Source organism: Bombina bombina, chromosome 8, assembly GCF_027579735.1.
Source record: "Bombina bombina isolate aBomBom1 chromosome 8, aBomBom1.pri, whole genome shotgun sequence".
Lineage (NCBI taxonomy): Eukaryota > Metazoa > Chordata > Amphibia > Anura > Bombinatoridae > Bombina > Bombina bombina.
Window position 1 is genome coordinate 10,500,447 of NC_069506.1, and position 288,358 is coordinate 10,788,804.

Here is a 288,358-nt window from a genome sequence, read left to right on the forward strand (position 1 = left end):
GTGACAGAGTGACATGTGTGTCTGTAGTGACAGAGTGACATGTGTGTCTGTAGTGACAGAGTGACGTGTGTCTGTAGTGACAGAGTGACATGTGTGTCTGTAGTGACAGAGTGATGTGTGTCTGTAGTTACAGAGTGACATGTGTCTGTAGTTACAGAGTGACATGTGTGTCTGTAGTGACAGAGTGACGTGTGTCTGTAGTGACATGGTGACATGTGTGTCTGTAGTGACAGGGTGACATGTGTATCTGTTTGCTGAGATCAGGTCTTGAAGATGTGCAGTTGATGAGTGATGAGTTAACAGATACTGTAGAAACTTCATAAATATCTGTAAATAGAAATATTGTCTTAGGGTCATGTGACACAATTCAGTAAGTGTGTACAATTAAGAAAAGATTACTGTGTTAAATGTATCCTTTTGTCTTAGTCTCCTTTATTGAAAGTTATCTTCTTTCAATGAGAGCATACTGAGGTAAGCTTAGGAAGGTGCACGTCTTGTTGTGCACTGTATACCTGTAGCATTATGTTATAATGTTTGTAGCAATGTTCTATATACCGTTCTCCAGACATGTGCACACTCCTGTGCACAATTTATAAAAACATTGTTGCAAGCACTAATGCTATATGCTCCTGAACCTACCGCAGTATGCTCTTGGGAAAGTTTCAAAAAAGAATAGAGGCAATTTTGAAAATAGAAGAAAATTGTGGGCTAGATTACAAGTGGAGCCCTAACAGTTACGTGCGAGCGATAAGGGGTTTATCGTGGATGTTTGCGCGTATTGGGGTTTTCACTCAGCGCTCTTTGCAGTTTAGTAGAGGAAAACATATAAAATCATATATATGCAATGTTCATATTTAATAAAGTGGTGTACTATGTATTTACTTCCAATGTATGTATCTGTATATATCTATACCTATATAATCATGTATATATGTATCTGTATATATCTATACCTATATAATCATGTATATATGTAGTATCTGTATATATCTATACCAATATAATCATGTATATATGTATTTGTATATATCTATACCTATATAATCATGTATATACTGTATGTAGTATCTGTATATATCTATACCTATATAATCATGTATATATGTATCTGTATATATCTATACCTATATAATCATGTATATATGTATCTGTATATATCTATACCTATATAATCATGTATATACTGTATGTAGTATCTGTATATATCTATACCTACAGTATATAATCATGTATATATGTATCTGTATATATCTATACCTATATTATCATGTATATATGTATCTGTATATATCTATATCTATATAACCATGTATATATGTATCTGTATATATCTATACCTATATAATCATGTATATATGTAGTATCTGTATATATCTATACCTATATAATCATGTATAAATGTATCTGTATATCTATACCTATATAATCATGTAAATATGTAGTATCTGTATATATCTATACCTATATAATCATGTATATATGTATCTGTATATATCTATACCTATATAATCATGTATATATGTAGTATCTATATATATAATCTATACCTATATAGTCATGTATAAATGTATCTGTATATATCTATACCTATATAATCATGTATATATGTATTTGTATATATCTATACCTATATAATCATGTATATATGTATTATCTGTATATATCTATACCTATATATTCATGTATATATGTATCTGTATATATCTATACCTATATAATCATGTATATATGTATCTGCATATATCTATACCTATATAATCATGTATATATGTATCTGTATATATCTATGCCTATATAATCATGTATATATGTAGTATCTGCATATATCTATACCTATATAATCATGTATATATGTATCTGTATATATCTATACCTATATAATCATGTATATATGTATCTGCATATATCTATACCTATATAATCATGTATATATGTAGTATCTGTATATATCTATACCTATATAATCATGTATATATGTATCTGCATATATCTATACCTATATAATCATGTATATATGTAGTATCTGCATATATCTATACCTATATAATCATGTATATATGTATCTGTATATATCTATACCTATATAATCATGTATATATGTATCTGTATATATCTATACCTATATAATCATGTATCTGTATATATCTATACCTATATAATCATGTATATATGTATCTGTATATATCTATACCTATATAATCATGTATATATGTAGTATCTGCATATATCTATAGCTATATAATCATGTATATATGTAGTATCTGCATATATCTATACCTATATAATCATGTATATATGTATCTGTATATATCTATACCTATATAATCATGTATATATGTAGTATCTGCATATATCTATAGCTATATAATCATGTATATATGTATCTGTATATATCTATACCTATATAATCATGTATATATGTATCTGTATATATCTATACCTATATAATCATGTATATATGTATCTGCATATATCTATACCTATATAATCATGTATATATGTATCTGTATATATCTATACCTATATAATCATGTATATATGTATCTGTATATATCTATACCTATATAATCATGTATATATGTATCTGTATATATATATATATATATATATATATATATATATATATATACCTATATATACCTATATAATCATGTATATATGTATCTGTATATATCTATACCTATATAATCATGTATATATGTAGTATCTGCATATATCTATACCTATATAATCATGTATATATGTATCTGTATATATCTATACCTATATAATCATGTATATATGTATCTGTATATATCTATACCTATATAATCATGTATATATGTATCTGTATATATCTATACCTATATAATCATGTATATATGTATCTGCATATATCTATACCTATATAATCATGTATATATGTATCTGCATATATCTATACCTATATAATCATGTATATATGTATCTGTATATATCTATACCTATATAATCATGTATATATGTATCTGTATATACCTATACCTATATAATCATGTATATATGTATCTGTATATGTCTATACCTATATAATCATGTATATATGTAGTATCTGCATATATCTATACCTATATAATCATGTATATATGTATCTGCATATATCTATACCTATATAATCATGTATATATGTAGTATCTGCATATATCTATACCTATATAATCATGTATATATGTATCTGTATATATCTATACCTATATAATCATGTATATATGTATCTGTATATATCTATACCTATATAATCATGTATATATGTATCTGTATATATCTATACCTATATAATCATGTATATATGTAGTATCTGCATATATCTATACCTATATAATCATGTATATATGTATCTGTATATATCTATACCTATATAATCATGTATATATGTAGTATCTGCATATATCTATAGCTATATAATCATGTATATATGTAGTATCTGCATATATATATACCTATATAATCATGTATATATGTAGTATCTGCATATATCTATAGCTATATAATCATGTATATATGTATCTGTATATATCTATACCTATATAATCATGTATATATGTATCTGTATATATCTATACCTATATAATCATGTATATATATATATATATATATATATATATATATATATATATATCTGTATATATCTATACCTATATAATCATGTATATATGTATCTGTATATATCTATACCTATATAATCATGTATATATGTATCTGCATATATCTATACCTATATAATCATGTATATATGTATCTGTATATATCTATACCTATATAATCATGTATATATGTATCTGTATATATCTATACCTATATAATCATGTATATATGTATCTGTATATATCTATACCTATATAATCATGTATATATATATATATATATATCTGTATATATCTGTATATATCTATACCTATATAATCATGTATATATGTATCTGTATATATCTATACCTATATAATCATGTATATATGTATCTGCATATATCTATACCTATATAATCATGTATATATGTATCTGTATATATCTATACCTATATAATCATGTATATATGTATCTGTATATATCTATACCTATATAATCATGTATATATGTATCTGTATATATATATATATATATATATATATATATATACCTATATAATCATGTATATATGTATCTGTATATATCTATACCTATATAATCATGTATATATGTAGTATCTGCATATATCTATACCTATATAATCATGTATATATGTATCTGTATATATCTATACCTATATAATCATGTATATATGTATCTGTATATATCTATACCTATATAATCATGTATATATGTATCTGTATATATCTATACCTATATAATCATGTATATATGTATCTGCATATATCTATACCTATATAATCATGTATATATGTATCTGCATATATCTATACCTATATAATCATGTATATATGTATCTGTATATATCTATACCTATATAATCATGTATATATGTATCTGTATATACCTATACCTATATAATCATGTATATATGTATCTGTATATGTCTATACCTATATAATCATGTATATATGTAGTATCTGCATATATCTATACCTATATTATCATGTATATATGTATCTGTATATATCTATACCTATATAATCATGTATATATGTATCTGTATATATATATATATATATATATATATATATATATACCTATATAATCATGTATATATGTATCTGTATATATCTATACCTATATAATCATGTATATATGTATCTGTATATATCTATACCTATATAATCATGTATATATGTATCTGTATATATCCATACCTATATAATCATGTATATATGTATCTGTATATATCTATACCTATATAATCATGTATATATGTATCTGTATATATCTATACCTATATAATCATGTATATATGTATCTGTATATATCTATACCTATATAATCATGTATATATGTATCTGTATATATCTATACCTATATAATCATGTATATATGTATCTGTATATATCTATACCTATATAATCATGTATATATGTATCTGTATATATCTATACCTATATAATCATGTATATATGTATCTGTATATAGCTATACCTATATAATCATGTATATATGTAGTATCTGTATATATCTATAACTATATAATCATGTATATATGTATCTGTATATATCTATACCTATATATTCATGTATATATGTATCTGTATATATCTATACCTATATAATCATGTATATATGTATCTGTATATATCTATACCTATATAATCATGTATATATGTATCTGTATATATCTATAACTATATAATCATGTATATATGTAGTATCTGTATATATCTATACCTATATAATCATGTATATATGTATTTGTATATATCTATACCTATATAATCATGTATATATGTAGTATCTGCATATATCTATAGCTATATAATCATGTATATATGTAGTATCTGCATATATCTATACCTATATAATCATGTATATATGTATCTGTATATATCTATACCTATTTAATCATGTATATATGTAGTATCTGTATATATCTATACCTATATAATCATGTATATATGTATTTGTATATATCTATACATATATAATCATGTATATATGTATCTGTATATATCTATACCTATATAATCATGTATATATGTATCTGTATATATCTATACCTATATAATCATGCATATATGTAGTATCTGCATATATCTATAGCTATATAATCATGTATATATGTATCTGTATATATCTATACCTATATAATCATGTATATATGTAGTATCTGTATATATCTATACCTATATGATCATGTATATATGTAGTATCTGCATATATCTATAGCTATATAATCATGTATATATGTATCTGTATATATCTATACCTATATAATCATGTATATATGTATCTGTATATATCTATACCTATATAATCATGTATATATGTATATGCATATATCTATACCTATATAATCATGTATATATGTATCTGTATATATCTATACCTATATAATCATGTATATATGTATCTGTATATATCTATACCTATATAATCATGTATATATGTATCTGTATATATCTATACCTATATAATCATGTATATATGTATCTGCATATATCTATACCTATATAATCATGTATATATGTAGTATCTGCATATATCTATACCTATATAATCATGTATATATGTATCTGTATAAATCTATACCTATATAATCATGTATATATGTATCTGTATATATCTATACCTATATAATCATGTATATATGTATCTGTATATATCTATACCTATATAATCATGTATATATGTATCTGCATATATCTATACCTATATAATCATGTATATATGTATCTGTATATATCTATACCTATATAATCATGTATATATGTATCTGTATATATCTATACCTATATAATCATGTATATATGTATCTGTATATATCTATACCTATATAATCATGTATATATGTATCTGTATATATATATATACTTATATAATCATGTATATATGTATCTGTATATATCTATACCTATATAATCATGTATATATGTATCTGTATATATCTATACCTATATAATCATGTATATATGTATCTGCATATATCTATACCTATATAATCATGTATATATGTATCTGTATATATCTATACCTATATAATCATGTATATATGTATCTGTATATATCTATCCCTATATAATCATGTATATATGTATCTGTATATATCTATACCTATATAATCATGTATATATGTATCTGTATATATCTATACCTATATAATCATGTATATATGTAGTTATAGATATATATTGTACCAAAATACTTTCATATATGTAGAAATATTTATGAATAAATAGAAAATGTTCTTCTATGTGAAATATTCATATTTTCATGTCAGGTTAGAGCACTTGAGAATATGCGATCGTGTTTGCGCATGAGTAGTGTGTTTGGTGTTTTTTTCTACTTTTTTTGCTCCATTGACTTCTATGGGGGAATAGGTTATTGCACGTCCCAAAAGTTCGGCTTTTTGCGCACGTCAAAGATCGTTAAATAACGCTCCACTTGTAACCCGGCTCTTTTTTGTTTTAAATTTTTGGGGGAACTTTAATGAACCTTTGTGGAATCAATATTTGAATGTTAATGTTCTTTCTACATGAATATTTTAATGGTAGAAGCAATATCAAGGAAATATTAATTCTGCAATTTAATTATAAAAAAATATTTATTCATTGAGACTGCAGAGGACATGTTTAAATATAGGTAGCAAAAAAGAGACCAGGAAAGCCTCTTACGATAAGCAAAGTAAAAATACACACTTTATTTTGTTAGATTAAAAACAGCAGGAAAACAGATACAAACCTGGGTCTTACTGAATGTCATACGATAAAAACCTGGGTCATACTGAATGTCATACGATAAAAACCTGGGTCATACTGAATGACATACGATAAAACCTGGGTCATACTGAATGTCATACAATACAAACCTGGGTCATACTGAATGTCATACGATAAAAACCTGGGTCATACTGAATGACATACGATAAAACCTGGGTCATACTGAATGTCATACAATATAAACCTGGGTCATACTGAATGTCATACGATAAAAACTTGGGTCATACTGAATGTCATACGATAAAAACCTGGGTCATACTGAATGTCATACGATAAAAACCTGCGTCATACTGAATGTCATACGATAAAAACCTGGGTCATACTGAATGTCATACGATAAAAACCTGCGTCATACTGAATGTCATACGATAAAAACCTAGGTCTTACTGAATGTCATACGATAAAAACCTGGGTCATACTGAATGTCATACGATAAAAACCTGCGTCATACTGAATGTCATACGATAAAAACCTGTGTCATACTGAATGTCATATGATAAAAACCTAGGTCTTACTGAATGTCATATGATAAAAACCTAGGTCTTACTGAATGTCATACGATAAAAACCTGGGTCATACTGAATGTCATACGATAAAAACCTGGGTCATACTGAATGTCATACGATAAAAACCTGGGTCATACTGAATGTCATACTATAAAAACCTGGGTCATACTGAATGTCATACGATAAAAACCTGCGTCATACTGAATGTCATACGATAAAAACCTGGGTCATACTGAATGTCATACGATAAAAACCTGGGTCATACTGAATGTCATACGATAAAAACCTGGGTCATACTGAATGTCATACGATAAAAACCTGGGTCATACTGAATGTCATACGATAAAAACCTGGGTCATACTGAATGTCATATGATACAAACCTGGGTCTTACTTAATGTCATACGATAAAAACCTGGGTCTTACATAATGTCATACGATAAAAACCTGGGTCATACTGAATGTCATACAATAAAAACCTGGGTCATACTGAATGTCATACGATAAAAACCTGGGTCTTACTTAATGTCATACGATAAAAACCTGGGTCTTACTTAATGTCATACGATAAAAACCTGGGTCTTACTGAATGTCATACGATAAAAACCTGGGTCATACTGAATGTCATACGATAAAAACCTGGGTCATACTGAATGTCATACGATAAAAACCTGGGTCATGCTGAATGTCATACGATAAAAACCTGGGTCTTACTTAATGTCATACGATAAAAACCTGGGTCATACTGAATGTCATACGATAAAAACCTGGGTCATACTGAATGTTATACGATAAAAACCTGGGTCATACTGAATGTTATACGATAAAAACCTGGGTCATACTGAATGTCATACGATAAAAACCTGGGTCTTACTTAATGTCATACGATAAAAACCTGGGTCTTACTTAATGTCATACGATAAAAACCTTGGTCATACTGAATGTCATACTATAACAACCTGGGTCATACTGAATGTCATACAATACAAACCTGGGTCATACTGAATGTCATACGATAACAATCTGGGTCATACTGAATGTCATACAATAACAACCTGGGTCATACTGAATCTCATACAATAAAAAAACCTTGGTCATACTGAATGTCATACGATAAAAACCTGGGTCATACTAAATATCATACGATAAAAACCTGGGTCATACTGAATGTCATACGATAAAAACCTGGGTCATACTGAATGACATACGATAAAACCTGGGTCATACTGAATGTCATACAATAAAAACCTGGTTCATTCTGAATGTCATACGATAAAAACCTGGGTCATACTGAATGTCATACCATAAAAACCTGGGTCATACTAAATGTCATATGATACAAACCTGGGTCATACTGAATGTCATATTATAAAAACCTGGATCATACTGAATGTCATATGATACAAACCTGGGTCATACTGAATGTCATACGATACAAACCTGGGTCATACTGAATGTCATACAATACAAACCTGGGTCATACTGAATGTCATACAATACAAACCTGGGTCAAACTGAATGTCATTCAACAAATACCTGGGTCATACTGAATGTAATACGATAAAAACCTGGGTAATACTGAATGTCATACGATAAAAACCTAGGTCATACTGAATGTCATAACATACAAACCTGGGTCATATTGAATGTCATACAATATAAACCTGGGTCATACTGAATGTCATACAATAAAAACCTGGGTCATACTAAATGTCATACGATAAAAACCTGGGTCATACTGAATGTCATACAATAAAAACCTGGGTCATACTGAATGTCATACGATAAAAACCTGGGTCATACTGAATGTCATACGATACAAACCTAAATCATATTGAATGTCATACAATACAAACCTGGGTCATACTGAATGTCATACAATACAAACCTGGGTCATACTGAATGTCATACGATAAAAACCTGGGTCATACTGAATGTCATACGATACAAACCTGGGTCATACTGAATGTCATACGATAAAAACCTGGGTCATACTGAATGTCATACGATAAAAACCTGCGTCATACTGAATATCATACAATAAAAACCTGGGTCATACTGAATGTCATACAATAAAAACCTGGGTCATACTGAATTTCATACAATAAAAACCTGGGTCATACTGAATGCCATACAATAAAAACCTGGGTCATACTGAATGTTATACAATAAAAATCTGGGTCATACTGAATTTCATACAATAAAAACCTGGCTCATACTGAATGCCATACAATAAAAACCTGGGTCATACTGAATGTCATATGATAAAAACCTGGGTCATACTTAATGTCTTACGTTAAAATCCTGGGTCATAATGAATGTCATACGTTAAAAACCTGGGTCATACTGAATGTCATTTGATAAAAACCTGAGTCATAATGAATGTCATACGTTAAAAACCTGGGTCATACTGAATGTCATACGATAAAAACCTGGATCATACTAAATGTCATACGATAAAAACCTGGGTTATACTAAATGTCATACGTTAAAAACCTGGGTCATACTAAATGTCATACAATAAAAACCTGGGTCATACTGAATGTCATACGATACAAACCTGGGTCATACAGAATGTCATACGATACAAACCTGGGTGATACTGAATGTCATACGATAAAAACCTGGGTCATGATGAATGTCATACGATACAAATCTGGGTCATACTGAATGTCATACGTTAAAAACCTGGGTCATACTGAATGTCATACGACAAAAATCTGGGTCATACTGAGTGTCATACGATACAAACCTGGGTCATACTGAATGTCATACAATAAAAACCTAGGTCATACTGAATGTCATACGTTAAAAAGATGGGTCATACGTAATGTCATACGTTAAAAACCTAGGTCATACTGAATGTCATACGTTAAAAACCTAGGTCATACTGAATGTCATACAATAAAAATCTGGGTCATACTGAATGTCATACATTAAAAACCTGGGTCATACTGAATGTCATACGATAAAAACCTGGGTCATACTGAATGTCATACGATAAAAACCTGGGTCATACTGAATGTCATACGATAAAAACCTGGGTCATACTGAATGTCATACGTTAAAAAACTGGGTCATACTGAATGTCATACGATAAAAACCTAGGTCATACTGAATGTCAAACGTTAAAAACCTAGGTCATACTGAATGTCATACGATACAAACCTGGGTCATATTGAATGTCATACGATAACAACCTGGTTCAAACCAAATGTCATACGATAAAAACCTGGGTCATACTGAATGTCATACGATAAAAACCTGGGTCATACTGAATGTCATACGTTAAAAACCTGGGTCATACTGAATGTCATACGTTAAAAACCTAGGTAATACTGAATGTAATACGATACAAACCTGGGTCATATTGAATGTCATACGTTAAAATCCTGGGTCATACTGAATGTCATACGTTAAAAACCTAGGTAATACTGAATGTAATACGATACAAACCTGGGTCATATTGAATGTCATACGTTAAAATCCTGGGTCATACTGAATGTCATACGATAAAAACCTAGGTCATACTGAATGTCATACGATACAAACTTGGGTCATATTGAATGTCATACGTTAAAAACCTGGGTCATACTGAATGTCATACGATAAAAACCTAGGTCATACTGAACGTCATACGTTAAAAACCTAGGTCATACTGAATGTCATACTATACAAACCTGGGTCATATTGAATGTCATACGATAAAAACCTGGGTCATACTGAATGTCATACGATAAAAACCTAGGTCATACTGAATGTCATACGATACAAACCTGGGTGTGCTTTGAGGATTGCGTATAAAATGCTGCTTTTAACATCGATGTGCTTTCTAGCCTCATCTACTCGCTGGTCTAATTGTCCCTCAACCTAATCTGCATGTGGACTGTCATTTTCTCTTTAAGGCTCATACTTATCACACTACATTGCTCATCATATATATTTAAATATAGGTGTTTTCTAAAACCATGGGATTTATTAGGGCCTAATTATCAAGTGTCTGGCGGACATGATCTGCTGTAGCGAACCATGTCCGCCAGACATCGATAAATGCCGACAGCATACGCTGTCGGCATTTATCATTGCACAAACAGTTCAGGTGAACTGCTTGTGCAATGCTGCCCCCCTGCAGCTATAGCCAATCATATCCGCCCTGCATCGCTGAAATCCGACAGCATAGGCTGTCAGTATTTAACATTGCACAAGCAGTTCTGGTGAACTGCTTGTGCAATGCCGCCCCCTGCAGATTGGCCGTTTCAATCAACCCGATCGTATTTGATTGGGCTGATTGATGTCCTCAGCCTCAGAGCAGGCGGACGAGTTAAGGAGCAGCCTGCTGCTTCTTAATTCCTGTTACCGGCGAGCCTGAAGGCTCGCACGGAAACAGAGGTATACGGCCACATTCGGGCCGTGATAAATTGGCCCCATAGTGTGTTTCTATGTATGCATAGCATGTTCTGCAGTATGCTGGAGTCTTAAATAAAGTTAACATTTTAATTTTAATATTTTAAGTGTATGATTTTTTCACATTAAATTTTGCATTTCCTATTTGAATGTTACAAATTATTCTTACAATGAAATTTGGACATATTTTAAAATAAAATGCAAAAATGCTATAAAATTTGCCATGAAATGTCAACACAATGTAGAGAATGTCTAGAGCTGAGAAGCATTACCTTTTTATGTTATTAGGGCATATAAAGAAAGGCTCATAAAGAGTTTTTGGGGCCTATTTATCAAGCTGTCAACTGTGCTGTATTCGCCGGCACCAATACGTTCGCCTGACATCGCCTAACAATGCTGCCGCGGACCTGAATACGCTTTCCATAGTTACCAAAAAAGCTGTCAAAAAGCCACGCACCAAGTACAGGGCGATGACTGTTGTTAAAGGGATACTAACCTCTCTTTTTTTCTTTCATGATTCAGATAGAGCATGCCATTTTAAGCAACTTTCTAATTTACTCCTATTATCAATTTTTCTTTGTTCTCATGTTATCTTGATTTGAAAAAGCAGTAATAAAAGGTTAGGAGCCGGCCCATTTTTTAGTTCAGCACCTTGGTAGAGCTGCTGATTGGTTTGCTACATTTAGCCACAAATCAGCAAGTGCTACCCATGTGCTGAACAAAAAAATGGTCTGGCTCTAAAGCTTACAGTACTGCTTTTTCAAATCAAGATAGCATGAGAACAAAGAAAAATTGATAATAGGAGTAAATTAGAAAGGTGCTTAAAATCTCATACTCTATCTGAATCATGAAAGAAAAAAAATTGGGTTTAGTATCCCTTTAACTAACAGTCATCGATCTTGCTGCTCTTCGGCTTTTTCCCAGCTTTATTTGTATACTATCACTAAACACAGCTACTATACTAAACTGTTTAACCCCTATTCCGCCGCTCCCGGACCCCGATGCGAAAACTAAATAAACTTATTAAACCCTAAACCACTGCTCCCGGAGCCCACCGCCACTCTAATAAACTTATTAACCCCTATTCCTCGGCTCCCGGAGCCCACCACCACCTACATTATATTTATTAACCCCTAATCTGCCGCCCCCTACACCGCCGCCACTTACATAAAGTTATTCACTCCTATCCTGACGCTCCCGGAGCCCACCGCAACTAAATAAAAGTATTAACCCCTAATCCGCCAGCCCCCCACATCGCCATAAACTTAATTAACCTATTAACCCCTAAACCTAACAACTCGCTAACTTTATATTAAATATTAACTCATCCCTTTCTTATAATAAATTTAAACTTACCTTTAAAATTACATTAAACTATATTAAACTATTAATTATCCTTCTAAGGTAAGTAAGATGTGCTTACCAGAAAGTACCTCAATCCTATGAGTTAAGATATCAGGCTTGATAGAGGAGGTTGATCCACAACACCGAGATAAAGATCCTCACCACCATAGAGAAAAGAAAAAGAGTCCAGGAGTCTCCATTACTGTTCGTCAAACAACATCCAGCAGAAACATCTTTACAAGAGAGTCCAGGATTTCCATTAAAGGCATACTACGGGAAGTGCAGGATTTCCCATTTAAAAGAAAAGAAAAAGAAAAAAAGTTTTACATATACAAATACGAAGTGTTACAGTTTTTTAGCGCTGGTGCCCCTTCTTGATTCCAAATAAACTATTAATTAACCTACCCTAACTTTTATAATAAAATTACATTAAACTATATTAAACTATTAATTAACCTACAATAACTTTTATAATAAAATTACATTAAACTATATTAAACTATTAATTAATCTACCCTAACTATTATAATAAAATCACATTAAACTATTAATTAACCTATCCTATTATAATAAAAATTCATTAAACTATATTAAATGAATGATTAATCCAACCTATCTTTTAAACTAAAATTACATTAAACTATATTAAAATAAAAATGAATCTAACCTAACTTTATACTAAAATTACATAACACTACAAATTAAATTAAATATATTATATATTTAAACCCCTAACCCTACTCAAATAATTTAAATCTACACTACAAAATTACAAAGTTACAAAAAAACTAAGTTACAAAAAATAACAAACACTAAGTTACACAAAAAAACCCACTAAGTTACAAAAAATATTTTTTTTTTATCAAAGCTTTAAACTAATTACACCTAATCTAAGGGCTCTATGAAAATAAAAAAGCTCCCCTCAAAATAAAAAAAAAACCCTAGCCTACAATAAACTACAAATAGCCCTTAAAGGGCCTTTTGTGGGGCATTGCCCCAAAGTAATCAGCTCTTTTACCTGTAAAAAAAATACAAACAACCCCCCAACAGTAAAACCCACCACCCACACAACCAACCCCCCAAATAAAACCCTATCTAAAAAAACCTAAGCTCCCCATTGCCCTGAAAAGGGCATTTGGATGGGCATTGCCCTTAAAAGGTCATTTAGTTCTTTTGCAGCCCAAAAAAACCCTAATCTAAAACTAAAACCCACCCAATAAACACTTAAAAAATCCTAACACTAACCCCTGAAGATCGACTTACAGTTTTGAAGATCCGACATCCATCCTCCAAGAAGCCGATAGAAGTCTTCATCGAAGCGGCAAGATGTCCTCCAAGAAGCCGGCCGAAGTCTTCATCCAAGCCTGCAGAAGTATTCACCCAGATGGCATCTTCTATCTTCATCCATCCGGCGTGGAGCGGGTCTATCTTCAAGACATCCGACTCGGAGCATCCTCTTCTTCCGACAGACTAGCAACGTATTTTACCTGTTAAATAAACCCTAACCTAAGTTACAATTACACCTAACACTTCACTACAATTAAATCAATTACCTAAACTACCTACAATTAATTACAATTAAATTAAATAAACTAGGGGGCGGAGCCAGCTACCACGGAGGAAAGACGTGTTTTCACAGAGCTCCTGAGACCTAGTTACTAAAGTTTTTGTTAATGGTGTTTTAGAAACTCTTATATTTTATCTATCAAACTTTTGAGATGGGGGAATCTTTCACGCACCTTATTCCTACCCTAAAAGATCTGCTTGGCAAAGCTGATATTTATTTCACCAGCTTAAGAACAGTCATTTTGGAAATGCGCAGCCAAGATGGCGCTACTAGACTATCCAGGCATACTCATTTGGCTGACCGGACAGAGGGCTCACTGCCAACTCAACTCCCTTCAGGGTTACCACAGGAAGAGTGGTTCGGGCGAGATTTGCCTGAAATTATGCTAGACAACGACCTGCTACAGGCCCGACCAGCTGAACTGGCTCATGCGGAGACCGCCACGCCTAGACCAACGAGGTCCCTCCGGAGTACGGATCTGAGGCGCTCTCCGCTCTCTTTACCTCCCTGTCCAAATCTACAAATAGCGCTAGGACCTGCCAATCTCAAGGTCCCAGGTGACGCAGAGGAACATCACGGACAGTTGGGGGAGACACTTCATTTGCAGCTTAAGACGTTCCGATATGGAGGTGAGGTCTGCCCAGAAGCCCTTAAGCCACACCGCTGCTCTATAGCCCTCCTCCTGGAAGATCGCGGATTATCTGCCCACTTGAAGCTACACAAGAGTAGTTCAGGATGGCACTACCCCCTCTCTACACTGCCTGTTCAGGACATATTTCCACCTGGGGCTTATGGATCGGATGCCACACGTTACATCGAGCTTTTGCAAGACCTTTTTGATCCTGGAGGCCATTTCATAGATCAATGCCCAAGCTCCTTGTTTGATAAAGCAGGTATGGGCTAGACACGCTGAGACATTCTTTTACTAAGCGGTTACCGGCCCCCCAGTTACTGACACGGACTTCTATTACCGCATGACTTAATTTATTTCAATATATAATTTTCCACGCTCTCTTTTTGAGATCAGTTACAAGCCTGAATTATTCTGAATGCATACTCAAGATAAAGTTACTGCATCCTATTTTTGCTGATATAATGTCATACAGAAGGCTGCAAATATGGGTTTTATGAAGTTAGCTGAGAAACTCCAGAGCCCGCAAATGTAAGTACAGCTTGGGACTTAGAGAGAGAGCGCCGCTCTGACAGATTCCCAGGCATGCAAAAATCCTCTGCTGAGTTAACTGCCAGCGTCACAGTAAAAGTGCTTCAAGACCGGGTACCGGTAATTGATCCCAAGAGCTGCAAGCTCCTATATGCAACAGAGATGTTGCTTCTAAGAATGGATGACATACTGTGCCCTGTTGACCCTTAGTTTCCTGAGTCGGAAGGACTACCACTAGATTATATACAGAGTCAGAACCGCATCAGAGTGGGAGAATCATTTGAGACATTTTTTATTATATAGGTTTAGATGCATAGCAGTTATAAACGTTTTGATATATCGCACTTCATCCTAACAATGTAATATATGAAGGCCGCCATCTGGTTTCATAAGTTGACCCTATAAGTTTGGTGACAGTCTTAAGTATGTTTGTTTATTTAGTAGTTTCTATTTTGCCTGCTAGCTGGGATTTCTATATATAGATGCCCCATTTTAATTACAACTTGAAGCGACCCTCTCTATGTAGCTCCAGTGGATTCTATTAATGTTTTTACTTGGTTCCACATATGCTGAATATTAGCAATACTGAAAGTGATGCCCATATAGTCTGTAATGAAATGGGTAATGTCTATTATAACTTGAAATATCTGTGTTCCCCTTTATTTATGGATTATTATACCATGAGATGTTTGTGTTTGACCTATTATATTGGGACATACCTAAAGCTGTATAATGGGAACTTCCCCCATAGTGTTACTATAACCTATTTAAGCCTACCAGACCTGATCTTACCCAGAGAGTTCATGACAAGCTTCAAGCTTCCTAGCATTATATAGTCTGGGCCTCCTAGTATGCTTTACTATATTGTATAGTAGTTATATATTGACACCTTCCACCTGCTATGATGAATCACCTAAATCCCATTCAAGCCTTTTATCACATTACAACTTACTTTGTTTAAGGGTGGATTAGGAAGCCTGCAACAAGTTAATAAACTGAATATAGATTTTTCGATCTCGTTAAACTGTACTAATGCCTAATAATAATATTCATATTAAGGTCTAATTTAAGACAACCCTAGCAAACTTTTTTTTTATATACCAGCTTAGGTTATTATATACTATAGTAAGAGTTGTCTTATAAGCTACTAGGTCCCTAAATGTCTATGATATTTATTACTTCTATGCTGTTTATGTATATGTCTTATTGCATGATAGTACGCCTCTCCCCTATCCTATATTATAATAGACATGCCTTTCAGCAGAGATTTTTGTCAATCACTATGATGACCCAATTACGTCACATACCATCTATTCTGTTATTGTCACCTAAATGGTGTGTTCTTCTTATTCTATATGTTATTCACTATTATTATTAGTGACTGTAAAACTGTCATCACTAGTCTCTTTATAGTTCTGTCCACATTATCAGTATACATTACTTGTTTATGTTGAGCCTCTCTCCTCCCTTTCCCGCCGGTGCTTGCTGCCTGCGGGTCATATCCCTATTCCTTTTTCCAGCATCGCCTATAGATGGCACTCCCCTAGGAGAGGGGCTCATCCAGAGATTCCCTATGTTCCAAATATCCCAATGTTCCCCTCTCCACATGACGCTGCAGGGAGACTGCTGAGTCCTATTACTCCCCATGCTTAAGTTTTAGATCTCTCTTCGCTACATATTCTACATGTTTGTTATAACTTTCTCTTTATATAGACAGAACACCTTATTTAGATAATTACTCTAACCTGATAAAGCTCTGCCCCTCACAATTGGTTATTCAAACAATAGATCCTCCCTGTGAAGCCCACCCTTATAACCGTATAATGAGTCTTTTCATACCTGCCCTCTTGCCCTGTTTGGCTCCGCCCCCCCCATTCCCTTCCCCACTCCACTTTGAGCGGCTTTTGCCCGCTGCGTTCCCTTATCCCTCTCCCCGCTAATTTGGTCCATAAGCGGCCAAACATAAGCCAACCCACATCGATCCTACTTTTACTAAATTATAAATGCTCTTCATGACGATGTGGAGAATATACTCTATCTCCTCTATAATTTTATTGAATAAATATCTTATGGTATGTCTATCTTTTGCAAGGTGGGGTCACTTCTAGTCTACATATTATATAAAATATAAAAATGAGGTCTTAATTTTGATAGTCCAAACTCTTTGCTAATACCTTTAGTAACTGGGATTTACATACCCCTTCTATCTAGCTCTATTGCCTAGTAAACCTTCTTGCTTCTTCATAACATTAACCAACTATAGCCTCTCCACTCTTTTACTACTCCTTATTGAGTCTTATTTTTTAAACTCATGCATGCATACTATGTTGGCATAATGTGTATTGTTGATTTGGCAATATCATGGTAATAGCACTGTACTTTTCATCTATGTCACTATTGTTGGATGTGTCACAACTGTTAAATTTGCTTATGACTTCAATAAAAAATTATTTTAAAAAAAAATTAAATAAACTAAAGTACGAAAAACAACACACACTAAATTACAGAAAATTACAGAAGTCTTCATCCGATCCGGGCAGAAGGGGACCTCCAGATGGGCAGAAGGCTTCATCCAGGCGGCATCTTCTATCTTCATCCATCCGGAGCGGAGCGGGTCCATCTTCAATCCAGCCGACGCGGAGCATCCTCTTCAAACGAAGTCCAAGCAAAGAATGAAGGTTCCTTTTAAATGATGTCATCCAAGATGGCGTCCCTTGAATTCCGATTGGCTGATAGGATTCTATCAGCCAATTAATTAATTGTAATTAATTGTAGGTAGTTTAGGTAATTTATTTAATGATAGTGTAGTGTTAGGTGTAATTGTAACTTAGGTTAGGGTTTATTTTACAGGTATTTTTTGTCTTTATTTTAGCTAGGTAGTTATTAAATAGTTAATAACTATTTAATAACTATTGTACCTAGTTAAAATAAATATAAAGTTGCCTGTAAAATAAAAATAAACCCTGAGATAGCTATAATGTAATTATTAGTTATATTGTAGCTAGCTTAGGGTTTATTTTACAGGTAAGTATTTAGCTATAAATAGGAATAATTGATTTAATTCTAGTAATTTTATTTAGATTATTTTAAATTATATTTAAGTTAGGGGGGGTTAGGGTTAGACTTAGGTTTAGGGGTTAATACATTTAATATAGTAGCGGCGGCGTTGGGGGTGGCAGATTAGGGGTTAATAAATGTAGGTAGGTGTCGACGATGTTAGGTACGGCAGATTAGGGGTTAATAAAATGTAAATAGTGTTTACGAGACGGGAGTGCGGTGGTTTAGGGGTTAATATATTTATTACAGTGGCGGCGATGTCCAGTCGGCAGATTAGGGGTTAAAAAATTTATTTAAGTGTTTGCGATGTGGGGGGGGGGGGCTCGGTTTAGGGGTTAATAGGTAGTTTATGGGTGTTAGTGTACTTTTTAGCACTTTACTTTCGTTAAGAGTTTTATGTTACGGCGTTAGCCCATAAAACTCTTAACTACTGACTTTTAAATGCGGTAGGAGTCTTTACAGGAGAGGGTCTACCGCTCACTTTTTCCAAGACTCGTAATACCAGCGTTATGCAAGTCCCATTGAAAAGATAGGATACGCAATTTATGTAGCAACGCTGCTTTTTAAGGTTAACGCAAGACTCGTAATCTAATCTTAGTGTTTGTTATTTTTTGTAACTTAGTTTTTGTAACTGTAATTTTGTATTGTAGATTTAAATTATTTGAGTAGGGTTAGGTGTTTAAATATATAATATATTTAATTTAATTTGAAGTTTTATGTAATTTTAGTATAAAAGTTAGATTAGATTAATTTTTATTTTAATATAGTTTAATGTAATTTTAGTTTAAAAGATTGTTTGGATTAATCATTAATTTAATATAGTTTAATGTATTTTATTATAATAGGGTAGGTTAATTAATAGTTTAATGAAATTCTATTATAAAAGTTTGGGTAGATTAATTAATAGTTTAATATAGTTTAATTTAAATCTAAAGATAAGTTTAAATTTATTATAAGATAGGGATGAGTTAATATTTAACATAAAGTTAGCGAGTTGTTAGGTTTAGGGGTTAATAGGTTAATTCATTTTATGGCGATGTGGGGGGCTGGCGGTTTAGGGGTTACTATGTTTAGTAAGTGGTAGTGATCTGGGAGGCCAGGGGTTTAGGGGTTAATAACTTTATTTAGTTGCGGTGGGCTCCGGGTGCGGCGGGATAGGGTTTAATACTTTTATGTAGGTAGCGGCGGTGTCAGGGTGGCAGATTAGGGGTTAATAAGTATAATGTAGGTGGCGGCGGTGTAGGGAGCGGCAGATTAGGGGTTAATAAGTATAATGTAGGTGGCAGCGGTGTAGGAGGCGGCAGATTAGGGGTTAATAAGTATAATGTAGGTGGCAGCAGTGTAGGAGGCGGCAAATTAGGGGTGTTTAGACTCGGGGTACATGTTAGGGTGTTAGGTGTAAATGTAACTTTTATTCTCCCATAGGAATCATTGGGATATCAGGCAGCAGCGAACATAAGCTTTCGCTGCTTTCAGACTCCCATTGATTCCTATGGCGTCCGCCACATCCAGGGCGGTGGATTGAAACCTAGGTACGCTGGGCTGGAATAGTGGCGAGCGTACCTGGTAGAAATTTGTTAACTAGCAAAAGTAGTCAGATAGTGCCTAATTTGCATTCGGAACATCTGTAGTGACGTAACCATCGATCTGTGTCAGACTGAGTCCGGCGGATCGTATGTTACGTCACAAAATAAGGGGAATCAAGCTCGTTACAATTACGCTGCGGAATTCCAGCGTATTTGCGGTTGACGGTTTGATAAATAGGCCCCTTTGTCTGTAGTAATGCAATACATTTGTATACTGGCTGAATGTGAAATCTTTCTGAATACATTAAGACTTTGATACAGTTGTTTTACAAGGGCCAGAATCATTGATCATTTCCCTTATTGTGAGGAGCTAATCCCGACTTAGTGACAGAGTCACAGCTAACCACAGTCATTGAGGCCGAATTATGAAAGGAATTGCGGACCTGATCCGACAGTGCGGATCAGGTCCGTAAGACCTCGCTGAATGCGGAGAGCAATACGCTCTCTGTATTCAGCATTGCACCAGCAGCTCACAAGAGCTGCTGGTGCAACGCCGCCCCCTGCTGACTCGCGGCCAATCAGCCAGCAGGGAGCTGTCAATCAACCCGATCGTATTTGATCGGGTTGAATCGCGGCGATTCCTTCAAGCTCCATACGGAGCTTAATAAATGGGCCTCATTGTGTTAACAAAATCGCCATTGTTTTTCAGTTCCTTATCTGAGTACCTGTTTAGGTCATTTACTGTATGTTCAGATATGTTGCAGGATTATTCAATTATGGAAAAGGGTGCAATAAATAAATATGGCGAATAAATAAATAGCGAAATAAAATAAAAAGCGAATTTGCATTTAGTTTGACAAACTGTTAAGGGCAAATGCATATTTATATCCAGTAAGTTCTACTGAATATGATGTTTGTTTAGGTGACATTGTCACATTCCTTTAAAAAATATCTTCTGCTATATTGTTTGTTTTGCAATAATAAGGGCTCAATATAACCTGCTATATCCTGTGACAGGTGTCACCTCTATGTAGAAACAAGAGATTTTCCTGCATTCACAAATATCCTTCCTGGTAAACCTCAGCTTTTCACTCAAGGCGTTCCCATAAATCACTGTTTTTTAAAACTGTCCTCCGACCTCTCTAACAGGACAGATTTTCAGGATATCAGATCTGGAGCACAGGTGATTAGTAAACAAGGTTATTATACCAGCTCTCAAACTGGGTAATCCTGACAATCTGGCCTGAGGACAGCTCTAAAACCCTGCTATAAATGAATGTCATTTTATTAAAGGGACATTGACATATTTTTATACATGAATAGTATTTATTAGAAACAGTTGCAAAATACCTACATACAAAATACACATTTAAAATATAGTTACAATAGTCCCTTTTTATCTGTAAAACTCTAGTGAGTATTTTCTTACTTATCTCTATTAATTGTGGCAAATTGGAACTAGCTGTAAATAAATTTGCTTACTGCTCTCAGCATTAGCGATGTAGTATGTAGCTGGTTTAGGAAATTTGCAGCAATTTGCAGCATACATACGGCTAGATTTAGAGTTTGGCGGTAGCCATGAAAACCAGCGTTAGAGGCTCCTAACGCTGGTTTTAGGCTACCGCCGGTATTTGGAGTCAGTGATTAAAGGGTCTAACGCTCACTTTTCAGCCGCGACTTTTCCATACCGCAGATCCCCTTACGTCAATTGCGTATCCTATCTTTTCAATGGGATCTTTCTAACGCCGGTATTTAGAGTCGTTTCTGAAGTGAGCGTTAGAGCTCTAACGACAAAACTCCAGCCGCAGGAAAATAGCAGGAGTTAAGAGCTTTCTGGGCTAACGCCGGTTCATAAAGCTCTTAACTACTGTACCCTAAAGTACACTAACACCCATAAACTACCTATGTACCCCTAAACCGAGGTCCCCCCACATCGCCGCCACTCGATTAAAAATTTTTAACCCCTAATCTGCCGACCGCCACCTACGTTATACTTATGTACCCCTAATCTGCTGCCCCTAACCCCGCCGACCCCTGTATTATATTTATTAACCCCTACCCACAACGTCGCCGCCAGCTACCTACAATAATTAACCCCTAATCTGCCCCCCTCAACGTCGCCGACACCTGCCTACACTTATTAACCCCTAATCTGCCGAGCGGACCTGAGCGCTACTATAATAAAGTTATTAACCCCTAATCCGCCTCACTAACCCTATCATAAATAGTATTAACCCCTAATCTGACGACCGGAGCTCACCGCTACTATAATAAATGGATTAACCCCTAAAGCTAAGTCTAACCCTAACACTAACAACCCCCTAACTTAAATATAATTTAAATCTAACGAAATTAATTAACTCTTATTAAATAAATTATTCCTATTTAAAGCTAAACCTGTAAAATACATCCTAATATAGCTACACTATAAATTATAATTATATTGTAGCTATTTTAGGATTTATATTTATTTTACAGGCAACTTTGTAATTATTTTAACCAGGTACAATAGCTATTAAATAGTTAAGAACTATTTAATAGTTACCTAGTTAAAATAATAACAAATTTACCTGTAAAATAAATCCTAACCTAAGTTATAATTAAACCTAACACTACCCTATCAATAAATTAATTAAATAAACTACCTACAATTACCTACAATTAACCTAACACTACACTATCAATAAATAAATTAAATACAATTGCTACAAATAACTACAATTACATAAACTAACTAAAGTACAAAAAATAAAAAAGAACTAAGTTACAAAAAATAAAAAAATATTTACCAACATTAGAAAAATATTACAACAATTTTAAACTAATTACAACTACTATAAGCCCCCTAATAAAATAACAAAGACCCCCAAAATAAAAAATTCCCTACCCTATTCTAAATTAATAAATGTAAAAGCTCTTTTACCTTACCAGCCCTGAACAGGGCCCTTTGCGGGGCATGCCCCAAGAAAATCAGCTCTTTTGCCTGTAAAAAAAAACATACAATACCCCCCCCCCAACATTACAACCCACCACCCACATACCCCTAATCTAACCCAAACCCCCCTTAAATAAACCTAACACTAAGCCCCTGAAGATCTTCCTACCTTGTCTTCACCATCCAGGTATCACCGATCCGTCCTGGCATCCGGTGCTGAAGAGGTCCAGAAGAGGCTCCAAAGTCTTCCTCCTATCCGGCAAGAAGAGGACATCTGGACCGGCAAACATCTTCTCCAAGCGGCATCTTCGATCTTCTTCCATCCGGTGTGGAGCGGGTCCATCTTGAAGCAGCCGACGCGGATCCATCCTCTTCTTCCGTTGTCTCCCGACGAATGACGGTTCCTTTAAGGGACGTCATCCAAGATGGCGTCCCTCGAATTCCGATTGGCTGATAGGATTCTATCAGCCAATCGGAATTAAGGTAGGAATATTCTGATTGGCTGATGGAATCAGCCAATCAGAATCAAGTTCAATCCTATTGGCTGATCCAATCAGCCAATCAGATTGACCTCGCATTCTATTGGCTGTTCCGATCAGCCAATAGAATGCAAGCTCAATCTGATTGGCTGATTGGATCAGCCAATCGGATTGAACTTGATTCTGATTGGCTGATTCCATCAGCCAATCAGAATATTCCTACCTTAATTCCGATTGGCTGATAGAATCCTATCAGCCAATCGGAATTCGAGGGACGCCATCTTGGATGAAGTCCCTTAAAGGAACCGTCATTCGTCGGGAGACAACGGAAGAAGAGGATGGATCCGCGTCGGCTGCTTCAAGATGGACCCGCTCCGCACCGGATGGAAGAAGATCGAAGATGCCGCTTGGAGAAGATGTTTGCCGGTCCGGATGTCCTCTTCTTGCCGGATAGGAGGAAGACTTTGGAGCCTCTTCTGGACCTCTTCAGCACCGGATGCCAGGACGGATCGGTGATACCTGGATGGTGAAGACAAGGTAGGAAGATCTTCAGGGGCTTAGTGTTAGGTTTATTTAAGGGGGGTTTGGGTTAGATTAGGGGTATGTGGGTGGTGGGTTGTAATGTTGGGGTGGGTATTGTATGTTTTTTTTTACAGGCAAAAGAGCTGATTTTCTTGGGGCATGCCCCGCAAAGGGCCCGGTTCAGGGCTGGTAAAGTAAAAGAGCTTTTACATTTATTAATTTAGAATAGGGTAGGGAATTTTTTATTTTGGGGGGCTTTGTTATTTTATTAGGGGGCTTAGAGTAGGTGTAATTAGTTTAAAATTGTTGTAATATTTTTCTAATGTTTGTAAATATTTTTTTATTTTTTGTAACTTAGTTCTTTTTTATTTTTTGTACTTTAGTTAGTTTATGTAATTGTAGTTATTTGTAGCAATTGTATTTAATTTATTTATTGATAGTGTAGTGTTAGGTTAATTGTAGGTAATTGTAGGTAGTTTATTTAATTAATGTATTGATAGGGTAGTGTTAGGTTTAATTATAACTTAGGTTAGGATTTATTTTACAGGTGAATTTGTTATTATTTTAACTAGGTAACTATTAAATAGTTCTTAACTTTTTAATAGCTATTGTACCTGGTTAAAATAATTACAAAGTTGCCTGTAAAATAAATATTAATCCTAAAATAGCTAAAATATAATTATAATTTATATTGTAGCTATATTAGGATTTATTTTACAGGTAAGTATTTAGCTTTAAATAGGAATAATTTATTTAATAAGAGTTAATTAATTTCGTTAGATGTAAATTATATTTAACTTAGGGGGGTGTTAGTGTTAGACTTAGCTTTAGGGGTTAATACATTTATTAGAATAGCGGTGAGGTCCGGTCAGCAGATTAGGGGTTAATAATTGAAGTTAGGTGTTGGCGATGTTAGGGAGGGCAGATTAGGGGTTAATACTATTTATGATAGGGTTAGTGAGGCGGATTAGGGGTTAATTACTTTATTATAGTAGCGCTCAGGTCCGCTCGGCAGATTAGGGGTTAATAAGTGTAGGCAGGTGTCGGCGACGTTGAGGGGGGCAGATTAGGGGTTAATAAATATAATATAGGGGTCGGCGGTGTTAGGGGCAGCAGATTAGGGGTACATAGGTATAATGTAGGTTGCAGCGGTGTACGGAGCGGCAGATTAGGGGTTAATAATATGCAGGGGTCAGCGATAGCGGGGGTGGCAGATTAGGGGTTAATAAGTGTAAGGTTAGGGGTGTTTAGACTCGGGGTACATGTTAGGGTGTTAGGTGCAGACTTAGGAAGTGTTTCCCCATAGGAAACAATGGGGCTGCGTTAGGAGCTGAACGCGGCTTTTTTGCAGGTGTTAGGTTTTTTTTCAGCTCAAACAGCCCCATTGTTTCCTATGGGAGAATCGTGCACGAGCACGTTTTTGAGGCTGGCCGCGTCCGTAAGCAACTCTGGTATCGAGAGTTGCATTTGCGGTAAAAATGCTCTACGCTCCTTTTTTGGAGCCTAACGCAGCATTTTTTTGAACTCTCGATACCAGAGTTAATTTTATGGTGCGGCCAGAAAAAAGCCTGCGGAGCGTTAACAGCCCATCTACCGCCAAACTCCAAATCTAGGCCTTAGGTTGTAGAATTGCATTTTGTTCTCTCTTGATACCGTGCAATTGGTACAGAAAAAAAAAAAGAATTTTGAACAGTTTTCCAATTACCTCACACTGTGTTAAAGGAGCATAAACCTTTTTTTTTAGATCCCCACAAAGGCCTAGTGTAGCAGAAAAATATAAGTGAGATTAAGGGGTATATTTAACAATGTGCGAGGGGACATGATATAAAGTAGCGTATCATATCCGCTGCACATCACTGCACATTGATAAATGCTGACAGCATACGCTGTCGGCATATATCATTGCACCACTTATCTGAATGTATTCATTATTACATCCCAGGTGATTGAGACTTAGTATTAGATGAGCCTTTCAGCAAAAAAAATTAAATTATGCTTACCTGATAGTTTTCTTTTCCTCAGATGGAAAGAATCCACAGCTGCATTCATTACTTTTGGGAAATAAGAACCTGGCCACCAGGAGGAGGCAACGACACCCCAGCCAAAGGCTTAAATACTCCTCCCACTTCCCTAATCCCCCAGTCATTCTGCCGTGGAACAAGGAGCAGTAGAATAAATAACAGGGTGAAAAGGTGCCAGAAGAATAAAAAATAATAGAAAACCCCAGAAAAAATACGGGTGGGGCGCTGTGGACTCTTTCCATCTGAAGAAAATAAAATTATCAGGTAAGCATCATTTAAGTTTTTCTTCATAAATGGAAAGAGTCCACAGCTGCATTCATTACTTTTGGGAAAACAATACCCAAGCTATAGAGGACACTGAATGCAAAAAAGGGAGGGTACAATAGGTGGCCCATTCTGAGGGCACCAGGCCTGAAAAAAACCCCACAACCCAACCAAACCGCCCTTCATCGGACCTGGGCAAAAGAACTAGAAGGAAAAGGCCCCAAGGACACTGACCCGCAGATAGTCCGAAAGCCTAACTAGTGACCGCAAACAGACTCATTGAGCCAACACTCCTCCAGGATAACCGTCGCCCAGCAGTCGGTCCCCTTACTAGTACAGTACCAAAATCCCCAAAAGGGAGAGGACAAGGGTAAGCCAAGGGATACCCAAAAGGTACAGCAAAATCCATAAGGAAAAAAAACCCCTTCAAAGGAAGGATAAGTCCATAGAGACCAAATGGATCCCGAGAACAAGGGGAGACGACACCCAACCCTCAAGGAGCAACCGGGCATCATCAAGGAGAAGAAACATCTTCCAAACATTGTGCAACAGCACCAAAAAATACAGCTAAAGACAAAGCCCTCAAAACGTCAGAACTCAGAGACTGAGCAAACAGTAACATGCTGCCATCCGTAGGAAGACACTGAGAAAACACTATCCGTAAGGAAGAAGCGGCCCAAGACAGAGATTGCCCAACCTTCAATACAGAGGACACTCTCCAGGCCACCAAGCTGCCAAGCCTACTCACAGATCTCAAAGGGGGAGAGGCACAGAACCTCTTAAAATGAAGGTAGACTGTCACCCCCAAGACCTGAAGATGAACAACAGATCTCAGATCCTACACCTAGCTGGACCAGCCCAAGCAACGGCAGATCTGAAAGTAAGGAATCTGAAAGGAACCCCAAGACCGGCCCCCAAAGGGCGGAAGAATGGACACAGCCACTTCAACCTAAAGACAAAGGAGCAAGCTTAGACCCAAGGAGATCTAGCAAGGCCACCCGACTAAGTCTCAATGCAGAGCCAGTATCTGTTCCAACCTCCTGAATACAGGAGAGGCCCCTAAAAAGGGAACCACACATAACAGGCGCAAAAGTGAAAGCTGAGCAACTGCAAACCTTCCATTTGCTAGGCAGGAAAGTCCACCATCAGGTCACGTTAGTTGGCTGTCCCAAGGGAACCGTATCGTCCAGCACAAGACAAGGCCCAAGGAGCCCCGACTCTCAATAAATCTAGCCAAGTTGTAAAACAGAACAGCCAGAACAAGGACTAAGCCCAAGTACCCCGGAAACTGGAACCCCCAGGCCAGTCCTAGGATCATAAGGTCCAGTAACATCCCACGGCTGGATCCACAAAGAGAAAATGCCGAGTAAAACCCTCCACAACCGGAAGATCAGGACAAGAAGCCCGGGTCCCACAAATGTTTCGATTAAAAAATCTTCCAGGCAGATAAATCCCTTGTCTGATATAAAAAAACAGACCTCCCAAGGAAAAATCCAGAATAACCCGGATAAAAAGAGCAAGAAGCCCTCACAAGTCCCGACCCAAAGGGAAGAGACCACCCCTTGCAGGAGCCCAACACTCCAAAGAGCCAGGGCCAAAAAACAACACTAGAGCTAACAGGTGTCCAAGCATCATTAACATGATTGTGCTTGAAAAGTGTGGTTAATCCCCCTAAGGGACACAAGGCACTGCTCATTTTATCAACCTCAAAAGGTGGAAAGGCTGAGTAGACCTCGCTGGGAATCAAACTAGCAACCCTCGGTTTGCTGCAGTACAGAGTAGCCACAGAGCATTAGTATGCTGAAATAGCTGTCCAGCTAGCCACGAGCTCCAGACACAAGGGGAACAGTGAGGAAAAGTCACCCGAACAGAGCAATGTCAAGCCTCCACATCACCTCAGATTCGAAGTCAGAGGACAGTTAAACATGGGTTTGGATGCCACCTTGATGGCAATACCTGAACCATATGAGTGGAAAACCACTAGGACCTCTTCTATCCCAAGAAGGAGATGCAGAGCATTCCCAGCACTTTCTAATGTCCCGAAAAAGGAACAACCAATTCCTGAAGGGAATCCAAGTCCCTCAAAGGTGACCCATCCACAAGGAGAAATGGGCAATCCAAGAGGTCTTAATGAAGAAGAGAACCACTACAGGAACAAGTTCAAAAATGATAATTTCCTAAAGCAACACCACCCCGACTGGTGGAAAATAGGTGCTAAACCCTCTAATTTTCCCACCACGTGGGAAGGAAAACTCTAGGTTCCAAGAGTATCGGAAGCAACAGAGAGTGATGCAGCAAAATTTGCTGACCCAGTCACCAGAGAGATAACTATTTAGGACTGAAACAATCCCAAGAGCTGCATGAACCTGCAAGTACTCTTGAGAATGCTTAGCTGAAACTTGTAAAATAAATAACAAGAAACATTAATAATGTTAATAGCACTCGGCACACCAACATGAACAGCAAGGTATAATAGGTGCCACATGTCAGAAGATCTGAACCCAAGCAGGACCAGCCTGCAACCAGGGTCATAACTGCCAAGCTGGCTCAATCTGCCCTCAGAGAGGGAGGAAGAAAAAACAGACAAACATGGGACTAACATGTCCCGAACAATATCTGTAGAAGCAAAGTATGAAAAATAAAAATAAAAATCATCCTAACCAGATAAAATAAAATAACAGGCAACCCAAGGGTTAACGCCCAGAAAGATCCGCAGGACCAGCCTAATGGAAACCCTGTTCTTCCAACAAAACTGGGAAGGATCTCAATAACAAGACTTAAAGGCGATAACCTCACCCCCCTATGTCTAATGAGGTGAGCCATTTGAAGGAGGAAACTGATGAGTCCCATAACCGAGAAGGATAGGGCCCTCAAACAGCTAAAAAACGTGTCTGAGTAGAACACAAAGGCGAGCCAGCCTGTAACGAAAGACACAACACTCAGGAAGAGTTACACCCGCAGGGAACTGCACATACTCTTCTGTGGCCGAGAGACCAGGGGCAATCGGGCACAAACACAATCGCTAATAAACATCTGGACTTTGTAGACGCACAAGCACCAAAAGAATGTAAAAGCGAAAACGTGCCAGAACCTCCGGGGGGAACAATCCACCCTCGAGGAGGAAAAAACATAACTTGGGTTACCCGCATGTGTAGTAGTAGGGACTGGTAGGGAACTCGCCTCCTGAAGGATAGGGCCCCCCGAGGCGGATGGATCAGCAGACCCTTGAATCCCCGAGCCCGAGGAACAAGGCGCTCTAGAACGGCCTAAAGGACATAACTGACTGACCTGAGTCAATGGGGCCAATTTGCTTTCGTCATAGGACGAATAATCTGAATCAGAAAGTTGAACAATCTCAATATCAGTATCCTCCATAACTGGATAAAGGATATCAAAAAATTGACTAAATATAAAACAATTTAAACGTCACCTGACACCGACAATGGCTGGGGCACTCACCACCTCCTATGAACTAGACACCAGCAGACTAGATTTCTCCATTGCCACACAGTCAAGAATGTGGAAATGAGAGACCAGAACGTAAACATGCCCGGTCACAAGGTGAACCGTACAGTCCAAAAAAAGCACGCCCGACCGTAAGGTCGCATCACTTCGAAAGGCAGTTATGTCCCAAAAGCCACAAGCCCAGTTAACAATACACATAAGCAGATTGAATCACATAACAAACATGATTAAAAAAAAAAACCTGTTCAATAATCCCCTTCAGGAGATATTAACCCTTGATTCCAAGATACTAAAGGAGTCCCACTGAGACCTTGTATTTTTTATGTGAGTTCATAGGAACAAATGAGATACAGTACAATCATGAAGAAGTAAAATGAAACAATCTTACCGGAATCTACGCTGAGGAACAGGAACACAGCCCTTCAAGTGTGATGGATAGTAGCCTCGCCTCCGCCATGGACTTGAGAGAAGAAAGCAGGCAGAGAAGCAAAGTTCAACAAAGCTGATTGCTTGTGGAGTTGCTATAATGAGTCAGGATGGTTTTGCAGAAAGACATCTCCGGACTCTAACTTTCATCCAAGCCCTCACTGAGAGACTGACAGGATTCCTTAAAACTCCTGTTCCATGTCAAAGAGAACTACCCTCCATAAGAGATGAATACAAACTTCTGACACTTCTCTTCCAACCTCCTGGGATGAAAGGCAAAGAATGACTGGGGGGTGACGGAAGTGGGAGGAGTATTTAAAACTTTGACTGGGGTGTCTTTGCCTCCTCCTATTGGCCAGGTACTTATTTCCCAAAAGTAATTAATGCCGCTGTGGACTCTTTCCATTTATGAAGAAAAATGAGGAATTACAATGAAGTATTACAAACAAGACAATGATGCAATACATACATGACACTGAAGCATTACATACAAGACAATGAAGTATTACATACAAGACAATGAAGTATTAAATACAAGACAATGAAGCATTGCATACACAACAATGAAGTATTACATACAAGACAATGAAGCATTACATACAAGACAATGAAGCATTACATACATGACAATGAAGTATTACATACAGGATCATGAAGTATTACATACAAGACAATGAAGCAATACATACACGACAATGAAGTATTACATACAAAACAATGAAGTATTACATACAAAACAATGAAGTATTACATTCAAGACAATAAGGCCCATTTATCAAGCTCCGTATGAAGCTTGTGACCCGTGTTTCTGGCGAGTCTGAAGACTCGCCAGAAACAGCAGTTATGAAGCAGCGGTCTAAAGAGTATAATTGGGTTGATTGACACCTCCCTGCTGGTGGATCATTGGCCACGAGTCTGCAGGGGGCGGCGTTGCACCAGCAGCTCTTGTGAGCTGCTGGTGCAATGCTGAATATGGAGAGCGTATTTCTCTCCACATTCAGCGAGGTCTGTCGGACCTGATCCTCACTGTCGCACAGACATATGAAAATTCGGCCTCAATGAATTATTACACACAAGACAATGAAGTATTACATACAAGACAATGAAGTACAACATCCAAGACAATTAAGTATTACATACAAGACAATTAAGTATTACATACAAGAGAATTAAGCATTACATACAAGAGAATGAAGTATTACATACAAGAGAATGAAGTATTACATACAAGAGAATTAAGCATTACACACAAGACAATGAATTATTACACACAAGACAATGAAGTACAACATACAAGACAATTAAGTATTACATACAAGACAATTAAGTATTACATGCAAGAGAATTAAGCATTACATACAAGAGAATGAAGTATTACATACAATACAATGAAGCACTACATACAAGACAATGAAGTATTACATACAAGACAATGAAGTACTACATACAAGAAAATTAAGTATTACATACAAGACACTGAAGCACTACATACAAGACAATGAAGTACTACATACAAGACAATGAAGTATTACATACAAGATAATGAAGTATTACATACAAGACAATGAAGTATTACATACAAGACAATTAAGTATTACATACAAGACAATGAAGTATTACATACAAGATAATGAAGTATTACATACAAGATAATGAAGTATTACATACAAGACAATGAAGTATTACATACAAGACAATGAAGCATTAGATACAAGACAATGAAGCATTACATACAAGACAATGAAGTATTACATACAAGACAATGAAGTATTACATACAAGATAATGAAGTATTACATACAAGACAATGAAGTATTACATACAAGACAATTAAGTATTACATACAAGACACTGAAGCATTACATACAAGACAATGAAGTACAACATACAAGACAATTAAGTATTACATACAAGAGAATGAAGCATTACATACAAGACAATGAAGCATTAGATACAAGACAATGAAGCATTACATACAAGACAATGAAGTATTACATACAAGACAATGAAGTATTACATACAAGACAATGAAGCATTAGATACAAGACAATGAAGCATTACATACAAGACAATGAAGTATTACATACAAGACAATGAAGTATTACATACAAGACAATGAAGTATTACATACAAGATAATGAAGTATTACATACAAGACAATGAAGTATTACATACAAGACAATGAAGCATTACATACAAGACAATGAAGTATTACATACAAGACAATTAAGTATTACATACAAGACACTGAAGCATTACATACAAGACAATGAAGTATTACATACAAGACAATGAAGCATTACATACAAGACACTGAAGCATTACATACAAGACAATGAAGCATTAGATACAAGACAATGAAGTATTACATACAAGATAATGAAGCACTACATACAAGACAATACAAGACAATGAAGTATTACATACAAGATAATGAAGTATTACATACAATACAATGAAGCACTACATACAAGACAATACAAGACAATGAAGTATTACATACAAGACAATGAAGTATTACATACAATACAATGAAGCACTACATACAAGACAATACAAGACAATGAAGTATTACATACAAGACAATGAAGTATTACATACAATACAATGAAGCACTACATACAAGACAATACAAGACAATGAAGTATTACATACAAGACAATGAAGTATTACATACAATACAATGAAGCACTACATACAAGACAATACAAGACAATGAAGTATTACATACAAGACAATGAAGTATTACATACAATACAATGAAGCACTACATACAAGACAATACAAGACAATGAAGTATTACATACAAGATAATGAAGTATTACATACAATACAATGAAGCACTACATACAAGACAATACAAGACAATGAAGTATTACATACAAGATAATGAAGTATTACATACAAGACAATGAAGCATTACATACAAGATAATGAAGTATTACATACAAGACAATGAAGCATTACATACAAGATAATGAAGTATTACATACAATACAATGAAGCACTACATACAAGACAATACAAGACAATGAAGTATTACATACAAGATAATGAAGTATTACATACAAGACAATGAAGCATTAGATACAAGACAATGAAGCATTACATACAAGACAATGAAGTATTACATACAAGACACTGAAGCATTACATACAAGACAATGAAGTATTACATACAAGATAATGAAGTATTACATACAAGACAATGAATTATTACATACAAGACAATGAAGCATTATATACAAGACAATGAAGTATTACATACAAGATAATGAAGCATTACATACAAGACAATGAAGTATTACATTCAAGACAATGAAGTATTACATACAAGATAATGAAGCATTACATACAAGACAATGAAGTATTACATACAAGACAATGAAGCATTACATACAAGACAATGAAGTATTACATACAAGACAATGAAGTATTACATATAAGACAATGAAGTATTACATACAATACAATGAAGTATTACATACAAGACAATGAAGTATTACATACAAGATAATGAAGTATTACATACAAGACAATGAATTATTACATACAAGACAATGAAGCACTACATACAAGACAATGAAGTATTGCATACAAGATAATGAAGTATTGCATACAAGACAATGAAGTATTACATACAAGACAATGAAGTATTACATACAAGACAATGAAGCATTACATACAAGACAATGAAGTATTACATACAAGACAATGAAGTATTACATACAAGATAATGAAGTGTTACATACAAGACAATGAAGTATTACATACAAGACAATGAAGTATTACATACAAGACAATGAAGTATTACATACAAGACAATGAATTATTACATACAAGACAATGAAGCACTACATACAAGACAATGAAGTATTACATACAAGATAATGAATTATTACATACAAGATAATGAATTATTACATACAATACAATGAAGTATTACATACAAGATAATGAAGTATTACATACAAGACAATGAAGTATTACATACAATACAATGAAGCACTACATACAAGACAATACAAGACAATGAAGTATTACATACAAGATAATGAAGTATTACATACAAGACAATGAAGCATTAGATACAAGACAATTAAGCATTACATACAAGACAATGAAGTATTACATACAAGACACTGAAGCATTACATACAAGACAATGAAGTATTACATACAAGATAATGAAGTATTACATACAAGACAATGAATTATTACATACAAGACAATGAAGCATTATATACAAGACAATGAAGTATTACATACAAGATAATGAAGCATTACATACAAGACAATGAAGTATTACATACAAGACAATGAAGTATTACATACAAGATAATGAAGCATTACATACAAGACAATGAAGTATTACATACAAGACAATGAAGCATTACATACAAGACAATGAAGTATTACATACAAGACAATTAAGTATTACATATAAGACAATGAAGTATTACATACAATACAATGAAGTATTACATACAAGACAATGAAGTATTACATACAAGATAATGAAGTATTACATACAAGACAATGAATTATTACATACAAGACAATGAAGCACTACATACAAAACAATGAAGTATTGCATACAAGATAATGAAGTATTGCATACAAGACAATGAAGTATTACATACAAGACAATGAAGTATTACATACAAGACAATGAAGCATTACATACAAGACAATGAAGTATTACATACAAGACAATGAAGTATTACATACAAGATAATGAAGTGTTACATACAAGACAATGAAGTATTACATACAAGACAATGAAGTATTACATACAAGACAATGAAGTATTACATACAAGACAATGAATTATTACATACAAGACAATGAAGCACTACATACAAGACAATGAAGTATTACATACAAGATAATGAATTATTACATACAAGATAATGAATTATTACATACAATACAATGAAGTATTACATACAAGATAATGAAGTATTACATACAAGACAATGAAGTATTACATACAAGACAATACAAGATAATGAAGTATTACATACAAGACAATACAAGATAATGAAGTATTACATACAAGACAATGAAGTATTACATACAAGACAATACAATACAATGAAGTATTACATACAAGATAATGAAGTATTACATACAAGACAATGAATTATTACATACAAGATAATGAATTATTACATACAAGATAATGAATTATTACATACAAGATAATGAATTATTACATACAAGATAATGAATTATTATATACAAGATAATGAAGTATTACATACAAGACAATGAATTATTACATACAAGACAATGAAGCATTACATACAAGGCAATGAAGTATTACATACAAGATAATGAAGTATTACATACAATACAATGAAGCATTACATACAATACAATGAAGCACTACATACAAGACAATACAAGATAATGAAGTATTACATATAAGACAATGAAGTATTACATACAATACAATGAAGCACTACATACAAGACAATACAAGATAATGAAGTATTACATATAAGACAATGAAGTATTACATACAATACAATGAAGTATTACATACAAGACAATGAAGTATTGCATACAAGATAATGAAGTATTACATATAAGACAATGACCTTATCATACTTTAAATAAAGAGATTCATTTATTTTATCCCCCATGATATGTGCCATTAAATACTGATTTTAGGGATACTAAATCCAATAGTTTTGAAAACTATATTTTACAGATGAATGTGCTCTTCAAAAATATGTTTTGTGTTTGGGAAATTATTATGTTAAAATAAAAGGATAAGTCTGTACCTCTTGTTAGAACCCACAAAATGTGTTAATAACAAATTTACTTTTATTAAACAATAAGGTTAAATAAAAACAACATTGGAATCGGTCCTAAATTGTAACCATCGGTAGCGTAATAAAAATGTTTAGTGCACTTTTCTTACATTTCTTTTTTATTTGCACTTTTGGGATTGGCTGTAGAGGAAAATCCCACCTGTTAAATTGCCACATCACATTTTTAGAGTTAGTTTAGATATTGGGGCCTAATTATCAAGTGTGGACAGACATGATTCGGGGGAGCGTATCATGTCTGCCGCACATCGATAAATGCCGACAGCATACGCTGTCGGCATTTATCATTGCACAAACTTTACTAGTGAAATGCTTGTGCAATGCCGCCCCCTGCACATTTGTGGCCAATCAGGTGTCAATCAACCCGATCGTATCCGATCGGCTGATTACTGTCCGCCTCCTCAGAGGTGGCGGACGAGTTAAGGAGCTGCGTGTCCGGTTAGGTAAGGTCCGGAATCAGACCCAAATGCTTGAGTGAACTCAAATAACACTCTAGCACAATGAGTATAACCCAGGACGTGACCCCACGACAACCTCTATAAAACAAGGTACTCACACAGAGGGACAGGTGGTTCTTGAGGTTCAGGATAGGAGTACTAGGACACTTGATAGAAGGAGGTTTGGGATCAGGAATAGACGAAGCCAGTTCAGCAGAGTTTGGCAACTTGTAATCAGGCAGTTCAGGGTTAAACAATAGCGTAGTCAGTGAAGCAGAGTTTGGCAACTTGTAATCAAGCAGTTCAGGGTTAAACAATAGCGTAGTCAGTGAAGCAGAGTTTGGCAACTTGTAATCAGGCAGTTCAAGGTTAAACAATAGTGTAGTCAATGAAGCAGAGTTTGGCAACTTGTGATAAGGCAGTTCAGGGTTAAAGTCCAGTAACAAGAGAATTTGAATACTCACAGAAGCCACAGAAGAAAAACAAACGGGCACCAGGAGATTGGGCCACCGGAATATGAAGCCCGTCTGGCGTCAGCAGAGGAGGATGGCTCAGAATGTGCACAGCGTTGCTAAGCAACGTATTGCACAGGACAGAGTAGCCCGAAGAACCAGAAGAAGAGGAGCGGAGGGGAACGAGCGTGACACAGTGGTTGTGAGACCGCTGCTTCTTAACTCCTGTTTCCGGTGAGCCTGAAGGCTCGCGTGGAAACAGATACATTCGGGGGTTGTTAAATCGGCCCCATTGTCTTTTTTTCACTTAGAACCACACTATGATTTATTGCTCACTTTTGCTCCGTTTCATGATGTGTGTCATTTCTTGAGTTGACTGTACTGGCCTAAGAATGTTTGTTCATTATTTTTTTACATTTTTTATTGAACCTATTAATAGATCTAAAGAACATTACATTACATATACATTTTATTGTACAATTAGAAGCCAAGTGCTAAGCCAACTGTGTCTTATAAATGCTCAGATGTAGGACCAGTGATGTTGTGCAATGTTAGATACATAATTAAGTTTAGAATATGATTTGTAGTTTGTAGTGATCTGTAGTCCTTGTGATGTAGTTGTAAGATTCATCTGTCAGCCAGTGAGTAATCTGACTTGTGCACAAACATACTCATTCTGTTAGATTAATTAAAAAAATATTTGCTGTCACATAGAAGTCACATTTAATTAGATAGAGCGTACAATTGTAATAAAAACCCATTTAATTCTGTTATTAAATTTACCTTTGTTTTGGTCACTCTTGTAACTTAGTATCTTTCTACGAGAGCATATGAAGGTAGGCTCAGAAAAAAAGAAGAAAATGAGATTATACTTTTGTCATTGCATGCTCTACCTTAAAGGGATAGTCTACTACAGAATTGTTATTGTTTAAAAATATACGGCTAGATTACGAGTTTTGCGTTATGAGCGGTGCCGTACTAACTTGCAGGTTATTGTCACTGCTCACTTACCTACAGCGCTGGTATTACGGGTTTTTATAAACCCAGCGTTAAAAAAGCAAGAAGTGAGCATAGAGCAAAATTTTTTTCTTTCTTGATTCAGATAGAGCATGACATTTTAAGCAACTTTCTAATTTACTCCTATTATCAAATTTTCTTCATTCTCTTGATATCTTTATTTGAAATGCAAGAAAGTAAGTTTAGATGCCAGCCTATTTCTGGTGATCAACCTGGGCTGTTCTTGCTGATTGGTGGATAAACTCATCCACCAATAAAAAAGTGCTGTCCAGAGTTCTGAATGAAAAAAAAAAACTTAGATGTCTTCTTTTTAAAATAAAGATATCAAGAGAACGAAGAAAAATTGATAATAGGAATAAATTAGAAAGTGGCTTAAAATTGCATGCTCTATCTGAATCATGAAAGAAAAAATTTGGGTTCAGTGTCCCTTTAAGTCAGCGGTGAGCTGGTTATACGTGCTTGTGCATGATTTCCCAATAGACATCATTGGGGTGAGCCGGCTGAGTAAAAGTCTAACACCTCTAAAAAAGCAGCGTAAATCTCAGTAACGCAGCCCCATTGATTCCTATGGGGAAACAAACACCCCTAATCTTACACTTATTAACCCCTAATCTGACGTCCCTGACATCGCGGACACCTGCATTATACCTATTAACCCCTAATCTGCCGCTCCGGACATCGCCGCCACCTACATTATACTTATGAACCCCTAATCTTCTGCCCCCAACATCGCCGACACCTACATTATATTTATTAACCCCTAATCTGCTGCCCACAACATTGCCGACACCTACATCATGTTATTAACCCCTAATCTGCCGCCCCAAATGTCGCCACCACTATAATAAACATATTAACCCCTAAACCGCAGCACTCCTGCATCGCAAGCATTAGTTAAATATTATTAACCCCTAATCTGACCCCCCTAACATCACTGCCACCTACCTACATTTATTAACCCCTAATCTGCCCCCCAATGTCGCCGCCACTATACTAAATTTATTAACCCCTAAACCTAAGTCTAACCCAAACGCTAACACCCCCTAACTTTAATATAATTAAAATTAATCTAAATAAATCCTAATATCATTACCTAAATAATTCCTATTTAAATCTAAATACTTACCTGTAAAATAAACCCTAAGCTAGCTACAATATAACTAATAGTTACATTGTAGCTATCTTAGGGTTTATTTTTATTTTACAGACAAGTTTGTATTTATTTTAACTAGGTAGAATAGTTACTAAATAGTTATTAACTATTTACTAACTACCTAGCTAAAATAAATACACATTTACCTGTAAAATTAAACCTAACCTAAGTTACACTAACATCTAACACTACACTACAATTAAATAAATTAACTAAATTAAATAAAATTAGCTAAATTACCAAAAAAAAAAAAATACTAAATTACAGAAAATAAAAACAAATTACAGATCTTTAAACTAATTACACCTAATCTAATAGCCCTATCAAAATAAAAAAAGCCCACCCAAAGAAAAAAACAACCTAGCCTAAACTAAACTATCAATAGCCCTTAAAAGGTCCTTTTGCGGGGCATTGCCCCCAAAAAATCAGCTCTTTTACCTGTTAAAAAAAAATACAAACAACCCCCCCAACAGTAAAACCCACCACCCACACAACCAACCCCCCAAATAAAACCCTAACTAAAAAAACCTAAGCTCCCAATTGCCTTGAAAAGGGCATTTGATGGGCATTGCCCTTAAAAGGGCATTTAGCTCTATTGCGGCCCAAAGCCCTAACCTAAACAAAAACTCACCCAATATACCCTTAAAAAATACTAACACTAACCCCCGAAGATCCACTTACCAGGAGAAGTCTTCATCCAAGTGGCAAGATGTCCTCAACAAAGCCGGCAGAATTAGTCCTCCAGACAGACAGAAGTGGTCTTCCAGATGGGCAGAAGTCTTCACCCAGATGGCATCTTCTATCTTCATCCTTCCGATGCGGAGCGGCTCCATCTTCAAGACATCCGGCGCGGAGTATCCTCTTCAATCGACATCTTCTTCTGTAATGAAGGTACCTTTAAGTGACGTCATCCAAGATGGCGTCCCTTAGATTCCAATTGGCTGATAGAATTCTATCAGCCAATCGGAATTAAGGTAGAAAAAATCCTATTGGCTGATCCAATCAGCCAATAGGATTGAGCTCGCATTCTATTGGCTGTTCCAATCAGCCAATAGAATGCAAGCTCAATTCTATTAGCTGACTTTGGCCCAAGCCCCCTGTATCAATTACTATAAGAATTCATAGCGATCCTTTGAGACATCATAAAGGCAGATGCTCATGTAATGATACAATCATCTAAAAAGAAAAATATTCTTTAAGAAGAACATAATGTTTTATTCTATAAAAAGTTTAAATGATTTTGTCATCACCCGGAATGATTCAATTTCACTTCCGGTGTAATCGTACAAGTGCTAATTTACCTGACACTTAGTTAGGTATATAATAACCTTACTTCACATCAAAAAACAGTCTTGATAAAGGTCAGTGAGGACTGAAGCGCGTTGGATGGTTACTGGTAGGGTGCTTTCTAATTGTGTTAAATTTTATTGAAACCCTCTGCACTATATGTATTTGTGATAATTATTATTTAACAGTATTCATTATATATTATAGAAAGTATTAAAAGTAAATGTTTGCATTCATAACCCCCAAATATCACAGCTTAAATAGAAGGAACCTGAATGAATGCAATTTTACTAGAAGATTATGTGGTTTTTTGTCACAGATCTGATTATCTCTACAGTTGTGACACTCTCTAGAGTTTAGGAAGAGATATGAGATTTTTAGTATTGGTTTGAGAAATGATTTTAAAATAAATAAATATTTCAATTGAGGTATTAATTAGTGTGATTCATCATAAATGTAATTGGTGGTTCAGCGTATAGGAGGTCATTTCAAGATAGTTCTCAGTACTCAGATATCTTTTTGTAAGAATAACTAAACACAGTAAGTGAAAGATATCTTGAAACAACTTGACAATAGGTTTGTATCCAGTTACTGCGTTGAATTTAGGTTTCGATTTATGAGACAGATCTGTTAAGTATTATGCGGTAGATCCAGTTCATTCAGTAATGCATTACTTTGAGAAAGTTAGGAGCATGCTTAATAATATAACAGTTGGTGCACATACCTTGTAATATGATAGAATCGTAGTGGAAGAGAAGAGAGGTTGCTTCCTTAGATTCTGTGCCTAGATCCTTGCGTCTAATGAGGGAGACAGGAGAGCAGCGTTCAGTGCTTGCAGCGTGTTTCCGAAGACAGGCGTGCTGCGCTGTGAGGTTCAGTGTGAGCGGAATGACGTCAGCTTGAACAGCGTGTCTACACTGAGTCTGTGTCCGTGGTGAACAGCAACTACTGACAGCTGCTTCAGGAAAAGAAAGTAAGTCTCCTAATTGAAAGGAGAAAAAGTCCAACTAGGTTATATTCATAAGATAATGAACAATAAACGAAAATGGGACAAATATATAGTAAATCGTCCAGGAGTTAGAACGGCTCAAATGTTAGAAGTTGAGATAGGAGATTCAGAGGTTTTCTCCTAATTCACTTCAATAATCAAGCAATGATTTCTGGGACATGGTGTGTTTAAATAGGCATTAGAGTGGGGAGGAGATATTTTCTTAAAGGCGCAGTTTACTAGCCAAATGCTGACAGTATTTTTCATTCCCTGACAGGTAAGGGACACCTGCCTTGGATAAAGCATTGGGGTCTTTACAATTTGCAAAACTCTACAGAGGACTATTGCTTTATTGTTAAAATTGGGACTTGAAAAACTGTTAGCAAACCTTTTTAACCGGACTCTACCGGAATTAGGAAAGACTGTAAGCGAGATTTTCTATTTTTACCGGACCCTACTGAAGTTTGTCCTTATCCTAAGTTCATCTGCATTACCATCTGTTATTCTCATACCATTGAACGGACACTTTTTTCACACATTTTTATTCTTCTCTTTTCAATTAATTTGAGGTTGATAGCACAGTGGTCTCTGGTACTGGAGATCATCTTTGCAGCCTCCAATGTATCGTTGCCAATACAGTGTGTCATAACTGCATTCAATATTCACTAGTGTGTTCACTATAATCTTCATTTTTGTTTGTTTATTATCAGATCACCTTTGTGCGATGTTTTTGTGAATTTTATTTTCACCCCTGCATATATCACAACACTCACTATTTGTTATCACATTGGAGTTATTTATTCTTTATCGCATACACTATATATGGTAGTTATATATATTTTTTATCACGCTCCATATCAGTTTAGGAGCATTTATCTACACTACAAATTTGTATAAACACATAAATAAAATCTATGCTGTGATCCGGGACTTATTCCCTTCTTGCTTTATGATTTTTTAGGGTCCCCCCTCTCACCACTCATTAACATTTAATCACAACAAATTTATACATTCACGTAAGTTTTAACCAATTGCTTTTTAACATCTTTTAACTTTATTGGAGTTCGTAACTTAGCGTCTCCCAATTCTTAACTTCAATTGGCCTCAAATTCACCAGGTTTTTTCAAAATCGGTTACCTGAGTTTTCATGATTTTATAATTTTATCAATATTGTAACATGGATCCATGAACTGTTGCTGTTTATAATCTGAATGTTACAACACTTAATAACATTGTATCAGAGATTTTATTGAACTTGTAATAATTGTATTAAATTATACTTTTTATAAATTTATTGTTACTGGTATTTGTTGGTCTGATCCTGCACCTAGCCTACCATTTGTGTAGCGCTCTGATAAATATCAAATTAAATGTGCTCACTCCTCATTGGCAACTAGGTACCAATATTATCAGAGCTAGAGGTCTGTCTTCTGAGTTGGCGCTCTGTAGTTCCCTTCATTGTATTAAAATATTAAATCTCCCGTAACAGTCTAACACGCATCCCAAAAATAAGCCCGACACGTATACCCCTATATCCGCAATCCCCCCTCTCACTCCTAATAATAAATGTATTAACCCCTAGACCGACAACCCCCCACAATGCAATAAGCCTAATTATTAATCCCTAAACTGCCACAGCCCACACAGCAATAAACCTATCCTAGTATTAACCCCTAAACCGCCGCTTCTGGAGCCCACCGCCACCTATATTATATGTATTAACCCCTAAACCGCCGTTCCCAGACCCCGCCGCACCTAAATAAAGTGTTTAACCCCTAAACTGCCGCTCCCGGACCCTGCCGCCACCTACATAAATTTATTAATCCCTAATCTGACCCCCCTACACCGCCGCCACCTACATTAAATATATTAACCTCTAATCTGACCCCCCTACACCACCGCCACCTACATTAAATATATTAACCCCTAATCTGACCCCCCTACACCACTGCCACCTACATTAAATGTATTAACATCTAATCTGACCCCCCTACACTGCCGCCACCTACATTAAATGTATTACCCCCTAAACCTAAGTCTAACCCTAACACCCCCCTAACTTAATTATTATTTAAATAAATCTAAATAATATTAATATTATTAACTAAATTATTCCTATTTAAAACTAAATACTTACCTATAAAATAAACCCTAAGATAGCTACAATATAATTAATAATTACATTGTAGCTATTTTAGGATTTATTTTTATTTTACAGTCAACTTTGTATTTATTTTAACTAGGTACAATAGCTATTAAATAGTTAATAACTATTTAATAGCTACCTAGATAAAATAATTACAAAATGACCTGTAAAATAAATCCTAACCTAAGTTACAAATACACCTAACACTACACTATCATTAAATTAATTAAATAAATTAACTACAATTATCTAAAATAAAATACAATTAAATAAACTATATTACAAAAACAAACAAACACTAAATTACAAAAAAATAAAAAAATATTTCAAGAAGTTTAAACTAATTACACCTAATCTAAGCCCCCTAATAAAATAAAAAAGCCCCCCAAAATAATAAAGTCCTCTGCTAAACTAAATTACAAATAGCCTTTAAAAGGGCCTTTTGTGGGGCATTGCCCCAAAGTAATCAGCTCTTTTACCTGTAAAAAAAAGAACAACCCACCCACATACCCCTACTCTAAAACCCACCCAATCCCCACTTAAAAAAACCTAACACTACCCCATTGAAGATCACCCTACCTTGAGCCGTCTTCACCCAGTCGGGCCGAAGTCTTCATCTGATGGGGCAGAAGAGGACATCTAGACCAGCAGAAGTCTTCATCCTATCCGGGCAGAAGAGGACATCCGGACCGGCAGTTGTCTTCATTCAAGCGGCATCTTCTATCTCCATCCATCCGATGAGGAACAGCTCGATCTTGAAAACCTCCAGTGCGGAACATCCTTCTAGGCCGACGGACTAACAACAAATGAATATTCCTTTAAATGACGTCATCCAAGATGGCGTCCCTCAAATTCCGATTTGCCAATAGAATGTGAGGTCAATTCTATTGGCTGATCCAATCAGCCAATCGGATTGAACTTCAATCCGATTGGCTGATTAAATCAACCAATCGGATTTTTCCTACCTTAATTCCGATTGGCTGATAGAATCCTATCAGCCAATCGGAATTTGAGGGACGCTATCTTGGATGACATCATTTAAAGGAATATTCATTCATCGTTAGTCCGTCGGCCTAGAAGGATGTTCCTCACCGGAGGTCTTCAAGATGGAGCCGTTCCTCGTCGGATGGATGAAGATAGAAGATGCCGCTTGGATAAAGACATCTGCCGGTCTGGATGTTCTCTTCTGCCCCATCGGATGAAGACTTTGGCCCGGCTGGGTGAAGACGGCTAAAGGTAGGATGATCTTCAATGGGGTAGTGTTAGTTTTTTTTAAGGGGGGATCGGGTGGGTTTTAGAGTAGGGGTGTGTGGGTGGTGGGTTGTAATGTTGCGGGGGGATTGTACTTTTTTTTTACAGGTAAAAGAGCTGATTACTTTGGGGCAATGCCCGCAAAGGCCCTTTTTAAGGGTTATTTTGTACTTTTTTTATTTTATTAGGTGTAATTAGTTTAAACTTCTTGTAATATTTTTTTATTTTTTGAAATTTAGTGTTTGTTTGTTTTTTGTACTATAGTTTAGTTTATTTAATTGTATTTTATTTTAGATAATTGTAGTTCATTTATTTAATTAATTTATTGATAGTGTAGTGTTAGGTGTATTTGTAACTTAGGTTAGGATTTATTTTACAGGTAATTTTGTAATTATTTTAACTAGGTAGCTATTTAATAGTTATTAACTATTTAATAGATATTGTACCTATTTAAAATAAATACAAAGTTGCCTGTAAAATAAAAAAAATTCCTAAAATAGCTACAATGCAATTATTAATTATATTGTAGCTATCTTAGGGTTCATTTTATAGTTAAGTATTTAGTTTTAAATAGGAATAATTTAGTTAATAATATTAATATTATTTAGATTTATCTAAATAATAATTAAGTTAGGGGGGTGTTAGGGTTAGACTTAGGTTTAGGGGGTAAAACATTTAATGTAGGTGGCGGCGGTGTAGGGGGGTCAGATTAGATGTTAATACATTTAATGTAGGTGGCGGCGGTGTAGGGGGGTCAGATTAGGGGTTAATAAATTTAATGTAGGTGGCGGTGGTGTAGGGGGGTCAGATTAGAGGTTAATATATTTAATGTAGGTGGCGGCGGTGAAGGGGGGTCAGATTAGGGGTTAATAAATTTAATAAATTTAGTTGCAGCGGGATCCGGGAGTGGCGGTTTAAGGGTTAATACATATAATGTAGGTGGCGGTGGGCTCCGGAAGCGTCTTTTAAGGGGTTAATACACTTTATTAGGTATTGCGGTGGGGGATTGCGGTTGGCAAGTAGATAGACATTGCGCATGCATTTGGTGTTAGTTTTTTTTTGCAGACGTTTTAGGGAGTTACGGTGCTCCCATAATCAGTGCAAGGCCTGCTATGGATGCATTTTATGGCGAGGTTAAAAAGGAGTAAGATTTCTCCATTTTCGCCATGTAAGGCCTTGCGCTGGATATTGGATACCAAATTGTGCGGGTTTTATATGTCAGTCTATGGGTGAAAAAACTACGTCCGACGGGTGAAATATACGTGCCGCATTTATATGCGGCGCTGTATATAGGATACCAAACCTGCGCAAGAACTGGCATCGCCATATACAATATCTTGGAGTGTCAACATTTCAAAAATATACACTTTCATGGAAATAAATAAATCTGGGGTATGCGATAGGCACCAAACAAAAGATAGGCCTATTAGAAGAAATACTCTCACTTTTAACTAAAATTACAAGTCATAAAATTGTAACAGAATCTTCCCAAAATCCTGGCTAACCTATGCATGGGGGGCATAGGTGTACTCAGGAGGTCTTGCAGAAAAATAACTTGGAGTGTTTTTTTGCAATAACTTACAACAGGCTCTCCTAAATCATAGTCAAAAAGCAATGTGTGTGTAAAAATGAAAATTAAAAAATTATTACCATACACTTTCTCCAATTTTTTTGGCTAAAACGGTTGCATCAAAGCACACCATATACTGTTCAATACCTTGGGGTGTCAACATTTTAAATTGATTGTACATTTTAAATTGATTGTACAGATTGTATAGATTATATACTGATTGTATAGATTATGTACTGATTGTACAGATTGTATAGATTATATACTGATTGTACTGATTGTATAGCTTATGTACTGATTGTAAAGATTGTATAGATTATATACTAAATGTACAGGTTGTATAGATTATGTGTTGCTTGTACAGATTATATAGATTATGTACTGATTGTACAGATTGTATAGATTATATACTGATTGTACAGATTGTATAAATTATATACTGATTTTACAGATTGTATAAATTGTGTACTGATTGTACAGATTGTATAGATTATGTACTGTTTGTACAGATTATATATATTGTGTAATGATTGTACAGATTGTATAGATTGTGTACTGGTTGTACAGATTGCATAGATTATGTACTGATTGTACAAATTGTATAGATTATGTACTGATTGTATAGCATATGTACTGATTGTACAGTTTGTATAGATTACATACTGATTGTACAGATTGTATAGATTATGTACTGACTGAACAGATTTGATATTTTATGTTCTGATTTTATAGATTATATATTGATTGTACATATTGGATAGATTATGTACTGATTGTACAGATTGTATAGATTATGTACTGATTGTACAAATTGTATAGATTATGTACTGATTGTACAGATTATATAGCTTGTGTACGGATTGTACAGATTGTATATATTATGTACTGATTGTACAGAATATATAAATTATATACTGATTGTACAGATTGTATAGATTATGTACTGACTGTACAGATTGTAAAGATTGTGTACTGATTGTACAGATTGCATAGATTGAGTACTGATTGTACAGATTCTATAGATTATGTACTGATTGTATAGATTGTGTAGATTATGTACTGATTTTACAGATTGTATAGATTATGTACTGATTGTACAGATTGTTTAGATGTTATACTGATTGTACAGATTGTATATATTATGTACTGACTGTACAGATTGTATAGATTGTGTACTGATTGTACAGATTATGTACTGATTGTACTGTTTGTATAGATTATATACTGCTTGTACTGATTGTATAGATTATTTACTGATTGTACAGATTGTATAGACTATGTACTGATTGTACAAATTGTATATCTTATGTACTGATTGTGCAGAATGTATAGATTATGTACTGATTGTACAGATTGTATAGATTATGTACTGATTGTACAGGCTGTATAGATTATGTACTGATTGTATAGATGATATACTGATTTTACAGTTTGAATTAAGTATGTACTGATTGTATAAATTATGTACTGATTGTCTAGATTGTTTAGATTGTGTACTGATTGTACAGATTATATAGATACTTTACTGATTGTACGTATTGTATAGAATATGTACTGATTGAACTGATTGTACAGATTGTGTACTGATTGTACAGATTGTATAAATTATGTACTGATTGTACTGATTGTATAGATAGTGTACTGATTGTACAGATTGTATAGATTATGTACTGATTGTGCAGATTATATAAATTTTGTACTGATTGTACAGATTGTATAAATTATGTACTGATTGTACAGATTGTATAAATTATGTACTGATTGTACTGATTGTATAGATAGTGTACTGATTGTACATATTGTATAGATTATGTACTGATTGTACACATTGTATAGATTATATACTGATTGTACATATTGTATAGATTATGTACTGATTGTACAGATTGTATAGCTTGTGTACGAATTGTACAGATTGTATATATTATGTACTGATTGTACAGATTATATAGATTATATACTGATTGTACAGATTGTATAGATTATGTACTGACTGTACAGATTGTAAAGATTGTGTACTGATTGTACAGATTGCATAGATTGAGTACTGATTGTCCAGATTCTATAGATTATGTACTGATTGTACAGATTGTGTAGATTATGTACTGATTGTACAGATTGTATAGATTATGTACTGATTGTACTGATTGTATAGATTATGTACTGATTGTACAGATTTAATAGATTATATACTGATTATACTGATTGTATAGATTATGTACTGATTGTACAGATTGTATAGATTATATACTGAATGTACAGGTTGTATAGATTATGTGCTGATTGTAAAGATTATGTAGATTATGTACTGATTGTACAGATTGTATAGATTATATACTGATTGTACAGATTGTATAAATTATATACTGATTGTATAAATTATGTACTGATTGTCTAGATTGTTTAGATTGTGTACTGATTGTACAGATTGTATAAATTATGTACTGATTGTACTGATTGTATAGAAAGTGTACTGATTGTACAGATTGTATAAATTATGTACTGATTGTACTGATTGTATAGATAGTGTACTGATTGTACAGATTGTATAAATTATGTACTGATTGTACTGATTTTATAGATAGTGTACTGATTGTACAGATTGTATAGATTATGTACTGATTGTGCAGATTATATACATTTTGTACTGATTGTACTGATTGTATAGATAGTGTACTGATTGTACAGATTGCATAGATTATGTACTGATTGTGCAGATTATATACATTTTGTACTGATTGTACAGATTGTATAGATTATGTACTGACTGAACAGATTGTATAGATTATGTTCTGATTGTATAGATTATGTACTGATTGTACATATTGTAAAGAATATGTTCTGATTGTACAGATTGTATATATTATATACTGAATGTATAGATTATGTACTAATTGTAGAGATTGTATATATTATTTACTGATTGTACTGATTGTATAGATTATGTACTGATTGTACAGATTGTATAGATTATATACTGATTGTACTGATTGCATAGATTATGTACTGATTGTATAGATTATATACTGATTGTACTGATTGCATAGATTATGTACTGATTGTACGGATTTTATAGATGATGTACTGATTGTACAGATCATATAGATTATGTACTGATTGTAAAGATTGGATAGATTATGTTCTGATTGTACAGATTGGATAGATTATGTACTGATTGTACAAATTGTATATATTATGTACTGATTGTATAGAATATGTACTGATTGTACAGATTGTATATATGATGTACTGATTGTGCAGATTTTATAGATTATGTACTGATTGTATAGATTATGTACTGATTTACAGTTTGTATAGATTACATACTGATTGTACAGATTGTATAGATTATGTACTGACTGAACAGATTTGATATTTCATGTTCTGATTGTATAGAGTATGTACTGATTGTACAGATTGGATAGATTATTTACTGATTGTATATAATAAGTACTGATTGTACTGATTGTATAGATTGTACTACTGATTTTACTGATTGTATAGATTATGTACTGATTGTACAGATTGTATAGAATATGTACTGATTGTACAGATTGTATAGATTATATACTGATTGTGCTTATTGTATAGATTATGTACAGATTGTATAGATTATGTACTGATTGTACAGATTGGATAGATTATGTACTGATTGTACAGATTGTATAAATTATGTACTGATTGTATAGATTATTTATTGATTGTACAGTTTGTATAGATTTCATACTGATTGTACAGATTGTATAGATTATGTACTGACTGAACAGATTTGATATTTTATGTTGTGATTGTATAGATTATGTACTGATTGTACAGATTGTATAGATTATTTACTGATTATACTGATTGTATAGAATATGTACTGATTATACTGATTGTATAGATTGTATATTGATTTTACTGATTGTATAGATTATGTACTGATTGTACAGTTTGTATAGATTACATACTGATTGTACAGATTTATAGATTATGTACTGACTGAAGAGATTTGATATTGTATGTTCTGATTGTATAGATTATAAACTGATTGTATAGATTGTATACTGATTTTACTGATTGTATAGATTATGTACTGATTGTACAGATTATATAGATTATTTACTGATTGTACTGATTGTATAGAATATGTACTGATTGTATAGATTGTATACTGATTTTACTGATTGTATAGATTATGTACTGATTATACAGCTTGTATAGAATATGTACTGATTGTACAGATTGTATAGATTATATACTGATTGTACTGATTGTATAGATTATATACTGATTGTACAGATTGTATAGATTATGTACTGACTGTACAGATTGTATAGATTGTGTACTGATTGTACAGATTGTGTAGATTATGTACTGATTGTTAGTGATGTCGCGAACAGTTTTGCCGCGAATAGTTTGCAGCGAACATAGCATGTTCGCGTTCGCAGCGGACGGTGAACATATGCAATGCTCGATCCGCCCCCTATTCGTCATCATTGAGTAAACTTGGACCCTGTAGCTCACAGTCACAAGACACATTCCAGCCAATCAGCAGCAGACACTCCCTCCCAGACCCTCCCACCTCCTGGACAGCATCCATTTTAGATTCATTCGGAGCCTGCATTCTTAGTGAGAGGAGGGACAGTGTAGCTGCTGCTGATTTAATAGGGAAATCGATAGCTAGGCTAGTGTATTCACTGTCCACTACAGTTCTGAAGGACTCATCTGATCTCTGCTGTAAGGACAGCACCCCAAAAAGCCCTTTTTAGGGCTAGAACATCAGTCTGCTTTTTTTTTTTTTCCCTGTGTAATCTAATTGCAGCCTACCTGCCAGCTCAGGCTCAGAGCGTATACTGTGCCCACTTGCCCAGTGCCACCACTCATATCTGGTGTAATAGTAGTGTACATTTAAAAAAAAAAAAAACTTTTTTTAATTTGAAATAATAGCAGTCATTTTCCTTCACACGTGTGCGTTTGAGGTCCTGCCAGGGCACAGTGTGACACCAGTGCAAGTCATATCTGCTAAAACAGTAGTGTACATTTAAAAAAACAACAACATTTTTTTAATTTTAACCCCTTAGTGACCAGAGCACTTTTCCATTTTCTGTCCGTTTGGGACCAAGGCTATTTTTACATTTCTGCGGTGTTTGTGTTTAGCTGAAATTTTCCTCTTACTCATTTACTGTACCCACACATATTATATACCGTTTTTCTCGCCATTAAATGGACTTTCTAAAAATACCATTATTTTCATCATATCTTATCATTTACTATAAAAAAATTATAAAATATGAGGAAAAATGGAAAAGAAAACACTTTTTCTAACTTTGAACCCCAAAATCTGTTACATATCTACAACCTCCAAAAAACACCCATGCTAAATAGTTTCTAAATTTTGTCCTGAGTTTAGAAATACCCAATGTTTACATCTTCTTTGCTTTTTTTGTAACTTATAGGGCCATAAATACAAGTAGCACTTTGCTATTTTCAAACCCTTTTTTTTTTTCAAAATTAGCGCTAGTTACATTGGAACACTAATATCTTTCAGGAATCCCTGAATATCCCTTGACATGTATATATTTTTTTTTAGAAGACATCCCAAATTATTGATCTAGGCCCATTTTGGTATATTTCATGCCACCATTTCACCGCCAAATGCGATCAAATACAAAAAATCGTTCACTTTTTCACAAATTTTTTCACAAACTTTCAGTTTCTCACTGAAATTATTTACAAACTGCTTGTGCAATTATGGCATAAATGGTTGTAAATTCTTCTCTGGGATCCCCTTTGTTCAGAAATAGCAGACATATATGGCTTTGGCATTGCTTTTTGGTAATTAGAAGGCCACTAAATGCCACTGCACACCACACGTGTATTATGCCCAGCAGTGAAGGGGTTAATTAGGGAGCATCTAAGGAGCTTTTTGGGGTATTTTTAGCTTTAGTGTAGTGTAGTAGACAACCCCAAGTATTGATCTAGGCCCATTTTGGTATATTTCATGCCACCATTTCACCGCCAAATGCGATCAAATTAAAAAAAACTTTACATTTTTCACAATTTTAGGTTTCTCACTGAAATCATTTACAAACAGCTTGTGCAATTATGGCACAAATGGTTGTAAATGCTTCTCTGGGATCCCCTTTGTTCAGAAATAGCAGACATATATGACTTTGGCGTTGCTTTTTGGTAATTAGAATGCTGCTAAATGGCGCTGCGCATCACACGTGTATTATGGCTAGCAGTGAAGGGGTTAATTAGGTAGCTTGTAGGGAGCTTGCAGGGTTAATTTTAGCTTTAGTGTAGAGATCAGCCTCCCACCTGAAACATCAGACCCCCTGATCCCTCCCAAACATCTCTCTTCCCTCCCCTACCCCACAAATGTCCCCGCCATCTTAAGTACTGGCAGAAACTCTGCCAGTACTAAAATAAAAGGAAAATTTGGGCTTTTTTGTGCATTTTTTTTAGCATATTTACATATGCTGCTGTGTAGGATCCCCCTTAGCCCCCAACCTCACTGATCCCCCACCCAACAGCTCTCTAACCCTCCCCCTCTGACTTAATGTGCGCCATCTTGGGTACTGGCAGCTGTCTGCCAGTACCCATTTTAGTGAAAATATGTTTTTTATAAAAAAAATGTCCCTTTTCTGTAGTGTAGCTTCCCCCCCCCCCCAATACCAACCCCCCAACCCTTCCAGATCGCTTAGATGCTTTTAAAAAAAAATGTTTATTTAATTTTTTCTTACACTTTACTTCTAACTTTTTTTCTGTAGTGTAGCGGTTCCACCCCCCGTGCACGCGCGCACGCCCGTGCGTGCCCCCGAAGGCTCCGCCCCCGATCCCGCCCCCCTCCACCTTACAGAGCTCACCGATGGCCGCCCACCGCCTCCCAAGTCGGCTCCCACCCACCAACGATACCGGCCAACGATGTCCGGTGCAGAGAGGGCCACAGAGTGGCTCTCTCTGCATCGGATGGCCAGAAAGTGTTATTGCAGGATGCCTCGATGTTGAGGCATCACTGCAATAACCGGAAAGCAGCTGGAAGCGAGCAGGAACGCTTCCAGCTGCTTTCCAGACTGAGGACGTGCAGGGTACGTCCTTGGTCGTTAACTGACATTTTTTAGAGGACGTACCCTGCACGTCCTCGGTCGTTAAGGGGTTAAATAATAGCAGTCAGTTTCCTTCACACGTGTGCGTTACAGGTCCTGCTAGGGCACAGTGTGACACCAGTGCAAGTCATATCTGCTAAAAGAGTAGTGTACATTTAAAAACAAAACAACAAAAAAAAACAAAAAAAAAAACTTTTTTTACTGTAAAATAATAGCAGTCAGTTTCCTTCACACGTGTGCAATCCAGGTCCTGCCAAGGCACAGTGTCACACCAGTGCAAGTCATATCTACTAAAACAGTAGTGTACATACATTTAAAAAAAAACAACCTTTTTTATTGTGAAATAATAGCAGTCAGTTTCCCTCACACGTGTGCGCTCCAGGTCCTGCCAGGGCACAGTGTCACACCAGTGCAAGTCATATCTGCTAAAACAGTAGTGTACATACATTTAAAAAAAAACAACCTTTTTTATTGTGAAATAATAGCAGTCAGTTTCCCTCACACGTGTGCGCTCCAGGTCCTGCCAGGGCACAGTGTCACACCAGTGCAAGTCATATCTGCTAAAACAGTAGTGTACATTTAAAAAAAAAAAACCCTTACACTACCTGAACGATACAACATCATACCTGATGTTTTAAAGCACGTTATTCCAAACAATTTAGGAATGTTAGGTGATTTATGCCCTTTATGGATTAAAACCAGACTCTGCATTAACTATGTAATTTTCCATGGGAGTTTGCCATGGATCCCCCTCCGGCATGCCACAGTCCAGGTGTTAGTCCCCTTGAAACAACTTTTCCATCACTTTTGTGGCCAGAAAGAGTCCCTGTGGGTTTTAAAATTCGCCTGCCTATTGAAGTCTATGGCGGTTCGCCCGGTTCGCCGGTTCGCAAACTTTTGCGGAAGTTGGCGTTCACCGTTTGCGAACGCAAAATTTTAGGTTCGCGACATCACTTCTGATTGTACAGATTGTTTAGATTGAGTACTGATTGTACAGATTCTATAGGTTATGTACTGATTGTACAGATTGTGTAGATTATGTACTGATTGTACAGATTGTTTAGATTTTATACTGATTGTACAGATTGTATAGATTATGTATTGATTGTACAGATTGTATAGATTGTGTACTGATTGTACAGATTGTATAGACTGAGCATTGATTGTATACATTGTATAGATTATGTACTGATTGTACATATCCTATATATTATGTACTGATTGTACAGATTGTATAGATTATCTACTGATTGTACAGATTGTATAGATCATATACTGATTGTATAGATTGTATAGATTATGTACTGATTGTACAGATTATGTACTGATTGTACAGATTGTATAGATTATGTACTGATTGTGCATATTGTATAGATTATCTACTGATTGTACAGATTGTATAGATCATATACTGATTGTATAGATTGTATAGATTATGTACTGATTGTACAGATTATGTACTGATTGTACAGATTGTATAGATTATGTACTGATTGTACATATTGGATAGATTATGTACTGATTGTACAGATTATATAGATTATGTACTGATTGTACAGATTATATAGATTATGTACTGATTGTACAGATTGTACAGATTATATAGATTATGTACTGATTGTACAGATTGTATAGATCATATACTGATTGTATAGATTGTATGGATTATGTACTGATTGTACAAATTATGTACTGATTGTACAGATTGTATAGATTATGTACTGATTGTACAGATTTTACAGATTGTACAGATTATATAGATTATGTACTGATTGTACAGATTGTACAGATTATATAGATTATGTACTGATTGTACAGATTGTATAGATCATATACTGATTGTATAGATTGTATGGGTTATGTACTAATTGTACATATTGGATAGATTATGTACTGATTGTACAGATTATGTACTGATTGTACAGATTGTTTAGATTATGTACTGATTGTACAGATTGTACAGATTATATAGATTATGTACTGATTGTACAGATTGTAAAGATTATATAGATTATGTACTGATTGTACAGATTGTATAGATCATATACTGATTGTATAGATTGTATGGATTATGTGCTAATTGTACATATTGGATAGATTATGTACTGATTGTACAGATTATGTACTGATTGTACAGATTGTACAGATTATGTACTGATTGTACAGATTGTATAGATTATATAGATTATGTACTGATTGTACAGATTGTATAGATTATATAGATTATGTATTGATTGTACAGATTGTATAGATCATATACTGATTGTATAGATTGTATGGATTATGTACTGATTGTACAGATTATGTACTGATTGTACAGATTGTATAGATTATGTACTGATTGTACAGATTGTACAGATTATATAGATTATGTACTGATTGTAGAGATTGTACAGATTATATAGATTATGTACTGATTGTACAGATTGTATAGATCATATACTGATTCTATAGATTGTATGGATTATGTACTAATTGTACATATTGGATAGATTATGTACTGATTGTACAGATTATGTACTGATTGTACAGATTGTATAGATTATGTACTGATTGTACAGATTGTACAGATTATATAGATTATGTACTGATTGTACAGATTGTACAGATTATATAGATTATGTACTGATTGTACAGATTGTACAGATTATATAGATTATGTACTGATTGTACAGATTGTATAGATCATATACTGATTGTATAGATTGTATGGATTATGTACTAATTGTACATATTGGATAGATTATGTACTGATTGTACAGATTATGTACTGATTGTACAGATTGTATAGATTATGTACTAATTGTACATATTGGATAGATTATGTACTGATTGTACAGATTATGTACAGATTGTACAGATTGTATAGATTATGTACTGATTCTACAGTTTGTACAGATTATATAGATTATGTACTGATTATACAGATTATATAGATTATGTACTGATTGTACAGATTGTATAGATTATGTATAGAAATGCAGTATACGCCCCTTAGCGAGACACCCTGTTTTCAGGGTAAAAAGAGGCTTTAGATCATTCCACCAGGGAAATAGAAGGACTGGCAGCTTTCTTTTATAATCTTGCCAGCCCAGAGAGCTTTCAATCATCGAGCCCTTAGAACATTTTCCCCTATGTGCAGAACAGTGGAATGTGAGAAATTTAAAGTACATACATAGTAAACATTTTATTCAAAATGAATATTGCATAATTATTTTTTTCATGTTTTCATCTAGTTAACTGCACAGGGCTCCAATGCACTTATATATATATATAGTAACCAATTTTTGTGTTTTTCAATCTGATTTGCTGTGTGATATCTTTGTTTTACCTTTCTATTATTATTTTTTGGCAGATTCCAACTGGAGAAGGACTTTCTTACCTACATGGATCTGCAGAATATGTCCATGTACAATGGGGACAATAGCAATAGCAGCAATGGAACAGACATTGGCGCAAAACCCCATTATAATTACTATGCCATGCTTCTTACTCTTCTTATATTTGTCATCGTCTTTGGAAATGTTTTGGTGTGCATGGCAGTTTCTAGAGAAAAGGCTCTACAAACCACCACCAATTACCTAATTGTTAGCCTGGCCGTGGCCGATCTCCTGCTGGCGACACTTGTGATGCCTTGGGTGGTTTACCTGGAGGTATGTCATTTATTATCTCACAAAGCATTTATTAATAAATCTGTTTACAATGATATAGTCCTAAAACTTAAACTGACAAATGAAAATGTTCTGCTCTACAAGGTTTCTATATCTATCTATCATCTATCTTTCTATCTATCTATCTATCTATCTCTGTCTATATGTCTATCTATCTTCTATCTATCATCTATCTATCTATCATCTATCTTTCTATCTATCTATCTATCTATCTATCATCTATCTATCTATATATCTCTGTCTATATGTTTATCTATCTTCTATCTATCATCTATCTATCTATCTATCTTTCTATCTATCTATCTATCTCTGTCTATATGTCTATCTATCTTCTATCTATCATCTATCTATCTATCATCTATCTTTCTATCTATCTATCTATCTATCTATCATCTATCTATCTATCTATATATCTCTGTCTATATGTTTATCTATCTTCTATCTATCATCTATCTATCTATCTTTCTATCTATCTATCTATCTATCTATCTATCATCTATCTTTCTATCTATCTATCTATCTATCATCTATCTATCTCTGTCTATATGTCTATCTATCTTCTATCTATCATCTATCTATCTATCATCTATCTCTCTGTCTCTCTCTCTGTCTATATGTCTATCTATCTATCTATCTATCTATCTATCTATCTATCTATCTATCTATCTATCTATCATCTATCTATCTATCTATATATCTCTGTCTATATGTCTATCTATCTTCTATCTATCTATCTATCTATCTATCTATCTATCTATCTATCTATCTATCTATCTCTCTGTCTCTCTCTCTCTGTCTATCTATCTATCTATCTATCTATCATCTATCTATCTTCTATCTATCATCTATCTATCTATCATCTATCTCTCTGTCTCTCTCTCTGTCTATATTTATATGTCTATCTATCTATCTATCTATCAGTCTGTCTCGCTGTCTATCTATTGTCTGCTTGTTTGTCTATCGATCTGATGTTTATTGGACTGTTCAATGTTAATCCTTGTTTTACATTTGTTTTGAAACTCTGGATTTTGTAAGCAAATTTCTTTGTAATTTCTGAGCAGCCTGGCACCCTTGGTGATGTGTTTTTTTGAGTTATGAAGAGTTAAAACAAAATACACTGTTTTCATTTAGCTACATGTCATACAGATAAACTTTATTGACCACTATTGTTTGTATTTTTGTTTTGGAGGGGGGTGAAAAATGAACAGCATAGATCAGCAATCTCAGGAATGTTTTAATGTTTATCAGCGTTCCCTTTAATTTCCAATAATGGTTCTAACACTTGTATTGCTCTCAGGGAAAGCCTGCGGCATCTGAATGAACAAATGTAACACTCATATATGGATTCATATAGATTTTGTCTGCACAACATAACAACAGTGCTAGAATATTGGCAAAACAATCATCTGTCACTTGGTAGGGAGATACTGGCATTGCTAGAATATTTATACACTTTTGTGTTTCCTCACAAGAAATGGGGACTCATATCCCAGCCATTTTAGATTACTTTTAATTTAGAAAACGTCAGGGGCACCGAGCTCTAGACTTTAGTATCATGGATACAAATAGGCAGTGTGTAAACATGTTTGATTTTGATACTAACAGGAAGTGCAACTGGGTCTTAAAGGGATAGTAAACCCCAAAATTGTCTTCTATGATTCAGAGAGAACACACAATTTAAAACAACTTTACAATTTAATTCTAATATCAAATTTTCTTCATTCTCTTGTTATCCATTGCTGAAGGGACAGCATTGCACTACTGACAGGAAGCTGAAAATATCTATTTAGCCAATCACAAGAGACGTATGTGTGCAGGCACCAATTAGCAACAGCTCCCACTAGTGTATGATATGTGCATATTCATTTTTTAACTAGGGATACTAAGCGAAGCACATTTGTAAATAGAAGTGAATTTAAAAGTGTCTTAAAATGACGTGCTCTATCCCTTTAAGGACTGATTGCTCGCTGACTGATAAGCAGAGCCTCCTCTTGTTGCTTTATTGGTAGACAGTGACAGGCCTCACAAATGTAAAGTCAAATAACTTTTTATTTTTACAATGCTCCTTTAAATTCAACAGTAGAAAAAAAAATACTTTAGTCACCCATTACAGACAATTAGAAGTTAAATTGAGACCTTCTTGATTCTGATAGATGTACAATTAAAAAACAAAAACATTGTTGCTTCCATATAGATGTGCACACTGTTGAGACGAGCTCAGTACGCTCGCATGGAAAGTAATTAGCACCATAAAGGATACCAAGATAAATGTGATAATATAAGTTTATTTTGTATACAGTACGTTTTGTAGGAATCATGGTATTTAAAGCAAAAGCACTTACCACATATCCTTCTGGCTGATAACCCACTTAGTACCATGCAACCCTCGCACTGTAATATATTTATAATAAAAAATTACTTTTTTTAAATACTCAGCCCACAGTGTTTACACTAAAAACTCCCCGGGTTTTATGTAGTTATTATGGTTACCTCAAAGCCTGTTTTGTTAGCTGTTGTTTATTTCTGTAAATTGCAAAAGGTAAGGGGAGATTGCATATTGATTCCTTCCCCTCTTTATTATTTTTTAGAGGAATTACATGTGTATTCAGCGCAAGATGCTTCAGTTATAAATAGACTATGCTGATCTTCACGCGTTTTACGATGATAAGCAACCATGTAATAATTCTGCCTGCCAATTCTAAAGCTGAAATGACAGCAGATTAACTGCTTCAGTACTAATGAGAGGGACTAGGGAAATAATTTGATCTACAAACACAAAAGCAACTGTCACATCTGGTAGAAGGTCTACAATGTGTAGAAATCTTAAAAGAAATGAAAATGAATTGATTTAATATCTGTATTTTATAGCACTGAATAACATATAGGGGTAAATTTGTGCAGACGAACATGATACTGAGCTAGAAGTAAGCTTTTTGCATGCGTCGGGTTGCGCTCATTTTACAAGATGAAAGTAAACTGTTTTCACTTACACACTAACCCAATGCGCCTAAAAAGTCAAACTTAGAATATTGGACGCACAATAACATTTTCCCCATAAAAGTCAATAGAGAAAAAAAAATGGAAAAACCTAAACCCTGCTCACGCACAAACACAACCACATATTCTGAAGGTCGCTAACCCGACATGAAACTATGAATATTTCACATTCCAATGTTTTTCACACAGCAGAATATATTTTATTTATTTATAAATTCATATTTATATACATATATATATATGATATTTGAGAACAATATATATATATATATATATATATATGATATTTGAGAACAATATAGATATATATATGTATATATGATATTTGAGAACAATATAGATATATATATATATGATATTTGAGAACAATATAGATATATATATATATATGATATTTGAGAACAATATAGATATATATATATATATATATATATATATACATATGATATTTGAGAACAATATAGATATATATATATGATATTTGAGAACAATATAGATATATATATATGATATTTGAGAACAATATAGATATATATATATGATATTTGAGAACAATATAGATATATATATATATATATGATATTTGAGAACAATATATATATATATATATATATACATATGATATTTGAGAACAATATAGATATATATATATGATATTTGAGAACAATATAGATATATATATATGATATTTGAGAACAATATAGATATATATATATGATATTTGAGAACAATATAGATATAAATATGATATTTGAGAACAATATAGATATATACATATGATATTTGAGAACAATATAGATATATATATATGATATTTGAGAACAATATAGATATATATATATGATATTTGAGAACAATATAGATATATATATATGATATTTGAGAACAATATAGATATAAATATGATATTTGAGAACAATATATATATATGATATTTGAGAACAATATATATATATATATATATATATATATATATATATATATATATATGAATGACTATTTAGAAACACTTTGGGCTCAATGATATAATCTTCACCAGCTCAAACCTACTTTTTCTCGCTGACTTTCGCAGGGCTGCCCCGGTGCAATGATCGTAAAAAAGGGGCAGTCCCTGTGAGTAGCGAGATGGCTCCTATTAAAAGTAAAGAACCTCGCTGGTTAGGGAAACTTCACTCCTTAGTGCGATGTTAGCAGAGAGCAGGGGGAGCACTTTAAAATTAAAATCCTGCAGCCAATATAACTGACATTACGCTGCTTTCTGCTTATAGCATCTTACATTCGCCTACGTAGTGTTCGTATTGTTTAGAGAAAAGTTTGCCACCTTTTAGTTGGCAAGAAATAACTGTGAGATCTGCAGTGCAAAAATCTTTATAGAATTACGCTAGGATTAGAGAGAAATTTTCATATACGCCCATGGAACGCCCATTTTACGAAAAAACAATTACACTTTGCATTTTGTATTTATAAATTCAAATTTCTGTGTGATTTCTGCACATCCAGTGTACTACCATTCTGATTTACGCTGTGCATATTTAATTTCATTTATTCCTGTGTAAATTACATACAAATTTTTTTGTTGAAGAATTTTGTTAATACAGTATTTTTGATGCACCTTAACAATACAATTTTTCCTGCTTATTTTTGTGTGAATGGTTGAAATATTTCTTTTGTATGATGTTTAAAATACAAATTTTGTTGTGCACATTTCATATGAAAATGCAGTTTACGCCCCTTAGCGAGACACCCTGTTTTCAGGATAAAAAGAGGCTTTAGATCATTCCACCAGGGAAATAGAAGGTCTGGCAGCTTTCTTTTATAATCTTGCCATCCCAGAGAGCTTTCAATCATCAAGCCCTTAGAACATATATATGTATATTTATGTGTTTATATGTGTTAGCTCCATGCTAAATGTAGCCACCAATCAGCAAGCACTATCCAGGGTGCTGAACCAAAAATGGACCGATTGACCACCATTGAGCAGGAGGTGGCATTGCACAAGCATTTCATTAGAAATGCTTGTGCAATGATAAATGCGGACAGCGACATTTAATAAATCTACCCCAATGAGTTTATTTTGCTTTAATGATTTCATTAGCAGATGCATCAGCGTTATATCGTTTGTTAAACCTTTCAGAATGTAAATAAAATAAATGAATTGCACTCATAATTACTACTAAATAGCTCACAGGTCTTCATGTAATTTGCAAAAGAAACACTGTTGTTAAACATGCAATAACTTATTAACATCTTATTGCCTATTGTTTCACGCAGGCTCCTTATTAATCTCTTGCTCATAGCTCAAGCAGACAATAATTTGACACACATAGGTGTGAGCTTGTGGGTAGATTCATTTTTTGGCATCTTCAGTTTCTGCGCATCATTAAAACAGATGAATGTCAATCAAATCTTCTATTTTTCATTTAAGACCAAATTGACTTGGAACTTACTCCTCTACTCATTAAAAACAATTCACTCTCAGGTGCAAGTGGTGTACGGTAAAAACAAAGTCTAATTATTTATATATTGTTAGGTTGGGACAATTTGAAGAGGATTCTGCCTAATAAGATCTCATCCTGAAGAAACAAATAAAGTCAGATATTATTGAAATATCAGATAATTGTGTCAATCCCATTTCTTCCTTAAAACAGTTTTTAATATAACCCTCAAAAGCTCACAATCATCCAAAACCCACATAGCCATAAATTTAGCTATTTTGCCCCTGTTACAGAGGAATACATTTCTGCCCTTATACTATCCTCTCACCTCACTACCTGTCCCCTCGACCCCATCACCTCACAACTACTCCCCTCCCTCTCTTCCACCCTTACCTCTATATTCACACACATCTTCAACCTCTCCCTCAGCACTGGTATAGTTCCCACATCTCTTAAATATGCATTAGTCACACCTATCCTCAGATATTATTGAAATATCAGATAATTGTGTCAATCCCATTTCTTCCTTAAAACAGTTTTTAATATAACCCTCAAAAGCTCACAATCATCCAAAACCCACATAGCCATAAATTTAGCTATTTTGCCCCTGTTACAGAGGAATACATTTCTGCCCTTATACTATCCTCTCACCTCACTACCTGTCCCCTCGACCCCATCACCTCACAACTACTCCCCTCCCTCTCTTCTACCCTTACCTCTATATGCACACACATCTTCAACCTCTCCCTCAGCACTGGTATAGTTCCCACATCTCTTAAATATGCATTAGTCACACCTATCCTCAAAAAAACTTCTCTCGATCCAACCTCCCTATCCAACTACCGCCCTATTTCCCTACTCCCTCATGCCTCAAAGCTTCTTGAAAAACTAGTATATGCACGTCTATCCCATTTCCTTACATTAAACTCCATCCTTGATCAACTGCAATCTGGATTTCGCGCCCTTCACTCAACAGAGACAGCAATTGTTAAGGTTATCAACAACCTAATTACAGCAAAATCCAAAGGCCACTTGTCTCTACTTATCCTCCTTGATCTGTCTGCAGCCTTTGATACTGTCGACCACCCTCTTTTGCTCCATACCCTCCAATCCTTCGGCATGTGCGACATGGCTTTCTCTTGGTTCTCTTCCTATCTGTCTAACCGTACCTTTAGTTTAGCCATCTCTGTGGCATCCTCTGCCCATTACCTCTTTCTGTTGGGGTACCGCAAGGCTCTGTCCTTGGTCCCCTTCTCTTCTCAATCTACACTTCCTCATTAGGTTCCTTAATAAAGTCCCACGGGTTTCACTATCATCTGTATACCGGCGATACCCAAATCTACCTCTCTGCACCAGAACTATCTCCTTCCTTGCTAACCCGTGTCACTAACTGTCTCTCTCATATCTCATCTTGGATGTCCTCTCACTACCTCAAGCTAAATCTCTCCAAAACTGAGCTCCTTATTTTCCCCCCTTCTTCAAAAATCTCCATACCCCATATCTCTATAACTGTTGATAACTCCATCATTACCCCAAACTCACATGTATGATGTCTTGGGGTCACACTTGACTCAGATCTTTCTTTCACTCCTCACATTCAGTCCTTGGCTAAAGCCTGTCGCTTCCACCTTAAAACATCTCTAAAATTAGACACTTCCTTACACAAGACACAACTAAGATTTTAATCCACTCTCTCATCCTTTCCCACCTCGGCTACTGCAACTCCATCCTCTCTGGTCTCCGTAGCTGCCGCCTAGCTCCTTTATAATCCATAATGAATGCCTCTGCCAGGCTCATCTTCCTTACACGTCGCTCTTCATCTGCCGCACCTCCTTGTCAATCTCTTCACTGGCTTCCTCTTGCCTCTAGGATTAAACACAAAATTCGGACTCTGACTTATAAAGCCCTCAATTGCATGGCTCTCTCCTACATCTCAGACCTTGTCTCCAGATACTCTCCCTTCCGACCCCTTCACTTTGCTCATGATCTCCTACTCTCATCCTCTCTTGTTACCTCCTCACATTCACCTTTACAAGATTTCTCCAGACTGGCTCCCATCTTATGCCTCGCTCCACAAGAATCTCCCCTAGTTTAAAAGCTTCAAGGGCTCCCTGAAGACTCTACTATTCAGGGACGCTTACAACCTACACTACTTTTCCTATCTCCACTGCTATCCCCTTAAACCCCATAGCATGTAAGCCTATGAGCCCAGCTGTTTGTAGTTCACCTTCATAAGCGCCGACTACAACAGTGCAACTCTCGGCAGGACCCTCTACCCATTTGATCTCTGTAATTGTTTTTATATACCACCTTTGTTCATAGTGCTGCGGAACATGTTGGCGCTCTACAAATACCTGATAATAATAACATACAATGGTTTGCTTACTTTAGATCGATGTTCACTTCATTTTAGAATAAGATCTTATCTGAAATCATCCCGGCTGTATAGGCCTATAAATAGTTTCTTAGCCTTAAAGGAACAAAGTTTTGCATAACAAAACAGGGTTATAATAATACACTTTTTGCCTCTCTATCTATTTATCTATTGGGTACTTATAGAGCGCAAACTAATCACCCGTATCTAAGCCCCTGCAGAATGCCCCCTTATCTCAGTACTTTTTTTTCATTGCTTTTTACAATCTTGCATTTTACCCTTCTCCACTGCAGGACATCTCGGGCAAGATTACATATGCGATGTCGCCCGCAAAAGCCGGCAACGCCAGTTTTTACGTGGTTTTGGTATCACATATTTGGCTCCGCACATAAATGTGACACGTATATTTCACCTGTTGCCCGCAATTTTTACTCCCATAAGCTAACATAGAACCGTGTCACAAATCGGTATCACATATTAAGCGCAAGGATTACGCTGTGAAAATTGAGAAATTTTACTCCATTTTCACCTCACCACACATAGGCAGACGCAGCAAGCCTTGCGCTGACTATGAAAGTACCGTAACTCCCGTAACTGGCTGAAAACACCTAACGCATGCGCAATATCTATCTACCTGTCAACCGCCAACCCCCACCACAATAACTAATAAAGTATATCAACCCCTAATCCGCCATTAACCCATATCACAATAAACCTAATAAATGTATTAACCCCTAAACCGCCAAAACCCCACATTGCAATAAACCTAATTTAATTACTAAGCCCCCTAACCTAACAGCCCCTAAATTAACCCCAAATTGCATAAAATAATAAAATACTAAATTACAATTAAAATAAAAAATTGTAACAGTACTTAAAAAAAAACCTAAGATTCAATTAAAATAATCTAAAATTACAAAAAATAAAAATGTCTAACATTACAGAAAATAATAAACCAAATTATCAAAAATAAAAAAATAAACCTAATCCCTATTGATAATTTGGTTTATTATTTTCTGTAATGTTAGACTTTTTTATTTTTTGTAATTTTAGATTATTTTAATTGAATCTTAGTTTTTTTAAACACTGTTAGGATTTTTTATTTTAATTGTAATTTAGTATTTTATTATTTTATGTAATTTGGGGTTAATTTAGGGGATGTTAGGTTAGGGGGGTTTAGTAAGTAAATTTATTGGGATGTGGAGGTTTGGTGATTTAGGGGTTAATAGATTAATTAGATTTATTGTGATGTGGGTGAATGGGGGATTAGGGGTTAATACATTTTATTAGGTTTATTGCGATATGGGTTAATGGCGGATTAGGGTTTAATAGTTTTATTAGGTAGATTGCGATATGGGTTAATGGCGAATTAGGGGTTAATATACTTTATTAGTTATTGCGGTGGGGGTTGGCGGTTGACAGGTAGATAGATATTGCGCATGCGTTAGGTATTAGTTAATATTTTCAGCCATAGTTACGGTACTTTTATACTCAGTGCAAGGCTTGCTGTGCCTGCCTATGTGTGGTGAGATGAAAATGGAGTAAAATTTCTCCATTTTCGTCGCTTACGTCCTTGCGCTGAATATGTGATACCATTTTGCAACGCGGTTCTATGTTAGCTTATGAGAGTAAAAATTGCGGACGACGGGTGAAATATACGCACAGCATTTATATGTGGTGCTGTATATGTGATACCAAAACCGCATAAAAACCGGCGTCGCCCACTAAAGCTTATGTAATCTTGCCCTACATGTGCAGCACCAACCCACTGGAACACACTTTCCCCTAATCTGCCTTCTTTTAAATTAGCCCTAAAGACATTTTTGATCAGGGAAGCAAATGCATTCTACTTACCTAATAATTGCCCTCATCTAACTCTGTAGTAACACCATTTGTAACCCTTAAAGTCCTCACCTTCCTACCCTTCTAGATTGTAAATTCCCACAGGAATAAATTCCTCCTGAAGTTGTTTGTCTAATTTGGTCTATTCTCTTACAAGTTTCGTATCATTGTTGTACTTATAACAATTGTACCCATGAACAGCGCTGAGAAATATGTTGTTGCTTTATAAATAAAGAATAATAATAATAATAATAATAATAATAATAATAATAAATATGGCACAACTGAACAAGCACTGCCTGACTGTAGTGCAAGATTGTAAAAATATAAAAAAAATCACTGAGATAAGGGCAGCTGTAGGGGCTTAGAAACAATCTTAGAGTTTATAAAGTATATTAATATAACTGTGTTGGTTGTGCTAAGCTGAAGAATGGGTAGTAAAGGCATTAAACCAAAAGAAAATCAAGTAGACTGTCCCTTTAATGGTTGTAATCATTTTATAAACATTTTATTCAATGGTTTATCTATTGTTGGTTTAAATTGCCTTACAAGTCACAAGATGACCATGGTATTATAGTGAACTGGATCCTAGCAATGGAAAATCAGATTTTTCTGTTAAATTGTATTTGCAGTTCATACAGATTAATTTACACAGAGAAAATGTTGGAACGAGGTTCCACAAAGGAATACTATATTAGCACTCTATGCCCAGACTATTTCACAAACAGGAACTCAATAGATAAAATATAACTTTTATTAAGCCTTTAAAAGATTGTCAACAACAAACATATTAAAATCATTATCTGAAATTCAGTTGTTAATCTCCTAATGTCTCCTGGTATTAATAGTACCGCCTTTTAATTCTATGTGTAATATCACAGAGACACTACAGTGAATTATCAAAATTGCCACTGGTTCACCTTAATACGTATAATGGGCTATCACTTTAATTTAAAGGGACAGTCAACACCAGAATTTTTGTTGTTTAAAAAGATAGATAATCCCTTTATTACCCATTCCCCAGTTTTTTGCAAAACCAACACTGTTATATTAATACACTTTTTACTTCTGTGACTAACTTGTATCTAAGCATCTTCTGACCGCCCCTAATCACATGACTTTTAGTTATTTTGCATATAGTTGCATTTTAGCCAATTAGTGCAGTGTCTGCCACTAGCCATGGGCGTGATCACAATGCTATCTATATGGCCTACATGAGCTTGCTCTCCCCTGCTGTGAAAAGTAAATAAAATAGAGGCGGCCTTCAAGGGCTTAGAAATTATCATATGTTCCTCCCTAGGTTTGCTTTCAACTAGAATACCAAGAGAACAAAGCAAAATTGTTGATAAAAGTAAATTGGAAAGTTGTTTAAAATTACATGCCCTATTTGAAAAATGAAAGGTTTTTTTGGACTTGACTGTCCCTTTAAGGGTTAGGATATCACTCTGGTTCAGTTTGTGTCAGAGTTTGATTATATTTGATATTGGTTACTTGTAGCATGACACTTAGAACTTATCACTTTCAGCGTTATTAATGGTTGATAACCGCAGTATATTCAACACTTTTTAAACTATCACTTTCAGCATGGCAGACATGGTTCTGAATCGCCATTTATTCAACACACTTTGGATTTCATATTTTTCTGCTGCTAATTTATATCAATAGGTTGGTGTTGACAGCTTTTACACTGTCAGTAGTGGCTGTTAAGTAACAATAATTAATTTGACAAATAAAAACCTTCTACAAATTCTATGTGCTGCATTGTGTGTTTGTAATATAGTTTCAATTTGTTCCTTTATTTCAGTTTATTTTGTCAATACCACAATATTACATCACTTATTTTGCTAACTGAATATGCAAGATGGTTGTTTGTTTATTCACTGTCACAATATTACATCACTTATATTGCTAGCTGATTTTGGTATGTGGTTTTAAACTTGTTCCTATAGACGTGACGTGGCTGTTAAATAACAGCAATTAATTTCACAAGTTGCCAGCTTCCAAGTAATCCTATATATTGTATTTTGTGGTTGTTATATAGTTTCAGGTATCTTGCCAGTTCAATTATGCAAGCTGGTTGTTCATTCGGCCAATACTATAGTTTTTCACCACTTATATTGCTAGCTGAATTATGCAAGTTGGTTATTTATTCGGTCAGTACTACAGTGTTTCACCACATTAATTTACACGAATGGTGGCACTTCTAGTAAATTAGAATACCATAGAAAAGGAAAACACCAAAGCTAAATATGATGCTTTTAGACTAATGGGCTGGAATTGGTTATTAAGTGTTATTGTGAGAGTGAGGCAGTGTTTATTATGGCTACTGAGCTATAGCCTTTAATAGCACTGGATATGCAGTGCGGAAAGTAAGTTATGTTTCTGGTTCACTGTTGCAGTTCTGAATTCTCCAATCTTCCTGCATTTCATTTAATATGCAATCCCCATTATGATCTGTTATTTATATTTTAATGAATTTATTTATGTAGTTAGTTAGTTAGTTCGTTTTTAATTCAGACTAAAAATGTTGGATATATTAAACACAATATTTGTCACATGACTTTTATGACCAATTTAATACAGTATCTTAAAATTATACTGTGTTCCTATTTTATATCTAGTATAAATATTAGAATAGCCAGAACACCAACACCACATATCCTTGTAAATTAATATGCCTAACATTTAAGTGTATATTTATTTGCAGTAGCTAAAATATACATATGTATAATTTAGTTTCCTTTTTTAATATGTATAATTATTCTAATTGGGAACTATTCCCAGTTACATGTATAACCCCCTTCCTAACACTTTCAAACTTGACATAAAGGAAACTGAAAATATTCAAAATAGTTTTGCATTAAAAATGTGCTGTTAAATCTTTTTTATTGAAATCAAAGTTAACAGTGCACAGATTTGTTATTGGCAAATAAAGACAATTCCCACATGTCTATCTGTGACCGTGGTAGCCTTGAAACATTTTTTATTTCAGTGCAAGAACATCTGTTTTTGGAATGAAAAAATATATACTGTATTTCAAATATTTTATTTTAGCTTGACAAATAAATGACTTTAAACTCCATGTCAACTGTGCAGAAGTAACAATAGATGCGTTTTTACAGCACTCTATAGAAAAAAATGATAAATTCTATTCCAATTCTACAATCACGTATATTTTCTTGTTAAGCTTTATGGGTAATTTTCTATTGGTTTTTTGTCTTTTTTGCTGTTTTAATTTAAATGCAAAGAGTAAAGTAATGAAGTGAGCTAATCTAAAGAAGACAATAAAGACACCATTTACCTTCTGCATGTGGACAGTGGGGATTCATTTCCTTCAAGTCTTCTGTATAAACTTGTATTGTCTTGGTGAAAACTTTCTTGTATCTCTTTCATTGATTGCTTTTTTTCATTTGATCTTTTGTTTAATCCTTCGTGTAATAATATATTATGATGGGACTCACTGTGATGGTGACTTAACTCAATCAAACAAGAACCACTAGCAACACCAAAAAACAATAATTACAACGGCGATGCAAAACAGTTTCTGTAAATGTGCGTAATTGTTAAATATTTGTATTTGTTTAGTAATGGTAAAATTTAGGAAAGAACCAAATTTTCTCTTGGTCTTCTCACGGATGCTAACAAAGGGTGCACCATGGCTTTTTTGGCGCATGCTTAAGATGTGGGTTGGATGTTTCACAAACCGTGGCTCAGCATCCAGAATTTAATTTAAGATGCAATTGTAAAATATCTCATCCCAATCGTGTTTTTTCTTTAATTTTTCTTGAACTTTTTTAAAGTTTCTATTGGTGCATACAGGACTTTGTAGCGCTATAAAAATTAATGATACTAATATTATTATTATAGATAAAAATAATAATAATTTGTTGGTGTGGACTATTGCAGAGAGGGTGTACTTTTTGGGTTCCTTTGTTCTGTAAGGTTTTGAAGGCATTGTTTTGATTATTGTGTCTTTGGCAATGGAACTTATTGTATACAGCGAGAACTTAGCAGTTGCTAAGTAGAGCAAAACTCACCACTCGCTGCTGTGAAGAGTGCTGAGTATAATGCTTTATGAATTCTGTAATTTACGAGTGACAGAGTTGTTGCAAGTTTTTAGCAAGTTATTACTTTCATGAACAAGTTAAACTAATTATTTAACCCTTTAACTTTGAAAGGTAACACGTGGTCATCACACGCACAATGCTGTTATGGCGGATGATGACCATGTGACCCCTGGAGAGTTAGGCGGCTTACGAGGTGGTGTTGGTTTAGGCATTAGCTGGGGATTACTGGGATGTAAGTGATAGGTCACCTGGCATGAATAGATGTTCATTTATATGAGAAGAAGCTGATGGGAGACCCTATGTGCATATTATTTAATAGTATAGCAGGGTTTTGCAATAGGGGCTGTGGTGGTTTAGTGTAGCGGGTATTTCCGATAGTGGTTGCAGTGGAGTAGGGCTCTGTAGGTTAGCGATAGCTGTTTTTTTATTTGTATCTCTAGTATATAAATGGCATTGGCTGGGTAGGAATGAATAAAACATAAATAAAAACACAATAGCAATAAGTTACGCACCAGGATAATAATTTTGTTACTATATAAAATGAATGTAGTTTGAGTTTTTTAATGAAATGGTGATTTTGTGACTTTTAATGTTTTACTTGATTCAGATGGTACATTTTGCTATTGAAAAGGGTTTTTCTTCCTTGAAACTGACAACATAATTAAACACTAGCTAGTCATAATAGCAGGTTATTCACTAGAAAATCAGCTTATAAAAACCAGACAATAGACTGGAGATGCATTTAAAATAATATTCCCATTCTACTAATCTCTGTTAATATTTGTACAGACCCTAAAAATTTAAACTATCAAATTAATAAAAGGAAAATGGTAATATATATATATATATATATATATATATATATATATATATATATATATATATATATATATATATCCCCTTACAAAAGATAAGGAATTCAGCTCTCTTTTAACAAATACTGGTTAGATTATCGCACAATATAAATAATAAATCACAGTAAAAAACTGCTTAAAGAAAATATACACTTAATTTAAAATAAAGTTAAAGTGGTAGCTAGTGCTACTGATACATGCCGGAAGAAGCACAAACCACATAGACTCAGGAGTGGCCAAGAACAACAGTGAAATTTACATACTGACACAGGAATAAACAGGTTGAAAACGTTTTCCTGCCGTTAGAGTAACAATTTTAATGCCATGAGTAAAGGAACTAAATTTAACTAAAAAACGTAAGTTAAGTTAAAGTAGTAGGTAGTGCTACTTCTATAAGCCAGATTTTTTATTTATTTATTTATTTAATGATTTATTTTTCTTTCTTAATTGTTTCATGACTGGCCAATTACACAATTCAAGCTTATATACTTATTGACTGAAACCAAAAAAAAATCTGTCATCAGTCAGACCTGGCCAGGATGATATTTTCTGCCGCCCTTGAGACCCTGTATCGCTAGGGCTCAGAGCTGTCACAGCTTGATAAATTAATCCCTATATGTATATATAATATTTGTCATTTCCTGAGTTAAGTTATCCCACTACTCATAAGCAACTCATTCTGGGATCTGTGTTTAATTATCAGAAAGACTGCTACATGATTATACAATATGATCTAGTTTACGAGTGGAGCGCTATTGTTTGTGAGTGAGCGATATCAGCTTTTTCCACCTTTTTGTAAGTATATTACAAGTTACGTCCACTCGAACGCAATCATAATATCACAATCCTACTAGAAAATAACTTGTTCTTCTAATTACTAGCAAAGATGGTCTTGAATACATAGCTAACCTTTAAGTAATGAATGTATGCAGGTAAGCAAATGAGGTTTTATGGTAAGAAAAACTCAGAAACAGACCTGCAATTTATATAGACAAGTTTTACTTATGAAAAATAAAGTCCAACAAAGAATAAGAGTTGCAATCAAAAAGAGTGGAACTGATATAATACAAAAATAGGAGACAAACAATTTGAATTAAGAGAATAAAGTCCGGCAAAGGTACAGGTATATGCAGGACAAACTGATGTAGAATTAGTCCAGGGTAGCAGCAAAAAATAAAAAATAAATGTCCACAAAGCTTACAGTAAGATGAATCAGGAAATTCTAAATAAGCAGGATGGTGAGGGATTACCTTATAGAGAGCGAGGAAGGCAGATCAATCCTCCTAGGCAAAGCTAGGTAGCAGTAATAATATCCAAGCACTGTATGGAGGAGGTGCTATTTATTAGGAAAACTGCAGCCAGGTAAGGAGAGAGATTTAAAGGAACAGCAGAAATGTGACACATAACTTACGCTCGTCTGGTTATTGTGACTTAAAAGCTAATGTAAATGTTTGGCGATTAAAAAAAGTTGCATTAAATACAACATAAACACACTTAAAAGTACAGTTATATTCATATAAACATTATTTGGCAAAAATCTAGAAAATATTTTTTTTAAAATGTTATAAGGGCCCAAAGATATATGGTATAAGGTGTTTGACAAAAAAAAAGGGCGGCAAAGGGCTTTAATACATACACACACACACACACACATTTTGTAAATACAATCTAATGTTCTTCAAAGAAGGGAATATTAAATAGATATTCCTATATATACTGTATATATATATATATATATATATATCTACCTGTACTTATATATAATTATGTATATGTATATATATCTACCTATACTTATATATAATTATGTATATGTATATATATCTACCTATACTTATATATAATTATATATATATATATATATATATATATATCTACCTATACTTATATATAATTATGTATATATATATATATCTACCTATACTTATATATAATTATGTATATATATATATATATCTACCTATACTTATATATAATTATGTATATGTATATATATCTACCTATACTTATATATAATTATGTATATATATATCTACCTATACTTATATATAATTATGTATATGTATATATAGCTACCTATACTTATATATAATTATGTATATATATATATATATATATATATATATATATATACCTATACTTATATATAACTATGTATATGTATATATATATAATCAAAGAACAAACTGGCAAGATTCCTTGGTGCTGTTAAAACGGAGCTTTATTTAACCAATTTAAAAGTTTGGCCAGAAGTGTCTGACATGTTTGGCCAGAAGTTTCTGACATGATTCGGCGAAACATATCAGACACTTCTGGCCAAACTTTTAAATTGGTTAAATAAAGCTCCGTTTTAACAGCACCAAGGAATCTTGCCAGTTTGTTCTTTGATTATGTTTGAAAGTCATCCTCATACACCGGGCGTTTTCCTTTCCTGCTGAATTGGGCTGGAGTTTGTTTGATGCAGGTACTTAGCGGTCAGGTGAGCAGGCTGTTTTTGAGAGATGCTGTTACTGGTCTGAATACACAGCATACTACAGTGGATATGGATCATCAGTTTTGCTGCTGAAAAGAGGAAGCATTTTAGCCTGTATAACTACCGCACTGGCAAACTGGGGGACAAATTCAAGGCGGACCTGCATAGTTCCCGGGGGACCGGTGATCATCTGGACTCTGGGGAGCAAAGTGTGTTCCGTTTATTGCTCAAGGCAGTGTATGCTACACCCCGTAGCTGGAAGGTAGGAGCCCTGAACAGGGCAGGCTTCATGTGAGATAACACAACACATCCTAGGCAGCTATTGGGTGAAAAATTCCACTAACATTCTAAAACTGCAGACAAACAGTATTTCTCTATTTTTTGCTTGCCGCTGATATACTTAATTGCCATGTCTTAATGTGTTTTGAGCATATTTAATCATCTACATACATTTTTGATTTACTACTATATATAGATAGATGATAGATAGATAGATATAGATATAGATATAGATAGATGGATAGATAGATATTTTACCCAAAAAACTCATCAAATATATATATAGAAATATTTATTTAAGAATAAATAGAACAGTCTTTAGGGAGAATATGTTAACATTGTTGCAATATCTGAAGTCCAACTGTAGGTTGCAAACGTTTTACTTTCAACTTGTAATAAACGCGCTATCCAACGCACACAAAAAGCTTCTTTCTAGCGAAGTTTATGCTCTAGCGAAAGCGCTAAATTGCGTTCCACTCGTAATCTAGCCCGAGCTGAGAATATCTGCTTCTTTATTTTTTATACATAATATAGTTTTATCATAATTGTGTTGTTCTTATAGCAATTGGTGATATATAAACTAAGGTTTTAGATCATTCAGAACCCAATTCCTGTTGTGTTTATAGAACTGCTGTGTCCTTGTATCTTTATCTGTATGATAATGGTTTTTTTAAAATTAAATTTATAATTGAAAAAGCCAGATGTAGCTTGTTATTCACATTTTTAATTGAATGCATCAGCTCAGTTGTCATAATTACCTCTCTTATGTTAGAAAGCCTATTAGTCATGAACAGATCAGATAAATTGTTTTCTTGAAGAGGATTTATATTCTAGTTTTCTGTTACAAATTCTGACTTCAGAAGTTAAGGCAATTATGCCATCTAATCTTCTAAATAAGCCATAAAGGATACGGTTTTACTTTCAACAAATACATAGCGGGAATAATTTGTTTCAAGTACTTTGGATGTATTCAAGACCAAAGCTATAAAAACTATTGATTGGTCTATCGTTTGCAGGATGGTGTCCCAGTTAATCCTTCTATCTGATGAAATGTTGATCTGTGACCCAATATGCACAAATAATATCAAGATAAATTAATTTCAGTAAGAATTTTTTGCTACTTATTATGATTTTTTTCTTGAGTATTCATAGAAGTTATTTCTGTGCAAGTCACATAAACAGAGTATACAGAATCTAGGCTTGATTATCTTTAATATTACGTGGAGTGTTACTTTTTATCTTTTTAATTTATAACTTCATTTCTTTATCTATCTATCTATCTATCTATCTTCTATCTATCTATATATCTATATATCTATCTCATCTGTCTGACTGTCCATCCATTTATCTTTCAGATCATCAATTTATATGTCCAATATATCTTTCTGTCCATCTATATTGCTGTCTATTTATCTGTAGATAGACAGATATTTTAATACAAGAAGATAAAAATATAGAATCATAAAAACATATGTCATATGGATGATTTTATTATATATATATATATATATATATATATATATATATATATATATATATATATATATATATATAGCTATTTCTAAATACATAGAACATATTCTGCTATGTGCAGAACATTGGAATGTGAAATATTTACAATGAATACACAGTATACCACTTTATTAATTATAAATATTGCATAAATATGCTTTTTCATGTATTTATCTACTTAACTGCAAAGGGTTTTAGCTTTAAATTCCTCTGTATTTGACAAGTCAGTAATTAATGGATATCTGACTTGCTATAAGTCAAGTAGCATGTCTGCTTTTTTGTTTATAAGCTAACTTGTAACAACATTGGATATGCATGTCTATAGTAAAGGATGATTTTAGAAACAAGTTGGATTTAAGGAATAGCCAACTTACATTTTTTCCTCCGGTTATTTTATCTAAGCATCCATATCAGTGTATGCTCATGCTGCCGTAAATAGACTCCTTCATCTATAACAGAGATTCATAGGCAACTACGTTATTTTGGTTATACCTATATTTCATTTGTCTAGTGATGTACACAATCCTAGCTTTGCATAATATTGCAGAAACCATTTTATTAGAAACTATTTAACTTGGCTGTTAAACTAAAATATATTTTTCATGCATTTTTAGCTTTGTGAATTGGTGCATTAACACATGAGTGCTTTACCAAAATAGTGGTTGATACATGAAGGTTCCTTATAATAGAAATAAAATGGGCAAATACAAAAAATTATGACAAGAATTCCTTAGTTAAAGGGACATGTTAGATACACAGAAGTTGAAGCTCTTGAAAGTGAAGCATAACAGCTGTAAAATGCAGTCTAGAAAATATCACCTGAACATCTCTATGTAAAAAGGTATTTTACCTCATAATTTCAAAACTTAAAAACTTACTTAGAAGCTCCCAATTTAACACTGTTGATGAGACTAGCCTGGGACACCCACTGAAAGGGGCTGAGAGCAGAACCTCCCCCCTCCACTGCATATGAAAAGACCCATTATACAAACAGAAGCAGTCTGAAGTCTGTATACATCAGTAAACATCTAAATCTTTGGGTTTTGGTTAGGAGTCTGAAAATCAGCACAATGTTACTTAAAAATAAGCAAAACGATATTTTTTTTTTAATAAAAAACACTCGCAGATGGGCTATATAAATGGATCATCTACAAAACATTTATGCAAAGAAAAATCTAGACTACAATGTCCCTTTAAAGTGAATGTAAACTTTAATGAATTAAAGCCCAGAATCAAAAAGTTATCTTAAGAACAGGGGTAACTTTAATTCATTAAAATTTACAAAGACGCTTATTTTTAAAAATACTTAACTTTGCATTATGGTAAACGTCAATCTTCCGCCCGCAGCATATAGCAGATCGATGATTAATCCGGCTTCCTCCAATCGTTGCGTGCCCCACGATCTGGATGCCAAAGGGGGCACACAACGATTGGAGGAAGCCGGATTTGTCATCGATCTGCTAATGAAAGAAGGAGGTTCGGCATTTAGTTTACCATAACGCAATAGTAAGTATTTTAAAGTATAAGCGTAAATGAGTTAAAATACCTCCTGTTTTTAAGATTATTTTTTGACCCTGGGCTTTAATTCACTTTAAGGAGAGATTACAGTAAAGTGTTGCATCAGCTCCGATGAAGCTGATTGGCTGTTTTTTTCAGTAGCTACATTTTAACTGTTCACACAGCGCTTGTTATTTGGAGCTGAAGACATTGTGAGGTAAAATATCTTCCTTTTTTACATAGAGATGTTCAGGTGATATTTTCATATCAGCTTTTTACAGCTATGCAGCATCAGTTTCAAGTGGTTTTTATATATGAGTATTATGTCCCTTTAACTTACCAATAATAAAAATATGATCTGCTTTTCCCTAAATAATAATAAAACAAGTCATTAAATCCAGACTTTCTATTATACTCCCATCATCAAAACATGCACAGTATTTTTTTATGCACACTTAAAGGGACACTCAATCAAAATTAAACTTTCATGACTCAGATAGAGCAGCCATTTAAAACAACTTTCCAATTTACTTTCATTAACAAAATGTGCACAGTCTTTTTATATTTTAACTTTTTGAGTTACCAGCTCCTACTGAGCATGTGCAAGAATAAGTGTGTATGCATTTGTGAATGGCTGATGGCTGTCACATGGTACGTGTATGCATTTGTGAATGGCTGATGCTGTCACATGGTACGTATATGCATTTGTGATTGACTGATGGCAGTCACATGGTACGTGTATGCATTTCTGATTGGCTGATGGCTGTCACATGGTACAGGGGGAGTGGAAAAAGACATAACTTTTAAAATTGTCAGAAAAAAAATCTACTACTCATTTGAAGTTCAGACTAAGTGCTATTGCATTGTCTTGTTATCTTGCATTTGTTGATTATGCAAATCTACTGTGTTGACTGGTCCTTTAAGGCTCCAGCTCCTACTTACAGTATATACTCATAGGCATTTTGTGATTGGCTAATGTTTGTCACATGACACAGGGGGAGGGAAAATGGATTAACTTTAAAATTTGCTAGAAAATATTCTACCGCATATCTCAAATTCAAAGTAAATGCTATTTTGTTGCAATAGGGCCCTTTATAAATGCTAAAGATAATGATTTATTCAAACAGTTGCCTGAGATTAATGTGAGGATGCATTTTTGCTTTAAATTACATTAGTTGTTTAGATATCAGAGAATAAACTATAAAGTTGTAGTCACCATAAATTAATTGTTGCAGCCATGTTGTAACTTAGGTTTCTCTAGATTTAAAAACTTGTTATCTAATTTCCTCTGCTTATACCAGTTCTAAATGAAGCACTGGGGTAAAAAATCACCTAAGGTTTGAGCGTCCCTTTAAATGTACAATGTAAACTAAGCTGACACAATAAGAAAATGTCCGCTCTTGTTTTAATCTCAGTGGTGGTTAATGCGCTGTTGATAAAGTTTTATTAAAGGGACAGTCAACACCTGGAAATTTTAATATAAAATGTTTAATTATACAAAGTAAAACAAATTTACTCAATAGTTGTAACGGTATAACCCTGATATCGAGGGTTAATACCATATGAAAGATGCCCTTAATACAGGAATAGCAACACACGAACCCAGCTAATACACTGAATGGGGAAAATACACGAAATCATTCTCTCCTGGAACAGGCAAAAGAATAATTCAAAGTAGCACTTCCCCCCAAATACGAGACCAAGCTCCGTCTTGAGGGTAAAACAGGAATCAGCCAGAGCTGTGTGTTTATTGTTCTTAAATACACATTTTTACACATTAGTACCACCCACATGGTTTTGTAAAACAACCAATAAACACATACAATACTCTCAGACACTCCCACACAAAATCCTCCCCTCTGCCTGTGATACAATTACCTTACACAATGGGTGATGCAATTACCTTACACAATGGTTGATGCAGTTACCTTACACAATGGTTGATACAATTACCTTTCACAATGGTTGATGCAGTTACCTTACACAATGGTTGATACAATTACCTTACACAATGGTTGATGTAGTTACCTTACACAATGGTTGATACAATTACCTTACACAATGGTTGATGTAATTATCACAGACAGAGAAATACAGTTCAATTGCCATGGAGCCAAAGTCTTTCGTTATACAAATGGGCTACATGGCATAGCTATCTGGGGTATCACTGTTCAAATAGGGCAAGTACTGAATGACCCGGCTTTCGTGTCTTTGCAGGGGAAAAGTAAGCATTTCAACATGGGGCCATAGTCTTAAGGCAGCAGGCGGGCAACCAGGCTCCTCCAATGCACAGTGGTGAGATTGGTCTCGTCACACTAGTTTTATTACTTATTTTCCCAACTTTTTACATAATTTAGTTCTGAGAATTGTGCCTTTTCTAATTCTCAGACCTGCTGACTTCTGAAAGCTAACCCTGCTACATATATATCCCTAATTGACTTTAGCAGACAACAACTGCAAAACAATGTACTTTATACTAACATAAAGATTGTGGATAGCCTTTCCTCCTGTAGATGCTTCTCCAATATGGCTAGTGGAAGGTGGAGCTTAGTTATTGAAAAATATCTGCAGCAACCAAGATGTTTTATATTTTTCTTTTTTCTTTTTTTACAAATATTTAGTCTTGGGTGATATTTTGGTCTATTGCAAGACAACATAAATAAATTGCATGGTGCTTAGTGTTCCTTTTGGTCAGATGAATATTATCTGTAGCATATGAAAAAAGAAAATCTTGCATGGATGGAAAATTGTTAATTTTAGCATTTTATTTGCGTAAATCACACAGATGTTGTTGGGCCACAAGGAAATAAAATTCAACCTGGTTTGGTCTGCTTGAGATCGCTCAGTAATCAGTCTTTGCTGGAAGAGATGGAACCCAGAGCTGCAGTGTCTATAAAGATCATATTTTTTGACCTAGGTCTGGTGATTACAGCTGTAAAGGATGCTCTAGAGATAGATGATTATAATCCATTTCCAGAGCAAACTCATATCCAGGTAATGAGAAAAGGAAGATTAATGCCCCTAAACACACACAAAAATCATTTAACTGTATAGTAGGAGCCCAGTGAAAATCTTTAGTTACACGTCTATAGCTTTGTCCTCTTCCTGACTTTGATGCAGCAGAATTGGACTCATCACCTTATTTTGATACTCCCATAACCAGACATGAATTTTTATATGAATGATGTAGTCACTCAAGATGCTCTGAGCAGTAAATAAACACATGAAGGAGGCAATTTGTGACAGATGAAGTCATCTTTACAGGAAAATATACAAACATCTGGGTATATGGTTTGTGTATAATGAGGAATTATACAGTACATAAAATTGTAAAATCCCAACTATTTTCATGCTTGATATGTCAACAAATATTCTATACAAAACAAGTGTTCAAATAATAGGTATGTCAATATCTTGACATTTAAATGGAATAAAGCAAATATTTTCCTTGCCAGTCTCTGCTTTTAAGATGTATAATGCCAATGTTCAACTATCAAATACAACAACTAAATATGGCAATATTCAAATATAACATTGAAATACTGAATCCCATAGATTACACTGAAGTCTGAGGGGCCGAATTATCAAGTTCCGATGCCCCTATTTCCGTGCGAGCCTTCAGGTCCGCTCGCACTTTAATAAATCGGCCCCTGAGAATTAGCATTTGAAATGTAATTTTTGATTATTGATAAACTAATGTTATAGTCAATAGTCAAAGGTTACATTAAACAAAAGGAAAAAGGTTGACTGCTTGGAAAACATTTGGAATTTTTTTATGAATGAACAAATCTGACCCACATTAATTTTCCTAAGAAAATGTTATTTTTATTTTTAAAATTCTATCTATACATCTATATATTTATATTTATGTACGGGGCGGAGCTTGGCCGTTCAGGATAATGGCCGCAGAATAAGACAGCTCCAATGCTAAAGGACCTGCAGATGGCTAAATAGGACATTCAACATACAGACTTTTTATATATTTGTCAATAAAGGGGTGCACATTACATTTGAAGACACCTGGACATACTTCAATTACGAATATTGAGGACTGAAACTGCTTGATCGCTGTGCGGATGGGTCCGGCCCTCCCGCCATTGCTGCCTTAACACCAACACTGCACACAACAGACCAGCAGTTCAGAGGAGACGGCTACCGCTCTTACCGAGAGCGCATCTTACAAACTTAGACTTATCCTTGCCGGGATTTACCACTAACCAGTTACCTGATCTGCATAGAGCACTCCGCTGGAGAGCGGAGAACAGCGGAGGTCCCGGCTGTTGTGATCAACTGTGATCATTTGTCACGCACACGTGGCTGAGACCCTTGGCATGCAGGAAGCTGACATGCAAAGTTAACGGCTCAGGACCGCAGGTAAAAGCAGATCGCGGAGGTGAATAGTGAGCCTGGGTTAAAACAGATGACCGACAAATCACGTGGACTGTCCTGGGGAGATCACTGGAGACACAGATGTGTAGGCCTCTAAGGGAATAACTTTATACACACCGCAACTCTCCTTTGACAGAGGAGGGCTACTGAGGAATATAATACACACGCTGATATGAGAAACGCTTACCTAGCATAATTATCCCTAGAAACAGGAGAGTGAGGAAAATTACTGGGCCCCAGTGTCAGACCCTATCCTATCCTAATCAGCACATATTCACCGCTGTCAGCTACAGTTGCTCCGGTGCTAGGGCCCTGATCCCCATGAATATAGATATGCCTCTGAAAAAGGCAAATAAGACAGATAAAGCAGTTAAAGCAACCACAATGACACACTACCTCAAAGCACAGGGCACAGTTGTGGATAACAGCATGGACCTGAAGGGGGGGGGACACCTCGCTTCACCAGCCAGAATTACAATGTAGCCTTGACACTAATCTTACAAAAGAGGACCTAAAGACCCTCTCTTCCAAAGATGACATAAAAGAAGTATTAAAAGAAGTGAAAGGGCTTTTTAGAGAACTACGCAAGGATATAAATAAAGTTTCTAAAAGAGTAACGGCGATAGAGGAGGCCCATAACACACTAGACAATGATGTCCAGGATATTAGCAAGCAAGTCATTCACCAAGACAACATGATTTATGGCCTAATGGAAAAAATTGAGGATTTAGACAACCGTAACCGACGGAACAACCTTAGAGTAAGGGGAGTTCCGGAATCAGTTGGTCCAGCAGCCCTCAACGGCTATCTTCAGGATCACCTAATTCACAGGATGTGGTCCTGGAAAGGGCGCATAGGGCGCTCAGGCCAAGGCCCACGGGCAAAGCGCCACCAAGAGACATTATAACAAGAGTCCTTAATTTTGCTGACAAAGAGGAGATTATGCGCAATGCCAGGGCGAAAGCTCCACTTACGCATGCAGGGATTAACATCTCTATTTTTTCTGACATTAGCCCTACAACTCTGCAAAAGCGTAGGGATCTCAAGTTTATTACTGATGCCCTTCGTGCAAAGAACATTGCTTACAGATGGGGATTCCCTGTGAGTATCATAGTTGCTAAAAATGGGCAAGTTTTTACCTTTCGTACCATGGATGACCTATCTGACCTTTGTAAACATACAGGGGTGGAGATACAGGACCCCACTGTACAATCTGACACAGGTAATGATACCGCACAATCCAGCCCATCTAGACCTACCACGCAACCACAGGAGGACCCGTGACTTTGGTACTACATCTTTGTAAACTGGACTAGAGACTCCTAATAACAAATGGTGCCTGCTCGCTGATACCGATGAAGCAGATAAGTATACAAAGTTAGAATATATTATCAAAAGACTGATATGCATAAATGCTGCATTAAGTTTATTATGGTTTCAATGTTGAAATTTTTTATTTTTTTTTATTTTTATCTCTGCCTGGTATGTCAGCTGAGTCTTGGTCTTAACTTGTCTAATGACTTGGAATAGTTATACTAAGCGAATACCATGCTATGATGTCTAACATGCCTGCCTTAAAAGGCATCTACTATCTGTACTATGGACTAGAGACTCTTTGCAATATGTATTGCCCATTCATTGAACTTCCTATGGCAAATAAGTATATAACGTTGAAATCTATTACCAATGCAATTACTTAATCTTAGGTGGGCGTATGTTATTAACTAATACCAGTGCAGAGGGTTTTGCTGTTTATATCCTCTATGTCTAACTAATTCTAGCCTTCATATGTGTGACAGAATGGAATACTATTACAAAATGTTTACAAATGTTTTAAAAGCTGCTGGTCGGTGGGAGGGATTGCCTCCTTCATGACTAGATCAGATGCTTGGTTGATGCACCCTTTGTAATCTTCTCTTTCTTTTTTATCTTATTTTTTTCTTTTTTTATACTTTTTATTAGACATGTCTGTCCTAAATGATTATTACCTATTTTATTCTCTTAACAACTCTATTACATCTGCAGGTCATTAGCTTGACCCTTCAAAATTTCCTCTTTGTTCTTATTCCTTTCTTTTCAATTCCCAAACTTTCATTTTCTATTTCTCTAATCTTGTCTCTCACTACTCTCTTTCACTTTTCCTTTCTTTTATCATCAGTGGGTGGAATAAACACTTTGATTAACAATACACACGTACATACTAGAGTTGTATAGTCAGTTACACCGCTTGTGTATAACCCCCCCTTTTTTTTTTTTTTTTCCCTTCTTTTTCTCCTTCCTCCCTTCTCCTGCCCTTAACCTATACCCCGAATGTCACCTCAGCACAATATGAATCTCCCTTTACGGAATATAAATTTTATAACGTTAAATGTCAAGGGCCTTAACCAACCAGAGAAGAGATCTATAGCTCTCAGGGGGTTTGATAGGCTTGGGGGGGACATTATACTGATACAGGAAACCCACTTTAAAAAAGGGAAAGAGCCCAAATGGCCCTTGCAGACATATACTACAATGTTCTTTTCTTCAGGCCCCCATAAGAGGTGTGGAGTAGGGATCCTCATACATAAGAATGTACAATTTCAACTACTTCAAATGATAAGGGACCATGACGGTAGACAGTTGACATTGGTGGGACTGTTGTTCGGTAGACCTATAACTATAACCAATGTGTACGCACCCAATACAGCACAACACGTATTTATCCGGGGACTCATGAATACTATTTTAGATTGCAAGAAAGGCTCACTTGTTATAGGGGGGGACCTAAATGTACCTTTGGACCCCCATATGGATACCTCGGGGGGTTCTTCCTCAGTATCTAAAAAACATCTCAAAAACATTAATCACTGTCTGGGAACACTGACTGTTCACAATGTCTGGCGAACATTCCACCCTGGCGAAAGAGATTATACCTTTTTCTCTAATCCACATCAAACATACTCCAGGCTAGACTACTTCCTGACTGACCCCTTAAGCCTCTCATATGTCCGATCTGTGGGGATTCTCCCCATAACATGGTCGGATCACGCCCCGGTGACCTGCACATTGATATGGCCGGAGACACCGATGGCACCATTCCAGTGGCGGATGGATGACTCCCTCTTAAATGACCCCTTATTTAGGATAGCAGTAGACAAATCACTGACAGAATACTTCCAACTTAACTCGGGAGACGGACTCTCGCACATGACTGTTTGGGAAGCGCACAAATGTGTTATAAGGGGCGACTTCATTAAATATAAAGCAGGTTTGCAAAAGAGAAACAGGCAGCAGTATCAGCATTTACTAGATGAGGTCAAGATAGCTGAACACCTACATAAACAAACCACGACCGATGCTTCAACCAATGACCGCTTACAACATAGTAGGCATGCCCTACAACAATATTTGCAATTAGAGCATCAGCGCATAGCATTCTCATTAAAACAACATTACTACAAACACAGTAACAAGGCAGGTCGACTTTTGGCTAGATCCCTGCGGCGAAAACAATTAAAGATGTATGTACACTCATTACAAAACAAAGAGGGGCGGACATATGAGGATAGCCTTCAGATAGCAGAAATTTTTCAACAGTACTACTCCTCCTTATATAACTTGCAGAAAAGTCAGCCTGAAAGTACAACCCTACAACACAGTAATGGAGAGGCGGCATTGAAACATTACCTTTCTCTCCCAGGCCATCCTAAACTTGATGAGGCAGATTCCGGCGCCTTAGGTGAACCATTTACCACTGTAGAAGTAATGAAAGCTATATAGGACCTACCAGTAGGCAAGAGCCCGGGACCAGACGGGTATAGTAACAAATATTACAAAGTATATAGACACATATTGGCTCCCCACCTGACTGAGCTATTTAATTCATTACAAGATGATGCAGGTTTCACACAGACCATGTTAGAGGCGCATATTACAGTGCTCCCGAAGCCCGGAAAACCCCCTAATAGACCAGAAAACTACAGACCCATCTCATTGTTAAATTCGGACGTAAAAATCTATGCAAAAGTACTGGCCAACAGACTGAATCCCCTACTAAAGCAACTGATACACACAGACCAGGTGGGATTTATCCCAGGGAGGGAGGCCAGGGATAACATTCTCAAAGTTACCCAATTGATCTCATACGCCCGAAATAATAGTATCCCCATAGCAGTAATTTCAACAGATGCCGAAAAGGCTTTTGACAGGGTGGACTGGGAGTTTCTCAGGACTGCCCTGTCCTCTATGAATATAGGAGATACATTTATAGAAAAGATTTTTGCTTTATATTCAAACCCCACGGCAAGAGTTAAAGTAAATGGTATTCTATCAGATCCCTTCCACATAAGAAACGGTACACGCCAGGGGTGCCCTTTGTCCCCCTTGTTATTTGCCCTCTCCATAGAAATTTTGTCACATCGAGTTAGGCTTAATGAGCAGATTAAGGGGGTCACAATACACAATATGGAATACAAGGCGGCCCTTTACGCCGATGACATCTTACTGACCTTGACCGACATAGACAGCTCCATTCCTGCACTACTGGACGAATTCCGGTTATATGGCAGATACTCCAACTTCCACCTCAACCTTACCAAGTCTGAAGTCCTTAATGTTAATATCCCACACACTGAGCTGGAGAATGTTGTTACTTATTGCCCGCTTAAGATCCAGCCCCGAAAACTCAAATATTTAGGCATCTACCTCACGGCCGACCCAGCGCACATGATAGAGGCCAACTATAATCTCATCCAAAATGAAATAGTAAACGATCTCTCAAGATGGAACAGTAAGTTTTTCTCTTGGTTTGGCAAAATCCAAATACTAAAGATGAATGTTCTACCTAGAATACTCTATCTTTTACAGACAATCCCCTTACCTTTGCCCTACCAATATCTTGCTAAGCTACAATCTAGGTTAGAGAGCTTCATCTGGAATAAATGCAGACCTAGGATCTCAAAGAAGACCCTTTGTTTGCCTAGAGAGAAGGGGGGCTTGGGCGTGCCAGACCTTGTGCATTACAGAACAGCCACCTTGCTACAGAGGATACCGGAGTGGTGCACCCAATCGGCTCAAAAACAATGGATCCGTCTGGATTCAGATATCTTGGAGGTGGGAAATGTGGGAGCCCTCGCGTGGATCTCACCACAAAATAGAACCCCTTCGATCAAATTATACCCACTGATAAACAAGGTTTTTGTACAGTGGGATAAGACACTGAATACCTCAGTACATATATCTTCCACCCCATCTCCCCTGACACCCTTCAAAGGGAACCCTGAGATACCCTTGTTTACAACCACTCGTTCAGATAGTTCGACGGCACATATCCGGGGCAGAACGATAGGATCTTTAATGAGAGATGGTGTGTTGATATCGCCGAATGAGTTGGTGGAAATGGAAGATACTGTTTTCACCTCCTGGTTCTTGTATGCACAAGTAACCCACTTTGTACACTCCCATACCAAGAGGTCCCTACTGACTAGACATCTTACACCATTTGAGAGCCTATGTGTGTTAGACTCCCCTGCAAGACACATGCTATCTAAAATATATAAACTGCTCATACAGCCTGATGCTTTACCCACATTTACACATAAATGGCATTCTGACCTGCACACAGATATACTCCCAAGAGACTGGGAAGCTATTTTCCTTAAGCACAAAAAATCATCCATCTCTGTCTCCACCCAGGAGATGAATTATAAATTCCTGTCCCGCTGGTACATGACCCCATGCAGGATAAGGCAAATATACAAAAAGACAGATGGGAAGTGCTGGAGGGGATGTGGGGAGGAGGCCGATCTACTACACATTTGGTGGGGATGTGATAGGATAGTCCCCTTTTGGTTGGAGATTATTGCATTTATTAAACGGGCTTTCTCAGTCACATTGCCGGTAAAACCGGACATACTGCTTTTTCACTCCTTACCGGAGGTTAGGGAGATTCCCCTTCAATTATTTCTTACAATTTTCATAAACAGCGCCAAAACACTCATCCCCCAAAGGTGGAAGTCGACATCGATCCCAAGTCTAGATCTATGGAAAGCTCAGGTCACACTCACTCTTACACTAGACAGAAAGCATTATTTGGAGACAGACAGAGCGGAGACACATGAATTAATGCTAGTAAAATGGCAGGGCGCCCTGAGGAATGAGGCTGATGCATAGAACATACATCATGCCCAAGTAGAATTATGATTGGACTTAGGCCTTGGCTGAGGCGATAACAGCTGTTCCCCCCCTCTATACCTTGTCATTATACCCCACCCCCTTGGACTCTCTCGTCATCCTTCTTCCCTCCTTACCCCCACCCCCCTTTTTTTTTTTTCTCCCTTCTCCTGTCCGCATGTTATCGAGTGGTGTAGGTGTGTGCTTTTTCTTTCTCTAGTGGGATAAACCCTAAAACGACACCCATTGAGTTAATTGTTAAATGTTAACTGTTTATTATTACTGCTTAGATCACTTTTAAACACTCTTTAAAACACTTTAAAACAATCTTACCAGTGTTTTAGATCATACCGCTGATTAAAAAAAAAAGAAAAAACTGACAAGAGCGCTTACGCTGACTTAAGAAATGGATTACGTTCATGGACATAGTAGATTTTGTAACTGTCATTATTCAACATTGTTATACATTGTATGTCATGCCATGTTGTAATCTACCCGATTATATTTCAATAAAGCTCTTTTGAAAAAATAAATAAATATATATGTACATATATGTACACACACCAACATACCTCGTTTTATTGCCCCTCGCTTTATTATCGATTCACAGATATTGCTCTTTGTAACCCTGTGTGGAGCTAGTCTATTAGTGCCATTTTTCCAACAATATAAACATATAAACGCACATGAATACACATAGGTACACACCTATATATATATATAAACACCACCAGCAAAAAAGGATTATGACTCACTAAAGGTTTAGATGATGATTAGCATTTTTTCGCAATACAGTAATTTTAATTAAGTTATGCACATTGTTTTTTTTAGACATAGGGGCCAATTTATTAAGAGTCGGACGGACATGATCCGCTGTATCATTTAACATTGCACAAGCAGTTCTGGTGAACTGCTTGTGCAATGCCGCTCCCTGCAGATTTGTGGCCATTTGGCTGCTAGCAAGGGGTGTCAGTCAACACGATCGTGTGTGATTGGTCTGATTGCTGTACGCCGCCTCAGAGGTGGCGTACGAGTTAAGGAGCAGCAGTCTTAAGACCACTGAACCTTAACTCCTGTTTCCGGCGAGCCTAAAGGCTCGCACGGAAAAAGATATATCTGGCCCCATTGGGGCTATAATAAATCGACCCCATAATGTTATTGCACAGTTTGCGCTAGATTACGAGTTGAGCACTATAATTTGTGCACAAGCGATATCGGGTTTCATTTGTACGCAAGTAAAATTGCACTCATATTACAAGTTAAAAGTAAATGTGAATGCTTCAGCGGAATTGCAATTTACACTAGAATTATTACTGCGACCTCAGAGCTCTGGTTAACTGTTTTGCTGCAAGGCATGGTTCTCTTATTAACTGTTTCAATGCTGGGCCGCACACAAAACTGGCATTAGAGGGAATACACAAAACACATAAAAAATACATTACAAAGTTGCACTCATAACACTATCTAATAAAAATTACACTCATAATAAGACATAAGACTATCTAATAAAAATTACACTCATTATAACACTATCTAATAAAAATTACACTCATTATAACACTATCTAATAAAAATTACACTCATTATAACACTATCTAATAAAAAACATAATTTATGTAAGAACTTACCTGATAAATTAATTTCTTTCATATTGGCAAGAGTCCATGAGCTAGTAACGTATGGAATATACAATCCTACCATGAGGGGCAAAGTTTCCCAAACCTCAAAATGCCTATAAATACACCCCTCACCACACCCACAATTCAGTTTAATGAATAGCTAAGTAGTGGGGTGATAGAAAAATAAATAAAAAGCATCAAAAAAGGAAGTGGAAATATGATTGTGCTTTATACAAAAAAAAAAAAACCCCACCATAAAAAGGGTGGGTCTCATGGACTCTTGCCAATATGAAAGAAATTAATTTATCAGATAAGTTCTTACATAAATTATGTTTTCTTTCATGTAATTGGCAAGAGTCCATGAGCTAGTGACGTATGGGATAGTAATACCCAAGATGCGATACTCCACAGAAGAGTTACTAGAGAGGGAGGGATCAAAATAAAAACAGCCATTTTCTCATAAACAGAGGAATCAAACTGAAACAGCTGCCTGAAGAACTTTTCTACCAAAAACTGTTTCCGAAAAGGGGCAAATACATCAAAGCGGCAGAATTTAGTGAATGTATGCAAAGAAGACCAAGTTGCTGCTTTGCAAATCTGATGAACTAAAGCTTCATTCTTAAAAGCCCACAAAGTGGAAACTGATCTAGTAGAATGAGCTGTGATTCTCTGAGGCGTGGCCTAACCCGACTCCAAATAAGCCTGATGAATCAAAAGCTTTAACCAGGATGCCAAGGAAATGGTAGGAGCTTTCTGACCTTTCCTAGGACCAGAAAAGACAACAAATAGACTAGAAGTCTTAAATAAATCTTTAGTAGCTCCAATATAATATTCCAAAGCTCTTATAACATCCAGAGAATGTAAGGATCTCTCCAAAAAAGTCCTAGGATTATGACACAAAGAGGGAACAACAATTTCCCTATTAATGTTGTTAGAATTCACAACTTTAGGTAAAAACTTAAATGAAGTCCGCAAAACTGCCTTATCCTAATGGAAAATCAGAAAAGAGACTCACAAGAAAGAGCTGATAACTCGGAAACTCTTTTAGCAGAAGAGATAGCCAAAAGAAACAACACTTTCCAAGGAAGTAGTTTAATATCCAAAAAATGCCTAGGCTCACAAGGAGGAGCCTGTAAAGCCATCAAAACCAAATTAAGACTCCAAGGAGGAGAGATTGATTTAATGACAGGCTTGATACGGACCAAAGACTGCACAAAACGGTGAATACCAGGAAGCCTAGCAATCTTTCTGTGAAATAAAACAGAAAGAGCAGAGATTTGTCCCTTCAAGGAACTTGCAGACAAACCTTATCCAAACCATCCTGAAGAAACTGTAAAATTCTAGGAATTCTAAAAGAATGCCAGGAGAATTTATGAGAAGAAGACCATGAAATACAAGTCATCCAAACTCGATAATAAATCTTCCTACAGCAGTCGCCACCTGGATGAACTACAACTGCCTAAAGCTGAACGCAGACAAGACCAAAGTCCTCCTCCTCAGTCCCACCACATCCGCTTGGAATAACTCATGGTGGCCCACAGCCCTTGGACACCCTCCAACCCCCACCGACCATGCAGGAAATCTAGGTGTCATCCGGGACTCATCGCTCTCCATGGACCGGCAAATCAGCGCCATCTCATCTGCATGCTTCCACATACTTCACCTGCTGCGAAAGATCTTCAAATGGATCCCAACCGAGACCAGGAAGACTGTCACTCACACCCTCGTCAGCAGCCGACTGGACTATGGTAACGCACTCTACGCCGGCACCACCATCAAGCTCCAAAAGAGACTACAGATACTTGACCACCGCGTTACCTTCTACACCCCTACCAGACAACTTCGATCGGCCGACCAAGCCCTCGCTGTCATCCCCTGCATCAGGAAAAACACAGCAGGAGGCAGATCCTTCTCTCACCTGGCAGCCAAGACTTGGAACACACTTCCGCTGCACCTCAGACAAGCTACCACCCTAACTAAATTCAGAAAGGACCTCAAGGCCTGGCTCTTCGACTGAACTGCAACCCTCAGCGACTTGAGAACCTTACTGGTGAATAGCCGCGCTTTACAAGAACACAATAGATAGATAGAATAGATAGAAACAGATTTACAAGCCTGTAACATAGTATCAATAACTGAGTCAGAGAAACCTCTATGACTAAGCACTAGGCTTTCTATTACCATACCTTCAAATTTAACGATTTGAGATCCTGATGGAAAAACAGGCCTTGAGACAGAAGGTCTGGTCTTAACGGAAGTGGCCAAGATTGGCAACTGGACACACGGACAAGATCCTCATACCAAAACCTGTGAGGCCATGCTGATGCTACCAGAAACACAAACGATTGTTCCATGATGATCTTGGAGATCACTCTTGAAAGAAAACTAGAGGCGGAAAGATATAAGCAGGTTGGTAAAACCAAGGAACTGCTAACACATTCACCGACTCCGCCTGAGGATCCCTGGAAATGGACAAGTACATGGAAAGTTTGTTGTTTTGATGGGAAGCCATCAGATCTATTTCAGGAAGACCCCACATCTGAACAACCTGAAAAAAACACATCTAGATGGAGAGACCACTCCCCCAGATGTAAAGTCTGATGGCTGAGATAATCCACTTCCGGGATATGTACCGCAGAAATTAGACAAGAGCTGGATTCTGCCCAAGAAAGTATCTGAGATACTTCTTTCATAGCTAGGGGACTGTGAGTCCCACCCTGATGATTGACATATGCCACAGTTGTGATATTATCTGTCTGAAAACAAATGAATGGTTCTCTCTTCAACAGAGGCCAAACCTGAAGAGCCCTGAAAATAGCACACAGTTCTAAAATATTTATTGGTAACCTCGCCTCTTGAAATTTCTGAACCCCTTGTGCTGTCAGTGATCCCCAGACAGCTCCCCAACCTGAAAGACTTGCATCTGTTGTGATTACAGTCCAGGTTGGATGAACAAAAGAGGCCCCTTGAGCTATACAATGGTGATCTAACCACTAAATTAGAGAGAGTCAAACATTGGGATTTAAGGATATTAATTATGATATCTTTGTATAATGCCTGCACCATTGATTCAGCATACAAATCTGAAGAGGTCTCATATGAAAACAAGCAAAGGGGATCGCGTCCAATGTGGCAGTCATGAGACCTAAAACTTCCATGCACATAGCCAATGTAGGGAATGATTGAGACTGAAGGTTCCGACAAGCTGAAACCAATTTTATTCGTTATTTTTTATCTGAAAACCTAAAAAGGTGACCCTTGTCTGAGGAATCAAGGAACTTTTTGGTAAATTGATCCTCCAACCATGTGTTTGAAGAAACAACAATAGTTGATTGGTGTGAGATTAGGCAGAATGTAAAGACTGAGCTAGTACCAAAATATCGTCCAAATAAGGAAACACAGCAATACCCTGTTCTCTGATTACAGAGAGTAAGGCACGAGAACCTTCAAAAAAATTCTTGTTGCTGTCGCTAGGCCAAATGGAAGAGCAACAAATTGGTAATGCTCGTCTAGAAAAAAGAATCTCAGAAATCGATAGTGGTCTGGATGAATCGGAATATGAAGATGTGCATTCTTAAAGTCTATCGTGGACATATAATGACCTTGCTGAACAAAAGGCAGAATAGTCCTTATAGTCACCATTTTAAAAGTTGGCACTCTTACAAAACAATTCAAAATTTTCAGATCCAGAACTGGCCTGAATGCATTTTCTTTCTTTGGGACAATGAATAGATTTGAATAAAACCCCAGACCCTGTTCCTGAAACGGAACTGGTATGATTACCCCTGAAAGCTCTAGATCTGAAACACATTTCAGAAAAGCCTGAGCCTTAACCGGATTTGCTGGAACATGAGAAAGAAAGAAAGAGTCTTCTCACAGGAGGTCTTAGTCTGAATTCTATTTGATACCCTTGAGAGACAATACTCTGTATCCACTGATTTTGGACAGAATCTGCCCAAATGTCTTGGAAAAATTTTAATCTGCCCCCCACCAGCTGAACTGGAATGAGGGCCACACCTTCATGTAGACTTGGGGGCTGGGTTTAGTTTCTTAAAAGGCTTGGATTTATTCCAACTTGAAGAAGGTTTCCAATTGGAACCAGATTCTTTTGGGGAAGGAATGGCTTTCTGTTCCTTATTCTGTTGAAAAGAACGAAAACTATTAGAAGCTTTAGATTTAACCTTAGATCTTTTATCCTGAGGCAAAAAATCTCCCTTCCCCCAGTGACACTTGAAATAATAGAATCCAACTGAGAACCAAATAAATTGTTACCTTGGAAATAAAAAGATAGTAATCTATACTTAGATACCATGTCAGCATTCCAATATTTGAGCCACAAAGCTCTTCTAGCTAAAATAGCTAACAACATAGATTTAACATACATTTTGATGATATCAAAAATAGCATCACAGATAAAATTATTAGCATGTTGAAGCAAGCGAACAATGCTAGACAAATCAGAATCTGTTTCCTGTTGCGCTAAGCTTTCCAACCAAAAATTTTATGCAGCTGCAACATCAGCCATAGATATAGCAGGCCTAAGAATATAGCCAGAAAATAAATAAGCTTTCCTTAGATAAGTTTCCTATCTAAAGGATCCTTATAATAAGTACTATCTTCCATAGGAATAGTAGTACGTTTGGCAAGAGTAGAGATAGCCCCATCAACATTGGGGATTTTTTCACAAAACTTCAATCTAGCTGCTGGCAAAGGATACAACTTTTTAAACCTAGTAGAAGGAATAAAAGAAGTACCAGGCCTATCCCATTTCTTTGAAATCATAACAGAAATAGCATCATGAACTGGAAAAACCTCTGAAGTAACCACAGGAGGTTTATAAACAGAATTTAAATGTTTACTAGTTTTAGTATCAAGAGGACTAGATTCCTCAATATCCAAAGTAATCAACACCTCTTTTAACAAGGAACATGTATACTCCATCTTAAAGAGATAAGTAGATGTGCCAGTGTCAATATCTGAGGTAGGATCTTCTGAATCAGATAGATCCTCATCAGAGGAGGATAACTCAGTATGTTGTCGGTCATTTGAAATTTCATCCACTTTATGAGAAGTTTTAAAATACCTTTTACGTTTATTAGAAGGCAGAATAGCAGACAAAGCCTTTTGAATCACATCAGCAATAAAATATTTTATATTCACAGGGATATCATATACATTAGATGTTGAAGGAACAACAGGCATTGTACTAGTACTGAAGGATACATTATCTGCATGTAAAAGTTTATCATGACAACTGTTGCATACTACAGCTGGAGATATAATCTCCGCCAACTTACAACAGATACACTTAGCTTTGGTAGATCTGTTATCAGGCAGCAGGATTCCAACAGTTGTTTCTGAGACAGAATCAGATTGAGACATCTTGCACATGTAAGAGAAAAAAAAGCAAAATAATCAATTTCCTTATATGGCAGTTTTAGGAATGGGAAAAAAATGCAAACAGCATAGCCCTCTGAGTATATATAAAAAAGGCAAGAGGCATTTAGGAAGTGGGGTTTAAATAATTAAATTATTTAGCGCCAATTATGACGCACAACGCAAAATTAAATTAGGCTTGCGAGGTCGCAAAATGCTGATATTTATTGCGTCATTCTTGGCACGAGAATTTTTGTTGGCGTAAAGGTACGTTCGGTGCCACAAATTCGTAATTTCCAGCATCTTAGTTGATACCAGGTTTCCTTGCACAAGGTTGCGTCTGCCATGACGCGAGTTGCGTCATTTCCGGATGTTGTTAGGCAGATGCAACCTTGTGCAAGGAAACCTGGCATCAACTAATAAGCGGGAAATTACGAATTTGCATCACCGAACGTACCTTTGCGCAAAAAAAATCTTGCGCCAAGAATGACGCAATAAATATCAACATTTTGCGACCTTTCAAGCCTAATTTTGCCAGCAAAATTTTATGAAAAAGCAGTTAATTTGAAGAAAAGACCCCAGGTAAGAAAAAATAACTTCCTAAATATTTTCCCAATTTTGAAACTGATAGTCTGCAAAAAGGAAATATACATAAACCTGACTCATGGCAAACATAAGTATAATACCTATATTTAAAACTTTATATTAATACATAAAGTGCCAAACCATAGCTGAAAGTGTCTTAAGTAATGAAAACATACTTACCGAAATATAGCAGATAGACAAACCAGTACTGAAACAGTTATCAGTAGAGGTAATGGAATATGAGAGTATATTGTCGATCTGAAAAGGGAGGTAGGAGATGAATCTCTACGACCGATAACAGAGAACCTATGAAAAGATTTCCCATGAGGAAAACCATTTAATCAATAGGTGATACTCCCTTCACATCCCTCTGACAAACACTATACTCTGAGAGGAATCAGGCTTCAAAATGCTGAGAAGCGCATATCACTGAAGAAAATCAAGCACAAACTTACTTCACCACCTCCATAGGGAGGCAAAGTTTGTCAAACTGAATTGTGGGTGTGGTGAGGGGTGTATTTATAGGCATTTTGAGGTTTGGGAAACTTTGTCCCTCCTGGTAGGATTGTATATCCAATATGTCACTAGCTCATGGACTCTTGCCAATTACATGAAAGAAATTACACTCATAATAACACTATCTAATAAAAATTACACTCATAATAACACTATCTAATAACAATTACACTCATAATAACACTATCTAATAACAATTACACTCACAATAACAGTATCTAATAAAAATTACACTCACAATAACAGTATCTAATAAAAATTACACTCACAATAACACTATCTAATAAAAATTACACTAATAATAACACTATCTAATAACAATTAAACTCACAATAACACTATCTAATAAAAATTACACACACAATAACACTATCTAATAAAAACTACACTCACAATAACACTATCTAATAAAAACTACACTCACAATAACACTATCTAATAAAGTTACACTCATAATAACACTGTCTAATAAAATTACACTCATTATAACATTATCTAATAAAATTACACTCATTATAACACTATCTAATAACAATTACACTTATAACACTATCTAATAAAAATTACACTCACAATAACACTATCTAATAAAAATTACACTCACAATAACAGTATCTAATAAAAATTACACTCACAATAACACTATCTAATATTAATTACACTAATAATAACACTATCTAATAACAATTAAACTCAAAATAACACTATCTAATAAAAATTACACTGACAATAACACTATCTAATAAAAATTACACTCACAATAACACTACACTATCTAATAAAGTTACACTCATAATAACTCATTATAACACTATCTAATAAAGTTGCACTCATAATAAGACGATTTAATAACAATTACACTCATAATAACACTATCTAATAAAATTACACTCATTATAACACTATCTAATAAAAATTACACTCATTATAACACTATCTAATAAAGTTGCACTCATAATAACACTATGTAATAAAAATTACAATCATAACAACACTATCTAATAAAAATTACACTCATTATAACACTATCTAATAAAATTACACTCATAATAACACTATCTAATAAAATTACACTCATAACACTATCTAATAAAAATTACACTCATTATAACACTATCTAATAAAAATGACACTCATAACACTATCTAATAAAGTTGCACTCATAATAACACTATCTAATAAAAATTACACTTGTAATAACACTATCTAATAAGCATTACACTCATTATAACACTATCTAATAAAAATTACACTCATAATAACACTATCTAATAAACATTACACTGATTATAACACTATCTAACAAAATTACACTCATAATAACACTATCTAATAAAAATTACATTCATTATAACACTATCTAATAAAAATTACACTAATTATAACACTATCTAATAAAAAAACACCTTATAATAACATATCTGATAAAAATTACACTCATAATAACACTATCTAATAAAATTACACTCATTATAACACTATCTTATAAAAATTACACTCACAATAACACTATCTAATAAAAATTGCACTCATTATAACACTATCTAATAAAAATTATTAAAAAAAATAATTAAAAAAAAAGTTATAAGTGCTCAGAGATATAATGGGGTAGATTTGCCATAGGTCGAGCGGACATGATTCGCTGTAGCCAATCATGTGCGCTCAACCTTGCTAAATGCGACAGAGACAGCATTTGGTATAAGGCTGATAGGCAACTGCCTTAGGGCGCACTAGCAGGGGGCGCTGAGAGTGGTGCTGACTGCCGAGGATAAAATCAGATTATCGGCTGCCCTGAAGTGTGATGGATGGATCATGAGACATTGAGGGACAGACAGGGACTTAAAATATGTATTATGATATGAATGATGTATTAAGTTAATTCAATTTGTTATTTATTAAATTGTTTGTTGATCATTTCACTAACATTTTATCATCGACATCACCGATCACTGCTTCCGCTGGTTCTTGCTGGCTCCCTGCACCTGCAACGCAACTTAGTCTATTCTTCAGTCTTCCTGTCTCTGGGCTGGCTTGGCTATTGCTTGTTATAGGCTGCCTATGGGATGGGAATGTGGGCGTGCCACGTGTGTGGTGTCAGAGCATGGAGGAGGTGGAGCTCACTTGCGCTGCCTGACACTATGGATCATGGATGACGAGTATGAGAAAGAAGCTGGATGCGTCCCTATTTTACACCCTGAGGTGAGGTCGCTGTTATGTAGGGTGCGGAGTAAATCTGGGGCACAAGCTTCTGGTGGGGACAGTATAAGTTTATGTGGGTGTACACAGGCTTCTGTGTGTGGTGCTGGGAAGGATGCTGCAAAGGATGCTGGGTGGAGTATGGAGTACTGCGGCCTGTGTCTGTGACAGCTAGAGCTAGGACACCAGATTCTTGGGTATTATGTGGGCAGGTCTGACACTTCTTTCTGTAACCCAAAATCCAGACCCTGCAATCACTGGTTAATTCTACATGTCTTATTGTGAACTACTAGGAGGCTCTTTGTATCACTGGGCACTTATTCCTCCTTCCTGCGGCTAGATTTAGAGTTTTGCGGCCAAAGGGGTGTGTTAGCTACGCGTGCTTTTTTTCCCCCGCACCTTTTAAATACCACTGGTATTTAGAGTTCACAGAAGGGCTGTGTTAGGCTCCAAAAAAGGGAGCGTAGAGCATATTTACCGCCACTGCAACTCTCGATACCAGCTTTGCTTATGGACGCGGCTAGCTTCAAAAACGTGCTCGTGCACGATTCCCGCATAGAAAACAATGGGGCTATTTGAGCAGAAAAAAAACCTAACACCTGCAAAAAAGCAGCGTTCAGCTCCTAACGCAGCCCCATTGTTTCCTATGGGGAAACACTTTCTAAGTCTGCACCTAACACCCTAACATGTACCCGAGTCTAAACACCCCTAACCTTACGCTTATTAACCCCTAATCTGCCGCCCCCACTATCGCTGACCCCTGCATATTATTATTAACCCCTAATCTGTCGCTCCATACACCGCCGCAACCTACGTTATCACTATGTACCCCTAATCTGCTGCCCCTAACACCGCCGACCCCTATATTATATTTATTAACCCCTAATCTTCCACCCCCAACGTCGCCTCCACCTACCTACCCTTATTAAACCCTAATCTGCCGACCGGATCTCACCGCTACTCTAATAAATGTATTAACCCCTAAAGCTAAGTCTAACCATAACCCTAACACCCCCCTAAGTTAAATATAATTTAAATCTAACAAAATAAATTATTTCTTATTAAATAAATTATTCCTATTTAAAGCTAAATACGTACCTGTAAAATAAACCCTAATATAGCTACAATATGAATTATAATTATATTGTAGCTATTTTGGGATTAATATTTATTTTACAGGCAACTTTGTAATTATTTTAACCAGGTACAATAGCTATTAAATAGTTATTAACTATTTAATAGCTACCTAGTTAAAATAATTACAAACTTACCTGTAAAATAAATCCTAACCTAAGTTACAATTAAAACTAACACTACACTAGCAATAAATTAATTAAATAAAATACCTACAATTATCTACAATTAAACATAACACTACACTATCCATAAATTAATTAAATACAAAACCTACGAATAAATACAATGAAATAAACTAACTAAAGTACAAAAAATAAAAAAGAACTAAGTTACAAAAAATATTTTTTTTTTACAAACATTAGAAAAATATTACAACAATGTTAAACTAATTACACCTACTCTAAGCCCCCTAATAAAATAAGAAAAACCCCCAAAATAAAAAATGCCCTACCCTATTCTAAAATTAAAATAGAAAAGCTCTTTTACCTTACCAGCCCTGAAAAGGGCCCTTTGCGGGGCATGCCCCAAAGAATTCAGCTCTTTTGCCTGTAAAAAAAAAACATACAATACCCCCCCCCAACATTACAACCCACCACCCACATACCCCTAATCTAACCCAAACCCCCCTTAAATAAACTTAACACTAAGCCCCTGAAGATCTTCCTACCTTATCTTCACCATGCCGGGTTCACCGATCGATCCAGAAGAGCCTCCGATGTCTTGATCCAAGCCCAAGCGGGGGGCTGAAGATGTCCATGATCCGACTGAAGTCTTCATCCAAGCGGGAGCTGAAGAGGTCCATGATCGGGCTGAAGTCTTCTGTCAAGCGGGAGCTGAAGAGGTCCATGATCGGGCTGAAGTCTTCTATCAAGCGGGAGCTGAAGAGGTCCATGATCGGGCTGAAGTCTTCTATCAAGCGGCATCTTTAATCTTCTATCTTCCGGACCCATGTTCATCCCGCCGACGCGGAACACCCATCTTCACCGACGACTTCCCGACGAATGACGGTTCCTTTAAGGGACATCATCCAAGATGGCGTCCCTCGAATTCTGATTGGCTGATATCAGCCAATCAGAATTAAGGTAAGAAAATTCTGATTGGCTGATGGAATCAGCCAATCAGAATCAAGTTCAATCTGATTGGCTGATCCGATCAGCCAATCAGATTGAGCTCGCATTCTATTGGCTGTCGGGAAGTCGTCGGTGAAGATGGATGTTCCGCGTCGGCGGGATGAACATGGATCCGGAAGAAAGAAGATTGAAGATGCCGCTTGATAGAAGACTTCAGCCCGATCATGGACCTCTTCAGCTCCCGCTTGATAGAAGACTTCAGCCCGATCATGGACCTTTTCAGCTCCCGCTTGATAGAAGACTTCAGCCCGATCATGGACCTCTTCAGCTACCGCTTGGATGAAGACTTCAGTCGGATCATGGACATCTTCAGCCCCCCGCTTGGGCTTGGATCAAGACATCAGAGGCTCTTCTGGATCGATCGGTGAACCCGGGGTGGTGAAGATAAGGTAGGAAGATCTTCAGAGGCTTAGTGTTAGGTTTATTTAAGGGGGGTTTGGGTTAGATTAGGGGTACGTGGGTGGTGGGTTGTAATGTTGGGGAGGGGGGTATTGTATGGGTTTTTTCACAGGCAAAAGAGCTGAATTCTTTGGGGCATGCCCCGCAAAGGGCCCTTTTCAGGGCTGGTAAGGTAAAAGAGCTTTTCTATTTTAATTTTAGAATAGGGTAGGGCATTTTTTTATTTTGGGGGTCTTACTTATTTTATTAGGGGGCTTAGAGTAGGTGTAATTAGTTTAAGATTGTTGTAATATTTTTCTAATGTTTGTAAATATTTTTTTATTTTTTTGTAACTTAGTTCTTTTTTATTTTTGTACTTTAGTTAGTTTATTTAATTGTATTTTTTTGTAGGTATTGTATTTAATTAATTTATTGATAGTGTAGTGTTAGGTTTAATTGTAACTTAGGTTAGGATTTATTTTACAGGTAATTTTGTAATTATTTTAACTAGGTAGCTATTAAATAGTTATTAACTATTTAATAGCTATTGTACCTGGTTAAAATAAATACAAAGTTGCCTGTAAAATAAATATTAATCCTAAAATAGCTACAATATAATTATTATTTATATTGTAGCTATATTAGGGTTTATTTTACAGGTAAGTATTTAGCTTTAAATAGGAATAATTTATTTAATAAGAGTTCATTTATTTTATTAGATAAAAATTATATTTAACTTAGGGGGGTGTTAGGGTTAGGGTTAGAATTAGCTTTAGGGGTTAAAAAATGTATTAGAGTAGCGGTGAGCTCCGGTCGGCAGATTAGGGGTTAATGCTTGAAGTTAGGTGTCGGCGATGTTAGGGAGGGCAGATTAGGGGTTAATACTATTTATTATATGGTTATTGAGGCGGGAGTGAGGCGGATTAGGGGTTAATACATTTATTATAGTAGTGGTGCGGTCCGGTCGGCAGATTAGGGGTTAATAAGTGTAGTTAGGTGGCGGCGACGTTGGGGGCGGCAGATTTGGGGTTAATAAATATTATGTAGGTGTCGGTGGTATTAGGGGCAGCAGATTAGGGGTACATAGGGATAACGTAGGTGGCGGCGGTGTACGGAGCGGCAGATTAGGGGTTAATAATAATATGCAGGGGTCAGCGATAGCGGGGGCGGCAGATTAGGGGTTAATAAATATAATATAGGTGGTCGGCGATGTTAGGGGCAGCAGATTAGGGGTACATAGGGATAACGTAGGTGGCGGCGGTGTACAGAGCGGCAGATTAGGGGTTAAAATTTTTTAATAGAGTGGCGGCGATGTGGGGGGACCTCGGTTTAGGGGTACATAGGTAGTTTATGGGTGTTAGTGTACTTTAGAGCACAGTAGTTAAGAGCTTTATAAACCGGCGTTAGCCCAGAAAGCTCTTAACTACTGACTTTTTACTGCGGCTGGAGTTTTGTTGTTAGATTTCTAACGCTCACTTCAGCCAAGACTCTAAATACCGGCGTTAGAAAGATCCCATTGAAAAGATAGGATACGCAAACGGCGCAGGGGGATCTGCGGTATGGAAAAGTCGCGGCTGCAAAGTGAGCGTTTGACCCTTTCCTGACTGACTCTAAATACCAGCGGGCGGTAAAAACCAGCGTTAGGAGCCTCTAACGCTGGTTTTGACGGCTACCGCTAAACTCTAAATCTAGGCCTTAGTATCTTCATTTGAAATGCAAAAATGTAAGTTTAGATGCCGGCCCATTTTTGGTCAACAACCTAGGTTGTCCTTGCTGATTGGTGGATAAATTCATCCACAAATCAAAAACTGCTGTCCAGAGTTCTGAACCAAGAAAAAAAGCTTAGATGCCTTCTTTTTCATATAAAGATAGCAAGAGAAAGAAGAAACATTGATAATAGGAGTAAATTAGAAAGTTGCTTAAAATTGCATGCTCTATTTGAATCACGAAAGAAATTTTTTGGGTACAGTGTCCCTTTAAGATATGTGCATGTGTGTATAAGTGTGTGTAACTGTGAATGTGTGTGTGTGTGTGTGTGTATAACTGCATGTGTGTGTGTGTGTGTGTGTATAACTGCATGTGTGTGTGTATGTGTATATGTGTGTATACATGTGTATAAGTATGTGTAACTGTAAATGTGTGTGTGTATATGTGTGTATAAATGTGTATAAGTGTGGGTGTGTATAACTGCATGTGTGTGTGTATGTGTATATGTGTGTATAAATGTGTATAAGTGTGTGGGTGTGTATAACTGCATGTGTGTGTATAAATGTGTGTGTGTGTGTGTGTGTATAATTGAATGTGTGTGTGTGTGTGTATGTGTATATGTGTGTATGTGCATATGTGTGTATAAATGTGTATACGTGTGTGTCTCTATAACTGCATGTGTGTGTGTATATGTGTGTATAAATGTGTGTGAGTGTGTATAACTGCATGTGTGTATAAATGTGTATGTGTGTGTATAAGTGTGTGTAACTGAATGTGTGTATAAGTGTGTATAACTGCATGTGTGTGTGTGTATGTGTATATAAATGTGTATAAGTATGTGTAACTGTTAATGTGTGTGTGTATATGTGTGTATAAATGTGTATAAGTGTGTGTAACTGTTAATGTGTGTATAAATGTGTATAAGTGTGGGTGTGTATAACTGCATGTGTGTGTGTATGTGTATATGTGTGTATAAATGTGTATAAGTGTGTGGGTGTGTATAACTGCATGTGTGTGTATAAATATGTATGTGTGTGTATAATTGAATGTGTGTGTGTGTGTGTGTGTATGTGTATATGTGTGTATGTGCATATGTGTGTATAAATGTGTATACGTGTGTGTCTCTATAACTGCATGTGTGTGTGTGTATATGTGTGTATAAATGTGTGTGAGTGTGTATAACTGCATGTGTGTGTATAAATGTGTATGTGTGTGTATAAATGTGCGTGTGTATACATACACACACATACATACACTACTCACACACATACACACACACTAACGAATGTACCTACACACACACATACAAACGCATGCACAGATTGACAGACATATGCACATGCGCACACAGTACATGTTGGCATTCATGGTTCCCTCAAAGAACTGTAGCTCCCCAGTGCCGGCAGCATTAATGAAGGCCAAGACCATGATACTCCCACCACCATGCTTGACTGTAGGCAAGACACAGTTGTCTTTGTACTCCTCACCTGGTTACCGCCACACACACTTGTCACCAACTGAACCAAATAAGTTTATCTTGGTCTCATCGGACCACAGGACATGGTTCCATTAATCCATGTCCTTAGTCTGCTTGTCTTCAACAAACTGTTTGTGAGCTTTCTTGTGCATCATCTTTAGAAGAGGCTTCCTTCTGGGATGACAGCCATGCAGACCAATTTGATGCAGTGTGCGGCGTATGGTCTGAGCACTGACAGGATGACCCCCTACCCCTTCAACCTCTGCAGCAATGCTGGCAGCACTCATACATATATTTCCCAAAGACAAACTCTGGATATGACGCTGAGCACGTGCACTCAACTTCTTTGGTCGCCCATGGTGAGGCCTGGTCTGGTGGAACCTGTCCTGTGAAACCACTGTATGGTCTTGCCCACCATGCTGTAGCTCAGTTTCAGGGTCTTAGCAATCTTCTTATAGCCTTGGCCATCTTTATGTAGAGCAACGATTCTTTTTTTCAAATCCTCAGAGAGTTCTTTGCCATGAGGTGCCATGTTGAACTTTCAGTGACCAGTATGAGAGAGTGTGAGAGCGATAACACCAAATTTAACAAACCTATTCCTCATTCACACCTGATACCTTGTAACACTAACGAGTCACATCACAACAGGGAGAGAAAATGGCTAATTGGGCCCAATTAATGGCTGTGTGTTGAGTTATTTTGAGGGGACAGCAAATTTACACTGTTATACAGGCTGTTCACTCACTACTTTACATTGTAGCAAAGTGTCATTTCTTCAGTGTTGTCACATGATAAGATATAATAAAATATTTACACTGTTATACAGGCTGTACACTCACTACTTTACATTGTAGCAAAGTGTCATTTCTTCAGTGTTGTCACATGATAAGATATAATAAAATATTTACACTGTTATACAGGCTGTACACTAACTACTTTACATTGTAGCAAAGTGTCATTTCTTCAGTGTTGTCACATGAAGATATATCATTTTTATAAAAATGTGAGGGGTGTGCTCACTTTTGTGAGATACTGTATATATATATATATATACACACGTCTAAAGATGCAAATATATATATATATATATATATATATATACACGTCTAAAGATGCAAATATATATATATATATATACACACATGTCTAAAGATGCAAATATATATATATATATATACACATGTCTGAAGATGCAAATATATATATATATATATATACACATGTCTAAAGATGCAAATATATATATATATGTATATATATATATACACATGTCTAAAGATGCAAATATATATATATATATATATATATATATATATACACGTCTAAAGATGCAAATATATATACAGGTGGCCCTCGTTTTACAATGGTTCAATTTACACCGTTTCAGAATAACAACCTTTTTTTCCAGTCATGTGACTGCTATTGAAAACATTGAGAAGCAGTGCATTTATTAAAATAGTCAGTAAGTGGAGCTGTCCGCTTGTGTTGCAGCAAAGCCAAGCAAGCTGAAATTAATCAGTTTAACCAGACCTGAAATATCGAGCAGATTTCAAAGGAACAAAATCTTTCTGTCTATAAATCAGTCCAGATTCGAATGCATAGAAATAACTGTTTGCAGAAAAATGCAAGTTATGTCTGTGTTGTGTAATTATTTTATTAGGTGTATAATGCTGTTTAGCAAATGTTTTTGTTCATTTAACAGTGTTTAATTATATATTCTGTGTTGTGTGATTATTTTATTAGGTTTATAATGCTGTTTAGCATTTAAAGTCTTCATTTCAAAGCTTTAAAAATAATGTATTAGGTGTTACTTATGACAATTTTAAGAGGGGCTTGGAACCTAACCCCCTCACTTCCCTTTGACTTACATTATAAACTGGGTTTCAATTTATAACGGTTTCGATTTACAACCATTCCTTCTGGAACTTAACCCCGGCAAAAACTGAGGGCTACCTGTATATACACGTCTAAAGATGCAAATATATATATATATACACATGTCTAAAGATGCAAATATATATATATATATATATATATATATATACACACACACATGTCTAAAGATGCAAATATATATATATACACGTCTAAAGATGCAAATATATATATATATATATATAAACACATGTCTAAAGATGCAAATATATATATATATATATATCTATACACGTCTAAAGATGCAAATATATATATATATATATATATATATACACACACGTCTAAAGATGCAAATATATATATATATATATACATGTCTAAAGATGCAAATATATATATATACACATGTCTAAAGATGCAAATATATATATATATACACGTCTAAAGATGCAAATATATATATATATACACGTCTAAAGATGCAAATATATATATATATATATATATACACGTCTAAAGATGCAAATATATATATATATATATATATACACATGTCTAAAGATGCAAATATATATATATACACATGTCTAAAGATGCAAATATATATATATATACACGTCTAAAGATGCAAATATATATATACAGTATATTTCTATCTATATATATATATATATTCTTTCTGTGAAAAACAATTACAAGACAAGGGCGCCTCCTAGTGTGATATAGTAGAGACAAGATGGTTTAAGATAATACAAATTAATACTCACAAATGGAGAAGCACCCATATGTGCCAAGTAAAGCAGACTGGGGATTTGCAGTGTCCCAGCGTGAGTACCGGTATCCCAGGTGTCCTCAATGGGTGAATAAAGCTCAGACTCTCAAATAAAATTGTAGTGTCACAATTTAATAAAAAACAAAAACAGATGTAAAAAATATGATTCTGATGTTTAAAAACACAGTAAGCAACGCGTTTCTCAGATCTCTGTTTAATCAGGCGTCCGTCTCTCTCCCTCTCTCCCTCTCTCCCTCCCCCTCTCTCTCTCTCTCTATATATATGTTTATATGTGTGTACATATGTATTTATATCTGTATATATGTATAACACATATATACAGATATAAATACATATGTACACATATATAGACATATATACACATATAAACACAAATACATATAGACATATATACACATATAAACACATAAATACATATGTACACATATATAGACATATATACACATATAAACACATAAATACACATATATAGACATATATACACATATAAACACATAAATACATATGTACACATATATAGACATATATACACATAATAACACATAAATACATATAGACATATATACACATATAAACCCATGTATACATATGTACACATATATAGACATATATACACATATAAACACATAAATACATATAGACATATATAAGTGCATTGGAGCCTTTTGCTATTAAGTAGATGAAAACATGTAGAGGCATAATTATGTAATATGAAATAGATATATAGGTATACATGTATATTCTACCAAAATACCATCAGATATATGTAGTATTGTACTGTTGCGGTTTATCATGAACATTTTAAAAGAAAACCTAAATCTTGAGTGTGGTTATGGGATTTTAAGTTTTACATTGCAACCCATAAAAACCATGTCATCTTAGAGTGAAACAATGCAAAATATGTTGCTAATTATTCAAGAAATTAGCAACAGGAGAGTGAGCAGAAGAGTTTTTTTGTTTGTTTTAGCATTACAAAAAGATAAAGAGAAATTTTTATACTGTTCTCAAATTAAAGGAACTCTGTAGTGTAAAAACGGTTTGCTATTAATGGTTTTCCTTAATGAGTTTCCAATTATTTCTTATCCTATCTGCATATAGTAAATGTAAAAAGGAAGTCCCATATCTCCCTCTATAGGAAAGGCATCTCTCTCACGAGCGTGTGCGTTGGGTAGCATGCGTATTACATGTTGAAAGTAAAAAGTTTTTGCATGAGCGATAACCCGAAGCATGCAAAAAACTGAACTTCGAATATAACAACCACATTAACGTATTTCCACATAGACTTCAATTGAGCGTGAAAGTCACGCAAACCCTATCACATATTCTCAAGTGCGCTAACCCCACATGAAAATATTAATATTTCGCTTTCCAATGTTCTTCTCATAGAAGAATATGTTCTATTTATTCATAAATAAATATTTCTATATATCTGGGTTTTTTTTTTGTAAAATATATATTTATATAGAGATGATTATATATAGTTAAATATATATACTGAGATATTTAGGAATAGCTATTTGAAAATACTCAACTCATATTCCCTTATATTTAGGGTGTTAGTTTTTTTTCACCTTTTTTTTGCTCCATTGACTGCGTTGGGGGAATACATTAACATGGTCATGATATTCTAATTTAAACTTTTTGTGCGCATTCGGTTAGTGCATGAGCCAAAACTTTTTACTTTTAATAGTAGCACTTCTGGACACAGGTTGAATCCTCTAGATGTAAATATATATTTTTTGTATTTTGTACAACTTTTTATTTGAGCGTAACAGTTAACCAGAGCTCTGAAGTTAAACGCACGTTAAATTTAATTGTGCTCAAGTAAGCGTGTTTAAACTTGTAATACGCACGTTACTTCTGACACACACAAAGACCAGTGATAAACCCCTTTTAGCTTGTACACAACAGTTATCTCATCACTTGTAATTAAGCCCTTAGTGTTTTAAACATAACAATATATAGTCCAAAATTCTGTTATTATAAGGGGGCGTCTCTTAAGGGAGAATAACCAATGCAATTCCCCTCACCAAACAGTGCAAATGAATGTCTGTAAAAGTCCATTTAACTAATCCAGTTGATTTCTAGATGACCTCAGGTACACCCGTAGCTCTTCCAATTGTCTTTCAAAAACGTTGTATTCTAAAAACAAACCACAAGACAAAAGGCACCTCCTAGTCCAGATCAGTTATGTACTCAAAGAATCCAAAATCTGAAGTGAAAAGCGTCACTGATCCTCATGTGAGAGTAAAGTACCCACAGCTGCTCACAATAAGAAAACCTTTACAGTCGCTCTTGTACTCATAAATGTATATTTATTAAAACATAATTGCAATGAGGATTGTACACACATACACACAGCAAGGAGGAGGGGGTGTGACCACATGCAAAATTTTCTGCCTTCCAGTAAGCTCACTCCTCACAACTGTACAATGCATGATGGGAATTTAGAGTCCAGAACTGCAGATTTACAATAATGTCTGTGCACCTGCTGCACTAATGGTAACTCCACTCCCAATTGTATTCACCTCTAACAGTCGAGTCTTTATAAGTGGGGTTAACAAACCATTAAATACAGTAGACATGCATAATCAAGAAATTAATAATAAAAATACAACACAATAAACTTACTCTGAATATCAAATGAGCAGTAGATTTTTCCCCCGACAAATTTCATAATTTCCTTCTATTTCTTTGTTCCCTGTAACATGTGATAGTAGTCAGCCAATCATAGACCCATACATGAATACACTGTGAACTCCTGCACATGCTCATTAGAAGCAAATGTAGAATGTAGTGCAGTTTTTCTATCTATTTTTCTGTGAAGAATAAACCTGCTTTATCTTTTAATGCTTTTAGAGCCTTGCGTTGATCGATGATGCCAACTTATTTACTTCATTAGTTACATTTTGTGTTCTGTACACTTGGCTGCCATGTTGGGCTGGATAGACATTGGAGTTCCTAAAGGGGCATTAAAGAATTTTGGTTGTTCATTGGTGCATATGAAAAAAATATTGATTGATTGATTGTTTGAGAGATAGGAAAGGGGAGAGATAAACAGATAGAATATATATGGATGAATTGATGTATGGATAAATAGATAGATAGATAGATAGATAGATAATAGACAGACAGATAGATATATGATAGGAAGATAAATAGATAGATAAAAGATAGATAGATAGATAGATAGATAGATAGATAGATAGATGATAGATACATAGATATATAGACTGGTTTCTATGGGCCCCTCCAGCTCTCGGGCCCTGGTGCCACTTACCCTTCTGCATCAATGGTAGTTCTGCCCCGCTCTAACCAATAAAAACACTATTGCTTTTTCTTTAAAATATCGTTTTAAATCCCAATTTATTGCAAGTTACACAGCTCTTGTCTATACCTCCTGGCATGAACACATAAGCCTCTGGCAGTTATTTTTATTTCAGACATCTCTGGAAGTTAATGCTCTGTGATCTGATACACATCTGCGCTATTGATTTTCTGTTCTCACTGCTGCTTTTGAATCCTAGGTGGTTGGCGAGTGGAGGTTCAGTCGTATCCACTGCGATATATTTGTCACTCTTGATGTGATGATGTGCACAGCCAGTATCCTTAATCTTTGTGCTATCAGCATTGACAGGTAAGGAACCCGGCACAGAGAATTTCTTCCTTTTCTCAGATCTGATGTTTTTATGTGGAACGTTCCCTTAAAGGAAATATCGATGCCTGTAACTTTGTCTTCATTATCTCAGCTGTAAAGGTTAGAGAACCATCTGATCTGAACGGAAATGATAAAAATAATATCCTCTAATTGTATTTAATACTTACGTAGCTCGTGGACTTAACACCTAAAATGTATCTTTCATGATTCAGGTAGAACACACAATTTTAAACAACTTTCCAATTTACTTCTATTATCCAATATTATTTTCTTTTTTAGTTTTCCTTTGTTGAAAAGCAGGAAGGTTATCTCAGGAGCGTGCACATGTCTGCAGCATGATATGGCGGCAGTTTAGCAACAACATTATCTGTTAGTAAGATCGCTAAATGGCAGCACTATTTCCTGACATGTATTGCTCCAGGCGTGTGCACGTTACCTATCCAGATATCTCTTCAACAAAAGATAACAGGAGAACAATGCAAATTTTATAAAAGTATTGTATTCTCTATCTGAATCATGGCGTTTCATGTCCCTTTAAGCCCTGCAAAGGAATTAAACTCATTGCTAAAGCCCTACTTATTACAGCTAGCGAGTGTGCCTTAGCAGTTAGAAACATGCACTTTCTTTCATGTAATTAGCAAGAGTCCATGAGCTAGTGACGTATGGGATATACATTCCTACCAGGAGGGGCAAAGTTTCCCAAACCTCAAAATGCCTATAAATACACCCCTCACCACACCCACAAATCAGTTTTACAAACTTTGCCTCCTATGGAGGTGGTGAAGTAAGTTTGTGCTAGATTCTACGTTGATATGCGCTCCGCAGCAGGTTCGAGCCCGGTTTTCCTCTCAGCGTGCAGTGAATGTCAGAGGGATGTGAAGAGAGTATTGCCTATTTGAATTCAATAATCTCCTTCTACGGGGTCTATTTCATAGGTTCTCTGTTATCGGTCGTAGAGATTCATCTCTTACCTCCCTTTTCAGATCGACGATATACTCTTATATATACCATTACCTCTACTGATTCTCGTTTCAGTACTGGTTTGGCTTTCTACTTCATGTAGATGAGTGTCCTGGGGTAAGTAAGTCTTATTTTTGTGACACTCTAAGCTATGGTTGGGCACTTTTATATAAAGTTCTAAATATATGTGTTTAAACATTTATTTGCCTTGATTCAGGATGTTCAACGTTCCTTATTTCAGACAGTCAGTTTCATATTTGGGATAATGCATATGAATAAATCAATTTTTTTCTTACCTTAAAATTTGACTTTTTTCCCTGTGGGCTGTTAGGCTTGCGGGGGCTGAAAATGCTTCATTTTATTGCGTCATTCTTGGCGCGGACTTTTTTGGCGCAAAACATTTTTTTCTTTGTTTCCGGCGTCATACGTTTCACTGGAAGTTGCGTCATTTTTTGACGTTTTTTTGCGCCAAAAGTGTCGGCGTTACCGGATGTGGCGTCATTTTTGGCGCCAAAAGCATTTAGGCGCCAAATAATGTGGGCGTCTTTTTTGGCGCTAAAAATTATGGGCGTCACTATTGTCTCCACATTATTTAAGTCTCATTGTTTATTGCTTCTGGTTGCTTGAAGCTTGTTCACTGGCATTTTTTTTCTCATTCCTGAAACTGTCATTTAAGGAATTTGATCAATTTTGCTTTATATGTTGTTTTTTCTATTACATATTGCAAGATGTCCCAGATTGACCCTGAGTCAGAAGATACTTCTGGAAAATCGCTGCCTGATGCTGGATCTACCAAGCTAAGTGTATCTGCTGTAAACTTTTGGTAGCTGTTCCTCCAGCTGTTGTTTGTATTGAATATCATGACAAACTTGTTAATGCAGATAATATTTCCTTTAGTAAAGTTACATTACCTGTTGCTGTTCCATCAACATCTAATACTCAGAGTGTTCCTGTTAACATAAGAGATTTTGTTTCTAAATCCATTAAGAAGGCTATGTCTGTTATTCCTCCTTCTAGTAAACGTAAAAGGTCCTTTAAAACTTCTCATTTTTCAGATGAATTTTTAAATGAACATCATCATTCTGATTCTGATAATGATTCCTCTGGTTCAGAGGATTCTGTTTCAGAGGTTGATGCTGATAAATCTTCATATTTGTTTGAAATGGAATTTATTCGTTCTTTACTTAAAGAGCTCTTAATTGCATTAGAAATAGAGGATTCTGGTCCTCTTGATACTAAATCTAAAAGTTTAAATAAGGTTTTTAAATCTCCTGTAGTTATTCCAGAAGTTTTTCCTGTCCCTGATGCTATTTCTGAAGTAATCTCCAGGGAATGGAATAATTTGGGTAATTCATTTACTCCTTCTAAACGTTTTAAGCAATTATATCCTGTGCCATCTGACAGATTAGAGTTTTGGGACAAAATCCCTAAAGTTGATGGGGCTATCTCTACTCTTGCTAAACGTACTACTATTCCTACGGCAGATAGTACTTCCTTTAAAGATCCTTTAGATAGGAAAATTGAATCCTTTCTAAGAAAAGCTTACTTATGTTCAGGTAATCTTCTTAGACCTGCTATATCTTTAGCGGATGTTGCTGCAGCTTCAACTTTTTGGTTAGAAGCTTTAGCGCAACAAGTAACAGATCATAATTCTCATAGCATTGTTAATCTTCTTCAACATGCTAATAATTTTATTTGTGATGCCATCTTTGATATCATTAGGGTTGATGTCAGGTATATGTCTCTAGCTATTTTAGCTAGAAGAGCTTTATGGCTTAAAACTTGGAATGCTGATATGTCTTCTAAGTCAACTTTGCTTTCCCTTTCTTTCCAGGGTAATAAATTATTTGGTTCACAGTTGGATTCTATTATCTCAACTGTTACTGGAGGAAAAGGAACTTTTCTACCACAGGATAAAAAATCTAAAGGTAAATTTAGGTCTAATAATCGTTTTCGTTCCTTTCGTCACAATAAGGAACAAAAGCCTGATCCTTCACCCTCAGGAGCGGTATCAGTTTGGAAACCATCTCCAGTCTGGAATAAATCCAAGCCTTTTAGAAAACCAAAGCCAGCTCCAAAGTCAACATGAAGGTGCGGCCCTCGTTCCAGCCCAGCTGGTAGGGGGCAGATTACGATTTTTCAAAGAAATTTGGATCAATTCAATTCACAATCTTTGGATTCAGAACATTGTTTCAGAAGGGTACAGAATTGGCTTCAAGATAAGGCCTCCTGCAAGAAGATTTTTTCTTTCCCGTGTCCCAGTAAATCCAGCGAAGGCTCAAGCATTTCTGAAATGTGTTTCAGATCTAGAGTTGGCTGGAGTAATTTTACCAGTTCCAGTTCTGGAACAGGGGCTGGGGTTTTACTCAAATCTCTTCATTGTACCAAAGAAGGAGAATTCCTTCAGACCAGTTCTGGATTTAAAAATATTGAATCGTTATGTAAGGATACCAACATTCAAAATGGTAACTATAAGGACTACCCTGCCTTTTGTTCAGCAAGGGCATTATATGTCCACAATAGATTTACAGGATGCATATCTGCATATTCCGATTCATCCAGATCACTATCAGTTTCTGAGATTCTCTTTCCTAGACAAGCATTACCAGTTTGTGGCTCTGCCGTTTGGCCTAGCAATAGCTCCAAGGATTTTTACCAAGGTTCTCGTGCCCTTCTGTCTTTAATCAGAGAACAGGGTATTGTGGTATTTCCTTATTTGGACGGTATCTTGGTACTTGCTCAGTCTTCACTTTTAGCAGAATCTCATACGAATCAACTTGTATCGTTTCTTCGAGAACATGGTTGGAGGATCAATTTACCAAAGAGTTTGTTGATTCCTCAGACAAGGGTAACCTTTTTAGGTTTCCAGATAGATTCAGTGTCCATGACTGCAGTGTCTTATGACTGCTGCATCGGACGCGATCCCCTTTGCTCGTTTTCACATGCGACCTCTTCAGCTTTGTATGCTGAACCAGTGGTGCAGGGATTACACAAAGATATCTCAATTGATATCTTTAAAACTGATTGTACGACACTCTCTGACGTGGTGGACAGATCACCATCGTTTAGTTCAGGGGGCTTCTTTTGTTCTTCCGACCTGGACTGTGATTTCAACAGATGCAAGTCTGACAGGTTGGGGAGCTGTTTGGGGGTCTCTGACAGCACAAGGGGTTTGGGAATCTCAGGAGGTGAGATTACCAATCAATATTTTGGAACTCCGTGCAATTTTCAGAGCTCTTCAGTCATGGCCTCTTCTAAAGAGAGAATCGTTCATTTGTTTTCAGACAGACAATGTCACAACTGTGGCATATATCAATCATCAAGGAGGGACTCACAGTCCTCTGGCTTTGAAAGAAGTATCTCGAATACTGGTATGGGCAGAATCCAGCTCCTGTCTAATTTCTGTGGTTCATATCCCAGGTATAGACAATTGGGAAGCGGATTATCTCAGTCGCCAAACGTTACATCCGGGCGAATGGTCTCTTCACCCAGAGGTTTTTCTTCAGATTGTTCAAATGTGGGGACTTCCAGAAATAGATCTGATGGCTTCTCATCTAAACAAGAAACTTCCCAGGTATCTGTCCAGATCCAGGGATCCTCAGGCGAAAGCAGTGGATGCATTGTCACTTCCTTGGAAGTATCATCCTGCCTATATCTTTCCGCCTCTAGTTCTTCTTCCGAGAGTAATTTCCAAGATTCTGACGGAATGCTTGTTTGTTCTGCTGGTGGCTCCAGCATGGCCTCACAGGTTTTGGTATGCGGATCTTGTCCGGATGGCCTCTTGCCAACCGTGGACTCTTCCGTTAAGACCAGACCTTCTGTCGCAAGGTCCTTTTTTCCATCAGGATCTCAAATCCTTAAATTTGAAGGTATGGAGATTGAACGCTTGATTCTTAGTCAAAGAGGTTTCTCTGACTCTGTGATCAATACTATGTTACAGGCTCGTAAATCTGTATCTAGGAAGATATATTATCGAGTCTGGAAGACTTATATTTCTTGGTGTCTTTCTCATCATTTTTCCTGGCATTCTTTTAGAATTCCGAGAATTTTACAGTTTCTTCAGGATGGTTTGGATAAAGGTTTGTCTGCAAGTTCATTGAAAGGACAAATCTCTGCTCTTTCTGTTCTTTTTCACAGAAAGATTGCTAATCTTCCTGATATTCATTGTTTTGTACAAGCTTTGGTTCGTATAAAGCCTGTTATTAAGTCAATTTCTCCTCCTTGGAGTTTGAATTTGGTTCTGGGGGCTCTTCAAGCTCCTCCTTTTGAACCTATGCATTCACTGGACATTAAACTACTTTCTTGGAAAGTTTTGTTTCTTTTGGCCATCTCTTCTGCTAGAAGAGTTTCTGAATTATCTGCTCTTTCTTGTGAGTCTCCTTTTCTGATTTTTCATCAGGATAAGGCGGTGTTGCGAACTTCTTTTAAATTTTTACCTAAGGTTGTGAATTCTAACAACATTAGTAGAGAAATTGTGGTTCCTTCATTGTGTCCTAATCCTAAGAATTCTAAGGAGAGATCTTTGCATTCTTTGGATGTAGTTAGAGCTTTGAAATATTATGTTGAAGCTACTAAGAATTTCCGAAAGACTTCTAGTCTATTTGTTATCTTTTCTGGTTCTAGGAAAGGTCAGAAGGCCTCTGCCATTTCTTTGGCATCTTGGTTGAAATCTTTAATTCATCATGCTTATGTTGAGTTGGGTACAACTCCGCCTCAAAGGATTACAGCTCATTCTACTAGGTCAGTTTCTACTTCCTGGGCGTTTAGGAATGAAGCTTCGGTTGATCAGATTTGCAAAGCAGCAACTTGGTCTTCTTTGCATACTTTTACTAAATTCTACCATTTTGACGTATTTTCTTCTTCTGAAGCAGTTTTTGGTAGAAATGTACTTCAGGCAGCTGTTTCAGTTTGATTCTTCTGCTTATAATTTCAGTTTTTTTCATTATAAGATTTAAACTTTATTTTGGGTGTGGATTATTTTCAGCGGAATTGGCTGTCTTTATTTTATCCCTCCCTCTCTAGTGACTCTTGCGTGGAAGATCCACATCTTGGGTATTCATTATCCCATACGTCACTAGCTCATGGACTCTTGCTAATTACATGAAAGAAAACATAATTTATGTAAGAACTTACCTGATAAATTCATTTCTTTCATATTAGCAAGAGTCCATGAGGCCCACCCTTTTTTGTGGTGGTTATGATTTTTTTGTATAAAGCACAATTATTCCAATTCCTTATTTTTTATGCTTTCGCACTTTTATCTTATCACCCCACTTCTTGGCTATGCGTTAAACTGATTTGTGGGTGTGGTGAGGGGTGTATTTATAGGCATTTTGAGGTTTGGGAAACTTTGCCCCTCCTGGTAGGAATGTATATCCCATACGTCACTAGCTCATGGACTCTTGCTAATATGAAAGAAATGAATTTATCAGGTAAGTTCTTACATAAATTATGTTTTTTGTTTGTCAATTGCCAGCTGTGTCCTGCTCATAAAATGTTACTGTACACTGTCCCTTTAACTAAACATACCTACCACGTTCACTAATATTAGTAAACACTCTCTGCACTTTATTGTAAAGTTCTAAAAAATAAACTTCAGACTTCAGCTGTCTTTTTAATGCAAGTAAACCTACTGTATAAAGTTAGTCACACTTTCTGTTGGTTATTTGGTGCTTATAGAGTTAATATGTATATAAATGACTAAATATGATGCTGCATTTTCCATTTCACTAAGTAAGTTCTAGCAGTCGTTCTATAACGATGTAATCATCACATAATGAAATCTGTGCTATTAAAAGTCTGAATAAGTGTAAATTGTTTGTTTTAGCATCTAATGAGACCTCTTTTTACACATTAACAGAAAATGTAATAACTAAATGTCTGACGTTCTATAAAAGTGTTTCATGAGCTTTTTTATTTGCCACTTTGCAAGCAAGTCCTAATTTCACTTGTAACATTTTATTTTGCAATTAATTGGTTTCTACTTGTTTTCTTATTCGACTGCATAACGAACTAAATGTCTGATCAAAAACTCTCTAGCACGGGGAGAATTCACACAAATTCTTTGGAAAATTTTTAGACCTTATATTGTAACGTGGGAGTTTCTGATTCACATAAAGAACACTGCATAGCAACATAAACCTGTCTCAAGATAACATTTGTGTTTCTAAATATTTGAGTGGTCTCCTCCTCGTACTGATGAGGCTTATTAGATCATCTCGCCTGAGCAGAGAGCTTTAGATCAGTAGCAGGCCCTAAGTGCTCAGTGTAACTGATGTACAATTACAAAAATAAATAAATGGATGAATTTGAAAAAAATCTGATTTATTTGATCAAATTTTCCTCTTTCTTTTGGTTTCTTTGATTGAAACTTAGATCCTTACTGAGAGCTTATTGGGGTAGACTGAGAAGCGTGTTTGCATCTTAAGGACTATAGGGTGATCACAATCTATTTTTAAGAGACTTTCCAACACCTTTTGAAGACTATTTTTGCCGTTTCAAATTCAATTCCTCAAGGCACTTGATAAAGCCTTGGAATTGTATTTAGACCTCTTTGCAGGTATTCCAGGTCTATTTAGAAACAATTAACTACGTTGCACATGTGCAAGACACTCTGACATGGCTACATGGGACGACACTGTAGTGGTTTCTTAACATGCGTATAAAGGCTTATTTATATATGTGTTGCGTATGTTATATCGCGTACTGCTAAGGGCATCTGCAGAAAAAGTGAGATCAGGACGCCAACAGCTAGGGATAGTGTGTAGAAATTTATTTCTATTAATGTTTGTTTCACTTGCACTGTCATGATTGTCACCGTTAGTGACTTTTCATAACTTGCCTTTAAAACAAGATTGCACATTTCTGAGTTCAAAAGAAACCTATTGCCGTCCGATTCCATCCTCACCACTGCTAAATCACCTGAATTCCATTTGTGTGTGCACGAGGAGCATACTGACCATGGTTACTTAATGACTTTATTGTCCCCTTTAATATTTTAAAAGTATTGTTGTTTTTTTTACATATACATTTAAAGCACTATTTATTGGTTTTTCGTGATTGACATCTGAAAACAAGGTTTCTATTTGAAGGACTTATTACATCTTCTTGTAATGGATTTTAACAGTACAGTGAAACCGCTAAATTGCAATATTTTATCTGCAAAGTTGTTCAAACAAGATCTTGAAATAAAGAAAAACAAAGTGCAAACACGTTCACAACAGTATTGTTAAATAATGCAGGCGCAAGCAATATTATATATAAATTCTGTTAAATACAAACAGATGAAACAAATAGTATACTGGCATCTATAGTCAACTTGTATAGAGACAACAAATTATCCAGTATGTTTCCTTATTTCCCTAACTCTTTGTAGAAAAGCGAAGGCAAATTATAAATAAATACCAAAATATGTAAAGATTCCATAATTTAAGTACAATTGTATTATATTGTAAGAAATAATTGATACTAAATGTGTTCCTTTTGGCAGAATCGTTCAGAAGCTCCTGTCTTCCCCTGCTTGCATACTAAACAGCTTGTTATCATATTCCTTTTAATCCGAGGAAGCTGAGAATTAGGTCCACTAGAGATCAAATGCTTCAGCTGTCTGCATGCACAATGGGATTTCCAACTAACTCTTTCCAAGCCTTATTGAGTGGAATCTTTGCAATTTACTAATTTGTGAAGTAAATTTGTTGTAATGATCTGAACTTAAACTTTCATGATACAGATAGGACATGCAATTTTAAACAACTTTCCTATTTGCTTTAATCATCAAATGTTTTTCATTCTCTTGGTGTTCTTTGTTGAAAGCTAAACCTAGGTAGGCTAATTTGTTAATTTCTAAACACTTGAACACCGCCTCTTATTTTAGTGCTTTTTGACATTTTTTACAGCTAGACAATGCTTGTTCATGTTTGCCATATAGATAACATTGTGCTCACTCCTCTCGAGTTATTTAGGAGTCAATACTGATTGGCTAAATTGGAGGCCTGTCAAAAGGGCAGTCTGCAGAGGCTTAGATACAAGGTAATTACAGAGGTAAAAAGTGTATAAATATAACTGTGTTGGTTATGCAAAACTGGGGAATGGGTAATAAAGGGATTATCTTTCGGCTAGTTTACGAGTTGTGCGTTAGGGTAAAAAAGCAGCGTTAAGAGGTCCTAACGCTGTTTTTTCACTACCGCTGCTATTACAAGTCTTGAAGGTTTAGGGTCACCGCACAGTTCTTTGGCCTTACCGCAAAACGACTTACGTAAACTTCGTAAAGTATTTTTTCTATGGGACTTCCATAGCGCTGATATTACAAGTCTGTCCTGGGAGGCCAAAAAGTGAGCGGTACACCCTCTACCTCCAAGATCCCTAATGCATTTAAAAGTCAGTAGTTAAGAGTTTTATGGTACAACGCTGTAACATAAAACTCATAACTAAAGTGCTAAAAGTACACTAACACCCATAAACTACATATTAACCCCTAAACCAAAGCCCTCACGCATCGCAAACACTATAATAAAATTTTTAACCCCTAATCTGCTGCCCCCAACATCGCCAACACCTACATTATATTTATTAACCCCTAATCTGCAGCCCCAATGTCGCTGCAACCTACCTACACTTATTAACCCCTATTCTGCCGCCCCCAACGTCGCCGAAACTATAATAAACATATTAACCCCAAAACCTCTGCACTCCCGCCTCACAAACATTAGTTAAATATTATTAACCCCTAATCTGCCGTACCTAACATCGCCGCCACCTTCCTACATTTATTAACCCCTAATCTGCCGTCCCCAATGTCGCCACTATACTAAATGTATTAACACCTAAATCTAAGTCTAACCCTAACACCCCCTAACTTAAATATAATTAAAATAAATCTAAATAAAAATTCCAATCATTAACTAAATAATTCCTATTTAAAACTAAATACTTAACTATAAAATAAACCCTAAGCTAGCTACAATATAACTAATAGTTACATTATATCTATTTTAGGGTTTATTTTTACTTTACAGGCAAGTTTGTATTTATTTTAACTAGGTAGAATAGTTATTAAATAGTTATTAACTATTTAATAACTACCTAGCTAAAATAAATACAAAAGTAAAATAAAACCTAACCTAAGTTACACTAACACCTAACACTACACTATAATTAAATAAATTAACTAAATTAAACACAATTACCTAAATTAAATTAGCTAAAGTACAAAAAAACAAACACTAAATTACAGAAAATAATAAACAAATTGCAGATATTTAAACTAGTTACACCTAATCTAATAGCCCTATCAAAATAAAAAAGCCCCCCCAAAATAAAAAAAAAAAACCCTAGCCTAAACTAAACTACCAATAGCCCTTAAAAGGGCCTTTTGTGGGGCATCGCCCCAAAGTAATCAGCTCTTTTACCTGTAAAAAAAAAATACAAACACCCCCCCCCCAACAGTAAAACCCTCCACCCACACAACCAACCCCCCAAATAAAATACTATCTAGACTCAGTGTTTAGACTCGGGGTTCATGTTAGGGTGTTAGGTGTAGACATAACTTTTATTTCCCATAGGAATCAATGGGGCTGCGTTAGTGAGTTTTATGCTGCTTTTTTGCAGGTGTTAGACTTTTTCTCAGCCAGCTCTCCCCGTTGATTCCTATGGGGAAATCGTGCACGAGCCCGTACGACCAGCTCACTGCTGACTTAAGCAACGCTGGTATTGAAGTGCGGTAATGAGAACAATTTTGCTCAAATTCTCACTTCTTGCCTTTTAACGACGGGTTTCTGAAAACTCGTAATACCAGCGCTGCATGTAAGTGAGCGGTGAGACAAAACTGCTTGTTAGCACCGCATAGCCTCTAACGCAAAACTCGTAATCTAGGCCTATATTTTTAAACAATAAAAATGCTGGAGTAGATGGTCCCGTTAACCTTCTGGTGTGATCATGGATAGGGCCTTATTTAGATCGGCATGAGATGGTGTCTACCAAGGGTATAGACCATTTTCACTTTTAGCACCAGGTATGTCTCCTCTGAATGAAGGATGTGTACAGCTAACCACAGACAGTATTTGCATCATATAACTTGCATTGAATAGTCTGGCAATAGATTTCTTGAAAAGCCTCTTCAGTATGTTTAACTTATCTGCTGGGGGTTCATTCATTAGAGCTCCTGAACTAATCAAGCCATTGTTGTGTAGCATGTTGCAGGGTCATCCTTCTAGATCCTGCAGGGCACTCTCTAACCTCTCTGTGGAGGAATTAATAAAATACATTTTCATTCAGAATCAAATTCTGGCCAAAGTCAACAAACTAAATAATGAAATTACACCACAGTTTTTGTTTACAACACATTTTATTATCATAAGGAGAAATGTGACTTCTCTTTTGCACCTTTTACAAACTTGTGCTAAATCTATCTTCTCTCTATCTCACTGTTTATAGACACTATCCAGATCTAAACTCTCAGTCATCCTGATACCTCCCCTCTCATGTATACCAGGTCTCTGTATCTGTAATTGCTCATTATACATCAGTATTGTATCATTCAATGGGGGTGGGGAACTTATCAAAGTGTTAACTTGTTGGGGAATTTACAATAGAAAATATTTAGAAAAAATAGACAAAATGGACATATGAAAGAATTGTGTTTAAAACATGTTGAAATTATAGTTTTGCCTGCAAATATATGATACTAAAATAGTTCCATTATAAAATTAAATCAATTTAGCATTATTATCTGGGTTCTTTATACTAATGCTCATTGCTCATAAGTATTCATGATCATTTACCTGTTAGCAATTAGAGTTAGCAGGAAGTAGCTATGAGCCAATGACAAATTATAGTAAGTATCTATCAGCCAGTGAACATTTATAGGAAGTACCTTTCAGTCAATAACAATTACAAGTACCTATCATCCAATATGTATTACAATAAGTACCTATCAGCCAATTAGAATTACAAGTAAGTACCTATCAGCCAATAAGTATTACAATAAGTACCAATCAGCCAATTAGTATTAGAAGGCGGTACCTATCAGCCAACGAGTATTAGAAGGAACTACCTATCAGCCAATTAGCATTTGAAGGAAGTATCTATCAGCCAATGAGTATAAGAAGGAAGTACCAATGAGCATTAGTATGAAGTACCTATCAGCCAGTGAACATTAGTAGGAAGTACTTATCAGCCATTGAGCATTAGTAGGAAGTACCTATCAGCCAACAAGTATTAGAAGGATGTATCTATCAGCCAATGTGTATTAGAAAGGAGTACCTATCAGCCAATGAGTATTAAATGGAAGTACCTATCAGCCAATGAGTATTAGGAGGAAGTACCTATCAGCCAATGAGCATTAGAAAAAAAGTACATATCAGCCAATGAGCATTAGAAAGAAGTACCTATCAGCCTGTGAGCATTAGCAGGAAGTACCTATCAGCCAGTGAGCATTAGTAGGATGTACCTATCAGCCAATGAGCATTAGAAGGAAGTACCTATCAGCCAATGAGTATTAGGAGGAAGTACCTATCAGCCAATGAGCATTAGAAAAAAGTACATATCAACCAATGAGCATTAGAAAGAAGTACCTATCAGCCTGTGAACATTAGCAGGAAGTACCTATCAGCCAGTGAGCATTAGTAGGATGTACCTATCATCCAATGAGTATTAGGAGGAAGTACCTATCAGCCAACCTATCAGCCAATGAGCATTAGAAGGAAGTACCTATCAGCCAATGAGTATTAGGAGGAAGTACCTATCAGCCAATGAGCATTAGAAAAAAGTACATAGCCAATGAGCATTAGAGAGAAGTACCTATCAGCCTGTGAGCATTAGCAGGAAGTACCTATCAGCCTGTGAGCATTAGTAGGATGTAGAAAGCAAAGAATTGCCCAAGCACCAAGGGTATAACAAAACTTGTTTGTAGGTGTGCCAACTATTGGACCTGCACCAAGGTCCCAAGAAGTCAGTACAAAAAAAATGATAAAGCTGCACCACCAACTGTATTAAAACATCATGATTTTATTGTGCCACTTAAAACAGACAACGTTTCGGACCCATGTCCTTATTCATGTCTAACATACAACTCTAAAAACAAACCTTATAAAGGCTGTGGCTCCACCCACCACACCTGTTCTCACCTGTGTTCAATTAATACAAACTTTTTTTGTTTTACTTAATGCCATCTAGTGGTCATTATTTACATCTCTAATTACATTTATCATAATTTTTCAACAAAGGACATAAAGAGAACAAAAAACTTTTTCATCATTGTTAATCATACATCAAGTTAATCTACTCAGTACACAAAATAAAATCATGATGTTTTAAAGGATTACTTTGTGTTATAATTTTTAAGCTAAACAACTAACATATTAAAGTTAATAAACATTAATTAAAACCTACTGACCTATATTTTCTCCAAAACGAAGTTTCATAACGTTCTAAAAGTTATATATTTTATTCGCCGATGATGTCGCGTTATCCTGCCCACTATTTACAGCACTGGATGTTCAAAATACTTAAACCAATAACTTTGTGTTTAAAGCGCCATTTTGAAACCTAGGTATTGTAAACGGATTGGTACAGAGCAAAGGATACCCACAGAGTGGGTTTGGAAAACAATTAAATTTGCAGACAAGATTTCTGATATACGGTAGAGATATGTTAATGAAATGCTATTGATAAAAAGCATATTTGGGGTAGTTAGTTAGTAACAGGTATAGAAAATATTTACTTACAGTGGCCCTTTAATACAGTTGGTGGTGCAGCTATATCATTATTAGTAGGATGTGCCTATCAGCTAATGAGTATTAGAAGGAAGTACCTATCAGCTAATGAGCATTAGAAGGAAGTACCTATCAGCCAATGAGTATTAGAAAGAGGTACCTATCAGCCTGTGAGCATTAGCAGAAAGTACCTATCAGCCAATGAGCATTAGAAGGAAGTACCTATCAGCCAATGAGTATTGGGAGGAAGTACCTATCAGTCAATCAGCATTAGAAGAAAGTACCTATCAGCCAATGAGTATTAGAAAGAGGTACCTATCAGCCTGTGAGCATTAGCAGGAAGTACCTATCAGCCAGTGAGCATTAGTAGGAAGTACCTATCAGCCAGTAATCAATAGTAGGAAGTACCTATCAGCCAGTGAGGAATAGTATGAAGTATCTATCAGCCAGTGAGCATTAGTAGGAAGTACTTATCAGCCAGTGAGCATTAGTAGGAAGTACCTATCAGCCAGTGAGTATTAGTAGGAAGTACCAATCAGCCAATGAGCATTAGTATGAAGTACCTATCAGCCAGTGAACATTAGTAGGAAGTACTTATCAGCCAGTGAGCATTAGTAGGAAATACCTATCAGCCAACAAGTATTAGAAGGAAGTATCTTTCAGCCAATGAGTATTAGAAGGGAGTACCTATCAGCCAACGAGTATTAGAAGGAAGTACCTATCAGCCAATGAGTATTAGGAGGAAGTACCTATCAGCCAACGAGTATTAGAAGGAAGTACCTATCAGCTAATGAGTATTAGGAGGAAGTACCTATCAGCCAATGAGCATTAGAAGGCAGTACCTATCAACCAATGAGTATTAGAAAGAGGTACTTATCAGCCTGTGAGCATTAGCAGGAAGTACCTATCAGCCAGTGAGCATTAGTAGGAAGTACCTAACAGCCAGTAAGCATTAGTAGGAAGTACGTATCAGCCAGTGAGCATTAGTAGGAAGTACCTATCAGCCAGTGAGTATTAGTAGGAGGTACCTATCAGCCAATGAGCATTAGTATGAAGTATACCTATCATCCAGTGAGCATTAGTAGGAAGTATCGATCAGCCAATGAGCATTAGTATGAAGTACCTATCAGACAGTGAGAATTAGTATGAAGTACCTATCAACCAGTGAGCATTAGTAGGATGTACCTATTAGCCAGTGAGTATAAGTAGAAAGTACCTATCAGCCAGTGAGTATTAGTAGGAAGTACCTATCAGCCAATGAGCATTAGTATGAAGTATACCTATCATCCAGTGAGCATTAGTAGGAAGTATCAATCAGCCAATGAGCATTAGTATGAAGTACCTATCAGACAGTGAGAATTAGTATGAAGTACCTATCAGCCAGTGAACATTAGTAGGAAGTACTTATCAGCCAGTGAGCATTAGTAGGAAGTACCTATCAGCCAACAAGTATTAGAAGGAAGTATCTATCAGCCAATGACTATTAGAAGGAAGTAGCTATAAGCCAACGATTATTAGAAGGAAGTACCTATCAGCCAATGAGTATTAGGAGGCAGTACCTATCAGCCAATGAGCATTAGAAGGAAGTACCTATCAGCCAACGAGTATTAGAAGGAAGTACCTTTCAGCCAATGAGTATTAGGAGAGAATACCTATCAGCCAATGATCATTAGAAGAAAGTACCTATCAGCCAATGAGTATTAGAAAGAGGTACCTATCAGCCAGTGAGCATTAGTAGGAAGTACCTATCAGCCAGTGAGCATTAGTAGGAAGTACCTATCAGCCAACAAGTATTAGAAGGATGTATCTATCAGCTAATGAGTATTAGAAGGGAGTACCTATCAGCCAACAAGTATTAGAAGGAAGTACCTATCAGACAGTAAGCATTAGTAGGAAGTACTTATCAGCCATTGAGCATTAGTAGGAAGTATCTATCAGCCAGTGAGTATTAGTAGGAAGTACCAATCAGCCAATGAGCATTAGTATGAAGTACCTATCAGCCAGTGAGCATTAGTAGGAAGGACTTATCAGCCAGTGAACATTAGTAGGAAGTACCTATCAGCCAGTGAGTATTAGTAGGAAGTACCTTTCAGCCAATGAGCATTAGTATGAAGTACCTATCAGCAAGTGAACATTAGTAGGAAGTACTTATCAGCCAGTGAGCTTTAGTAGGAAGTACCTATCAGCCAGTGAGTATTAGTAGGAATTATCAATCAGCCAATGAGCATTAGTATTAAGTACCTATCAGCCAGTGAGTATTAGTAGGAATTATCAATCAAACTGTGAGCATTAGTAGGAAGTACACAACTGATACATTTGAATTGGCTTCAATATATATTTAAACAGCTTTTACTTGACATTTTTTCAAGCAAATCAAAATAATTTAAAGAAAAAACAACCTGTTTAAGTACTGCTCTTTTCCGTGTGGATAATTTGAGTACAATGCCCCTTTAATTCACTGGCAGTCATCTAAAGAGACCCATTATATTAGATATTACATGTGTAGTGCTGTTGGACGATATTTGTAGGATTGAGCTCTGTGTCTGTTTTATGTCTTATTTCTGAACTGTCCATTTATTTCAGGTACACAGCAGTGGCAATGCCAATGCTTTATAATACACGGTACAGCTCCAAACGTAGAGTGACGGTCATGATCTCTGTAGTGTGGGTCCTCTCTTTTGCAATTTCCTGTCCTCTTCTATTTGGGCTCAACAGCACAGGTAAATTCTAAGCATATATTGATTCTTGTTTTCCCTTTTGTAGAGCCTTAATATGTTGTTTTATCAAAGAGAACAAGATATATGTATAGTGGCTGATATTTGTTATATGTTATTTATATACATGGCATTTCCTTAATAGTAGACAGACAAATGCATCTAGTTGATATCTTGTCATATATATTTATATACTATGTTTAAAGTAGATGTGCACAGGCACAATTTTGTGTTTAATTAGGCATGTGCATTTATTTTCTAAGGAAAGACATCAAATATGTTAAAAATGTTAGTTTTTTTTACATTATTCCAAAACAAATAATACAAAGCACAGCAGCAGTATTGTATATAGGACTGCTTTCAAATCATTGGTTAATAATACAATAACAATACAAAATTAAAAACTAAAAATATAAAGTCCCAGTATACAATAATCGTCCCCAGTCTGGGTAAACTTTACATGTACAATACCTCTATATACAATCCCTAGTGATATTCAGGAGAATGATATCACTTATAGGTTTAGACTAATATGAGAAATGTGGATATTTTCCTATATAATCCCAAAAGTTACAGCTCAAGGTTGGGGCACACGTTTGTTTCATAGCATTAATGAGGAACAAATTTAGATTTTTTTGAAGTACCTGTAATTTATGGGACTTTTTTTTTCTGTATACCATCAGATTAATGTGCAGTAAAGTTGCCCGTTGCTGTAAATAATTTTGGCATCAAACTAATGACTTAGCTGGTTGGTTTTTCTTCCAATAGGTATTCAATTTCTACCACAACTGTTTTTCGAAAATGAGTTTTATAAAATGTATTGTTTCACAGAATATAGCGTAATGATTGCAGGGCATCAATGAGAAAGCAGTATGTGCTAATATTATGTATTTATATCAAGGATATATTTTAACCTAACAAAAATAAAGTAATCCTGTGCACTAAAAGCACTCAAATCCCAGGCAAAACCAAAGAACATCCGCCCCTTCCTGATGGAACAAGTTAATGCATATACTGAAAATATATGAATGGCAATAAAAAGCAGATATATAGAAATACCTGAAAAAAAATATCTGAATTTAATTGAATCAAATTTAATTTTAAATTGTAATGAATACAAAGTAAGCTTAAAGGGACAGAATACCAAGAGAACAAAGCAGAATTGGTGATACAAACTAAATTGGAAAGTTGTTTAAAACTACATGCCCTAGGAATGCTCCTGACAAACTTTGGGTTTCCGGTGGAGGAGGAGCTACACAGGTGTGCTGCACAGGTGTAGCCCAAGCAATAGCTCCAGTCCCATACCTGCTGGCGGTAAATCTCTATGCGCCCAGCCCTCAGCCCCTGACTGTGGGCTGATGCATTTGCGTGGACAGTCAAGCAAAATCTGTTCCGGAACCCATGCTAGTGGCCTATCATCCCACTGGCCTTTGTTACCTCCATCTATCTGGACTTTTTTTTTACAAAACACAAACATCCATCATATCTGCTCTTTTCTTGGGCCTGAACTCTGCCAATACATTTAAACCCACTCAAGTTTCTGGGACCCTGTCTGTTTGCTAAAGAATACCTGCATTGTCACCATAGGACAAAACTCCCCCTGTGCGCCAGCCGCCCCACGACAACTAACTTTAAACTGCTGGATAACTTTCCTTCCAAACACGCCGCACTGCGGTGACTCTGCTGGCGGTCTTTCTTCTACCATTGCAAATGTGTGTTTGCCGCATCGATGCAGCCCTGCTAACACCTTACCTTTCCATCTGACCCACCGCTGTGGCTTTGCCGTTATCCTGCTGATCCACGGATCCGCCTGCCGCTGTGTTGCGGCCCCGCTGGCGTCCCGCTGCCACATCCTGCACCTCTGTGACCCCTCCGACGGCCCGTGGATCGGCTCCTCCCTGCTCCTCCCTCCCCCACCGGTGCTGCGTGGGAGGGAACGGGGCTCAAGCACGGAGCGGGACCTCGGTCCGGGGGCACCCCCTACAGACTGCCCTGCTGCACAGGCTGGTGCTGCTGCCTCCCCCGGTCCCAACGATCTGCGAGGGGGACTGATGCTGCTCACTGGACCAGCCGGAGCAAAGGAGGAGGCATAGCAGTCCCTGCTCTGGGACCGGGCTGCCTGCCGGAATATCTGAGTTGACGACGGACTTCTGGGGTGGCTGGATAACGCGTGAAGGGGGGGGGGTAAGTCTCTAAACAGGCACCTTAGAGCTGATACACTCTGTGTTTTCTTCCTTCTTTTTTGTTTAAAACTGCCAGTGCCACTTGAAGGAAACATATATATAAGGACTGACAGGGTCTGACCCTGGAACTGACAAAGGAGCAAGAAGCTCTTAAAAAGTACTCGGGGACTTAAATGGGACTTATACCACTTTGAAAATTCACATATCTGTATAACTGTTTAAATAACTGTAAAGAGTTAAATCCTATTGCACTATAAGAGTTGATGTTATATAGACGGGTGGAATAGATTAAGGCTTTAAACAGGCAAAAGTTACAAATTCATATAAACTTCCAGGTTTATTCTGGTCACCCCTCTAGGAAAGGGGGGGAAGTGTTGAAAGTATATGTCGAATGCTGTATCTCAGAACATTGCTGCAATTATTAGTATCTAGGATCATTATACCGTAGGCTAAACAGCCACAGGTAACCTAGAAACACATGACTTGAAACGATTCCTTTATCCTACTTCTCTACACTATAGTCTAGACTCCCTAGGGCTGTGGTTATATACATAAAAATAAACTTTGACCAGCCTACTGGCTGCACCTACTTTTGAGTTTCCTCTCCCCCTGTTATCCCTGCTCTGAAATATAAGAATGCAGATTCAATGTTTAATGTTATAAGCTGAGCATCTTTTGGGGTTTTCTTTCTTTTACTGCAGCTCTTGCCACATAAGAGCTGCCCAGGTTTCAAGTTTCTGGTGCCACTTACTAGGACCACTTGGTCATGCCTGGTAAATTCTTCAACTGATCTAAAAACAATCTCTATCTAACAACAATTCGCTTACTTTAAACAAAACTAGATAACACATAGAGTTCGATACTCTTTAGTAAGGTTTCCTAAAATACAGGGTCACGGGCACAGTTAATAAAACAAAAATAACAGCTAAACACTTAAAAGGAGTAATCCTGCCTAGAATTAGTGGCTCTCCCTTCAATATCCCTAAATCACATCTATAAGCCCTGGCGAGCGTGTCTCTAATCACCCCCCGGCCCCTGGAAAAAATTTTCTCCGACGGCCTGCATCTGCACCCCCCCCCCTTTTTTTTTTTTTTTTTTTTTCTCTCACTAACTGAAATCAGGCTTAAAGTAGTGCACGCACTCCCCTCACATTTCCCCACAGTTTCCCCCACTCCCTTCCCTCACTTTTCTCTCCTTATTTTAGCACTTTGACAATTTTTTAAACACAATTTTTTCTTTTTTATTCACTGAAGCATCTCATGGATAAATTTTTTCACTCACATGCTAAGACTCCCTCGCCAGTCATGACTGCAAAACACAAAGACAGGAGAGCAAAGAACACCATAGCAACCTCAGTTGAATCTCAAGAATCACGTCTTACCACATCCTCCCTAACTGATGTATCGGATATGCAAAATTTAGTCACCAGAATAACGGAAGCATTAGCCCCTAACTTTGATGCACTAAAGTCAGAGATCAAACAAGATATCACTCTCCTATCTCAGGAAATTAGACAGTTTGCAGGCAGAATTAATGAAATTGAGCAGAGAGTTTCAGATCTTGAAGATCTTACCATATCACATAACACCAAGTTAGATTCAACTAAACACTCCCTAAATGTAATTCAGGCTAAACTTGAAGATATTGAGAACCGTGCCCGCAGAAATAATATACGCCTGATAGGGATACCCGAGGATAAAAGATATGAGGATCTAAACTCCTTTATTTCCGAGCATTTACCTCAGCTTCTCAAACTCCCACCTAACTACCCACCGATAGTAGTAGAGAGGGTACATAGGCTTGGTAGACCCTGGGTGGATAATAAAGGAAATCATAGACCTAGACCAGTAATCGCAAAACTCTTGAATTTTCAAGATAAGGTTACTTTGATGCAATTCTATCGCAAGAATCAGCCTATTACCATTGGAGAATCGAAAATTCTCCTTTTTCAAGACTTCTCAGCCGAAACATCATCCAAAAGGAGGGTGTTAGCCCCTATGTGCACAAAATTGATCCAACAGGTCTACCAAGCCACCATAATCTATCCTGCAAAACTTAAAATCAAAGAAGCTGAGAACACATTTATTTTCAATACTCTTCAAGAAGTAGAACAACATTTGAAAGACTCCAACACTTTAGGCACATATCCACCAGGCTGAAAAGGGAAGAGAGAGAGAGAAAGGGGAAAGGGATTTATCTCCCGTTGACTTTTCTACTCTTTTCTTTTTCCTTTTTTTCTTTCTTCTTTTCTTTATCATGAGCAGGATTCCTTGCCTTAGGAAAGTAACGATAGATGGGGCCTTAAGCCCTCCTGGTTTTCCTTCCTTTTTTTTTTGTTTAAAATTTTGGGGTTTTGTGGGGGGGGTTTCCCCTTCTTTTTTTTTCCCTCTTTCCCTTTCCTTCCCTTCCCACCCGCGCCGGTCACACTTGGACTTGGTCACACTACCCAGTTAAAAACCTATGGCCAACTTTAAATTAGTTTCATGGAATGTGGGTGGGATCTCCACTCCAATTAAAAGGAAGGCCATTTTAACGCATCTGAGGAAATCAGGGGCCGATATAGCATTCTTGCAGGAAACACATTTAACAACAGAAGAATCTCAGAAACTTAAATCCACATGGGTGAAAGAAATCTTCTTCTCCCCGGGAGAGCGAAGGAAAAGAGGGGTGGCGATCCTGATTGGGAAGAAAATTGGCCAAGCGGTTACTCACAGTGACATAGACCCAGATAGGAGATTTGTAATAATTAAAGCTAAAATCCACAAAACAATCTATACACTATGCAATGTTTATGCCCCTAACAAATTAGACCCCAGCTTTTGGCACAAGATCCAGGCCAAAATTCTCTCTGTTCAGGAGGGACACCTAATACTAGGAGGTGATTTCAATATGTCTCCACAGTGCCCATTGGACAGACTTAGAATCTCTGGTAAGTCGCCTAAACAAAAACGGGATAATTTAGAAGCTAAATTAATAAAATCAATTATGCACAACCTAGCAATAAGAGATATTTGGAGGCTTCAAAACCCCGATGCCAGAGATTTCACCTGTCTGTCCAAGGCGCACAAAACAATGTCTAGAATCGATCTTTTTCTCATCAGCGACAGAATAAGGCTGACAGAAGCAAAAGCAGGCTTGTCTCCTATCTTTTTATCAGATCACGGCCCCATCTCGCTTGAGCTGCAGACTAGCTGCTACAATAAGAAACCAACACGCTTTTTATTTCCCTCCTTTCTCGCGAATGATCTGAAGTTTAAGAATTGGCTTAAACTCAAATTTGCGGATTACCTGGATCATAATCAAGACTACACAGATTCGCCCCTGCTTTTCTGGGAGGCTGCTAAGGCAGTCCTCCGGGGCGAAATCATAGCCTATAGCGCAGAAAGATTTAGGAAAATACGACAAAGGGAGAAAGAAATTACTAGCTCAGTGATCAATTCATATAACTCTTATCTACTTGAAAAATCACCTAGATACTGGGCAAAATATATTCGGGCTAAAAACACAAGAGACACATTTACAATCTTCCAGGAAACGCAGAGGGATCTCAGACTCCAAGCCAGAATCTATAGATTCGGTAACAAATCTGGCAAACTACTGGCAAATCTGGTAAAAAGGGAAAGGAAAACATCTCTCATTGAAAAGATTCAAGAGGATGGTATTCTTCTTGATAAACCAGAAGCAATAGCGAAAGCTTTCACCAGCTACTATCAGAATCTTTATCTAAGCAGAGGCTCAGATATTTCACAGGCATCCCAATTCTGGAGTCGAGTTACCTGCCCAAAAATATCAACGGAACTGATTAACTCCCTAAACACACCAATCACTGAATTAGAGATAAATAAAACAATTGTAGATCTTGCCAATAATAAATCACCCGGACCAGACGGTCTCCCAAACGAGTTCTACAAAATTCTGAATTCTGAGATTACTCCCTATCTCAACAATTTATTTAACAGTATGTACATCAAAGGCAATCAGGTGGCCGCCTCTTTCTCTTCATCTAATACTGTCTTCATTTTGAAGGGAGGGAAAGATCCCTCCCTCAAAGAATCATATAGGCCCATAGCTCTCCTGAACGGAGATTATAAGATATTTTGCTCTATCCTTGCTGAACGCCTCCAAGCACCACTTGCCATGGTGATACACCCGGACCAGGCAGGGTTTCTTAGGGGCCGAAACTCCTCAGCTAAAATCAGAGAGGCCATACTTATTACAGAGTATTTTAGGAAACTGGAGGTACTCGAGGGAGGGGGGGAGGGGGTGGCACCCGACCTGGCTATTCTTTCGATCGATGCAGAGAAAGCATTCGATTCAATACATTTTGACCATCTTTTTTCATCTCTGACAAATTTTGGTTTCAAAGGTAAATTTCTCGAATTTATTATGAATCTCTATAAAGAACCACACACTACCCTGATTGTCAATTCTATAGCCTCTTCACAGATAACTCTCGGAAGGGGAACGCGCCAGGGGTGCCCCCTCTCTCCCCTTCTTTTCGACATCTCAATCGAACCACTAGCAATTATGGTTAGGCAACAACTTCCAGGCATCAAGGTGGGGAAGCAAGTTATAAAAATTGCTTTATATGCGGATGACCTTCTGTTATACCTTTCAGATACTAAATCCAGCATCCCCAAATTGTTAAACATTACTACTCAATTTGGGTCCTTCTCGGGATACAGGATTAACGAAGTAAAATCGGAACTACTATGGTTGAGACAAAACAAAGACTCTCTTTATGATACCCCCTTTACCGTCTCTAAAATATCTCTTAAATATCTTGGAATTTTAATCCCTTCATCCCAGGGGGACCTGTACAATCTTAATTTCTCTCCGATTTTTGAAATGATCAGGGAAAAACTTAAAAATTGGCAATCTCTTCCGCTATCTTTATCCGGACGGATTGCTTTGTTTAAAATGATCTTGCTCCCAAAACTCCTCTACGTTCTCCAGAACGTTCCATTAATTCTCTTGGAGAAAGACATCTGCTGCTTAAATGGCTCACTTAGCAAATTCCTCTGGCAGGAAAAAAGACCTAGGATATCCCTAACTAAACTTTTTCTATCAAAAGAGAGTGCTGGTCTTGCATTGCCAGATATCCGATCCTATAATTATGCTTTTTTAGCCCGCGTGGTGGCCGACTGGTTATCCCAGAGTAACTATGTTACGAATCAGCCCCTGGAAGAGAACATGTGTAGCCCGTATCAGTTGATAGCGCTGGTCCACTGCCCACCAAAAGACCTACCAGGCAGAATCAAAAGATTTAAATCTGTTTCTAATCCACTAAGGGCCTGGTGGAGAATAAGTAATCTATTATCCCTAAATGGGAAAATTTCTCACTATCTTCCAATACAGGGAAATCCGAAATTCCCCGCAGGAGTCAGTTCAGGAACTTTTAGGAAGTGGCAAGACCTAGGTTTGAGTAGGGTAATACAACTTTGGGACCCAGAAAGGAACATTGTCAAATCCTTTGACGAGCTAAAAGGAGAGTTTCACATCAACAATAAGGAATTTTTTGCATTCCTACAAGTTAGACACTTTCTACTCGAACTAGTGAACGAGGTAGGATGGAGCTGGAATATGGGAAAACTGGAAGGCTGGATCACTCTGTTCAAGAACGCCATCAAGTCCATCTCCCCATGCTATCAGCTACTTAAATCAGGCAAAGGCGTTGTAGAGCTAGAGAAAATTACTGCTTTATGGAACAGGCTATTACCACAATCAACTATTGATACAAAAACTATTAAAAGCTCAATTTGCAAAGTGGCTCAGGTTTCTCTCTCAGCTACATGGCGTGAGATGCACATTAAACTTCTTCACAATGCATACTTCACCCCCAAAAAAGGCGATAAAATTCATTATGCCAGCTTTAACAAATGTCCAAAGTGTTCACTCCCCGCAGCGGACGTAATACACATGATTTGGAGTTGCCCCAGAATAAGATACCTCTGGTATAAATTAGAGTTCTGGATTAACAAAACCCTTAGGATCTCCCATCCGGGTCTTACACAGTTATTGATTGTCTTTTGTCATGGGGAACACAATCCAGAGAATAAATTGATATTTTTATCTATTTTAGCAACTAGATATCTTATCTTCAAAAAATGGAAGACGAGGGCAATACCATCTATCTCAGAGATAAAGAACTGTCTGAAAAAACAATGCCTTTTAGAACAAAGGGACACTAACCTAGATAATGACTTAGACATTAGACGATTCTTTAGTAAATGGTCTGCCTTCATCAAGTCACTACAAGACACAGAAATGCATGACCTTATATTCCCCTTCAGGAACTCGGAATTGGTCCTTCTGGGTGCTTGGTAGAGACCTGAAGGTGCTCTGACGCGGGGGGGGGGGGGTTCTCTCTCACATCCCTATATTCCTCTTCTTTTTTTTTTACCCCCTCCCTCCTCTACTTCCTTTTCCTCCCCCCCTCCTTCCTCCCCGTCTTTCCTCCCCCCCCCCCTTTTTTTTTTTTCTCTTTTCTTTTTTCTTTGTTTGTTTTGTTGTCTGCTTGTTTCGTTTGTTTGTTCTAATTTTTTCTCTTTTTTGTTTCTTTAACCAGTATAAATAAAATAGAAAAGACTCCAGTTTAGTGTACAAATTTTATGCTGTGGGGACCAACTTATTAAGATAAAATGAAGTTATTGTTTTAAACTATTTTTTGAGGTTCTCCGAAATGTGGTTTACCTGGCCCTGCGTGGCACAAAGAGGTTGAATTTATTTTGACTGTACACTCTGCTGGATTTAAATAAATATTTAAAAAAAAACAAAAAAAAAAACTACATGCCCTATCTGAATCATGAAAGTTTATTTTGGACTAGATTGTCCATTTAAAAATGCACTTTATACTTCAATCTCCCGGAAGTATACATTTTCAATACAACCTCTTACACAACTTTTAAAAGCTATTTATCAGGAGCTTAAATTATATATATTTTTTTTAAAGATGATATATTCAAAAACTAAGATATTTTGTTCTAGGCTACGCAGTCTTCTTACTCCTATTCTGCCCAAATGTATTTTAATACAAATAAATAACCTATGGGTTTGCTTGACCCCACTTTGGGCCAGATTACGAGTGGAGCGTATTTTAATGCCCCCGCTTGAGTTTTAACTGTGCTAGAAGTAAGCTTTTTGCACTTGTTGGGTTGCACTCGTATTGTGAGTCGAAAGTAAACTGTTGTCGCTCTTGCTCTAACCAGACAAGCGCAAAAAGCCAAACTTTAAATATTGCATGCATGTTCACAAATTCCCTCATAGAAGACAAATGAGCAAAAAACTCCAACTCTCGCACAAACCCGATCACATATTCTCATGTGCGCCAACCTGACATGAGTATATCAATATTTCAAATTCCAATGTTCTTCACATAGCAGAATACGTTCTATTTATTCATAAATATATATTTCTACATATATCTGATGGTATTTTGGTACAATATATCCATATATTATATATATATATATATATATATATATATATATATATATATATATATATATATATATATATATATATACAGTCATGGATAGGATTGCACAATCTTACTTGAGTAGTGCCACGGTGCTCTGCTAATATCAAACCAATACTATCCAAAAAGCTGGTCTTTGCAGTAAAACTAGAATTTATTACATCAGTTTAAAAGATAACACTTATGTTATCTTTTAAACTGATGTAATAAATTCTAGTTTTACTGCAAAGACCAGTGGGCTGCCTGCTTTTTGGAGAGTATATATATATATATATATATATATATATATATATATATATATATATATAAAAATATCTATTAATAAATACTTAGAACATATTCTGCAATGTGAAGAACATTGAAATGTGAATTATTTAAAGTAAATACATAGTTAAAACCTTTATTAAAAATTAATATTGCATAACAATGTTTTTACATGTTTTCATCTACTTAACTGCAAAGGGATCCTATATGTCTGTAAATACACACACACATATATTTATATATATAACCATTGAATAAATAATTTATTATCTAAACTGAATCCAGTCCTTACTTTTGGATACTTATATATATATATATAAAATCTCTCTCTCTATATATATATATATATTCAAATGAGAGCACTCTCACTTCCAAAGGGTTAGATGCCAGGGTGCTAGCAGATATGGATATATAAATGGAGGAAAGCACTCTCTGGTCTTTTAGTGAAAATTTAATAAATCAAGCGTGACGTTTCGGGGGGACACTCCCCTTCCTCAGACAAACAAAAAGTGCATTCAACTGAAAATTTAAACAAAATAAGCCCCTCCCCCAGTGAGAAAATTGCGCCAAAATTAAAAAAACAGTTGTCATGGTGATCCTCAATAAACAAGTACTGGCTAACTCAAGCCTAGTGCAGAGTGCAAAACAGAAGAGCTCTATATACATAAATCTTTACAAAGAGCAATTAATGTGAGCAGTAAAGTATGAAAGAAACATTAGTTCTCATAGTGTGCTAAATTATAGTGGCATCAGAACAATATCATCACAAAAGAGTGAAAATATGCATCTATCACACATCTAACACCCTGGTTGAGGTGAATTATACAAAGACTGTGATACGTGTAGTGTCTGGTGATTAATAGTGTTAGTAAACAACCTAGATGGGCACCGGATATCTTTAAACATCAAAGATCGTATTTGGGTATAACCAACAAAACTTAGAGACATCCCATTCCTTACAATTAGATTCTGTTACTAGAGGATTATAAACTCTATCCATTTAGTCACTGTTCAATACCTATTTGATGTATTCGATTGCGTGGAGCATGGCGTGGTAGTGAGGGACACGCTCATCACGGCCATGTTGTGACGTAAGCACTGGGCGGCATACCACACTCAAGGTTAGTTACCATAACAACCTTATACACAGAGCACTCCGCGCCATGACTCACTCAGAGGTGGTTGACATAGCAACCTTATACGCCAAGCCGCCGGCAGGGAAGTATAACAATGACCGATTAGTTCATATATATCAATTCCATACTCAATTTAAAAATCCAATTAACGCTACTGGTTGTCATAACAACCGCAAATATAAGTCTGGTGCTGGCCTGGGTTCATAAAATTCCATGTATAAGTTTGCGAATGAAGGGGCAACATTCGAACCCATGGCGGTTCCTTTTATTTGGCAATAGTAAGACTTCTTGAATCTGAAATAATTCAGCCTCAGGCTCAGCTCTAGAACCTGCAATAGAAAATGAGCAGGTGGACCCACATAAGGGTATCTATTCAGTGCTCTCGCAACCCTGTTGATGCCCTCTTGTTGTGGTATGACTGTGTAAAGACTATTTACGTCGGCAGTGACCAATAGCCACTGATCCTCCAGCCTTATGTTCTTCAATTTTTCTAACAAGTCGATAGAATCTCTGGTATACGATCTCATATTTTTGACAAGGGGCTGTAGAAAGAAGTCCACAAATTGGGACAATGGTGATGTGATGGAGTCTCGGGCAGACACAATAGGCCTCCCTGGTGGTTGAGTTTGATTCTTGTGTATTATTTCATTTGATTTATGGTTTTTCTATATCTTATGTGGTTTATTTTATCCTATTCATTTATTCATGTTATTATTATTTTGTATGTATTTATATTCATTTATGTCTATTCTTGTTTGGACTTTCACTCAGTTATTATTTCTCATTGATCTTATGTATGTTATCCTTGTTGTTGGTTATGTTGCTTTGGTGTGCTGTTTTTAGTCTTTGAGATCACACTATATATTGGTTATGTGTTGGGTACAACACTATCTCTGCAACATCGTCTCTTATAGGTTATGTACCCATATAGTAGATCATCTAATGGATCTACTCCTTCCATTGAGGAACTCAGGTTATTGAGCCATAACCTAGGAATTAATCACCAATGTAGATACTACATAATCGCAGCACATAGACCTTCCGGTGTATTCCAGTGATTATAATATGTTACATGTGAGACATTTTGTGTTAGATGTACTCCGCTAGGTTATGGCCCATATATGTAGTGGTCCCCTGCGATGATTAATTGGCAATGTAATTACTCTGAACCCAGGCCAGCACCAGACTTACATTTGCAGTTGTTATGACAACCAGTAGCGTTAACGGTTTGTGGATTGTTGTGGATGTCTGGATTGGGCACTATGATGAGCAGGTCACTCTTTATTGTTTATTGAATTGACTTGATCATTGGATTTTTAAATTGAGTATGGAATTGATATATATGAACTATTCGGTCATTGTTATACTTCCCTGCCGGCGGCTTGGCGTATAAAGTTGCTATGTCAACCACCTCTGAGTGAGTCATGGCGCGGAGCACTCTGTGTATAAGGTTGTTATGGTAACTAACCTTGAGTGTGGTATGGCGCCCAGTGCTTACGTCACAACATGGCCGTGATGAGCGTGTCCCTCACTACCACTCCATGCTCCACGCAATCGAATACATCAAACAGGTATTGAACGGTGACTAAATGGATAGAGTTTATAATTCTCTAGTAACAGAGTCTAATTGTAAGGAATGGGATGTCTCTGTAAGTTTTGTTGGTTATACCCAAATACGATCTGTAATGTTTAAAGATATCCGGTGCCCATCTAGGTTGTTTACTAACACTATTAATCACCAGACACTACACGTATCACAGTCTTTGTATAATTCACCTCAACCAGGGTGTTAGATGTGTGATAGATGCATATTTTCACTCTTTTGTGATGATATTGTTCTGATGCCACTATAATTTAGCACACTATGAGAACTAATGTTTCTTTCATACTTTACTGCTCACATTAATTGCTCTTTGTAAAGATTTATGTATATAGAGCTCTTCTGTTTTGCACTCTGCACTAGGCTTGAGTTAGCCAGTACTTGTTTATTGAGGATCACCATGACAACAGTTTTTTGAATTTTGGCGCAATTTTCTTACTGGGGGAGGGGCTTATTTTGTTTAAATTTTCAGTTGAATGCACTTTTTGTTTGTCTGAGGAAGGGGAGTGTGTCCCCGAAACATCACGCTTGATTTATTAAATTTTCACTAAAAGACCTATATATATATATATATATATATATATATATATATATATATATATATATACACACAGGTAGTGCAGAATTATTAGGCAAATTAGTATTTTGACCACATCATCCTCTTTATGCATGTTGTCTTACTCCAAGCTGTATAGGCTCGAAAGCCTACTACCAATTAAGCATATTAGGTGATGTGCATCTCTGTAATGAGAAGGGGTGTGGTCTAATGACATCAACACCCTATATCAGGTGTGCATAATTATTAGGCAACTTCCTTTCCTTTGGCAAAATGAGTCAAAAGAAGGACTTGACAGGCTCAGAAAAGTCAAAAATAGTGAGATATCTTGCAGAGGGATGCAGCACTCTTAAAATTGCAAAGCTTCTGAAGCGTGATCATCGAACAATCAAGCGTTTCATTCAAAATAGTCAACAGGGTCGCAAGAAGCGTGTGGAAAAACCAAGGCGCAAAATAACTGCCCATGAACTGAGAAAAGTCAAGCGTGCAGCTGCCAAGATGCCACTTGCCACCAGTTTGGCCATATTTCAGGGCTGCAACATCACTGGAGTGCCCAAAAGCACAAGGTGTGCAATACTCAGAGACATGGCCAAGGTAAGAAAGGCTGAAAGACGACCACCACTGAACAAGACACACAAGCTGAAACGTCAAGAATGGGCCAAGAAATATCTCAAGACTGATTTTTCTAAGGTTTTATGGACTGATGAAATGAGAGTGAGTCTTGATGGGCCAGATGGATGGGCCCGTGGCTGGATTGGTAAAGGGCAGAGAGCTCCAGTCCGAATCAGATGCCAGCAAGGTGGAGGTGGAGTACTGGTTTGGGCTGGTATCATCAAAGATGAGCTTGTGGGGCCTTTTCGGGTTGAGGATGGAGTCAAGCTCAACTCCCAGTCCTACTGCCAGTTTCTGGAAGACACCTTCTTCAAGCAGTGGTACAGGAAGAAGTCTGCATCCTTCAAGAAAAACATGATTTTCATGCAGGACAATGCTCCATCACACGCGTCCAAGTACTCCACAGCGTGGCTGGCAAGAAAGGGTATAAAAGAAGAAAATCTAATGACATGGCCTCCTTGTTCACCTGATCTGAATCCCATTGAGAACCTGTGGTCCATCATCAAATGTGAGATTTACAAGGAGGGAAAACAGTACACCTCTCTGAACAGTGTCTGGGAGGCTGTGGTTGCTGCTGCACGCAATGATGATGGTGAACAGATCAAAACACTGACAGAATCCATGGATGGCAGGCTTTTGAGTGTCCTTGCAAAGAAAGGTGGCTATATTGGTCACTGATTTGTTTTTGTTTTGTTTTTGAATGTCAGAAATGTATATTTGTGAATGTTGAGATGTTAGATTGGTTTCACTGGTAAAAATAAATAATTGAAATGGGTATATATTTGTTTTTTGTTAAGTTGCCTAATAATTATGCACAGTAATAGTCACCTGCACACACAGATATCCCCCTAAAATAGCTAAAACTAAAAACTACTTCCAAAAATATTCAGCTTTGATATTAATGAGTTTTTGGGTTCATTGAGAACATGGTTGTTGTTCAATAATAAAATTAATCCTCAAAAATACAACTTGCCTAATAATTCTGCACTCCCTGTATATATATATATATATATATATATATATATATATATATATATATATATATATATATATATATATATATATATATATATATATAGTATATATATTTGTATATATGAATAAAACAAATAAAAACCTTATTTGGAGTTTATATATAAAAATGAGGGCTACATACATATACTGTACATATTTAGACATGTACAGTATATGTATGTATCTCTCTGTTAAAGCCCTTTGCAGCCTCTTTTTTTTCTCTAACACCTGACACTTTATTTCAGTAATAGTCACCTGCACACACAGATATCCCCCTAAAATAGCTAAAACTAAAAACTACTTCCAAAAATATTCAGCTTTGATATTAATGAGTTTTTGGGTTCATTGAGAACATGGTTGTTGTTCAATAATAAAATTAATCCTCAAAAATACAACTTGCCTAATAATTCTGCACTCCCTGTATATATATATATTTGTATATATGAATAAAACAAATAAAAACCTTATTTGGAGTTTATATATAAAAATGAGGGCTACATACATATACTGTACATATTTAGACATGTACAGTATATGTATGTATCTCTCTGTTAAAGCCCTTTGCAGCCTCTTTTTTTTCTCTAACACCTGACACTTTATTTCTTTGAGCCCTTATAACTGCTGTTATATATAATAATTTTTATAAGGTAGTGTTATTATGACTGTACTTTTTAATGTATTTTTATGTGTTTTGTGACACTTTTTACATTCACATAACAGTTAAATGTTTAAATGGGCACTGAAGTCAAAATTAAACTTTCATGATTCAGAAAGAGTGCACAAATGTAAAACTCTTTCCAATTCGCTCCCATTATCAAATTTTGCAAAATCTTTTTATATAGACATTTTTTGAGGCACCATTTTCTACTGAGCTTGTGAACAAGCATGCATATACATATACTAATCTGTGATTGGCTGATGTTTGTCATATGATAAAAGGGCCTGGCAAATGGGAGAAAATCTACTAGTTTTGTGAAATTGTCTTTGTATTATGCACTTGATAATTATGCAATTCTACTGTATTTAGTGGTCATTTAAGCAGAGCTCTAAGGTTGCAGTAATCATTCTAGCATAAATCACAATTGCACTCATGTGTTCGCATTCACTTTCAACTTGTAATACGAGCAGAATTTAACTTGTGCGCAAACGGTCGTGAAAATCGCTCGCCTACAAACTATAGCTAGCTACTTGTAATCAAGCCCTAAGTATGTGAAGACTTGACCATCACACCTATATGAGCTTGTAGGGCATCCCATTCCCAAATCATGCACATTCATTTGGACCCCCCCATTTGCGGCTATAACAGCTGCAATTCTTCTGGAAAGGATTTTCACAATATTTTGGAGTGTGTCTGTGTGAATTTGTTCTAATTCATCCTTTTTTAATGAGGTTGAGGTCAAGGTTTTGTGCAGGCCACTCAAGTTCTTCGACATCAAACTCTTCAAACCATGTCTTCATTAACCTCACTTTGTGCACAGGGGAATGATTGTGCTGGAATAGAAAAGAGGATTCCCAAAACTTTTGTCACAATGTTGGAAGCACCCAATTGTCTCAAATGTTTTGTATAATATAGCATTACAATGATCCTTCACTGTTACTAAGGTGCTTAGCTCAAACCCTGAAAATAGCCCCAGACCATTACCCCCCCCACCAAACTTTACAGTAGGCTCTTTGCATCCAGTAGGTAGCATTCCCCTAGAATTCTCAATTTTTCTATCAGACTGCCAAATACTTAAGCATTAGTCATCACTCCAGAGAACACATTTCCACTGCTACAGAGTCCAGTGTCAGTGTGCTTTACACCATTTCAACAGAAGCTTGGCATTACACATGATGGTGTGAGGCTTGTGCACAGCTGTTCGGTCATAACCCAGACAGATCTAGTCACTTACAGCTGACCCAGACAAATCTAGTCACAGCTGACCCAGACAAATCTAGTCAATTACAGCTGACCCAGACAAATCTAGTCAATTACAGCTGACCCAGACAAATCTAGTCAATTACAGCTGACCCAGACAAATCTAGTCAATTACAGCTGACCCAGACAAATCTAGTCACTTACAGCTGACCCAGACAAATCTAGTCACTTACAGCTGACCCAGACAGATCTAGTCACAGCTGACCTAGACAAATCTAGTCACAGCTGACCCATACAGATCTAGTCAATTACAGCTGACCCAGACAAATCTAGTCACTTACAGCTGGACCCAGACAGATCTAGTCACAGCTGACCCAGACAAATCTAGTCACAGCTGACCCAGACAAATCTAGTCACAGCTGACCCAGACAAATCTAGTCACAGCTGACCCAGACAAATCTAGTCACAGCTGACCCAGACAAATCTAGTCACAGCTGACCCAGACAAATCTAGTCACAGCTGACCCATACACATCTAGTGAATTACAGCTGACCCAGACAAATCTAGTCAATTACAGCTGACCCAGACAAATCTAGTCAATTACAGCTGACCCAGACAAATCTAGTCACTTACAGCTGACCCAGACAAATCTAGTCACAGCTGACCCAGACAAATCTAGTCACAGCTGACCCAGACAAATCTAGTCACAGCTGACCCAGACAGATCTAGTCACAGCTGACCCAGACAAATCTAGTCACAGCTGACCCAGACAAATCTAGTCACAGCTGACCCAGACAAATCTAGTCACAGCTGACCCAGACAAATCTAGTCACAGCTGACCCAGACAAATCTAGTCAATTACAGCTGACCCAGACAAATCTAGTCACAGCTGACCCAGACAAATCTAGTCAATTACAGCTGACCCAGACAGATCTAGTCACTTATAGCTGACCCAGACAGATCTAGTCACTTACAGCTGACCCAGACAGATCTAGTCACTTACAGCTGACCCAGACAAATCTAGTCAATTACAGCTGACCCAGACAAATCTAGTCACTTACAGCTGACCCAGACAGATCTAGTCACAGCTAACCCAGACAAATCTAGTCACAGCTGACCCAGACAAATCTAGTCACAGCTGACCCAGACAAATCTAGTCACAGCTGACCCAGACAGATCTAGTCACAGCTGACCCAGACAAATCTAGTCAATTACAGCTGACCCAGGCAGATCTACTGACTTACAGCTGACCCAGACAGATCTACTCACAGCTGACCCAGACAGATCTAGTCACTTACAGCTGACCCAGACAGATCTAGTCACTTACAGCTGACCCAGACAGATCTAGTCACTTACAGCTGACCCAGACAGATCTAGTCACTTACAGCTGACCCAGACAGATCTAGTCACTTACAGCTGACCCAGACAGATCTAGTCACTTACAACTAACCCAGACAGATCTAGTCACTTACAGCTGATCCAGACAGATCTAGTCACAGCTGACCCAGACAAATCTAGTCACAGCTGACCCAGACAAATCTAGTCACAGCTGACCCAGACAAATCTAGTCACAGCTGACCCAGACAAATCTAGTCACAGCTGACCCAGAGAAATCTAGTCACTTACAGCTGACCCAGACAAATCTAGTCACTTACAGCTGACCCAGAGAGATCTAGTCACTTATAGCTGACCCAGACAGATCTAGTCACTTACAGCTGACCCAGACAGATCTAGTCACAGCTGACCCAGACAAATCTAGTCATTTACAGCTGACCCAGACAAATCTAGTCACTTACAGCTGACCCAGACAGATCTAGTCACTTACAGCTGACCCAGACAGATCTATTCACTTACAGCTGACCCAGACAGATCTAGTCACTTACAGCTGACCCAGACAGATCTAGTCACTTACAACTAACCCAGACAGATCTAGTCACAGCTGACCCAGACAAATCTATTCACTTACAGCTGACCCAGACAGATCTTTTCACTTACAGCTGACCCAGACAGATCTAGTCACTTACAGCTGACCCAGACAGATCTAGTCACTTACAGCTGACCCAGACAGATCTAGTCACTTACAGCTGACCCAGACAGATCTAGTCACTTACAGCTGACCCAGACAGATCTAGTCACTTACAGCTGACCCAGACAGATCTAGTCACTTACAGCTGACCCAGACAAATCTAGTCAATTACAGCTGACCCAGACAAATCTAGTCACAGCTGACCCAGACAAATCTAGTCACAGCTGACCCAGACAGATCTAGTCACTTATAGCTGACCCAGACAGATCTAGTCACAGCTGACCCAGACAAATCTAGTCACAGCTGACCCAGACAAATCTAGTCACAGCTGACCCAGAGAAATCTAGTCACTTACAGCTGACCCAGACAAATCTAGTCACTTACAGCTGACCCAGACAGATCTAGTCACTTATAGCTGACCCAGACAGATCTAGTCACAGCTGACCCAGACAAATCTAGTCATTTACAGCTGACCCAGACAAATCTAGTCATTTACAGCTGACCCAGACAAATCTAGTCACTTACAGCTGACCCAGACAGATCTAGTCACTTACAGCTGACCCAGACAGATCTATTCACTTACAGCTGACCCAGACAGATCTAGTCACTTACAGCTGACCCAGACAGATCTAGTCACTTACAACTAACCCAGACAGATCTAGTCACAGCTGACCCAGACAAATCTAGTCAATTACAGCTGACCCAGACAGATCTATTCACTTACAGCTGACCCAGACAGATCTAGTCACAGCTGACCCAGACAGATCTAGTCACTTACAGCTGACCCAGACAGATCTAGTCACTTACAGCTGACCCAGACAGATCTAGTCACTTACAGCTGACCCAGACAAATCTAGTCAATTACAGCTGACCCAGACAGATCTAGTCACTTATAGCTGACCCAGACAGATCTAGTCACTTATAGCTGACCCAGACAGATCTAGTCACTTACAGCTAACCCAGACAGATCTAGTCACTTATAGCTGATCCAGACAGATCTAGTCACTTACAGCTAACCCAGACAGATCTAGTCACTTACAGCTAACCCAGACAGATCTAGTCACTTATAGCTGACCCAGACAGATCTAGTCACTTACAGCTAACCCAGACAGATCTATTCACAGCTGACCCAGACAAATCTAGTCAATTACAGCTAACCCAGACAGATCTAGTCACTTATAGCTGACCCAGACAGATCTAGTCACTTACAGCTAACCCAGACAGATCTATTCACAGCTGACCCAGACAAATCTAGTCAATTACAGCTAACCCAGACAGATCTAGTCACTTACAGCTAACCCAGACAGATCTAGTCACTTACAACTAACCCAGACAGATCTAGTCACAGCTGACCCAGACAAATCTATTCACTTACAGCTGACCCAGACAGATCTTTTCACTTACAGCTGACCCAGACAGATCTAGTCACTTACAGCTGACCCAGACAGATCTATTCACTTACAGCTGACCCAGACAGATCTAGTCACTTACAGCTGACCCAGACAGATCTAGTCACTTACAGCTGACCCAGACAGATCTAGTCACTTACAGCTGACCCAGACAGATCTAGTCACTTACAGCTGACCCAGACAAATCTAGTCAATTACAGCTGACCCAGACAAATCTAGTCACAGCTGACCCAGACAGATCTAGTCACAGCTGACCCAGACAAATCTAGTCACAGCTGACCCAGACAGATCTAGTCACTTATAGCTGACCCAGACAGATCTAGTCACAGCTGACCCAGACAAATCTAGTCACAGCTGACCCAGACAAATCTAGTCACAGCTGACCCAGAGAAATCTAGTCACTTACAGCTGACCCAGACAAATCTAGTCACTTACAGCTGACCCAGACAGATCTAGTCACTTATAGCTGACCCAGACAGATCTAGTCACAGCTGACCCAGACAAATCTAGTCACAGCTGACCCAGACAAATCTAGTCATTTACAGCTGACCCAGACAAATCTAGTCACTTACAGCTGACCCAGACAGATCTAGTCACTTACAGCTGACCCAGACAGATCTATTCACTTACAGCTGACCCAGACAGATCTAGTCACTTACAGCTGACCCAGACAGATCTAGTCACTTACAACTAACCCAGACAGATCTAGTCACAGCTGACCCAGACAAATCTAGTCAATTACAGCTGACCCAGACAGATCTATTCACTTACAGCTGACCCAGACAGATCTAGTCACAGCTGACCCAGACAGATCTAGTCACAGCTGACCCAGACAGATCTAGTCACTTACAGCTGACCCAGACAGATCTAGTCACTTACAGCTGACCCAGACAAATCTAGTCAATTACAGCTGACCCAGACAGATCTAGTCACTTATAGCTGACCCAGACAGATCTAGTCACTTATAGCTGACCCAGACAGATCTAGTCACTTACAGCTAACCCAGACAGATCTAGTCACTTATAGCTGACCCAGACAGATCTAGTCACTTACAGCTAACCCAGACAGATCTAGTCACTTACAGCTAACCCAGACAGATCTAGTCACTTATAGCTGACCCAGACAGATCTAGTCACTTACAGCTAACCCAGACAGATCTATTCACAGCTGACCCAGACAAATCTAGTCAATTACAGCTAACCCAGACAGATCTAGTCACTTATAGCTGACCCAGACAGATCTAGTCACTTACAGCTAACCCAGACAGATCTATTCACAGCTGACCCAGACAAATCTAGTCAATTACAGCTAACCCAGACAGATCTAGTCACTTACAGCTAACCCAGACAGATCTAGTCACTTACAGCTAACCCAGACAGATCTAGTCACTTATAGCTGACCCAGACAGATCTAGTCACTTACAGCTAACCCAGACCTAACCCAGACAGATCTAGTCACTTACAGCTAACCCAGACAGATCTAGTCACTTATAGCTGACCCAGACAGATCTAGTCACTTACAGCTAAGCTAGACAGATCTATTCACAGCTGACCCAGACAAATCTAGTCAATTACAGCTAACCCAGACAGATCTAGTCACTTACAGCTGACCCAGACCAATCTAGTCACTTACAGCTGACCCAGACAGATCTAGTCACTTACAGCTGACCCAGACAGATCTAGTCACTTACAACTAACCCAGACAGATCTATTCACAGCTGACCCAGACAAATCTAGTCAATTACAGCTAACCCAGACAGATCTATTCACTTACAGCTGACCCAGGCAGAATTAGTTGACTGACATCTCTCACAGCCATACAATCACACACGCAAGTTGACTGACATTATAAACAGCAAATGAATAGGCCGTTCTTATCGCATGGCTAATCACTGCTTGAGGGCGCTATCATCACAGGCATAAATCAGCCTGTCTTGCAGCCACGCGTACCTCTCTGTGGAAACGTATGTGAAAAACGACCGCATTAGGGGACTTTTTTGTTATTTTAATTGGCTCACCTGTTGTTAGAAAACGCTAAATAGTATTTAACTTGGTAACAACTCCTGCATTTGTCTCTAAACGCTTGTGGTTACTACTTAAGGGAAGGAGGAACTTTCTTGCTCTGTGCTTACATAAATGCTACAAATATAGATTAACCAAACTTTACTTATCCTTTATATAAGTGTACTAGATCCCACTTAGGAGATCAGTTTCACGCATATAAATTTATAATTATACGAACAGAATCCAATATAAGCAGCATCCCAGGGGTGAACATTGCATCTTATGCAGCAGCATTATTTAAAATATCATTATTCCATTTAGTTACAAAGGTGTAGTGTTTTTATCTACGTGATAGTGCAGCCACATACCTTATCTCTTTGCCGTCTTTTAATATAACAAATAAAAGATACTTTTTATGTTTAACTATTAAACATCACTTTATCTTTATATTGTGCATAAAGTTATTATTTTTAAAGTAATCCTATACACTTGTAGGAGTACTTTATTTGTTGAAAATATTGAAATTGTTTAAAAAGGATTCTTAGAGTTTTAAGATATTTGAGTTATAATGTCTATATATATTATATGTGTTTGATGTATGTGTTTTAATTACACGTGTGCGTTTGATGTATGTGTTTTAATTACACGTGTGCGTATATATATATATATATATATATATATATATATATATATATATATATATAATATCACAACATAACTACCACAATGTGTATTGATGTGTCAGATCATCTTTGATATTAACAAGCCAAACCTTTTTAAAGGAATATTTTTAAACTTCTTCATTTGGGAATTTAACTAAGACATTGCTTCTTTATATGTTTGGAGATAATCTTCATTCATTGATTCCCCCAAAAATGTTTTAATTATGCAAAATTAAAAAGCTTCAACACAGTTTCATTATTTATTTTGTTGCTTTCACTGTATTTTATCTTTGAAAACTGTAGTGTTTCAACCATTCTAGAGACCCTGGATCCATATTCCAAGAGATGCAGATCATTGGTAGTCCTACTTGCTGCAAAGTGATTGGCTTATATGTGCATGAGCTTGTTTTAATCTCTCTCTAATTGGCCACAGAACAGGAAGTAAGATTTAAGGGGCATGAAACTCAAAATGTATTTCATGATTTAGGTAGAACATACAATTTTAAACAACTTTCCAATTTACTTCTATTATAAAATTTGCTAAGGATAAATAAAGGCCCTGTTATATTATAGAGTTTTACTTAAATAAACATTTCAGTGTTTAATATTTAATAATCTGGTACAATGTTGTGTAACATTACAGGAATGAAAACTGATTTGCTTACAATTTTACTTTTGCAGGTTCCAATATCTGCGTCATAGATAACCCAGCGTTTGTCATCTATTCCTCCGTTGTTTCCTTCTACGCCCCATTTATAGTAACCCTTCTGGTCTACGTCCAGATTTATATAGTATTACGCAAGCGAAGAAAGCGGGTGAACACTAAGCGCACTAGTCATGGTTTGGATGCAGATGCACACAAGGTAAATTAATGAATGTTGAAAGTAAATCATTATACAAACACCACACATTTTGTGTCATATGTATCCATATAATAATATGTATCTGCTTTTAATCATTTCATTGTAGAGAGATAGATATACAGAACGATAGATAGACAGATAGATAGACAGAGACAGACAGATTAATAAATGATTGATAGATAGATAGATAGATAGATAGATAGATAGATAGATAGACAGACATACAGATAGATAGATAAATAGAAAGACAGACAGAAATATAGATAGACAGACAGACAGATAGAAAGATAGATAGACAGATAGATAGATGATAGACAGACATACAGACAGACAGAAATATAGATAGACAGACATATATATTCATAGATCAATAAATAGATAGATAAACAGAAATAAATAAAGATAGACAGACAGACAGACAGACAGACAGATAGATAGATAGATAGATAGATAGATAGATAGATAGACAGACTGATAGATACATAGATCAATAGAAAGACAGACAGACAGATAGACAGACAGACAGATGATAGATAGATAGATAGATAGATAGATAGATAGACAGAAATAAATAAAGATAGATAGACAAACAAACAGAAAGACAGACAGACAGACAGACAGACAGATAGATAGATAGATAGATAGATGAATAGATAAATAGATAGATAGATAGATAGATAGATAGATAGATAGATAGAAAGACAGACAGAGGTATAAATCACACAATAGAATATCTTACCCTTCACTGCAATCTACTTTTTAGCTATATTATTGTTACCTAATAAATTTTCTGCACTTACTAAGCTTGTAATATTCTAGTAGCCAAATGTAATATTCTAGTAGAAAAATTTAATATTTTAGTAGACAATGTAATATTAATTATATGACATGCAATACAGTCAACTACATTGTGTGTCTTACTATTGCTATTTTTCTTTAATAGATGTTTATTACAAAATAAATCTTTGATCTAAGTTATATTAAAATTGGACATACTCAATATGACCCAAAGGCCAATGAGCTTTGTTTTTATAACCTTCTGTTTAGAGAATATAATAATATTTGTGATTTGCAGCTTATTGTTTACCATCATTAAATGTCATTCTAACAGAATTATTATTGATTGGTATTTTTGGTTTCTGAAGATCTGAAAGTTCTATATTAATGGCTCTCATATGTTTCTCTTCTGACATTTTATTTGTGATCTTTGTTTAATATTCCGGCATATTACAGCATGAATTGTCTTTGTCAATCTTCCTTGCTTATACATCTTTTCTTATCCTAAAGTTCTTACCATAAAATTATATACTTATAGTCTTAGGGCCAGAGTACAAGTGGCGCACTATTTAGCGCTCCCACTCGAATGTAAACTTCCCTAGAAGTGATCTTTTTGAGTAAGTCGGATAGTGCGTGTAGTTCAAGTTAAAAGTGAAACCACAAGGGCACGCTCTGGAGTTCACCTAGAATTACTCTTTAACAAATGATAACAAGAGAACTAAGCAAAATTGATAATAACATAAAATTGTATAGTTGTTTAAAATGCCATTTTCTATCCAGTACATTTAAGTTTAATTTTGACTTTACTGTCCCTTTAAGATATACATCTAATAAAAAGATTGTTACATAGATCCCAGACTATATGTAGCCAGAACTTAAAGGGACTGTCAAGTCCAAAAAAACTTTCATGATTCAGATAGGGCATGCAATTTTAAACAAGTTTCCAATTGACTTGTATCATTAAATTTGCTTTGTTCCCTTGGTGGTATTTTTGAAAAGCTAAACCTAGGTAGGCTCAAACTGATTTCTAAACCGTTGAAAACCGCTCCTTAGCTCAGAGCATTTTCAACGTTTTTTACAGTTAGACAGTACTAGTTCATGTGTGTCATATAGATAACATTGTGCTCACTCCGGTGAAGTTATTTAGGAGTCTGCACTGATTGACTAAACTGCATGTCTGTCAAAAGCACTGAGATAAGGGGGTTGTCAGAAGAGGCTTAGATACAAGGTAATCACAGAGGTAAAAAGTGTATTAATATAACAGTGTTGGTTATGCAAAACTGGGGAATGGGTAATAAAGGGATTATCTATCTTTTTAAATAATAACAATTCTGGTGTATACTGTCCCTTTAATGCACAAGAACATGCTGCTGCTTCGTTGCTGCAGAACTAAAATGTATTGCAGTGTTTGTTCAAGGGGTCGCATGTGCATTTGTTGACAGCCATATTGAAAATGTTTCCACCAACAAGAAGACCCCACTCACAGGGTCTTATAGAGTTGGATGTTAATTGCAAACAGCATGGCCAATGAGAAAGGGCAGTGATGGATTTGCTTCAGACATATGTAATATGTATTTTGTGTACCAAAATTAGTTTTGCAAGTAAGAAGAGCATAGAAGGATCTTACTGCTCTCGGTGACACCCTCCGGTCCTCAGCGATCCTCTGCTATGTTTACAAAAGATATCACCTCTTCCTCTTCCAAGTGTTTTGGGCTGTTCTGCTGCAAGCTCTTTGCGGCTCACCTCCTCCGGTTAGTCGGCTAGCAACACCGACAACTGCCGTATTGTATTTACAAATACAAGGTGTAAAAGTAATTAACTTGTCTTCTGCCACAATGGAAGAGTCAGAGCTAGATGTTTTAAGACTAGGGCTTAACTTTGTGCCTTCAGTAGATTTTGATGTGTTTGAAACATTGTTAGATATGAACAAGTTGGTACGTAAAATCACATTAAAAAAGTTTTTCAATGCAGAAAATATTTAGCAAGAGGCTGTATACACAGAGAACACTGTTGAGAGAATGGTAGAGGATGATCATTTTCAGGTGAATGATGCTGTGGACTTTCTAACATTATATCAATTAGAAAGAGATAGCAGTATATTGGAGATAACCAAAGGCTCACACATAGGCTATAGACCAAAGTCAGAGTTCTACCCTACTCAAAAGAGAGGCAATATATTGGAACAATTTCACAAAAGAGTGGAGGAGGATTTAGTGAGATTAAAGTCACAAGATACTAGCCACAAAGAAAACCTAACATTAAAACACAAGAAAGGCCTTAAACTCTTGAGGCAAAGGGAAGATTTGGTAATAAAAAATTTGGATAAGGGGGGCTCCATTGTCATTATGGATAGAAGCTCCTATGTCCAAGAAGCGTTAAGACATCTTGAGGATGAGGAGGTATACCTCGTATTAAGGGGCAACCCAGTTTTGACGTCCCAAAGAGAAATGAGGGACTTTCTAGACGATGGGCTGGAGTGTGGAGTAATAGATTCTGTCACCTTTGAGTATTTGATGGTGGAGGAACCGGTTATTCCGGTCTTCCACCATCTACCAAAGGTGCATAAATCCCTGGACAATGTCAAGGGACGCCCGATAGTGTCTGGCATAGGTTCACTATTTGAAAACCTGTCCAATTGTATTGAATCTCTACTCCAGCCCATCGTCTGGAGATTACCTTCATTTCTCAGAGACCCAAAGCATCTGTTAAATTTGACAGATAGCTTTGTTTGGGAGCAAAACTATAGTTGGCTCACCATAGATGTGGTGGGCCTTTATTCGGCGATACCCCACAAGGAAGGCCTAGAGGCTGTGAAATACATGTTGGATTATTTCAGTGATTATGACACCAATCTCAAAAGTTTCATATTGCGTACACTTCTTCTTCTTTTTTATTAACTCACAACTTTTTTTAGTTCAATGGATTGTTCTATCTGCAGAGACGTGGGACGGCCATGGGGGCAAATTTGCCCCGGCTTTTGTCAACATCTGCATGGGTTGGTGGGAGCTGTCCTATGTCTATGCAGATGACAATCCATTTAGAGGCTCAATAATAGCATACAAACGCTATATTGACAACCTGATAATGGTTTGGTCTGGCACAGATGAAGAGAGTGTATCTTTTATAGAACATCTGAACCATAATAGGGCAGGCTTACAGTTCACACATGTTTTTGAAAGTAAGAAGGTGTCATATCTAGATGTAGAATTGGAAGGGAATAGAGAAGATGGAACAGTAATATCGACTCTATTTGTAAAACCTATTGCTGCTATTGCCCTTTTACACGCAAAGAGTGGTCATCCACGCCATATGAATTATGGCATGGCAAAGGACCAGTTTATTAGGTTAAAACGTAACTATTCTAGAGAGATCGATTACCAAGCAGAAAGTAAGATACTATGGAAAAAGCTCAAATCCAGGGGCTATCCAGAGGGGCCCTTACGAAAAGCTTATTTTGAGGTCCAGGGAATCCCCAGAGCTGAACTGCTTAAACCTAAATTACAAAGAACAACTAGCGAGACTAGTGAGATAACCTTTGTGACCAACTATACCAATAAAGACAAGTCTGTGATATTATAAAGAGAAATTTACCAATTCTGAGGGCTGATGAAGCACTGAAAACTGTGATAGATAAAGGCTTCCGTTTTGTTTCCAAAAGAAATTTAACAATAGGCAACACTGTCTCACCCAGTGCTCTCAGGAAAACACAGAAAAAAGCAGCTGGCTCAGCTGTAAAGGCCATTACAGATGCGGTTTCCATGGTTGTACAGCATGTAGTTACACCACAAGTGACAAAATCTTCCAGTGATGCTACACGCAACGTGTTTTTGATTGCAATTTCTGCACAAACTGTCATTCAGAGTTTGCAATATATCTGATAACTTGTTCCTCTTGCCAGAAACAGTATGTAGGATGCACTACACAAGAAACACAAGAACGTATACGAGAGCATCTTAATGATATTGAGAGAGGGAGGACAGCAACAGGGGCATCAAAGCACTTTATCTATGAGCATGGAGGTAGTGCCAAAACATTCACCTGGATGATCATAGATATCATAAAAAATAAACTCAGGGGAGGTAGCAAAATCAAAGAGCTCCACAAGAGAGAAGCATTTTGGATTTCCAAGCTACATACACGCATGCCAAATGGCATGAGACTGATTTGATTAACCATTGGTAATCAATTGCTTGAAAATCCAATGCTAACCAAACTTGATATGAAATAAGGTCTTTTTATGTCAAATAACTGTTAAACATATAGACAATAAAAACATCATAATAGCGTAGCCTTGAGATACACTCTACAGTGAATAGTAATAAACAAACAATCATTAAATGAATGTCCATAATTGGCACGCTTATGGAGTGCATTTGTGTAAATAACTAACAGAGACTTTACACAATTGCGAAAACAGTATCATTTATAAATGAGTCATAAATCAGTAATATTCATAACTGCTAGTGGAGTGTTAATGATAGATATAAAGCAATACCAATATCTAAAGTGAGTCCAAGTTCATATGAAGTGTAGTTGAATTGGAAAATATACATATATCTTTTGTCTAAGTAATTAGATAATATAGGTATAATAAATGGTAAATAAATAAATAATAATACCATATATGTAAATACTTTTAGATGGTAATAAATAATAATTGCTTTATACATAGGGAAATTGGTGCATATTTCATAGCAATATATTGAGCAGATAAGGACAACATTTTATATAAATAATACTGAATGAGTATACATAGCCTTTCATCTACATCAGGGGTTAATAATAGAATAGACACATAGCACAGACTACCAATCAAACAAGAGGGAGTGGAATAAAGCCACACAACTGAGACTGACAAAGAGAGTCTATGATTAAGGCCAATCAGGGCTGAAACATGTTAGACGTGTCTACCTGTCTGTGCCATGTTTTTTTGAATTTCAAGCTATGATTTTTAAGTGGAAACAATAAAGATATATTTTTAAGTGTTTATCCAGCTGCTGTTTTTTTCTGGATATTGATATGTATTTTGTGTCAATAACCCACATAAAACGCCAGAAGTCCTTTTTAAGGCTATGAACTTGATGCCAACAAATCTAAAACATCTGCTGGTAGACACGTGTATGGCTGAAATATTTGGTTTGGACAAACATTTTGCTCTGAAAATTTTAATTATTTCATATTTTCAAAATTCTGCACCTGTGCGGTTCGGTATTTGTCTTGTTTTAAACTAAACAAATTCCGTCCATTTGTACAACATCTACATTAGTTGTCATCAGTGGTGACTCTAGGAACAATATATGGGGGGGGGCACATAAGATACCACAGTCAAAACTGGGGGAGCACTTATAATTTTCATCACTAAATCATACCACTGAAAATAAACTAAATATATATATAAATAAGATTAAAAAATACCAGAGTAATGCAGTATGCAATGATACCTTTTTATTGTACTAACTTAATACTTAAAAGACAAGCTTTTGAGAGTTTTCCTTTCTTCCTTAGGTATTGCTTCATACCCGAGAAAGAGATGAAAATTCTCAAAAGCTTTTCTTTATAGTTATGTGTTTGTTGGTGTGTGTGTGTTACTATCTTATACTAAGTACAAATACGCTTACCATAATATTTAGAGGTGAAACTGGGACCACCTGCTGCGGTGCCCGTGGGGGTGTGGCGATTACCGGTTCTTTTAAAGTAGTAGCTTTTATGTGTGTAATGTTTTGTGGATACTCTACCCTTCCTCAGTCAAACAAGTGAATCACACAGTTTAAATAGACCATAACACCACCCCCTAGTTAAAAAGGCACCATTACGTTGTCATGGCAACCCATACACAACATGAGCAAATAAATCATTCCTCTAAATCTCAGATTTTAAATAATGTCAAACATCAAGCATAATTATCAATTTCATAAAATAGTGAAAAGCGTATACATCACAATTTAATATCTGCAGTGTAATATGTGTTTATGTCTCTAATTAAGGAACAGAGCCAAATTCTGATAAGGCATAAATACAACATTGAATGAAAGAAGTAAAAAATAAACACATAACTACTAAAGCTGTTTAAGATGCTACTCTATACCAGAATGCAGGAAGAGTACAGCACTTTCTGAACATACCCATATGATTCCCCTAAACGTGTATCACCGGTAATGTCACCAGGGGTCAGGGGGTGTTAAATTCTTAGAAAAATAAACCAATTAGTACTACAAAATTAAAAAAACTCTATTCTGCTCACTCAGCCTGTAGGACTTAATGTAAACTTTGAAGGACACAAACATTAAGGTAAGCAGGGTATGTAACAAAGTACCAGCATCCAACTATGCTGGAGAGTCCCAGTCCAGTCATTTTGAATAATGTGTCTGAAACCCAGAGGTGGCAACCCTACTGGGACAGAATGAACAAGCGGGTGGGACACTGGGAAAGCGTCTCCAAACAGGGACAATCCCAGTAAAAGTGGGACTTCTGGTAAGCCTAAGTACCAATGTACCAATTTTACAAAGCCAGCCACTTCCTACATAAAAATAAAAATTAGGCACACATATACACAAACATACAATCGGGCACAAACACACACTCAGGCACACAAATAAGCACATTCATACACACAATAGTAGTTTGGAAGACAGCACCTCAGTATATGCGGTTTATGGGGCACGCAACCCAGGGTCTGCCTTCTCCTGCAGGTACTCCAAATAGACAAAAGATTGTTCCAGCCGGCAGTAATTTAAAAGACCTTTATTGTCTCATATTCTTGGGTCTAAGCAAAAAAAATACAGCGTTTCAGGCCTGCTATAGGCCCTTAGTCATGGATACTTAGAATACACAGGTTCATCATTTAAATACCCTACACCTGTTCACTTATTCACCTGTTCTCACGTGACTTCCCATTCTTTTGCAACAGTGCCATCTTGTGGACAACCATAACATACATTTCTTTTTTAGTTGCAATAGACACTCTGACTAATCACATGAGAAAAGTTCAAAACAATAAGTAAATTTTTTTTTAAAAGATAAAACCATATGTACAAATTAAAATAGAAGAGATATTGCACATAATAAGCAAAAAACATTTCAAATTTTTAAATATTCAAAAAGATATTCAAATAGAGGGGTATGATGTCATACAATACAAGATTATATGAAACGATTGCCATAATATATGTATCTATATCCCACTACTCAGCCCATTAAAAAGGGCACAAACACACACTCAGGCACACAAATAAGCACATTCATACACACAGACAGGCACACTCAAAGATACACACTCAAGGAGACACACATTTGGACAGGCACATTCAGATAGACACACACACTCAGACACACCCATTCAGGCTATTAGCAATCACAATTCAATTATGCCCAAGCAGCCAGTACATACTGGAATCTAACACCTAGATTTAGAGTTCTGCATTAGCCATCAAAAGCAGCGTTAAGGGGTCCTAACGCTGCTTTTGGCCACCCTCTGGTATATTGAGTCAGGCAGGAAAGGGTCTAACGCTCACTTTCAAGCCGCGACTTTTCCATACCGCAGATCCCCTTACTCCAATTGCGTATCCTATCTTTTCAATGGGATCTTCCTAACGCTAGTTTTTGGAGTCTTGGCTGAAGTGAGCGGTAAACCCTCTATCGACAAGACTCCTAACGCCAAAAAAAGTCAGTAGTTAAGAGCTTCATGGGTTAACGCCGGTTTATAAAGCTCTTAACTACTGTGCTCTAAAGTATACTAACACCCATAAACTACCTATGTACCCCTAAACCGAGGTCCCCCTGCATCGCCGCCACTATAATAAATATTTTTAACCCCTAATCTGCCGACCGCACATCGCCGCAACCTACATTATCCCTATGAACCCCTAATCTGCTGCCCCTTACACCGCCGACCCCTATATTATATTTATTAACCCCTAATCAGCCCCCCCAAAGTCGCCACTACCTTACCTACACTTATTAACCCCTAATCTGCCGACCGGACCTCGCCGCCACTATAATAAATGTATTAACCCCTAAACCGCCGCACTCCCGCCTCGCAAACCCTATAATAAATAGTATTAACCCCTAATCTGCCCTCCCTAACATCGCCGCCACCTAACTTCAAGTATTAACCCCTAATCTGCTGACCGGACCTCACCGCTACTCTAATAAATGTATTAACCCCTAAAGCTAAGTCTAACCCTAACCCTAACACCCCCCTAAATTAAATATAATTTTAATCTAACAAAATAAATTAACTCTTATTAAATAAAGTATTCCTATTTAAAGCTAAATACTTACCTGTAAAATAAACCCTAATATAGCTACAATATAACTTATAATTATATTGTAGCTATTTTAGGATTTATATTTATTTTACAGGCAACTTTGCATTTATTTTAACTAGGTACAATAACTATTTAATAGCTATTGTACCTAGTTAAAATAATTACAAAATTACCTGTAAAATAAATCCTAACCTAAGTTACAATTAAACCTAACACTACACTATCAATAAATAAATTAAATCAATTAACTACAAGTACCTACAATTAAATACAATTAAATTAACTAAACTAAATTACAAAAAAAACAAAACACTAAATTACAAAGAATAAAAAAAGATTACAAGAATATTAGGCTAATTACACCTACTCTAAGCCCCCTAATAAAATAAAAAAGTCCACCAAAATAATAAAGGTTCCTACCCTATTCTAAATTAAAAAGTAACCAGCTCTTTTACCAGCCCTTAAAAGGGCTTTTTGCGGGGCATGCCCCAAAGTCATCAGCTCTTTTGCCTGTAAAAAAAAATACAACATCAAAACCCACCACCCACATACCCCTACTCTAACCCAAACCCCCCTTAAATAAACCTAACACTACCCCCCTGAAGATCTCCCTACCTTGAGTCGTGTTCACCCAGCCTGGCCAAAGTCTTCATTCGATGGGGCAGAAGAGGACATCCAGACCGGCAGAAGTCTTCATCCTATCCGGGCAGAAGAGGACATCAGGACCGGCAGACATCTTCATCCAAGCGGCATCTTCGCATTCTATTGGCTGATCGGAACAGCCAATAGAATGCGAGCTCAATCTGTTTGGCTGATTGGATCAGCCAATCGGATTGAACTTGAATCTGATTGGCTGATTCAATCAGTCAATCAGATTTTTCCTACCTTAATTCCATTGGATGAAGTCACTTAAAGGAACTTTCATTTGTCGGGTAGTCGCCGGGGAAGGAGAATGTTCCACGCCAGAGGTCTTGAAGATGGAGCCGCTCCTCGTCGGATGGATGAAGATAGAAGATGCCGCTTGGATGAAGATGTCTGCCTGTCCGGATGTCCTCTTCTGCCCAGATAGGATGAAGACGTCTGCCGGTCTGGATGTCCTCTTCTGCCCCATCGGATGAAGACTTCGGCCCGGCTGGGTGAACATGACTCAAGGTAGGGAGATCTTCAGGGGGGTAGTGTTAGGTTTATTTAAGGGAGGTTTGGGTTAGAGTAGGGGTATGTGGGTGGTGGCTTTTAATGCTGGGGGGGATTGTATTTTTTTTTACAGGCAAAAGAGCTGATGACTTTGGGGCATGCCCCGCAAAAAAGCCCTTTTAAGGGCTGGTAAAAGAGCTGGTTACTTTTTAATTTAGAATAGGGTAGGGACCTTTATTATTTTGGGGGGCTTTTTTATTTTATTAGGGGGCTTAAAGTAGGTGTAATTAGCCTAATATTCTTGTAATCTTTTTTTATTTTTTGTAATTTAGTGGTTTTTTTTTTTTGTAATTTAGTTTAGTTTATTTAATTGTATGTAATTGTAGTTAATCTATTTAATTAATTTATTGATAGTGTAGTGTTAGGTTTAATTGTAACTTAGGTTAGGATTTATTTTACAGGTAATGTAATTATTTTAACTAGGTAGCTATTAAATAGTAAATAACTATTTAATAGCTATTGTACCTAGTTAAAACAAATACAAAGTTGCCTGTAAAATAAATATTAATCCTAAAATAGCTACAATATAATTATTCGTTATATTGTAGCTATATTAGGGTTTATTTTACAGGTAAGTATTTAGTTTTAAATAGGAATACTTTAGTTAATAAGATTTAATTTATTTAGTTAGATTCAAATTATATTTAATTAGGGTTAGGGTTAGACTTAGCTTTAGGGGTTAATACATTTATTAGAGTAGCGGTGAGGTCCGGTCGGCAGATTAGGGGTTAATACTTGAAGTTAGGTGGCGGCGATGTTAGGGAGGGCAGATTAGGGGTTAATACTATTTATTATAGGGTTTGCGAGGCGGGAGTGCGGCGGTTTAGGGGTTAATACATTTATTATAGTGGCGGCGAGGTCCGGTCGGCAGATTAGGGGTTAATAAGTGTAGGTAAGGTAGCGGCGACGTTGGGGGGGGGCAGATTAGGGGGTAATAAATATAATATAGGTGTGTTAGGAGCTGAACGCTGCTTTTTTGCAGGTGTTAGGTTTTTTTTCCAGCTTACCGCTACCGTAAGCAACGCTGGTATTGAGGGTTGAAGTGGCGGTAAATTTGGCTCAACGCACCCTTTTTGGAGCCTAACACAGCCCCGCAGACAACTCTAGATACCAGCGTTGTCTTAAGGGTGCGCTGGGAAAAAAAGCTGCTTTAGCTACGCGGGTCTTTACCGACAAAACTCTTAATCTAGCCGTAAGTGATTCCAGCATGTTCAGCCCTGTACATGCTGGAATTATTTAGATTCCAGAATCTACAGGCTGCCTGATAGTGATAGCTGTAGAGGGGGGATAGGGATTGTATTGGGGGTATAGGGGCTGTAGTGGGGGGATATAGGCTTTAGTGAGGGGATATAGGCTGCAGTGATGGGATAGGGGCTGTAGTGAGGGGATAGGGGCTGTAGTGAGGGGATAGGGGCTGTAGTGAAAGGATAGGGGCTGTAGTGAGGGGATAGGGGCTGTAGTGAGGGGAAAGGGGCTGTAGTGAGGGAATATGAGCTGTATTGGGGGTATAGTGTCTGTAGTGAGGGGATAGGGGATGTAGTGAGGTGATAGGTGCTGTAGTGAGGTGATAGGGGCAGTAGTGAGGAAATGGGGGCTGTAGTAGGAGGATAGGGGCTGTAGTGAGGGGATAGGGGCTGTAGTGAGGGGAAAGGGGCTGTAGTGAGGGGAAAGGGGCTGTAGTGAGGGAATATGAGCTGTATTGGGGGTATAGTGTCTGTAGTGAGGGGATAGGGGATGTAGTGAGGTGATAGGTGCAGTAGTGAGGGGATAGGGGCTGTAGTGAGGGAATGGGGGCTGTAGTAGGAGGATAGGGGCTTTAGTGAGGGAGTGGGGGCTGTAGTAGGAGGATAGGGGCTGCAGTGAGGGGATATGGGCTGTAGTGGGGGAGTGGGGGTGGCTGTAGTAGGAGGAGAGCGGCTGTAGTAGGAGGCATAGGGGCTGTAGTGGAGGAGGGGCTATAGTGAGGGAATAGGGGCTGAAGTGTAATAAAAAAACTAAACCAAAATGTATTCCCCCCTCCCCTTCCTGAGTATTACCTTATACCAGGGAGGAAGGAATCCTGAACACTGGCGGTCCTGTGGGATCTGGAGCTTGTCTGCCCTCCAGGGCCACCCCTAGCATTTGCGGGGTCCTAGGCATAAGAAATTGTGGGGCCCCCACCTGCCCAACACACTTATTTGGGCCGCAGGGCCAAAAATAGGCCCTGCATTTTAATGCAGAGCAGCCCACACACACACACACACACATTTTTTTATGTAACTATACATGAAATATGACAAGTATAATGCACTAATATACTTATTTAAAAATATTTTTGGAGCATGCTCAATAGACGGAAAAGAGAAAATAGAAATTTGGCAGCAGAGGTTTATGTGAGCTGCTGTATCTTGGAGGGAAGTGAGCAGTTTCCTGTTACATGTGCTGTATATGTGTAAGGGAAAATCAAACAACACACTACACACACATTTGGTACACAAACTACACAAATGCTACACTACACACAAAAACATTACACTATGCACATCAGGCACACACACACAAACATTTTTTACAGTAAAAAAAAAAAGAAAATTAAATGGCAAACGGTTACATTAATATCTAAGTTTAGGTTAAGTCAAGGAAATTCCAAACTGAATCTCCCTCATTTAACATAGGTTAATAATATAATGCAATATTGTATAATTTATTCTTTGATAGGGAGATTAATTGCAGAATTTCTGTGCTATTTAATGTTTTATTGAGAATATAAACTCAGGCATTTATATGTTAAGACATAATTTGATCTGCTTTATTGAGAGTAACTGATATACATTAGCAGCCAGCAGTGAATAAAGCCCCCAGAAACACAGTCAAACAAAGGGTTAACTGCTGTATTACATATTTGCAAGAGTGATTTAACCTTTTGCAAGCTGTTTGCTTAATCCCTTAGACAGCACTGTGAGCTAGAACTAAATAAATTGGTAGGGATGATGTGCAGAATGTCGAACCTGGCTTATATTTGTAAACTTTGCATTTCCCTGGAGCCAAGGATCATTTTGTTAGGCACCAGAATTTTTGTTAATTTCTGTGCAGGAGTACTGTTAAACAACATATACGAAAAAGAGGACCAATCCAGTGTTTTGCTACATAAGTACCTATATTAAATAATAATAAATATTCATGTACATACATACATACACACATACATATACACACACACATACTTCACACACAAGCATAAATATACACACACAAACATACATATACACACACACACATATAAATATTCATACACACACACACATATATACAAACATACATATACACACACACATACATACATATACACACACACATACATACATATACACACACACACGTATAAATATTCATACACACACACACATATATACAAACATACATATACACACACACATACATACATATACACACACACATACATACATATACACACACACACGTATAAATATTCATACACACACACACACACACACATATATACATACATACATATACACACACACATACATACATATACACACACACATACATACATATACACACACACACGTATAAATATTCATACACACACACACATATATACAAACATACATATACACACACACATACATACATATACACACACACAAACATACATATACACACACACACGTATAAATATTCATACACACACACATATATACAAACATACATATACACACACACATACATACATATACACACATACATATACACAAACACATACATACATACATATATGCACACATATATATACAAACACACACAAATATACACGCATACATACACACACACATACATATACACACACACACATATACGCACACATATACAAACATATATATACACACACACACAATTCAACATAAGCACAAACACATCAAATCACTGCCAAAAAAATATTATACACTCCCCATGATACACATGAAATAATTTACCCATAGAAAATCACTGTGATACACATGATGATTATACCATGTAACATCACTTTCATACCTTATTTTACATCATTTAATTAATACTCACCATATAATACAAATGGCCATCACACATGCACATGACATATCATGCACACACATCTCCCAATAATATCAACATTAAACCAGAGTTTAATGGAAAGGAATTTCTAAATCATATAATATATAAATAAAATCACTACCTCACTAGCTTATACACTAGATAACACATATCACTGCCACTCAGTCTCATCACAGCACTTGGTCACATGATAGACTTACTACAACAGAACTACCCACTGTCACTTTACTATATGGCATGCTAAAACATCACTATCTCTCCCATGCACGCAATGTAACTAATACCTCACTCCAAGTAACCTACCTCCAACTCTCTCCGGTAAACCCGGTATTTTGTAAAACTCAGTGTGGAACCGGTTGCATAGCTCCGCCGGCAATTGTAATTGATGAAACTTCACAGAATCACAGGGCATACTTAAGCCACACCCCTTTATTAAATGCATTAAAAAACACTACCCGAATGACATGCGTGGCTCAACAGCAAGTTGTCCTCCTTTGAACTTGTCAGGTGCATCACCATTTTCATTTTGGGCAGACATGCTGGGACTTAAAGGGCCACTGTAAGTAAATATTTTCTATGCCTGTTACTAACTAACTACCCCAAATACGCTTTTTATCAATAGCATTTCATTAACATATCTCTACCGTATATCAGAAATCTTGTCTGCAAATTTAATTGTTTTCCAAACCCACTCCGTGGGTATCCTTTGCTCTGTACCAATCCGTTTACAATACCTAGGTTTCAAAATGGCGCTTTAAACACAAAGTTATTGGTTTAAGTATTTTGAACATGCAGTGCTGAAAATAGTGGGCAGGATAACGTGACATCATCGGCGAATAAAAGATATAACTTTTAGAACGTTATGAAACTTCGTTTTGGAGAAAATATAGGTCAGTAGGTTTTAATTAATGTTTATTAACTTTAATATGTTAGCTGTTTAGCTTAAAAATTATAACAGAAAGTAATCCTTTAATGAATTATGATGTCTGTGTGTCTGTGTTGCAAATTGAAATAAAACTTTATTTTTTATATATATGTCATTAAACAAATGTACACTTTCCACTGCTACAGGTGAAAAATTGCACCTATAGAAATTAAATACTTATCTAAATGCTGCCTGTTAGCACGGAAGAAGAGGAGGGATTTAGCACAGCTCTCCTGCGCACTTGTTAACTGTTTAAAGGAAACATATGAATACTGTCAAATTTAGATTTATTCCTTAATTGTCTTTAAATTTCATGCTGCATTGCTTTAGATATTCGTCTCATTATTGAATGTGCATTTGTTATGAAACAAATGCTCATCTCTATCTGCTAGAATATTTATTTCAGAGTGACCACTAACTGAAAACTTACGGCTAGATTACGAGTCTTGCATTGGCCTTAAAAAGCAGCGTTGAGGGAATCCAACGCTGCTTTTTAACGCCCGCTGGTATTACAAGTAAGACAGGAGAGGGTCTACCGCTCACTTTTTTTCCGCGATTTTAGCTTACCCCAAATCCCCTTACGTCAATTGCCTATCCTATCTTTTTAATGGGATTTTCCTAATGCCGGTATTACGATCGCCTGAAAAAGTGAGCATTAGACCCTCTCCTGGCAAGACTCCTACCGCATTTAAACGTCAGTAGTTAAGAGTTTTATGGGCTAACGCCGGAACATAAAGCTCTTAACTAAAGTGCTAAAAAGTACACTAACACCCATAAACTACCTATTAACCCCTAAACTGAGCCCTCCACATTGGAAACACTTAACTAAAATGTTTAACCCCTAATCTGCCGACCGGACTTCGCCACCACTTTAATAAATTTATTAACCCCTAAACCGCCACACTCCCACCTTGCAAACACTATTTAAATTTTATTAACCCCTAATCTGCCGCCCCCAACATTGCCGCTACTATATTAAATTTATTAACCCCTAAACCTAAGTCTAACACTAACACCCCCTAACTTAAATATAATTTAAATAAAACAAAATAAATGTACTACTATTAAATAAATTAATCCTATTTAAAACTAAATACTTACCTATAAAATAAACCCTAAGCTAGCTACAATATAACTAATAGTTACATTGTAGCTAGCTTAGGGTTTATTTTTATTTTACAGGCAAGTTTGTATTTATTTTAACTAGGTAGAATAGTTATTAAATAGTTATTAACTATTTAATAACTTCCTAGTTAAAATAAGTACAAATTTACCTGTAAAATAAATCCTAACCTAAATTACAATTACACCTAACACTACACTATCATTAAATAAATAAATTACCTACAATTAACTACAATAAAATTAAATAAACTTTCAATAAAGTTCAATCCTATTGGCTGATCCAATCAGCCAATAGGATTGAGCTTGCTTTCTATTGGCTGATTGCAACAGCCAATAGAATGCAAGATCAATCCTATTGGCTGATTGCATCAGCCAATAGGATTTTTCCTACCTTAATTCCGATTGGCTGATAGAATCTTGGATGACGTCACTTAAAGGAACCTTCATTCTTCAGTCGCTGATGGATGGAAGAGGATGCTCCGCGTCGGATGTCTTCAAAATGGACCCGCTCCACTCCGAATGGAAGAAGATAGAGGATGACATCTGGATGAAGACTTCTGCCACTTGGAGGACCTCTTCTGGCCGGATCGGATGAAGACTTCTGCCCCTCTGGACGTCCACTTGTGCCCGGCTGGTTAAAGACGTCTCAAGGTAGGGTGATTTTCAAGGGGGTAGTGTTAGGTTTTTTTAAGGGGGGGTTGGTGGGTTTTAGAGTAGGTTTGGGTGTGTGGATGGTGGGTTTTAATGTTAGGGGGTATTGTATTTTTTTTTACAGGTAAAAGAGCTGATTACTTTTGGGGAATGCCCCGCAAAAGGCCCTTTTAAGGGCTTTTTGTAATTTAGTATAGGGTAGGGAATTTTGTTATTTTGGGGAGCTTTTTTATTTTATTAGGGGGATTAGATTAGGTGTAATTAGTTTTAAAAAATTGTAATTCTTTTTTTATTTTCTGTAATTTAGTGGGGGGGTTTGTACTTTAGTTTATTTAATTTAATTGTATTTAATTGTAGTTAATTGTAGGTAATTTATTTAATTAATTTAATGATAGTGTAGTGTTAGGTGTAATTGTAATTTAGGTTAGGATTATTTTACAGGTAAAATTGTACTTATTTTAACTAGGAAGTTATTAAATAGTTAATAACTATTTAATAACTAATCTACCTAGTTAAATTAAATACAAAGTTGCCTGTAAAATAAATATAAATCCTAAGATAGATACAATGTAGCTATTAGTTATATTGTAGCTATCTTAGGGTTTATTTTATAGGAAATTATTTAGTTTTAAATAGGATTAATTTATTTAATAGTAGTAAATTTATTTTGTTTTATTTAAATTATATTTAAGTTAGGGGGGTTTTAGGGTTAAACTTAGGTTCAGGGGTTAATACATTTATTATAGTGGCGGTGACGTTGGTGACAGCAGATTAGGGGTTAATAAATTTAATATAGTTGCGGCGACATCGGGGGGGGCAGATTAGGGGTTAATAACTATAATGTAGGGTTCGGCGATGTTGGGAGCAGTAGATTAGGGGTTCATAAGTATAATGTAGGTGGCGGCGGTGTCCGGAGCGGCAGAATAGGGGTTAATAATATAATGTAGGTGGTGATGATGTCGGAGGCAGCAGATTAGGGGTTAATAAGTGTAAGATTAGGGGTGTTTAGACTCGGGGTTCATGTTAGGGTTTTAGGTGCAGACATAAAATTAATTTCCCCATAGGAAACAATGGGGCTGCGTTAAGAGCTGAACGCTGCTTTTTTGCAGGTGTTAGGTTTTTTCAGCCAGCTCAGCCCCATTGTTTCCTATGGGGAAATCATGCACAAGCACGTTTTGCCATCTTACCACTACCGTAAGCAGCGCTGGTATTACAGTGAGATGTGGAGCTAAATTTTGCTCAACACTCACTTTTCTGAGGCTTGAAGAAAACTTGTAATACCAGCGTTGGCTTAAGTGAGCGGTAAGAAAAAAAGTCGCGTTAGTCCCGCACATCCTTACTGACAAAAACTCGTAATCTAGCCGTTAGTGCGGCAGAAAATAACCAGCGATAGAACCGAAACATGTTTATCACATGACCTGCTGTTACCTCTGAGCTTTATTATTATTGGAGAACCAGGTTTCATTTGAAAACATAAGTACAACTATTTAAGGGTTTTAAAAAAAAAAAAAAAAAATGTGTGTGCCAGTATTTTTAGTATTTTTAAAATACCACAATAGGTTTAATTTTAATATAATTACCAGATGAAACAGAAGCTTTCTGAAGATTCAGACATTAATTTTACATTCTACTGTGACTTGTGTAAGTACTTTAACCCTTTGAGTGCTAAGCACTTTCCCACCTGGGTGCTAAGCACATTTGAGGGTTTTTAAATTTTTAATTTTTTTTAATATTTTTTTTAAAACTTTTTTGTTTTGTTTTCAGATCCCCAAGACCTTTCCAATAGTGGGTCTTGGGGTCTGTAGCTGCTTAGATGCCTGATATACAGGCTTCTAAGCAGCATTCCCCCTTTCCCTATATTGTCCATTGTCTTTTTTTAATAAAGTTGCGCAGTGATGTCACCACGCAAAACATGAAGCCCCTGCGATGCCTATCAATATACAGGCCCGATCGCCGGGGTAGGAGCGGGTGGGATCCCACAGATCACCCTCATGGTGGGAGAGTGCTAGCAACGGTTCTGAGCCGTCGTTAGCATCTGAGTGGGAAACTCTGCGACGGCTCAGAGCCGTCGTTAGCACTCAAGGGGTTAAATACTTTAAAGTGATGGTAAATTTCAGACTTTAAGAATGTTGCAAGGAAACATTTGTGTACAAGCAAAACTGCATAATTATTTAAAAAACAAACAAACTGTATACTGTATATATTTTTCTTATATTTAGGGTGACCATATTGCCGCTTTAAAAAGGGACACATGAAAAATACATATGTCAGGGCTGTTTTCAGGGCTGTTTAAAGAAATGTTTTGCATAAGAACCCTGACATATGTATTTTTCATATGTGTCCCTTCTTAAAGCGGCAATATGGTCAGCCTACTTATAATGCAAGATTTATAAACCTACTTGGTATCTTCTGTTCCTACGCCCCCCTTCATTTCCTCTGTTTAACTGGGCTGTGACATAGAGACCAGTCCCACCCACTCTTTACATAGACTTCCTAAGGGCTTTCACAGGGCTGGACTTCAAGAGTGTCGTATGACACACACACTGATTGGATGTTCATTGGAATTGTCATTAAAAAAAGAGTTCATCCCAGTGGGCCACATAACATTCCAATAGGAGCATTATTATAGGCACGGATTTAACCCATTCACAGATTTTTTAAAAAAAGTACTCATATACTTATTTAATGGCAAAGATGACATATATGATATTTGATTAGCTAAAGTTTAACATCCCTTTAAGGAATGCCTCATTCTACTCTTTCACCGACACTGCAAAATCAGATGATGGGACTTAAAACAAAATAAACATGTATAGCAAAAGCACTTTAAACACTCTAAAACACATACACACAATATCATTTATTATCTACATTTTGTTTAAGTATAAACACTACTAATCAAACTCTTATTCATTATTAATTGGATTTTTTGCTTTGCCTTTATTTTGTTTAGTAATGTGGAAATGTGAATTGATAAAGATAATATTTTGACGAGTGATCTATGTCTATCTAGCTATTTATCTATCTATCATCTATCTTTTATCTATCTATCATCTATCTTTTATCTATATATTTGTGCTTCCATTACATTTTAGACCTAAAGTAAATAATTATTATAACAGTATAGCAAAGAACTGCATGAAGTACTTTATAGCTTAGTGCTCGAGCGATATCTGTGATGAATTTTACTGTTTGCTCCATATAAATCTATTACATGATGGGTATAGCACACGTGCTCAATCCGACATGCAAATGGTACCTAAACTAACGATGGTATAAGGCACATTAGCGCTAGTATTTGTAGGCTCCATTTGTAATCCAGGCCACCGTATTTTCAATTTTACTGTATTATTTTTGTACATTTTTGTTTTACATCAGGAGAATTATTTGAGAATTATATCTCGATTTTGACTGTAATAATGATTATAAAACAAAATCCATAGTTATACTGCAACACAGCCTGGAATGATATACAGCATCACAAAATACAATTATGGATGTAACATTCACTCAAATTACCCATTTGGGATACGTAATCATGCATGATTAAAATCAATGTAAAAATGTAATTAAATACATTTATTTTCATGCAGATTGCATATGTTCAATTTATTTGTAATATTAATATAAATGATGCACGACTGTGACAACAAGAGGATTTGAAATGCAGGATTTAGGTCATTAATACATTTTCCTTTGTACAGATAGTAATAATAATAATAAAGCACAGAACTATTTTAAAACGTGTTCTTTAACCATTTAGGAGTCATCAGGCCATTCATTCATGGCATATTTAGATGATCCTCAGTCCCCATAGATCCAAATAGATCCAAATGTTAAAAAGATCCTTGCATTTCTCTACATAAGAGCTTTTCTACTTTTTATCTATTTGCCTTGCTAGGGGAAGAAACTATAAAGTGTCTTTCTTATAATTCCAACAGCTTGAATTGACCAGGATGTATTAATTACAAATAATTAAAAAAACATAAAAATATTGTAATTGTGATAATTAATATTCGTTGGCTGCACTATTCAGTATTTGTTTTGTTTAAAACGAAAAAAAATACTGAATTTGAAACATTTAAAAGTTAAACATTTACATTACTTTTTTAAAAAAATGAATCTTTATATTTAAACGTTCACCTGTAGCTTTATACTTACCTTCTGCACGCCGGAGAGCGCACTTAACTGATCCTCTTCTTGCCAGAGCCCTGGGCATGCTAATAGCTTCCAGGACGTTCACTAACTTTAGCCTCTTGCACACATAGACATAGAGTATGTGCATACACACACAATAGTACCCAACTCATATACACACACACACACACAGACACACACACATACACACTCACACACCCATATACACACACACACACACTCACACACCCATTTACAAACACACACACACAGACACACACACATACACACTCACACACATACACATGCACACACAGACACATACACACTCACACACCCATATACACACACACACACACATACACATACACACTCACACACCCATTTACAAACACACACACACAGACACACACACATACACACTCACACACCCATATACACACACACACACACACACACATACACATACACACTCACACACCCATTTACAAACACACACACACAGACACATACACCCAAATACACACACACATATATACACACACAGAGACACATACACCCAAATACACACACACACACACATATATACAAACATACATGCATAGATACACAATTATAAACACATTCACAAACATATACACACCTACACGTATGCACACACATATATAAAAACATATACTAATACTCACACATCTATACAAACACACACAAACATATACACACCTACACGTATGCACACACATATATAAAAACATATACTAATACTCACACATCTATACAAACACACACAAACATATACACACCTACACGTATGCACACACATATATAAAAACATATACTACTATATATAAACTATACTTTGATGTTGTGGACAGGAGTCTTTTATACTGATAACAAGTTGAAACAGGTGCCATTAATACAGGTAATGAGTGGAGGACAGATGAGCCTCTTAAATAAGATACAGGTCTGTGAGAGCCAGAAATCTTGCTTGTTTGTAGGTGACCAAATACTTATTTTCCACCATAATATGCAAATAAATTATTTCCAAATCAGACAATGTGATTGTCTGGATTTGTTTCCACGTTTTGTCTCTCATAGTTGAGGTATACCTATGATGAAAATTACAGGCCTCTCTCATCTTCTTAAGTGGGATAATGTGCACAATTGGTGGCTGACTAAATACTTTTTTGCCCCACTTTATCTATGATGAGTGACATCCAACAATAAATTCCACACATGATGTAAAAGTGCATGAAAGTACTTTGTGTTGTTATATACAGGGGGTGTCTTTAGCTCCGATCTCTGAATCAGTAGCTGCAATAAGAACAGCTTACATCATGCAGACAGTAGCACCACACATGATGTAAAGGTGCATGAAAGTACTTTGTGTTGTTATATACAGGGGGTGTCTTTAGCTCCGATCTCTGAATCAGTAGCTGTAATAAGAATACATCATGCAGACAGCAGCACCAACAACTTACATCATGCAGACAGCAGCACCACACTGCTTACATCATGCAGACAGCAGCACCACACTGCTTACATCATGCAGACAGGAGCACCACCCTACTTACATCATGCAGACAGCAGCACCACACTGCTTACATCATGCAGACAGCAGCACCACAATGCTTACATCATGCAGACAGCAGCACCACACTGCTTACATCATGCAGACAGCAGCACCACACTGCTTACATCATGCAGACAGCAGCACCACACTGCTTACATCATGCAGACAGCAGCACCACACTGCTTACATTATGCAGACAGCAGCACCACAATGCTTACATCATGCAGACAGCAGCACCACAATGCTTACATCATGCAGACAGGAGCACCACACTGCTTACATCATGCAGACAGCAGCACCACACTGCTTACATCATGCAGACAGCAGCACCACACTGCTTACATCATGCAGACAGGAGCACCACACTGCTTACATCATGCAGACAGGAGCACCACCCTGCTTACATCATGCAGACAGCAGCACCACACTGCTTACATCATGCAGACAGCAGCACCACAATGCTTACATCATGCAGACATCAGAACCACACTGCTTACATCATGCAGACTGTAGCACCACCCTGCTTACATCATGCAGACAGCAGCACCACCCTGCTTACATCATGCAGACAGCAGCACCACCCTGCTTACATCATGCAGACAGCAGCACCACCCTGCTTACATCATGCAGACAGGAGCACCACACTGCTTACATCATGTAGACAGCAGCACAACACTGCTTACATCATGCAGACAGCAGCACCACCCTGCTTACATCATGCAGACAGCAGCACCACACTGCTTACATCATGCAGACAGCAGCACCACACTGCTTACATCATGCAGACAGGAGCACCACACTGCTTACATCATGCAGACAGGAGCACCACCCTGCTTACATCATGCAGACAGCAGCACCACACTGCTTACATCATGCAGACAGCAGCACCACAATGCTTACATCATGCAGACATCAGAACCACACTGCTTACATCATGCAGACTGTAGCACCACCCTGCTTACATCATGCAGACAGCAGCACCACAATGCTTACATCATGCAGACAGCAGCACCACACTGCTTACATCATGCAGACAGCAGCACCACACTGCTTACATCATGCAGACAGCAGCACCACACTGCTTACATCATGCAGACAGCAGCACCACCCTGCTTACATCATGCAGACAGCAGCACCACCCTGCTTACATCATGCAGACAGCAGCACCACCCTGCTTACATCATGCAGACAGGAGCACCACACTGCTTACATCATGCAGACAGCAGCACCACACTGCTTACATCATGCAGACAGCAGCACCACCCTGCTTACATCATGCAGACAGCAGCACCACACTGCTTACATCATGCAGACAGCAGCACCACACTGCTTACATCATGCAGACAGCAGCACCACACTGCTTACATCATGCAGACAGCAGCACCACCCTGCTTACATCATGCAGACAGCAGCACCACCCTGCTTACATCATGCAGACAGGAGCACCACACTGCTTACATCATGTAGACAGCAGCACCACACTGCTTACATCACGCAGACAGCAGCACCACCCTGCTTACATCATGCAGACAGCAGCACCAACAACTTACATCATGCAGACAGCAGCACCACACTGCTTACATCATGCAGACAGCAGCACCACCCTGCTTACATCATGCAGACAGCAGCACCACCCTGCTTACATCATGCAGACAGGAGCACCACACTGCTTACATCATGTAGACAGCAGCACCACACTGCTTACATCATGCAGACAGCAGCACCACCCTGCTTACATCATGCAGACAGCAGCACCACACTGCTTACATCATGCAGACAGCAGCACCACACTGCTTACATCATGCAGACAGCAGCACCACACTGCTTACATCATGCAGACAGCAGCACCACCCTGCTTACATCATGCAGACAGCAGAACCACACTGCTTACATCATGCAGACTGTAGCACCACATTGCTTACATCATGCAGACAGCAGCACCACATTGCTTACATCATGCAGACAGCAGCACCACACTGCTTACATCATGCAGACAGTAGGAGGTCCTTTAACTATGTTTTTTGCAGGTTCATTTTATAAGCGCTTGTAATGGCTGGTTATTTATCACCTGCCTGCAAATGGGCAAAATTGCTAGTTTGCAGGGGGCACCCAATATATTAGCGCTCCACTTGTAGTCCTATATTCAAACCTGCTTAAAGATGAGTATACTTTTTAAATCCAAATTGTAATTCTGTTCTCCCTCCCTTTTCATTTTCTTGAAAATTGATGCTCTGTTTATACATCTGTATACGTCTGGAACTAATTGTACAAATAATGACTGCTTACACAGGTTAATTGGCTTCTGAGAGTGCTTTGGGAGTACTGACCCTGTTGAACTATAAGCTTTGGCATCTGAGATTACTCATAAGAATAGATCCATGTCCAATTTCTTTTTCTATTCCTCATTAAGAACCTGTTCTTTTATCATCGCGTTTTCTATTAACTCCGATCTTCAAGTCGCCCACGTTATTAACACGTTTTTTGAGAACAAATTTCACCTTTTTATAGTCTATATTCATGTTATCAAGTTGGCAGATTCATTTTGTTCACCTGCTTTCACATTTCTGTTGCCTTCTGAATTGCTTTGTTGTTTATCTTGGTACCATGTATAAAACAGTTTTTATTTTAGCGCTACACATATAGCACAATTCCTTTTTCTCCGTGCTCTTTTATATCTTGTGAAAGGTACACATGCTGTTATTTCTTTTCAGTTCATGAATTAACAGTTTGGATTTGATAGACAGCTTTTCATTTACTTTGCTATTTTTTATTTCATAGGACAAATGCACTCATCCAGAAGATGTAAAGCTGTGCGCAGTCTTTGTTAAATCCAACGGAAATTACCTAGCTAGTAAAAAGAAAGTGGTAAGTATTATAATCCTGATCTGCCTTTTGAGGGATACCTACATCTTTGTGTGCCACTGAGAATTTATGTGGTTCAATTTAATTCTACAACACTGTCATTTTATGTTGCTTTATTTGTAGCGCAGTGACACATTCAGTAGTGTTATACAGGTCATATTATGTACATCAGAGGGCATCAAGCCAGAGGAAAGTATCATACTGGTACAGAAGGGGTTAAAAGGACATGAAACTTAATATGTTGTTTCATGATTGAAATAGAGTGCATTTTTGTAATAAAAAAAGCAAAAAACAAGAATTTCCTGTTTACTTATAAACTATTATCAAATTTACTTCATTCTCTTTGTATTCTTTTTAGAATAGCATATCTAGGTAGGCTTAAAGGGACACTAAACCCATATTTTTTCTTTCATGATTCAGAAAGAGCATGCAACTTTAAGCAACTTTCTAATTTACTCCTATTATCATTTTTTCTTCGTTCTCTTGCTATCTTTATTTACAAAGCAGGAATGTGATGCATAGGGCTGGCCCATTTTAGGTTGAGAACCTGGGTTATGCTTGCTTATTGGTGGGTAAATGTAAGCCTCCAACAAGCAAGCGCTGTCCATGGTGCTGAACCTAAAATGGACTGGCTTCTAAGATTTACATTCCAGCTTTTAAAATAAAGATAGAAAGAGAACAAAGAAAAAATGATAATAGGAGTCAATTAGAAAGTTGCTTAAAATGTCATGCTCTGGGGTTCCGGTGGAGGAGGAGCAAGTTTCTGTGACTGTGCTCTCTACTCCAGTCCCTAGGATCACTGGCGGTAAATTCTTCGCGCCTTACCCCAGCAGGGGATGCTACAGGGATACATTGTTTCACCGGTCTGGAACCCTAACAGTGCCCTTCTATTGCACTGTTACCTTCATGAACCCTGGTGTTCCTGAACTCGCTACCTACCTGAAAGGAAAATTATTCTTTTTGTTATTTGCAAAGAAAAACCTTGCCATAACTTTTTTTCTATTCTCTTAGAAATGCTGACAAATCCTCACCTATAGGAGCAAAAGACTGCATATGTCTTAACGTTAGTCCTGATTCCCCTCCTCTCTCCCTCCTTATTCCCCGCGGACTTGCTGCTCTTTGACTGCAGGGCTCCCCGTTTTCTGGCCACATCTGTACCTATCTATTTCCTTCTGGGGGACCGCACCTGTCGACAACGAGCTGCCGCTTGGTTTATCTGTCGGTGGCTCCGCCTTGCCCCTGCTGAGGATCCGAAACCACCTCTCTGCAACAGACTCCCCCCTCTCCCACCGGTGCTGCGAGAGAGGGGGTGAGCGCCCGTCTGGCATCCTACGGCAGGATCCTCTGCAGCCTGGTTTGCGGTCCTGCTTCTTTCCTAGCCCTGGTGCTGGTGTCTCTCTCTCCTCTCCCACCGGTGCTGCGAGAGAGGAGGAGGGGCCGGGGAGGTCACGCTGAGTTTGCATGGTGGCGTGGAGCTTGGCTGGAAGAAGGTTGCCTCATACGGAACACTGCCCTGAGGGGTGAATTGTAGGCGGTCGGCGAGGGTTGAGCCCTGCAGGTACTGTGTTTGGGATTGCCTGTTTGTCGGAGGAGGGGGGGTCAACTCTGGTCCCTAATCTGCTACAGTGAACTTTTGGGGGATAGCCAAAATTTAATGCCTATGGCTTAGAGGTTGACAGGGTACCCTTAGGTCAGTGCAACCTATGTGGTGAAAGAAAGGGGGCCCTGATATACATAATGCTGGCTGAGCTAAGCCTTGGTCAGGGGAAACAAACCTAGGATCAAGGGACTGGTATAAAGAGGAATCTATCTGCTTTGCATTACTTGCATGTGCTAACTAACCCTTGCAAATATCTCCTTTTTCCTCCTGCATGATAACATCTGCCTCTGCTGAGTAAATCTTTTAAACCCCTTTGGCCTATCTGGAAACATTTTTATGGGCTAAACAACCTCTGAAAAGAGGGTAGAAGAGGGAAGAGAGAAGGGAAGGAGAGGGGAGTAAAAAGGAAAGGAGGGAAAAAGGAGGCCTTATACCTGAAAATAAGGGAAAAACCCTGAAAGCTTATCAACAATTATAGGGTTGCTTCTCTCTCTTTTTTCTATAAAAGAATAAACTGCACTGACCCTAAAGGAACAAATATATAAAGCATTGACTCTTGAATCCTCCTAAGCTGAGAGTATCAGGAAATGTCAGCACGCTGATTACTTTCTGTCTTTTATGTAAAAGATACATTTAAAGTATAAGAATTGCTGGTTACAACAGATACACTATATTATAATGCATTAGCAATAAGAAACAATGTACTACTTTTTAGCATTGGGCATTGGAAAAGGTTATATGCAGTGTATAAACGTTTATATGTTATCACCCTTGCTAAAAGTTAAATAATTGTTCTGCTTTTTCTATCTTAATGTCTGTACTTATTAAGGTATACACTAAGCATTGTAATATGGGAAAAAATCTTACTCTGTGTTACTTTTCAGTTGATATCTAGACATGACTAGCAAATAGCTTATAACTAGGCTACACAGAAAACTCCAAAATATTTGAAAATAGAGATATACTCAGCTGAACACTGCTTACAGGTAATGTAGGCGGGCACAAGAATATATTTCAACACTACTAATAATTTTGAGTATTGGCTAAAGCTGGGGGTACCCTTTTATTATAAGGTCTGATAAGTAAATCCACCCAGGAATCAGATATTCTAGCTGCTTTATATATAAAATAAAGCTTTAGCGACCGTTGGCTATTACTATAAGATGAAAGTAATAGGGGAATATCAGCAAACAGAGTATTTTGGTCTCTAATGCAAAGATTATACGTAAGGCATAAGAAACACTTGCTATAGGAAGATAGCCACTCATGAGTACATGTAGAAACAGACTATTCTAATATAGAAGGCTACAAGAAATAGTGAATGTTTGCCTAGTACCTATTAATGGAAATGGCTATAAAAGTGCTATAACTTATGCATGTTACTAACCTTACTAAAAGATAAATAATTGCTCTATATATCTATATTAATATTTGCATTAACGGATCACTGCAATATTGGAAAGGGTTTTGATTTCTCTCTTTTTGTGTCATTCTCTGACAAATCTATAGGTAGATATAACTAGCAAATAATCTATAGCTGGTATATATAGGGAACTATATCTTATTGCAGGAGAGAGGTTTAATTTACCACAATAATAGCTACAGTTAATCTGTAAAGGTAAAACTACATACTGTATCTTTGGTAACTTCTTTGACTAGCAATCAAAGTTTAGGATATCCCCCTAATCTAAGGTGTAGCTGGTAACATATAGTGGGGTAGTTGAGAACTTATAATTCATTTGCTATAGCTCCTCCACCCAGTCAAAAGACAATTAAAAGGAGGCTGTTTATTGTTAACTGACCCCTCCTCCTCCCTCCCTGGGAAATCTATCTGAAACAATCCAATAAAGAAAAAAGAAAAAGAATAGGGCAGAGAAACGGAGTCTGGAAAATAAATTTTCGCGCGGTCTCTACCGTGGAGCTAGTTACTGGGTTGCCCCATACATAAAAAAACATAGCTACGATCAAAACTCAAATTTAGCACTTTAGTTAGACTTAAAGATACATTAAGCAAAATATAAATCCTCTCCCTGAAGCTATAAAGGTATCTAATTGAGGAGAAACTTTGTAGGGGATCGAATCTTGGCGCAAGCACATAGAACACTTTTGTCCCCTTTCACTCCCCCCCCCTTTTTTTTTTTTTTTTTTTTTTTTTCTCCTCCCTTCACAGGTATTTCACTTTCACCCCCATCCTCACAACTTTCCTTGTCACATATTTTTGCACATTAAGGGGGGGAAAAATTTTCTCCCCCTCCTAATTTTGTTCGACTCTATACCATTAATTTATGGATAAATTTCTTCACATACACACTAAAACTCCTTCACCCACTATGACGGCTAAGCACAGAGATAGGAAAAACAAAAGCACAATAGAAACCCAGGACACTCACTTTAGTCATACCAATCCTCTGCACGATAAAGAAGCACCAGACACTCAATCACTTGTAGCTCGCATAATAGAAGCGCTCGCACCGAGATTTGACTCTATGAAATTTGAGATTAAACAAGATATTATCTCCCTAACTAATGAAATTAGACAATTTTCGAACAGACTTCAGGAGGCCGAACAAAGAGTCTCAGACCTGGAAGATAATAGTATAATTCACAGCTCTAAGCTAAAAACGATAGATACAACTTTACTCAAAATGCAAGCCAAAATAGAGGACCTAGAGAACCGTTCCAGGAGGAACAACATAAGAATAATTGGGGTTCCCGAGGGGAAACAATTTGAGGACCTTGGAAAATTTATATCTGTCACCTTAGTTCAAATACTAGGCTTGCCCTCCTCGCACCCCCCAATAATTGTAGAAAGGGCGCATAGATTGGGACGACAGATAGAGGAGGGGAGGGGGAGAATAAGACCAAGACCAATAATAGCAAAACTATTGAATTTCCAGGATAAAACTACTCTTTTTCAATACTATCGGAAAAATCAGCCTATTCTATTAGAATCTTCTAATGTTTACTTATTTCAAGATTTCTCCGCAGAAACAGCAGGGAAAAGGAAAGAACTATCACACATTTGCACAAAACTTATTAAAGGGGGACACCACGCCACAATAATTTATCCGGCTAAACTTAAGATTACAATTAATGGTGAAACACACTTCTTTGAATCCGCCAAAGAAGCGGAAAAATTTACAATAGAGATAGAACAACAGGAAGGTAGGGGATAGAATTTGTAATAACCTTAGGTCTACCACCTTAGACACTATTAGCTGACACAGGACGCTAAAGGAGTTGGTAAAATGAAGGTCTTTATTTGGGAAAACCCTGTGAGTCTCGGTAAATCGGGACGCAGGGCAATGGGGGGTGGGAATGGGATGGGTCTCTCTGACTGCAGAATAACTCTTTTAAACTATTATTATTATTTTCCCCTTTTTTTTTCTTTTTTTTTTTTTTCTTTTCTTTTTTCTCCCTCCTCCTCCCTCCTCTTCTTCCTCTCCCTCTGGTCATATAAAAAGAAACAATGTTAGACAAATGTAAAATAACCTCTTGGAATGTGGGCGGTATTTCAACACCTATCAAAAGAAAGGCTATTCTTACCCAGCTACAAAAAGCACAAACGGATATAGGTTTCTTACAGGAAACACATCTGAGTACAGAAGAATCTTTAAAATTAAAAACCTCTTGGGTAAAGGAAATCTTTTTTGCACCAAGTATGAGGAGGAAGGGGGGGGTGGCTATACTGATCGGGAAAAAAATTAATTACCAGTGTCTCCACTCTGAGGCTGATCCTGGGGGGAGATACGTGTTACTTAAGATTAAAATTGCCCAAAGGGTGTATACACTTTGCAATGTTTACGGTCCCAATATTTTTGATCCCGAGTTCTGGGATACACTCCAGTCCAAATTACTTCTTTATACCGCAGGGCATCTAATTATTGGAGGAGATTTCAACATGGTACCAAAATGCCCAATAGATAGGCTTAGAAGCAATATCAAGCGGCTGAAACAAAAAAAAGATAATTTGGAAGTTAAGATGTTTAAAAAACTCAAACAGAATTTAGGTTTGCGCGATATCTGGAGATCCCAGAACCCAGATGTTCAGAATTACACATGCCTTTCGAAAGCTCATAAAACTCTATCACGGATTGATCTGTTTTTAATAGATGAACATATAGCAACATCCCAGGTCAAATCCGAAATTTCACAGATTACACTATCAGATCATGCCTCTATTTCTCTCGAATTTCAAAAGACGCATTTTCAACCTACCCCATCCCGATTCTCATTCCCTTATTTTTTGGCCTCTGATTTCAAATTCAAAGGATGGCTCAAAAGCAAATTTCAAGAATATGCTCATTTTAATACAAATTATTTAGATCGACCTGAAATATTCTGGGAGGCTGCGAAGGCAGTAATGCGGGGTGAAATAATAGCATATAGGAGTACAATTTTGAAAAAAATAAGATTAAGAGAAAAGGAAGTAGGCACATTTTTGATAAATTCATATAACCAATTTTTACTGGATAAAACCCCCGAAAGCTGGGCTAAATATGTCCGAGCTAAGAATGAAAGGGATACATTTATACTACAGCAGGAGTCGCATAAGGAACTGAGAATTCAAGCCAAAATGTATAGGTATGGAAACAAAACTGGTAGAATGTTGGCGAAGCTTGTGAAAAATGAGAAAAAGCAATCTGCTATAGAGCATCTTCAATATAAAGGGAAACAATTGCTAAGATCTGAAGACATCGCACAGGCATTATCTGAATACTTTCAAGAAGTATATGCATGTAGGGCATATGACGCAAAAAACTCTACTGACTTCTGGAGCAAAATTACTCCTCCCACTCTGTCACCAGATAGTGCTGATGTCTTAAACTCCCCTATTACTATAGAGGATATTGAGAAAGCGATCTCTAATCTATCTTCTAATAAAGCAGCGGGTCCTGACGGACTTCCAACTGAGTTTTACAAAATATTATCCTCAGAAAGTGCCCCCTACTTATGTACTCTTTTTAACAATTTTTTCATAAATGCTAAACCTGTTCCGCCCTCTTTTTCTTCATCATTTACGACTCTAATACTCAAAAGTGGCAAAGATCCTATATGCAAAGAATCATATAGGCCAATAGCTCTTCTTAACTCTGATTACAAAATTCTAACAACAGTTTTAGCATCTAGATTGCAGGGGGTACTTGGAAAAGTTATTCATACTGATCAGGCAGGATTTCTTAACAAACGCAATTCCTCTGCAAAAATAAGAGAACTCTTGGTTGTAATGGAGCATTTTTGGAATATGACAGACTCAGAGGATGGAGAGGGGGATACTCCTGATTCCGTTATTTTATCTATTGACGCTGAAAAAGCCTTCGATTCCATCCTCCATGAGCATATAATAACTTCACTGACACATTTTGGTATTGGAGGTAACTTCTCCAATTTTGTAGAGAATTTATATAGCCAATCTTCTACAAGATTAATAGTGAATGGCAATCTCTCTCCTACTATATGCTTAGGTAGGGGAACACGTCAGGGGTGCCCCCTCTCTCCACTCCTCTTTGACATTGCCATAGAACCTCTGGCTATCTTGATAAGGCAATCCCTTGAGGGCATAAGAATACATAAACATGAGATAAAAGTTGGATTATATGCAGATGACCTACTTATATATTTGGCTAATACAAAAGTTAACATTCCTAAGCTGATCCAGATAATGGACCACTTTGGATCCTTCTCTGGATATAAAGTTAATAAGTCAAAGTCGGAAATTTTCTGGCTTAGGAAGAACCCTACCTCCCTTTCAATTATACCTTTTCGAGAAGTCACGGACTCTTTTAAATATCTGGGGATTCATATTCCGGCCAAATTTCCAGACCTCTATAATCTTAATATCCCACCGGTACTCAACCATATTAAAGAAAAACTTAAAATATGGCAAAACCTGCCTATATCTATCTCTGGACGCATTGCAGTATTTAAAATGGTTCTCCTTCCTAAGTTGCTATATGTTCTCCAAAATACTTCATTAATTCTGTACGAAAAGGATATCCGCTCTGTTAATAGCTCACTTATACGGTTTCTCTGGCAGGAGAAAAGGTCTAAAATTTCCCTGGCTAAACTTTCAGTGCCAAAGGAGTATGGGGGACTGGCTTTGCCAGATTTAAGGCATTATAATCTTTGCTTTCTTGCTCGAATAGTAATTGATTGGATCCTAGTCAATAATTACATCTTGAATAATGAGCTTGAAACCAATATTTGCGCCCCATATCTCCCATCAGCATTAATACACCTGTTACCCAAGGAAATGCCGTCAGAAATTAAGAAAATGAAAACAATTTTCAATCCACTTAAGGCATGGCATAAAATCGCCACTCTACTCTCAATTAACGTTAGAGCTTCTTATTATCTACCCTTTTTGGGAAATCCTAAATTTGTAGCAGGCCTAAATTCTCCTGTTTTTAAGGGTTGGCATAATGCCGGTCTGAGTAAAGCTTGTCAGCTGCTGGATAGAGATAGGGGGTGCATCAAAACGTTCCAGGAACTAAAAACAGAATTTAGTTTATCTAATATAGATTTTTTTGCCTATTTACAGGCAAGACACTTTGTCCTGGAATTAACCAAAGAAAGAGGCTGGAACTGGGGATTGGGTAAATTAGAGAACTGGCTTGTTTTAGCCAGAAATGGGTGCCTGTCAATTGCTTTCTGTTATCACCTTTTGGGCACCAACAAAGGTCTTCCAATCTTAGCCAAATTGGTAGCAGATTGGAATGTACTAATACCTCAAAGTAATGTCGAGCCTAAGACGCTTCAAATATCAATGAATAAGGTTGCCCAAACTACACTCTCTTCCACTTGGCGTGAGTCACAGGTTAAGATTCTACATAGAGCTTATTTTACCCCTAGGAGAGGCCTCAGATGTGGCAATCTGGGTTTTAATGAATGTCCTAAATGTTCTTTCTATGCAGCAGATTTAATGCACATGTTTTGGTCATGCCCAAAAATAAGGAACTTCTGGTTCAAACTAGAATACTGGTTAAAAAATGTATTAAAAATAGCCTTTGTGCCCCTATCATTTTTTCAGATAATATTCTGTGTAAATACAACCCTTGGTAAGTATAGCAATGAAAAAATAGTAATTTCCTCTATTCTTGCTGCTAGATATTTAATATGCAAAAAATGGAAAAGCAGAGCTCTTCCAAGTATCATTGAAGTTAAGAACTGTATGAAAAAACAATGCATACTTGAGCAAAGGGATACAAACATAGATAATGAACAGGATATCAGGAAATTCTTTGATAAGTGGGCAACTTTTCTAAAGATATTTTCCACCACGGAAATAAATCTTATAATTTTTCCATTTCAAAATTCAGAAATAGTTTTACTAGGTAACTGGTAGGTACCTGGAGGGAGTGGAGGAAGGGGGATGGATGAGAGGGGGCTCCTCCCCCCTTATTCCTTATTTCTTTTTTTTTTTTTTTTTTTTTTCTTGTACGTTGTTTGTTTTTTGGAATAAGTCGGAGGGAACTAAAAATAAAAAAAACCAACAGAGTAAAGCTATAACACCAATAGAGGGGTTTCTTTTTTTTTTTTCTTCTTTTTACCTTGGTTTCTGCTGTTGTCCTATTGGAGTTAAATAGAGACTTGTGGGTTTTATATTTATTTTTATGCATTAATATGAACATTTATTGTATAATGATGTGATGGAAAAGCCAATACTATTGTTTGTATATTGTATTTACACTGTTGGTGTATAAATAAAGATTTAAAAAAAAAATGTCATGCTCTATCTGAATCATGAAAGAAAAAAATTGGGTTCAGTGTCCCTTTAACAATATGATACACTTTTGTGCAGCAGAGGTTTTTGTAAAATATATAACATAGTTAAAAACACTATTGCTAATTACTAAGAATACCAAAATATTAAAGCAGATTTGATAAAAAAGTTAACTTGTTTTGTTTTTTAAACTGTACATTCAAACTGAATCATGATAGAAAACAATTTCAGTTTTGTGTCCCTTTAAGGTACTAACACCTAGATTTAGAGTTTTGTGTTAGCCGTCAAAAACAGTGTTAAGGGATCCTAACGCTGCTTTTGGCTGCCCGCTAGTATTTAGAGTCAGGCAGGAAAGGTTCTACTGCTCACTTCCTTACCGCAATTCCAAGCTACCGCAGATCCCCTTACGCCAATTGCGTATCCTATCTTTTCAATGGGATCTGCCGCTGGTATTTGGAGTCTTGGGAGAAGTGAGCGGTAGACCCTCTACCGACAAGACTCCTAACGCCAAAAAAAGTCAGTAGTTAAGAGCTTTATGGGCTAACGCCGAAATATAAAGCTCTTAACTACTGGGCTCTAAAGTACACTAACACCCATAAACTACCTAGGTACCCCTAAACCGAGGTCCCCCCACATCGCCATCACTCTAATAAATTTTTTTAACCCCTAATCTGCCGACCGGACACCGCCGCAACCTACATTATCCCTATGAACCCCTAATCTGCTGCCCCTAACATCGCCGACCCCTATATTATATTTATTAACCCCTAATCTGCCCCCCCAACGTCGCCGCTACCTAACTACACTTATTAACCCCTAATCTGCCGACCGGACCTTGCCGAGACTATAATAAATGTATTAACCCCTAAACCGCCACACTCCTGCCTCGCAAACACTAGAATTAATAGTATTAACCCCTAATCTGCCCTCCCTAACATCGCTGCCACCTACCTACAATTATTAACCCCTAATCTCCGGCCGCACCATTGCCGCTACTATAATAAAGTTATTAACCCCTAAACCTAACTCTATCCCGAACCCTAACACCCCCTAACATAAATATAATTTATATTAAACAAAATAATATTCCTATAATTAACTAAATTATTCCTATTTAAAACTAAATACTTACCTATCAAATAAACCATAATATAGCTACAATATAATTAATAATTACATTGTAGCTATTTTAGGATTTATATTTATTTTACAGGCAACTTTGTATTTATTTTAACTAGGTGCAATAGCTATTAAATAGTTAATAACTATTTAATAGCTACCTAGTTAAAATAATTACAAAATTACCTGTAAAATAAATCCTAACCTAAGTTACAATTAAACCTAACACTACACTATCATTAAATTAATTAAATAAATTACATACAATTAGCTAAAATAAAATACAATAAAATAAACTATTCTGCAGCCAATAGAATGTGAGTTCAATACGATAGATTTTTTCTACCTTAATTCCGATTGGTTGATAGAATTCTATCAGCCAATCGGAATTGAAGGGATGCCATCTTGGATGACGTCCCTTAAAGGAACCTTCATTCGTCCTTAGTCCGTCAGGGAAGGAGAATGTTCCACGTCGGCGGAATGAAGATGGATCTGGAAGAAAGAAGATAGAAGATGCCACTTGGAAGAAGACATCGCCCGGATGGAAGACCTCTTCTTTGCCGCTTGGATCAAGACTTCGCCCGGATGGAGGACCTCTTCTTTGCCGCTTGGATCAAGACTTCTACCGGATGGAGGACATCTTCTTGCTCTGCTTGGATGAAGAATTCGGCTCGGCTGGGTGAAAACGACTAAAGGTAGGGAGATCTGCAGGGGGTTAGTGATAGTTTTTTTTAAGGGGGGTTTGGGTGGGTTAGAGTAGGGGTATGTGGGTAGTGGGTTGTAATGTTGGGGGGTATTGTATTTTTATTTTCAGGCAAAAGAGCTGATTACTTTGGGGCAAGGCCCAGCAAAAAGCCCTTTTAAGGGCTGGTAAAAGAGCTGATTACTTTTGTATTTTAGAATAGGGTAGGGAATTTTTTATTTTGGGGGCCTTTTTTATTTTATTAGGGGGCTTAGATTAGGTGTAATTAGTTTAAACTGCTTGTAATTATTTTTTATTTTTTGCAATTTAGTGTTTTTTTTGTATTATAGAATAGTTTATTTTATTGTATTTTATTTTATCTAATTGTATGTAATTTATTTAATTAATTTAATGATAGTGTAGTGTTAGGTTTAATTGTAACTTAGGTTAGGATTTATTTTACAGGTAATTTTGTAATTATTTTAACTAGGTAGCTATTAAATAGTTATTAACTATTTAATAGCTATTGTACCTAGTTAAAATAAATACAAAGTTGCCTGTAAAATAAATATAAATCCTAAAATAGCTACAATGTAATTATTAATTATATTGTAGCTATATTAGGGTTTATTTGATAGGTAAGTATTTAGTTTTAAATAGGAATAATTTAGTTAATTATAGGAATATTATTTTGTTTAATATAAATTATATTTATGTTAGGGGGGTGTTAGGGTTAGAGTTAGGTTTAGGGGTTAATAACTTTATTATAGTAGCGGCGACGGTGCGGGCTGGAGATTAGGGGTTAATAATTGTAAGTAGGTGGCGGCGATGTTAGGGAGGGCAGATTAGGCGTTAATACTATTTATTCTAGTGTTTGCGAGGCGGGAGTGCAGCGTTTTAGGGGTTAATACATTTATTATAGTGGCAGCGAGGTCCGGTCGGCAGATTAGGGGTTAATAAGTGTTGTTAGGTAGCGGCAATGTTGGGGGGCATATTAGGGGTTAATAAATATAATATAGGGGTCAGCGATGTTAGGAGCAGCAGATTAGGGGTTCATAAGTATAATGTAGGTTGCGGCGGTGTACGGAGTGGCAGATTAGGGGTTAATAGTATAATGCAGGTGTCAGCGATAGCGGGGGGCGGCAAATTAGAGGTTAATAAGTGTAAGGTTAGGGGTGTTTAGACTTGGGGTACATGTTAGGGTGTTAGGTGCAGACTTAGAAAGTGTTTCCCCATAGGAAACAATGGGGCTGCGTTAGGAGCTGAACGCTGCTTTTTTTTTTTTTTAAGCCAAAAATGCCCCATTGTTTGCTATGGGGATATCGTGCACGAGCATGTTTTGCCAGCTTACCGCTACCGTAAGCAACGCTGGTATTGAGGGTTGAAATGGAGCTAAGTTAGGCTCAACGCACCCTTTTTTGAGCCTAACGCAGCCCCTCAGACAACTCTAAATACCAGCGTTGTCAGAAGGGTGCGTTGGCTACGCGGCTTTTTACTGACAAAACTCTAAATCTAGCCGTAAGTCTTTAGTTTACAATGCTGGTCAAGGTGAAAAACCTTTATGAGTAAGGTAGTGTGGTAGTAATCTTCTTAAAAGTGCAAATGGTATATATTTAAAAATGTAAAGCGACATTAAAGAAAAGTATTTTATTATAATGAATCCATCATTTTTGCTTCACCTAATATTAGGTAGGCGCATAAGGCTCCCAGCAAGGGAACTGGTTTTCCCATCTTCATGACAAGCATATTTTCTCACACAATCATGTGCTCAACAGCATGGTCTGTCAATCACCCTGACCACTAATTGTTAACTTGTAGGAAGCAAGCTTGCATGAGTGGGCCTACACCACAACAGTCATAAGCACGCTCCTTAGCATACCTCAGTATACTCTCATGGAAAGGAGCTAAATCTCTACAAAAAGGACCAAGAGAAATTGGGAAATTTGATAATGGTAGTAAATGGGAATTTGTTTTTTTTTAATGGTTTGCTCTTTACAAATCATGAAATATTCATTTTAACTTTTGTATCCCTTTAATTTAGTTGAATTTTTTTGAAAGTGTACTTCAGGTTCAGTTATTTCCATTTCATAAAAGCCACTGAATCACTTTACAACCACACAAGTGTTAGCTGAACTGTTTTATTACATTATTTATCTTTTTGATGGCTGAATACATTTTTTATTTACTCTCAAACAATCTCATCTATTTATGCTATACAGAAATAATCAAATCATTCTTATGATGAAAGAGATTTTTTCCTAAAATAAAACATTAGGGCATATCATATACTACAGTACTCTAATAATAATAATATTAATAATAATATTTATTTCTGAAACAATAGACTTAAATCTGCATGCTGCATATACCCATCACCCCTCCCCACAGCACAAAAATGGAAAAAGTAAAAACAAAATTCAGTTCTATAAACTTTGGTTGAAATTTCAATCAGTTTGAATTCATATCTGAAAACATTATTCATGGCCGTGATTCATAAACTCTTGTGAGGTTGTTAATGGGCCTCGTTTTAAAGGCCAGGTCACGTTTGAGACTAATTCAGTGTCTCTCAATCTATTTCATTAGTGTTTGTTCTTGCCATTGACATCTATATATATCTATCTACTTGCAACGTGGAAAACCAATAATTACATGCACAACACTTAGGGCTATACTACAAATGGTGTGCTATTTAGCAATCCTGCTTAAGCATTCATTTCGCTAGAAGTAAGCAATAGAGATATATTCTATGGCTTATTTAGAATATTATACAGTATGTATAATAATTTTTAATAATTATTATTAATATTTTTAAATATTTTATAGTTAATATTTCCGGGTTAGACCTTAAGCACAAAATGCAAAGCGCTATACTCATATTTTACTAGGTTCTTCTCATTGAAAAAATATATAATCTAGCCCTTAACGAGTACGCTTGCAAAATGGTTTATGTAAATGTTTGTAAGAGTGAAATATCAACATGTTTGTTTTATTATGGTAATGTAGTATTGCTGAATAAAAAATTGGGCATGATTATTCTGGGGCTTTCCATAAGGATTGGATGATATTTTTCACCTATAGCTCAGCTATGTCTCCATTGTCCCTGTGAAGCACACTTTCTTGTGGTCTTTTCTCTCTTTTTTAAAGCTGATGAGGTTGTATTATTTTTATTTTATGTGTTTTTTTCTTTAATTGTTTTCATATGTTCTTTTTAGATATTGAGCTGGAAGGGTTAAAAAAAAGTGATTTACCAGAAACTCTTTTCCCACCACAGTCAAATGCCCTACAAACTCTTCCGCCACCACAGTCTGATGCACCAAAAACTCTTCCTCACCTCAGTCTCATGCCTCACAAAGTCATCCTCACCACAGTCTAATGCCCCACAAACTCTTCCTTGACTGCAGTCTGATGCCCAACAAACTCTTCCTCCATTACAGTCTAATCAACAAACTCTGACTCCACCACAGTCAGATGCCCCACAAACTCTTCCTCCACCACAGTCAGATGCCCACAAACTCTTACTCCACCACAGTCAGATGCCCCACAAACTCTTCCACTACTACAGTCTGATGCCCCACAAACTCTTCCTCCATCACAGTCTGATACCTCACAAACTCTTCCTCCATCACAGTCTGATGCCCCCAAAACTTTTCCTCCACCACAGTTAGATGCCTCACAAACTCTTCCTCCATCACAGTCTGATGCCTCAGAAACTCTTCCTCCACCACAATCTAATGCCACACAAACTCTTCCTCCACCCCAGTCTGATGTCTCACAAACTCTTCCTCCACCACAGTCAGATGCCTCACAAACTCTTCCTCCACCACAGTCTGATGTCCCTCAAACTCTTCCTCCACCACAGTCTAATGCCTCACAAACTCTTTCTTGACCACAGTCTGATGTCCCTCAAACTCTTCCTCCACCACAATCTAATGCCACACAATCTCTTCCTCCACCCCAGTCTGATGTCTCTCAAACTCTTCCTCCACCACAGTCTGATGCCACACACACTCTTCCTCCACCACAGTCCGATACCTCACAAACTATTCCTCCACCACAGTCAGATGCCTCACAAACACTTCCTCTAGAACAGATTGATGTCCCTCAAACTCTTCCTCCACTCTAGTCTAATGCCACACAAATTCTTCCTCCACCCCAGTCCGATGTCTCTCAATCTCTTCCTCCACCCCAGTCTGATGTCTCTCAAACTCTTCCTCCACCACAGTCTGATGCCACACACACTCTTCCTCCACGACAGTCAGATACCTCACAAACTCTTCCTCCACCACATTCAGATGCCTCACAAACTCTTCCTCTATAACAGATTGATGTCCCTCAAACTCTTCCTCCACCACAGACTGATGTCCCTCAAAATTTTCCTCCACCACAGTCTAATGCCCCACAACAACTTCCTCCACCATAGTTTGATGCCCCACAGACTCCTCCAGCACCACAGGCTGATGCCCCATAATTTCCTCCTCTACCACAGTATGATGACCTACAAACTCTTTCTCCACACACTGATGCCCTACATTCTCTTCCTCTACTACAGTCTGATGCCCCACAAACTTTTTGTAACCATAGTCTGATGCCCACTAATTTTTTATCACCACAGTCTGATGCCCCACAATTCCCTCCTCTACCACAGTATGATGCCCCACAAACTCTTCCTCCACAGACTGATGCCCTACATTCTCTTCCTCTACTACAGTCTGATGCCCCACAAACTTTTTGTAACCATAGTCTGATGCCCACTAATTTTTTATCACCACAGTCTGATGCCCCACAATTCCCTCCTCTACCACAGTCTGATGCCCCACAAACTGTTCATCACCACAGTTCGATGCCCCACAAGCTCCCACTTCCTTCATAACAGTCGAAACCCAAAAGTTCATCAGATTGATAAAAGTTCATCCGATTGAAATTTCACATTAAACCTGCAGATACCCAACTGATAGACCCCATACAAGAGTAATGTATCTTAAACAATTCTATAAACCAGGACATGCTCTCCCTAAATCTTACCCCTTTACATGTGCTGCCTGGGTCCCGTGGTCCTAGCTGGTACATTTATAAAGACACTTGAATAGAGTTTTTTTTCTTTCATTTGTTTGTTCTGTAACAAGCTGTTAAGAATATTTAATTTAGCAGCAAACCAAATAAATGTTGTCACATTCCTATCAACTAGGATTTGGGGGAATGCTAATAGACCCATTTTCTCATGTCTTTTTTATGCCTTTCAACCAAAAGCCTCTATAAGTATGTGTATTGTTTTTTTAATTTATACATTTTTAAGATTTTCACATTAGCAGTCTGTAGAGATTAATTACAAGACCAGTTCTGGAAGCCGTTACTGTGCTACTGTCCTTCAATTCTTAGCCCACAAAATAACACAAACCCAGTACATTATATTACCCACAAAATAATACAAACCCAGTACATTATTACCCACAAAATAATACGAACCCAGTACATTATATTACCCACAAAATAATACAAACCCAGTACATTATTACCCGCAAAATAATACAAACCCAGTACATTATTACCCACAAAATAATACAAACCCAGTACATTATTACCCACAAAATAATACAAACCCAGTACATTATTACCCACAAAATTATACAAACCCAGTACATTATTACCCACAAAATAATACAAACCCAGTACATTATTACCCACAAAATAATACAAACCCAGTACATTATATTACCCACAAAATAATACAAACCCAGTACATTATTACCCACAAAATAATATGAACCCAGTACATTATATTACCCACAAAATAATACAAACCCAGTACATTATTACCCACAAAATAATACGAACCCAGTACATTATATTACCCAAAAAATAACATGAGCCCAGTACAATATATATCCCACAAAATAACCTGATCACAGTACATTCTACTGCCCACTATATAACCTGAACTGCCTTGTATTGCTCTTGCATTGAAAACCTGATATATAAAAGTGGTATATCTGGGGAATATTCCGTCTCCTCTTTTCCTTATCTCACAGTTTTGCTATTTGTAGAATCAAAACCCTACAGAAATGAAAAATGTTATAGCAAAGGATGACCCTAAGGCAGTGAATCTAAAAAGTTTTTACCTTTCTAAGTAGATATGAGTTTATCACTTGTTTGTTAAGATTTTTTTCAGAACCGAAAATAAAGTAATATATTAATTTGTAGAAAAGAAAAATCTCCCAGGGCTGCTATTCGAGCATTTAAAAGAAATGTTTTTTTTTAATGTGTTTAGTTTAATGTTGGGAGATTTATTGGTTTTTAAATGTAAAGATGGCCAGTGATTATATTATATCCATGCCTTACTATGGTCTAGATTATGAGTGGAGTGATATCATTAGCGCAAGGAGCTTAAACACGATTGCGAGATCACAGTGTTCTTTATGCTCAAATTCATATTACAAATGATGCACTGTTAAAATTACTGTAAAATTGGTTTGTGCAAACTGGTGGTAATTTACAATCCCCATATTTTATATGGGTAGAGTTGAGCAGTAATATGAGCTCGTATTAAAAGTTGAAGTAAATGCGATCTCTCGAACGCAATCACATTTGCCACTCAAACTTTTTACACAACCTTTCAAGGGGTTTAAATGTTAGTGAGTTAGTGAGTGTGGGGGCTTAGGGGTTAATAGTGTAGAAGGGTAGTTTGCGATGTGGTGGGTGGCGGTTTAGGGGTTAATAGTGTAGAAGGGTAGTTTGCAATGTGGGGGATAGCAGTTTAGGGGTTAAAAATATAGTGGGGACTTTGGGGTGGGCTTTGTGGTGGTTTAGGGGTTATTAGAGTAGGGGGCTTACGACGATTCGGGTTAGCGTGCGAGTATGGGTTTGAGTTTTTTCCACTTTTCTCTCTCTATTGAAGTCAATGGGAGAGTATGTTAACGTGATTGCAATATTCAAATTCTACTCTTTGCATGAGTCAGGTGAGCTCTCAAGTGATAAACATTTACTTACAAGTGTTATCTGACTCGAGTAAAGAACAAAAGTCGAGTAGTGTTAGCATGCGAGCGGGAGCAGTAATTACCGCTCTATTTATAATCTAGCCCTATATTTTTAATCTCTCTCACATTTTCTCATGGTAGTTATTACATTTTAAGTACCCTTCTTGCTTATCATAAAACATTGCATGCTTAAAAATTGCATACCATTGTAAAGTGTTGATATCCTTGAAATAGATGGTGCTTTTTGCTTATAATACATTTGACAATTTTAATAGATTGACAATGTATAAAACCGTGTTCCATCAGCCTTGACAAAGGAACATTTAAAAACTGAAAATATATTTTCTACATTTCCTAAGTAAAACTCTAGATTCAAAGTGCAACACGCCATGTAAACATGTGAGTTGGCTATGACAACTACTTGTAAAATATTCTGTACTCTACATATATATGAGATTTTGCTTACATTTTATTTTCATTATATGCTCTATATATATAGGCAAAGATATTAAATATAAACTATTAAACATAAATATTATTATACATAGACATATTCTATGGATTGTTTAGAATATTTTACAGTATGTATAATCATTTTGATTAATTTTTATTAATATTTTTAAATGTTATATTTTTTATATCAAGATCATGTGTTAAAGATATTGATTCTTCATGTGCGCTAACCCATCTACGTTATTCTTAAATTGTGAACCCTGATGCGCATTATGCATTATTTACATTCCTATGTTCTTCAAATAGAAAATGATGTAGTTTTTTTATTAATTATTATTTTAATTTTTTTTATAAATCGCCGACAGATTCTACAGCGCTGTCCATGGGTACAAAGATAAAAGTACAACGGTGATACAAAATAAGAAACTGGACAAAATTTAACAAACAAATATAGGGGGAATTGAGGGCCCTATTCCCGTGGGTAGGAGGGAGTGAAACAGGAGGTGGGGACTGCAGAGGTGTAACTGATTTTAGCGCAGAGTTAAATGAGGTTATCTATTAGGCAAGTGGAATTCATTAGTTACTGATTTGGGTGAAAGGCGTCCTTAAACAAAAATGTCTTTAGGGAGCGTTTAAAGGAGGACAGACTTGGGGAAAGTCTAACAGCTCAAGGAAGTGCTTTCCAGAGGGTTGGTGCCGCACAAGAGAAGTCCTATAGTCTAGCATGGGAGGAGGTGGTGGTAGAAGATGCAAGGAGCAGGTCATTGTTGGATCTTTGGGGCGGGCTGGAGTATATTTGGTAATGAATGAGGACAATTGGGTGGGGCAGCGTTAGTGAGGGCTTTGTAGGTCAGGGTGAGAATTTTGAATTTAATTCTGCTGTGAATGGAGAGCCAGTGAAGGGACTCGGAGAGAGGTGCAGCAGATACAGATCGCCAGGAGAGGTGGATTAGCCTATATGTACATACATATATACAGGTGGCCCTCGGTTTACGCCGGTTCAATTTGCGCCGTTTCACTGTAACAACCTTTTTTCAGTCATGGGACTGCTATTGAAATGCATTAAAAATCAGTGCACTAATTAAAATAGCCAGCAGGTGGAGCTGTTCACTTGTGTTTCAGCAATGTTAAAGGGACATTATACACTAATTTTTTCTTTGCATAAATGTTTTGTAGATAATCTATTTATATAGCCCATAAAGTTTTTTTTTAAAATTAATGTATAGTTTTGCTTATTTTTAAATAACATTGCTCTGATTTTCAGACTCCTAACCAAGCCCCAAAGTTTTATGTGAATACGCTCGACTACCTACTCCAGCTTGCTCCTGTTTGTGTAAAGGGTCTTTTCATATGCAAAAGAAGGGTGAGGGGGGGGGAGTGTCTTATTTGCCACTTGCAGTGGGCTTTCTAGCTACCTTTTCAACAGAGCCAAACTGACAGCTTCTAAGTAAGCTTTTAAACAGTTTTATACTGGATTTTTATATCAGTATCTGTGCATCTTATTCTTTATAGTAGTGTCTATTACATGCAGTTATATGAAAATGAGTGTATACTGTCCCTTTAAGCTAGTTTAACAGCCTGAAATTGATCTGTGTACACAGATCAGACCAGACCTATCGAGCAAGATCTTGCAGCCACTTCCCTATTATCTTCCTGTCAAGCTGCTTGAGGTGAGGGTGCCTAACTGCCTATTAATCATTGCAGATTGAAATGCATAGAATAGGTGCAGACCCAATATTATCTAACATTCTAACAATGCAGAGAACTGATTGGAGAAAAATGCAAGTAAAAAAAAACATTTTTGTTTATTAATTATTTTATTAGGTGATGTTTAGCAAATGTTTTGTTCATTAAACTTAGTTTAATGATGATACAATCTATATTATTAGGTTTTTAATGTTGTTTAGCATTTAAAGTCTTCATTTTAAACCTTTAAAAATAATGTATTAGGTGTTACGTATGACAATTTTTAGAGGGGCCTGGAACCTATCTCCCTCACTTCCCCTTTGACTTACATTATAAACTGGGTTTCAATTTACAACGGTTTCTATTTACAACCATTCCTCCTGGAACCTAACCCCGGCGTAAACTGAGGGTTACCTGTATATGCATACATATATTTAGACATGTCTATGTATGAATATATATGTTAAAGCCCTTTGCATTTTTTTAACACTTTATACCATCTATTTTTGAGACCTAATAACTGTTTTATTATTTTTTTTTAATAATTTTTTTATCAAACATGAGTGTAACTGTACTTTTATATGCATTTATGTTGTGTTTTATGCAACTTTTTCTTTCCATACCCTTTACTCGAGCTCTGAAGTCGTGCTAACCTGACACTTTACTGTGAACTCCTAATATGTGCAATATGTTCTTTACATACATAAAGCCAAGAAAAAAGTGATATTGCTCGCTCACAACAGTAAGCGGCTGAGTCCGCCACTCGTAATCTAGCTTTTAATGAGTAAACAAAAGAACTAAACTAGTTCCTTTATTCAATAAAGGGACAGTGTAGTCAATATTAAATGTTCATGATTCAGATAGGGCATGTCATTTTAAACAACTTTCCAATTTACTTTTATCATTACATTTGCTTTGTTCTGTTTGTATTCTTTGTTGAAAGCTAAACCTAGGTAGGTTGATATGGTTATTCCTAAGCCCCTGAAGGCCGCTTATTTTCTCACTGTATTTGGACAGTTTTTAACAGCTAGACAACGCTTGTTCATGTGTGTCTAATAGATAACATTGTGCTTACACCCGTGGAGTTATCTATGAGTCAGCACTGATTGGCTAAAATGCAAGTCTGTTAAAAGAGCTGAAATAGTAAGGCAGTCTGCTGAGGCTTAGATACAAGGTAGTTACAGAGATAGAAAAAAGTGTATTAATATAACAGTATTGGTTTGCAAAACTGGGGAATGATTAACAAAGGGATTATCTATCTTTTTTTTTTTTTTTTTTTTTTTATAATTTCCAAAGAGCTTTATTAACATAAAATCCAATATACAAACTTGGCTCTGGTTACAATGTGAGCCTGTATAACATTCCAGAAGAATAACATGAATAAACAGTAATGTCTTCTGAGAACTGAAGATTGACAAGTTTGAGTCTTTTCTGAGCTCGGTATTAGCTATATAGCTTAACCTCCACCAACCCCAGGTGTTTTCTCCAACCGCTTTTGGGCTGAGAAGAGTCTATAGTCAAAGTAGGGTGGTGAGGGTTATGAGAGCAAGTTCTCCGTTTGGAGAAGAGTAGTGTCCATCTAATCATAATTTATTTATGAGACATATGCTGAATTGCTCAGCTATTTCGTATGTAGATGATGTATATAACAAATTGTAACAATTTTAACGGCATTAGAGGTGGAGAAGTAGGGTAGGGAAGAGAGGAAGGGAAAGGAGTTGTTAGGGCAGATCTAACTAAAGAGTGTATGTTTGGCGAATTAGTGGTGTTGGTCTATTAGCCGAAATATCCTAAATCTTACTGTATTTCTATGTCAATCATCCTTATGTGCGTTCCATTGCATCGACATATATTCATGTGTTTCCAATTTGCCTATCACAAGAAAGTGGTATCTTTCCATAAGGAGGAGATTGTCCACTTGCTGTTTCCAGGATGCCAGGCTAGGGATTTCTGTAGATTTACAATTTAGCGGTATCAGTGATTTAGCGCTATTAAGCATTATAAACAAGAGGTTTTGTTTGGAGTCATCTTTAAGGTTTGGCAGGTTATGAAACAGTAGTATCTTAGGGTCTATGGCGATTTGTGTATCCAGAGTTTTGTTTATGTGTCTTATAACATTTTCCCAGAAGTTTCCCATTTTCTCACAGCCCCACCACACATGATGTATATCTGCAGCTATTTTGCATCCCCTCCAACATCTATCGCTCGCCTGTTTGTAAATTTTTTGTAATCTCACAGGGGTAAGATACCACTTGGACATAAATTTAAAGTTCATTTCTTGAACTTTGGCAGAGACTGATGCTTTTTTGTGGTTGCGGAAAATCCGCGTCCAATCTGCATATGAAATTTCTGAGTTAAATTCTCTGGACCATTTATGGCAATATGAGGGTAGTTGTTCATCGTCAACGTTCATTAGTAACTTGTATAGTTTTGATATTAGATGGTGGGGGGGAGTGGTGAAGTGCACAGGTTCTCAAAACGTGTAAGTCGTCTTTTTAGGTTATTTTGTGATCTATGTGTGTTCACGAAGTGAGATAACTGTGCATGTATCTACCAATTTTGTGGATGTTCACCTACTATCTCTCCTAGGCCTGCCAGCGGTAATATCTTCCCCTCGCTCATTACTGTATTGAGTATGTGGTCTTTCAATTGACTCGGTTTACTTGAGGGTGGTTTATGCTTTGTCATGAATGGGAGGTCAGGATTCCCCAGGAGTGGGGTCAGTGGTGCCGGTCTGGTTGTTATATGTGTGCTAGTGGCTATCAGTGAGTCCCATTTTAGAAATACTTCCGCTAGCAATGGGAAGTCGTTAATATGTTCTGGTCTCTGTTTTGCTTGTAACCAGGCTAATCCTCCCACATTGTCAACATGTAGTATCTACCTATCTATGTCGATCCATTGCTTGGTATCTAGATTATGGCTCCACTCCACTGTTCTCTGCAAAAGTATTGCCATCATATACAGGCTGAGATCTGGTAAGCCCAATCCACCCCCCTCCCTTGGCAAATGCAAAGTTTTCCTAGGGACTCTAGGCTTGGTTCCATTCCATATGAACTTCTTTATGTTGCCCTTTAGCTGGCTTAGGTAATCTTTTGGTAGGGGGATAGGTAGAGCCTGTAGAACGTATAAGATGCGAGGGAGGACGTTCATTTTTACAGCGTGTATTCTACCTATCCAGGACAGTGTTTTATTTTTCCACCTAGACAGATCATTTGTAATTTCTTTTAAGAGTGGTATGTAATTTGGTTTGACTAGGTCGCTAAAATGTTGGGTGATTTGAATGCCTAGATATTTTATTTGGGATTGTTGTATTTTGATGGGGCATATAGACCTGAGAGCTGATATGACTGGTACTGGGGCATTGATATTAATTAGTTCAGACTTGGACAGATTTAAATGGAAGTTCAAGGCTTTGCCATACTCCTCAAAGGTTTTTAACAGAGGTGGGAGGGAGCTCCCTACTTTGGTCAGTGTTAACAGTATGTCGTCAGCATACATTGCTAGCTTATATTCCCTATCTTTAGTGAGAATGCCTTTTATTTCCTTTTGTGATCTGATCTTACAAGCTAGAACCTCTATGGACGCGACAAACAGGAGAGGTGACAGTGGGCATCCCTGCCTTCTCCCATTTCTGATGTTAAAGGGCTCTGACAGGACCGAGTTGGTCTTGACTCTTGCTGTTGGGTTAGCGTATAGGGAAAGGATATTTGCAATAAAGTCGTTACCTATGTTCATACCTCGCAGGGTGGCTTCTAGAAAATTCCAGTCCACCCTGTCGAAGGCTTTTTCAGCATCCGTGGAGATCAGGACTAGGTCCTGGCCGGTGTTACGAGCTAGGGATGCCAATTGTAACACCTTAATGGTGTTATCTCTTGCCTCTCTCCCTGGTATAAAACCAACTTGATCAGAAGATATTAATTGCGTGAGCAGGGGGTTTAATCTATTTGCTAGTATTTTGGCATGCACCTTTATGTCTGTATTCAGAATGGAGATCGGGCGGAAATTTTTCGGGTGCGTCTGGGGTTTTACAGGGTTTTGGTATCATGATAATATGTGCCTCTAGCATAGAAGCCAGGAAGCCTCCTAACTGTTTAATTGAGTTAAAGAGAAGTAGCATCTTCGGGGCAAGTATATGCACAAATTTTTTATAATATTTTACTCCAAATCCGTCTGGGCCTGGGCTTTTCCCTGATGAGAGGGATTTTATTGCGTCTTGGATTTCTTTAATGTGGAACGGTGAGTCTAGTTTTTCTGCCTGGTCTTTGTCTAGTTTGGGTAAATCGACTCCTTCCAGATAGTCAGCTATTATTTGTTTCTTTGTATCTAATGTGAGGTTGTCAACTGTCTTAGAACTTAGATTATACAGGGATGAGAAGTATGAATGGAATACCTTGGCAATTGATGCACTGTCGTGTTTCATCTGATTAGCCTTATTCTTAATGTGGTGTATATGCGTTTTAAGCTGTCTACGCTTAAGTGTTCTTGCCAGCAGTTTCCCCGCCTTATCCCCTTGTTCATAGTAGTGCTGGCGTGGTCGAAGAGCTTTTTTGTGCTGTTCATGTTGTAGTAATGTATTAAACTCCGTCCTGGTGTGATCTAGACGGTTTTTAAGTTCTGTGTTTTTGGGATCTTTTTTATGTTCTTGTTCTAATTTCCTGAGGTCTTGGAGTGTATTGTCATATCTGGTCCTATTTTGTTTAATTAAGTTTGCTTTATGTTTCAATAACACTCCCCTCACGACACATTTGTGTGCCTCCCAAATGTTTGGCCATGTCACGTCTGGGGTGTCATTAATCCGAAAGTATTCTGATAAGGTTTTGTCGATGTCTGGGTGTATCAACGGGTGGTCTAGTAAACTGTCATCTAACCGCCATATATATGGCGTGATCGGGGTGTCAGGCCACTCTAATTGGCAAGTCACTGGTGCGTCATCTGACCATGTAGTGGGATGTATCGAGGTGTGTCTGATCATTGTAAGGCCTATAGAATCAGTAAATATATAATCGAGTCTTGAGTATATACCGTGTGGGCTGGAGAAAAAGGTATAGTCTCTGACCGATGGATGGAATGTGCGCCATATGTCATACAAAGCTAATGTAGTTATTTGGCTATTTATATGGTTGATATCTCTTCTGGGTATGTTTGAGTTGCCTCTTGACGTGTCTATCTCTGGGTGTAGTGGTACGTTTAAGTCTCCACTCAAAAATGTCACCCCCTTCATATTGTCCAGAATTTTTCCGGACAGAGTCCGCATGAATGCTGCTTGTGCCCTGTTTGGGAAATAAACGTTTATTATTGTAATCGGTCGCCCATGTAATAAGCCAGTCAGTATACTCTGTGTCTTTTTCTATGTTCGTAATTTTCAGAGTTATATTTTGTCTGATGAGAATTCCCACCCCACATTTTTTTGCTGGTCCAGAGGAGAAATAAGCGGTGGGGTATGAACGGTTAAACCATCTTGGTTCAGCCCCTTTTTTGAAGTGTGTTTCCTGAAGTAGGACTATGTCACCTTTTAGTCTGTTTAAATCATGTGTAATGATTGACCTTTTGGGGGGATATTAAACCCTTTGACATTAACTGATAAGATGTTTATCTTATGTGTTTTGGGAGATGTAGCCATATCCAGTTTGTGTGTTATGCTAGTGTGTGCTGGGAACTATGGGCTTTTTATATGGACAGTCCCACCTAGCTCCAATGGTTATATGAGTGCTGTATCGCCAAATGACTAGGCCTATGTGATTGCCCTGTGATTTAGGTAGGGGTAGAGGATAGGTAGGGGAAGGAAATCAAATGCCAGTAACAGTTAGGAAAGTAAAGCTCAGTATAGGCACTTTGGTAACACAAAGGTAAATATGATCTGAACTAAATGATAAAACAAAACTATTATAACCTTGGTGCACAAATTTAGGGAAGGGGCCCTCTCTCCCAGGGGCACCAAGCATGAGTTAAAATAAATATATGTCACTCATGTTTGTACATGAGATCTCGGCATGCAGGGGGTTGTGGATATAAAATCCAAGTAGAGCATGTGAAGGGTATACTACTTCTTAGAGCTGAACCTGTAAATTAGTGGTGTTCAGTGTCTGTACTTGGATCTCATTATTCACAAGTCATAAACATACAATTTCTAGGTACAAGTTAAACATTTGGATGGTATTATTAAACAACACTATCTTGTACATTTACAGAAGTAAGATACTCATCTGTCCTGAGAGTGTTGAGCTTATGGACATCTTTCTATTCTCAGTAACAGCATACATCATGTCCATGCTGAAGAGTGGATAGCAAAAGCCCACAGATAAGATTTCCCTCCAAGGTGAGATCCTAGTTTTCTGCGGGCTTGGAGAAAGGTGGATTCGAGTTAACTCTGGAGCTTGTTGTGAGGAGTTTTCTATTTGTATGTGGCTGTAGTAGGTCCGTGGGAACTGGGATCTCTATCTGTAGCGTTTCACAAAAAGCAGGAATATCTTCTAATGTGCGGAGTACTGCTGATTTGTCTCCCTTTGTAGCTGTAAGGCTCACTGGGAACCCCCATCTATAAGGGATCTTCTGGGCCCTCAGAACCGTTGTCACAGGTTGCAAGTCTCTACGCTTTTGCAGAGTAGTTGGGCTTAAATCTGTGAAGATCTGGATATCTATACCAGCGGATTATCTATCTTTTTAAACAATAACAATTCTGGAGTAGACTGTCCCTTTAAAAGCATTCGACTAAAGGTGGAAAATAGTTTTCCGCAGGTGGGAAATGGTTGAAAACTTTCAGAAGTTCAAATTTACACAATTCAATTAATCTGTATCCAGAAATCTCAGGTGATCAATTCCTGTTTCAGCCTATAAGTAGGTAGGAATCACTTTTGCACAAACTTGGTAATTGTTTTTATGAAAAAGTAAGTTTTATTTCAGTCTGTTTATTACATGTTTTTACCGAAACTTTACTCTCTTATGTCATCTTTAACTCAGTCACAAACGCCTAGATTTCGAGTTCTGCGTTAGCCATCAAAACCAGTGTTAGGGGGTCCTAACGCTGGTTTTGGCCTACCACTGGTATTTAGAGTCTTGTAGGTAAGGGTTTAACGCTCACTTTCCAGCCGCGACTTTTCCATACCGCAGATCCCTTATGTCAATTGCGTATCCTATCTTTTCAATGGGATCTTTCTAACGCCGGTATTTAGAGTCTTGGCTGAAGTGAGCGTTAGAACTCTAACGACAAGACTCCAGCCGCAGCAAAAAGCCAGGAGTTAAGAGCTAGCTGGGCTAACGCCGGTTCATAAAACTCTTAACTACTGTGCTCTAAAGTACACTAACACCCATAAACTACCTATGTACCCCTAAACCGAGGCCCCCCCACATCACCGCCACTCTATTAAATCTTTTTAACCCCTAATCTGCCGACCGCACACCGCCGCAACCTACATTATCCCTATGTACCCCTAATCTGCTGCCCCACCACAGCTACTATAATAAATGTATTAACCCCTAATCTGCCTCACTCCCGCCTCAAAAACCCTATAATAAATAGTATTAACCCCTAATCTGCCCTCCCTAACATCGCCAACACCTAACTTCAAGTATTAACCCCTAATCTGCCGACCGGACCTCGTCGCTACTCTAATAAATGTATTAACCCCTAAAGCTAAGTCTAACCCTAACACTAACACCCCCCCTAAGTTAAATATAATTTAAATCTAACGAAATAAAATAAATCTTATTAAATAAATTATTCCTATTTAAAGCTAAATACTTACCTGTAAAATAAACCATAATATAGCTACAATGTAAATAATAATTATATTGTAGCTATTTTAGGATTATTATTTATTTTACAGGCAACTTTGTATTTATTTTAACCAGGTACAATAGCTATTAAATAGTTAATAACTATTTAATAGTTACCTAGTTAAAATAATTACAAAATTACCTGTAAAATAAATCCTAACCTAAATTACAATTAAACCTAACACTACACTATCAATAAATTAATTAAATAAACTATCTTCAATTATCTACAATTAAATCAACTAAACTAAATTACAAAAAAAACAAACACTAAATTACAAAAACAAACAAACACTAAATTACAAAAAATAAAAAAAGATTACAAGAATTTTAAACTAATTACACCTACTCTAAGCCCCCTAAAAAAATAACAAAGCCCCCCAAAATAAAAAAATGCCCTACCCTATTCTAAAATTAAAATTTTACAACTCTTTTACCTAAAAAGCCCTTAAGAGGGCCTTTTGCGGGGCATGCCCCAAAGAAAACAGCTCTTTTGCCTGTAAAAAAACATACAATACCCCCCCCCCAACATTACAACCCACCACCCACATACCCCTAATCTAACCCAAACCCCCCTTAAAAAACCTAACACTAAGCCCCTGAAGATCTTCCTACCTTAACTTCACCACGCCGGGTATCATCGATCCGTCCAGAAGAGGGTCCGAAGTCTTCATCCTATCCGGCAAGAAGAGGTCCAGAAGAGGGTCCGAAGTCTTCATCCTATCTGGCAAGAAGAGGGCATCCGGACCGTTAGACATCTTCATCCAGGCGGCATCCTCTATCTTCTTCCATCCGGCACGGAGCGGGACCATCTTGAAGCAGCCGACGCGGATCTGTCCTCTTCTAACGACGTCCTAAGTCTGAATGAAGGTTCCTTTAAATGACATCATCCAAGATGGCATCCCTCGAATTCCGATTGGCTGATAGGATTCTATCAGCCAATCGGAATTAAGGTAGGAAAAATCAGATTGGCTGATTAAACTTGAATCTGATTGGCTGATTCAATCGGATTGGCTGATTCAATCAGCCAATCCGATTTTTCCTACCTTAATTCCGATTGGCTGATAGAATCCTATCAGCCAATCGGAATTCGAGGGACGCCCTCTTGGATGACGTCATTTAAAGGAACCTTCATTTGGACTTAGGACATCGTTAGAAGAGGATGGATCCGCGTCGGCTGCCGGTCCGGATGCCCTCTTCTTGCCGGATAGGATGAAGACTTCGGACCCTCTTCTGGACCTCTTCTTGCCGGATAGGATGAAGACTTCGGACCCTCTTCTGGACGGATCGGTGATACCCTGCATGGTGAAGATAAGGTAGGAAGATCTTCAGGGGCTTAGTGTTAGGTTTTTTAAAGGGGGTTTGGGTTAGATTAGGGGTATGTGGGTGGTGGGTTGTAATGTTGGGGGGGTATTGTATGTTTTTTTAAAGGCAAAAGAGCTGTTTTCTTTGGGACATGCATAATTAGTTTAAAATTCTTGTAATCTTTTTTTATTTTTTGTAATTTAGTGTTTGTTTTTTTTGTAATTTAGTGGGTTTTTTTTTGTAATTTAGTTCAGTTGATTTAATTGTAGATAATTGTAGATAGTTTATTTAATTAATTTATTGATAGTGTAGTGTTAGGTTTAATTGGATTTATTTTACAGGTAATTTTGTAATTATTTTAACTAGGTAACTATTAAATAGTTATTAATTGTACCTGGTTAAAATAAATACAAAGTTGCCTGTAAAATAAATATTAATCCTAAAATAGCTACAATATAATTATTATTTATATTGTAGCTATATTAGGGTTTATTTTACAGGTAAGTATTTAGCTTTAAATAGGAATAATTTATTTAATAAGATTTATTTTATTTCGTTAGATTTAAATTATATTTAACTTAGGGGGATGTTAGTGTTAGGGTTAGACTTAGCTTTAGGGGTTAATACATTTATTAGAGTAGCGGCAAGGTCCGGTCAGCAGATTAGGGGTTAATACTTAAAGTTAGGTGTCGGCGATGTTAGGGAGGGCAGATTAGGGGTTAAAACTATTTATTATAGGGTTTTTGAGGCGGGAGTGAGGCGGATTAGGGGTTAATACATTTATTATAGTAGCGGTGAGGTCCGGTCGGCAGATTAGTGGTTAATAAATGTAGGTAGGTGGCGGCGACGTTGGGGGCGGCAAATTAGGGGTTAATAAATATAATATAGGGGTCGGTGGTGTTAGGGGCAGCAGATTAGGGGTACATAGGGATAACGTAGGTTGCGGCGGTGTACAAAGCGGCAGATTAGGGGTTAAAAATAATATGCAGGGGTCAGCGATAGCAGGGGCGGCAGATTAGGGGGTACATGTTAGGGTGTTAGGTGCAGACATAGGAAGTGTTTCCCCATAGGAAACAATGGGGCTGCGTTAGGAGCTGACGCTGCTTTTTTGCAGGTGTTATGGTTTTTTTCAGCTCAAACTGCCCCATTGTTTCCTATGGGGGAATCGTGCATGAGCATGTTTTTGAAGCTGGCCACGTCCATAAGCAACGCTGGTATTGAGAGTTGCAGTGGCGGTAAATATGCCTGTACACTCCCTTTTTGGAGCCTAACGCAGCCCTTCTGAGAACTCTAAATACCAGCTTTGTTTAAAAGGTGCGGGGGAAAAAAAACACGCGTAGCTAACGCACCCCTTTGGCCGCAAAACTCTAAATCTAGGCGTTATTTTAGATAATTGTATTAGAATGAAAGACATTTTAGTTAGTAAATCTTTAAAAGTAACTAACTGTTTTCATTACGTTCATTACCACAAGGTTTTTTTTTTTTTTTAATTTATTATTTTATTAAAGATTTTCGTAATACAAGAAGACATAGATAAAAATACATCATACTGATATTGACCGTGCAAAAGGTATAAACATTTCATTCATGTTTATCAAATATGTGGGCAATGGGTCTCATATTCGAATGTCTTCAATTACATATTTTAGGTGCAAAACAGTATCAACGTCAATGTGACAAAGTTAAACAATTAATTAATCTAAACAGTTATCCTCAAAAATTGTCTCTTTACCTTCAGTTCCCCAGGTCCGGATTCAAAGATATTTTGTGTCCTAGAAGTGTGAAGTAGCTATAAAGATCTAGAGCAGTTTGGCATTTTCCGAGGTCTGCAGCCCCTGATCTATGTGTCAGGCTAAGTTGCTATTTAACTCCAACTCTAGTGGGGCTGTTACCTGTATGTTAGGCCCTTCTGTGGTCGAGGGCAGTGAGTGTAAAGTGTCTCTATGGTGAGCAGAGTGGCCTACCTCGAAAGTGATTCCTGCCACAAAAATTTAGCATTCAAGATCGTGTCTGTTTGGTTTCTACACATGTAACCATATTTTTCTAAAGAGTACTGCTCCTCTACTTCCTCCAGCCACATAGATCTAGTCAAGGATACTGACTTTTTCCAGTGGCGGGCTATTAGCCTCCTCGCACTATTGATGCCGATCTGTAAGACCAACAATCTTAACCTACATTTCAATTTGGGCATGTTGTTCAGCAGTGCCATGTTTGGGGTCAAAGTAAATGTTTCAGCCACAAATGTTTTAAATTGTAGTTCCACCACTCTCCATAATGAGTGGACCCTAGGGCAGTGCCACCACATATGTAGTAAGTCACCGCGTTCCCCACACTCACGCCAACATAGGCTGGGTGCATTGGGGTATATACTCGACAGTCTAGATGGGGTCAGGTACCACCTCATAAGGATTTTGAAGTTTAGTTCTAGCAATACTGGAGAGGTGGAGGATTTTTTAACTGATCTAAAAATTTGTTCCCAGGTTTCAGGCTCTATGTGTTCTCTTAAATCTGTACTCCATCTATCTGTGTAAGTTGGCAGCATTGCTAGCGGGTTGTTTGTGAGTAGCTTGCGTGATATGGAAAGAGTCCCTCTCGGTGTAATACCAGTGTAGCACAACTGTTCAAAAGTGGTCAACTGTCTCATAAGGTCCGATTTGAATGGGGAGGTGTGTATATAATGGTGCAATTGTGCATATTTAAGCCATTTTGTGAATCTACCATCAGCTATGTTGGTTAGTTTATCTCTCTCCAGGAGTTTGCCCGCTTCTGTGAAATTAAATAGTGGGATTGTGTAGTCCCATTCTGTCAGTCTTTGAAACCCTTTGTCTAGCCCTCCTACCATTTCTATGTTTAGTGTTATCGGGAATAGGGGGGATCTGTAGGTGGAGATGTAGGGTTTGGAGGCTATAATATGGTCCCAATTCTTAAACAGTTGCTTATGTAATTCGAGAAGTCGGCACTGGGGGGGTCTGAGGTCTTTTGATACCCAGCAAAGAGCCTGTACAAGAGGTGCCTTAAGAATGTGTGAGTCCAATGTCACCCATGCCTTGCGTTCTTGTGTATTATGCCAGTCAAGTATCCGTTGCATTGTCACTGCTTGATAGTATTCCTCAATCTTAGGTAATCCTAACCCTCCTTTCAAAATAGGTCTGTACATTGTATTTCTGTTAATTCTCGGTTTGCATTTACCCCATATGAATGTATTTATGCATCTTTGAAGTCTAGTTATATACCAACTGGGCAGATGAAGGGGTACTGTTTGCAGTATGTATAAGATTCTAGGTAATGTGGTCATTTTTATCGCCTGTATCCTCCCCCACCATGACAGAGGCTTATTCGACCACTTCTTAAGGTCACGTTGTGTATTAAGGAGTAGTGTAGTATAGTTTTTGTCAAATAGTGTTGTCTGGTTAGGGGACAAGTGGACTCCCAAGTATTTTATTGAATCTACTTTTAGCCTAAGAGGGCACGTCTTCGACAGGGATATGAAGTTAGGGCCTGGCATGTTAATGTTTAAAATTTCGGATTTTTGTTTGTTAACTAAAAAGTTTGAAAAATTTCCGAATCTATCTAATTCTAAAAAAATCTCAGGGATAGATGTAGAGGGGGATGATATTGTGAATAGCACGTCATCGGCGTACATCGCGACTTTATATTCCTGCTGGCCAATTGATATCCCTTTTATGTTCTGATTTCTGCGTATATGAGATGCAAGGACTTCCATCTGTATTATAAATAAGATTGGGGATAGGGGACACCCCTGCCGTGTACCATTGTGTATTGGAAAAGCTGATGAAAGAATCCCATTTGCCTTTACTTTAGCACTGGGATGGTTGTATAAACTAAATATTCTTCTTAGTGTTTTGGGGCCGAATCCTATATTCTTTAACGTTAGTTTTAGAAATTGCCAATCTGTCCGATCAAATGCTTTCTCAGCGTCAATGGCCACCAAAACTGACTCAATACCTTGGTATTTAGCATAATCAATGAGTGTTATGGCTCTAAGGGTATTGTCCCTCGCCTCTCGGCCAGGGACAAATCCCACTTGATCGGTGTGTATTATTTCTTTGAGGACCGCATTAAATCTGTTCGCTAAGACTTTTCCCAACAACTTTATATCTGTGTTCAATAATGAGATTGGGCGGTAGCTGGCTGGGTCGTCTTTTGGTTTGTCCGGTTTTAAAATCACTGAAATATGGGCATTTAGGGATTCTCTAGGGAGCTGTATGTCTCCATCTAATGTGTTGAAAAGTGTCAGCAAGTGTGGGGCTATTATTTGTTTATATGTTTTATAATAAAGGTTTGTGAGGCCGTCGGGGCCAGGGCTTTTCCCTACTGGGAGATCTTTAATGGCTTTTAGTATCTCTGGTAACGTGATGGGTCTCTCCAGGTCTGAGATTTGGGTTTGTGATAGTTTGTTCAGATTCGCTGACTCTATATATTCTATAGTTTGTTGTATGTGTGTCGTGTCATGTTTAGCATTTAGGTTATATAGATGATGATAAAAGTTTTGAAAGTGAGTTGCTATAGCCTTGCTATCTTGGATGTATGTTCCTTGTTGAGTTTTAATTCTGTGTATGTGTGTTACGGAGTCTCTATCCCTCAGAGTGTTCGCTAGAACTCTCCCTGGGCGGTTGCCTTCATAAAAATATTTCTTTCGGAGCTGTAATGCTTTCCTCTGGGCCTCTGAGTAGAGGAGTGTTTTGAGTTCATTTCTAGCGGCTGATAATTCTTGGAGAGTAGTTGACCTAGAGGGAGAGTTCTTGTGTCGTATTTCTAAGTCTTGTATTTTTGCGATTAAGCGTGTCCTATGATTATCATATTGTTTTTTGAGTCGTGCTTTATGTTTAATACATTCCCCCCTAAAGACTGCCTTATGGGCTTCCCAAACAGAAAGGGGTGATGTTTCTGGAATTGCGTTGAGATTGAAGTACTCCGTCAGAGTGGACGTCAGAGCTTGTGTAGTTGGTGGGTGTTGTATCAGATATGCATCTAGTCTCCAAATAAAAGGGTGTATTGGCATGTCTGGCCAGTTTATTTTCAGGCTTATCATGGAATGGTCAGACCACGCTGTCGGGGTGATGTCTGTGTCAGTCATTAAGGAGAGGCTTGCTTGGTCTAGGTATAAATGGTCTATTCTGGAGTACATTGCCCACGGGTAGGAGTAAAATGTGTAATTACGCTGTGTGGGGTGTTGTGTTCTCCATGTATCCACTAATCCTGAGTGTCTAATGCAGTGAAATACTGAGTTAGGTGGACGTTGTGCGTTTGTGGAGGTTGAGTCTAAGAGAGGGTCTAGCACCGTGTTAAAATCCCCTCCCATTATCACTGTGCCTTTGCGAACTTCTTGTATCATCATTTTTAATTTGTTAAAAAATTTATTTCTGTGTGAACTGGGGGCATAAATATTTACCAACGTGATAGGTCTATTATGTATAAGGCCCGTTAGTATAAGTATTCTACCTTCGTTGTCTGATGCAGTGTGAAGGAGTTCAAATGGTAGGGAATGGTGGATGAGAATGCCCACACCGTTTCTTTTTTTGTGTTCATGAGAATTAAAAAAGCTGAGTGGGAAATTTTTATTTTGGAATTTAGGTTCATTCCCTTTGGAGAAGTGGGTTTCTTGCACATATACTATTGAGCTTTTTTGTTTATTAAACCACTGTAGAGCCACCGACCTTTTTGTTGGAGAATTGAGGCCCTTAGCGTTTTGTGAGACTATTAAAATTGTTTTATGTGCCATGTTTGTATCTGATCCTACGCAGTGTTATAGAGTGTTGCATAAAGTTTCTTACCGTAAGTTGGTGTTCTAAATTGTGATGGAGTTCTACCTTTATGTTATGTTGCATGAGCCTTGGAGAGCATAGGGATGTTTCATGCCTGGACCTGAGGACCAAACTGAACTTCGTGAGGATACTGAAATAGAACAATGAACAAATAAACAAACATTTCAACAAACAACAAACAAGCTTAACAATGTTAACAAATTTAACTAACATTTCTAGGCTCAGGAAAGAAAAGATTCCTGATAGAGAAATGTGGGAGGAGGGGTAGCACTTTATTAGTGCTACTTTCATTCCCCATTAAATACTGAAGAATAGTTCTTATGAAGGGAGGTCATAAGTTGCAGGGATGTTTCAAGGGATCTTAAAGTTCTTCAGTGTCTCCAGGGCGGGATAAGCCCAATGCTTAACTTTGGCTAAAACTGTGCACTAACTAGGTGCTCCTGGAGCATTACATAATAGAGAGCGGAGAGCTCCACTTAGGCAAAGAGTCATCTGTTAGACGCATTCAAGTGTGATTATTTTTGTGTCCCAGTTCTGGATTATGTCCTCTCAGGGGGGATCTACAATGTGAGATGGAGGGGTGAAAGGCGGAGAGGGGGTTGTTTTCCGTTTCTTGCCAACTGTGGTCCATTTCTGGCATTGAGGTTTTGCTGTAGTGGGTTCTGCAGTTGGCATTTGTTCCATTTGGTCCAGAGCCTGGGGGATTTGTCTTGGTGGGGGGATGCCCAGCTGTGAACAAAAGGAGGACAGGTCCTCTAGATCCTTATATACAATTTCCTTGTTTTCTTTAACCACTCTGATGGCGAATGGGAATCCCCAGCGATAAGGGATGTTGTGCTCTTTTAAGTGAGATGTGAGGAATTTGACGTCTCTTCTTCTTGAAAGGGTTAATGGGCTTAAGTCTGCGAAAATCTGGATGTCGTCTCCTTCTCTGCGGATTGGAGCTTTCTTCCTTGCTGCTTCCAGCAACTTTTCTTTATCTTTATAGTTATGGCAGCGGAGGATGACATCGCGGGGGGGGCGCCTTTGCTGAGGGTCTAGGCTTCAGAGCTCTGTGCATTCTGTCGATGGGTATACTGGTGCTTTCTTTGTTGTCTAAAAGAGAGTCAAAAAGGTCCTGTATATATTGTGGTAGTGCCGTAGCAGAAATGTTCTCAGAGATTCCTCTGATCCTAAGATTTTGACATCTCCCACGATTGTCTAGATCTTCAATCTGCATTTGCATCATTTTAATTTCACTGCTTTGGTGTTGTATTTGCATGCCATGCAGATTAATTGGTTCAGATAACTCCTCTGCATGTTCTTCTAATTGGAGAACTCTGTTTCCTAAGTCCACCACATCTTTTTTGATTTCAGTTAGACTCTCCTTAATAATTTGGCTAACTTGATTCATGAAGGATGCAAAGTCCTCTTTGGTTGGGAGAGATTGGATGTCTGCTTTAGTGATGGGGAGATTAGGGTCTGGTATTGAGGCTTCTAGCTCTTCCTCTGTTGTGTCGCTGTTAGGTTGTGGTGAACTGGGTTGAGCAGAAGCAGCAGTGTCAGCAGCCCTGAAATAAGAGTTTAATTTAATGGCAGTTGCTGCAGCTACCTTGCTAACTTTATCCCCTTTAGGGGGCCTTTTGGATGTCATTTTCTGCCAATTGTTCAGCTTAAAGTGGAGAGTGGCCGGTGTCTGTAAATCCTATAGGTTGTTGTTAATAATTACTGTGCCATGTGTTTTGGTTGGTAGGTGGGTAAGGGGTACTTTTAAAGGTATTATAGCTGAGTAATGTTTATTATTGTTCCTAGGGGAAAGGAAATGCTGAATTTCTATTGAGTCTTTTCACAATTATTTGCGTTCCCCTTTCAGTGAGCCCTCTGGGTCCGGCCTCTGCTCCTAAGAGATCAAAATCTGTTTGTGTGTCGTTTTTTTTAGTAGCGCAGGGTCATATTTGCTTACCCCCTTGTTTGCATGTTTCGCGGCATGTTGCACTGCTGGCGGGTCTTGTGTTTTCCTTCCTCTTAGAGGCTTGCATGTAGTGTAGGCCACTTCCGATTACCCGCTATAGATTGTTGTATGGCAACAGTCAGGATCGCCGTCGGAACAGGCCCGACCGGAGGTCTCCTTGGTGTGGTAGGTTGTCTTGTGGCCTTTTCCGTTAGTTCCGCTGCAGCTTTCATAGGCCCTTGTTACGGTGTCTGATTGCGAGTGTAGGTATTAAAAATGGCGCCTCCCCATAACATCACCCGCGCCCTGTACCTCTTCTGTCACTGCCAGGAGTGCCGAGAGTCATTTATAGTCACGAAAGTGGATGCTGTGTGTGTTCCACTGCCTTTGTGTGTCAGATTGACACTCTTCACATCGTTTTCTGTCCCTCTGGTTAACTTTATGGGGAATGCCACACGGAGCACTACAATTTTGCAGCCATGCTAGATCTCGGCTGGCTCCGCCTCCTTTACCACAAGGTTTTTATCCAGAAGAGAGGTCTTATATGAATATTGTACTGATTTATGTAAGAAAATGAGTGATATATACATATATATATATATATGTAGAGATATATATATATATATAATAAAACAGAAGAGGGAAGGGCGCACAGCAAAAAGGACCTTCCTAGTGTAGTATATCAAATAATTTGAAAGTAGTTCAAAATAGTGTAGCCAAAAGAACACTAACGTGTAACAATCTCAGCTCTTATGAGGCATGCATAAAGCACTGTGTGGCATATAGCCACTGTGGATTTAAGCTCCATTTCCCTCAAGCACCCAATCACTCTTTTCTTGCAGGTGTAGTCCTCACCTCCCCAACAGAAGATTAACCTTTTCAGAAGGGAGGGCAAAATTCTGTTTGCAAACAATCTTTTTGTAACCTCCTTATATAATGTATAGAGGGGATGAGGGATGTGGGCTTACAGAAATCGTTAATGAACCAGTCAGTATAAACAATCTCTATTGTCTTCTCATATGTATATATATATATGCACATGAATTAATATTAAAATTTGCTTAGCAAGCATCCAAATGCAAACGGTCTTGATAAAAAATCTCTCCAAACAGCTGGAGGTGCTTTAAAATGTACAGTAGCACCAGTGTATAAGTTTAGGCTAGTGAGGGGCGTGGCCTGATTTATTTCACGATGCGATAGGTCACTTCAAGTTATTTGATATACTACACTAGGTAGGTCCTTTTTACTGTGCGCCCTTCCCTCTTCTGTTTTAGATTTTGCCTTGGAGGATCTCCCTTGTCTAAGCGGACTCCTTCTGTTCACCTGGGATTAGGCTGTGAGTGAAAAATGTTTACTTTCCTCCCTTCCCATATGACTTGACATTTTGGGACTAAAACAAGGGGAAACCTGTATTCACAGGACAGTACTGGTATTTAAAAGTTAGAGCTCTATATTTAATAGCGCTGTATTTACTCTGTCTTGTAATATATATATATATATATATATATATATATATATATATATATACACACTAGCTGTTGCCCGTGGCTTCGCTCGCATGGAATTTGTGATTTGTAAAAACTAATGAAAAACGTGACTACTCGCAACGACGTAAGCCCTCACGTCGGTGCCTGTTTGGGTTGAACACTCGCTTACATTAAATTTACGAGTTTTCATTCATTCTCTGTGTTTCTCGTACATGGGCACCAGTCAGCCAAGTTGTGGGCATAGCGTCCGTTCGGCACATCAAAAATATGTTATTATTTTTCTGTTTACAATTACTTTAATATTAAATTGTAATTATATATTATGACTCAACTGTCAGATGTGAAAAAAGAATATCATTTTTTTAGCGATATCCATATCTTGATAATCTTGAGAACTTCTTTACATTAGGAGCAAGAAATTTGTAAACTTACTTTATAATGAAGATTTTAAATTATAATTGTTACTTTTCTAACATCTTTGGTTTTAGAGATATAGGTATCCTCATAAATCAACCCCCTTTTGACTCCCCCTTAAGTGGATTTTTGGGAAATGGTAAAATACATGTTTCTTTATTTTTAGTGGAGAATCTAAATACCGATTTTAACGTCTTTAACATCTTTGGATTTTTAGATATAGGTATCCTCATAAATAAGCCTCCCCTTTTGATCCCCCCTTAAGTGGATTTTTGGGAAATGGTACAACACGTGTTTCTTTATTTTTAAACAAGAATGTAAATACCAATTTTCTTGTCTGTAACATTGTCGTGTTTTGATATATAGGTATTCTCATAAAAAAAGTCACCCCCCCCCCTCTTTGCACCCCCTTAGGGACATCATTTCCAAATATCCTTCCTTAGTGGGTGCCTACGTCATAAAAACCACATACCTTTCAAATTTCACGTTCCTGGTTAAACAGTTTGAGCTGGGCATTGATGAGTCAGTCAGTCAGGACTTTATATATATACACACAAACTAGCTGATAAAACAGTTTGTAGCTCAGTTTTTCCACCAGCAATGTTAATGTGTCCTATATTGGGTTGTTGACTGCATTTTATATTGATAAATTAAAGCAAAAGTAAATGTTTCTAATTGTAGTTCCTCTGTTGTCCATTCTCAGTATGTGTCTCAGTTTCCTGTATTGTGTGTATATGAATGAGAATGGGTATTTTCACATTAAACTTATGACCAAATAGCAATAATCTATAAGTTTTGAATTTACTTGCCGTTATTTTTCGGTTATTTGATCCTTGTGCAGGAGGCAGGAAACCATCAAGAAGAGATGGAGATGGACATGATGTCAAGCACATCACCTCCAGAAAAATCAAAGCACAAGTCAGCTTCTCCCAACCACCATCATCTGACTGTACCTGTTACATCAAAACAATGCAACACAGCCAATCTACCATCACCAGTGGAAAGTCCCTGCAAGGCTGAGAAGAACGGGCAACCAAAAGAAACTGCAAAGGCAGCTAAGGTGTTTGAGATACAAGCAATGCCTAATGGGAAAACACAGACTTCTGTAAAGACTTTAAGCAAAAGAAAACTCTCACAACAGAAAGAAAAGAAAGCGACACAGATGTTAGCTATTGTACTTGGTAAGTGTTCATGTGCACCGAGTAAAGAGTGGTTTGGTGGCTGTGTAGTGCTGGAATTCAGTTTATTTTCAATCCTGGCCTATAACACGTGGTCTACTTATGTTAAGTCAGTGTTGGAAGTCTACTTGTAATGACAGCTCTAATTAAAGTCAAGCATGAAACCATAAGAAATATGAGTATACTATTCAAAATCATACACAGAAACAAAATGTGTATATTGTTACATATGCAACACTTCCCTAGACTTGTTGATTGTTGCAGGAAAAAAAATACAGGATTGCATTTGCACTTTTCAGGTACCTGCCTGTTTTATGGCACCTATTCTTCAAAAGAGAAAGTGTCAATACTGCTGTCATATTTTGCTCGAAAATGGTGCACACTTCCCTGCAATAAATGATACCAAGAGAACAAAGTAAATTTGATGTTCCAAAACATTCACTATGTTTAATCAATGGTAATGATGCATTTACTTGTGATGAGTGTACCATGTAGCGGTGATCAACATTTATTTTGTAATGATCTTGGTACCAAGATACAGAAAGGTCAAACAATATATTATCTTCCAGTTCATGGTACACTCAAGTGTGTTCATTGTTGAGCTACCCTTAGGTTTTTTTTTTGGAAAAAAAACATATTAAAGAAGCACCTGGACAGAACAAGCTTTAAGACCTCAGAACCATCTCAGGCAGTTTTAAAGAGGTCTTGGAAACTGAAACAATGTTATTCTATGCATATATTAGTCTACTACATTCATAATATAAATCATTTTCTGGCTGGGACTAATCCTATACTATAAAAGGCCAAGTGTGTTTGTCCGAAGCTGTCATGTGCAGTAGAGACAGAACGAGGACAAACACACCTGGCCTTAAATCCCTACCTTATCTGCCGACTGCCACGAGCAGAAGTGGGCGTGCCCGAGCATGTGCGGGGGTGTAGCCGAATGTGAAAGGGGCGTGGTCTAGAGTGAAGGCCTGTGAAAGGGCGGAGCCTAGCATGAAGGCCCATGAAGGGAGCGGAGAGGGGAGAGAGAGAGGGGAGAGAGAGGCGAGAGAGAGGATAGAGAGAGGGGAGAGAGAGAGAGGGGGAGGAGAGAGAGAGTGGGGAGAGAGAGAGGGGAGAGAGAGGGGAGATAGACAGAGAGAGAGAGAGGGGAGAGAGAGAGAGAGAGGGTAGAGAGAGGGTAGAGAGAGAGAGGTTGAGAGAGGGAAGAGAGAGAGGGGAGAGAGAGGGGAGATAGAGAGAGGGGAGATAGAGAGAGAGAGAGAGAGAGAGGAGAGAGAGAGAGAGGGGAGAGAGAGAGGGGAGAGAGAGAGGGGAGCAAGAGAGAGGGGAGCGAGAGAGGGGAGAGATAGAGGGGAGAGATAGAGGGGAGATATAGAGAGAGAGGGTGGAGAGAGAGAGAGAGAGGGGGGAGAGAGAGGGGGGAGAGAGAGAGAGAGAGAGAGAGGGGAGAGAGAGAAAGAGAGAGGGGAGAGAGAGAAAGAGAGAGGGGAGATAGAAAGAGAGGGGATATAGAGAGGGAGAGAGAGAGCACAAAAGAGGGGGGGGAGAGAGTACAAAAGAGAGAGGGAAAGAGAGAGCGCAAAAGAGAGGGGGAGAGTTTAAAAGAGAGGGGGAGAGAGAGCACAAAAGAGAGGGGGGAGAGAGAGAAAGCAAAAGAGAGTGGGAGGGAGAGAACGCAAGGGGTGGGACCACTGTACTGCAAAAAATGGCCCATGTGAATGGGCTTTTGGACTAGTGTATTACTAATCTGTTTAACTCACCTAATCATGCATCCCATTGTTGAATTTTGATTTGGTATTTAACTACAAATAGAAAACGGATTGCTTTACTGCAGTATTGATTAATATATATCAAAAGTGCACTTATCTTTCACCACAAATTTTCTATCTCATGAGAAGGGTCATTGCTAGTATTTATTTATTCCTTCCTCTGCCATATCAGTATTTCTAGTAGACCACTAATGGTTATAGCTATATCTCTGTTTGTTTTTGACACTTAAAAGTTACAACTAATTGATCCCCTTGACACTTGTTCTACATTTGAATACTCCTGTAGAATGAATAACATATTTTAAATATCACGTGTGACTTAAATATAATGATATGAGGTTGTTATCCATAGACTCAAATTAAAGTCTATCGCCTAGATTTAGAGTTCTGCGGTAGCCGGCAAAAGCAGCGTTAAGGGCTCCTAACGCTGCTTTTGGCCGCCCGCTGGTATTTAGAGTTGTGTAGGTAAAGGTCTAACGCTCACTTTCAAGCTGCGACTTTTCCATACCGCAGATCCCCTTACGCCAATTGCGTATCCTATCTTTTCAATGGGATCTTCCTAACACTGGTATTTAGAGTCTTGGCTGAAGTGAGCAGTAGACCCTCTACCGACAAGACTCCAGCCGCAAAGAAAAGTCAGTAGTTAAGAGCTTTCTGGGCTAACACCAGTTTATAAAGCTCTTAACTACTGTGCTATAAAGTACACTAACACCCATAAACTACCTATGTACCCCTAAACCGAGGTCCCCCCACATCGCCGCCACTATAATAAAATGTTTTAACCACTAATCTGCCGACGGCACACCGCCCCTAACATCGCCGACACCTATATAATATTTATTAACCCCTAATCTGCCCCCCCCAATGTCGCCGTTACCTACATACACTTATTAACCCCTAATCTGCCGACCGGACATCGCCGCTACTCTAATAAAGTTATTAACCCCTAAACTGCCGCACTCCCGCATCGCAAACACTATAATAAATATTATTAAACCCTAATCTGCCCTCCCTAACATCGCCGCCACCTAACTTCAAGTAATAACCCCTAATCTGCCGACCGGACCTCACAGCTACTATAATAAATGTATTAACCCCTAAAGCTAAGTCTAACCCTAACACCCCCCTAAGTTAAATATAATTTTAATCTAACGAAATAAATAAAATCTTATTAACTAAAGTATTCCTATTTAAAACTAAATACTTACCTGTAAAATAAACTTTAATATAGCTACAATATAATGAATAATTATATTGTAACTATTTTAGGATTTATATTTATTTTACAGGCAACTTTGTATTTATTTTAACTAGGAACAATAGCTATTAAATAGTTATTTACTATTTAATAGTTACCTAGTTAAAATAATTACAAAATTATCTGTAAAATAAATCCTAGCCTAAGTTACAATTAAACCTAACACTACACTATCTTTAAATTAATTAAATACATTACCTACAATTACCTACAATTAAATAAACTAAACTATATTACAAAAAAAAAAAAACACTAAATTACAAAAAATAAAAAATGATTACAAGAATATTAGCCTAATTACACCTACTCTAAGCCCCCTAATAAAATAAAAAAGCCCCCCAAAATAATAAAGGTCCCTACCCTATTCTAAATTAAAAAGTAACCAGCTCTTTTACCAGCCTTTAAAGGGGCTTTTTGCGGGGCATTGCCCCAAAGTAATCAGCTCTTTTGCCTGTAAAAAAACCCACAATACCACCCCCCAACATTACAACCCACCACCCACATACCCCTACTCTAACCCAAACCCCCCTTAAATAAACCTAACACTACCCCCCTGAAGATTTCCCTACCTTGAGTCGTGTTTACCCAGCCGGCACCGATGGACCAAAAGAGGACATCCGGAGCGGCAGAAGTCTTCATCCTATCCGGGCAGAAGAGGACATCCGGACCAGCAGACATCTTCATCCAAGCGGCATCTTCTATCTTCATCCATCCGGAGCAGAGCCATCTTCTTCCAGCTGACGCGGATCCATCCTTCTTCACCGACGCCTACTCGCCGAATGAAGGTTCCTTTAAATGACGTCATCCAAGATGGCGTCCCTCGAATTCTGATTGGCTGATAGGATTCTATCAGCCAATCGGAATTAAGGTAGGAAAAATCTGATTGGCTGATTGAATCAGCCAATCAGATTCAAGTTCAATCCGATTGGCTGATTTAAAATAAATACAAAGTTGCCTGTAAAATAAATATAAATCCTAAAATAGCTACAATATAATTATTCGTTATATTGTAGCTATATTAGGGTTTATTTTACAGGTAAGTATTTAGTTTTAAGTAGGAATACTTTAGTTAATAATATTTAATTTATTTAGTTAGATGAAAATTATATTTAATTTAGGGGGGTGTTAGGGTTAGACTTAGCTTTAGGGGTTAATACATTTATTAGAGTAGCGACGAGGTCCGGTCGGCAGATTAGGGCTTAATAATTGTAGGTAAGGTAGCGTCGATATTGGGGGGGCAGATTAGAGGTTAATAAATATAGGGGTCGGCAGTGTTAGGGGCAGCAGATTAGGGATTCAAAGGGATAATGTAGGATGCGGCGGTGTCTGGAGCGGCAGATTAGGGGTTAATAGTATAATGCAGGTGTCAGCGATAGCGGGGGCAGCAGATTAGGGGTTAATAAGTGTAAGGTTAGGGGTGTTTAGACTTGGGGTTCATGTTAGGGTGTTAGGTGCAGACTTAGAAAGTGTTTCCCCATAGGAAACAATGGGGCTGCGTTAGGAGCTGAATGCTGCTTTTTTGCAGGTGTTAGGTTTTTTTCCAGCCCAAACTGCCCCATTGTTTCCTATGGGGATATCGTGCACGAGCACGTTTTTCCAGCTAGCTACTACCGTAAGCAACGCTGGTATTGAGAGTTGAAGTAGTGGTAAATATGCCTTTACGCTCCCTTTTTGGAGCCTAACGCAGCCCTTCAGAGAACTCTAAATACCAGCGTTGTTTAGAAGCAGCGCTAGAAAAAAAAGACGCGTAGCTAACGCACCCCTTCGGCCGCAAAACTCTAAATCTAGGCGTATGAGAATCAGCATGTGAATGTTAATATTCAATAATAAAATGTTGCTAAAAAGTGAAAAATCAATTGGCCAATATTTCTTTTATGTACCATAAAAGTAGCCTTTTCACAGCTCTTGTCTACAGCGTTACTGTTATTTCAATTACTCAGAAGACTCCTAAGTTTCTATGCTAAAAATACTATGATGACCTACTTTATAAGGATGATTCTATTCCTGTTGTATATTCAATCAAAAATAGCCTTTAATGGACTTTTGTTATAAGTTTACAAATGGAATATAACATCTTATTTTTTGTAAATAGCAGATACATTTTTAATAAACACTTTTTTCATCTTTTTAGGTGTATTTATTATATGTTGGCTTCCTTTCTTCATAACCCACATCTTGAATATGCACTGCAACTGCAACATACCACCCGGCTTGTATAATGCTTTCACTTGGCTGGGCTATGTCAACAGTGCACTAAATCCCATTATATATACAACATTCAACATTGAATTCAGAAAGGCCTTTATTAAAATACTCCACTGCTAGAAGAATGAACATTTCATCAAGATGAAGTTCAGAAGTTTGGAAATTCTATAAGGAAGTTCTGCTTTCTAATGTGCTGGTACATGTGGAACACAACGCACAGTTTATCTTATTAGTCCGGTATATGGGCATCTAGAAGTACAAAGCACATGCCCAGTCAAGACCAGAAACGGCCATCAGTGTAACTGGATGTGCGAGTATTGGAATGTTGATTCAAGTCTCAACCGTTAATGTCAGTGTTGACCTAAAACTTGGTGGAGGGAACATTTTTTAAGCCTTGCATTCAAGAATAATGTAAGAATATTTTGATTGAAGAAATATAAGTACTGGTAATGACAATAAATGGCATGCACAGATGTCATTGCAATCTCACCAAAGACTTTGCCATTTAAGTATCTTCTTTGCAATAGGGAATGAATACAAAAGGGACTATGCTCTGAATCAGGGCACTGAGGCTTTCTTTCTGAAATGCAATGCCCCTACACATGTTGACTAGTGTGTTTTGGGACTTGTTCTGCAATGATCAGATCCAGCTTTATTGTCAATGTCATACTTTGCAAAAATACAAAATACAAGTTCAAATATTGCCAGAGCATAATGCTAGTATTAAATAATGTGTAAATAATGAATGATTTGACAAAGCCCAAGCCAAAAACATATATATAGCTATTTATGGAATCTGTATTGCATGGTGTGTGTTCTATTTAATGTTTTCCATAATCACACCATGCTCTTAACAACTGAAAACAACACAAAGACCATTTTATAATGTTTGCTGGTCCTGTATATGGTGATGTGTGTTCCACGAGGATTGAGAATGCCTTGCAACAAGTATCACATTACCAAATTGATCACCAATGTAATTGTGTGAGGCACCAGTGCACTCTGTGGCTTGCGCTTTTTAAAATGAAGCTAAAATGATGCTAATAAATGTGCCAACATGATTTCAATGCCTAAGACATTTAAAAATACATTTGATTATTTTCTTTATCCAGAACATTTGACAAGTTCTCTTTAAATTATAATTTCACTGCTGTGTATTTATAGGGACGTCCTCAGAAGATAGACCCATTCCAATCCTATAGAATTGCTGTGTTCAGTGCGTCAAGCTTTTTTTCCATGGCATTTCAAATTAAAATATATTCCAATCCATTTGAAATCACCATGACAACATAGAGTATTACTAGATCTGCATATGCATTAGCAGAACAGTACTGCCACCTATACCTTTCTTGGGCAAGGGGAAAACAGTTCCTTGCACACAGTGTTGTGACACAAATGGACTGTATGCCAGATGATAGCTTATAACCAAACACGTATCCATATAACAATAAAACCAAGACACCATGCAGAGTCAGACGCGTTTTGTAGATCATACTTCCTCAATTACACATATACCTTGCTTGGGAACAGTTCACCTGGAGGCGGCACAATCTATTATATATATTATACAAATTATACACAACTCTACACAACTAAAATGCAGGTATAGAAATGAGCATTTATAATTGTGTTTATGGGTTTAAAACCAATAAGAAAATATTTTTTCATTTACACAGAATTATATGAAATTATTAGTTGCACAATTATCATTGATTAAAAAAACATTAAACTCATGCCATATTTCAGCAACTATGTTGCAAAATATTTTAAAAAGAATAGCTCTGTCATTTTGTTAACACAGTTTACAAGGTTTTGCAGATAAAGAGCAGTTCAGGAATATACTTCTTGAAAAGCATGGAATCTATGTTCTTGGCTTCTTTTGCTTGGGCCCATTAAGGAGCTATGTAAATGAGCGTGTGCATTGAGCTAAGCTATCACTGTGTAGGAAGTTGCAGGGTCAAATACGTTTTACCATATGTATCATGGAAACACTTCAGCCTCTGAAGGGAGTACAATAAGCACATTTTTTAGATGTTTTACAGCAAAAGGAGGGAAAATAAATGAGTATAGAATGCGCTTTTTTTTCTCCTTAATTACACATTTGAGAAGTATAAATGTTGTTTAATGTCCCTTTAATATTAATCGTTTAGCAAGAAAATAATCCTGCATTTGAACATATTAAAGAGATACTAAACCCAAATTGTTTCTTTCATGCTTCAGAAGAGCAGCAATTTTAAGCAACTTTCTAATTCCCTCCTATTATCAATTTTCTTCGTTCTCTTGCTATCTTTATTTAAAAAGCAGGAATGTGATGCATAGGAGTCAGAACATTTTTGGTTGAGAACCTGGGTTATGCTTGCTTATTGGTGGCTAAATGTCAGCCACCAAAAAGCAAGCGCTATCCATGGTGCTGGACATAAAATGGGCTGGCTGCTAAGCTTTACATTCTTGCTTTTTAAATAAAGATAGCAAGAGAATGAAAAAAATGATAATAGGAGTAAATTAGAAAGTTGCTTAAAATGTCATGCTCTTCTGAAGCATGAAAGAAAAAAAATGTTGGTTTAGTGTCCCTTTAAGCTGTCATTAACTATACTGAATCAATTAGTCATCACACTTTATTTTTAAGATGACCATGCACATTTTCCAAAAAGATTTGTGAAAAAACTCAGTGAAAATCCTTTGCAAGTGTGGGAGTCGCTTGTTTCCTTTTTGGTGCATTTAATTAGATATTTTGTCAGATATTTAACAGTATTTACACAATTTTAGTAACAACAGCTCTTCTAATGGATTCAGATGGCTGAGAAAACTGAGCCAAAATCACTGATTATGCACAGAAATTCTAAAAGACTGAAATGGGGAGGAAGATCTTCAAAACTAACAAAAAAAAAGGTTTGAAAGCATTGTCATGTTATGTACAACCTTTTCAGACTCTGTTTATTTACACTTGCACCACCAGTGCACACAGAAATATATAACAATGTATTTATTCTAATCATACTAAGTGCCAAACAAGCAAACATCTAAACACAGATAAGAAAATATAAACATTGTAGCCGCACAGAGAGGGCAGAAAAGTGGAAATTACTAATAAAAAAAAATCAATGTGTTGTGAAAGAGGAGAGGTAGATAACTACTCATTAGAGGGCCCTATAAATAGCACTGGGAATAAGGATGTAAACCCAGTATTAGCCTATGTACGCTTGATAAAGAATGATTTATTTTATTACAAACAATAAGGAATTACACAATTTGTCCTTTGGTAAACGTCTGCAAAAGGATACTAAACAAGAAATGATTTATAATAGAGTCTATTTTCTATTGGAAGAATTTACCCAGGTTTAATTATGATTTAATGCACAATGACATTATTTTATTCTGTCTATGAACCAGGTTTTTTTCTGTAAATTGACTAAGAAATGGTTAACTTAGACAGTTAAAGAGGACAGATTGACATGCGGTTTTATTATTTGTGGATCAGCATAATGAATGTTTTACTCCGCTTATTATTTTTGTAAACATCTGAAAAATGTCTAATAAACTGAACTGAAGAACGAAGAGCCCAGGTTTTTTACTTGCTACAGTCTCATTGTTATATACTTTGAAGATAGACAATGTCTAGCTTAATTGACTATAGCTTTTTCTAGTGCAAAGTTAAAGGGATAGTAAGGTCCAAATTAAACTTTCATGATTCAGATAAAACAGTGATTTTAAACAACTTTCTAATTTAATTTTATCATCAAATTTGCTTTGTTCTTGTATTATTCTTAGTTGAAAACTAAACCTAGGTAGGTTCATATGCTAATTTCTTAGCCCTTGAAGGCCGCTACTCATCTGAATGCATTTAACCATTTCCACAGCTAGAGGGTGTGCTCATGTACATGGAGTTATTTAAGAGTCAGCACTAATTGCCTGAAATGCAAGTTTGTGAAAAGATCCAAGATAAGGAGGCAGCCAGCAGAAGCTTAGATACAAGGTAATTACAGAGGAAAAAAGTCTATTTCTATAACAGTGTTGGTTATGCAAAACTGGGGAATGGTAAATAAAAGGGATTATCTATCTTTTTAATCAATAACATTTTTGGTGTTTACTGTCCCTTTAACGGTGCATGAAACCAAAATGCATTATGACTCAGATAGAGATAGACTGTTTCAATTTAGTTTTGTATCTAATTTGATTTATTGGGGCCTATTTATTATTGTGCGAGCGGACATGATACAATATAGCGTATTATGTCCACTGCAAATCGATAAATGCCGACAATATACGCTGTTGGCATTTATCATTACACAAGCAGTTTGTGTGAACTGCTTGTGCAATGCTGCCCCCTGCAGATTTGCGGCCAATCGGTCTCAAGCAGGGGGTGTCAATCAGCCCGATTGAGCAGTTATGGAGCATCGGCCTTTAGACCACTGCTTCATAACTGCTGTTTCCAGCGAGCCAGAAGGCTCGCACGGAAACAGGGGCATCAAGCTCCATTCGGAGCTTGATTATTTGGCCCCATTATATTAATACCCTTTGTTGAAAAGCATATCTAGGTAAGCTCAGGAGCAGTAATGCTCAGTTTGAATCATGAAATAAAATGTTGTGTTTAAGAAAATAATCTCAATGTCAAGTGTACAATATTCCTGGTTGATTTTAACTCTAAAACATCATTGGAAAGTTTAATCCTACAGCCACAACTGGAAAATTGTTGCCAAAAATGTAAAAAGAAGCAAAACTTAATGGCATCAGTTGGTTATTGTTGCAACAACAGCTGCACCTATCACTTCAGTTAAGCGCACATAATAGAGAGCAGACGGGTTAGATTTTTGCATTTTTTTGCACAGTTACATAACAAATATAAGCACCAAGTAGGCGGCGCTTGGTGTGAAGATGCAGAGCTTCACTAACTGCTCTGTAAGTGGTTAAAATAAGAGAACATCTTTGACGAGAGTTGCAGGGACTGTAGAGTAACCACTACTGAAGTTGTACTCAGAGGCTTAATGTCCCTTTAAGTTGAAAAACCTGCATTCAGACATATTAGGCAGAATTCATTAATAGTGAATAATTTACTTTTACTTTAGCTGCAGAACCTTTTCACAGAGGTTTTTGAACAAATCTATTGCTACACATAATCTTGTGGTTTTCCCATCTTGGTCAAAAAATAGAACTATTGTGCATGTGCTTCAGACTGGACCACAATGTTGTAAGTTGTGTTTTTTTACCAAACACATTTTATTTATTTCTTTATGTTACATTTCAGGAATTAATGACAGGATCTTCCTTGGTGACTAAGTTATGATGCTAACACACCAGCTTAAAGGGACGTTGTACACAAGATATTTATTTGCATACATGTTTTGTAGATTATTCATTAATACAGCCCATCTGGGAGTGTTTTGGTTTTGCTTATTTTTCAATAACATTGTGCTAGTTTTCAGACTCCTAACCAAGCCCCAAAGTATCAGATGTAGACCCAAGTCTACAGACTCCTATTTGCTCCTGTTTTCATAATCATATGCAGGGAAGGGGGGAGGGTCTGCTCTTCATGAATTCTCAGCCCCTTTCACTGGGTGTCCCAGCCTAATCTGATCAACAGCGCTAAACTGGGAGCTTCTAAGTACATTTTAAAAAGGTTTTATACTGGATGTTTATATCAGTATCTGTGCATATTCTTCTTTATAGTAGTGTCTACTACATGCAGTTACAGTATATGAAAATTGGTGTTTACTTTCCCTTTATTTTACTCCTCATCATCCTTATAAAATATTTGGCACATGATAAATGGACAAGATACTTTGATCTGTTTTTGTGCAGAATTTTCTTTTAATGCTATTATTATCCAGAGATCAAACCTTTTCAGAGCTGTACGAAAAAAGGTAATGAAAGAAGCTCAAAAATTGTTCTGCTAGATCTCACATTGTTTAGGTATATATATATAAAGCATCCAGTCTGAAACATAGGGAATAAAACATCAAGTCAACAATCTTAATAATTAAGGTTAACAGTATACAGTAACAATAGTCTGAATGGGACTCACACCTATAAAGAAAACTAGATCATTTAATAAAAAATAAAACAGTTGTAAACAAAACCAAAATATCTTGAATAAGCTAGAAAGAATAAAAATAGAAACATATAAATAAACCAGCAACAAAATAAATAAGCTTAAATCTCAGAAAAATGTATTTAAAAGGATATTATAGCTGATAGGTATTATGCTGAAGAACATACCTAGGTAGGCTTAGAAGTGTGCACGTAACAAGTATTATGGAAGCAGTCTTTGAAACCATGTTGTATCTATTGTACCTACCTAAGTATGCTCTTCATTAAAGGATATTAACAGAATAAAGTCAATTTGATAATAGAAATAAAATAGCAAGTATTTTAAATGACATGCTCTGAACCATAAAAGTTTAATTTTAATTTGACTTAAAATAGTTTTCAGAAATTTATAATATATCATTAATATTATTTAACAAGAGCAGAAAAATATATTTTTCAATAAATATCTAAAGATACATTTCCTCACTAAGGGCCACTTCTGTAAAGCTCTCTGGGCTGGTGAGATTCTATAACAATGCTCACCAGGACTTCCCTGGTGGAATTATCTAGCTGCTTTTCACCCTGACACAGGATGTGTTGCTGATAGGTAGTGATGTCCCAAACTGTTCGCCCCCGAACGGTTCACAACGAACATAGCTTGTTCGCGTTCGCGTTTGTGGGCGAACACATGATCCGCCCCTATGTGTCATCATTGTGGAAACTTTGACCCTTTATGTCACAGCCGCCTGACACATTAGAGCCAATCAACATCAGACACTCCCTCACAGACCCTCCCAGCTACTCGGAATCCGCCATTTTAGACTCATAACGACCTTGCATTCTTAATGAGAGGACGTGTTGTGTTTTTGCTCCTGACATTAATAGTAAAAACATAGCTAGGCTAGTGTATTTACAGTCCAGAATGACTCCACTCATCTCTGCTGCAAGCACAGCACCCCAAAAAGCCCTTTTTAGGGCTATATTTCGTGCCTTTTTTTTTTTTTTTTTTTTTTTATTAGCATTTGCTTGGCTTTCAGGCTGTGTGTTTAAGGCTCACAGCATATGCTGTGACTACTGCCACCACTGATATCTCCCTAACAACATTAGTTTAAATTTAACTAACCCAAAAATATAATTATTTTTCTAGTGTAATTTTTTTTTCATTTTCTATCAGGCCAGTGTCACACAGCATATACTCTGGTTCATTGCTCTGTGTTACAGAGATTAAAGTGCTAAGAATGGTAGTACTTAAAACACAACCTAGTTAAAATAGGTACCAGACCGCATGTCTTATTATTATATTTTTTCAGGGTAATCAGGCAGGCCATATAGAACACCCCCGATAGGGGGGGGGGGGGACAGGGATTAAAGTGCTAAGAAAAGTACTAATTAACACAAGCTAGTTGGGTCCAAGAACGCATGTGTAATTATTAGACTTTATTAGGGTAATTATATATCTAACAAATCTATCTATTTCTATTCAATCTAACTATCAATCTATGTATATCTATCCTATCTATCAATCTATCTTCTGTCCGGGATGTTTTGAGACAGCCACTTTGGGAATGTTAGTTGATTTAGGCCCATTATGGCTTAAAAGCAGACTCTGCATAAACTATGTAATTTTCCATGGGAGTTTTGCCAGGGATCCCCCTCCAGCATGCGACAGTCCAGGTGTTAGTACCCTTGAAACAACTTTTCCATCACTATTGTGGCCAGAAAGAGTCCTTGTAGGTTTTAAAGTTCGCCTGCCTATTGAATTCAATGGCGGTTCGCGACATCACTACTGATAGGGCGTATACTGTATATTCATATGGGAAGAAGATGCAGATATTACAGAAGTGCACAATGATAATCTTAATTTAAAAAATTATACAAAATGAATAATGGAACCATTTCCACCAAAATAGTCCGGAAAAATTGTATTGTTACAGTGGATCAAATTGTGCACCAAAGAATATTATTTTATCAAAAATATCAAATTTATATGTAAATTACACAGGAATAAATCATATTAAATATGCACAGCATACATTTTAATTTAAGTGCACTGGATGTGCAAAAAACACATAGAAATTTGTACTCACAAGTACAAAAATACACAGTTTAATTGTTGTTTTTTCATAAAATGGGCTGAACATAGGCATTCCATGGGCGTAAATGAAATTGTCTCTCAAATCCAAGCGTAATTATCTAAACATTTTCGTACTATATATCTCACTGTTTTATCTCGTAACTTAAAAGGTGGCGAGTTTTTATCAAAATATTCAAAAGGCTAATTACTCTAAAAGGGAAACCTACGCATTTGAAAATAACAGCAATTTTATTTGATTTTTATTTGGAATAATATTAAAGTTTCGTCCTATGTGCTTTGTCGTCCATAACAAACTTTTTTTTAGCAGAGAGCTCTCATTATTTTTTATGGGAGAAACTCGCAGGGACAGTTTTTTTTTTTTTAAAGAATTTCGTGAGAGCTGCCCTTGCGAGTGTCAGCATGGAAAACCACATCTAGACTGGCACATTTTTTAGATTCTGTCGCATAATGAGCCCGATGATCTAACTCTATCTCTGGTATGGTGAGGTTATGTAATAAATCTTACCATTATTGTGAGATCCCTCAGAGAATTTTAGAATGTTTAGCTTGAGAGCTTTATCTCACTATACAGGTTCTGGGTATGAAAGAGACACCTACCGTACATTACTATATAATAATGACAAAAAACACTGTTTGTATGATTTCTGTCCATGTTGCCAAGCTTTTATTCATCACTTTATTCTCTGTTGCCTAAAAAATGGATTGTTTTCAAAGTCAAAAAATACAATTTTATTAAATAAAAAATATAAACTTAAATACATCAAATAAAAGATCAATTCAGAGTAAAATTAGGAAAAAAAAAAGTTGTTTTAAAATAAGACTTACAAAGTATCTAGAAATTGCAATAAAATTAATGTATCTAAAACTTTACTCGATTTAAATAGCCAGTAATGGACATTCATGACTTTAATATATAAACCTTTGATGCTGCATTAAAAGGTTTCGGGTAAATGTCTGAAGTCTTTTTTTTTTTACATTTGCAATCAGTGTCACAGGGAGAACAGAATGAGCAATTTCCATTAGTGAGTTTTAAAAGTCAGTGAGTGCCCGTGTTTTCTTTTTTAAAATAAGAATTTGTCCTTTTTTCACAGTACTATATCTCCAATTATTAGATTTTTTTATGGAAAGTTAAAGAGTAACAAACCAAAATATATATACTGTATACATTTGGCATTTTATGCAATTTTTTTAAGTTAACCAATCTACTTATTATCAAGATGTTACAAACTCCAGATAATTTAATAGAAATGAATATCAGTCCTTTTACCCACATCATTTATATTATTTTCATAATAATACTATAATGCCAAAGCAACTTTTTAATAAAAACATGACACATTTTCTGTAATCATTGAATTTGTCCAACAATAATAAAGAAACAGTTATTTAACAAAAAAATGAACTAACAATGCATTTAGAAAAAATAGCTGATTATCCAAAACAATTGTCAAATCCAAATAAAGTTGTAGGGGTAGATTTAATAAGCAGCCGATGCTTTAATCTACCCCCGTAGTGTCCAGATTGCAGAAAACAAGAGTTAAGAACCAGCGGTCGTCAGATACAATCGGGATAATTGGCACCCCCTGCTAGCGGCTGCAAATCTGCAGGGGGCGGCATTGCACAAGCATTTCACTAGAAATGCTTGTTCAATGTTAAATGCCGACAGTGTATGCTGTTGGCATTTAGCGATGTCAGACGGACATGATACGGCCCGTAGTCTCATCACACTGACAATGTACTACAAAATAATAAGTTAGAGGATCCAAAACACTATAGGACAGATTACAAGTGGAGAGCTAATTAACACTCCCGCTTGAGCGTTAATTGTGCTAGAAGTAAGATTTTTGCGCTCGTCGGGTTACGCTCGTATTATGAGTTGAAAGTAAACTGTTTTGCTTGTGTGCTAACCCAACTAGCACAAAAAAAAACAAAATTAGAATATCTTGTGCGCGTCCACGTGCTCCCCCATAGAAGCCAATGGAGATAAATGTGGAAAAACTAACACCCCACTCTCGCACAAACCCCATTGCATATTCTCATGTGCCCTAAGCCGACATGAAAATATGAATATTTCACATTCCAATGTTCTTCACATAGAAGAATATGTTCTATTTATTCATAAATACATATTTCTACATACTCTATATAGCTGATGGTATTTTGGTAAAATGTATATCTATACTTTTATATATATTTAGGTCCATTAATCTATTTATCCAGTATACTATTGGCTGACATCAGTGCATTGTCATGTCCCCCCCCCCCCCCGTGTTATTTAGAAACATACATAAAGATATATATATATATACACACACACACAATATACATGTTTTCATCTACTTAACTGCAAAGGGCTCCAAATGCACTTCTATATATGTCTATATATGTATATATGTGAACTTGAGAGAGAAAAAAAAAAACAATATCCAAGGCGAAGTAAAAACGAAATCATTTATTAATATCCACTTGTGGTAAAAGCAATTATGGGAGTAACAATGTGCACATAAAAAGAAATACACACAAAAGCATTAGGCGGACATGTTTCGGCCTTCTGCCGTAATCGTAGCTGATTCTATGCAAACGTGTCTTTAATTTAAAGGTGTATCTACTCAGTGATAGGTCAATAGACTATTACACAGTTTGATTTTAAGTGCCCTAATTAACCTTTAGAACTCTAGAAGGCCAGTTAGGAATGTATACATGTACATAAAAGGATACTACTGTGTACAGGATCCATAATAGTAAATATACTATTTCTATTCAGGTATATGTTCAAAATAAAGGCTTTGTCAGGTTAGGAAATGTCCAGAAGAAGACCCAAATGCTAGAGCGAACTTAAACAACACCCTTGCACTCTGAGTTTAATCCAGGACGTGACCCCACGACAACCTCCAAAAAACACTTTACTCACAATATGGAGCAGGGTTAGCCTGTGCCCAAAGTAATTCAAGATATCAGCCAGATAGACTTCTGAATAAGGAACTGGTTTCAGGAAATGTCTTCCACAGAATCAGGAGAGCAGGGATAGTCCACTTATACTCAGACAGAAGAAGGGTAAAACAGGAAACAGTTAATAATGCAGGAGTAGGTCATTTGTTATCAGGCAGTTTGAGGGTAAACACTGTGTAGACAGTCTTTGCAGAGTATGCAACAGGTAATCAGGCAGTTTGAGGGTTAACACTGTGTAGACAGTCTTTGCAGAGTATGCAACAGGTAATCAGGCAGTTTGAGGGTTAACACTGTGTAGTCAGAACTTGCAGAGTTAACAACATGTAATCAGGTAGTTTGAGGGTTAACACTGTGTAGACAGTCTTTGCAGAGTATGCAACAAGTAATCAGGCAGTTTGAGGGTTAACACTGTGTAGTCAGAATTTGCAGAGTTAAACACATGTAATCAGGTAGTTTGAGGGTTAACACTGTGTAGACAGTCTTTGCAGAGTTAAACACAGTTGATCAGGCAGTTTGAGGGTTAACACTGTGTAGTCAGAACTTGCAGAGTTAACCACATGTAATCAGGTAGTTTGAAGGTTAACACTGTGTTGTCAGAACATGTAGAGATAGCAACAGGTAATTTGGTAGTTTGGAGGTTAACACAGATTAATCAGTACTTTTTGAGACTGGCAACAGGATATCAAGCAGTTTGAAGGTTTACACTGAATAATTGTATTTGCAGAGTTTGGAAACAGGTAAACATGCAGATTGAAGGTTTCACAGAAATAACAGTATTTGAATAGTTTGGCAATACACAGAGTAGTCAGAATTTGCAGGGTTTGCAGCAGGTAAACAGGCAGTTTGAAAGTTTCACAAAACAAACAGTACTTGCATTGTTTGGAGACAGGTAATCAGGAGGTTGAAGGTTAATCCAGCATAGTAAGTCCTTGAAGAGATTGGCAACAGAAAAGCAGCAGTTAGAGAGATTCCACAGCGAATTCCACACAGAAGCCACAAAGTTAAACAAACAAACGGGCACTGGAGAAACAGGAAGCCCGGAATAAAAAGCCTGGTTGTGACATCATCAGGAAGGGGTGGCTCAGACACCTGTCAATCAAGCACACAGAGAGGACTGCAGAGCTTCCCAGCAGCCGAGGGTGACAGGCTTTGCTTACATACATATATATATAGGAGCCTTTTGGGACAAAAGAATTTTGGCAAACACCCATTGAAAAAGACACCAATTGGTGTCGAAACATTTGGGAAACGTTTGGGAATGCTGTGACATAATTTTTTGTGAGGAATAAACATCGATGAAAAAGACCGGAGAGTGAAGCGTTTGTTTTCTTCCTTATTTGGGGTTGAACATAGTTATATATATATATATATATATATATATATATATATATATATATATATATAAATATATATATATATATATATATATATATATTAGAGATAATTAATCCACATTTAAGGCAAAGTAAAGCAGAGTGTGAGATAAATAGTGAAACATCAGTCAGAAATGTAGATATATCTCTTTGGATGCATAGAAATGCATCCAAAGGTAAACTACTACCACTTAGACATATTAAACAGTGTGTGATGAACAGGTTACATCAATAGTTATCATACACAATATCTCCTAACTTAAGTGAGTCTCACATCACCCTGCTTGTTCCATAGAGGGAAGTATTAGAAAAACTCCTTAGGAATCAAAGATTATGGGGCCTATTTATGAAATGTGTGTCCGACATGATCCGATCAGCGGATCATGTCCGACACATATCGCTGAATGCGGAGAGCAATATGCTTTCCGCATTCAGCTCTTGTGAACTGTTGGTGCAATCCCGCCCCCTGCAGGGGTAGTCAATCAACCCGATCATATTCGAAGGGGTGGCTCAGACAGCTGTCAATCAAGCACACAGAGAGGACTGCAGAGCTTCGCAGCAGCCAAGCATGACAGTGCCCCCTCCTCAAGGACCCCTCCGGGGGATCCGACCGGGTCTGGCAGGGTATTTCTTTTGAAAAGACTTGACAAGAGCTGGAGCATGAACATGAGAGGCCAGTTCCCAAGATCGTTCAGAGATAGGATAACCCTTCCAAAGGACCAGGTAGTACAGCCGATTGCCCCGTAGCTTGGAATCGAGAATCTGGCTGACTTCAAACTCAGAAGTTCCCTCTACAGAAAATGGAGGAGGTGGTTTACTCTTGATAGAGTACCGATTGTAGATGACTGGCTTGAGTAGGGAGACATGAAAGGTGGTATGCAGAAGAACAAACTCTAGAAACAATTCGAAAAGGTCCAATGTACTTAGGACCCAACTTGGTACAAGGTTGTTTTAGACGTATGAATCTGGTGGATAAAAATACTCTGTCTCCAGTACGAAGTAAAGGAGCCTTGCACCTTCTGCGATCAGCATATTTCTTATGTCTTAAGGAAGAAGAGAGAAGATTTTGACGAATGAGTTGCCAGTGATTACTGATATTTTTCTCTATACGATCTGCTCCAGGGACTTCAGTAGAACTGGTAATCATAGGAAAGGTTCTAGGTTCAAATCCATAAGCTGCCTTAAAGGGAGAGGTCTCTAATGAGGTGTTATAACATGAGTTGTGAGCTAATTCCACCAAAGGCAATAACTGAGACCAGTTGGAGTGGTGATGGTCTACATAATGTCTAAGAAAAGATTCCAAGGCTTGATTTACACGCTCAGTCTGTCCGTTGGATTGAGGATGGTGTGCAGTAGAAAGAGATATGTTGATTCCAAAGTGCTCACAAAAAGACCTCCAAAATTTGGAAACAAATTGGACTCCACGATCTGAGACTATATAAGTGGGAAAACCATGTAAATGAGATATATGTAGAACAAAGAGTTCGGAAAGTCTTTGAGCTGAAGGCAAGCCTGGAAGAGGTATGAAGTGAGCAGACTTGGAGGACCAATCCACCACTACCCAAATGGTCGTATTTCCAGCAGAAACAGGAAGATCTGTAACAAAGTCCATGGATAAGTGAGACCAAGGGTAATGAGGAATAGGAAGAGGGTGCAATAGACCAAACGGTAGATGAGAAGATTGTTTGTTCGAAGCACAAGAACTACAAGCAGCAATATAATCCTTAACATCCCTCTTCATAGTGGACCACCAAACATGCTGCTTCAGTTTCCACAAAGTATTGGTTATTCCAGGATGACCTGCTGAAATATTGTCATGAGCCCAACGTAGAAGTTTAAGACGTAATCCTTTGGGTACATACAGGATACCAGTAGGTAGTTTGCAAGAAAATGGTACCCGGACTTGAGCAGCATGTAAAGCCTGTACTGGAAAAGAGGATACTTGAGCCAAAACTTTGACTGGATGTAGTATAGGTTCTGAATCCAATGGAGAAGATTTAGAAGATTGGAACTGCCTAGATAAAGCATCTGCCTTGGAATTTTTTGAACCAGGAACATAGGAAAGTACAGAATTAAACCTGGAGAAGAATAAGCCCAACCAAGCCTGACAAGGATTGAGACGTGTAGCTGTTTGGAGGTATAAAAGATTCTTGTGATCTGTCAGAATAAAAAAAAAGGTTGACTGGTACCCTCTAACCAATGCCTCCATTCATCCAAAGCTAATTTTATAGCCAAAAGCTCCTTATTGCCCACATCATAATTTAACTCGGCAGGATTGAATTTTTTCGAAAAGAACGCCACAGGATGTATCTTGCTGGTAGTCAGATCACGTTGGGAGAGAACAGCTCCAGCTGCTATAGAGGAAGCGTCAACCTCCAAAATAAACTGGAGATCAGGAATTTGATGACTGAGCAGAGGTGAAGAAGAAAATGCTCATTTTAGTGTTTCAAAAGCCTGTACTGCTGAAGAGGACCGGTTCTTACAATTTTGCCCTTTCTTAGTAAGAGAAGTGAGTGGAGACATGATGTCAGCAAAGTTTTTTATAAACTTTCTATAGTAATTGGCAAAGCCAAGAAACCTCTGCAGGGATATGAGAGTAGTTGGTCTGGGCCAGTCCTTGATAGCCAACAGTTTAGCAGGATCCATCTCAAAACCTGATTCAGAAATGATATACCCCAAAAAGGGGATTGAACTCTGATGAAAAGAGCATTTCTCCAATTTAGCGAACAGGGAATTGTCTCGTAACCTCTGAAGTACCAGTCTTACATGATGTACATGTTCCTGTAATGTTTTCAAATAGATCAGAATGTCATTGAGGTAAATGATAACAAATTGATTTAGATAATCTCTGAAGATTTTGTTAACAAAGTGCTGAAATACTGCTGGTGCATTGCACAATCCGAATGGCATTACTAGATACTCGTAGTGACCAAATCTAGTGTTAAATGCCATCTTCCATTCGTCTCCTTTACGGATTCTGACCAGATTGTAGGCCCCACAGAGATCTAACTTGGAAAAAATAGAGGCACCTTGAAGACTATCGAATAACTCAGAAATGAGCGTCAGAGGATAGCTGTTTTTGACAGTAATCTGATTCAAGGCTCGATAATCAATACAGGGACAAAGACCTCCATCTTTTTTCCCAATGAAGAAAAAACCTGCACCCACAGGTGAAGAGGAAGGACGAATAAATCCTCTGGCTAAGTTGTCCTTTATGTATTCCTCAAGAGAGACATTTTCTTGACGAGAGAGGGGATAGGTCCTTCCCTTAGGTAGAGGAACCCCTGAATACAATTCGATAGGACAGTCAAATATCCGGTGTGGAGGTAACGTCTTAGCCTCTTTTTTAGAAAACACATCACAAAAGGCATGATAGTAATTAGGCAATGATTCAGGAACTTCCACCATAGCTACAACAGAACAAGATGGTTTAGAGGGATTTTACAGGCAATGTTTGAAACAGTTAGTTCCCCAGGAACTTCTCCTTTAGACCATGAGAAAACTGGATCATGAAGCTGCAACCAAGGTAACCCCAGAATCAATTGTATGTGGGGAGAAGAGATGACATCAAAACGAATAATTTCAGAATGAAGTATGCCCACAGTCAAAAGAAGAGGAATGGTAGAATGTTGTATGATACCAGTACCTAGAGGCTGTCCACTGACAGTAGTTACCTTAACTAACTGTTTCTTGGTTTGAAGAGGAATCCTGAGAGAGTCAGCAAAGTTTGAATCAATGAATACTCCAGCAGCTCCAGAATCGATGAGAGCTTGAGCTCGAAACTTGGTGTTTCCAAAAGAGATAGTTACAGGAACAAAAAGTTTAGAATTGAGGGAAGACATGGGATTCTGGCTTAACTCTGTCCCTCTATCAAAAGTTAAGCCTTGGCTTTTACTGGCCGGATAGGACAGTCCTTCAGTAAATGTCCTTTGGTACCACAATACAGACATAACCCAAGAGTACGCCTTCTATGGCGTTCAGCTTCTGACAATTTAATAGCTCCTACTTCCATGGATTCCACAGACTCAGGAGATTGGGAATTATTATTAGAAAGACTTGAGGTTCGAATAGGAGGACGAAAAGAAGATTTAAGAAAGGATCTCCGATTCCTATCTCTCTCCTGAAGACGTTCAGAATGCCGGGCGTCAAGAGTAATACATAAATTGATAAGACCCTCCAATGAATCGGGGAGTTCCCGAAATACAAGTTCATCCTTAAGGCGTTCGTAAAGTCCTTTGTGAAAGGCTGCCCGTAAGGCTCAATGGTTCCAATCAGTTTCTGCGGCTAAAATCCTGAATTCAATAGCATATTGAGATAACAGAAAGGGATCCCTGTCTCAGATCCAACAATCCTGCCTCAGCAGCTGCAGACCTCCCAGGCTTGTCAAAAACAGAAGAAAAAATGGACACAAATAATTCCACATCCTGTAGTAACGGATCATTCTTCTCTAAAAGAGGGGACACCCAGGCTAGAGCCTTACCCTTCATGAGGGAAATAATAAAGGTGATTTTGGAAGTAGAATTAGAAAAAACTTGAGGATTGTTTCTGAAGTGTAAACAACACTGATTAAGCAATCCACGGCATTCTTCAGAATTACCGTCATATTTATCTGGAAGTGGGATTCGTGGTATATTCTGTCCAACAGGTTGAGGTGGATTAAAGACATCATTGGTGCTAGTAGCAGTGGCAGCAGGAGTCGCCGTAGCTTGAGAAGGAGCAGAGAGGTTATGTAGCAGAGCAGTAATCTGGTCAAGCTTGGAATCCAAAGATTGCAAATGAGCAGAATGATTTCCTAGAAGTTGCCCTTGTAGAGCCATAGCCCTGGATAACTCATCAGGGTCCATATTATGGCCCGTTTGTACTGTCAGGTTAGGAAATGTCCAGAAGAAGACCCAAATGCTAGGGTGAACTTAAACAACACCCTTGCACTTTGAGTAGTTTGAAGGTTAACACTGTGTTGTCAGAACATGCAGAGATAGCAACAGGTAATCTGGTAGTTTGGAGGTTAACACAGATTAATCAGTACTTGTTGAGACTGGCAACAGGATATCAAGCAGTTTGAAGGTTTGCACTGAATAATTGTATTTGCAGAGTTTGGAAACAGGTAAACATGCAGATTGAAGGTTTCACCGAAATAACAGTATTTGAATAGTTTGGCAATACACAGAGTAGTCAGAATTTGCAGGGTTTGCAGCAGGTAAACAGGCAGTTTGAAAGTTTCACAAAACAAACAGTATTTGCATTGTTTGGAGACAGGTAATCAGGAGGTTGAAGGTTAATCCAGCATAGTAAGTCCTTGAAGAGATTGGCAACAGAAAAGCAGCTGTTAGAGAGATTCCACAGCGAATTACACACAGAAGCCACAAAGTTAAACAAACAAACGGGCACTGGAGAAACAGGAAACCCGGAATAAAAAGCCTGGTTGTGACATCATCAGGAAGGGGTGGCTCAGACACCTGTCAATCAAGCACACAGAGAGGACTGCAGAGCTTCCCAGCAGCCGATCGTGACAGGCTTTGTTTATATATATATATATATATATATATATATATATATATATATATATATATATATATATATATGTGTTAGAGATAATTAATCCACATTTAAGGCGAAGTAAAGCAGAGTGTGAGTTAAATAGTGAAACATCAGTCAGAAATGTAGATATATCTCTTTGGATGCATAGAAATGCATCCAGAGGTAAACTACTACCACTTAGACATATTAAACAGTGTGTGATGAACAGGTTACAGCAATACTGTAGTTATCATACACAATATCTACTAACTTAAGTGAGTCTCACATTACCCTGCTTGTTCCATAGAGGGAAGTATTAGAAAAACCCCTTAGGAATCAAAGATTATGGGGCCTATTTATGAAATATGTGTCCGACATGATCCGATCAGCGGATCATGTCCGACACACATCGCTGATTGCGGAGAACAATACGCTCTCCGCATTCAGCATTGTACCAGTAGCTCTTGTGAACTGCTGGTGTAATCCTGCCCCCTGCAGGGGGTGTCAATCAACCCGATCGTATTCGATTGGGTTGATTTCACGCAATCTCTGTCTGCCTCCTCAAAACAGGCGGACAGGTTATGGAGCAGCGGTCTTTAGACCGCTGCTTCATAACTGGTGTTTCTGGAGAGTCTGAAGGCTCGCCAGAAACACGGAGCTTGATACGGAGCTTGATAAATTGGCCCCTTTGTGTATTACACTTCATTTCATTCTATATTTAGAGGAACACAGCGAGTATAGAGGGTGAGAATATGGATAACAGTATCATTATACATCATATTAATAAGGTATATTGTACATTGCAACGTATTATATACAATATTTAGTGCATCAATTCAGACGCACACACATACATATAAACAATTAAACATATATAGGGGCCTATCTATCAAGCTCTGAATGGAGCTTGATGGCCCGTGTTTCTGGCGAGTCTTCAGACTCGCCAGAAACAGCAGTTATGAAGCAGCGATCTAAAGAATACGATCGGGTTGATTGACACCTCCCTGCTGGCGGCCCATTGGCCGCGAGTCAGCAGGGGGTGGCGTTGCACCAGCAGCTCTTGTGAGCTGCTGGTGCAATGCTGAATACGGAGAGCGTATTGCTCTCCGCATTCAGCGAGATCTTGCGGACCTGATCCACACTGTCGGATCAGGTCCGCAAGACCTTTGTTAAATAGGGGCCATAGTGTCAAATACATAAATACATCTATACATTAGTGTGTATTGTGCATTGAAAGATACTAGAAGTTAGTAAGGATGTCTAAACAAAATTGTATCAACAAATGATAGGTAAACAAGGAATATAGGGAATACATGGGCATATTCCAGAAAAAGGGGGGGTCCAACTCAGAGCATGATCTAATAATGATCTAATAATGTACCACAACTGTAACGCATAATAACTACTTACAATAGTTGATTAAATAATACTCTGAGTTGAGACCCATGGGCACCCTAGTCTGGAGTCTATAGACCCAAAACATTTCTCATTTGCCCATAACCTTGTCCCTATCTCCACCTCTAGTAGGATGCTTAATCCATTCTATAGCTTGCCATCTTAGGGTATTGTTGCTCTTGTCATGTATATTTTTAAAATGTTTGACCAGTGGTGTAGTGGCCTCACCAATCTTAATGGAGGATAGATGGTTCCTTATCCTAGTATTTACTTCATTTGTTGTGAGACCTACATATTGAAGATGACACTGGACACACGTCAATACATAGATGACATAGGAGGATGTACAGTTGAGATAAGATACAATATTAAATTCTTCTCCAGTCATTTCTGAGTGAAACTTGTTTGAGAAGATACCAAATTCACATGGTCTGCACCTCGTCTTTCCCCATCTGTACATCCCCCTATGTCTGAGCCAGGAACCCTGGGTGGAGGGGGTTATAGTTGGTAGTTCAGAGGGTGAAAAATAATTCCCTATAATTCTGCTCTATGTTTTTGAATTGATGCACTAAATATTGTATATAATACGTTGCAATGTACAATATACATTATTCATATGATGTATAATGATACTGTTATCCATATTCTCACCCTCTATACTCACTGTGTTCCTCTAAATATAGAATTAAATGAAATGTAATACACATAGAGGCCGATTTATCAAATGTCTGTCGGACCTGATCCAACAGTGCAGATCAGGTCCGACAGACATCGCTGAGAGCGGAGAGCAATACGCTATCCGTATTCAGCATTGCACCAGCAGCTCACAAGAGCTGCTGGTGCAACACTGCCTGCAGACTCACGGCCATTGGGGAGCAGGGAGGTGTCAATCAACCCGATTGGGTTGAATTGTGGTGATTCCTGTCCGCCTCATCAAAGCAGGCAGACAGGGTTATGGAGCAGCGGTCTTTAGACCGCTGCTCCATAACTTGCGTTTCTGGTGAGTCTGAAGACTCGCCAGAAACACGGGTCCTCAAACTCCATTCGGAGCTTGATAAATGGGCCTCATAATCTTTGATTCCTAAGGGGTTTTTCTAATACTTTCCTCTATGGAACAAGCAAGGTGATGTGAGACTCAGGAGATATTGTGTATGATAACTATTGCTGTAACCTCAATAATTAAAAAAAGAGAACAGTGTGCCAGCAGATACGTTATGGTGGACAATGTTGGAAATAATTCACAAAGATGTTAGTCATACATAATGAACATCGACAAAATCACAGTAAATGTCAATAGTGGTATGAAGTCCCAAAAAATTGGACCAAAAGAACTCAGTAACTTATCTGATACTGGTGTGTAGGTATTCCCCAGTGGAATCAATTATAAATCAGAAAGGTATATTCTCAATTCACATAGATAGGTGGCTAGCAGCTTCTTCAAGACTTTTGTTGGTGTCCCAAAAGGAAGGAATCTGCAGAAATGTGGAATAAAAAAGAAGACGCCACCATAGTGCACGATCAGTGGAATAAACAAGCCCCAAATGCGCAAGTATAGCTGGTACTTACAAGCTCCCAGACACTTGAGAAGTGTCACAAACGCCTTCTGGAACCTTTAGAGTCGTCCAGCTGATATCAGTTTGGATACCGGCTGTGTTTCTCTCCCAAAAGGACCACAGGTCGCAAATATGGTCTTGACTCTAACAGCCTCTTATCCTGTATTGGAGGTGGCCTAACCCGGTAGGCTAGATTACACAGTTATACGGGTGTTGGTAACACACTGTGTATCAAAAAATTCCCAAAGCGTGATACAAAGTAGATAAAATCAAGTTTGTGGAAACAAAGTCTTGTAAAAGTAAAATTACTTTATTTAACAACACAACGTTTCTCGGTCTTAGATGACCGTTTCATAATAGAATGCGAACTCAATTGGATCAGCCAATCGGATTGAACTTCAATCTGATTGGCTGATTTGATCAGCCAATCAGATTTTTCCTACCTTAATTCCGATTGGCTGATAGAATCCTATCAGCCAATCGGAATTCGAGGGACGCCATCTTGGATGACATCACTTAAAGGAACCGTCATTCATCGTTCAGTAGTCGGTGGAAGAAGATGGCTCCACGTAGGCTCGTCTGAAGATGGCTCTGCTCCGCTCCGGATGGATGAAGATTGAAGACGCCGCCTGGATGATGACTTCAATCGGATGGAAGACTTCTTCAGCGCCACCTGGATGATGACTTCAATCGGATGGAAGACTTCTTCAGCGCCGCCTGAATGATGACTTCAATCGAATGGAAGACTTCTTCAGCGCCCCTTGGATGATGACTTCTGCCGCTCCGGATCTCCTCTTCAGTTCCATCGGTGGTCGGCTGGCTGAAGATGGCTAAAGGTAGGATGATCTTCAGTGGGGTAGTCTTAGGTTTATTTAAGGGGGGTTTGGGTTAGCTTAGGTATATGTGGGTGGTGGGTTTTAATGTTGGGGGGGTTGTATTTTTATTTTACAGTCAAAAGAGCTGTTTTCTTTGGGGCATGTCCCACAAAAGGCCCTTTTAAGGGTTGGTAAGGTAATAGAGCTGGTAACTTTTTAATGTAGAATAGGGTAGGGCATTTTTTTATTTTGGGGGGCTTTGTTATTTTATTAGGGGGCTTAGATTAGGTGTAAGTAGCTTAAAATTGTTGTAATATTTTTTAAATGTTTGTAACTTATTTGTTTTATTTTTTTGTACTTTAGTTAGTTAATTTAATTGTATTTAATTGTAGTTATTTGTAGGTAATTTATTTAATTAATTTAATGATAGTGTAGTGTTAGGTTTAATTGTAACTTAGGTTAGGATTTATTTTACAGGTAATTTTGTATTTCTTTTAGCTAGGTAGTTATTAAATAGTTAATAACTATTTAATAACTAGCTAAAATAAATACTAAGTTACCTGTAAAATAAATATAAATCCTAAAATAGCTACAATGTAATTATTAATTACATTGTAGCTATCTTACGCTTTATTTTATAGGTAAGTATTTAGTTTTAAATAGGAATAATTTATTTAAGTATAGTGTAGTGTTAGGTGTAATTGTAACTTAGGTTAGTTTTTATTTTACAGGTTAATTTCTCTTTATTTTAACTAGGTAGCTATTAAATAGTTAATAACTATTTAATAGCTATTGTACCTAGTTAAAATAAATTGAAATTTGCCTGTAAAATAAAAATAAATCCTAAGATAGCTACAATAAAATTATTTATATTGTAGCTATATTAGGGTTTATTTTAAAGGTAAGTATTTAGTTTTAAATAGGAATAATTCATTTAATAAGAGTTAAATTTATTAAGATGTATTTAATTAATATTTAAGTTAGGGGGGTGTTAGGGTTAGGGTTAGACTTAGGTTTAGGGGTTAATAATTTTATTATAGTTGGGGCAGTGTAGGGGGGCAGGATAGGGGTTAATAAATGTATTATAGGTGGCAACGGTGTAGGGGGGGCAGACTAGGGGTTAATACGTTTAATATAGGTGGCGGCGGGGTCCGGGAGCGGCGGTTTAGGGGTTAAACAATTTATTTAGTTGCGGCGGGGTCCAGGATCGGCAGGGTAAAGGTTAATAAATTTATTATAGGTGGCAGCGGTATAGGGGGGCAGGATAGGGGTTACTAGGTATAATGTAGGTGGCGGTGGGCTCCGGGAGCGGCGGTTTAGGGGTTAATACATTTATTATAGTTGTGGCGGTGTCCGGGAGCGGCGGTTTAGGGGTTAATACATTTATTATAGTTGCAGCGGGGTCTAGTTGCGGCGGTTTAGGGGTTAATAACTTTATTTAGTTGCGGCGGTGTGGGGGGGGGACAGATTAGGGGTGTTTAGACTCGGGGTACATGTTAGGGTGTTAGGTGTAGACACTACCTATAGGAATCAATGGGATGTCGGGCATCAGCGAACATGAGCTTTCGCTATGGTCAGACTCCCATTGATTCCTATGGGATCTGCCGCCTCCAGGTCTGAAAACCAGGTACGCTGGGCCGAAAAAGTGCCGAGCGTACCTGCTAGTTTTTTGATAACTAACAAAAGTAGTCAGATTGTGCCGAACTTGTGTGCGGAACATCTGGAGTGACGTAAGAATCGATCTGTGTTGGACTGAGTCCGGCGGATCGAAGCTTATGTAAAAAAATTCTACTTTTGCCGGTGTAAAGGGCTTGATAACTAAGGCGAATCAGCCTCGCCACAAATACGCTGCGGAATCCCATTCTATTTGAGGTTGACGGCTTGATAACTAGAGGCCATTGTGTGATATTGTCTTCGTTCATCATATTTCAAATCTTCAGGTTTGAGTTTTATTACCATCTGTTTCTTTCTTAAAGCCTAAGGCCTTTCAATGTCACTTTCAATTTGTCACAAAGCTACTTACAATATCATCTATGTTATTTTTTTGTTTTATTCTTTCATCTATTTCAGTATGATTCCCTTTTGTATTTTGCTGTTTATGACAAGGTACAGCAGGCGAACTGCCTATAAACTGGTTATGTTATTATATAATTGTACAGCTATGCAACTTACTCTTATGAAAATTATATCTGGAACGAATTATGGTTGGTTAACGAGTATAAAGCAAATATGATTATATGGCTGTTGTATTTTATTCCAGCTACAAATAAATAACATAAAATAATAAATAAATGTACTTGACAGCTCTCAGGAAATACAAAATATTAATCACTGATAAGCTTAAAATGTCATTAAAGTGGTTAAAGTAAATGTGGGAAATTAACAAGCAGAAGTATCTTGTACGATTTGCAGTTCAGGGTCGCTCTTTTGTTGAGTGTATGTTGTTATTATTATAATATTTTATTTATAAATCACCAACAGTTTCTGCAGCGCTGTCCGTGGGTACAAATTATAAAAGAACAGTGATGATACAATATATTTGTAAGAGATAAGACAAAATGTATCAAACAAATATAGTAGGAATTGAGGGCCCTATTCTTATGGGAACTTCTAGAAGGGTGAGAAACAGGAGGTGAAGACCGCGAGGGTGAGAATGATGTTAGTACAGAGTTAGATGATAGCAATTGTTAGATAAGCGGAATTCAATTGTTACAGAGATGAGTGGTAGGCTTCCCTGAACAAAAATGTCTTTAGGGAACATTTAAAATAAGACAAAGAGGAAAGTCTGACAGTGCGAGGAAGTGCGTTCCAGAGGGTTGGTGCCGCACAAGAGAAGTCCTGCAGTCTAGCATGGGAAGAGGTGATGATAGAAGATGCAAGGACCAGGTCATTGTTGGACCTTATGGGGAAGGCTGGAGTCTATTTGTTAATTAGTGAGGACAGGTAATGGTAAGCGGCTTTAGTGAGGGCTTTGTAGGTCAGGGTGAGAATTTTTAATTAATTCTACTGTGAATGGGGAGACAGTTAAGTGACTCGCAGAGAGGTGTAGCAGATACAGGGTGGCCTGAAAGGTAAATTAGCTTGGCAGAGACATTTAGGATGGATTGAAGTGGGGAGAGGCAGGAGAGAGGAAGGCCAGTTAGTAGGTTATTGCAGTAGCAAGTTGGGAAATTACAAGGGAGTGTATTCGTTGCTTAGTGGTGTCAGGACTCAGAAATGGACAAATTGTGAAGATATTGTGTAGGTGGTTGTGGCAGGATGAAGAGAGCAATTGTTGGGATAATGGACAGATTCGAGTCAAGTTTAAGGGGTCTATTTATCAAGGGTCTTGCGGACCTGATCCGACAGTATGGAATGCAGAAAGCGCTGCTGGTGTAACGCCGCCCCCTGCAGACTCACGACAATGGGCCGCCAGCAGGGGGTGTCAATCAACCCGATCGTACTCGATTGGGTTGATTTCCGGCAATTCCTGTCCGCCTCATCAGAGCAGGCAGACAGGGTTATGGAGCAGCAGTCTTTAGACCGCTGCTTCATAACTACTGTTTCTGGCGAGTCTGAAGACTCACCAGACACACGGCCCTTCAACCTCCATTCGGAGCTTGATAAATGGGCCCCAATCTCCGAGGCAGATAGTTATGTGATTTTGTGTGCCTATGTCCTGTGTGTTTGTGAGTGCATGTGAGTTTGTGTGCCTGTGTTTATGTGTGTTTGTGGGGGCATTTGTGCATGTGAGTTTGTGTTTCTGTGTGTATGTGTGTTTTTACATATGTACATGTGAGTTTGTGTTTCTGTTTGTATGTGTGTTTTTACATATGTACATGTGAGTTTGTGTTTCTGTGTGTATGTGTGTTTTTACATATGTACATGTGAGTTTGTGTTCCTGTGTGTGAATATGTGTGTGTGTGCATTTTGTGTATGGGAGTTTGGGTGCCTCTGTGTATATGTGTGTGAATGTGTGTGCACGTATAGTGCATGTGAGTTTGTGTGCCTGTGTGTGTGTACATATTGTGCATGTGATTTTGTGTATGTGTGTGTGCACGCGCATATGCATGTGCATGTGAGTTTGTGTGTATGTGCATGTACTTTTATTTGGCAATAACTAAAGGACAGATCTTTACAGAGCATTAATCACTTTTTAGAATACATTCTGGAAACTACAACCATTAAACATTCAGTATACAGCTTTGTAGGATTTTAATACATAGTTATATTCAATAATAAAATGATCTAATCCATTAGGACAAATTATTCCAGCACATTTATATCCATTTAAGGGAACACATAGCTAGAGAGGTTAAAGGGAGTTAGGGTCTGGCATTTCAGATAAATGCTGGAGCATGAGAAGGTTGTTAATCATAGTTTGAAACCACACATCCCCCACAAGTGGAGAGACCTACAGAAAAGTTTTGTTTTCTAACAGAAGATGCTGAAATGTGTTATTTATTTCAGCTTGTGTAAGAATATTTTGTATACTTATCACAAGCTTACTGGAACTATGTACATTTTCAAGACTAAAGTTAAATCCTTACAACCTAAAACATGGTAGAGAAGTTAATCTATATTTAGTTTAAAAAAAAAAGCATCTAACGTTGTTTGTCTAGTGACCTTTTTAAAAACTTGTAGGTTAATAAAAATGCAGACAGTCCTTTTGTGCTTTTATTTATTCATATGGATTGTGTTTTATGAACCCAGATCAATACGGTTTTACACTAGTTGGAAAACAAACAAATCATTGTTACAGTAATATGAAGCAATTACATCTAGTTATGTTTAGCGGAAATCAATGCATCATTTGTGTGTACAATCAGAGTAACTTATCTCTAATCTTTTCTCTGGAGTCTAAACATTTATTCTTACAAACTTTGTTTTCACTTTGTAGGCATTTTTTTTTAGTAGTTTGGACAAGAGATTTGGGATCATAAACAAATATAAATGTCTGTAAAAGACTCTTTTATCTAGAAGTTAATCAAGAAGTTCCCTGTAATACTTTTTAGATCATAATTAAATCCCATCTGTCAGCAAACACTGACTATAGGAACCTGATATACAAATGAATAATGTTACAAGGTGATAGATTTGAAGTGAAGGATATGGACACAAGTGAATTAGAAATCCTATGATAAAGTACTGGGCTAGATTCATAGATGATTGTACGGTGAGGTTGATGAAGAACATTGTTGTGATGTTAAGATTGTTTCTATTCACCTATCTTTCACAGACTATGATTAGTGGGCGTTGGTTCTATTAAATGGACAAGAAACCCAACATTTTTCATTCATGATTCAGATAGAACATAGATTTGTAAACAACTATCCAACTTACTTGTATTATCAAATGTGTTTCCTTGTATTGGTATAATTTGTAAAAGGAGCAGTACTGCACTACTTGGAGCTAGCTGAGCACATACAAGTGGCATATATGTTCAGCCACCAATAAGCAGCTAGCTCCCAGCTCCTGAACTTAACTAGGTAAGATTTTCAACAAAGTATACCAAGAGAACTAAGTAAATTAGATCATAGAAATAATTTAGAATGTTGTTTAAAATTATATTCTCTATCTGAATCATGTAAGAAAAATGCTGTGTTTTATGTTCCTTTAATAATAATTGTCTTACAAACCCAATACATGAGGTCTCGCACATGACAGGGAAACTATTGTTAACCAGTTAAAACCTAACTGCATTGGAAACACTGTTTTCATAACTGTGTGTAATAGTACAATATGTTATAGAAACCCATATTCAACTAATAGTCCAAAAGGTGTCTCATAGACCTCTCAGACATCAACAAGGGGCTGATTGTGGGCATTTTATGAGTGTGGTCTGTATTTTTCACCTACACTAATGCTAAGCCTGCTGAATTCATGAACACTGTATTGTGGTCGTATCAAGATAATCTATGAACTACAGGAGAAAATAGACTCTCTGCAGATTCTTAAAAATCTTCTTTAAAAGAATGCTATTATTTGATTGGATGCTATTGACATATCGTCCCTAGAAAAGGTGTAGGCGTCCCTAGACAAGGTGTAGGTGAATTCAAAATTCTCACCCTGGCCAACAAAGCCCTCACCAATGCTGTCCCACCCTACCTGTCCTCACTCATCAACAAATATACTCCAGCCCGCCCCCTAAGATCCAACAATGACCTGCTTCTTGCATCCTCTACAATCACCTCCTCTCATTCTATTCTACATGACTTCTCTCGTGCGGCACCAACCCTAGTCGAGCTGTCAGACTTTTCCCTAACCTCTCCTCCTTTAAACGTTCCCTAAAGACCTTTTTATTCAGGGAAGCTTATCACCCGACTCATTAACAAATTAACTTCACTTAACTAACAGCTGCCCTCATCTATCTCCTTACTAAAATCATTCTAACCTTTGCAGTCCCCACCTCCTGTTTCCCATCCTCCTACCCATCTAGATTGTAAGTTCCCACAGGAATAGGGCCCTTAATTCCCCCTGTATTTGTCTGTAAAAATGTTGTCTTATCGTATTGTTTCTCCATTGTACTTTTATCCTTGTACCCATGGGCAGCGCTGTGGAATCTGTTGGTGCTTTCTAAATCAAGAATAATAATAATAATAATAATAATAATAATAATAGGTGCATTATTTTGCAACACATTGATTTGCCAGCTTTGTGATGGATAGGTTGGATATTCTGGGGTATTTCACTGGATTAGGTTTAAATGTAAACTCCCTAAAGTAGAACATGCAAGGCACTTTATATGGGAATTTTAATAGACCGAATGGAACAGAAATTATATTCTTTAGAATATTAATTTATTATAGGAAATAGTAAACAATCCTACTTTTAAACTGGAACACATGACCATAATTACAATAAGATCATCGTTATGTTAACTCCTGATTTCAATTTAGTGTCTGGTGTTATTCAATGTTAGGGAAAGTTAATATAAAATAATAGGCACGGGTTAATTGCACAAATTATGAATTTACTTTGTTAGAGCCTCAAACACACAAGGATTTATTGGCAATAATAACTCGATTTTCAGTTATGTTTTTTCTTCATTTTTTTTTTTTTGCATTACTCTGCAAAGGCCTGCTAAAGCTTCTGTTAATTATAGATATTTATTCATTTACCCAATCTAAATATAAGAAATAATTTAGGCTTTAAACTAGAAGGCATAATGTAGGGAGCGCCCTGCCTATATTCAACTATCAAAGGCAAATTAAATTACGAAAAAGGCCCCAAAGTCCAAGTCAAACAATGCTAATAATAAATAAAAATCCATATAGGTATCTTGAGTTCCAGTGGAGTTCACACTTCAACGCAGACACTGGGACTATAGAAGTTCCTCATTAAAATACGGACTGAGTTGCAACAGAACCATCATATTAATATATCGTGACCATAGACTTTACATAATTTCTTTTGTTTTTTTCCTGATTCTAATGATAACTTGGACAAATAAAATAAATATTTTTTTGGGGGGGATGAGTGGGTTGTATTAATGAACAGAGTGTTGGGTATTATTTGCATTGATATCCATGTATTTTCCTTATGGAATTAAAATGATAATTGAATTAATTATTTTGGTGGGCTGAGAATTGTTTATACTAGTATGTTGTTTTTTTGTTTAGTTATCATTTCAATCATAATATAAGTGTATTGCCTAGGAATACATTCTGTAAAAATATAATATAGAATAATTTCATGTATAAATAACATATTAGCCTTTTTCTTTTATCTATAGTCCTTGGATTAAAATAATGTTTATCTTTATAAGCACAATCATAGGCAATCTCAACCTTGGCAGAATTCTGCAAAGTAACAATATTGGATGCTGTTTCTTTTCTCCAGACTGTCTCCTTGAGAGAATATTATTTCAATATTAGTTTTAAGAAGTCATTTTTTTTTAGTAATTATTATTATTATTTATTTAAAGGGATATTGTAAAATGTTTAAAAATCACCCATATTAAATAGTGCCATTTAAAAAAAAAATCCCTGAAAAAGTAAAAGCTTTTTAATTTAAATTTTAATGAATTTGGTATTAGTTGTGTATTTCCTATAAACACTTATTACCTGAAAGGTACTTTCTACTAATGATCACTGGCTGAAAAACTCTCCTTGACAATAATAATTTGCTGATATGAGTCAATGACATTAGTCATTTGTTAAAAGCACACAACTAATACTGTTGAACAATCTTCAGTTTATATTTAAACCATATTTTTTTATATGTTTACATATAAACAACTAAAGAAAATCAGTATTGCTCTTTAGATTAATTATATGAAATTTTTTGAGAACTATGTGACTTTAATTTAAAATCAAAGGAAAGGGAAAAAAAATGGACCTGGACCTGGAATCATAAAAGTAAGAAACATTATTATTATCAATAAATAGTTTGGGTACTTTATATGTTCTCTGGATAGGCAGGCTTAATGAAAATCTCTTTTAATATTAATGTTTTTGAAAATTATTGTCCTTTTTTATTTTAAATATTTTACATGGATTTGATTCTACCAGGTTTTTTACCAGTTGACCCCAAACTAAGGTAAAACTTTGGATTTTCTCCCCCTGCAAAAAGTACAATTTCAAGATATTCTTAGGATGAAATTCAGAAAGACAATGCTTTTTAAACAACAGATTTCCTTTATGAAGCTGCTAATTCAGCTTCAGAACCCTTGTGATGCAAGCGAGAATCTTTAAACTGCTATTTCTTAAGAATTTTTAAGATTTAAATCCTGCCTGACTGATTTATAAGGGATGATTGAGAAGCGCTGCTGATGAGCAAGTGGTTGCATTGGGGAGGACTTCTTGAGTAGATCCTCGCTGGCCCGAATGTTGGAACATTGTTCAGCTGCAGTTTAATAAATTGGTCTAATATGTTTGAACACTTTATATAATGTAAGTACTGAACTAACTTCTCTGAACAGTTGAGGCTATTGAAACTAATTGAGTGGTTTGCCACCTAAAATACAAGTAGATCAATCCAAATGTCTAACCGTATGATTTTCCTATACATTTGTGATTTGAAACAAACCTTTAGTACCCTACTGATTCTTATAAAAGTTTGCCTTATTGTCCCTAAACCAACCCAACCAAGGACTATTGGATTTTTGTGAGGTTGTAAAATGAAAAATATACTGTTGGAAGCTTCTGATGGCGGGTTATACAAAATCCAGCGGGCAGAAAAAATAACGCATCCCATAGACAATATTAGAAGCCGTAAAGTGCTATATTACACCAGGTTTCCACTGAAAGCGCAAATAGTTAAAACACTGGAGCTTTTTGTAAGTATTTTAGATTTGTATAGGTTGAACTCGATGGACTTCAGTCTTTTTTCAACCTTATCTACTATGTTACTATGTTACTCTCGGAGGCTGTCAATAAATTGAAAAAATTACGCCAAACTCAACTCGGTGTAAAAGAGGAAAAATTTGCTTTTTGAGGCCTAGTTCTAATTAAAATAGAAATGTTTGCAAACAATGCAAGAGTTTCACTTTATAAATATATTGTTGTATGTTATATTTAGCGCTGGTTTATGTATAGGAATAGTTGCAGTTATGATCTCCTGTAAATAATAATATGTGTTTATATATAGAAATATATTCAAGCAAATATCTCCATAATTCAAACTAGACATATTCCTAGGGCAGCACTAAATATAATATATTGTTACCATAGCAACAAAGTTTTATGGATTGAATCGTTAAAACAACTTTAACGTACACCTATAGGAAAAGAGCGACTGCACGAACTGTGCAAAATATTTCAATGGAAACCTGGTACTAAAATGGAGCTGTTGGGTTCTTCAGTAGCTTAAAGCTTCATTTTTTCCAACTGAATGGCAACCAGCCCCATGTTAGCAAAGAGTCTTTGGAGAGTAAATCAAATCTGATTACCTATTTTTTACAACACAAATGATGTGTTGTGTGCAGTACACAGGTATTTCTGCATTATGCTAGAAAAAAACTACCAGTTTACTTGTTATTTCTACCCCTTTTTAGTATCAGCCAGTTTATTAACTGAGCATTCACTGCTTACATCTTGGTTGTGTGAAGGTCCATAAATCCATGAGAAAATTATCTTGAGGGTCCTGCTTCATGTATTTTTAAGTTTTTTAATACATGTGATGTTTTACAGTCATCCAGAATATTGGTAACACAACCTCCCTTTAAGCACAAAAATCAGTTGTATACAAAGGTTTCACAAGGAAATGCTGATGGATATGACTGTAAACCAGTGTGATTCATTGATAATACATTTGAAGTTTTTCAGCATCTTACATGTGTGCTAATTTTAATTTCTGAATAGCCATATTCGTTAAACTGTGCTGTTAGATGTGAGCATAATTATTAAACACTCATTACTTTTTTAATTTTAATTTTTGTTTCCCAAGTGCTATTATTGTGAAATAGGTGTCCTGTGGATTTGTTTTTAGAAATGCCAACCCTGAGGTTCACAAATGAATGAGAGTTGGGAATTTGGAAATAAATCCAAAATTCAAACACTTAATTGAGTTTAACAAATCTCTTTTGCCACAAATTAGCAATACAGACAAAAAAAACACTTAGCGTAGACAGATCTGAAGTTCTAAATATGTTTTCCTGGGAATATCTGTTACTCAGTGCAGTCAAATATGAACATTTTCAGACAAATTTTCATTCTCTTCTCCTCATTAACTGAGAACCATTTTTTCTTCTTCAAAGTATTCCCATATTTCTTGTTAGGATTTTTGGCATAGAAAATGCCTTTTGCTCAGAATTTAAATAAAGTTGAAGTACACATCTCCAAGTGGAATTAGTTAACTCAATGCTAAACAAGTAGGGCTAGATTCTAAGCTGCTACAACAAAATCTAGTAACAAGAAATTGGTCATAGTGGCCTCATTTTAGTGACTTGATCACACTGAGATTGCTATTATTTAGAAACAGCTCTATTGTAATTAACTGTAACTGTTATTTGCTGGTCTGGCTCCCTAACGTTATTACTTAATCATGATCCATCCCCTTTCACAAATAATCTTACGTGACTCAGTTCCTCTAGTCTGTCCTGGCACTCGGACACCCAAAGCAAATATAGCCCCCAATAAGCAATTACTGTTATTACAATATCCCCATTATCAAAAGGACCTCCCTAAATGTCTCTCATCACAATTCCCCCAACAACCCAGGTTTCCCTATAATATCCTCCATCTTAAAATGCCCCAACTACACAAAATATTTTCAGTGCAAAACATCCTTCAAACACCAAGAAGCCCTACTATGAGCAAAATTACGAGTGGAGTTCTAACTGTTGCACGCTTATTACTAGTTGAAAGTAAACTTATTCACTTTAGTGCAACTTCAGAGCTCTGGACAACTGTTATATGTTTGTATGTGTATATAAAGATATATATTTTGGGGGCGTGTCTGGGGAGCAGCCATGCTGGGCTGGAAAAATGGGAGCTCTTCACTTATCACATAATAATCCGTTAATTATCCTGTTTCTGGAGAGACATCGATGCCCTATACACAAGGAATAAGTGACATCAACATATCTTGCCCTGGATGGTACTAATATTATATGCCTAGTGCAGTGGGGAACAATATTTTGGACTAATCAAGATACCAGTAGTAGCCCTGGTACTAGCTCCCGCTTCTCCTCCGTTTCCTGGGGCATAGCAGTTGACATTATACTGCAGAGATAAACCCACCCGGCTATCTGGGCATCTCAGTAGCAGCACACCAGCTATTCAACTCCCATATACCAGGGGAATAGAGTAAAGAAGAGAGAACATTTCAAACGCACATGCAACGTCTACTCAAAATGGAGGCGGACATCATTGCTGCACTTGCCACACTGGGGCAAATTATGGACTCGCAGTTTAATATTTTGAGGCATCATGTGCTTCTTTTGTGGAGTGCCTGATTTGCCTGCCCATGAAGCTTGCCAACTAATCTCCTACCCTGTGACAGCAGAGGGCGGGAGTGACACACTGTCATCAGGCCTGCCTGAAACTTCTGATGCCCAATCTCTTCCTGAGCTCAGTACATATCCTGAGCAGGCTAAGGAGGTCCGTCCTCAAGAGAACCTATCTGTTTGTCCGGATAGTCAGCTGAACGAGTGTTGTGGGGTTACTGCAGTGCTATCGGACCCTATAGCGAAGCAGCCGATTGCCACAGGCCTGGAGTTTAGATCTATGATAGAGGAGCACACCGCGCAGCACCTAATACACGCTTCAGGTCATGTACAGCGTAGAAGAGCTTGTCCGATCCTAATGGCAGGCAATAAGATATTGGGGGGCCCCTGGACTGCTGATATTTGCTAAATCTCCCAATCTGGGGGTACATGTTTATGTACATTTATGGTGTTCTCTCACTAGCTAAGTGCTTATCTGCTACTGCACCATCATTGGTTTGTTTGTTTTCTCTCTTAATATTACTTTCTATACATTTGAGACCTATGTAGGTAAATGGTTACAAATCACTTGCTATCACATGATTTTTTTTATGTAAACCTTTAACTAATATATATATTATATGTATGCTGTACAATTCTTATAGGTTTCAAATGAATATGGGTTTGTGTAAAATATTTACATGTTCCTTACCTTTTTTTACCCACGCTAGTGGCTGCTGTATTCATATTTTGTCACTACTGAGGGTCCTAAACCACATATTTTATAATCCCAATTTGGCCTTCCAGTATCCTATTTCCATGTTAAGCTCATCCTAGTAGTTTGAGTAATAAGTCATCATTACTTAATCTTTAATCCTACACATCACATTCTTATGACCCCATTTACATTCTAGTCAGTCCATATAAAGCTACACACACATGTAACTTCCCTCCCTCCATAATTATAGTTCATATGCTCCTCTTCCACTGCCACTCTCTATGCCCCCTCCCAGATAGCATATACACTATATTAGGACTTACTAACACTCCTCTAGCCACATCCACCACTCATATCTAGGTGCTATTGGCTCCCAATATGAGCGGTTTTGTTTAATGCTGCTTTATATTGTCATATAGTTTATGTTACACATTCATACTACTATAGGTTAGAATGGCCGCGCTCTTTGGCAACCGTGACATACATATTCCATGATATATCTCTTTAAGTCTTAATATCCATATGCTTTTATACTCTTCTCCATCTTAATAATTATGTTCCAGGCTTTATTTTAAGAGTAATAAGAGTAATACATACAGCAGATACACGTATTACGCCAAGAATAATGGAGATTTGTTTTTGTATATCAGCCACTCTTTTACCCATCCCATTAAAGGGACAGTCTACACCAGAATTGTTATTGTTTTAAAAGATAGATAATCCCTTGTTTACCCATTCCCTAGTTTTGCATAACCAACACAGTTATATGTATATATTTTTTACTTCTGTGATTATCATGTATCTAAGCATCTGCAGACTGCCCCTTTATTTGTTCTTTTGACAGACTTGCAGTTTAGCCAATCAGTGATGGCTCCCAGGTAACTTCACGTGCACGAGCACAGTGTTATCTATATGAAAAACATGAACTAACACCCTCTAGTGGTGAAAAACCTGTAAAAATGCATTCTTAAGAGGCGGCCGTCAAGGTCTAAGAAATTAGCATATGAACCTCCTAAGTTAAGTTTTCAACTAAGAATACCAAGAGAACAAAGAAAAATTGGTGATAAAAGTAAATTGGAAAATTGTTTAAAATTGCATGCTCTATCTGAATCATGAAAGTTTTTTTTTTGGACTAGACTGTCCCTTTAAGTTCATAATCTGCCCAATGGAGATCCTACTAAACCATACCATAATAACACCACTGTGCCTCTAAAACTCTATGACACGTCCCCCCCTCTCCTAAACTTAAAGCAGCTCTGGTCTGCTGACTCACCCTCTTACTTATAAATAGGCCCTAGTAACTACCATTCACCATTCATTTATCACTTCACTTGACCCCTTAGAGGTCAGTAATGTAGTTACCTCAATGCTGTTATTCTCAAGAAAAAAAGAGGTTTCCATTTAAGTGTACTTGATCTTGCCATTAACGCTTGATTGCATACTCCTGCATATTGTGATATATGTATAAGTTGCAAGCTATTATTTGTACTCCACAATGTTTGAAGCAAGGCAAGCGGCTAGATTTAGAGTTTTGTCGGTAACGACCCACGTAGCTAACGCTGACTTTTTTTCCCCCGCACCTTTTAAATACCGCTGGTATTCAGAGTTCACAGAATGGCTGCGTTTTCAGTGCGTTATGCTCCAAAAAGGGAGCGTAGAGCATAATTTATCGCCACTGCAACTCTCAATACCAGCGTTGCTTATGGACGTGGCCCGCTTCAAAAACGTGCTTGTGCACGATATCCCCATAGGAAACAAAGGGGCAGTTTGAGCTGAAAAAAAACCTAACACCTGCAAAAAAGCAGCGTTCAGCTCCTAACGCAGCCCCATTGTTTCCTATGGGGAAACACTTCCTAAATCTGCACCTAACACTCTAACATGAACCCCGAGTCTAAACACCCCTAACCTTACACTTATTAACCCCTAATCTGCCGCCCCCGCTATCGCTGACACCTGCATATATTTTTTAACCCCTAATCTGCCGCTCCGTACACCGCCGCTACCTACATTATCCCTATGTACCCCTAATCTGCTGCCCCTAACACCGCCGACCCCTATATTATATTTATTAACCCCTAATCTGCCGCCGCCAACGTCGCCTCCACCTACCTACAATAATTAACCCCTAATCTGCCGACCGGACCACACCGCTACTCTAATAAATGTATTAACCCCTAAAGCTAAGTCTAACCCTAACACTAACACCCCCCTAAGTTAAATATAATTTAAATCTAACGAAATAAATTAACTCTTATTAAATAAATTATTCCTATTTAAAGCTAAATACTTACCTGTAAAATAAATCCTAATATAGCTACAATATAAATTATAATTATATTGTAGCTATTTTAGGATTAATATTTATTTTACAGGCAACTTTGTAATTATTTTAACCAGGTACAATAGCTATTAAATAGTTAATAGCTATTTAATAGTTACCTAGTTAAAATAATTACAAAATTACCTGTAAAATAAATAAATCCTAACCTAAGTTACAATTAAACCTAACACTACACTATCAATAAATTAATTAAATAAACTACCTACAATTATCTACAATTAAACCTAACAATACACTATCAATAAATTAATTAAATAAAATACCTACAAATAAATACAATGAAATAAACTAACTTAAGTACAAAAAATAAAAAAGAACTAGGTTACAAAAAATAAAAAAATATTTACAAACATAAGAAAAATATTACAACAATTTTAAACTAATTACACCTACTATAAGCCCCCTGATAAAATAACAAAGACGCCCAAAATAAAAAAATGCCCTACCCTATTCTAAAATTAAAATAGAAAAGCTCTTTTACCTTACCAGCCCTTAAAAGGGCCATTTGCGGGGCATGCCCCAAAGAATTCAGCTCTTTTGCCTGGAGAAAAAAAACATACAATACCCCCCCAACATTACAACCCACCACCCACATACCCCTAATCTAACCCAAACCCTCCTTAAATAAACCTAACACTAAGCCCCTGAAGATCTTCCTAACTTATCTTCACCACCCCGGGTATCACACCGTTCCGTCCTGGCTCCGATGTCTTGATCCAAGCCCAAGCGGGGGCTGAAGACATCCATCCTCCGGCTGAAGTCTTGATCCAAGCGGGCAGAAGAGGACATCCGGACCGGCAAACATCTTCATCCAAGCCGCATCTTCTATGTTCTTTCATCCGATGACCACCGGCTCCATCTTCAAGACCTCCACCGCGGATCCATCCTCTTCTTCCGACGACTAGACGACGAATGAAGGTTCCTTTAAGGGACATCATCCAAGATGGCGTCCCTCAAAATTCCGATTGGCTGATAGGATTCTATCAGCCAATCGGAATTAAGGTAGGAAAATTCTGAGTGGCTGATGGAATCAGCCAATCAGATTCAAGTTCAATCTGATTGGCTGATTGGATCAGCCAATCAGATTGAGCTTGCATTCTATTGGCTGATCCGATCAGCCAATCAGATTGAGCTCGCATTCTATTGGCTGTTCCGATCAGCCAATAGAATGCAAGCTCAATCTGATTGGCTGATCGGATCAGCCAATCGGATTGAACTTGATTCTGATTGGCTGATTCCATCAGCCAATCAGAATTTTCCTACCTTAATTCCGATTGGCTGATAGAATCCTATCAGCCAATTGGAATTCGAGGGACGCCATCTTGGATGACGTCCCTTAAAGGAACCTTCATTCGTCGTCTAGTCGTCGGAAGAAGAGGATGGATCCGTGGTGGAGGTCTTCAAGATGGAGCTGGTCGTCATCGGATGGAAGAACATAGAAGATGCGGCTTGGATGAAGATGTTTGCCGGTCCGGATGTCCTCTTCTGCCCGCTTGGATCAAGACTTCAGCCGGAGGATGGATGTCTTCAGCCCCCAGCTTGGGCTTGGATCAAGACATCAGAACCAGGACAGATCAGTGTGATACCCGGTGTGGTGAAGATAATGTAGGATGATCTTCAGGGGCTTAGTGTTAGGTTAATTTAAGGGGGGTTTGGGTTAGATTAGGGGTATGTGGGTATTTATTAAAACGTCTTATATTTATGTTAACAGTTTACCGGTAGCTGATCTCTGTCAAGTATGCTTCGTGGGTGTTCCTCGAGATCTCGGCGTCTGACGTCACGGTTTCCGAATCAGGGGCTCTTCTCTACCCAGCCAACCAGAACCTCCGTGGCTTCCGGTCTATTTATCTGTTGTTGTCCGGTCCGTTTCTTAATGCTTGGATTATAGTTGGAGATTGCTCTTAATGCTCTGCATGCAACCTCTGCTGATGCTATCCACCAGGGGATAGGGAAAGATAAAATTACAACCCGGGTTGATAACTTTTCCTCTGTCTGATGGTAGTTCAATATGTGGTTCTAGTGTTTTCTACGTGTTTCACTCCTTTCAGAGCTTTATAAATAAAAGATGTTTTAATTTGCAAAATCTCAGATAAAGTGCAGATACTTGCAAATATAATATAGACCGACTATCAAGAGTTTTGTAGACCTGACATCGGAGACTAAATATAGACATTATCCGATAAACGGCAATGTCCTAAGGAGTGAACTATTTTTGAAACATTACAGTATCCACCACTATTGCACTCTGGTATCTTGATACATATAGATTTTAATAATACAAGTGTATTTGTGAAATTACAGGGAGACGTCCCTTTTAAAAATTTCTGTGTTGTTTTTAAATTTGTGTTTGTCTAAATCGGAGATTTATAAAATTTACATATAATTTATCTAAGTCCCTGGTCATCTTTTGTTTTTAATCAATTGTCAAGCTTTCGAGGGGTATTTTAAGCTTTTCTAGCGCCCTTACTTCATCTCTAAAGGTAGGAATATTTGCTTTTCATGTAATGTTTGTTACAATGTTATACATACAGAGCTAAAATCACATTAATGCTCCTATACCTCCCCACATTTTCAAGATGCTTTGGGGGATTGCTGAGGTTAATAAAGGACCCATCAATCATATATTTTTAGACAAGGCATTGCCTGGGGAGTATCTGGACAGGCAGTGGGAGTGTCTACGTGGGCAGGGGACATGCCTTGGCAGACCATGGGTGGGGTTAATATAGTCTCTTAAAAACAGGACAATCTACACCAATGGGTGGGTACTGTGTTGGACCTCTCAGAAGTTATCCCCATAATGTTATGCACAGCTAATAGGTAATATTTAAAGCTTCCAAATTCTTAGTTACATTTGTTAGGGATAAAATGTCATCCAAAGGGTCTACTTCATGAATATACATTTTCTTTATTTTTGTAATTTATTTTTACCATAAAATATTGCGTTATTTTGTTTTACATTTTGTATTTTTTGTTATGAGTATGTAAAAAAGAATTATGTCTTTATAGGTATTAGTATTGGGCATATAGGCTAATGTCCCCTTGGTGATGTCATAAGGGGAAGTGGAGTTTGACTATAAAATGTTTGTGATAGTCTCATATGTTATTAATCCTGAGGAAAGGGTGGGAGCCCAAAACCTTGCTGTATTTCACTCTGCTGATGATGAATAAAGAATTTGAATATCAAAGCTTTGGAAGAGCCTGCATTTTTTTCATACTTTTGGGAGGTTACTGTACCATACCCCCATGACTTTTATCATGAAAATGTAAGTTCTCCCCAAAATATTATTTATAATTTCTTGGGACACGGATATCAATATTTTAAGAAATAAGTTTACACAACACAAGTTAAATGAGTAGACTTGATGGACCTTTTGGTTCTTCCTATAATAATTTTATTGTGCATTACATATCTAAGTGAAATCTAGAAGTGAGAATGTTATAGCTAATATAGATGTTTTTTAGAGCCTTGCAGCATTTATTTTTGAAAGCATATCTGTGCCATGACTTAATTCCATACCAGCAATAAAATATATCTTCAATAAAACTACAAGGTTGGCTTGAGCCATCTAAGATTAATATTATTTTAAAATCAGCCTCCATTAAACTGTAAGTGACTGTATATTAACATTCGATCTTGTCTTAAAGACCATTTAGAAAACAAGGGAAATATGATGTCCCTTTAGTTAAATGATGGCTGCTAGAATTACTCACAATTATTAAATTCTGATTTCCATTTTAGAAAAAAAAACTTATTGATGTGGCTTATTGCATATTCATTAAATATGACCATTGCAAATCTATGGCCCATCCCAAATTTACTTTGAACTATAATCCACATGAATCAAGTGAAACCAGCCAACATGTTCCAGAGAGTCTTCAAATAAGTCTTAACAGCGCCTTGGGAATAAATCTTACTAATCATCCCAGTGATTAAAATACTTTCAAGTCCTTTGCATATTTATTATTTTGTATGTTAATTTATGGGGCAGATAAAAGATCTAGAAACAAGCGCTCAAAGCATCAAGACAATTTGTATTGCTGTTAAATATATCCCTGTTTTTCTCATATGGCTCCGGTAATTACACCATGTATTGAACGGAATCAGATTAATTAGCCATTTGATGTCCTGTAATGGTATGCTTGGCAGAAATGAATTAGCAGCTTTTGGAGGAGAGTACACAGATAAAATGTGTAGCATAAAGCAGTATCAGAAGGTCTCATCTGCTGCAAAGTTTCCCATTTAAAGACTCTCAGCTGCCAGAGCTCAATTAAATTTAGTTACCGGTGGCAAAGCTGAAACAATAATAAATCTTAAACTGACCCCATCTAAGTAATTGCCTTTTCTACAGCCTTGCAAAATAAAACCATAAAAATACTACAAGTGTATTGCAAACACTAAATACATTCACACATTGTTGAGAAAATAGGAGAAACCCAGTCCTACCATTCGGGGGGGGGGGGTATTTAAAGAAATATATTAATTAAAGGGCTTATATATTAGCATACAAGCTTACCTAGGTTTAGCTTTCAACAAAGAATATCAAGTAAACAAAGCAAATTTGCTGATTAAAGTAAATTGTAAAGTTGTTTAAATTGACTGCCCTATCTGACTCATGAAAGTTTAATTTATACTATACTGCCCTTTAAAAGAACAAATAGCTTAACGCTAATGTAGGTTATCTCTATAATCTGACTCAGGAAGTAAGACCTCTACCCCAAAGACCAACAAGGAGAGGCAGGTGTATTTTTGGGGAAAAGACTGTTCGTGGGTGACTCTATTTTAAAAAAAATGTGAAATTAGGAGAAAGTAATGGAAAAGCAAGGGAGTTCAGATGTCTTTGAGGAGCTACTGCTCACAGGGATAAGAGTCATATTTTGAGAACTGTTAAAGCATCAAGAAAGGAAAATGATTAGACGTGATTGTTCCTATTAGGATGAAATTATCTGGCTGCCAAAGATGGTAAATATGTTGCTGCTGTTCAGAAATAGTTTTGTGACCTATGGCATAATTTATAGCATGTAGCACCAACTGTATCATGTTCTTCTATTTTAACTGTGTATGGGAAGGAAGTAGGAACGATGGAGCGGAACATTGCAATTTAATTCTTGGTTAAATAAGTGGTGCAAGGAATGAGGATTTGGTTTTCCTTGCCTTTATGGTTTAGTTTGGTAAGATGCTGGGTTATTTAAGAGAGAGGGCTGCATTTGGATGCTAAAGGAACAGAGTATCTGGGAGAGGAAATTAAATGTTTTATTCAATTTAATTTAAACTAGAACAGGGGGGTAGCATTATATACCCACCTGCCCCCCATTCAATGACAACATTGTCATTCCAAGTTGCAGTTTTAGAAATTCTAGTAGAAATATTATTTGTGGCATGAGCACAAATACTCACAGCTTAGGAAATAAATTGTCTGAACTAACTTCAATAATGACTAGGGACACATTTAGTAGCTGTAACAGATCATGGTACAATGATTCTCATGAATCTAAGAATATGGTGGTTTTTGGTGCAATCTATATTTATACCAATTTATAGACAATTATATATACAGATATCTATATTTAGGAGTATATATTTATAAATACTTAGAAAATATTCTGCAGTGTGCAGAACATATCAATGTGAAATATTTACATTAAATACAGTAGATAGTTAAAACTATCGTGACCCTACGTACTAATTAATGCCTGAGATAAGCATAAGGCTATCCTACATACTTTTTAATGCCTGGGGTAAGTATAAGGCTAACCTACATACTAATTAATGCCTGGGATAAGCATAAGGCTATCCTACATACTTATTAATGCCTGTGGTAAGTATAAGGCTATCCTACAAACGTATTAATGCCTGCGGTAAGTATAAGGCTATCCTACATACTTATTAATGCTGCAGTAAGTATAAGGCTATCCTACATAATGCCTGCGGTAAGTATAAGGCTATCTTACATACTTTATAATGCCTGGGATAAGCAAAAGGTTAACCTATATACTAATTAATGCCTGAGAAAAGCGTAAGGCTATCCTACATACTAGTTAATACCTGGGATAAGCATGAGGTTATACTACATAGCAATTAATGCATGGGATAAGCATAAGGCTAATATATTCAAAAAGAAAAATAAACAAAAGCGCTCAGGAAAATCTTGCTTACCTCAGTTTAACCCCTCCAATTAAAACAATATATACAATTTATAATCTAGAGGTAGCGCTCAAAGCACGGTCTGATTATATATTAAAATTGAAACAATAAATAGACTAGTATTCAGATTGATTATAACAACGTATTTAATTTGTAACACAAAAAAAAAAAAAAGAATATTAGAGAAAACACAAGTCTAATTAATAAGGGTCTCCCTGCAGTAATTTTAAAACCAATACTTCAATGTGTAATTGAATACATTAAAAATGTTGCAAAATACCATTGTATATACAATTTATTAAAAATAATTGCTATCACATGAATATGTATAAACCATCTGATAAGCCTAACTTATTATGCAAAAAAGGCAATGTCCACCGAACAAAAAACACCACCAATGAGCAGGGATTCTAATAGACAGACAATGTGTCTCGGCTAGTTCATGTTTGTATAACCACTGATACAATGTACCTTTCACCTCAGACGGAGGCGTGTTGGCCAATTTGTCCGAAAGTTGACGTTAAAAAGATACAAGTTAACAAACTGCACTGCCACACTTATATATCCTTACGCGTTTCCAAGTTTTGAATATATATACTCAAACTTCGAAACGCGTAAGGATATATAAGTGTGGCAGTGCAGTTTGTTAACTCGTTCACGAGCATGACTGGCGTCCTTTGGGGGCCTGCTTTGAACAATTTGTCCATTGGTTAGGCTGACCAGTTGGAACTTGTACTTTTGAAATATCAGCCAGGTACTTTAGCATCAGCGACCGTTTCTCATATGGAGTCGCATCCAGCAATCTTGTAAAGTTTCCATTAACTCTGCTGATGTTACATACTGTATCAGCCTCCTGTTAGGAAGTGTTTTATCCACCTCTAATCCTGTAGTCTCTCAAACGGAGCTGCATTCAGCAATCTATCTGTCTTATAAAGTTTTAATTAACTATGCTTATGTCACTTGTTATATTGGCCTCCCACTAGGAGTGTTTTATTTGCTTTTAATACTGTGATTTGCCAACAGTCTTTTAACTTCTCTCATACCAAAGACAATACTTATGTCCAACATTTAATATATGATAAGGGTGCAGTTGTAAACACCTTTATTAGTTTTTATACTTGATAACTCATTGGCTGCAACCCAGAGGTACATACAGTCAAAATACAAGCTGGAAGTGAACACATAACACTGGGACTCTCAGCAAATTTCTACCATACACGGCTTCACAGCAACTTTAGCTGCACCCCTACCCAAGGTGTATAAATATATGCATACGTTTTTACCTTACCTCATAAATTGATTGAGGTTCATACATGTGAGTGTATTACTTATCACCATGTTGTTTGAAATAAAGGATAGTTTAAACAATATTACGCTATATACTCTTTTTTGTTTCCCTTGCCCTACTCCTCTGAGTGTCTGGAGAACCAAGGACCAGTTTGGAGTACCATACTCTGGCGAGACACCAAGGCAGCAACACCAAGGGCTTGGAAGTTTCAAAGCTGAACAGTACCATACACAAGTTCGGAACAACGGAAATCCTCAATATCAAGCATCCAATCCTGAGAGGCACACATCACTGACCGGAAAAGAGCGAGCAGATATCTGGTAGACGTTCATACATTACCTCATACGATTGAGGTAATCTCCGGTAAGGGGACATCCACTCTCTACTTTGCAAATCATTGTTATCATACGTGACCACCATACGAACTTAACATATGAACTTTTAAACAAAGTGTAAATACTTCTCTATGTTTGTCTAATTGCATAAAGGGGAATTTGATATATCCCCTATTATTTGTATTGATAGCGCTGAATTACATTTGATCAAGACTCTCTTTTATACAATCATTCCGTCAGTGTTAGGGGTACACTGAATCATTTGTTCATGCTGCACAATACCTGTACTTTGTAAAAAAAGAATCACAAACAGTTCTGACCCAACCACATATTAAGGGACACAGTCTAACACAGATTGTTTAAATTTCTACTAATTATTGATAGTAGATTCTCAATTGAGCGCTGGTAACACTTCTTGATTTACTCTAGTAAAAAGAATATACCAAACAAAATTGACTATAAAGAAAGAACAGTCTGGGGGTAGTGGTGATGGATAGAGATAAATACATTCTAGAAGCAGAGAGATTATTAGGAGATTTGGCCACATATAAAAAATTATCATTAGACCCAATACAAACATTTTTATTAAGATTAACAAAACTATTAGATGAGGCTAAAAATAAAACTATTCTTAATACAAGAGAATATAATTTTTTTAGCCCCAAGTTTCCAAAAATACCTATTTTTTATTTTCTACCCAAATTACAAAAACATCCCACTAATCCGCCCGGAAGACCCATAATTTCTGGTATTGATTCTCTTGCTACTAATTTATCACAATATATAGATGCTTATCTACAGGGTTATGTTAAAAAGCTCCCTTCCTACCTCAAAGACACAACAGAAAGTTGAATGTGCTTAGAGCAATTAGAATGGAAGAGTAATTATATATTGGTGTCTTGCGATGCTTCATCAGTGTATACAAATATTGATCATGAACTTGGCATACAGGCAGTACAGACATATTTGAATAGGGATTCTCTTAGAGAGACCCAAAAATAGTTTATTCTTGAGAGTATAAAATGTATCCTTTATCATAATTATTTTTCTTTTGATGGGCATTTTTATTTATAGAAAAAGGGGACAGCGATGGGCACGAGATTCGCACCCAGCTATGCTAATCTCTTTATGGGGATTTGAAGATTTTCTTCTCAAGCATGAGCTGGGTTCAAATCTCATGATATATAAAATATATAACTAGAAAATGTGATATTTGTATATATGGAAGGTACAAATAGGGGAACTTACCAAGTTTTTGGAGGATATGAATGTCAACAATACGGGCCTTAGTTTCACTAACCAATGCAGTCCTACACATATCACCTTTCTAGACTTAGAAATAGATGTAATAGAACAACAATCAGTCACCTCAACCCATTTTAAGGAAGTAGATGCAAACAATTTTATACACTATAAAAGTTGCCATTTAGGCCACTGGAAGGACAATAAATATACCAAAGGGCCAATATATTAGAATAAAATTAAATTGTTCTAATATTGGAGATTAGGAAAAACAAATAGAAATTCTTGAAAAAAGGTTTACTGAAAGGGGTTACAACCCAGAGATAATGTCACAAGCAAAAAAAAAAAGAGGTAGACAAAAAAGAAAGGAAAAATCTTTTAATTTATAAAGACAAAAACGAGAACAAATTAGAAAATAGTACCAGACTAAATGTTCCCTTTATTACAGATTTTAACACAGACAATGTCATCATCACAAAGATCCTTAAGAAACATTGGCACCTTATCCAAACTGACTCAATAATAGGGGAACAAATATCAGAATACCCTAACATTATCTATAAAAAAGCAAAAAAAATATAAAAAGCTTGCTAGCTCCCATTGAAATGAAATTGTTAAGGAAAACTTACGCGGAAACTAATAAAGAGGGTAATCCTCTTAAAGCATTGTATCCCTGTTTTGGGTGCAGATCGTGCAAACATAGTAATAAAACCAAAAAGTATTGTGTCACCTACAAATCAATTCAAACTAAACATCAAAGACACCATAAGATGTAAGGATAGATATGTAATTTACATAATTGAATGTTCTTGTAAAAAAATGTACATAGGGGAGACCACCAGGACCCTGAGAGAAAGAATCAGGGAACATCTCTCATGCATAGATAGGGGTAATTTAGAAACCCATTTGTATACACATTTCAGAGAAATACATTGGGGTGTCATGAAATTGGTACCAAATTGGAGAGGGGGTAATAGAGAATTACAGCTACTGAAAATGGAAGCAGAACTCATATACTAAATGGATACTCTGTATCCTTCAGGATTAAATTCATAATTGGATATAACACCTCTGTTGTAAATGTCTTTACAGACAGCATCTCCTATATAAGCGTCTGTATAATTAAATAAAAATGTATACATTAACAACATATATTATATGACAACTATATAATTTGCACAAATTCCAACATGTATATATGAAGGAGCCATATTTATTTTAGAAAAAGTTTAATTATTTAATTTTAGAATACAATGTGGAAATATAACCACATCTATTGTAAGTAATATACAATCTGAAGAATGTAAGATATACAGAAACTTAGCAAGTTTCAATGTAACAATATAGACTGCCATAAAAGGTATAATACTATGTGTTCACCTTAACTGATCTGTCAAAAAAGTATCCACCTTTAATAGAGAAACACAAGCACCAATTGGAGCAAAGGGAGCCATTTTTAAATGGATTTTGTAAAACAGAGTAACATCAGTCTTGATAAAGCCCAGTCTGGGGCAAAACGCATAGACTTTTGACTCTCTACACCGAGTCCACTTGTCACAGCATTACTTCACACAAAGACCTGTTGAAATCTTTGGGGCAACACCTACTAAAAAAGAGGGAAGGCAATTAAAAGTGCTTTGAGACAATACAAAGACACACTCGCTCCCTGAATACTAAGGTTACCCTGGTTTTCTTCTATCGTGTCGTAATAAGATTCACGTGACTGGACCGACAGGAGTCACAACCAATTTCTCCTTCTAGACGCGTACAGGACCGCCGAGAGGAGTTACACTGCTAAACCTGCATACACGCCTCCGTCTGAGGTGAAAGGTACATTGTATCAATGGTTATACAACCATAAACTAGCTGAGACACATTGTCTGTCTATTAGAATCCCTGCTCATTGGTGGTGTTTTTTGTTCAGTGGACATTGCCTTTTTCGCCTAACAAGTTAGGCTTATCAGATGATTTATACATATTCATGTGATAGCAATTATTTTTAATAAATTGTATATACAACGATATTTTCCAACATTTTAAATGTATTCAGTTACACATTGAAGTATTGGTTTTAAAATTACTGCAGGGAGACCCTTATTAATTAGCCTTGTGTTTTCTCTTATATTCTTATTTTTATTTTTTTTATTTTTTTGTGTTACAAATTAAATACATCATTATAATCAATCTGAATACTAGTCTATATATTGTTTTAATTTTAATATATAATCAGTCCGTGCTTTTAGCGCTACCTCTAGATTATAAATTAAATAAGCATAAGGCTATACTATGTACTAATTAATTACTGGGGTAAGCATAAGGCTAAACTACATACTAATTAATGCCTGGGATAAGCATGAGGTTATACTACATACCAATTAATGCATGGGATAAGCATAAGGCTATACTATGTACTAATTAATGCCTGGGATAAGCATAAAGCTGTACTACATACTAATTAATGCCTTGGATAAACATAAGGCTATCCTATAGAGTAATTAATGCCTGGGATACGCATAAGGCTATCCTATAGACTAATTAATGCCAGGTATAAGCATAAGGCTCTCTCTCTCTCTCTCGCTCTCTCTCTCTCTCTCTCTCTCTCTCTCTCTCTCTCTCTCTCTATATATATATATATATATATATATATATATATATATATATATATCATCTGTCCATCTATCTATATATATTTGTGCTTGTGGATGTATATGTGTTTATGTGTTCTTGTGTTTAAGGGCATGCAGGAGGATATCCCACCATCATGGATGTACAAAATAATCTTTAAAGACAATTCTACCTAATGTAAGTTTTTCCTATACAGACAAGCATATTCCAGTCAAACACTTTACTAATATTAACTAGACATGTGCATTCAGTACAGTACAGTATAGTACACTACACATCTTGTTTGTATGAGTTAAATACAAACATAGTATACTACTAGTTGTTACTGTACATTTAAGTAAACTTTTAGTTTTACCAAAAATGCAGTGCACAGCAATTAGATATATAAATAAAAGAATATGTTTAAGAATTACATAGAATGACAAAATTAAAGCATATATAGCTGATTACAGCTTCCGATAATTAAAATGAGCAGAATCTGCACTGCAGCTAAAAACCAAGATTTTAGTTCAAAATGAATCTGAAACGAACATGAATGAAAACAAGTGTTAAATTTAATGAAAGGAACATTTTGGACAAAATTAGACAACATTCCTGTGCACATCTCTAATATAAACCATTCACCTAAGCAATATTATGCAGATCACTAATGGAAGGATTTTTCCCTATCTGTGTTTGAATTTTGCAATCAGGAAACTTTGTCCTTTGTTAATGTGAAACATAATTTAATGGCTTACAAAGTATCAAACGCTTGAAAGTTAGAATTAAAATGAATACTCTGATATTTATATATTTGATAAACTTTCATATTTTTTTTTAAAATGTTTGATTTCTTTTAGGTCTTCTAGATTTACAAAGATTTGCTTGAAGGAAAACATTCATTTCAAGATATTTTATTTTAACTTTACTTTAATCAGTTTCATATCTGTTGCTGGTTTACCCTCAGATTTTGCTGTCATATACACAGAGGGATCAGCTTTTTCTATTACATGAAATGAACTGTCCTTTGGCAAAAATCTTTTGTTGATTTTGACCATTCTGATGTTGGATGAAGGCAACTTGAACATTAAACACATAATACATTTTAACTACAATTTATGTTTCTTTTAACAGCTATACCAAGTAACTGCAGACACAACACAATATTTAGCCGAATGCTTATTTGCGTGCGCTGGTATTACAAAGTAGAGCGGAAATATTGTGCCCCACTCGTAATCTTGCCCAAAATCTAAATACAAATTAAAAAAATATTAAAAATTAATAAACATACTGTAAAATATATAGATTTATGTTATAGATTATTTAGAATATTTACAGTATGTTTAATCATTTTTAATAATTTAGTTTTTAATAAACTGTTTTTCTTGTATAAACAGGAATATTAAACTCAAAAAATATCTATCATGCACATTGAAAATCATTAAATTATATGAAATAAAGTTTAAGACAAATAAATCTATTTTGAAAGTAACAGGAAAATGAGAATATCACCCTGAGAACCTAAATAACATAAACTCAACCAATGATCTCATGAATCTATGGGACTTATCTATCAGGCTCTGAATGTAGTTTGATAGCCCGTGTTTCTGGTGAGTCTTCAGACTCGCCAGAAACAGCAGTTATGAAGCAGCGGTCTAAAGACCGCTCATGCTCCATAACCCTGTCCGCCTGCTCTGAGCAGGCGGACAGGAATCACCGGAAATCAACCCGATCAAGTACGATCATGTTGATTGACACCTCCCTGCTGGCAGCTGATTGGCTGCGAGTCTGCAGGGGGCGGCGTTGCACCAGCAACTCTTGTGAGCTGCTGGTGCAATGCTGAATACGGAGAGCGTATTGCTCTCCGCATTCAGCGATCTCTTGCAGACCTGATCCGCACTGTTGGATCAGGTCCGCAAAACATTTGATAAATAGGGGCCTATGGAGGAATCTAAATAAGATTACGCTTACCTAGATTCCTATAGCCCTAGGAAGTCTTTCCAGATCTCATGGGTCCACTTGCCTTTTCTACTTTGAATGCTTTACTCTATGCCGCTGATTTAATTAAAGGAACATTAAAGGGACAGTCTACACCGGAATTGTTATTGTTTAAAAAGATAGATAATCCCTTTACTCATTTCCCAGTTTTGCAGAACCAACACAGTTATATTAATACACTTTTTACCTATGTGATAACATTGTATCTAAGGGCCTATTTAACAAAGGTCTGTCGGACCTGATCCGACAGTGCGGATCAGATCCGACAGACCTCGCTGAATGTGGAGAGCAATACGCTCGCTGTATTCAGCATTGCACTAGCAGCTCTTGTGAGCTGCTGGTGCAACGCCACCCCCTGCAGATTCGCGGACAATCGGCTGCCAGCAGGAGGGTGTCAATCAACATGATCAAATTCGAGGTGCGTGAGCTCAATGTTATCTATATGGAACACATGAACTAATGCCCTCTAGTTGTGAAAAACTGTCAAAATGCATTCAGAGAAGAGGTTTCATGATAAACAAGTCCATAATAAAAAGACAAGGCAATAGCACATACTTTGAATGTGTAGCTGTAGATTTTTTTTTTCTGACAAATTTCTTAATTCACATTAATTCACCAGCCTCCTGTATCATGTGACAGCCAACGGCCAATTCTAGACTCATATAGAATTACACTGTGAACTCTTGCACATGCTCAGTAGGAGCTGGTGCCTCAAAAAGTGTTGTTGTTATTATTATTATCAGGTATTTTTAGAGCGCCAACAGATTCCACAGTGCTTTAAACATAGGCGGTAAACAAAGTAACATTTATAGTGATCAGATGGGTAGAGGGCCCTGCCGAGAGTTGCACTGTTGTAATCGACTCTTATGAAGGCGATCTGCAAACAGTTGGGCTCATAGGCTTACATTCTAAGGGGTTCAAGGGGATAGCAGTGGAATTAAGAAAGGTTAGTGTAGGTTGTATGCATCCCTGAACAGTAGAGTCTTTAGGGAGTGCTTGAAGCTTGCAAAACTAGGGGAGAGTCTTGCAGAGCGAGGCAGACAGTTCCACAAGATGGGAGTCAGTCTGGAGAAGTCCTGTATACGGTAATGTGAGGCGGTAACAAGAGAGGAGGAGAATAGGAGATCATGAGCAGAGCAAAAGGGGACGGGAGGGAGAGTATCTGGAGACAAGGTCTGAGATATAGGGGAGAGCAGTGCAGTTGAGGACTTTGTATGTCAGAGTGAGGATTTTGTGTTAAATCCTGGAGGCAAGAGGAAGTCAGTGAAGGGATTGGCAGAAAGGTGCAGTAGATGAGGAGCGACATGTAAGGAAGATAAGCCTGGCAGAGGCATTCATTATGGATTGTAAAGGAGCTAGGCAGCAGCTAGGAAGACCAGAGAGGATGGAGTTGCAGTAATCAAGGTGGGAAAGGATGAGAGAGTGGATTAGAATCTTAGTTATGTCTTGTGAAATGTCTAATTTTAGAGATGTTTTTAAGTTGGAAGCGGCAGACTTTAGCCAAGGACTGAATGTGAGGAGTAAAAGAAAGATCTGAGTCAAGTGTGTGTGTGAGAGAGTTGTGTCACAAATGCCGAAAGATTGACGGGTTTGGAGCAAAGGAGGGTGGTTGACAGTATCAAAGGCTGCAGACAGATCAAGGAGGATAAGCAGAGAGAAGAGGCCTTTGGATTTTGCTGTAAGTATGTTGTTGGTGACCTTAACAATTGCTACCTCAGTGGAGTGGTTGGGTCAAGAGAAGGTTTTCTGAGGATAGGTGTGACCAGTGCATGTTTAAGAGATGAGGGAAATATACCAGTGCTGAGGGAGAGGTTGAAGATATGTGTGAGTATAGGGGTAAGGGTAGAAGAGAGGGCGGGGAGTAGCTGTGAGGGGATAGGGTCGAGGGGACAGATAGTGAGGTGAGATGATAGTATAAGGACAGAAACTTCATCCTCTGTAACAGAGGCAAAAGAGATACATTTATGGTTATGTGGGTTTTGGATGATAGTGAGGTTTTGAGGGGGTTTGAGACTGGTAGCATGTAGACATGTGCATGGCGAAAAAATTTGGTTCGGATCGATTCAGAATTTTTCGAAGTTCGGTTCGGATCGATTCGAATTCGGAAAATTCTGAATCGATTCGTTTCGGATTCGTTTTGGATTCATTCAGATTCAAAGAAATTCGGTTCGATTTGGTTCGATTCGTAAATTCGGCATTTCAGTAAGTGTTAGGTGGGATTAGACTAGTATTATACTGTATATTAGGTGTTAACCTAACATACTGTACAATACTAGTGTAATCCCAATGGCCATCCGAATTTACGAATCGATTCGATTCGATTTGGTTCGATTCGGAAAATATGGCAGAATTTTAATTCGGAAATTCGGTTCGATCCGAATTGCCGAATTTGCCGAATTTTCCGAATTTCTGAATCGAAACGAATCGCACATGTCTAGTAGCATGTTGAGAGCTGATTTCATTTCTGATGGAGTCTATTTTGTTATTGAAGTAGCTGGCAAAATCTTGAGCTGAGAGAGAAGTTGTAGTAGGAGGTGGGCGGAGAAGAGTATTGAACGTGGAGATTAGACGTTTTTAGGTTTGAAGAAAGAGTAGCGATAAGAGTGGCAAAGTAATGTTGCTTATATAGATTAAGGGCAGAATAGTTAGAGTTCAAGATGAACTTTTAGTGAAGAAAGTCAGCTGAACTCCGATATTTTCTCCAGTGTCACTCAGCAGTACGGGAACATCTGTGTAGGTACCGTGTCATAGGAGTATGCCAGGGCTAAGGATGAGTGTATGATTTCCGAGCTATGGTAGGTGGGGCCAGATTGTCAAGGACCGGTGTAAGGGTGGCGTTATAGTGGCAGATAGATTCATCAGGGCAGGAAAAGGAGAGGAAGGAAGAGAGGAGAGGAAAGTGTATAAATAAACAAACTTTTCACAATGTCATTATGGAAATTAATTGTAAACTGCTGCTCTATCTGAATCATAAAAGTTTAATTTTGATTTTAGTCTCTCTTGTATGTTCACTCATCTCTCTGCTTTTACTAAGCCAACTGCCTAGAATGATATGGTGGTTGGTGGAGGTTGCTGTAGTTAGAAAGACTGGAGAACCCTTATTGTGAAGTTCCCCAGGTACTCTTGTGTCAACAGAGCCCTTAGGCATTACCAGTGTCATGTGACCATAACGTATATATTAAATCAAGACAACTAAGCTAAGTATAAAAGGAGAATGGACACAATTCTCTAAAGTTCTTTGTTTAGGCACAATAGCTTTAAAAAGATCAGTTAGATCTATAAGATTCTCACAGGATTCTGTTTCACTAACAGGAGTTCCATTCTTTTCTGTATGTGAAGAAGAGACACATATTACCGTATTGCCCTCAATAAAATCAGCAGTTTAAAACACACATTGAAGGTGCAGCCTAAAACTTATATGCAGAGTAGATTTAAAATTGTATTAGTAATAGGCATTAAAACTCATATTCAAAGTTCACAGGAAACTGCAAATTTAAATAATGCAATAAAATTCTTGCAATGGTGCCCACAAACACGCAGTCCATACGCACAAACACGCAGTCCGTACGCACAAACACGCAGTCCATACGCACAAACACGCAGTCCATGCGCACAAACACGCAGTCCATACGCACAAACACGCAGTCCATGCGCACAAACATGCAGTCCGTACGCACAAACACGCAGTCCATGCGCACAAACACGCAGTCCATGCGCACAAACACGCAGTCCATGCGCACAAACACGCAGTCCATGCGCACAAACACGCAGTCCATGTGCACAAACACGCAGTCCATGTGCACAAACACGCAGTCCATGTGCACAAACACGCAGTCCGTACGCACAAACACGCAGTCCATGTGCACAAACACGCAGTCCATGCGCACAAACACGCAGTCCATGTGCACAAACACGCAGTCCATGTGCACAAACACGCAGTCCATGCGCACAAACACGCAGTCCATGCGCACAAACACGCAGTCCATGCGCACAAACACGCAGTCCATGCGCACAAACACGCAGTCCATACGCACAAACACGCAGTCCATGTGCACAAACACGCAGTCCATGTGCACAAACATGCAGTCCATGCGTACAAACACGCAGTCCATGCGCACAAACACGCAGTCCATGCGCACAAACACGCAGTCCACTTTTAATCTAGGCCAAAAAATTTCCTATTTACTTCTATTATTAAATTTGCTTCGTTCCCATGATATTCTTTTTAAGAGATACCTAGGTAGCATCTAGAGCACTGCATGGCAGGAAATAATGCTGCCATCTAGTGCTCTTGAAAATGGATAGCATTCTTGAAAAACTGCTGCCTTATAGTGCTCCAGAAATGACTGCTAAGGTTACGTACCCTGTTTTTCAACAAAAGATACAAAGAGAATGAAGGTACATTGATAATATAAATAAATTAGAAAGTAGTTTAAAATCGCTTGCTCTATCTGAATCATGAAAGAAACATTTTGTGTTTAATATCCCTTTAATATTTTCATTGAAGCATTTTCAGAAACATATCCCCTATTTATTTAAAATACATAGCTTGATTTGCAAAAGCATCCACTTCTGAGATAAGCAATATGTTTAAATATTGACATTTAAAGTAGATTTCTTGGTTCTGTAAACACAGTTGCAATGTATTATTCATAACTAAAAAAAGTCAAACAAAAAGCATAAAATAAATAAATAAATAACACAAAGCTTTGCCGTGCATGAGTTTTATTAAATGTAAAATTCCCATTGTTACTTTATTCACGTATTTGTTGTGAGCAAGGTTAAACAAAGTGCAACAACAATTTTGACTGAAATTTGGTAATATTACAGACTGCTAGCGTATAAAAATCTTGTGCATTGACAGTAAACTATTCAGAATATCATTAACTGGGTCTAAGTTTGCAATTTCTTGTCTAGAGCCCAAACCATTGGATTTGCATGCAATTTGGCAGGAATATAAAACCACAAAGCTTCCCTAATCTGTTGAGAATATATTATTTAAAAAGCAAATCTCTTTAGTAGCTTTGGAGATATTGTGCACCAAAGTTAACATAATACTTTGTATAGGCTTGTAACATGTTGACACATTTAGGGCCAGTTTAGGCTTGTAACATGTTGACACATTTAGGGCCAGTTTACAAGTGGAGTGCTAATTTATCATGCACACATAAACAGGCAAATTCAGGCATTTACGGGAGCATGATAAACAACCAGCTATTGCAAGTGGCTGGTTAATGCTACAGCGAGCTTGCGGGAGTAATTGGCACTCTGAAAATTACCCAGAGGTCAGACCACTGGTTAATTTTAAAAATGGTTCCCCAATTGGCCAAAAGTAAGGTGTATGTTTATTTATTTAAATTAAAATGATGAGCATCTTTTTATTTTAATTACTGCACAAAGCAGTTTTAAGGAGTTAGTGGTGGATGTGTGTTAAAAAATAAACGGCACTAAAAAGGGCTTTTACATTGAGGTCTATGGGGACTGTGTTATTACTAATAATATATTTATGTGTCTATGTGTATATATTCCGGCCCATTGCTGTTTGACTTGCCCCCTTCAATGTCACTAGGTTCTCTGCCGTGACTATTGGCATGAGAACGTGGCTCCCATTAGAGCCTATAGAAGCATGCTCTCGTGAGTGCAAAACTTCCCTGCAATGCAAACGTGAGGTTGCGTTCGCATTGCACTGAACCTGTAATACCAGCGCTCATTTGCGTGCACCAGTATTACTAAATGGAGAGCAAATATGTTGCGCTCCACTCATAATCTGACTCAAACTGCAAAGCTGAAGCATTTTGTTTGATTTTTTTTTTAAATACATTGGCAGATCAGAAGAAATGTTTCATCTATCCATAGAAAATAAAATGGCATTCTTTTTGAGTAAGCTATTTTTAAGGACTATTTCCAGTTTACATTTTTTCAGTCTAATTGTAAACCTGTGCATGGAGGACACCATATACCCTGTTTGAAAACCTTCTGTTCTTTTGTTTGTAGCAGTAGAAAACAATTGTACTTTTTTAATACAAATGTGACTGTATAACAAATGCTGGGGATATGAGGAGTATTTTATAAGGTACAACATTTTTACAATATATTGTTATATTTATTGACTTTTTCAAGGTTGTTTTTTCTTTTATAATACTTTATCTGGAGCAACATGGGAGCAGGTTAGAGCCATAATTTTACAGGGATGTGAAAGGTATATGTAAGACACAAGAAAAACAGGGTGAGTAGCACTCTTAATTAGTCAATAAAAGATACAGGTGCATCCTAGAAAAGTGAATATCTAACAACGTAAATAAGAGAGTAGAAACCTAAAATACAGGTAACTAAAAGTCTAGGCAAAAGAGAGCACAGCTGTATATAATGAGTAAAAGACTAGGGCGAATTCTTGAAATACAAATAAATTTAATAAAGTTACATTAAATAAGTGCATACATCCAAACATACAATCACATACATACAGGGATATAGAAGATGCATAAAAATGTCAGATGGGCCGTGCAGGGGACTGGTGCACCAGTATACAAAAATAGGCAAATGTTCGTCACTTTGCATGTATAGGTGATATATAATTGTAATCCGCAGTATAGTGCATGTCCTTAAAGATGCACAGACCAAGTGGATACAGTCTTACCCCTTCGTGTCTAAATGTACATAGTAGCGTGAGGTCATCAGGAGTCAAGGGGAGCTTACCCTCGCCGCGTCTTTTTCACAGGCATGTGTAAAGTGCAAATAGATAACAGTTCATTGGAGTACCTGTCTTTTTCACGCGGTTGCTCTACCCTGAATTGTAGCTCCTGAGACACAGAAATATCCAGATGAGACAAGGGGTAGACCACAGTCAGGCAAAGGGTCCTCTGACAAAGTGCTGCAAACAATAACGAAAATACCTCACAGGTACACCCTTTAGGGGTAGGACCAGACGAGGAGGGAAGAAGAGGCACGGGGAGGCCTCAGGAAAGGAGAGGAATGAGAGGGAGAGAGAACAGACGACATCAAAGTCAATACATGATGACGAGAAACCGTCTGAGATACAACTAGTAGGAAATAAATCTCTATTAGGCCCCTATCCACACTCACAAAAAATGGGTATAGTTAATCTCTCATCCTTTCCTTTAAATTGTGAACACATTAAAGTATTAGAAAAGGGCCTTAGTTTCTGCCCTACTAATAGCTTAGACCTATTTGAGGTCACTAAAGACTTACACCTTTTTGCTAGGAAGTTAGCATTAAAAAAGATTATGACTCCTAAAACTCAGATAGACTTGTCTTGTAGACAAGAAACAGAGGCACTTCATAATCTAGAAACTTTGTTCTCTGAACAAAGTAATGAAATTACTGACATATACCCTAAAACTAACTTTAAGAAAAAATCTACCTACATGCCCTCTTTTTCATCTATCCCCAATATTTCCGTTTTTGTACAAAACGTTACGGCTGATCTGATGAAAATCGAAAGTACAGGCATTGTTAACGATAATCTCACCAAACGGGAACGTAAAGCCCTTAATGAGCTTACTAGACACCCTGAACTTATCATAAAGCCGGCCGACAAGGGCGGCAATATTGTCATCCTTAATCAGGACCTCTACATTAAAGAGGCCATGAGACAGCTATCAGATCCTAAACAATATTCAAAATCCTCAATTGATGAATTCCACAAATCCCATAACGAATTACTGTTTATGCTAAATGATGCTCGTAGAAATAATTTAATCACTAGCCATGAGTTTAGTTTTTTATTCAATCAAAAACCTAAAATTCCAGTATTTTACTGGACTCCCAAACTACATAAATCCCTCACCAACCCTCCGGGACGTCCCATAATATCAGGGATAGGAGGTCCTACGGAAGGAATTAGTAAATATGTAGATCATTTTTTACAGCCATTTGTCAATGATCTTCGTACTTTTGTACAAGACTCAACAGACGTAATAAAAAAACTGGATGGGATCAACATTCAGGAAGACACTATTTTAGTGTCCCTGGATGTTGAATCCCTATACTCCTCTATCCCGCATGATGTGGGTCTTAAAACATGTGAAGAATTTCTCAATACAAGGGGTCTAGGCTACAAGAAACATACCAAATTTGTAATTGACTTATTAAAATTTGTGTTGGACAACAATATCTTCATCTTTGATGCAAAGTGCTACAAACAGATACAAGGTACCGCCATGGGGGCCACATGTGCACCAACCTACGCCTGTTTACATCTTGGCGGCTGGGAGAACCAAATTGTATTTGGGGACTACTCAGAAGTGGTTGATGCACATGTGGCCCTCTGGATCAGATATGTTGATGATATTCTGCTATTATGGGATGGCACTGAGGACGAATTGATGACATTTATTTCTCTTTTGAACTGTAATGACCGTAATATTTTTCTTACCTGTAATTATGACTTAAACTCAATTGATTTTCTGGATTTGAAAATTAGCAAAAAAGAAGGGAAAATTGAGACAGAAGTCTTTCGCAAACCCACGGCAACCAATAGCCTCCTCCTGGGGTCGAGCCACCACCCCACAAATTTGAAAAAGTGCATCCCCTACGGACAATTTCTGCGGCTTCGTAGAATATGTTCTGATGAAAAAACATTTAAAAAACAAGCCAAAGAGATGGCGACCCGATTCCATGATAGAGGCTACTCCAAAAGGTGCATTAAGAGAGCTCTTTATAGAGCCTCCCAACACCAAAGAAAAGACCTGTTATATAAATGTAAGAACAGAGATGACACAAATGAAGAAAATAAGATCAGGTTCATCACTAAATATAATGCCCATTGGAGCAAAGTAAAAGACACTCTGAATAAAAATTGGCATTTACTAACTAATGATACAACACTTCACCAATATGTAGGAGACTATCCACAGATGACTGCAAGGCGTTGCAATAATCTAAAAGACATGTTGGTTAAAAGTGAATTCAATAAAGTTCCAATCCATAATTGGTTGGAACAAAATGCACAGAAAATTGTAGGCAGCACTCCATGTGGCCACTGTGTTTGCTGTCAATACATGCAGAGAAGTAAAACATTCAATACAAATACAGGACATATATATAAAATCAACTCCTTCATTAACTGCTCCACAAAAGGAGTTATATATTTACTTTACTGTTCCTGTAAAAGTTTTTACGTTGGTAAAACTTTTAGAGAACTTCGCTCGCGAATTTCTGAACATAGGGACGATATCAAACAATGCAATATTGACAGCCCTGTGGCAAGACACTATGCACAATTTCATGAATCTAAAACTGATGATTTGAAGTTCATTGGAATTGAATCTGTAAAACTTAGTATGCGTGGCGGGGATATTGACAATATCCTGCTACGTAAAGAAACAAAATGGATATATAAACTAAATACCTTAGCACCTCATGGCCTCAATGAAAAATTAGAGTTTGCTTCATTTTTAGCTTAATCCTCTGTGGATATGTGCACATCATCCTGTGTGTGACTACATAGTCTTTGGTAGTATCAAAGATTAAAAATTATGAATGGCGTAATTGCAATACTAAATACAAAAAAACATAGTCTTATTTATGCAATCTGAACATACGCACACACTAGTAATATAACAGATTAGATGTATAATATAATCTTCCAATGTATCGAATGTAAGTATGCAAGCATGAGTGTTTAAACATAAATGTATCCTTGTATATAACCCTTTGCTGTACTGAGCTACAAAAAAGCAAAATGTTGCTACAAAGTATTAAAGCCGTTTTGAATGACAGATTTCTCTACCAATGACATTCACTACCAGGGCGGCCAAATTCTTATAAATCAGCACAGCCACTGACGTGACGTCAGCACCCGGAAGAAGCTCCATGCTGCTGTATTGAAAGGAGTGAAACAAGCGTTAAGACTCGTCGGTTTGCAGCACTTTGTCAGAGGACCCTTTGCCTGACTGTGGTCTACCCCTTGTCTCATCTGGATATTTCTGTGTCTCAGGAGCTACAATTCAGGGTAGAGCAACCGCGTGAAAAAGACAGGTACTCCAATGAACTGTTATCTATTTGCACTTTACACATGCCTGTGAAAAAGACGCGGCGAGGGTAAGCTCCCCTTGACTCCTGATGACCTCACGCTACTATGTACATTTAGACACGAAGGGGTAAGACTGTATCCACTTGGTCTGTGCATCTTTAAGGACATGCACTATACTGCGGATTACAATTATATATCACCTATACATGCAAAGTGACGAACATTTGCCTATTTTTGTATACTGGTGCACCAGTCCCCTGCACGGCCCATCTGACACATTTTTATGCATCTTCTATATCCCTGTATGTATGTGATTGTATGTTTGGATGTATGCACTTATTTAATGTAACTTTATTAAATTTATTTGTATTTCAAGAATTCGCCCTAGTCTTTTACTCATTATATACAGCTGTGCTCTCTTTTGCCTAGACTTTTAGTTACCTGTATTTTAGGTTTCTACTCTCTTATTTACGTTGTTAGATATGTGAAAGGTATATGTTGCACAAGAACTATGTCTAATAACATAGGCAAGTTATTTTTTACTATTTGAATACAAAATACATCTGTGTGTATGTGTTAATTTGTGTATTTGTGTATGTGAGAGTGTGTATTTGTGTGTGTTCATGTATGTGAGAGTGTGTGTATTTGTGTGTGTGTTCATTTATGTGAGAGTGTGTATTTGTGTGTGTTCCTGTATGTAATAGTGTGTGTATTTGTGTGTGTTTATGTATGTGAGAGTGTGTGTATTTGTGTGTGTATGTTCATATATGTGAGAGTGTGTGTATTTGTGTGTGATCATGTATGTGAGAGTGTGTGCATTTGTGTGTGTGTTCATGTATGTGAGAGTGTGTGTATTTGTGTGTGTTCATGTATGTGAGAGTGTGTGTATTTGTGTGTGTGTGTGTGTTCATGTATGTGAGTGTGTGTATTTGTGTGTGTGTTCATGTATGTGAGAGTGTGTGTATTTGTGTGTTTGTGCATTCATGTATGTGAGAGTGTGTGTATTTGTGTGTGTTCATGTATGTGAGAGTGTGTGTATTTGTGTGTGTGTTCATGTATGTGAGAGTGTGTGTATTTGTGTGTGTGTGTTCATATATGTGAGAGTGTGTGTATTTGTGTGTGTGTTCATGTATGTGAGAGTGTGTGTATTTGTGTGTGTGTTCATGTATGTGAGAGTGTGTGTATTTGTGTGTGTTCATGTATGTGAGAGTGTGTGTATTTGTGTGTGTGTGTGTGTTCATGTATGTGAGTGTGTGTATTTGTGTGTGTGTTCATGTATGTGAGAGTGTGTGTATTTGTGTGTTTGTGCATTCATGTATGTGAGAGTGTGTGTATTTGTGTGTGTTCATGTATGTGAGAGTGTGTGTATTTGTGTGTGTGTTCATGTATGTGAGAGTGTGTGTATTTGTGTGTGTGTGTTCATATATGTGAGAGTGTGTGTATTTGTGTGTGTGTTCATGTATGTGAGAGTGTGTGTATTTGTGTGTGTGTTCATGTATGTGACAGTGTGTGTATTTGTGTGTGTGTGTTCATGTATGTGAGTGAGTGTGTGTGTATTTGTGTGTGGGTGCAAGTGTTTCTTTGAAGAATACCAAACCTCAATGCATGATTTTTTTTAATATTACATAATTAAAAAAAATATTAATAATTATTATTTAAAATTATTATACATACTGTAGAATATTCTAAATAGTCCATGGAATATATGTATTTTTTTAAAGTATGTATAATAATTTTAAATAATAATTATTAATATTCTTAATATTAATATGTAATGTTTCAAAAACACTCATTGAGGTTCACAATTCTTCATGTGCGCTAACCTAAACAAGAATCATTTTAAGCATATTTTACATTCCTATGTTCTTCACATATATTTTTTTTTAATTTGTATTATTCTGTATATATTTCTATAGATATGTGATAATTTTAATGTAAAATAGATGTCTATACAGGTATAGATATATACAGAGAGATAGATGGTAGGTTCTTTTGTACTGGGTTTTCTATGGGAAGAATAGGTTATTGCAGTTGCGATATTGGGATGTCTAGAAGTTAGAGCAAGTCAGGTTTTGCTTTTTACTATTAACTTTATAGGGGTCGATCCGATAAAAATCGTCGCCCGCAAAAGTCGGCGACGCCAATATTTGCGCGGGTTTGGTATCACATATACGGCATAACCTAGAAATTACGCGCGTATATTTCTGCCGTCACCCGTAGTTTTTTGGGCCATAGGCAGGTATACCAAACCAGCGCAGTTTGGTATCCAATATACAGCGTAAGGACTTACGTGGCGAAAATGGAGAAATCTTACTCCATTTTCACCTCGCCACAAAAAGCAGCCGTAAGAAGCCTTACGCTGAGTATTGGAGCCCCGCAACTCTCTAAACTAGCTGCTAAATAAAACCTAACACCTAACGCATGCACAATGTCTATCTCCCTGTCAACCACGATCTGCTAAATAAAACCTAACACCTAACGCATGCGCAATGTCTATCTCCCTATCAACCGCGATCTCCCGCCGCAATCCCTAATAAAGTTATTAACCCCTAAACCGCCGCTCACGGACCCCACCGCCATCTACATAAACTAACCCCCTACTGTGAGCCCCTAAAACCGCCACCATCTAACTGATCTATCCCCTAATGTGAACCCCTTACACCGCCGCCATCTACCTTATCTATCCCCTAATCTGACCCCTTACACCGCCGCCACCTATATAAAAAATATTAACCCCTAATCTAATCCCCCTAAAATAATTATCTCTATTACCAGCCCTTAAAAGGGCCTTTTGCGGGGCTTTGCCCCAAAGTAAACAGCTCTTTTGCCCTATAACCTGCCCTCCCTACACCGCCGCCACCTATATTAATAGTATTAACCCCTAATGTAAGCCCCTTACACCGCCACCATCTATATTAAAATTATTAACCCCTAATTTAATCTACCTACCCCGCCGCCAGCTATATTATCTATATTAACCCTAAGTATATTATAGTTAATATAGTTATTACATTATATATATATTAACTATATTAACCCTAATTATATTAGGGTTAATATAGTTAATATAGTTACTATAGTATTTATATAAACTATATTAACTCTATCTAACCCTAACACCCCTAACTAAATTCTTATTAAATAAATATAATTCATATTATAAACTAAAATATTCCTATTTAAATCTAAATACTTACCTATAAAATAAACCCTAAGATAGCTACAATATAATTAATAATAACATTGTAGCTATGTTAGGGTTTATATTTATTTTACAGGTAACTTGGTATTTATTTTAACTAGGTACAATAGCTATTAAATAGTTAATAACTATTTAATAGCTACCTAGTTAAAATAATTACCCAATTACCTGTAAAATAAATCCTAACCTAAGTTACAAATACACCTACACTATCAATAAATTAAATAAACTACTAATATCTATCTAAAAATACAATTAAATAAACTAAACTAAATTACAAAAAAAACAAACACTAAATTACAAAAAATAAAAAAAAATCACAAGATTTTTAAGCTAATTACACCTATTCTAAGCCCCCTAATAAAATAATAAAGCCCCCCAAAATAAAAAAATGCCCTACCCTATTCTAAATTAAAAAAAGTTCAAAGCTCTTTTACCTTACCAGCCCTTAAAAGGGCCATTAGCGGGGCATGCCCCAAAGAATTCAGGTCTTTTGCCTGAAAAAAAACCACAATACCACCCCCCAACATTACAACCCACCACCCACATACCCCTAATCTAATCCAAACCCCCCTTAAATAAACCTAACACTACCCCCCTGAAGATCTCCCTACCTTATCTTCACCACGCCGGGCCGAACTCCTCATCTGATCCGGGCGATGTCTATCCAAGCGGCAAAGAAGAGTTCTTCATCCCGGAGATGTCTTTATCCAAGCGGCGATGTCTTTATCTTTATCGGAACAGCCAATAGAACGCGAGTTCAATCTGATTGGCTGATTGGTTCAGCCAATCGGATTGAACTTGAATCTGATTGGCTGATTCAATCAGCCAATCAGATTTTTCTACCTTAATTCCGATTGGCTGATAGAATCCTATCAGCCAATCGGAATTCGACGGACACCATCTTGGATGACGTCATTTAAAGGTACCTCATTCGTCGTTCAGTCATCGGCCGGGATGGATGCTCCGCGTCTGTGGAGCGAAGAATGAAGATTGAAGATGCCGCTTGATGGAAGATGCTGCGGATGGAAGGAGACTTTGCTGCCGCTTGGATAAAGACATCGCCGGGATGAAGACCTCTTCTTTGCCGCTTGGATAGACATCGCCCGGATCGGATGAGGAGTTTGGCCCGGCGTGGTGAAGATAAGGTAGGGAGATCTTCAGGGGAGTAGTGTTAGGTTTATTTAAGGGGGGTTTGGGTTAGATTAGGGGTATGTGGGTGGTGGTTTGTAATGTTGGGGGGTGGTATTGTGTTTTTTTTTCAGGCAAAAGAGCAGTTTTCTTTGGGGCATGCCCCGCTAATGGCCCTTTTAAGGGCTGGTAAGGTAAAAGAGCTTTGAACTTTTTTTTAATTTAGAATAGGGTAGGGCATTTTTATTATTTTGGGGGGCTTTATTATTTTATTAGGGGGCTTAGAATAGGTGTAATTAGCTTAAAAATCTTGTAATCTTTTTTTTTATTTTTTGTAATTTAGTGTTTTTTTTTTTTTTGTAATTTAGTTTAGTTTATTTAATTTTATTTTTAGATAGATATTTGTAGTTTATTTAATTTATTGATAGTGTAGGTGTATTTGTAACTTAGGTTAGGATTTATTTTACAGGTAATTGGGTAATTATTTTAACTAGGTAGCTATTAAATAGTTATTAACTATTTAATAGCTATTATACCTAGTTAAAATAATTAACAATTTACCTGTAAAATAAATATAAACCCTAACATAGCTACAATGTAATTATTAATTATATTGTAGCTATCTTAGGGTTTATTTTATAGGTAAGTAATTTAGATTTAAATAGGAATATTTTAGTTTATAATATTAATATTAGATTTATCTTAATAAGAGTTTAGTTAGGGATGTTAGAGTTAGATAGGGTTATTATACTTAAAATATATATATAATATAATAACGATATTAACTATATTAACCCTAATATAATTAGGGTTAATATAGTTAATATAGCTGGCGGCGGTGTAGGGGGATTAGATTAGGGGTTAATGTGTTTAATATAGGTGGCGGCGGTGTAGGGGGATTAGATTAGGGGTTAATACATTTATTATAGGTGGCAGCGGTGTAGGGGGATGTAGATTGTAGGCAAAAGAGCAGTTTACTTTGTGACAAAGCACCGCCAAAAGCCCTTTTAAGGGCTGGCAAAAGAGCTGTTACTTTGGGGCAATGCCACGCAAAAAGCCCTTTTCAGGGCTATTTGTAGGGTTAGACTTAGGTTTAGTGGTAGGGATAGTTTAGTATTTTAGGGGTTAAATAATTTAATATAGATGGCGGCGGGATAGTGGGATTAGATTAGGGGTTAATAATTTTAAAATAGATAGCGGCGGGGTAGGGGCTCACTTTAGGGGGTAGGTAAGGTAGATGGCGGCGGTGTTAGGGGCTCACTTTAGGGGGTTATAGATTTAATATAGCTGGCGGCGGTTTAGGGGTTAATAACTTTATTATGTTGCGGCGGGGTTTGGGAGCGGGGGTTTAGGGGTTAAAACATATTTTATTGTTAGGCTAGTGAGGGGGGATAGCGGATAGAGGGTTAGACGTGTCGGGCTATGTTAGGGAGGCGTGTTAGACTTATCAGGCTATGTTAGGGAGGCGTGTTAGACTTGTCGGGCTATGTTAGGGAGGCGTGTTAGACTTGTCGGGCTATGTTAGGGAGGCGTGTTAGA

General features: G+C 37.1%; 1 protein-coding gene across 2 annotated transcripts; it reads left to right on the top strand.

Moving 5' to 3' along the window:
- The first annotated feature begins 57,671 nt into the window (after positions 1-57,671).
- On the top strand, positions 57,672-222,626 carry DRD2 (dopamine receptor D2). 2 transcript variants are annotated; one of them, XM_053689833.1, is made up of 8 exons: positions 57,672-57,938; positions 111,145-111,254; positions 127,529-127,665; positions 151,141-151,322; positions 176,827-176,917; positions 215,649-215,656; positions 216,681-217,020; positions 222,182-222,626. In XM_053689833.1, exons 1-8 carry the CDS (start codon positions 57,672-57,674, stop codon positions 222,373-222,375), a joined length of 1,329 nt encoding a protein of 442 aa, XP_053545808.1. In that variant the 3' UTR covers positions 222,376-222,626. The 2 variants fall into 2 exon arrangements, with proteins under 2 accessions (XP_053545808.1, XP_053545807.1); XM_053689832.1 differs by lacking the exon at positions 215,649-215,656 and having other exon boundaries at positions 176,827-176,911; positions 216,667-217,020.
- The last annotated feature ends 65,732 nt before the right edge of the window (positions 222,627-288,358 follow it).

Bases quoted from the DNA above. Each gene is read 5' to 3' on its own strand.
- DRD2 (XM_053689833.1), top strand. From the start codon at position 57,672: ATGGATCTGCAGAATATGTCCATGTACAATGGGGACAATAGCAATAGC. The intron at 57,939-111,144 runs GTATGTCATTTA...TTTGAATCCTAG, and splicing joins CTTGGGTGGTTTACCTGGAG to GTGGTTGGCGAGTGGAGGTT. The intron at 151,323-176,826 runs GTAAATTAATGA...TTTATTTCATAG, and splicing joins TGGATGCAGATGCACACAAG to GACAAATGCACTCATCCAGA.